The sequence below is a fragment of the Xiphias gladius genome, chromosome 14, assembly GCF_016859285.1.
Source record: "Xiphias gladius isolate SHS-SW01 ecotype Sanya breed wild chromosome 14, ASM1685928v1, whole genome shotgun sequence".
NCBI lineage: Eukaryota > Metazoa > Chordata > Actinopteri > Istiophoriformes > Xiphiidae > Xiphias > Xiphias gladius.
Genome location: NC_053413.1, coordinates 7,542,690 through 7,771,636, shown reverse-complemented (window position 1 = coordinate 7,771,636; position 228,947 = coordinate 7,542,690). Strand labels below are relative to the sequence as shown.

General features: G+C 39.4%; 17 protein-coding genes and 1 pseudogene across 32 annotated transcripts; 7 read left to right on the top strand and 11 right to left on the bottom strand.

The window, feature by feature from the left end:
- Positions 1-3,103: 3,103 nt before the first annotated feature.
- On the bottom strand, positions 3,104-46,596 carry LOC120798554 (sodium channel protein type 4 subunit alpha B-like). The gene is made up of 27 exons (XM_040142909.1): positions 46,096-46,596; positions 38,614-38,920; positions 36,283-36,401; positions 35,056-35,145; positions 33,685-33,813; positions 31,219-31,310; positions 30,853-31,095; positions 30,652-30,715; positions 23,607-23,748; positions 22,452-22,649; positions 22,156-22,341; positions 21,702-22,073; positions 21,482-21,611; positions 20,754-20,992; positions 19,332-19,505; positions 18,524-18,880; positions 14,964-15,374; positions 11,960-12,077; positions 11,640-11,794; positions 10,447-10,620; positions 8,420-8,542; positions 7,495-7,767; positions 7,223-7,276; positions 7,000-7,141; positions 6,659-6,759; positions 6,132-6,402; positions 3,104-5,655 (listed from the first exon to the last, which is right to left on the bottom strand). The coding sequence occupies exons 2-27, from the start codon at positions 38,878-38,880 to the stop codon at positions 4,424-4,426; spliced, it is 5,856 nt and encodes a 1,951-aa protein (XP_039998843.1). The 5' UTR covers positions 38,881-38,920; positions 46,096-46,596; the 3' UTR covers positions 3,104-4,423.
- A 310-nt stretch (positions 46,597-46,906) lies between these two features.
- Positions 46,907-56,418, top strand: LOC120798553 (WD repeat-containing protein 48). Of its 4 annotated transcripts, none has more exons than XM_040142905.1 (19): positions 46,907-47,084; positions 47,672-47,749; positions 48,419-48,559; positions 48,671-48,749; positions 48,863-49,075; positions 49,247-49,335; positions 49,960-50,061; positions 50,156-50,380; positions 50,962-51,036; positions 51,328-51,430; positions 51,584-51,681; positions 51,889-51,996; positions 52,120-52,216; positions 52,323-52,418; positions 52,664-52,769; positions 52,962-53,049; positions 55,551-55,627; positions 55,807-55,999; positions 56,120-56,418. In XM_040142905.1, the coding sequence occupies exons 2-19, from the start codon at positions 47,702-47,704 to the stop codon at positions 56,213-56,215; spliced, it is 2,034 nt and encodes a 677-aa protein (XP_039998839.1). In that variant the 5' UTR covers positions 46,907-47,084; positions 47,672-47,701; the 3' UTR covers positions 56,216-56,418. The 4 variants fall into 4 exon arrangements, with proteins under 4 accessions (XP_039998839.1, XP_039998841.1, XP_039998838.1 ...); XM_040142907.1 differs by lacking the exon at positions 46,907-47,084 and adding an exon at positions 47,216-47,233 and having other exon boundaries at positions 48,674-48,749; XM_040142904.1 differs by lacking the exon at positions 46,907-47,084 and adding an exon at positions 47,216-47,233.
- Positions 56,419-57,726: 1,308 nt separating this feature from the next.
- gorasp1a (golgi reassembly stacking protein 1a) lies at positions 57,727-62,981 on the bottom strand. The gene is made up of 9 exons (XM_040144674.1): positions 62,819-62,981; positions 61,841-61,921; positions 61,456-61,659; positions 61,247-61,333; positions 60,950-61,080; positions 60,399-60,531; positions 59,790-59,898; positions 59,535-59,678; positions 57,727-59,384 (listed from the first exon to the last, which is right to left on the bottom strand). Exons 1-9 carry the CDS (start codon positions 62,879-62,881, stop codon positions 58,891-58,893), a joined length of 1,446 nt encoding a protein of 481 aa, XP_040000608.1. The 5' UTR covers positions 62,882-62,981; the 3' UTR covers positions 57,727-58,890.
- Positions 62,982-64,588: 1,607 nt separating this feature from the next.
- Positions 64,589-72,739, bottom strand: LOC120799412 (cysteine/serine-rich nuclear protein 1-like). 2 transcript variants are annotated; one of them, XM_040144589.1, is made up of 5 exons: positions 72,484-72,739; positions 69,023-69,234; positions 67,610-67,872; positions 67,227-67,529; positions 64,589-66,172 (listed from the first exon to the last, which is right to left on the bottom strand). In XM_040144589.1, the coding sequence occupies exons 2-5, from the start codon at positions 69,231-69,233 to the stop codon at positions 65,180-65,182; spliced, it is 1,770 nt and encodes a 589-aa protein (XP_040000523.1). In that variant the 5' UTR covers position 69,234; positions 72,484-72,739; the 3' UTR covers positions 64,589-65,179. The 2 variants fall into 2 exon arrangements, with proteins under 2 accessions (XP_040000523.1, XP_040000522.1); XM_040144588.1 differs by lacking the exon at positions 72,484-72,739 and adding an exon at positions 71,993-72,461.
- Positions 72,740-81,624: 8,885 nt separating this feature from the next.
- On the top strand, positions 81,625-95,920 carry xirp1 (xin actin binding repeat containing 1). Its single transcript, XM_040144125.1, has 7 exons — positions 81,625-81,764; positions 82,072-82,126; positions 82,231-82,536; positions 83,189-83,261; positions 87,009-87,160; positions 87,348-87,389; positions 88,633-95,920. Exons 1-7 carry the CDS (start codon positions 81,640-81,642, stop codon positions 95,632-95,634), a joined length of 7,755 nt encoding a protein of 2,584 aa, XP_040000059.1. The 5' UTR covers positions 81,625-81,639; the 3' UTR covers positions 95,635-95,920.
- A 1,953-nt stretch (positions 95,921-97,873) lies between these two features.
- On the top strand, positions 97,874-101,592 carry LOC120799159. Its single transcript, XM_040144106.1, has 2 exons — positions 97,874-97,929; positions 98,211-101,592. Exon 2 carries the CDS (start codon positions 98,509-98,511, stop codon positions 101,125-101,127), a length of 2,619 nt encoding a protein of 872 aa, XP_040000040.1. The 5' UTR covers positions 97,874-97,929; positions 98,211-98,508; the 3' UTR covers positions 101,128-101,592.
- A 4,955-nt stretch (positions 101,593-106,547) lies between these two features.
- LOC120798930 lies at positions 106,548-109,380 on the bottom strand (annotated as a pseudogene).
- Positions 109,381-110,650: 1,270 nt separating this feature from the next.
- LOC120799223 (solute carrier family 22 member 13-like) lies at positions 110,651-116,849 on the bottom strand. Its single transcript, XM_040144210.1, has 10 exons — positions 116,464-116,849; positions 116,255-116,358; positions 115,971-116,125; positions 114,223-114,391; positions 113,998-114,118; positions 113,462-113,556; positions 113,153-113,367; positions 112,276-112,384; positions 111,421-111,627; positions 110,651-111,003 (listed from the first exon to the last, which is right to left on the bottom strand). Exons 1-10 carry the CDS (start codon positions 116,836-116,838, stop codon positions 110,934-110,936), a joined length of 1,620 nt encoding a protein of 539 aa, XP_040000144.1. The 5' UTR covers positions 116,839-116,849; the 3' UTR covers positions 110,651-110,933.
- A 2,983-nt stretch (positions 116,850-119,832) lies between these two features.
- On the bottom strand, positions 119,833-125,460 carry LOC120799318 (solute carrier family 22 member 13-like). Its single transcript, XM_040144407.1, has 10 exons — positions 125,086-125,460; positions 124,904-125,007; positions 124,647-124,801; positions 124,360-124,528; positions 123,149-123,269; positions 122,251-122,345; positions 121,962-122,176; positions 121,772-121,880; positions 121,048-121,254; positions 119,833-119,908 (listed from the first exon to the last, which is right to left on the bottom strand). Exons 1-10 carry the CDS (start codon positions 125,458-125,460, stop codon positions 119,833-119,835), a joined length of 1,626 nt encoding a protein of 541 aa, XP_040000341.1.
- Positions 125,461-125,679: 219 nt separating this feature from the next.
- Positions 125,680-141,057, bottom strand: LOC120798648 (serine/threonine-protein kinase OSR1-like). Of its 2 annotated transcripts, XM_040143088.1 has the most exons (18): positions 140,989-141,057; positions 138,386-138,690; positions 137,649-137,761; positions 135,577-135,685; positions 134,102-134,243; positions 133,234-133,289; positions 132,875-132,984; positions 132,646-132,747; positions 132,254-132,387; positions 132,074-132,122; positions 131,906-131,971; positions 131,573-131,695; positions 130,775-130,810; positions 130,455-130,604; positions 130,238-130,343; positions 130,062-130,130; positions 129,514-129,578; positions 125,680-129,373 (listed from the first exon to the last, which is right to left on the bottom strand). In XM_040143088.1, exons 2-18 carry the CDS (start codon positions 138,453-138,455, stop codon positions 129,299-129,301), a joined length of 1,575 nt encoding a protein of 524 aa, XP_039999022.1. In that variant the 5' UTR covers positions 138,456-138,690; positions 140,989-141,057; the 3' UTR covers positions 125,680-129,298. The 2 variants fall into 2 exon arrangements, with proteins under 2 accessions (XP_039999022.1, XP_039999023.1); XM_040143089.1 differs by lacking the exons at positions 138,386-138,690; positions 140,989-141,057 and adding an exon at positions 138,060-138,352.
- A 35-nt stretch (positions 141,058-141,092) lies between these two features.
- LOC120798647 (1-phosphatidylinositol 4,5-bisphosphate phosphodiesterase delta-1-like) lies at positions 141,093-150,733 on the top strand. 5 transcript variants are annotated; one of them, XM_040143084.1, is made up of 15 exons: positions 141,093-141,186; positions 142,828-142,986; positions 143,794-144,022; positions 144,257-144,386; positions 144,871-145,099; positions 146,371-146,572; positions 147,059-147,203; positions 147,311-147,463; positions 147,607-147,759; positions 147,849-148,008; positions 148,367-148,483; positions 148,569-148,747; positions 148,876-149,008; positions 149,667-149,816; positions 150,057-150,733. In XM_040143084.1, exons 1-15 carry the CDS (start codon positions 141,153-141,155, stop codon positions 150,146-150,148), a joined length of 2,265 nt encoding a protein of 754 aa, XP_039999018.1. In that variant the 5' UTR covers positions 141,093-141,152; the 3' UTR covers positions 150,149-150,733. The 5 variants fall into 5 exon arrangements, with proteins under 5 accessions (XP_039999018.1, XP_039999019.1, XP_039999020.1 ...); XM_040143085.1 differs by lacking the exon at positions 141,093-141,186 and adding an exon at positions 141,622-141,648; XM_040143086.1 differs by lacking the exon at positions 141,093-141,186 and adding an exon at positions 141,742-141,764.
- A 2,439-nt stretch (positions 150,734-153,172) lies between these two features.
- Positions 153,173-168,075, bottom strand: LOC120799167 (CTD small phosphatase-like protein). 2 transcript variants are annotated; one of them, XM_040144114.1, is made up of 8 exons: positions 167,264-168,073; positions 159,246-159,403; positions 158,964-158,996; positions 157,775-157,876; positions 156,862-156,918; positions 156,280-156,372; positions 155,490-155,675; positions 153,174-155,110 (listed from the first exon to the last, which is right to left on the bottom strand). In XM_040144114.1, exons 1-8 carry the CDS (start codon positions 167,337-167,339, stop codon positions 154,985-154,987), a joined length of 831 nt encoding a protein of 276 aa, XP_040000048.1. In that variant the 5' UTR covers positions 167,340-168,073; the 3' UTR covers positions 153,174-154,984. The 2 variants fall into 2 exon arrangements, with proteins under 2 accessions (XP_040000049.1, XP_040000048.1); XM_040144115.1 differs by lacking the exon at positions 158,964-158,996 and having other exon boundaries at positions 153,173-155,110; positions 167,264-168,075.
- A 911-nt stretch (positions 168,076-168,986) lies between these two features.
- Positions 168,987-178,540, top strand: hhatla (hedgehog acyltransferase like, a). Of its 3 annotated transcripts, XM_040142671.1 has the most exons (14): positions 168,987-169,177; positions 169,524-169,634; positions 170,301-170,413; positions 171,878-171,945; positions 172,068-172,181; positions 172,718-172,738; positions 172,982-173,176; positions 174,242-174,451; positions 174,965-175,136; positions 175,778-175,922; positions 176,046-176,081; positions 176,185-176,386; positions 176,510-176,651; positions 177,015-178,540. In XM_040142671.1, exons 3-14 carry the CDS (start codon positions 170,308-170,310, stop codon positions 177,155-177,157), a joined length of 1,554 nt encoding a protein of 517 aa, XP_039998605.1. In that variant the 5' UTR covers positions 168,987-169,177; positions 169,524-169,634; positions 170,301-170,307; the 3' UTR covers positions 177,158-178,540. The 3 variants fall into 3 exon arrangements, with proteins under 3 accessions (XP_039998605.1, XP_039998604.1, XP_039998606.1); XM_040142670.1 differs by lacking the exon at positions 169,524-169,634; XM_040142672.1 differs by lacking the exons at positions 169,524-169,634; positions 172,718-172,738.
- A 1,366-nt stretch (positions 178,541-179,906) lies between these two features.
- On the top strand, positions 179,907-184,634 carry LOC120799241 (kelch-like protein 40a). The gene is made up of 6 exons (XM_040144253.1): positions 179,907-181,025; positions 181,195-181,355; positions 181,739-181,846; positions 182,447-182,632; positions 182,855-183,004; positions 184,523-184,634. The coding sequence occupies exons 1-6, from the start codon at positions 179,907-179,909 to the stop codon at positions 184,632-184,634; spliced, it is 1,836 nt and encodes a 611-aa protein (XP_040000187.1).
- A 445-nt stretch (positions 184,635-185,079) lies between these two features.
- LOC120798576 (vasoactive intestinal polypeptide receptor-like) lies at positions 185,080-206,136 on the bottom strand. Of its 3 annotated transcripts, none has more exons than XM_040142952.1 (13): positions 205,920-206,136; positions 204,372-204,465; positions 203,410-203,523; positions 196,849-196,955; positions 196,622-196,719; positions 194,859-194,988; positions 192,342-192,495; positions 191,224-191,284; positions 188,890-188,956; positions 188,706-188,797; positions 188,353-188,482; positions 187,684-187,725; positions 185,080-187,533 (listed from the first exon to the last, which is right to left on the bottom strand). In XM_040142952.1, the coding sequence occupies exons 1-13, from the start codon at positions 205,977-205,979 to the stop codon at positions 187,342-187,344; spliced, it is 1,341 nt and encodes a 446-aa protein (XP_039998886.1). In that variant the 5' UTR covers positions 205,980-206,136; the 3' UTR covers positions 185,080-187,341. The 3 variants fall into 3 exon arrangements, with proteins under 3 accessions (XP_039998886.1, XP_039998888.1, XP_039998887.1); XM_040142954.1 differs by having other exon boundaries at positions 203,468-203,523; XM_040142953.1 differs by lacking the exon at positions 203,410-203,523.
- A 5,495-nt stretch (positions 206,137-211,631) lies between these two features.
- On the top strand, positions 211,632-214,062 carry LOC120798577 (mitochondrial ubiquitin ligase activator of nfkb 1-A). Its single transcript, XM_040142955.1, has 5 exons — positions 211,632-211,769; positions 211,914-212,032; positions 212,137-212,224; positions 212,324-212,444; positions 212,529-214,062. The coding sequence occupies exons 2-5, from the start codon at positions 211,919-211,921 to the stop codon at positions 213,019-213,021; spliced, it is 816 nt and encodes a 271-aa protein (XP_039998889.1). The 5' UTR covers positions 211,632-211,769; positions 211,914-211,918; the 3' UTR covers positions 213,022-214,062.
- A 299-nt stretch (positions 214,063-214,361) lies between these two features.
- Positions 214,362-221,808, bottom strand: eif2b5 (eukaryotic translation initiation factor 2B, subunit 5 epsilon). 2 transcript variants are annotated; one of them, XM_040142951.1, is made up of 17 exons: positions 221,745-221,808; positions 220,931-221,233; positions 220,554-220,678; positions 220,282-220,467; positions 219,993-220,170; positions 219,819-219,899; positions 219,660-219,737; positions 219,256-219,568; positions 219,020-219,165; positions 217,432-217,573; positions 217,246-217,347; positions 217,051-217,152; positions 215,841-215,931; positions 215,630-215,753; positions 215,380-215,505; positions 215,083-215,193; positions 214,362-214,474 (listed from the first exon to the last, which is right to left on the bottom strand). In XM_040142951.1, exons 2-17 carry the CDS (start codon positions 221,087-221,089, stop codon positions 214,412-214,414), a joined length of 2,127 nt encoding a protein of 708 aa, XP_039998885.1. In that variant the 5' UTR covers positions 221,090-221,233; positions 221,745-221,808; the 3' UTR covers positions 214,362-214,411. The 2 variants fall into 2 exon arrangements, with proteins under 2 accessions (XP_039998885.1, XP_039998884.1); XM_040142950.1 differs by lacking the exon at positions 221,745-221,808 and having other exon boundaries at positions 220,931-221,398.
- A 471-nt stretch (positions 221,809-222,279) lies between these two features.
- On the bottom strand, positions 222,280-227,166 carry LOC120799487 (crystallin J1A-like). The gene is made up of 10 exons (XM_040144726.1): positions 226,977-227,166; positions 225,989-226,055; positions 225,604-225,780; positions 224,838-224,936; positions 224,643-224,735; positions 224,389-224,545; positions 223,288-223,403; positions 222,962-223,039; positions 222,665-222,804; positions 222,280-222,583 (listed from the first exon to the last, which is right to left on the bottom strand). The coding sequence occupies exons 2-10, from the start codon at positions 226,053-226,055 to the stop codon at positions 222,485-222,487; spliced, it is 1,026 nt and encodes a 341-aa protein (XP_040000660.1). The 5' UTR covers positions 226,977-227,166; the 3' UTR covers positions 222,280-222,484.
- Between the last annotated feature and the right edge of the window lie 1,781 nt (positions 227,167-228,947).

Below are 228,947 nucleotides of genomic sequence, written 5' to 3'. Positions count from 1 at the left end.
TTTTTATGGCTGGTCACTATTTGTTTCTTGATTTTCCTTGACTGCAGTAGAGGATCACTAGCAACCTCACAGGACATTGTGGAGCATTTGAGCAATAAAGGAGCCAGATAGCGATCTGAGCTGGTAAGAATTGCAATGAGCCAAGAATTGAGTGAATATTGGATCCTTTGTCTGTGGACTGCAGTGATGTTTTAGGCAACTGTCACATACAACAAGCTCTTTGTCTTCAATCCTAAAAGTCATAACAGAATAAAGGTTTGTTGCTGACACAGCTTGTTTCCACTGCCCCCAAATGGCTGGCCAAATCAGCCATTGCATATTTCTGTTTCAAATCAAGGAGATAATAAGTAAAATATTTTTGATTCTACAAAAAAGCTCCAAAATTATAAGGTAGTAAGATTGACAAATTTTTGATTTAGCTTTTTTTAAACTGCTATGGAATCCTCTTTTTCACACATGGTGGTCGTCTATTAAAAGAGAGGTGGTTTCAGACAATTTACCTGTCCAATCAATAGACAGATTTTAAGACAGAGACCATGATGTTGAAAAATAAATTGCATTCTCTTGACCCTCTTCTGACTGATTATGATGAGAGATTTTGTGACTGCCTTCATCTGGTAACTGGGAACAGTTATTTACCACATATGACACAAGAAGCAAAACACAGAATTCATCAACATTCTTCTATTGTTAGAGATGCTTCGTGAGCAAATCACATTGGTATGTAGAGACAATTTGTAATGCAGATGCTGACATTGTTGTTATCATGTACAGTATTCTCGCACTAGACATAGTGCCTTTAATCTTAAAAACGTTTTCTCTCTCTGATGGAATCCTCTAACTCATCACACAGTCCAAACGCTTTCCACAGAAAATCAGATCAATTACTGTCATATCTAGTCGAAACACACATTTTTCTGGCATTTAACGGCACAAAAACACAAATTAAATTCAAAGCAAACATCTGTCTATTAAGAGGAAAAGATGACGTCCAAAGTATAAAAGGTAAGTGTCGATGTGCTGTGTTAATGTATGTCCACACAAGTATTATATGTAGGTAGTTTGTGTGTGTGTGTGTGTGTGTGAGAGAGAGCAGGAGAGAGAGAGAGAGAGAGAGAGAGAGAGAGAGCTCTCTCTGATGATGAACCTCTAATCTCCACCACATGTCCAAACGTTTAAAAAATCAGATCAATTACCAAGTCACATTCAGTCAAGTCACATTTTTCTGGCATTTAACGCACAAACACAAATTAAATTCAAAGTAAGCATCTGTCTATTATGAGGATGGATAACCAAAGTATAGTGCGCGTGGGTGTCGATGTTGTGTTAATGCATGTATGTCCACAAGTATATTATATGTAGGTGTGTTTGTGTGTGTGTGTGTGTGTGAGAGAGAGAGAGAGAGAGAGAGAGAGAGAGAGAGAGAGAGAGTGCGTGCATTTGTGTGTCTGTGAGTGTGTAATTAAAACAAGTGATTTTTTTTTTTACACACAGATTATCCCTCTATCCCAGCTGGTCAGAGTTGGATTTGACCACCCCGACAACCAGAGAGAGGAAATCTCTTTGGGGCTAAATCCAAATTGGCACCCTTGGTAATTTTTTTTCCAAACTGAAAATGTGGGAGTGCTCAACTATAAACTTGAATTCGGCTCTAAAATCTAAACATAAGACATTTGTGAAATGTAACTCACTGATGCCTTGTAGAAGTGAGTCATATTCTAGAGATGGAAAATTCACACAAATGCCAAAAAGCAAAATTTCCAGTCTCTTTGGTTTTATTATATTTTTATGGCTGGTCACTATTTGTTTCTTGATTTTCCTTGACTGCAGTAGAGTTTTTGGTGATTAATCATGCAGCAGCATCACTTTGTGGAGATACCCTGCTCTTCAATGGATACTTCAATGAATAAGTGAAATCATTAATAGCACAGATCATTTAGGCTCCGTTGCTGAAGGGTTTTATGTGATTGTACTACAATTGTGAAGGCATTATAAGCAAATTCAAGCTTTAGAGGGCAACACACTCACAAGGACAGCCAGCCATGGGGTAGCAGAGGTTGTGCACATCTGTCCTGTTTGTTTGTTTGGGTTTTTTTTTTTATATACACATGGACTCGGAGAGAGAGATTTAACAGCGCCCTGCCCTGTAATGAGGTCAAATCAGATAACTGGTTCCTCATGTGAAAATCGAGAGATCCTGCACAGTTTTGAATTTTGCCTTGCTTTGTTTTTTTAAGCCCCATATGGTATATTCAAAATAATATCTATGAATGTAAAACATAAAAATAAATGGATGGCAATGTGTTAAAGATTATAAAGTCTCTTTCTCAGAATAATCCAAACATGATTCTACTATTTCAACTGTACTGAGAGTTGAAAAACCCATAAATATGGAAACAAGTTTTATTATATTTTAATAAAACAGTCCATGAAATGATCAGCCTAAATGCAATACAGACAATCAGGTTCTCAAGGAAAGTCTTTTATATAAAATTGAACACAGTATATTTATATAATTCGATCATATTGCGTTATGGCCATCATGAGAGTCACTGAAATGGTCTTTCAATATAAATACATTACAAAAACAACAGGTAAAAATTAGCTTTACATACATTACACAAGCTTAAAGCTCTGTACACAGTTAATTACAAAATGAGCTTTCAGTGCATTCATGCTTTTCCAATCGACATCCATCAGATCAGATCAAATTAAATGGTCGAAAGAGATTCAGAGAAGTGTGCGGACAGCAATCAAAATCAGGCACATAATTCAGGGATCATTAATACACACAACCCTTCTCTGTAATCAACACGTAAGTTAAACATAAAATTGTACTTTTTCAATGAAGAAACATAGTATACTTCTTCATGTTAAGAGTGGTACATATTGTTTAATAACAAAACAGAAAATGATGCTTTTTGCATGTTTCTGTGTCATGAAATGAATACACTTAATTCTATTTTGACTCAAGACCATGTCTCTATCATCACTTACAGCATATTTCACCTTCATTCAATCAAAGTGCATATAAAAGTGATAATTTCATTTATCATACCAGTCATTAATTTAAAAAAAAGATATTATTGCCAATTCGTAATTTTGTCTTACAATTTATGTTTTAATATGTTATATATGTTTTTCTTTAAATTTAAAAATTTTAATATTTTTACTAGTAGTTTAGTTTTGGTTTAAATCATATTAGTAGCACCTGAATAAGAACTTTATAGCAGCTACAGTCATGAATGCGAATTCATTTCTCATGTCAACATTAGTTGGCAATATAGCCTCCTAGCTACAGTATAGAAGCTTACTGGGAATTATTTGGTAGGAATTGCATATTGCTAAATATTCTCAATCTGCTTTTAGCCTTGACAGTCTGTCAGTTGATGAGCTGCAAGGCTACAGTATGTTAGTGAACCAGACAGTCACACAGCTGTAAATGTTTCAAAACCGCTGAGCCCTTGTAGCGTGGAATCCGCATCATCATCAAAACATCTGGTCATGCATATGGGGAAATTGTATTTGTAATATACATATATATGTATGTGTGTATATATATATATATGTATGTATTTTTTTACGAATTTGTATTTCAGTCACAAAGCTTAGTAATCACAATTGGTTAAATCTGTTCAAAAGCAGTTTTAGAAATGTAGCTAATGTTTAGCTATATTTGCTTTTCTTTAGCTACCGTTTTGTTAGTTACTTTTAAATAATTCTTTTAGGAACTTTTTGAGAAAAATTACTTTGTTTGTCTGATTTATATTTTCTTTCTTTAATTTTCTTTTTTTTTGATTGATTCAAATCACATTTGTCCCTTTAGTGTCTCTCTTGTTCTCAGCCTTGAGGTAAGATATTTTGCTCTAGATAGAAATTCCATTTTTAAACCAGTTGTATAATGTCTGAAAAACATTCCTAACAAATATTGCACTGGAATTTTTACCTAATGAAAATTATATATAAGAATTTAATATTCACAAAGGTTTCCTGTAGTGAAATTGAGGTGTGTTAAAAACTGCAGACCATGTGATGTTATGACTGAATGCAGCTAACACATGTAAGCCCATGTGTTATTCATGTTTTATATCAGTAGACATTAAAAATAGAGTGCATTAATTTCTTTTTTTTTTTCTCGTATCAAATCTTGGCGTTCTTGCTAAATGTTGAAGACGAGTGAGGACAGGTAACCTCAGAGCTCTGCCCCTCTGATGGAGGTTGTGACTGTGTAACAAAACTGATCCCGGGGTTGTTCGGTTTAAACAGAGGCTGTGAGCTACTCAAAAATATTGCATATTTCCTCGGCATCTGCTAATATATAAAAAGAAGTTCATCTCCTTGACCGTGAGTTATTTTGAGCGATATTCTCTGCTGTAAACAAAACAGACAAAATCCACACAATCTCTCTCCACACAATCGAGTCTCAAAGAAAAGTTTCCTCATAGTGTTCACCAGGCTCCCCGAGTTCAGAGTCTCTGGATATTGATCTGACAACCTCAGAGAGGTCACTGGCTGCCCTGGTCACACTGTCATAAGATGGTGGTGAGGACATTAGAGTGTCCTCTGTGGTTTGTACAATCTCTACCTCCACAGGCCCATAGTGCTGTATCATGGAGGCTATCAGCCCCTGTGTTTCTGGAGCATTCTCCACATCCACCACAGTCTCAAAGTTTATTTGTCTGTAGAGGTATGACGCCTGTTTCACTTGCCGGCGCACCAGATGCCTCCTGTAACACCTCTGGATGATGATCGCGGACACCTCCTCCAGTTTGCGGCGCAGTGTGGAGGTGATAGGCTCGTGGGAAACCTTGGAGGGGTTTGTCATCATGAACTTCTCCTCCATTTGCTGCTTGAGGGCGTCCATCTCACCCGACTCTCCTAGGACACGCTTTGTGAAGGCAAACAAGATGTCCAGACAGTGGATCCTATCCCCACTGACCATAGGAAGGTCCATGGAGATCAGCTTGATCATGTTGGGCTTGGCGATGCGAAGCGGCTCTGACAAAGTGTCAGCAAAACTTGACAGCATGGAAAACTCAATGAACTGTGTGGCCTCAGAATCAAACTTCTCCCAAACCTCATAAAACATCTCAAAGTCATCCTCGCTCAGCGGTTCTGTACTTTCCTCTGTGGCAACGCTGAAGTTCTCCAGAATGATAGCTATATACATATTTACCACAATGAGGAAAGAAATGATAATGTAACTGACAAAGAAAGCTATGCCCACTGACGGGCTGCCACAGTTTCCCCGGGTGTTGGTGCCAGTGTTGACAAAGTTAACGTCACACTCATCTGGGGAGCTGGACATTATCGGACTCAGGAGGTTGTCCCAGCCTGCAGAAGTGCTGATCTGAAAAAGGCAGATCATACTATTTCCAAAGGTCTCAAAGTTAAACATATCGTCAATCCCATCTTGTTTTTTCACATAGGCAAAGTTCGCCATTCCGAAGATAGCATAGATGAACATGACGAGGAAAAGCAGGAGGCCAATGTTGAACAGTGCTGGCATGGACATCATTAAGGCAAACAGTAAAGTTCTTATTCCTTTGGCTGCGCGTATAAGTCGAAGTACACGTCCTATCCTTGCCAGTCTGATGACTCGAAACAGGGTCGGAGACACAAAATACTTCTCAATGATGTCTGCAAGGACAATTCCTGAAATGAGAGACAAGAATAGGTTTGTCTCATTTTACAATGATGCATTTAAATATATTTGAAATGAATGTTAATGTGGATTCGTGTCTACTGGATGTGTAAGTAGGCAACTGTTTGCGAACTGTTCACCATAACAATTTTATAAGGTGATAATATGACAATGTTGTGTTTACAGCTTTTCCCACTGCCCCCTGGTGGCAACAAAAAGAAAAAAATCTGTTGATTCAGCTCAAACTTTCATACATATTGTTATTTGTTGAACAGTATCCAGATGTTTATATTTTATGGCACGTGTTATTTGAAAAATACAGAATATTCAGATGTTTTGTGAAAAAAGAAAAAAAAAAAAAAAGAAAGAAAACAAATGTTAAATGATCTTCTGCTCACAAACAACCAATACTACTGAAAAATATAACACCCTTGGCAGAGGTGATAGTTAGTGGGTTATCTCAATTTTGCAGCGTGTATCTACCTACCCACAATAGAGAGAATTATCACCACAAAATCAAAGATGTTCCATGCAACTGTGAAGAAATAACAACGGAGGGCAAAGAGCTTGATCAGACATTCGGTGGTGAAGACCACGATAAAGACCAGGTTGATCTTGTTGAGGACGGACTCCATGCGCTCTGACTGCTCGTCTGTTTCCACCATCATGGTCACCATGTTGACGATGATAAGCATCATGATCATGATGTCAAAGGCTTGCTTGGACACGAGATCGAAGAAGAAGGCTTGGAGAATGTTCTAGGATTAGGAAAACAAATGGTGTTTCAGTCAGTGAGTAGAACATTGTTAGTATGCTATCGACTACGTTAGCAGACACGTCAATATGCAGGATTAGGGGTTATTAATGCAATATGAAATTTGAAAAAACAAATATATATATATGTGTATATAAATAGGTATGTGTATGCATATAAATATATATCAAAATATGTTGTAAAAATGTAAAAAAAAGAGTCAGTGTTTGAAAAATGTGTAACACTTGAGATTATTTTACCGCAGGCCTTGGTATTGGCTTTTGTGGCTTTTTAGATCCCAACTTCTTCATAGCGTTGTAGTACTTCTTCTGTTCTTCAGTCATGAAGATGTCCTGTCCACCTAAGTATAGGCAAAAACAGCTCACATTATTTTAAAAAAAAAAAAAAAGTAAAATAATTTATCTTGTTCAATGTACAACAGGAGGTGGTAAAAACAGGTTGTTCCATACAGATCTGACTCATATTTGGTTTTTTTGCGGTAAGTATTCCCATGACAGTGTCATTATTTGTCGTACAGGTGTTGTCAAGAATTTCATTCAAATACCAAGTGATCCAGGCCTGACATCTGCCTTGTTAATACTCATCTTTCTTTTCTGCTGATTGAAATTGTCAATAATGACACCGATGAAGAGATTGAGGGTGAAGAAGGAGCCGAATATGATGAAGACGACAAAGTATAGGTACATGTAGAGGTTGGTTTCTCTGATGGGCTGTTCCTCCACCTGAAAACAAACCGTTTTGTAAGTCCTTACTGTAATGTTTATGATATACTGTAAGATGTTTAAATGCAAAGACACACTTACTCCTCTTGAATCAACAGCTGCATGCATTATCTCCATCCATCCTTTAAATGTAGCCTATAACACAATACAACATTACACAACATTACTGTTTGGGCATTGCATTGTGCCGTGAGCTATTGACTTTATCTATTGAAAAACAACAATACAAACTCATCTCAACTTGTATTGTGATCATATTAATTCTTCATGACACAAGGAAAACATGGTTCCTAAGATGAAAGTGTGCTGGACAGATTTGACAAACTGGAAACAGGGCAGCAAAGGAAACCCACCACTTGCAGAAGGGAGAGGTACCCGAGTCCCACATTGTCGAAGTTGACCTTCACTTTTGTCCAGTAGAACTGGGTGTCATTCATGGCGAGGCAGTCAGACTTGTTGTTGACTACAGTGACACTGTGGATGAAGCCCGTTCTGTTCACACACTTTCCAAACTTGCCGGCAAACAGGTTGACTCCCATGATGCTGAAGATGAGCCAGAAGATAAGACACACGAGCAGCACATTCATGATGGAGGGGATTGCTCCTATGAGAGCGTTCACGACCACCTGATGAGCAACAAACAAGAAATAGCTCAGTCTCACAGCAACGAGTTACTCTATTAGTGTTGTGACATTGACTAAATCTCTGATTTCTTTATGGCTATTCAGTCAGATTATCAAGCTAGTTTTCTATTTAGTTTATTATCCATTTAACTTAATAATCCAAATCAACTACATTTTAAGGGTTAGTCCAGTCAAGTAGAAACATGCCTGTGCCATGTCCAGTAGTGCTGTATTTTTAAGCTTCTTAATTATGACTAAACAAACCAAGTCAGCCGTGCTAGCAGCTCTCTGAGGCTGTATTTAGGCATATTTGTCTTAACAAAACTTCATGACAATCCATCCAGTTGTTGTTGAGACATTTCACTGAAAAACACAAATGAGATATTTCAGCCTGGACCAAAGTGGTGGACCAACCAGCTGGCCTTGCCACTCCTAAAACCACTCTGGCTAAAAACTATCATCATCACACAGTGGAAATCCCATATCCTCGATCTAACAAATTTAATGGGAATGTTTTCCTAACTAGGAGATTGAAAACACACCCTGTTTGGTGGAGGAAATAATCCTGATATTAATCAGGAAGATAGCAGTCAACAGAAAAGTGTTTCAAGGAGAACATGTAACATCAGAGAAGAACACAAATCATATTTCTCACCCTCATGCCCTCAAATCTGGACAGAGCTCTGAGAGGTCTCAAAGCCCGGAGGGTCCTCAGGGACTTGATGGCAGCAAAGTCGGAATATCCCAGTGAATTTGCCACCAGGCTTATCAGGGACACCTGTATGGAGTACAGAAAGGCATTTGGACAGTCAGAATCACCAAAAGAATTCAAATGTCTATGTTAATCAATGTTCAAGTTTAAACCCTTGGGGGGAAAGTAGCATTATTTTTTATAGTACATAAGGAAGTCCAAAACATTGTGAAAAATGCTGAATAAAGCAATATAACATACATAATTTTTTCAACACATTAGTCAAGGAACTGCATATATTTTCTGAGCATTTACGTAACTTTTAAAGAAACAGCATAATTAGAAATCATAAAAGACTGGTAGAAAACATCTAACGAGCCATATTTTAGTTTTTGTGTATTTTGGGACATTCCACAGTTAGGAACACAGTTATTTGATTTTTGAGGTTTAGATTTGGTTTGGTTGTTGTATCACCTTTTAGCAAATTTAGATTTCCACTCTATTCTACATCCAAAACAGACAAAACAAAATGGTATTCCGCTGTTGAATGACCCTTGGATGACAGCTATGAATGAAAATGGCATGATATAAATGAAAGAAACAAGAAATCCATGTTATGATTGATGATGGCAAAACACAGACAAGTATGCACATATGAACACAGAGTGTCCATGCATGCATACTCAGCTATATATGCATATAAAATATGTATATATATCAAATAGAGTGAGTTTTATAAAGAATTTATATCTGTCTTTGCCAAATTTGTTTCCCAATTTGCATCCAATTGATCCAATAATTTAATTAAAAACAATTTGGGCTAATAAGGTCCCAATGGTCTGTATTTCTTTATAAAAGTCTATTTACAGATGTGTTTATCCAATATATCTAAAGAAGATACTCAAAAATAATTCTCAGGACTAGAGCAGTCTTTGGCTCCACAAGACTACAGACAAAAAATACAAAAACACGATAAAACAAAAGTAAGGTGGTACTTTTTATAGAGAGAACGGAAAGGTACTGTAGGTTGTTGCAATGATCAACAAGATTTGTAATTTCTTTAAAAACAGACATAACAAATAACACTCAGTGCATGAATTAGACACAACAGTTAAGACATGAAAGCAAGTGGTGCATTTCTAAATTGCAAAAAAGATTAATAATGTCTAATGTTTTTAAAGGTTTAGTATGCTGTGTCAACCACAAGATCTTCTGTAGATAAACCTCAGAGTACATGGCACTGCATTTATTTTTGATATAAAAGCCAAGGTCCTGAAGTAACTGATTCAATGAATGACTGTTGAATAAAAATGTATCATGTTTCATAGGAAATGTATTTGTTTGGAAACAAGACAGTGGCTTTTGATATCATAACAGAAAGCACTTACGAGTGAAGAAACACAGAAGCATTTGTGATGCAGATGCAAGGTCCAATCCCATTCCAGCCCATACTTACCTGGGACCTCCTAACTACAACTTACCCTAACAATAGAGCGGTCTGTGGCAATCTGTGTAACAGCAGGTGAAATCAGAGGAAACATCAGGCCTCGGGCTGCACGCCTCGGGCACTTTGGACGGCTACACACTATACAAAGTGTAACGTGACTCTGATCACTGGAGCACTCTTTTAATTTGTCTGGCGTAAAAGCAAATGTAAAATTGTACAATTTAACAACTGTTTTGTGTGTGAATAAGCAATCTGTACGTTTCAGTAGTGTAGAGGCTGTTTCAAATAGGAATGAGAGATGGTGGGTTTAGCACAATATCAATCAAGAAAGTGGCCAGCTATTGTAAAGTATAAATGAACTGTCAAGTGCTTTCCTGTAAGTAATATGACACTTACCAAGCTGTAAATCCCACAAAAATGACAAGCTACATTCAGCTACAATGAGAGGCATAGTTCAACCTGAATTCTCAACATGTGATTTTTAATAGCATCCTTTCATGTTGCACGATAAAAACATATGAGCTACAGAAATATGTTCACTTACATCCACGATAAGAAAGTCGAGCCAGCACCAGTAGTTGGTGAAATATTTCTTGAAGCCATATGCAATCCACTTGAGGAACATCTCAAGCACGAAGATGTAGGAGAAGACTTTGTCGGCATACTCCAACACCACCTTAACGACTTTTCTCTTCTCAATGTAGATGTCCTCAAATGCCTGCAGCGGTGGCGGAACAGCAGTGTGAGAAAACACAACTTCATCAAATCACTGCCACACCACTACTGTTGGTTGAACATAAAAATACACCTGTCTGAAAAAGTTCTATGTTTTGCTTTGAAGGTGTCAGAAGGTGCACTGATAATTCAGAAGCCAGTTATTTTAGATATAAGAACTTTGCATTACAGTTTTTCAGCCACCTCAACGCCTCCAATGAGAAAACAAACTGTTATCACCACTGCAGGAATGTTGTTATTAAACTTCAGCCGTTAAGCACCACAACTATGGGGGTAATATTATCATCGGGGCACTAAACAAAGCTGGCATTAGACGATCAAGTAAAGAAAGCAGAAATTACAATCCAACTTCTAGGAGTTTTCTGATATTAGCCTATTGGTTGCAGAATTTAAAAAAAACAATTTTGAGGCCCACTGTTTTTTCTTATGATGCAAGCTCTTTGTAAGTTTTTCACTTATAAATGGTCTGGGTTTTTGTTCAATAGCCAGTCAAAGTATTTACCTTCAGTAATTATCTAAATATAGTAGTTTTTACTGTTAGTGGCGAGTCCGCCATTCCTGCAAAGGATTCAGACTGCCTACCTATGCACAAGAAATTGGCAGAAAACAAGGTATGTAATCCAGCGTTACTGTTTGTAATTTTATGTCAGGAGTATCAGCCTCCCTGTACTGTATGAAAGTATCTATTAAGTTACTACTGATGCAAACTCAACATTTGCGAATGCTCACAGCATGAGTACTGACTGACTTCTGCAATGTAAACACATACACCAGTTGCTCTTTCTGACAAAGGAGCTGCTCAATGAGGGTTTGCTGCCTACACAGTTGTGAGACCTGTAGTATAGAACCACACTTGCTATTACCACTAGGAACCATGGGTGTTGTCTTATCAACCAGGGCTGAAATCTTGAAGACTGGAAAAACAGTTGCTTTAAATTGATTCAAAAATAAATATATTTTATGATTATTTTATTTTTTTTAAATGGTACCTAGCAGCCTTACCAGGGCCCCGCTGCTGAGCAGGATCATGAAGATGATGAAGGTCTCAAACCAGCTATGTTCCACGATCTGGTAGCAGGTCTTTCTCAGCCTCCACCAGGCCTGGCCCAGGCCACGGCTGGTGTTGATGTCACAGCACTGACAGTGCCTCATGCACACTGAGAGGTAATGTGAAAACAAACCAGCACACATGATGTCACATGAAGGAACAACTTACGACCACTTTCATAAAATAAAAGTGGGCAGTAGCTTAAAACCTATGGTACAGTATGTTAACAGTTGTACAGTTATAATTCTCAGATCTAATGAAAATTTATACTCACGTTCTGGGAAGCATTCCTCCGGCTCCATACTCTCTTCATCCAGCTCTGATAAGTTGTCTATCTCATCTCCAGGCTTCCTCAGGTCCACTGTGCTGCCCTCTGACAGGCTGATCTTCTCCTGAGGAATGAGAAGTTTCACTGTTACCAACCAACTTACAGTATATTAGCTGTTAACTGTAGGTCCATTATCTACTAGGCTGCCAACTGCGCCTTTCTCCTGCACATGGACTGATACTAAGTTGTAATACATGTACACCTGCACAAAGTAACTAAACACCTGCTGTTACATCACTGATTGGGGTGTGGCCAGAAGTCCCATATGCTTATAAATTTCAACCCAAACAGAAAAGTGCGGCAGCATTTTTCTCCTCTGTATTCAGTATGGATTTATCCAATCAAAGCCCACTCACCTAGACACACCGCCTTGCCTTTCAATCTCTTCTGAGCCTTAATACAATTTTGATCAGATTTTCATGTGTTGTAACAGCAACATATTCAACATGATTTATGGGACAGAGGTGCAGTTTCAATCCTATAAAATGGTATGAAGTCTAATCCAGCATTAAAGAGCATCCACAGGACCTGGAGACAAGATTATCCGCGTTACCATCTTAGTGTTTAAAAACAGAGCAGAGAGAATGTGCACTGATGGCATTTTGATGAGTCAAGATTCTATATAATAGCAGGATCAGCGATAATTGCCACATATATTTGACTGCAATACATGTACACAATAGGCTGATTGCTCTTTGTTCTGTAAAGTTAGCGGCAATTTTTTAATTATTACAATCTCAAAAACATTTTTCTTGTGTTTAAAGCTGTCCATGTGTTAAATTTATCCTCTCTTACTGCTGAGCAGCTGCTGATGGCCAGTTAAGCTGATGGAGGGCTGGAGGAGTTTTTTTTTTTCCCCCCCTCCACATTTCCATTCTCCCTCATGCCTAATTCTGGTGTGGTGTGGAGTTGAGCATGGCAGGGAAAGAGGGTGAGAGAGTGCCAGACTGCAGCCCGTTCAGCTCAGCCTGGCCCTGCCTGGCTCTGCTCATATGTGTCAGTTTAATCTGCTCTGCAGGGCCTGGCTCCACATCTGGCCTGCTGCTGTCTGCCTGCCAGAGAGGACAGGGCAACAAACCCCTGACCCCCAAGGCATTCAGTGATGGAGAAATAGAGGAGAAACAGGAAGGGAGAAGGAGAGTAAGGAACAGAGTAAGGTACAAACAGGGAGGTTGATAAAGGTGGACTCAGAGAGAAGTTTACTCAGTCCATACACGTGTTAGAGAGGGATTGTAAAGTGGTTATACAGTCTAATGGGTCAGAGACAACATTAGCACCTGAATAAATAATAATAAATAAATTATACTCCAAGTTATTTGTTCTACCGTTACTGAAATAGTCAACATTCATAACTATTTATTTAAACTTTGCTTGATTGACATCTCCTGTAGAGATGGTATAAGCTACACCTTTAACATACTCAGTAGTGTATGGATTTCAGTATAGCTCTGCTCAGCAAGTAGAAAATGTCCAAACACCTTTGTGGGTGTGCAGGGCCTTTTAATGTTGGTGCAGTCCCTGAGATTATAGGCCTTTTTAATAGCAAACATTTTGACCTGTCACAATGTCACCAGTGACAATGAGCAGCCTTTATAATACCAGGACCCTGAAACTGAAGCAGCTAAATGGAATTTAGCCATTATCACTTTTAATATTTACACCTGTGCTTTGTCTTCTGTGTCAATGGCCTATTGAGAGACCTTTTCAGGTCAAGTGCAAAATTCTGAAAACCTTTAGTCAATGTTTTTTAGACTATCTGATCGAGACTAGGGTTCATGGAAAGGGGCTGACTCAGCTAAGCAGCACCTGATGACATGCAGAAAGGTGGCTAATGACAGCATTTTATCAGCATAATAACATGATAATAATGTCAAAATGGCTGTGGTAGGAGACACTGAAGCCACAACTGGTTGAGGGAATGTTGGATCTCTGTAAATAGAACTATAAAGAGTACAGTCTAGACTTGCTCTATATGAAAAGTGCCCCGAGATGACCCCTGTTATGATTTGGCACTACATAAATAAAACTGAATTGAAATTGAATTGAGTGTAGTTATTCACTGACCGCTAAAGTTTAGGTAACTCCAAATACATAAACTGTCCCTGCATCATCTCTTCCAAGCATTTTCTGTAAACAAAAGTATGCTCTTTATCATTTGGCCATTAAACCTATGTTGTTTATTAGGGCCATCCTTTCTTCGCACAACTCAGCTTTCTGAGAAAACTTTGCCAGATGTTCACTGCCGGATGTCACATTAACTATTAATAACTCAAACCGAAATAAAACATCTGGATTCCCAAGTAACATTTGTCCTGCCAGGGCACTAGTCTCCATCAGAGTTCACCTTGTCTGCTTGACAGATTAACAGCTTATGTATCCGGAAAGCCTCCACATCCGCATCCATTTCACAGCCCAACCCCACCTCTACCACACCCTATGTCCCTCCCCCATCATCTCATAAACCCCTAACCATGTTTAACTTCTGAATGACATGAACAGCAGCAAATCAGAATTGGAGGACTGGAAACTGATTGGATTCTTGGTGGATGTAGCTCACTTAAAACTAAAAGCCAAAACAAACACCGAGCTGAACTGCTGAATCCTTTCAGATACATTTCTAGTACATTTGCTGGCAACATCTTGGGCACAGAGCCAGGAAACAACCTGCCACTAAAATCATGCAAGCCGCCCTCCTAGTCCCAGGATCTCCATTATTTAAACATGCAGAACTACCTATTTTTTTTACACTTGTACTGTAAACAATTTGTCATTGACAACCAAACCACTCACTTCTGGCCACAATCCAGAACTGCAACATGCAGCAAGCAGAGCAGCATGTGATTTAGTGTTGGTAGATAACCTCTAAAGGCCATTAGTGTACAGGACAGTAAACCATGAGGTTAGGTTCCAGGCCTATTAAAACATGTGTTTCTAGATATGACAAACTCACCGGCTTGATGTCTTCATCCTCTGATGACTCTGAAATCTCCTCCTCTTCGAGAAACTCCACATCTGACTCTCCAGGTGCGATTGGAACAATGACAGTCAGGTTTGGGTTGGTCATGTAACTGTCCTCCTCTGGGATGATGTATTTCTCTCCATAGCGTCCAAAAATTCCCCCATTGCTTTCTACGTGATTGCCAACCAGCTTGATGGCCTGACTAGCCTCTTTGGCCTTCTGCTTTCGACGCTTCAAGCTGCGGTTGTAGAGGTCCACGACGCTCGTGACGAGCCAGGAGACACCGGAATGGATACGGGCGATGGCGATCTGGATGTTATTCAAATCACCGTCTTCATCTGGGGCTGAGAGGTTATCAGAGCTGAAGGAGCTGAGCAGCAGGGCCAGAAAGAGATTCAGCACCTGTTCATGGACAGATTTTATGTTACATTACATTTCATTTGGAGAAATTATCAGAACATTGTTATCATTTAAAGCCATTTCACCTGAATGTGGAATAAAATGCTGTATTTACATTGTATTTATGTGAACATTTACCTTTCTTTACAGATCAGAGGATGGTTTGGCCTGTAAACTTAAGGATAATTGCACCTAATGCACAACATGATATCCCATATATTTTGTCAACACTGGCAAATCCTGCATTGTAAATACAAAAAGGATATTCTACCCAGATATGCTGTAACACATTGTATGGCTTTGGGCGCTTTCAGCTACCCTGAACTAAAGTTTTCAAGCATCTACTCCCAAATAATCTGTCTACTTGGTTAGAGAGCTGCAGCATCAAGCACATCTCTGCACTGTATTTGTGTGTGTGTGTGTGTGTGTGTGTGTGTGTGTGTGTGTGTGTGTGTGTGTGTGTGTGTGTGTGTGTGTGTGTGTGTGTGTGTGTGTGTGATGTTTGTGTGTGTGTGTACTGCCTGTGTGCATTTGTGATGAAGTTGGTAAGGATCATCTTTAGCCACTGAGCCAGTAAGAGATGGGGAGCATGAGCAGATGATTAGTGATGAATGCCCTCCGACCTTCTCACCCCTGAGCATCCTGAATAATCCCTTGGATAAACAGCTTTCCCACAATTCATGTGCAAAGGAGGCTTCTGTGCATTAAACTCCATAAGGAGCATTGTTGTGATCTGGTCCTAACAAGGCAATAGTCACTGAAAGTGTCTGTATCCAGCAGGTGTAAAACAGAAGAATCTGCTCGTGTCCTCTTTGGGTTGTTTCATCACTCCTTTCTCATTGCTGTTGAAATGGTAGAGTTAAATCTTTTGAGAGAATAGCCTATTTAAAGCTGTGATGTGTATTTAGAGAGTTAGAAAGTGTAAACTGGCCTGAAACCATCAGGCGATAGATGATACAGTCCTACTGTGGTAGAGTAGACAGGGAATTTTGCAAGTGACCATTCACTAAGCCCCATCCCATTAGTTACTGTTGCTACTCCTCAATCTTTGTGCTCTAGCATGGCACATAATGCAGTTTACAAAAATAACCGTGGCAGATTTAACACTCAAAACTCATGGTAATTTCTGACCCAATGGGTATTCAATTTTATCCAGCAGTAAACGAAAGCTCCTCTCTAGACAGTGAACATGGATATTTTTGGCTGAAAAGATGACTGTCATTTGTAAGCTTCTGCCAATGATAAAACTCTGAGTTGGATGAAAACTTTGTCTCCAGCTGATGTTTTAATGTTTCCTACTGATTTGTTTTAAATCAAAGGCCTGTGAAAGGGTCTTAAATATGGTCATGGCTATTATACTATGCTAAAAGCTTAAAGCTGTATGGCCTTTGCCTTTGGAAATAGGTTACTACTGTAGGCAGTAAGCTAGCCTGGCATGCTAACGTTTGTAGCTTACATTAGAAAATATAAATATACTGTTTAATCCATTCCATACACTTTTGCTATTGTGTTTTGGAAAGCTGATAAAAAAGACAGCACCCTCCCAACTCTTTAGATTTTGACAAATTCTCTGGTTGGGTCGTAAAATGTCTTATAATATTAGGAAATGTTTTTGAATTTTTGTTGCTGTATACTGTATATTGTCAAGAAATACATAACCTATGAGAAACTGCTACTTTGCATCCATAGATATTGTGGTTAACATAGCAGTCCATAGATGTGCATGAAAATCAGTTTCAGTCATCATCTTGGCAAAGACCATGAAAAAATAGCAAGTTAACCAAAAAGGTTTTACAACTTTTCTATCAGACAGATACATTTCAGAGCATAGGATTAAATGCAGAACAAACTAGCATTTAATGGCAGAGGGAACAGAGGGCATAATGGGAACAGGTGTTTGAAAAATATCCAACAGGAACTACACACTCAAAGCCTCGTTGCTCCATTTTTTTTAAAAGCCTGTCAGGGTTTTAAAACGGTTATGCGACAGAACTGAATTGATTGTGGTGCAGATGATGCTCATATTTCAATGTATAATACTACTCTACTATGCTTCTCTTGTTTGGGCTTAGATAAAACATATTTCCCGCTAATTCTTGTTAGAGTCAGGCCAGGAATCTAAATGTAGCCTGAGTAAAAATAGGAAGAAAAGAAATCCTGAAAAAAGATAATAATAATAAAATATAAAAAATGTATTTTGCTCACTAAAGCAGAAATAGTATTAAACAGACTTCAACGCTACAACCTGTGATTTTATACATTTCTAAAATGAGCACTAATATGATACCAAATTCTAAGTAAAACTACGCTGACTATAAATAAATGCCGTAATTGCTGGCCGCTCCTACCGTTGAGTTTGTCTGTTGTGGCTACTGTTTGCATGACAGCATGTGCAGATAATACATATATGACTAAGGAGGGATCACAGATTACAGGTTATGTGTTGCCCAGACTTGATCTGTTTTGAAGTCCGCTAATGCTAATCTGCAAGACAGTTAGCATGGCGCTGTGACATAACCACTTCCTCATTGTTAAGCGCGTGTGCAAGACCGCTGTGGAAAAATGCACAAACCATTGTAGCCACACAGATATCAAGAGTTCGCAAAATTTATCACAACGAGGCACCAATCACTTTTCAAGTAGGTCGCATCCTCATAATAAGGAATCACCAGTCGTCGTTGGTTCAGCGTAATCCCTGATTACTTGTGACATCATCATTTGGATTTGACAGTATTTACAGTTGGTTGCTTTGACGTGCAGTTGAATTTCTCTCTAGGCAGACTTCTTGTTATCATATACTGTTGAAGGACAAGGCTGGTAGCACTCAATAAAATGCAATATTTTTGTAATTGCCAATTAATCCAATGAAAAGACCAACAGGATTAAACTATAGTGCCTGTGTTCATCATAATAAAGGAACATTTCACCCAGTGCAGCACTGCTGCTCATTGATGTGTTTTTATAGCTTTTAGACAACAATGGGGGTTTATGGGACAGTGGAACAAGCTGAGTAATAGTTGTTAGTAGGATCAGCTCATTGTTGCTTTTGGTCTTTCATGGGATTTGTTGACAGCAAGAAATATATATCACGAAACTTATCTTTAAACAAAGTATAGCTTTTAAATCATAAAAATGTCCAATTTAGTACTCACCACCAAGTTCCCTATCACCATGACCAACATGAACACCAGGATGCAGAGGGGCTGCCCTGCCACTTCCATACAATCCCACATGGTCTCGATCCACTCACCACACAGCACCCGGAACACGATTAGGAAAGAGTGGAAGAAGTCTTTCATGTGCCAGCGAGGTAGCTGGCAGTCCATGGAGATCTTACACACACAATCCTGATAGTTCTTGCCAAACAGCTGCATGCCCACCACAGCGAAGATAAATACAATGATAGCCAACACCAGCGTCAGATTTCCCAGAGCTCCCACAGAGTTGCCGATGATCTTGATGAGAGTGTTGAGAGTTGGCCAGGACTTTGCCAATTTGAAGACACGTAACTGTCGAAGAGAAAAAAGTGAAGAAGACAAACAATGTTGAATCTTTACAAGAATCTGAGCCTGATGTTGGATCATAAAATATTTTAGTTTCCTGAATTGAATCCTTTCGCAATATTTGAACCAGTTTTATGTTGTCAGATGAGTGTTATGAATGAGATGAGTGTGATAACTTTCTAATTGTTAGGACTGATTCAATTGTTGACCGAAAATGCAATGCTGCAATTTACACATAATGAAATGTTATTGATACTTTTTCACACAGTATTAATTTTATTTTAATTTCCTATATTAAAATGTGTCATCCAGCATTAGCCTTATACTGTATGTCAATTGCCCTTGATTTGTTGTATTTGTAAAAGAAATGCAAAGACATGCAATGGAAAAACTAAGAGTGATAAAACTTTTTTTTTTTTTTTTTTTGTAAATGCACAAGTGAGAGTGAAAGATTTACCAGTCTGAAAGACCGCAGGACAGACAGTCCCTCTACATTGGAGAGCCCCAACTCCATTAGACTGAGGCAAACGATGACACCGTCAAAGATGTTCCAGCCCTGTTGGAAGTAATAATAAGGGTCCATGGCAATCAGCTTCAGCACCATCTCAGCTGTAAAGATCCCTGTAAACACCTGGAAAAAACAGAGTGACAGTAACAAGTGAGAGGTGGAAAAAGTATCAAAATATCCTATTTACCATAAAGCTTAATTTACTGAATACACAACACACTATGGAAAGCCAAGGAGGCCACAAACACTTGAATCACCATCCTGAGTCATGCATTGTCAGCACTTGGATATATTGACAACATTTTATTAATATGTTGACAATGCGTAGACAGCATGTTGTTAAGTTTTTAAACATATTAACACAATGTCGTTAACTCCTCAAATATTCGTGCAATAACGTGTCAATTTGGGGTTAACATGCACACAACATGTTGACAATGCGTGACTTCAGATGTCAATTTAAATTTTTTTGGTGTCCTTGGCAATTCCTAACAAATGTGTGAATTCATCCATGTATGCAGACACCCAACGTAGCATAACAGAAATGCATGTCCACGTCTGTTTTTGGACTATATTTACACCTTACATCTTTCCTCAAGTTTACATGACTAGGGTAAAGATCAAAGTGCGCTTGATTAAGCAACCGAATGAAAATAATACCAAGAATACACAATATTACAATATTAAGAAAACAAAAAACATAAATAGAACAAAAAAAGGAGGAGCTGGAAAACATTGCTAGAGAGAGGGACATCTGGACTACCCCGGATAACCGGCAGAAAATGGAGAGGTGGATGGAAAACCATTGCCGAGCAATGAAGAGTAATCACTTGTTCAATAACTGACAACTTTCCAACAAATTAATGAAACTCTGATCAAATTTTGGGGAGATCCTGCAGTTAACACACAGAAGAGCAGTAAAAAAAAAAAAAAGAAAAGCTGTATGGGGTAGGTCAGAAATAGAAAAGTATTAATTCCATTTGTCTTCTTTTAAGTATGTTTTCAAACTTGTAGACACTAGCAGGGTCTTTAATTTGCCAGTAGGGGGAGATGGCAAAGTACAAATGAGGGTATCAGCCCCACCTCGCTCTAAAAATACTCCTTCTTACCAAGGATAATCACAAATAGTTTAAAGTAGAACCTCTGACCAAAGCTCATCATTTGACCTCAAGTCCAGTTCAGCATCACTGGCTATAAAAACACAGCTGTCTGATAAAGAAATACATTCTATGAGTGACTGTAATCTGTCAGTAGTAAAGAGGAAACTCTTTGATTTCTTCTCCACTGCTCATCTACCACCTAACAACACTTAAAATAAAGTGTGCTAAATGCTGGATATCTGACCACTCCTATCATTGAAACCCCACTTACCAGATTGCCCACTGAGAGCATGGTGTTGAACTCATCAGTCATGGGGTAGTGCTCCAGGGCCATGAAGAGGGTGTTCAGCACAATGCATACAGTGATACCTAGATCCAGGAATGGATCCATCACCATGAACTTCACCCACTCCTTCATCTTCAGCCACCAGGGGCAGCAGTCCCATATCAGGTACTTCTTGGCAAATGTGTACCAGCAGGGATGGCACTTTTGCCTCGACTCTTCCAGCTCTGCAAAGAGACGCCAAGGTGAACTATTCAACCTCAGACTTTTTTGTTATATTCCCCCTTGAAAAGTACAACTCAGAGTTTTATGGTAGCTTTAAACTGTAATAGGTCTCTAAGTCTAAACATACTGAGAATTACAAGAGCAACCTTTAAATGAATAGTTTGTCATTTCAGAAAATATTAGATAAGAACATCAATACCAATTTCATGTCTGTCGTTTGTACTCTTCATTAAACAAAGGATATTTAAAGTCTTAATTATTAAGCTTTAGAGGTGCTGGTAGGTGGAATTTTTTTACGTTCAGACAGAGCAATTTCCCCCCCTCTCCGGTCTTTGGGCTAAGCTAAGCTGACGGGCTGCTGGTTAGAGCTTCATATTTAATGGACAGATATGAGAATGGTGTCAATCTTCTCATTTAACTTTTAGCAAGAACGCAAATAAGCATATTTCCCCAGTTGTCAAACTATTCCTTTAATAATCAAAAGGACTCACCATCCATGGCATCACTGAGGAAGCTGACAGAGCTTAGTCCTCTTTTCCGGTGCACCGCAGGTGGATCGGTCACTGTCGGGGAAGGCTGGAGGAGAGGTCTGGGGACTAGGTCCTCTGCACTGGTGGGCTTCTGGTAGAGAGAAAACACCGAAAAAATAAATACAAGGCTTTCTTCACTTTTGTAGGATTTTCTAGGTACACTCTGGCTTCTATCACTCACTGTGTCATCTCGGACCCTCTCCATGCTGTAAGCAGGCATGAAGGTGGGAGTGTGCAAGCCCACTGTGGTGACTCCATTCTGGTCCAGGGAAATGTTGAGCCGACCGTTGACGGTGAGGCTGGGGGTGAAGACTTGGGAGCAGTGACTCCTCACGCTGCCCGTCCTTCTCTTCCAGGGTGTTGCTGTTGAACTGGCACGACTCCTGAAGGCGTCCCCATGAACGCTGTACTCATCATCCCCAAAGTCAGCCTCCGAGTTGTTGCGTGCCCGGAAAGAGCTGAAGATGCTGTTCTGGCTTCCTCTCCTGGTGCTGAGAGGGTGAGCTGAGAGTGTGGCCAGCAGAGGGTGGACTGGCAGGGGAGACAGAGGAGGCTAAAGAGACACAGAGGATACATAAGCTCTGATGGCCAAGAACATCAAAGACTATTAAGAGTGCGATTGTTAAGTGATGTACCATTGGCTCGTCCACTGGGTCAAACTTCTCCTCAGCAGCTTCCTCTGCGGTTTCCTCTGACAACGTCCTGTGAGATCTTCTCCTTCTGCTGCTGCTTCGTCGTATACTTCCTGTCTTCAGACAAAATGGAGACAGTTCTGGGGATAACACAGAGTCTGTCTCCTGGGCTTGTCTCTTTGCTGCCAACTACACACAGAAAATAAATGATGTTAAAGGGTATTATCTTTTTTTTGTCCTAAGTTGAAAGCACACATAAACACATGAAAATCCTTGCTGACTGGTTGCGATGCACCTACTCTTTGTTCTCGTCGAAGGTGCTCCATAGCCAGCTGAAACTCTCTCTCTTTCTGCCAGGCTTCAGCGATGGTTGCCTGATTCTGCTCCTCATAGGCCATGGCCACCACAGCCAGGATAAGGTTGACTAGGTAGAAGGAGCCAAGGAAGATCACCAGCACAAAGAAAACCATGTAGGTCTTCCCTGCTGAGCGCAGAGTCTGAAGGAGCAGACATGAAGTCAGCAAAAGCAAATTCACATGTTAAAGTCAAATGCCAGTCTTCTGAAAACCTGTCATGTTTTCATAATTTTGACATAATGTACTGTATGGTTATGATGGAAAACATTTTACTCAGTAATTTTATTGCTGAGGTTTGGGGACTTGGAACAACAGACAGTCTACCAATCAAAGGTAAACAAATCCTACAAGTTTTACTCTATTTATATAAGTTCATTATTCAGTCTAAAAATTAAACCAAAGTACCTGTAATAAACATTATAGGCATTCATTGCATTATAAAATGTAAATAAAAATTTAGAGTTCAGAGAGTTTGGGTAATAACTTTACCAAACGGCCTTTCTTTACAGTGTAGTTTATAGTAAGTGGTATAAATAATATTGAGAGTTGTTTATATTTTCCCTGACTTGTCTTGTTGCTGGCCCTTATGCAAGCATAATGTACATGTACTACATTGTGCAATTATGTCGAGATACTGTCCTCAATTAACCTTATACAGCTGCGTTATTTATTTATTTACTGGACACTTTGGGTCAGCGAAACAAGCTGTCAACTCAACAATTACATATTATCACTGTTTAAAGTTTTTACGGCGAAAATGTTAGCAAACGCTTGTTTATTAACACTTCCAGCAGATAGCATTCATTTAAAATTGTGTTTTTGGCTACTTAGCAAATGTTCAATATTCACTCTCCTTTTACCTCTGTTTTTTGTCCTCTAACTCTAGAGAAAAATACTTGGCTCTTTAGCTGCTAAATGCTCCACTATGTTCACCAGCTAGTCGCTAGTCAAGTTTTTTCACTGACAACAACTTCCTACTGCTGCTGGAGTTTGTGAGGGGGGAAAAATATGGATTATTATTAATCGAGGGGAGTAACAAATCAACACAGATATGTAACTAAAGATATAAATTAAAAAACATATATTCAGAAAACGCACCTGATGGAACAGTTTTTCCCAGTAGTCTTGTGTCATGAGTCGGAAAAGAGCCAGAAAAGCCCAGCCGAAAGTATCAAAACTGGTGTAGCCATAGTTTGGATTTCTTCCTACTTTTAGGCAGTCAAATCCATCTGGACACTTCCTGTAATGCACAAACGGTGTAAAGGCAGAAGACAGATGATTGCAGAACAGGACTGATAAACAAATGCTGTGCACAACTGAATCAAAAGCAGCTGGGACAGATATAGCTGTGTTAGCGTGCAGGCTGCTTTACCAGAGTTAAAAACATCTCCAATACCTACATGTAGCCCTGTGGCCTTTGACTCCACAGGGGAGAGAAGCGGATGAGTCAGTAAGTACATACACTGCTATCATCACCATTATTTCAACTGAAGAGGGCACTTGAAATTCATTCCAGGCAGGAGCACTAAAATGCACTGAAGCAAAAGGGATTACACTGAGCCAGATGGATATCAAATTGCAGTTCAAAAATTTTCGATGCCTCCATCTCTGATCTTCATTGTCAGCATAGTGGCATTACAGCAAATATTTAAGTCCAGCAGCTGAGAACAAGCTGGACTGCCATGTCAATCTGAGTGCTGAATAATTTCATAATGGCTGGGAAACAGCTGGGCGAGAGAGCGCTGCTGCGAGAACAGCTGTAGATCTCACCAACGGGCCAGCCAAGCAGGAATGCTCACTAATATCTAGCAGTGAGGACAGAGGAGGCTGCGTGAGGCCAGCGACATCTTCCTGTCAGGCTGTTCCCTCCCTCTGTTGCACTGCTCAACCAGTCATCAATATGTTCCTCTCTTTCGATCAATACGACAAAACATACAAACACAAAGAACCTGCAGACACTGCAAGTATTGTCCTCAAGGACGGCACGGTTTTGCATATTTTAGCCCATCAACTATATCATGTTGTTTTGTGATTACATTACATTATTGTTAACCATTTCAAACCATTTCAAAGCACACCATATGGTTTATAGATTGATGTCCTACCTTCAAGGAAGCTTTCTTAAAAATATGAATTCCTAAGTTCCAAGTAGGGACATTTGAAAAAAATATTCTTTTTGTTGTATTCAAGGAAACGCTGTCAACCTTTGTAATGTTAGAAAAATGACTAATTTCATGACACAGCATGTGAGTTTGATCCAATTTTTTTCTTTTCCGGATTAGTTCACTGTTCAAGTCTTTGCATGTTTTTGCATTACTGCATTCTAGAGCTGATGACTCCAATTGATCAACAAAATAGTAATCTGCACATATTATCATTTATTGATTCATCTATGAAGTCAATTTATATGCAAAAATACCAAACATTCCTTAGTTCAAGCTCCTCAGTTGTGAGGATTTGCTGTGTTTCTTTTTCTTTTGTTACAGTAAATGGAAAACCTTAAGGTGTAGAACTGACGACACCTTGGGCTTTAGGAATCTGTGATGGGCATTGGTATTTTATAGATACATGTTAAACGATTAATATGCTTAATCAATTGATGATTAATCAATGATTAATCAATAATGAAAAAAAATGTTAGTTGCAACCCTATTTATTTCCATTCTATATAAGTAAAGTTAAAAAAAAAAATTTTAAGTTAAAACATGGGCTAAGCATTCAAAACGTGCTTTAAGTAACTGTAACTTTTTAAACTAAAAAGTAAGCACAGTGACTCCTATTTAAACGTTAAACATTTTACCATTTATTCAGATTGTCATGCTTGAATTAATTTTCTCAGGAATTTCTAATTGTAAGTCACGTTACCCTTGGCTGCCTAACATGCAATGCCCACAATAAAGACTCCTACTACTAATGTTGTGGTTGCTAATCTTATTACCATACTGTTAGCCATTGCTGTCACTTAAACAACTATATGACTGTGAGACTTCTCTTGCAATTAGATGCTGCCGTAAAAAACAAAGCACCTGTTCGGCTAATGCCCCACAGGTTTCTGTAGTAACTGCCCTGGAGACTGCACTTGCATGGGTTTAGCCTGAATTAGCACTCCTCAAGGAGAGCTGCTGTGCCACATGTACTCGCTGTGGGGTCTGATCTGCCTCCACACTGACAACGTCCACAGGCAACGTCAAGCACTGATGGCTGGGTACAAGGAAGACCAGAAAATGTAGTTGTTCTAGTGTTTTCCTTCCAATAGTGTATTACTTTGTACTCATTAGCGAAAAAATAGAGTTGGTAATACAGTGCAGTGTATTACTAAGGATTAATATTCATACTAATACTGGGTAGAACCTCCCTTTGCTGTCAAAACAGCCTCAGTTCTTCATGGGTCCATGGATTCCTGCTGTTGATCTGCATGCCTCAGTAGAAATCCACATTTATCAGACCAGGCTATGTCTCTCCAGTCTTCAACTGTCCAGTTTTGGTGATCCAGTGCCCACTGCAGCCTCAGATTTCTGTTCTTGGCTGACAGGAGTGAAACCCGAGGTGGTCCTCTGCTGTTGTAGCCCATTCATTTCAAGGTTCGACATGCTGTTCATTCTGAGATGCGTTTCTGCTCACCACAGTTGTAAAGAGTGGTTACCTGAGTTACCCTAGCCTTTCTGTCAGCTCCAACCAGTCTGGCCAATCTCCTCTGAGCTCTCTTGTAAACAAGGCCTTTCCATCCACAGAACTGCTGCTCACTGGATGTTTACTATTGTTGCTCGTCTGGCACCAACATTCATGCCATGGTCAAAGTCACTAAGATCACATTTTTTCCTCCATGATCCCCATGATGTTTGATGTGAACATTAACAGAAGCTCCATACCTGTATCTGCATAATTTGATGCATTTTACTGCTGACACATGATTGGCTGATTGGATAATTGCACAAATGTGCAGGTTTACAGGTGTTCTTAATAAAGTGCTTGGTGAGTGTACAAATCACATGTATGTTACATCAAACTAACCCATTCTGTAAAGTTTTTAGATTTTTTGATGTATTTTTCCTGCTTTTACAGCAAAAAATTGTTTTCAATTAATTTCTCTTCAGTATGAATATCGGTTAGAACACTCTTGAAACTTTTTACATCATCATTACATTGGTGTAAGTTGATTTGAAAAGTGTTCAAAGCATTACCTCACAACTATAATCAAACTGACAAAAAATACAGACTAAACAAGTCAAGCAAGTTTCGGGAGTCTGCTAATTGATTTTACACTGTGCACAAATGAATTGAAATCAATGGCTTGGTAGAATGTTGAGAAAAATACAAAAAAACCTTAAACTGATAGCATGCATTTTAGAATGCTCAGCACAAATGTAAAGTAAAAGATTTGTTGTTAAAGATAAAAATGGGCTTATAATATAGTGTGGTCTTTTACACTCTCATAAACATTTACAAGTCATCTTATGTAACCAAAATAACACAGTCTGTGGTGTGCAAGAGCTCTATTAAAGCTCTTTGCTAACATGTTTCCATTTTTTGATAGTGTACCATCCATTGCCTGCAGTTTGTGTAACACAACAGCAGAGGAACATCTGTCAATCTCAACAAAGTGTTTTCCTTCTATCCTGGGCGGGACTGAGGCAGCAGGTTTCCATGCCCACAACAGACTGGTCAAGGGCTGATGCCCTTGAAACTGTCTTTACAATCAGCCATAATCCTTGACGCACAGTGGCTTTAAGATATGAGGGGATAAGCATTTGCCTGAACTCTACAGTGGGCGTGATGAGAAACAGCCAGGACTTTTGAGCAAATCATTTATCACAAACTTGTTAACCATCTAGGCTGAAAATATCATTTGAATATGTGTGTATGCATGTGTGCCCACTTGTGTCTGCGATGTATTTGTGTGCATGTGTGTCATCATAACGTATCCAAAGCTTTAATTTGGAAATCTACTCAGGGATTACTTGTTGGAATACACTCAAAAGATTAAGCATCCTCTATGTTTTACGTCCTCCATCCTGACCTGCTTAATATCTTGCCTGTCTCCACAGCCAGCCTCAGAAAGTTCCATCTGAAACGTCACAGAAGTTAAAAGACTGTCTCATTTTGCCAACAAAAACATAAGCTACCCTATGGTTACTTTGACCTATAACCTGGCAACCATGTCATGAAGCTGTGTCACTCTGTCTTTTATCTGACATCAATCTAACTGCAAAGAAATAAAAATATGCAATACATGCCCTATTCTTGGACACGACAGAACAATGTTAAAATCAAAGGGAAACAAAAGGACTAATCCTTGTTCTTTTGTTATTCAAATAGTATTCTAATAATATCCAAATAGCTATAAACACACAAAAAAATAAAACTAATGTGAATGTCACTCAATGTGGATCACATTGGCTGTTTGAGCTCCACAAATGGCAGAAATACAAACAACAGGCAATAAATCTAAAAAAGTCCAATGCAGTGGCTTGTAGGTAAATTCTGGGATAGCTGGGTAGGTCATATTGTTACTAGTCTGATCTTACTGACCCACTATTTAAGCGAGTTTAATGATGTCATTTCCCCTTGAATGCCCTCAAATGTATCCTCTTTTCGCTCTGACTTGAACACACATTACTGAATCAGATTTTACTTCTTGGGGGATTAAGTTCCTGTGTTTTTGGAGGAGAGGTTACAGAGTGAGATTAAAGACTGAAGGGTTGACTGCACTCTGATGCCAATAAAAATGTGTGACTACCTCTACTGTGTGTACACGCTTTTTGTTTATTCATTAAAATATTCTATTACTACCCCATGCAAAAGAAGAACACTTAAAAAAAACACTTAAAAATTATCTCATGAAAAGATTCAAGAAGGACATCTAGGTTTCTACCATCCAAATTAAAGAAACTTTTGCCATGGCAGAAGAATTTAATATCTAATGTTCAATGACTCACTAGTTAGCTTGTGAAGAGGAGAACTACAGACAGTCTGTGGTAGCTGTTAGCCTAATCTTGGCTAACCCAGGGGGATAGCAGTCTTTTTTTATTCAGTTGTTTTCACTTGCACTTTAACTGTCTCTGTTTCTTTAGTAGTAGCATTTTGACATGAGATACATGTATACGCTAACGTCAGTTATATCAATTAACACAAAATATCCTTGAAAGTTGGCCACTTAGTTAACCTTCTACGTAGCTAACATTAACACTAACGCTAATAATCAAGAGAAAATTTCCAACTTTGGTGGGTCACTAAGCAGCATATGGTAAGTATAGTAATGTAGAAACTGCTCCATGAGTATGCCTTTTCTCAGATTTGATAAAGTATGTTTTCTTGAAATCAGTTTTGCTAATGTTAATGCAACATACATAAGCAAACTAGTAAGCTAGCAACTGGAGGATGCTATGTAGGCTACCTCTCATTTTACTGACATAACATGTTCAACATTACTCACAGTTATTAAATTTGATGGGTCATCAAGCAGTATATGGTAAGTTTAGTAATGTAGAAATAGCTGCACGATTATACCGTCTCTCACATTTTTATAGAAGAGGGTTTTTTTTTTTTTTTTGGTCCTTAGTTTTGCTAATGTGAATGCTAACTAACATTGGCTATACCTGTAAACTAGCAAAAGTGGAGTATGCTATGTAGATTATTATTATTAAATGTAACATTACTCAGTTATTAAAATAAAATGTATCCACCTAAAGCTGCTTAAAAACCTACAAACTAAAAACTTGTGAAATTATAGCCTATAAATGATATGTAAACAAATACTTGAATACATAGCCTGACAAATTGTAACTAACAGTGGATCACCTGGTTTCTGTAACTTTGCATTTGATAAATGTGGCTCAGTTTTAGGCCAGATGTCTTTTCTTTGTATCAGCAAGTTTAATCCGATGTCTATTTGTCTGGATTTAATCAATGAATTAGTATTAACTTCTGTGCGTCATCACTACTCGTCATAGTGATTTTAGAAAAAACTTCCCTGCAAAAGCTTAATATCATCACCGTTTTTTGTTATTTGCTATCAGCCATTATCTTGTATCATTAACAAGAACACCTAATGGAAGCCATTTGTTGAAGCTGCAGGATTTCAGATTCACACAGATGGGTATTTAGTTCACTATAACCCTTGAACTGGGCCTGGCATGGGCAGAGTCATCTGTTGTGCTTGTTTCAAAAGCATTTGGATTTATAGGATTATTCAGTGCGTAGGCTGAGTAGCAATATTTGGATGGTTTTACATTGTGCCTTTGACTGGGAACAAAATCCATCACTTTACAGATGAAATGTCATCAATATACTATATGTCGCCATTTACAGACACCTCATCTGAGAAAGTTAGATATACTGAGACTTTATATTTAACTTTCTTTTCTTAACATTAGATCATGCATCTATCCATTAGCTATACTGCTCATCCTTTGAGGGTTGCATAGGTGGGGGGTAGGGGAGGGGGGCTTGAGACGATCCCAGCTGACACTGGGCAAGAGATGGGGCCAGTCTATCACAGGGACGACATACAGAGACACACAACCAGTCATGCTCACTTTCACACCTATGGGCCACAGTGCTAACCACTTCACCACCGTTCCACCCAAAATTAGATCAATTTTATCATTTAAAAAAAGGTTTTTAAAACAATTAAACCAAGTGTTTCTGGTACATCACAAAGATCAAAACAACTTTAGACTTGAAGACATAAGTACAGTATTTTCTCTCAACAATAACAGAGTATCAATCAGAAGTGATCCGGTCCGCTCTGGTTAACCTAATCATGTCATAGAGCTTTTGAAATGATGAAATCTCCAAAGATCCCCCTCTCTCCAGCTGGCAACTCCATGTTTCTCAGTAAAGGGTTCCAGTGGAGCTGGGGTGATTATCCGCACCACATGTCGTCTTGTGTACAGCCTGTCTCATGCTACACCCCTCCCTCTGATAGGATCATTCCTTTATACATTAAGTCACAGATTGAAAATATGTAGCCGAAAGTACATTATCTATTGATGTATCTGTTTTATCTTGTCCTGTGAAAACTATCTGCAACAAGCCTGGTGCTCAAGCTACTATATCCAATTATATACATTACATGCATGAGATCAACAGCCATTACACACTAAACATTTTGATATTATGTAAAAGCAGGACACTCACTTACCCTGCATCACTTCCATATCCACATATTAAGGCATCCTTTGCTCCTTCAACTTTGTAAAAATTATCTAAGGAAAAAGGAACAGGAAGTTAAACAAACAAAATTTCATTTTATCTTTTAACTTCATTGGATAATACTGGTACTATACAGTAATCAGAGCATTGTACATGTGCGAACAACAAATGTGATTTGTTTTCAGCCGACCTTCACTGCTGAGGAAGTCTGCCCTGGAGCTCCAGGTTCTGTTGTTACAGATGAAGGATGCATTGGGGCTGTAGGAAGAGTTGACGCAGTGTGCAAGGCTGCGGACGCACTTTTGTCGCAGGAGCCCCATGAAAAGCTGCAGGCCAATGAGGGCAAAAACACTGAGACAGAAGACAGTTAGGATCATCACATCTGCCAGCTTCTTCACAGATTGGATCAGGGCACCGACGATGGTCTTCAGACCTTAATGGAGGAGACGACAATATTTTGAACATTTGGTTTTACAGTGATTTTACTGGCATGATTGGAAACCAGAGACAAGACATAGAAAGATGGCCATGAGGTTTGATCTGATAGGCATCTTACCTGGGATAACTGAGATGGTCTTCAGGGCTCGTAGTACTCTGAAGGTTCGTAATGCAGAGACGTTTCCAAGATCTACAAATTCTGTCACATATCTGGAATTTTATATGAAGGTAAGGAGATTAAACGAAGAAGGTCCTCTGTATGGTCACCGGGGTTAACAACATCTCTTTAGTCTACTTAACAGTGTGTGTGTGTGTGTATATATATATATATATATATATATACACACGCACACACACACACACACACACATACATACACATACACACACATATATATATCATGTCTTCATAAATTAATTTCAATAAAATAACATTATGGGTTTCTACTGAAAGTATTTTATTAGTTTAGTTTCTCGGTTTCATTCAATCATCCTTAAAAATCATGCAGACTTACAGTGAACTAATGAATAAACAAAAAATGAATAGTCCTCATAGAATGTGTCAGTGGCTTCACTTAAAGAGGTACTGCACACTTAAACTTGTTTCTTGAGCTGTAAACCAAATGATATGTGTGTACTGTGATGAGACACATTAATGCTAGTGTTGATATTGACATTTCTTTCCAAAGTTATAAAAATCTGCATTTCATCGGTTGAAAATGGCTGAACATGCCTTATACTGTATAAATCATACTCAGCCCTGTAAGGCCAATGCTGACACTGAGTCAACTGTTTGGGACTTAGTTATGTCATGATATTTTATATTAGAAAAAAAAAAAAAGAATGTTAACAGCCTCTAATCAGAGGTGGGCAGTCCACATCCCCCAGCACCCGTCTTTGAGTGGGAGTCTGTGAAACCGCTCTCGTTTTCAAATATATACTTATCGAGACTCATCATTCACAGGAGTTTATGCTATTTTTTGCTAACCCTCTACTTAGTATTTTTCAATTTTCATGCAATGGTTTGGACTTGTGCTTTTGATGGCTGTAGAAGCACCACCGGAATTCTCTGTAGGTTCATTACTACAAGCAACTCTTTACACATAAAAGTAATCATGTGATCCATTGTTACGATAAAAATATTGATTATAGTCACCTTAAGAGTTTAAATTACAGAACAGTGGTGGAAGAAGTATTCAGATCCTCTACTTAAGTAAAAGTACCAATACAACAACGTAAAAATACTCCATTACAAGTAAGTCCTGCAAGAAAATGTCTATTTAGTAAAAGTCATTTAGTATTTAGTATAAGTTTTAGCAGGAAAAGTATGAAAAGTAAAAATACTGGTTTGGTCCCTCTGTCTGATACATATTATCTGACATCATTAGATGATTACTAATGAAGCATCAAGGTATAAGCAGCAGGTTACTTTTGTAGCTGCTGGAGGTGGAGCTGGAGCTACTGTGAACTACTTTCTTTACAATTTTATATATAGGAACACCAAGTTCTGATACACACATCTGTTTTCAGTTTTTGGACTTTTTCTCTAATCGTTGATTACTGGTGAAATATCGGATCGTTTGAAAATGTATTGAAATTCAACCATGTGAAACGTTTAGGGGGAAAATCACTATTTGGTGGAGCTGTTAACAACTCAGACAACTAAAATGTGACCCCAACTACACACTGGTTTTTGTAAGACAACAGAAGCCAAAAAGGTTCCAAACCACAGGTTTCATCTTTAATTTTGTTAATGTGTTGTGTTTTATATTATCCATTGTGTAAAATCTTCATCTTAAAAGTAACAATAAATAAATAATAATAATAAATAAAGCTGTCAAATACATGTGGTGGAGTTGAAAGTCTAATATTTCCATCTGAAATATAGTGGAGTGGAAGTATACAGTAGCACAAAATGGAAATACTCAAGTAACGTACAAGTACCTCAAAATTGTACTTAGAGTACTTGAGTAAATGTACTTAGTTACTTTCCACCACTGCAACGGAACAGCATGCGTTTGGTAACCGTGAGAAGAAATGACAGATGAATTAGCTGACTGACCCATAATTAATCAAAAACAAATTAATCGCTGGAGGTAATGAGAGAGACAGTACACCCGGTACAAGTGATTTTGTCTCGCTGTTTCCAAACAAAGCAAATGTCCTATCAGGATGATTGGTCTCCGACAATGCAGCTGGATTGAGAGGTCACCTGTCTAATCTGCTACCTGCATCATGGGTAGTGAATCATGGCACAGAGATCTCTGACCTCCACAATAGGCTTATCGTTCATGGTGTTTCAAATCGCCACTCAGGATGACTGACTGACTACGGTCACTTTGACATTACTATAAAATACTGAAAGAAGGGATAGGTTTTGGTCCTGCACATTATTACAGTTTTTATTACAGTCTGCACAAAAACTGTCCCACAAGACAGAACCTGAGCACTGAATTTAGGTGGACTTTTTAAATTAAATGTTTCACTGGTAGTTTCTATACACACATTTGCACAATATAGCCACAGCTACTGGAAAATAAATGTCAAGTAAGATTGATAATCTGTCCAATGATATTGTTACTTACGCCATGACAATGACAGTGAAGTCCAGCCAGTTCCATGGGTCTCTCAAGAAGGTAAACGGCAATAGACAGAATCCTCTCGCTAATATCTTTATCGCAGACTCAAAAGTGTAAATGGCAGTGAAAGTATACCTAGAAAAATATTCATTTAGGAGGAAGAACATGCAGTGTCAGCACTGAATACAATTTTGCACAAGAACAGAATTGAGCAGATTTGAAATCAGACCTGACCATGAAAGCCATGAAAAAATGAATAATGTGCAAACACTCTTAGCCCAAAATTCACCAAACGCCACAAATATTTTGCAGTAACATAATATCAATGACTGATTGTGTACAGGTAATGAATGAACACATCTGAACAGTTTAAAAAATAACATAAGTAAACATACGGGTAACAAATACATTCAAGTTTTCACAGAATTAAAAAAAAACTCCAGTGGTTCATTCATTTACCAAAAATAAAGTATTAATTGTTTCGTTTACGGTGTTCCTTTTGGGGTCTGCCAGCGTCCAAATGAAACCCTGAAGCCACCGTCAGTAACCAGTTAGCTTAGCTTACCATAAAGACTGTAAACAACTATCCTGGCTCTGTTTGAACTCCCAAGGTAACAAAATCTGCATACTAACAACTCTGAAGCTCATTAATTAATGTCTTATACCTTGCTTGTTAAATCTGTACAAAAATTGAATCGTAAAAAAGATCATTTCAGGTTTCATGAGGCGCAATGTGCTGGAGAATTTCTTAGCCCAGAGCAGTAACTTCCTGAAGTCTCTGCTGGTTACTTGGCAACCTCACAGTGACAACAAGGATTTGGATTTGGTTACCTTTGGACAGAGCCAGGCTAGCTCTTTCCCTGTTTTCGGTCTTTAAACTAACCTAAGCCATTTGGATACTGGCCATTAGCGTCATATTTAATGTAAATAAATGAGAGTGGTATCTATCTGTATCTATCTCTATAAAGTAAACTGTTTCTCTTTTCACATTTATTATAAGTAAATTTATAAAACTGCATGAAGTACATTAACAAATTAAAAGTCTTTGTTAATGCAGATAGCATGCTACATGCTAAAATACCTCTGACCCAATGATGATAACAACTTAGCCTCTTTCACATCATGCATAGCAAAATATTTCTTAAGACTTAAGTGATGTTCATTCCACACCGCATGCTTCTTGTTTTATTTTAATATGCATATGTGGCGTTCTGAGTACATTAAATATTACATGCATCATATTACTTACATGTGAACTGATTCTGCAGTCATCACTGACAAAGCAACAAACCCCAGCAAAGCTCCACATTAGAACACATGTAGCACAGTTTTTGTCCCAGACACACTATTTAGGATGAGACAACAGCATTTACTTACTCCAGGTACTTGGTCCATGGTGCCGGGTCAGACATGGCCATGAAGAAACAGTTGGTCAGTATAGTGAACATTATGAACAGGCTAAACAATGTGAAGAAGAAGTTAAGGAAAGTGTACCTTGATGTAGTAATGTACAGTCAGTTACAGTTTTTGACACAGACACAATAACACAGTCACAATGTTTCTCATAATCCTATGAAATATATCCATTAGGGTGAACCATCATTCTGTGTGCCAAAGGAGTTACAGTAAATGCAGATTATAGAAAATGTAAGTAAATTCAATTTAACGTTAAATCAGTGATATAATTCTTTCTTATGGATGAATGAAACCATAAAGTCTGTCAACTGCCAACTTTGAAAGATAAAATAATTCTAAACTTTAAAATATTCCTGGATAAAATTATTAGTAAGAATAACTGTCCAAAACTTTCCTTCAACTACCTAAATTACGTAATATAATTTTTACTGAAAAATAAACACATACATTTGGTATTAAGACTCTTTCAGTATATAGTTCAGAGTATATTATTGTCAGTTAAAGTTATTTATGTGATGCTTCAGTTTCAGATAATTAATAACAGTTGACAGATGTATTGAATAGATGTATTGATCAATAGATGCTTTGTAACTTATAACAGAGATCCAGAGGAAAGATTCCCTCCTGCATGTACGAATCAGCTGTCTGAGAACTAATAGGCAACCATCACATGATGTGAAATCTCCTTGCTCTTATTTCATTTCAGAGATTAAAAGAGGGATATGAGGGGATTTGTTTTGCAATGCCAGAGTGGACCATTATAAAGCTGTTTCAAAAATGGGACTATGGAAAAATCCAATAGAAACCTACTGGGGGAAATCGTTAAATATTAGAAATTGGCTAATCTGACAGTATGAGATGCAGGGAACTGTTTCTATACTTTTTACAACATAAAATTTTTATTTCGGTGGAAATATTACACAGGGTTTTGTTCTTAGCAGGCTCCCTGAAAATTACCATTAAATATCCTCATATCAAATCTCGATCTATATTTTAGTCATTTTCCCCAAAGAGCATGTTGACCTACAAGTGCTATACTGTATTCCTACTTTTTCTAATAAATATTTTTTTAAATAACAAACCAACTAAAGTGACAGGTAATGTCATCCACCAAGAAATAACCAACCATGATTATTTGACATGGCTGTGGCAGGAATAGACACAGCATCTGGGCAATCCAAAGGATATGAATGCACTAAAATTTTTAGGGCGATTGATCTGATGAAGTGAAATGGAGTAAAGATGTAAAGTGCAGAAGTGGCACTGAATCTGAAGATGGCCTTCCCTTTATTAAGTACTATAAAAGTCTGCAAAAGAAAGAGAGAAAAAAAACAGATATCATTCATGAGAAAAGTCACATCCTTCAAATATTAGTGTTCAAAATCTGTAAATAAAACAAAATGTAACAAGTCATCAGAATGTAAATACATTTCCAAAACCAGTTTTCCCATCACATACAGGCACATGTTTTTGTTAGGTCTGCAGAGAGACTCAACTTTTCTTTACCCAGCAGGGATGATATTATAGCTACTGTGTTGAGTCTACCACTCTGTCTACCATCTGTGTTAACTTCCAACAGAAGCACTTCTGCCTCTAAGAAAGCAGTGACTGCCCATACACATAGCAAGCAGGGCCAGTTGAGATAATGGAAGCAACTCCAAAGCAGGCTGAACCAACAGATGTGGCATTTATTTAAATATTTTTTCGTCTTTGGATAATCCTCCCATCCAGCAGCCCATCACATGCCAAAACAAAGAGACCCTGAGAATGACTGCCACGTCCTTTTTCATCTCTCCATAAGCGGCCCATTAATGGGTAGCAGCCTGATCTACCGACTCTGCAAATCAAAACTTGCTAATCCTATTTCTGTGCTCACAAGAGATCTAAGGCGAGGCAGTCAATGCTTCACCTCAGCTAGCTGCTCTAAAACATCACTTGGTGAATACAGTGAAAACATCAGCTGATCTGAAGAATTATTACATATCACGTTTACAAGTCGAGATGAGAGTTGTATTAATTTTTGATTATTTCATATGCAGCTGATACTAGTCATATGCCTGCAATTTATCATGAGTTACCAGTTTGCACCACCACTAACTATTTTCTGAGCTGATGTCATTGTCAGTGAATTTACCATCAACTGCTAAATTTTAGTTATCAAGGAATAACAATAATTGAGTGAAATAACTTTTTTTTTTTAATTTGAGGGATTTGTGTGTTAACAGAAACAGTTTTTTTGTAACTGTAGACAAATCCTACAGATATGTGCTGTTTTAAAGTTACCATCAAATATACAGTACTGGACAAATAAGAAACACGCTTTTGAGACATTCCAGTGAAGCCTAAAACATTTATGCCATGAACAATTTAGGTGCAAACTGAGGCCTTACAACTTACACAGCTTAATTTAAATAATATTGCTCAAAAGATCAGTCAGAGTACTTCCCCTCAATACGTTATAGTCGTTATCTGTAATATCTACCAATTAGGTTTCTGAAACAGTAAAGCTACAGCAAAAAATAAAAAAGTCTAAATTGCTTCTACTAACAAGCATTACATGTGTAATGATACATCTTATTCCTATGAGCCAAAAACTATTAAAAACACATCAGTGAGACACATTGCTGTACAGCATGACATTTCTTCATTGCCATGAATATGGGCACTGTAGTTTATTATTTAGTCAATCCCGCATGTCGTGCTGCTGTAAATACTCTGTGGAGCACCAAATGTATATTAATCCCTGACTGAAAATAGTCCTCAGTACAGTGTCCATCTGTTTTAGTAAATTACTGTATAAACTGTATATCTGTGACCTTTGAAAGATTTCGTCTTCAGTATGAACAAATGGGCTTCCTTACCCTGTCTGTGGCAATCAAGGAAGTCAGAAAGTATTGAGAGACAGACTAACACAAACCTTCAGATTAGAATGTCGAATGATTAATTTTATCACCTCTGGAGTCCTTTGAGACTGAACTGACTGAGAACTATATTTTCTCAGTTTGTCCTGCTGTTTCCCTCACTGATTTTGAAATGTCAAACTAAATATATTACACATTAGGATGCGTGGTCTTAAGCTTTTGTTCTAAAAAAGAAATGATATCTCAAACATCAGCTGTTTTGTTTCACTGTACAGCAACTTGTTAAGCCAAAAAATGGTCAGACATGAGTTTAGGGTTTGTCCTAACCTGATTTCATGGTGTAACTTGACATTAAGTTACAATGATACAATATGGAGTTAAATCCATGATATATCATCAGTTACCTGAGGAGCTTATGTTGTTTAGGGATAACTTGGATTGGAATGGAGTCACATGCCTGACCTCTCTTTACGCACGAAAAACTTTCACCCGCGCTAGTACATATGTAAAGACAGTTATATACAAACACATATAGAACATTGCAGTCAGTTATCGTCCAGACATACTGCCATGTATACTGTGTGCACATCCACAGTAACACATTTGTAGCAGCTATTCAACCCCCATCCGCAACACATACAGAGACCGAAGCTCTCACCCTCTGGTTCTTGTAGTAAAACGGATCAATGTCTTCCAGTGGCACCCCGATAAGTTCTGGAGGGATGTCACCGAAGATTCGTGGCAGCTGCTTGCCTGCCTCCAGGTCGGCCCTGGGTTTGGGTGGCTCTGCATTCGTGTAAGCCTCGTGGCAACCCTTGGCGTTCTTGGCCTGCTCATCCGCAATCCGCTGCTCCATGGCAGCCAAGGATTCGCGAGTGAACCGCCGCAAGCCATCAGGACCCGTTGGTAACAGCATGGCTGCCATCTTTTCATCCTGATTCTCCTGTACTAGAATTTACTTACAGCTAGAGGAGCAAAGACATAGGAAAATAAGGGATGGAAGGAGGTAAGAGAAAAAAGTAATCTAATTCAATCATACAGACTTATGGAAGACAACAGGCTGCTTGGATGTCTTTTTGTATCAGGAGTAAGTACAAGGAATTAAGGGTATTCATAAGTTTTCAAATGCTTCAAAGCTGCTTTAATCAATATTTTTTATAATGGATGAAATAACTATATAATGTATGATGTGAAAAAGTCGCTTGTAGCTACAAACCCAAATTATCACCAAACTCTGCATTTCCCTTACCTTTGTGGAGCGTTTTAGTATCTTTCAACTCAATTTCTTGGTTTTGCTTCATTGTTCACAGTTCACTTTGAGTCTCACTGCTTCTGTTAGCGTACTTTCCGGCAGCAGCAGAAACTATGCTAACAAATGTAAGAGCTTTTTTCATTGAAAAAACCCACTGTACAATACCTGCCCAGTACCAAACAGCTAACAGACAAGGTTTGCAGCTAGTGAGTAAACATTACCCACTAGCCGCGCTTAGTTGCTGAAGAGCCAGAGTTTTAGCTCATGACTTGGTGGAGAGCAAAATAGATCTAAATGGAGAGAGAATATTGGATTTACATCAATCATTTTGTCACAAACATAACTCCAAATGAATGCTAGTGGTGCTCCATGGCCCTTTTAATGTGGAAATAACAGCTAATGTTTGCTAACATGTTAGCTATATCAACTCTATAAGGTTAGAATAATTACAATATGTAAGTGTTGTATTTACATTTTGTTGTCCTTCATCAAGTAGGCAATAAATCAATTATTGCAGGTTTAAATCCTCTATATATAGAATTTGAAATTTTGAAAAAATAACAACAACCCAGCGACACTAATGAACGAGCAGGAAGTAAAACATTGAATGCACCAGTTTTTACCAGGCTTGACTCAGTACGTACCATCAGTATGATTAAATTATGATCATAGTAACAAGTGCTTACAATATAAAAGTGATTCTGTATAAACATGTCTGAATGAGTTTTGCAAATTATCTAATCTCTAATCTCTTGCAAGGAAATCCGGATGGTCCCGTAACACGGGTCAAGTCAAAAAATGATTTTCGTAGTGGAAGATGGTACCGAGGGAGGTCCAGAGACAATATATAAATTCTTTACCCTTCCCACCGGCAACTTCTGTTGTCCAGCTGTTTCGGTAAAACTAGGGCAACCATAGTTCTGAGTCAGAGGGATTAAGCCCACAGTCTGTAGCTCTGACCAGGGGTTTTCACCAGTGATGATTTAGCATGGTGATCGCTTTTTGTTTGCCTCTGCTGAACTGAAGGAAACTGGAGGGCCTGGACATCAGCCTGCCAACAAACTTAAAGATGTACTCTGTAATTTTTATGGACACACTCAATAGAAACATCAAATGCCAAAATGTCAGCTCTATAAAAAAAAAAATCACTAAGAAGAAGAATTATAGACACTACAAGATAACTGTCACTGTTACAAAATGTCAACACTATCATTTCACATAGTTACATTAAGTTACATTTGGGGTTTTTTACCACTTGATTCTTGTAATATCCATGAAGAATGTTCTAGTAATATCTTTCAAGGACATTACTGCAGGTGGTGGCTGCAATAACAGCAGCATGCAGATCAAGTTGGGGTTCAACTTAAACTCACATTAGGGTTTTTTTTGGGGGGCTTGGTAATTTGGGATCAGCAGACCAAGCTGTAAACACCACAATCGCCTTATAAAGTTGCGCTCTCCATCCACTCCTGAGAGGAATATTTTGCTCTTTAGTAGCCCAATGTTCCACTGTGTTCACCAGCTAGTCATTAAATTTGTCTGTCTATTGTTTGGTCCTGAGCAGGTAGCGTACATTTGATTGTTTTGAGCTCTTTTAGTGAAAACAGCTACCTGCTGTGAGGTTGAGAGCTGTGAGAGTTGACCAACATTAAAGGTGTGGGCTGTTAAAACCAAAACAACGAGCTGATATATACTTAAAATGCTCCATAGAGCTGAGGGGAACTGCAAAGTCACGTAATACTTCTCTGTGGGATCATTACTACAAGCGACCCCTTTGACACTAAACACAATCATTTCATCCATTGTTCACATAAAAATATTAAGTGCAGCTTTAAATAAAAAGTGAACACTAAAAGTCCTATCCATCTGATTTTATACGATAAAAAACACAAGAGGAAAAAAAACAGAAAACACATAATATGTTGAAAATGCTGGGAATAGCTTCAATTTTTAACTTTTAAAAGTTCGCTGTTGGGAATTATGACATTAAACTCCTAAAGGGCAGCTTTAAAGGTCGTGGAATAGTGAAATATTGATCAGCAGCCTGATGATGAGTTGAGATTCCAGTACAGATTGTGGGATTACGGTAAACATCTGTTGCACAAATATTTTATTGTCACTGCATTTTAAGTAATTCTACTAGATTTTTTTTTTTAACAAGGCATTAGGCAGAAAAACCGAAGTTGTATAATAATTTTTAGTATTCCTCTTGGTTGATTCAGGGAACAACAGGTTATTTGTACCAGAAAAGTTACACCTTGAAACGCTACATGTGAATGTCTAAGATCCGGCTCAAAGGAGCACATTTGCTTTGTTCTTATTGGCAAACTTTGCTTATCTGTACTAAAAAAAAAACAACAACAACAAAAAAAAAAAAAACAGCAACAGTTTGCAGGTAATCTAATCAGAGACCAGTATCTAAATAAAGACAGTACCAAAGGCCTTCCCACTAACAAATATTCACTCCCTCATTTTAGCCAGTGACAGAGACTGACATTTTAATAACTGAAATAGCTTTCCAAAGAGAGGATTACATCTCTATGCCCCCCTTTTGACAGAGAAACACTATTGTATCCTTTTCATATTGACTAAGCTCTGGGAGTTTTCCATCTCCTCCTGTCCTGAAATGCATTGATCCCTTCACACGTCCAGCCAGACGCTAGTTATCTGCTTTCACTTGATCTGCTTATTTGGCCCAGGTTGATCTCAGATCAGCCCGTCTCATATACTGAATCCAGTGCTTTCCCATTTGCTATCATAATAAATAGGTTAAGGTCCATTTGCAACGTCATAAAACAGATAAATAGGTTCAAAGCAATGATATTTATGTCATGATGAGACAGGATGTGACGAATCGTTCATGGGCAGCCACAGTATTTCTTCAATAAAAAGTAACACACACTGTAGCGTACCTATTCAAACTGTATATGCATACTGTTAATCTACAGTGAAATGCAGAATGTCTACCAGGGTACACAGTTTCCATTTGCATGCCTACCTACTTGAGGGAGAAAATGGTGGTAAAGAATTACACAGCAAAGGGGGGAAAAATATTTTAGTTAAATGAAATTTAATTTCCATAACAGCCAGATGTGATATCGTCATCATCACGGCAAATAATTATGATAATTAGATTGAAAGTAGAGCAGCGCCATGGCATGGCAGTTTTGACATGCAGGCACAAACGCACACACACACACATACACACACACACACACAACTTGACATGTGTTCTGCAATACCGTTTTAAATTCTCATAACTGAAAGCTGAAAAATAATTAAAATGACTTTCTGCTAAGAGTTAGGCTCATCAGCTACCACCAATGTGTCCATGAGCAAGGCAATGATCCACCAGCTGCTCTGTGTCCACCATCTTGCTTTGACAGCAGGTGTACAGGACAGCAAATGAAAATGTTAAAATGATTATATAATTTATAAAACATTTATCCTCCAAAAGGCAAAATAAAGCACTTACTGCATGTTTTACCTCCTTGTCATTTAATGGAAGAGGGACAGTAAAGCTGCCTTAGATATTTTTGTGTTAATAGGGATGATTGACAAATTATTTAATGATAATAATACTGATTATGCTATGAGCCAGCAAACAATAATGAAACTAATACAACGATCAGCTATAGATGCAGAGTAGTATTAAAATATACAATATATTTCATCACTTGAAACTACCATATGTATATTTTATATAAAAAGCATGCAACACCTCCCTGGTTTTGTTGCTGAGGTTTGGTCCATGCATACTGTATCTAATTTACTCGTGAAACTCTATAGATGATGAAATACATTAATGAAAGATAACAAGACTTTCAACACTAACTTCTTTCCAATGCCACAGTGGAGTCAGTAGTAGATTCTAACCCTATAGATAGTGAAAACATAAATCAAAGTACTCGGTTGTGATTGTAAGTAAAGAGCACTAATTTCCTTTGAACATATTGAGACGTCTGATATACAGTATAAGGTTAAGCCCTAGTGAGTGGATATAAGTAAATGAAATGAGACAATAAGAGAATTTATAACAAATCTACCTCTGCAACCAAAAGTAACTTTAAAAAAGACTGTAAGTTTTAATAACACCACCAAAACATTTAGGACCATTAAAATCAATCCAGTGTGCTGAAGGAAAAATTCTGATGTTTGGAACTGTATGTTGATTTGATGTTTCTTGTAACCTTCAGGAGTACCACAGTCCTCCTGGGGTAAAAGCTGTACTGAGTCATGAATGGTGTTAATGCAAACGGGAAACTAATGTTATATACTTATGCCTCTCAGGGCCTCAGAAAAAATAGATTTTCTTTAATTTGACAAATCTATCTTTACTTTTATTGTAATTGGCCACAGAAGAAAACCTCCTTTCATTTTTACAAATAGAAGCAGTTTATGTGGTAAAATACAGAGTCCAAAATAATTCCTTCCTTTTCCTCTCTCATTAAAAGAGCAAAAAGCTTGATGCTAGAAGACGCACTGTGTCCGTAAGACACAGTTACGAAAAAAAAAGATTACTCAGTGCATCTCTTAAAACGGAATGAAATTTCTTGTGCTGTTTAGGCTCGTGTAGAACATGATTTGTTATCAAGACTTCATTGACAGTAAAGATGAAATTCATAAATGTAACTAGAATCTTTACATTTTCAGCTTTTCGTGTCACAGTCCCATTACGGGGGAAGTTACTGATTACAACTTAAAAGATGTTCTGAAATGCATGTGAAAATTGTAATTAAGTGCTGTAGCAGTCACTTCAACTCCAAATCATCTTTTTTATTTCACACATTCTTTTTCCCTCGCCAAAACCTAGTGCATACATTACCCACAATTCCACCCATCCACTGACAGCTGGGTCGGATATTTAGGTGTGTTGCTAGTAGCAGAGGCCTGCTATGCTCAACCAGATTGTTGTTATTTTTCTACATCTGTTACACTCACTATTTCTAATAACCGGACTGCTTTGCTGTGTCAACTTATATTCCAAGACGACTTCAGCAGGAACGATTACTGTTACATAGATACTACAGAGGGACAAACTAAAGCTTGTTGTACTTTATACTGATTGTGGACCAGATCACCTGACCCAACCTTGACATATGGTCTGATCCCATCATCATTTTTTGTCCTTCGCCCTTAATGTTGCCATATAAATTAGTTATCGAGGGTAGCTCTTACAAATGTCAATACTGTTTCTCTTACTTTGTCACTTGATTATCATTAAGTTTATCTAGTTACTGAAATTTCTTCTGATGAGCTGTCACAGATTTTTCTTATCTGCGGTTTTTGCCAAATTCTCTTTTCTTAACATTTAAAAAGCCAGAAAAACACATATTTAATCTTTCCTGTGAATATCTTGGATTTAATATTACAGATTGTATCTTTAAAATAGGACAAGTGTGATCACCTCATCGTCATTATGGTCATTATGTAATATGTACTATTTCTAAAATTTTGGCTAAATGTACCGAAGTATATTCAAGCAAACAAACAATTATATAAAGGTTTCTGTAGCAATCTTGAATTTTGTGCTTTTGTGTTACTTAAACATTAGGGTTTTGAGCCTGGATTTATGAGGTTAGATCCTTAAGAGGGTTATTTCAGGATATAGGATAACACAACAAGCATTTCAGGCTTTGTTCACTCAAGGTGATTTATTATATAACCTCAAAATAGTGGTTTAATCTAGGACTACTTTGTTTACATCTTCACATGTTGCTGTTTTCATTTTAAATTTTAAGTTCTGATTACATTTTGTACCTGTTAATACTTTTCCTGTTTCCTTTCTTACATGGATCACGTCTTATCACACTTGCCGTATACAGTATACCGTCTATGGTAACATATCAAGAAGTACATATTGTCCACAAGCAGATTAAACAAGACAGACGTTGGCCATAAGCACAAACATTGAAAGGTTTCGAAACCAACTTCCACCATAGGCTGAAAGTCATAGTGGACGTGTTGTGTGTTCTAACTGGACAATGTTACTGGTCGGTCGCCCCCTCAGAGCTTCATCCTGTGATCCTAGGTACACAGGCTGAACTGATGACCTACTTCTTTTGCAAAAACCTTTCAGTGTAATTGCAGCAGATAGCTTAAATGCGTAGGTTACAGAAGGTATAGAACTACAAAATGAGGATTTTTACGAGTTCTGCTGTTTCAGACTTACAGGTGCTTATGTCCATTTGAACCCCCTCTCTCGAACACAGTGGAACCTTAAAACTACTCATGAAGATGATCACAATTTCAAGTGTCACATTCTGGTTTAAGATGTTATCAAATAAGGGAAACGGTTCTCAAATGTTGAACCCCCATCCTCACATGTCATTATGTAATGTGTCAGCCATTGCATTTCAATGAATTAAGGAAGCTGTGGAACAGTACATTTTTGGACTAGAAATGCATGCCATCTCTGTATGGTATCCGCAACAGATTTTGCCACAGAAAGAGATCATGAAAGGGAGTTACTGAAATAAGTGTAAGCCTTTAATGCTCATCACTAAAAAAAAAAAAAAATACTAAATGGACATTTTGCATTATGCACTTTCTGGTATTTAGTCTTTTTATGATTATACTGCTTTATATAGGCCATGTTAGTATTGTTTTAAATGATATCTTAAGGCTAAAACCAGGACTTTTTGAATTAAAATTTGTTTTAATATGTTTTTATTGTATGGCGAAGTTCTCCAACTCATCATCATCATCATCATCATCATCAGGTTACTCAAGGTAAAAACAAAGAAAAGCAGCAGAACACACAGTTAATATTTAGTGCCAACCATTTAGTCTTTGAGAAGTTGTTTACCTTCCGCTCTGTGTAGCCACATAGTTACTGCATGTTCAATATTAATGCCAAAATCTAAAGATCCTCGCAGGGGTACTTACATATGAAACTCTGAGATTTACAGCATCATTTCCAGAGTTAAGTTCTTCGGGTTTCAGAAGAAGGAACTGCCAAACCCTCCGTGCAAAACCCATGTCTTCTATTCAAGGATCATTCCGCTTCTTCACGGACCAGAACTCCAATCAACAGGGCACAGAAGTGTCACCAGGAAACTCAAAAACGACTTCTAGACAAACACCACAGGTCGGATCACCTGTTGTTTGACATTATGAAACCTGCCACAGGTGCGACGCGCGAGTTGTCCGCTCCCATGCCACTCGAGTGGCTCTTCCGTATTCATCCCACAGGGGAAAGGTGCCGAGCCGCACAAGTGTGGGGCGGATGCGGCGCTGTCTTCAGCAGCTGCGCGGCGGCGGCGGCGGCGGCAGAGGCGCAGCTCGATTTGCCCTTGAGCGAAGAGAGCATGAGGGAGGGAGGATGCTGCGGGACCGCGGAGGATTACCGCGCCTAAAGGCGCGCCATGTCACACTCAGACGTGACACGGGGGTGTAGTGAGAGCTGGCAGAGCTCCCAGAATACCAAGTAGCAAAACATTCAGTAGAAGGGACACAGGGGAGGAGAAGTTGACCTCCTCTGTGCGTAAAGACCTGACCTTGTATATGCTGACATAAAATGGGCCGCTTTCATTTGTCTAATCTTCAAGTGGTTCTTTTGTGATACACATTATAAGTGACCTAAGTTTTTGAGGCTATTGAGGACACGTTGGGGTCTTCCGAGTTTAGAGTGTGTTTTGATGCAAGGATGGGCAATCTAATGCTGCATTTACACCACATCTAACTTGATATTGCAGTTCAGAGACCGGGGACAACCAGGTGCTAAGGCCTTACATCAGTTGATTTCACTGTCGAGCCGAGGGAGGAGTTCATCAAGGAAATCACCTGCTGCGTGAGCTCGAGCTGGAATCAAACCCTGCCGCACTCGAATGAACCTTAAAACGGACGCGGCTTGGCGTCAGCTGCTTTTTCATGTCGTGCGTTTCCACTGGGCTAAGGGGTGGTGGTTTTTGATTAGCCTACTTAGCTGTGCGGCCTTCGCCCACAGTGTCGGCGCCTTATTGCACTCTCTAGTGGCCAATAACAGACTTTCTCTCTATACAGGAGGGCCTGGGTCATTGTGCTTGTGAGTGGGGCTTTTATGACAGAGCTGCAACATACTGAAGCCACCATAAGGGACCTACCGAGCTATCGTTGAGAATATCGAAGTCATGCCCTCACTTTTCTTTCGTAGTTTTGGGGGATTTTACGTTCCACCCCTTGTACCCATGTATTCTTTTTCACCAACATTATATTTCTGGCAGCATAACGAAGGCTTTGAAACAGCACAGGCTTTCAAATGCTTGATTCTGATACATGACCTCAGTATTTCTAAAACTGTGGCTACGTCCTGGTCCTGGGCACAATATGATGCAGTATTTCTGTTTGACAAGATTCTTGTCAAAACAGGCGGGTAAACATTTGTATTGCTCAAGTGTATTTAATTGCCTGAGGTGGAGGACGGTGTCAAACCACATTACCCATAAAGCTCAGGTGCATATGTTTTCTTTTTTTCCGGATGTAGCATCACATGAATTGACTGTCAACATGCAAGATGGCCACGCATCACAGGCAAAATGCTGCTGGGCGGAGAAAAGTACAGGTAATTTATTAAAGTTACATTACTGCTAAGTATTTGGCAACGGCAACATGAGGTTCTCTATCTTAAAAAGGTGCTTCGCGGAGACTTGACGTACGGAAAAAACCACCTGAAAAAGGCGCCGTTGCTGTTACGAGTCATGACTCAAGCCGGCTAACCTAGCTAGCTTAGCTTACATTAGGAGTTAGCGCCTCCTGTTAACGCTGGCATCTAAATGACTGCGTGCTTTTGGAAACATTTCTCATATAAGTACGTGGAAAATACATAATAACATACCTACCAAACTCATCAATTAGCACCAACGATTATTGTGCTGTTTGAGCAGCATTTTTATGCTGTTACTGCGTTAACGATAGCTTAGCTGCACTGTATACGGGCTTGGTCTAATTGCTGGGAATACGTACGTGTCTGGGTGGTTTTGTCGAGCACCCTGCCATTATACATTGTTACCAAATAAAAGCACGTTGTAAGTACTGAGTTTGTCCATTGTTAAAATGACTATACGGGGAATGAATTTCTAACTTATATATTTATATGTCATTTAGCTTGGCTACGTGTTTTCTTAGCTAGCTCTGCATGTCCTTATAATGCAAGTGCATCAAATTTAGCGTGTTAAAGCTTCGAAAATTAGACAAGGAAGCAGGTGCGCTCACTCCCTTATGTATGTTTCAGGTGTCATATGTCATTAGAGATGAGGTGGAGAAATACAATCGAAATGGGGTGAATGCACTCCAGCTAGACCCTGCGCTGAACCGGCTCTTCACTGCTGGGAGGGACTCTATCATCCGGATATGGAGTGTTTACCAGCACAAGGTAAAACTTCTGACTCTCTTAACCTATATTAAAATGAGCTATGTTTTCGCATCATTTTTTTCTTATTGTCACATGTCGACTGGTCTCAGGTTTTCCTCTCTGTCATTGCAGCAGGACCCGTACATTGCCTCTATGGAGCATCACACAGACTGGGTTAATGACATAGTTCTTTGTTGCAATGGAAAAACATGTGAGTTTGAATACTTACAGCTGTTTTAATTCTCATTTAGGCATTATGCAGCGTAGTTTCCAGCACTGCATTTAACATTCTGCTATTCTCACTGACTTTCTTCCATTTTTCAGTGATATCTGCCTCATCAGATACAACAGTCAAAGTATGGAATGCACACAAAGGGTTCTGTATGTCAACGTTACGAACACACAAGGACTATGTGAAGGCTTTGGCCTACGCTAAGGACAAGGAGCTGGTGGCGTCTGCAGGTCTGGACCGGCAGATCTTTCTTTGGGATGTGAACACACTAACAGCACTCACTGCTTCCAACAACACTGTTACCAGTAAGTACTGTTTGTCAATGTGTGTGACAGCTGTGCCCATTTCTTCCCTACATTTTGTAGTTTTGATTATTGTTCATTTGTACATGGACTAGTTTTCTGTAATAGCTTATATTTTTCAACTGAAGAAATTCTATACCTGTTGACTTATTCTGTTTTTGTTTTTTGCAACAGCCTCTTCATTGAGTGGGAACAAGGACTCTATCTACAGTCTGGCTATGAATCAGATGGGCACAGTCATTGTATCTGGATCCACAGAAAAGGTCTGGGCTCTCATCGGTGACACATGCTAATGGTTCCGTTAAACTAGATTATTGCACCATTCTGATTATTTCCCCTGTCATGTTAACATCTTAACCCGAATATTCAATTCAAATTTAGCCCTAGGTTATACTAAGCAAAAACTCAAATCACAGATCTGAAGTAAATTTCTCTTGAATTACTGTTGAATGTTTACATCTTAGTTTGATTTATACTGGTTTCTGGGTCATGTGTGCATCAGAAAGGTTACAGAGTAAACATGGTGCAGGGTTCTATTCCTATATATAATCAGTGCCAAGGGTATTGCTAATGGAGAAAAAATATTGGGTATCAAGGTGCTCTGTGAAATTCATCAGTATGAAAAAATTGAACATATCCAACAAAGTATCTCCATGATGTTCATAAGATGTTTCCTGTTGGCTACCACACATCTGTGAGGACATTAATGATATTAGTTAAGAAATAACAAAAACTGTTGCTACAGGAAAAGTCCAGTTACTGTGAAACATGTAAACACTTTAATTGAAATGTTGTCATATTTTGTGTATTGACTGTGTTCAAGTGCATGTAAATGAATGTCTTCTCTTTGTCTTTCTTCCTATGCGTGCTTTCTTTTTCTTCTTCAGGTTCTAAGAGTATGGGATCCTCGAACATGCGCAAAACTGATGAAGCTAAAAGGTCACACAGACAACGTCAAGTCGTTGCTGTTGAATCGAGATGGCACTCAGGTGACTGAAGATGTTTGATATTAACAGTGGTTGGCAGCTGTTTTAAAAAACTTTCTAAATTTGAATCTGCATCTTTCTGTTTTTTTCCCCACAGTGTCTGTCGGGCAGTTCAGACGGGACTATCCGCCTGTGGTCACTCGGCCAGCAGAGGTGTATCGCCACCTACCGGGTGCACGATGAAGGGGTGTGGGCCCTGCAGGTCAATGAGGCCTTTACACATGTCTATTCTGGAGGCAGGGACAAAAAGATCTACTGCACTGACCTGCGTAACCCAGACATCCGTGTGCTAATCTGTGAGGAAAAGGCCCCGGTGCTCAAAGTGAGACCACAGTACACATTAACCTGGAACAGATTTTCTGTTGTGCAATAATTAACTCTATATAATACAGTATTGAATGGACAAATTTGAAATGAAATAATTTTTCTGTGATTTTTATTGATTTTTCGTTTTAAAATGTTATTAATAAGCAGTACAGGTCCTGTCTGTATGCTGACCCTTGCTTTCAACTGGTGTCTGCGTACAGAGTAGATGTAAATACTGCGTCTGATAGTTTGTGTTTAATCCTTCTTTCTTTTCAACCGGGGTTTTGGGTTTTTGTTGTATGCATAGTACAGTACATGTTCTCTCTGTCATAACCAGAAAAAACCCTAAAGGGCATGTTACTGTACAGACATTAATTTCACATGCATGTATGTTTTGTTTTTGCTTATTCTTCGAGGCTTGTCCTGTGCTTTGGGGGCAATGACAACACTTATTTGAAGGAAAAGCTGTGCTGTATTGCATTTTTCAAAGTTAAAAAATCAGAATAATAACCCCAGTATTCTCCATGGTCATTCTTGGGGTCATAGCTAACCGTTTGGAGTCATTCAACCTTTTTGATGTCTTTCTTTTTTGCTCAGATGGAACTGGACAGATCTGCTGACCCGCCTCCAGCAATCTGGGTCTCAACCACCAAGTCATCCGTTAATAAATGGGTAAGCATGCGTGGCACCTCTGAGATCACTGGGCGACTGTCAACATAATGACTGGAATACAGTGTAGATACAGATTTATGCATATGGCAACGCCTAATGCTCTTCAGCTGTAATCCCCCTGTAATATGTGTAGAAATTTAAACCAGCTTTCTGATGGAGTGGGTGATAAACAAAAGATAATTGCATTACATTAATCACAGCTATTGTTGCAATGAAGAGTGAGGAAGCGATTTATTAAAATCCAGGGCAATCTCTAATGATTAATATGCTCTGTATGTATTTTTGGTGCAGTCTCTAAAGGGAATGCACAACTTCAGATCATCAGGAGAGTATGACAACGACTGCAGTACCCCTCTGACACCACTGTGTACTCAGCCAGAGCAAGTTATCAAAGGTAAACTAGTGTTGTTTGTTTTGTTTTTTTTATTCTGAAACTACAGTATTCTCGAAATCATTCTGTCTGGTGTTTTTCTTGTTTTGTTTTTGTTTTTTGTTTTTTTGTTTGTTTGTTTTTTTTTTAAAAGAAAAAATTCTCTGTTGTTTACAGGAGGTGCCAGTATTATCCAGTGCCACATTCTGAATGACAAGAGACACATACTCACCAAAGATACCAACAACAATGTGGCTTTCTGGGATGTCCTAAAGGTAACTTCATGCTGTAGTTAAGTTATTTAAGTATTTTAGAGTGTGATCACATCTGCCATTCTTTCATCCAATCCACAGGCAATCTTGTGGGTCTTGGAAGAGGACAGCCGTGGTTATTTGGTGCTTACCTGCCCTAATGAGCCTAGTGTAATCACTGCTGGTGATGTCTGTTTTGAATTGATGTTGTGTAATTTTTTTTCCCTTTAGGCTTGCAAGGGTGAAGATTTGGGGAAAGTGGAGTTTGATGAAGAGATTAAAAAGCGTTTCAAGATGGTCTATGTGCCAAATTGGTTCTCTGTTGATCTGAAAACTGGGGTGAGTGGCAAACCTGGTAATAATAAAAAAACTTGTAACTTTTTCTCAGAATCCTCTCTACCCATGGTTTAGTAGTCTTATAGTTGTGTTTTGCGATTCCCCTTTTTTTTTGGTGCTGAATAGATGCTCACTATCACATTGGATGAGAGCGACTGCTTCGCCGCCTGGGTGTCTGCAAAGGACGCAGGGTTTTCAAGCTCTGATGGATCCGATCCAAAGTGTAAAATATCTGACCTAATCGCATTTTATATACAAATACATATTAAATAGTGCAGGGCTGAGGCTGTAACTTAATATTGCGCAACTTTGACCCTTGGTCTTTGCAGTGAACCTGGGTGGACTGCTCCTGCAGGCTCTGCTAGAGTTTTGGCCCAGGACTCGCATTAACCCCATGGATGAGGAAGAGAACGAGGTGAACCATGGTAAGGAAATGGTTGACGGCCCATTCACTAAGATATTATTCTAAAATTCAATAAACCTCTGTAGTAATGATCCGGGAACTTGAGTGAGGTGTGTTTGTTCATTGTTCTACTTGGCCTCAAACTCACGTACACACATGTATGCGTGTGTGGCTGCACACTCATTTCCTACTGTTTTCCGTCAGCGCTCATTGTCCAAGGCATCTTTCAGTTTATCTTACAGCAGGATTGTGTTCTTGTGCCCACAGTGAATGGAGAGCAGGAGAACAGGGTCCAGAAAGGAAATGGATATTTCCAAGTGCCACCACACACACCAGTTATCTTTGGGGAAGCAGGAGGCAGAACTCTATTCAGGTATTTTTTCACTAAGAGACTTTTGTCTGTCAATGCAGGGTAAATGTAAATTTAGAGTGCTGGGCTTTGTAATGTAATCTTGTGTCATCACTCTATATTCGTCACATTGATTTGTCATATGGTATAGAATTGTTAATAGTTGAATCACTGATTGCAGCTTCTAATTTCCTCTGTCTTGTTTATGTGCTCCAGGTTGCTATGTAGAGATTCAGGTGGAGAGACTGAATCCATGCTGCTGAATGAGACAGTCCCACAGTGGGTTATTGACATAACAGTAGATGTGAGTATTATGGCTGTCTTCTTAAAGATATAGATTAGGTAAAGTGTCTTCAGAAAATGTGCGACAGTGAGGGAGCATGTGTTTTTATCTGGTTATCTGCATTGTCTCTATCTCGAAAAACGTTCTTTTCTTCCTTTCCCTCCCTCTAACTTCACCTTCTGTGAAAACCGTTCCCTTGTAACGTCATCCTCCACTGTGTTCCTTCCCTTTCTCTCTCTCCATCTCATCTTCTATCACTTAGGCCTTATCCACACTGCCAGGCCAGATCTGTTTTTTTGACATATCCAGATTGTATCCAGATTTATTCTAGAAAGTCTGGACAGCAAAAAACCAAATGAAAAGAGATTTTTGCAAATTGCATCAAAACCACAATTGAAGATGGTTTGAAATGTGATTCCAGGATTTCTACAGTTGCATCTCAGATCGGACACTGGCCACTCAAATCGGATTTCAAAATGTCTTTTGCATGGCACGACACACTACACGCAGTGAAGCCCATCAAATCCAGAGTGATGGAGTGAGCAGGGTCCATGCTGTTACTAGCAGAGTGCTTTCAGATAGTATAGTTTTTTTTGGTGCTATGAAGGTGTTTGTATTTTGTGTGTATATGTACAGTGCATTCAGAAAGTATTGAGACCCCTTCACTTTTTTCCCATTTTGTTATGTTTCAGCCTTACGCTAAAATCATTTCAATTCATTTTTTCCTCTCATCAACTACACTCAATACCCTATGATGACGAAACAAAAATAGAATTTTAGAAATTTTTGCAAATTTATTGAAATTGAAAAACTTAAATATCACATGGACATAAGTATTCAGACCCCTTGCTATAACACTTGAAATTCAGCTCAGGAGCCTCACATTTCTCTTGATTATCTTTGAGATGTTTCTACACTTTGAATTGAGTCCACCTGTGGTAAATTCCGGTGATTGGACATGATTTGGAAAGGCACACACCTGGCTATATAAGGTCTCATGCATATTAGAGCAAGGACCTTGGTAAGAGAGGTGACCAGGAACCTGATGGTCACTCTGGCTGACCTCCAGAGATCCTGTGTTAAGATGGGAGAAACTTCCAGAGGGACAACCATCACTGCTTCACTCCACCTATCAAGATTCTCTGGTCTGATGAAAGCAAGTCTGAACTGTTTGGCCTCAGTTCTAAGCTTCATGTCTGGAGGAAACCAGGCAGCGCTCATCGCCTGCCCAGTACCATCCCAACAGTGAAGCATGGTGGTGGCAGCATTGTGCTGTGGGTCTGTTTTTCAGCAGCAGGGACAGGGAGACTGGTTAGGGTTGAGGGAAAGCTGAACAGAGCGATATACAGAGAGATCCTAAATGAAAACCTTGTCCAGAGCACTCCGGGCCTCAGACTTGGCCGAACTTTCACCTTCCAACAGGACAATGACCCTAAGCACACAGCCAAGACAACACAGGAGTAGCCTAGGGACAACTCTGTGAATGTCCTAGAGTGGCCCAGCCAGAGCCCGGACTTGAACTCAATCGAACTTCTCTGGAGAGACCTGAAAATGGCTTATAGTCGACGGTCCCCATCTAACCTGACAGAGCTTGAGAGTATCTGCAGAGAAGAATGGCAGAGAGTCTCTGAATCCAGGTGTGCAAAGCTTGTTTTGTCACACCCAAGAAGACTCGAGGCTGTAATTACTGCCAAAGGTGCTTCAACTAAGTACTGAGTAAAGTGTCTTAATACTTATGACAATGTGAGAATTCAATTTTTCCTTTTTTTTTTTTTTAGTAAATTTGCCAACATTTCTAAAATTCTATTTTTGTCATTATGAGTGTAGTTGATGAGTGGGAAAAAATGAAATGATTTTAGCATAAGGCTGCAGTATAACAGAATGTGAAAAAAGTGAAGGGGTCTGAATACTTTCTGAATGCGCACTGTATGTGTGTGTATTGTATGGATGTGTGTGTGTGTGTGTGTGTGTGTGTGTGTGTGTGTGTGTGTGTCTAAAGCCTCTTTCATTCAGAGAAGCCAACACAAATCTAATTTTGTCAGTGGCATTGCCAGTTCCAAACTCAATCACAGTGCTTTTGACAAACCATCAGTTTGGCAGCTTGTACACTTATACAAAAATTCATGACTACTTTTGTTACTAAGCAACACAAAATGCTTCTCTGATTAATAATCATTAAAATAATATTAACTACAGAGGAAATCAGGTGATTTTTAGTTAGTTTTTTTTTTTTTTTTTAGATTTAAATGAGGGACCAAAGTGTATGTGTCTTGAATTCAGTTAATCAATTAAACATTATGTCTTTAGGTAAACACATAATGGTATTGAGTAGTTTCTAAAGTGGTTTACTACTGATTTACAATGCTGGTGAGAGCTGGTGGTTCATTTTGAAGAATTTAAGATTGACAATCTAAAATTTAAATTGAGGGGATGTTTTTTCCCAGGAGGAAGTTCCTACTTTTCTAAGTCCTTCCATGTATTTCCGCATTACATTTACATGTACTGTCCTCTTTCTGTTGCAGAAAAATATGCCCAAATTCAACAAAATCCCATTCTACCTCCAGCCCCATTCTTCTTCTGGTGCAAAAACTCTAAAGAAGTGAGCTTTTTCCTTATTTTATTTTCTCTTGTTGGATTTATGAAAACGTGCATTTCCTTTTAATATGTAAAGCACTGAGCAGAAAGCCAATTCATCCATACAGACACGGATGCTGCAGGGCTACAGTATGATACAGCCTGCCAGCTGAGAGCTGATTTTACCCTCTGTGCGTTCTGCAGGGATCGTCTCTCGGCCAGTGACATGCTCCAGGTGAGGAAGGTGATGGAGCACGTTTACGAGAAAATCATCAACCTGGACAATGAGTCGCAGACCACCAGCTCCACGGCGAACGATAAGCCCGGGGAGCAGGAGAAGGAGGAGGACATGGCCATGCTAGCCGAGGAGAAGATTGAGCTCATGTGTCAAGACCAGGTGGGCACACAGTCTTTGCCTGTACAACTCGACATGAGTACATCCTCTGCATCCTCAATTTATAGTTCATTTATTAACCATTATTTATTATTATTTTATTTTATTTTATCTCTGTACCAGGTTCTGGATCCCAACATGGACCTGCGAACAGTTAAACATTTTATCTGGAAAAGCGGAGGGGACTTGACGCTTCACTATAGGCAGAAGTCCACGTGAAAGTCAGAATTTTTAAAACAAGAACTCTTCATTTGCCAATCACCACCCACCTCTGACATATAGTACCCTAAGCCCCCATTATGTGGTCAACAGTCGCAGTATCAATGAGAATCCAGTAAAATTTGTGAGGACATGGCTCACGGTGTATCATAGGGAACTGACCATAACAGGCCGGAGCAGCCCACAGACACCTGGGAGACAAGTGGTCCATATTGTGTTTTTTTTTTTTTTCCAGTTTGAAGAATGGACTCTAATTATTTCTCAAGTACTCACAATTTTTTTTTTTTTTTTACATCTCTGACTGCTATATTAGTTTCTTTCCTCCTGACTGGCATTTTATTTTGAAGTGACTATGTTTGTGTCTGATTGTGTATATATGCACATGGATGTAGTAGACTGTTCTAGTACATTCCAGGAACTGTCCTTGTTCTACAAACACTCAACAACCGTCTCAGCAGTGTCACCAGTTTAGGAGTACACTTGGTCTCTGGGTAGCATCAAAGTCCCTCAAAGCAATCCTCATCTGCTCTGTTGTGGACGTCGTCCATCTTAACTTGAATTTAACCTTGACATCTAATCCTTGAACCTCACTGACAGGGGCACTTGTCTTTGTCTTTTCTGTTTAGCTGTGCTGTTCTCAATGGACTGAATGTTTTTTTTTTTTTTTTTTTTTGTAAATATGTCTACAACTTTTTTTTTTTTTGGTCTTGAAGCAGTTTTATTTTGTTGTTGTACAGTTTACTTAAAAACCAATTATTTTTCCAAATCCCTAGAGCACATTTGTGATCATGAAGGTAATTTGACTTGGATGTTAAAAATTGCACTTGTATTCAATACAACCCAGAAATTGCAGTTTACTCTTAAGAATGTTAGTAGTCGTCCAAGTGATCTAAGCGATCGGGAAATTATATATAAGGTATATATCTTTAACAATAACTTTGGCTTACTTGCTCTGTACTTGGCTCATGAGCAGTGACTCTGCTGACAGTGAGGGCTGTTCCTAATGTATATTTCGTTTAGATTCAGTAGGAGTGAAACATAAATATAACTTGAAGGGGAATCTCATCCAAGAGAATATATGAACATTCAACCACTGTGGGAAACTCACCAAAGTTAAATAAACGCTAATACCCATTTCTCTCAGTGTGTCACCAAGCAGAACAACAGATCCTTTCATTGTAAATTTTCTTGATTTTTAATTTTGCCATGAGTGTGTGTAACGCTGTAGCAGGGACACATCGAGTGAGCTCTAATTGGCCAAAAACAGGATGGGTACCATAATTAGTCCATAACACTGCAATATCCCAATTGTAATAATTTGTGAAATATGTATATTTTAGGCATTCAGAGAAATAAATTGGAATGCTTTAACAATGACAGATTTATGGGAATTATAAATGGATGTTTCTTGAGTTGTAATGTGGTCAGCTGATGAGTGTGAAATAAGAAAACAAGGGACAATTTTTTTTTAATTTTTTTTTTTTAAGTGATATGATTGTTTAACCATCAAAGATTCACCAATCTCACATTCATCAAAAGACTCTGCACTCATTCCTAATAAAACATACAATTCATTGATAAAATATCTGCAAAAATATTTTTCCTTATTTTACACACTAGCACCTACATTGACAGTGAAAAACACTAAGTACCCCCCCCCCCTAGAAAAACAGAAAACCATTACTCAACAGCACTATTAATATGTTATCAGACTTATTACACATATCAAAAGGCTTATCTATTGGATTTACATTATTAATGCATTGCCTGTAAAGTCAACGGCAGTTCTTGTCTACTGTTGCATAGAATACAAGGTGAAAAGAGTGTAAAATAAAACATGGGGACATAATTCCAGTTTGACAGGTAGTAAAATGGTTCTCAAACTGATCAGACTTCATGGCTGATTGATTGATTAAATTAAAATAAAGACAGCATTTAAAACATACTGGTGTAAAAACATACTGGCTGGTTAAACGGAATACAAGTGGACAAATATTTCCCACATCCCACAAGCAAAAACATTTTACAAACCAAAAAATGTATATGTCCCTTTTATAATTTAGCTATTTTTAAAAGCTCTGTTTGGGGAGGCATTATGTGGATAATGCTTCTTAAAAGCACATCAGCAACAGATGTAACACTGCACCGTGAGACTGTTACAATTTATCTAAACTGCCAACAATCTGCTAGCGTTAAAAACCTTGAAAGTGTTACTGATATTACGGTGCAGCTGTTTACTGTAGTAAATGCATGTCGTGTTTTTTTTTCATATACTAAGTGTTTATCTTTGGAAGTATTCAAGTATTCATCACATCAGTGTACCAGAAGCAAAGCCCCGTCACCCATATAATCTAATTTCAGATCAAACAAGTATAAAGGTTTATAACATTACATCCTTTTTGGCTAACAATTTAGCTGTAACTTTAAATTCTCACATAAAAAACAAATAGGATATTCCTACAGTGTTTCATAGTATTTTTCTACTTACTGTTTATGTTAATGCTGTAGCTGGTTCCTGTAGTGTAACTAACCTGATGATATACGCTGATAAGACTATCAGTATCAAATCAGACAGCTTTCCCTTGGTCTATCCGGTATTTCCTCTATAGTGTCTCTAAAAGTGATTGTCAACTTCGCTTTGCATTTTTGAACTTTGTGTATGGCCTGATGTAAGCTTACTCAAGATGTGGCTCTTCTGGTTCCTCCTCATCGTGGTCATGGCTGCATTGCTGAGCAGGAGTCACGTCTACAGGCTCCGCAGACTCCTCCACTGACCCTGTTGCATCTTCGTCAGCCTGAGCAGGAGAATCGTCTGCCGTCGACTCATCAACAGCTGAGGATTTGAGGAGATCGACAGGAGCTGGGCAGGGGGGGTCTTCGGCAGGGACAGAGACAGAGGGCTCAGCAGGAGGGTCAAGGGAGTCTACAGGGAGAGACAATGCACCCATAGGTGGACTTGGGCTATCACCAGACTCAATGAGAGATCCCTGCAGGTCTGTGGACTCTGTGACCAGGTGTGACGGCTCAGCTGGTGGGATGCCTGAATCAGACAAAATGTCATTGGAAGCGAGATCAGAGGTGAGGTCCATGGCCACCTGGGAGCTCAGCTCTAGTGACTCAGTCTGGTCATCTGCTGCTGATGAGAGCAGTACACTGTCCTTCAGCTCCTCTGTACAACAGGATACCAAACATAGTCGGGATTAAAAGTAAAAGTGGCTGACAACTGCATTAACAGTTCTCTTCCAACTTATTTCCTTTTGACAAATCTATACGAGAAAGCACCTGGATGCTGGAACGAACAGCTGCTGTCTTAACTCACCAACGCCAGAGATTTCATTGTCCTTCTCTTCATGCATAGCCAGTGAAGTGTTTGTCATGTCGATGGACGACATGGACAGATCCAGCCTGTCCACCAAATCAGCAGCGTCAGGGTTCATCACTGCCACTTCAGAGTCTGAGAAACCTTGAAAAACAAACACAAGACACCTGCTGATGAGATTTGCATAAACATACAGGAAACACAGGAGAGATGACAGTGAGTTATCCTCTTTAAACACTGCATATCTGAACTGACCAGGGTCCATGACTCTCTGGATGGGTGGAGGTAGAGGAGCTTCCTGGAGGGTGACCTGCTCCAGGTCTAAGATATCTTCACTTTGGCTTGAAGCTGCCATTAAAGGCGCCTGGAAACAAACAGACGTGATCTTCATCTGCTGCTACGGGTTTTGATCTCATGGAACATTATCAGTAAATTGTGGTTGTTGAGAAAAACGAGAAATACCAACACAGATCATTGACTATAATTGTCTTGTCACTGTATTCAGTGAATCTAAAAATAGCTGTATCAGCAATGAAACAATGAATTCAAATGAATTAAACAATTCGCCAAATAAAAAACAGTTGTTTGACAGAATTAATTGTCAACAATTTTAGTATTCCATTGGTCATTTAAGTCATATGTCAAGCAAAAATGGTTCCCCTTTACTGAGTTCAGTTAATCAAATGTGAGGATTCCCTGCTTTTATTTTACATTGTTATGAAATGAATATCTAGACTGTTGTTTTGTCAAAAGAAGCAATCTTAGAGCTCTGGCAACGTTTTGGACATTTTTTAGACTAAACAATTACTTTATTAAAAAAAAAATAAAGGTAATCATTATTTGCAGCACTAATTTAACATCTACCTCTGTGAATCCATGTGTAGGCTGCGTAGGAGAGGGTTTCTCCTCAGGAACAGGGGTGGGAGGCTTTGCAGTCGATACATCAGGATTTGCAGGGATTCGGTGCAGGTAACCATAACCAATGCCACAACCCAAACTAAGAGGAAACATTTTTATTTTATTTCATATTATGATATCACTTTTAAACAATGTACGCATTTTATAACTTTAAATAATGCTTTATAAATAACTAAACTGACTGAGCGTGAATGAATGGCCAACTGACTTTGTTAACCTTTACAATGACTGAATTATTTAAACAAACTTTATACAATAGGAAGAAAATTCAGTTTAAAACAAGAATGAATCTGGATGGACCCTTGTCTTCACTTAGCATCACAACAATGGCTGTGAGAAAAGCTGTTCTGAAATATTTTGAAATGGAAAAGTAGTGAAAGTTATCTCAATTCGTCAAAACACGCCTAAGGCAAAAAGATGAATTTATTCAAACTGAATTCAGTGGTATTCACCAGGAAGTCACTGTGAAACCCTTATGTATATGTATAGTCACATACCTGCCCTCTCCTCCCCAAGCTCCATTTGGTGTGACCACCACCTCTCTGCAGGCATCGTTTTGTGTGTTGTACACCAGCAGCTTCAGGGGCTTCCCTTCATGGGCCTCGATCAGTGAGAAGAAGTCTTCTGACTGGAAATCGGAGACTCCGAATTAACTGCAACTCATCTTTCAAAGATGACCTTAAACACAACTCGTAAAAGCTTATTTTTTGCATATGGTCAAATTAAAATCTCACAAATTATCTCTGAAAAGATATTAGAACCTATGGCAATGATGCGTTTAATATGAGTCTTACATCCTGCAACACCTGATCTGCTCCAACTATGTAGTCACTGTGTGGCTGAAGCCCAGCCAGTGAAGCAGGTGAACTAGCCTCCACATCCTAGGGGAAAGAAATTTCAGTTATAGCGCAAACAAAATATGAAGCTACTGTATAACAAGTTCCTGAGGCTCAGGTCTGGTTCAGATCAGTGGGTTTTTGTGGTTCTCGATGAAGCAGCTCACCAGGACGTGCCAGACATTCTCACTGGCTCCTTGGTAGCTGCAGAAGCGAACACTAGCACCCAGCAGGCCCTGTCCTCCCCACACGTTACTGGGCACCACCTCCAGCTCACGAACGCTTGTGCTTTTAGTGCTGTACACCTCCATCCTCACTGCCCTCTCCATGTTGGCCTTCAGGAGCTCCTTCAGCAGGTCGTTTTCCTCGTTCTGGTGCACAGTGATGAAAGGGGTCAAAAATCAAACTATTTATAATACCGTAGCTACACGGTAGGAGGTAAGCTTCTGTTTTTAATGTGCCTCTAAGTCTGTGCAACCCTTTATGCATGGCCACCTTCTGCTCAGTGACTGGTGACTTCAGTGCTTATTATCTGATAATCAATAAACTTACAAGTCTTTTATTGTCCAGAGACAGAATGAAGTCAAAGAAAGGCTGCAGTCCGGCCTTTTCTGCAGGGGAATTTGGCTGCACCTGTCAAAACCAACACAAGCATTTGGATAACTTGTACTGCTCCATCTTTACATTCACTCATACTGTTAAAAATCCCACAAATTATCTCTAGAAAAATTTATAACAACCTAACGCAATCATGCATTTAATTTTGTTTTGTTTTTAAAGCTTTAACCTAGTACACCACTACAGTCAAAAGCTACAATTAGGGATTATTTTTATAATGAACTAATGTACATATATATTTTATTGATGATTCAAATGATCATTTAGTTTCCCAAGGCCAAAGATTTCCACATTGCTTGTTTTGACCGACCAACAGTTCAAAGCTCAAAAATGTTCAATTTACAATCACATGGCGCGGATGAAAATCCGCAGACATTCGCATTTGAGAAGCTTGAACCACTAAATGTTTGGCATTTTCGCTGGATCTATCGCGACCAGTTTATCAGTTAGTCGACTAATCATTACAGCACTAGTGTAATATAATGTTAATGTACAATCGTTGTATTTTTTTTCTTCAACAACGTGAAAAGGTTGAATAAGGAGTGCTGTAAAAATTCTCTAATATAATTCACAGGATTAGTCAAAGCATTAGCTACAGACATTCATCTTGTATTTGACGTATTTAAACAGAAAAAAGAGGTAGGCACCGTAATAGCTCAACGGACTCAGGATTGGTGGATGACTTTCTTTGAGGCAAGTTACAGCCGGGATTCAAGCTTATTTTTTTTAAAACATTAAATAAACCAGTAAATGTTTCTGTTGCATAATTGTTTCATAGAGTGCCACCCCGTCCAGTTTTACCGGTGGGTCTTTAGCAGCTAGCTATCTGTTAGCACAGACTAATATTTCAAGATAAGCTGCTGTACACACTGCTCCAAACTCAAAGGAAGCGGGAACATTTTTATGTCTTACGCCGTGCACATGGTATCCATACGTCCCTCCTCCGGATACTTCTGAACTCTGTGATAACCCCATTTCTTATATGTATATGTGATATGAATACTATAAGAAAATAACAAGAGCGTGAGAATTATTACGGCTGACAGTTCGCGGCCATCTTGTCTGCAGTCCAAAACAATCGAACATTACTGCTATCGACCATACGCGCGTGCGCGTATACACAGCGCGCGCAATAATGGCAGACGTAAAATTGTACCAAATGTTCAATTTTTTAAAGGAAAAATTAATGAAACGTTAAACAACATTGTGTACTCGAATGGTACCCAGGACTTCAAAATATAAAATATACTTTAATGTCAGCGGAACAGCTTCCATGAAAAAGTACAGTGAAAAAACGAATTCCTTTTCTACATATATTCCAGCTTGTTTTAGACTCTGTCGTCATCAGTATGTTTTTCAGTTGTATGGGTATTAGGGTTGTGTGAGGGAGCCAGAAGGCATCCCCCTCGATAAGGTGAAAACACACACTCCGCAAGTTGGACAAAACAGACTAACACAGGAAGTTCATTTGTGTAATGCTGCGCCTTTATTTTGGGAACCGCTACTGATTGCGCTCTCTTCGAGTCCGACTTCCGGGGGCGGGTTTCCAAGGAGTGCACACGTGAGAAAGCAGCCACCAGACTCCAGCAGATGTCAATTACCTTGTTAGGCTGAACCAAGTGCTCAAGGAAGAGAGAGGGGAGTGGGTCGAGGGTTTGTTTTGCTAAGTTTGGAGTTTGTTTGGTATTTCGTGAGTTCATTATACATTTCATTTAATCTGTACAAGGATTTGTATTTTGTAAATGGAAATATTGGTAAAGTTAAATTTTAAATGTATTTTCTAAATTTATCGTGAGAGTGTCCATTGTCCCTTCACTGTATAATGGTGCTGGTAGAGACCATAGATGCCAGGTGGGAAAGCAGGTTGGTGCGTCAGAGGGCGGGGGTCAGGTTGGGCATCACCTCTGTTGCCTGAATCTGCTGCACCTGTGAGACTGCTTTTGTTGTCCACCAGCCTGCTACGTGTTTGTGAGAGTTGTGGAACTTTTTGTAACTTGATTAAATCAGAGCAGTGGAAAAAATCCCCGTCTCACTGATGCTGCTCATTTTTCCATCATGCTTTACACTGCAATACTGCTGGCATTCATCCTGTTTGTAAAGGCTCACAATCACCAAAACCATGCAAGTTTTGTTCACCTTCACGTGTACGCAACCTTGCAAGACCTAACCACTATGTGACAGTACCTTAAGGCAGTATTTGAACAAAATTCACAAAACTACTGTTTGGACAAGTTTTGTATAATAAATTATCATTGTTATTGTTAATCCTTGAAGGTGCTTTTAATATTACATATAATAAAAACAAGTTATGGTAATGAGGCCACCGCTATTAGTATAATTTCCATATGGTAACATGTTTTTTGTTTGTTTTGTTTTTTTAAATACGGTGAGAAATAAGATAAGATTTTCTGCACTATAGAGATAGTGGCAGCGCCACAAAATAACCCAGGAGAATAGACCTTTTTTTTTCGCAGCAGATGTTTTGACATGAAAAATGAAATGCACAGGTGAAATTATTGAGCCAGTTCCAGGGTCTTAGTTTTGTGTATGCTAGGTCACAGGAATTCCTTACTGGGACAATTAATGGAGCTGAACCATCATAAATGTGATCTGTGTGTTTGTTCCTAAGAACCCATTATTCATACAAAATTAACACTCAAACAAATTTGAAATCAGTGAATAAATACATAAAAATGTTTTCTTTTATTACTCCAATACAGAGATTATAAACATATTGTGAAGCATATAAGGGAAAATCCACAATGCGCCAGGTAGTTATTAAAACTAATTAACAAAATGCAGGCTGGAACCATGAGTCAAAATGGATTATCCTGCCTACACCACAGCCAGCTACCAGCCAAATATAGTTGTTTTTCTTGATATCTTGAGGAAATATGGCCTTGAAATGGTAGCTCTGCATTGACCCTACCTTTGTTAACTTTGGGTAAAATTACTTTTAAAGATGGTGCATACCCTCCATTCATCAGAATCCAATATTCTCAGCGGCTGTGGTACAAGATGAAATTAAATAACGTGTCATGTCATTATATAGATTAATGAAATTAAAGAGAAAACAGGAAATATATTAGATTACTCAAGTGTGATTCCTCTGAAACAGAACAAGTTATTTTTAGGCAACAGAAAAAATATCCAGCTTGGAAAAAATATTTTATCAATCATTGAAATATTCTTTCAAATATATAAAAGCAGTGCTCTTCACATATAATTCTCTCATTTAGCTTCTTGTTATTTTGCAAGAGTTCCTTGAATTACCTATAAAAAGAGATTGTCTGTGGCTGAATGAACCTGCTCTGGGCTCAGTTCAGTCAGGCCGATCAGAGACTCCAGGAGGTAGGTGCTCGACTCGTACTGTGGCAGGTTAACAGAGCTAAACAGCTGGAGATGGCAAAAGCTGGGTGGATGTCTGTGTCCTTTAAAAGAGCTGTGCAGTGGTCCAGAGGGGTAGTCACTGTCGAAGAACTCCAGGTCGGAGTCAGAGGAAAGACTCAGGTCCATGCACCTGCCTGAGGAATAGTCCACAGTGGGGGAGGGGGTGCTGGGGAAGCCCCCGAGAGAGTCACTGTCAAAGAAGTCTATGGCTTGGTTTGCATTCTCGTCGAGATAATCTGTCAGTGAGGTCCTGCTTATATTGTCTGTGAATGTGTTGGCTGTAAGTGGTCCCATACTGTCAGTAGTTGTGCTGTGTGTGGCAGTGCTGCCGCTGCGCTGTGTCAGTGGTTCTCCTATGTGCCTCAGTTGACTGCACATTGAGTAGTTATTATTTTCAGAGTCACCGATACTAAGGGAATGGGGCAACCCTCCATCAACTACAGGGAGATCCTGACTCTCAGTGAGGCATCCTCCTGCATCCAAGTCAGAGGAGGAGCAGGAGGATTCAGTCATGTCGCTGCTGCAGCTGATCTCCTCCACTACTAACTGCTCTGGGATGAAATGGAAGGAAGGAGAGGCAGGCAGGGTGAGAGACAGACCGTCTTCCTCCATAGTAAATGCAAAGGGGCAGCTGTTGTCCTGTGCATTCTGCACTGCAAGAGCCTGATCCCGGTCCTCATACTCTACAAGGTTCTCTGGAAGCCCTGTCTGTTCCTCTCGGCTCAGTGTTTCATCTTGCAGTCGTCTCTCCAGTTCGAGTCTCATGACAGTGTGGATGTAATGGGTCTGCACACGTCTGGAGTCGAACTCGGTGCGTCCCTGAGTGTTTCCACAGCCGTCCTTGGTGCAGCCGCATGGGAAGTTGAAGCGGTCCACCTGCGTGTGTAAAAGAAGGCGGGAGGAGAAAATGAGTGTTGTGGGTACTCAAATACAATACAGAGTGTTGACATCGGGATCTGAAGTTAATCACTGAAAAGATAAATGCATGTAAAATGTGTTTTTGGTGATCTGCAAGATTACAGTAAAAATTGTTTTCTAAAAAATAGGCTCCAGATTGTCAGATTTTATACAGTTGTCCTAAGAAAAAACAATCACACCCAGTGGGGTTGGTGACATGAGTCAAATCTTCAGTGACAATATATGTAGTATTATACCACAATATTAATAGATATAGAGAAAATCAATTGAGAAATTGTTGTTAAATAACAAAGATAGAAAGTAATGGATAAATGGTTGAGACACTTAGCTACAACTAATGTATAAGTGGTTGAAATAGATTTAAAAAAAAAAAAAAAAAAAAAAGCATGGATAAATGACTGGAATGTCCAGTTTCTGCTACTCCTATTAGACTTGGCCAAGCTGACCTAAACACAGCCAGTTAAACTGTACAAAAAATATTGTGACATAAAATTTTTTACAATCAATAGTGTTAAATAATATCCAGTTTAAAATATCAGTTGAAATGAACACATTTGGAACTTAATGTGTGGTGTCAGTGAAGGGGCTGTCGGGGTTTGTCAGACAGAAAAGGTTTGGGGCCACTGGGCTAACACACCCATATACAATATATTACAGTAAAGGCATAGCTACTACAGTATAAACAGTATGATAAAAATCTATAGTGCTGATAATTGATATTGTTTTGCAGTATATATCATTATATTGCCTTCCGCTAATCACCTTCGCTAAACATGCCTTCAACATGCAACTGATATACTGTACATATGAGATGCTTATCCAGGTCAAACTACAATTTCACATTCAGCTTGGACCAAATTTCAGGTACAGAAAATGAAACATCAAACTCCCTCACTGCCAAGACGTGCCAGAGAGACTTGTCAAGGCCAAATCAAGTTTATAATCAGCTTTCATGTTATGCAATGTGTTCTGGGATGAAGTAAGTATGTGTATGTATGTATAAGTGTCATACCTGGCACTTGATGCCTGCCAGACTGCATGCACAGGTCTCTGGCTCACAGAAGCCTTGGCAGTCACATCCACACGCCTCTCTGGAGAGACGCAGAGCATGAAGCTGCCTCTTCTCCTCCCTGTCGATGCGCTTCACCCCCGCTGCCTGGAGGAGCGCTTGCCGCTGTTTGGAGGAGTACGGCTGAAGGAAGCCTCCTTCCTTCACCTCAGCATCACTGATGTGGATGTCGATGTCTTCATCTGGGATTTGATCCACAGTGAGCCTTTCTGCTTCTCGCTGGTCCATGGTCCCGGCGGTGATCAACTGGAATCAGAACAACAGATAGAGTGAGACTGTTGCTTAAATAAGCAATGCAAACTAATTTAAAATTTAAGTGCACTTACTTTGTGTTTCAGTGCCTTGAACCTCTCTTCTCTCAGTCTTTCACGGAGCCTCTCTCTGCACTTATGCCGTTGCTCCACTGCATGCTCTGCCACCGTGTACCTTTGGAGGGTGCTGTGCCTCTGCACCATGCCCAGGGTGGCACCTCCACGTCTAGGCACACTGGTAAAGCCCTGGCAGCGTGGGAAGCTGAACACCGTCACCTGGTCAAAGCGCACATTGCTCTGGGCACTTCCGAGCTTGGGCCTCTTCAGGATGGACCGAACTGGTTGGGTTTGAAAGACAGACACAAAACATCGGAAAAAGTCAGGTCTAGTTTTAAAGTGATCATCTGGTGCTTTAAAAAGTAAAAAAACAAAAAAAACAATTAAATTATCTGAAAAAAACTAAAAGAGAGTCACAACGATAATTTCTACTTTACAACTCAAGTAGTTTTTGTCCTTGCTGAAAGTCATTGTAGGAAGCCTCATAAACAATTCTCAAATGAGTCCTACTCTGAGGTTCTGTGGGAGTGTTTTCAGTCTTAAGTAAACTTTTAGCACAATTCTTAGAAGTAATTCCTCAATATTTGATAAATAAAGGGCCTGAACTTTGACCCAGGCTTTGGTTTCTGTAGGTTTCTGAATGGCCACTAGGTGACAGACTAGTGACTTTGGTTAATAGTTGAACGTACTGTACATGTGGGAAGGAAATACCAAGAAAGGGGTCTATTAGACAGATCAACAGCAGAGAGAGAAAAGGGGTGAACCAGGGTCTAACTGTTGGTCTTTGGAGGTCTTACCAGAATGGAATTAGACTCTTCCTGCCAGGTTGGTCATTAATATCCATCAGGTTACTGTTTGGTTTAACGGGTTGGCTTCAACAAATTGTCTGACCTTCACACATAACTGAGGCTGATCTCTAGTTGCAAAAGTCAGTAAACAACTGAGTCTTGCTGACTAAGCTTGTCTCGGCTGCTCTGTCTGTCTGAACATCTCCACACTGGGGCACTGTTTGCACAAGTTGTAGGACCTGGTAACTGACTCAAATGAACAAACCTGAAACTGTAATACCTGCAGAATATTTTGTCATTGCAAGCCTTGTCTGCAGCTTTGGGATATCTGGATTATTCCATTGGATATGACTTGTTTAAAGGAACCTTGCTATTCAAATTGATTCCACAACATGCCATTGCTCAGGCAAATGATCTTCTACACAACCGGGCAGACAGTCCAGAGGCGAGTCATTCTCGGTGCATTATCTAGAGTGGCCCCAAGGTTGGCATTTTCATATCAGCAAGTCATAACAGTGCTGTTGCAGGGTGATAAGAAACATAGCTATAAAACACTGACGGGAAAACGGCCAGATAAGGAAGAGGTTTGCATTATTTGAAAGAGGGGAAAAAGAAAACGGTGGTCGTTGGTTTGGAGACTTACTGGGTAAACTGGTGGGTGATGAAGAGCCGTGAGTGGTGAAATCCTGGTTGACAGAGGAGCTGCTCTCCCCATCCGACTCCCACTCTGAGGAGCCAGGGGAGGAGAGGGAGGACGGCGCAGAGGAGGAGGAGTAGCAGGGATTGTCATCTACCTCTGCAAACTTTCTTTTGAGGATGCCTCTCATTGTTTGGCTGTGGTGGTCGAGATACATTCTGCATGACCACAAAGAAAAAACAAAAAAGGCACATTGGTTTTAAAAATGTATCATACTGTGATAATAAAAGCACAGATCAATACTCTAAGAGGCAACAAAAACACATCAGGCACTGTGTGGCTTTATCCAAAGAGCAGCACTCATTTCAGCATTCCTAACACAGGAACATAAAATGAGACATTATATAAACTAATAATGGAATAACAATTGAGTAACACAGCAACAACGTTTCGCTTTTGTTTGACAGACCAAATGTACACAGTCCAATAAAACATCTTTTGAAAGTGACAACTGGAGGAATGAGAGATCTTTCCTGTTGAAAGCTGCAGCTCTGCTGGTCAAGCCGGTTTCACACCAAAAGTTTGTTTAGGCTAATTAAATCCTGATAGTAATTATCCTACAAATTGATGTTTCATAAGTGTGCAAATGTGAACTGCAATCGTAGTTTCGCTTACAACCAGCTGAGCACTTGAGAGACAGTAGAAAAAAAAAAAAAAAATGAACTGCTCTTTTTCTTTTCCCTGCAGAGTGATTAACATTCCAATGATTCTTCAAGTTTTTTTGTGAAGAATACGTGGAAACGGACAGTCCAATGGCTGTATGCTGAGGGCGGGGGGGGTGATGGTTCAAGTGGCTGCTATTTTTGGATGTGAACATGGAAAATAAATCCAAAAATGAGTGATTTCAGGGTTGCAACCCTCAGCAGGGCTGCTGAAAGCGACAGCATAAAAGAAAATCTAAGCAGAGTATGCTGTAAAAGAGAGTGATGTACGAGAAGAAAAGCTGTTATTAGACTAGTCCAACCTGGTCTGTTACATAACTCAAGTTAGCAGTGTGTGTAGAGGCTGTTAATTCATTTTTTGAAACAATAGAGCCTGTGACGTCTTGGATGTAAGGCAAACTGCTATTGTCTGGATTAGGGCTGAGACAAACAATTATTTTTAGAAGTGTTATTCTGCAGAATATTTTCTTGATGAATCAGCTTGTACAATAAAATGTCAGAAGATAGTTACTTTGCACATCACAGGTTCCCTAAAGCTCAAGATGCAATTTTCAAATTCGTTGTTTTGTCTGAGCAACAATCCAAAACACAAAGATATTCCATTATGATCATAGAAGTCTAAGGAAACAAGCAAATATTCACATTTGGGAAGCTGAAATGACAGTCTCTGGCATTTTGTCTTTAAAAAAATTACTTAACAACTGATTATCACAATTGTCTCTGATTAATTTTCTGCCAATCGACTAATAAATTCAGCCGTAGTTAGGTTTATATTTTTCATTGCGAGTAATAATGGCAGAAAACAGTCAAATCTGTCTGGGGTCATTCTTCAAAGTCTGAAAACTGAATAATCACAATCTAACTTGAACTCTTCTTTCCCAACAAACAGGACTATTTGACCTGAGGATATTTATTCTCCATCATGATCCAGTAGACAACAGTAATACAAGCGGCAGAGCAGGATTCAGACTGACCCCCCCTCAAGAAAAAAGCATTATAAACCAATGGCTGCCTTTTGTCCGCACCGACAGGCTGGACTCTGCCACGGTCCTGCACTAATACAGAGTCATCCACAAGACAAGGGGTTTCTGATTGTCTGTAGTAAGCAAACACTCAAAAACCAATGAGGCTGTGTATGTGTGTGTGTGTGTGTGTGTGTGTGTGTGTGCATGCACTCAGAGTGAGCAACTTCCTGGATCCATCGGCAAATAAGAGGTGAAACAAGAGACAGCTTATCGTGCCATTCCACTGTTTACACAGTAGAACCCTCTGTTGCATGGGCAGAAAGGTGTGAATGGATTTATCTGTGCTGAAAACACATGTGCATGACTGCTCAATGTTCCTACAAATAAAGTGACAGTATTTCTAAATACATCTGCATTGCAGTAACTGCCGCTTGCCCCAATTACATCACATGTATTACATTTGATATGTGACAGAGTAGAAAGACTTTACAGCACATGTGGATATCCACTGAGACCACATCAATAATTTAAAGGTTCAAAGCTGCAGCAGCACAACATAGTGCACGTGCGCGTTTACGTGGAGGGGGGGGGGGGTACTGCATTAATGTACTACAGTAGATAAGACTAAGCGCCTCTATAGTGACACTATTGGGGGAAAAAACTACTAAGACTCACAATAAGTTTACAATAATTTCACTCTTGTGTTCAGACAACACACTTTAAATCCCTGCAGGAATGTCACACCGGGGTTTTATTGGAGGAAGGCAGGAGTCGTTTCCTGTTTGGCATAATACCAGTCATTAGGCAGCTGACCTCCTCACCCCGCGCGGAGACACACGGCGATCATGTCAGCTACAGTGACTGCACTGCACTGCCCTGCCCCCCCCCCTCCCAGTCCGCCCGCTTTCTTTACAGCAGAAACGCTGCTGTAAAGAACTGCCTCCTCTAAACCAGGGCAAACTTCCCCTGCCGCTTCAGAGCAGCACAGCACGGGCACAGAGCGGCGTCGGCGTCGGCGTCGCACCGATACCAAGTTCGTCTCAACATTGGTACCAATTTCTGTCCGTCGGAGACTTCGTGGCAGTGTTGAAATTTGAATTTGATAAATCAACAGTCAAACTTATAGTAATGGTCAATAAATTTCACAGTGAGACCGGCTACTTTCTTCTAGATAAACATAGTACGAGGTGATAAACATAAAATACGATAAGGTCACCATATAAACTAACAACTTACTAACACATTATACCCATGGGACTAAAAACGCTGACTTTAGGTTAGTGACTCACCACAAAGTAAAAGGCAGCATAATAGTAAGGAAGCCTGGAATTGACACGAACTTATGGGTCTTGTGTGCGGTCCAGCCAGCGGAGCATTGCGCGTCCCTCTGTGTTTATGTGAAGCTACATAGTAGTACTATTGTGAACATGAGAGAACTGGCTGGGAGCTCCCAAAGACACAAATCGTAGAGGCAAGATAATTCACCCCCTCGGAGCCGCCACCGCCTCGCACATGCGCGCAACTGTCGGCATAGCTCGCTATTCCTTAGGTTGCACAAGTCAGCAATAAGCTATTTGTAGAGCAGGTACACGATAGTCCTTCTCGGGAAACAGCAACAGTGTTTCTGACTGATTCAAACACAACCCAATGCTTTCCATTCAGCCCAGCTACAGACTGATCATTACGTTGTTTGGTCGAATCCACTGAACCTCCTCCGGACCTAAACAACCAAACCTGAGACATCCCAGCTTCACAAATCAAGTCATGTTCAACTGCATACCTCGATTTAAACAGCTGTAGCAAGTATCTGCCAGTGCCAAATCCTCTAGTTGGCAGTCTAATCCCCGCTGCTCTGCCCAACGAACCCGGGAGTACTTGGGGTGGCGGCGCTTCCTCTCGCTTCTTATCCTCTCTGCAGCTCCCCTGTCTGTCTTGACGCAGACGGTGACACACTCAGAGGCCGGAGACGCTCATGACTGACGCCGCTGCCCACAGATTCCTGTCTTTTGTGCTCACACTGCATCGTTACAGACAGGGCCGGTAATAATTATCAGAAGGCAATCAGGCACCTTTATAAACAAAGTAAGGCGCCATGTACTGTCTTGGAGCGTTTAGGTTTACTCCCGAGTAGCATGTAACCTGGGCCGTTTGCTTTTTCATTTTTTTCCCCCCAATCAAACAAAAATAAACTCAATGACATCGAGAGGGTCGACAAAATAATGATAACTCCCTACAGCGAGTTAAATATAATTCAGTGGTATTTAAATTTCAACATAACTATCCAGTAGTGGTTAAATTTCACAATCAATTATTCTGTTGCCTGCAAGTTTCCTATTTTATGGCCTTACTTTGTTTCCATAGACTGTCTGGTCTTTTATGTCTGTGGAAATTGCCTTCAAACCTCTTATGAAAATGGTGAGTAGACCTCTATTAAAGGTAACATGTACTCCTTGGTAGTCATCTTACATTACTGTAAAATGACTCATTGGTGTTCTTCAGTAATAATGATTATGTTCTTGCACTCCTTAACTCCAGGAAACTCCCTGAGGTGCATAAGAGTTGTATACGGACAGAACTATGGATTTTTCAAGGAAAAACCCTCCTCCCTGTCTCAGTGCTTTACTTCTCCATTTCTTATAAACAGATGTCGGCATAAATTGAAGTTTATCCATGCACATATATGCGCACGCTCATTCTGAACTCAAGTTTTTACAGAGAGTACTGAGTGAGAAAAAGTAAAGCAACTGGATTAACATTCCAGTGTCTCTGCTTTTAAAGATAATTATAGGCTACTCTGTGTCCCCGACTGGGAGGAAAATGAAGCTCTGCGCACAGAGAGGCAGACAAACAGAGCATCAGATTAACAGATGGACAGACAGATGAACGGGAAGACAGACAAGTCCAGAATACTCTTGAGTTTGAGCTTTGACCAGTGTGTTGGTACACATCAGTGCACTAGTGAGGATTTAAACACAAACTGTACTAATACCAAAATACCTGTTGGCCCAAATGCCCTGGCCAGAGGAAGGACTGCTCGTCCCGACCGCAGCACTCAGTGGAAGTGTGTTATGAAGAGTGTGACCCACTTTGGCTCGCATCGCTATAGTGCATGTGTGTTTTCTATTCTGATGACCTAAGTGGGTAGCAAACACCAGGGATACTGTAGGCTACAGCAGGAAGGGATTAATACAGTGCACATAAATAACCAAGTATTGTCTTTTATCTGATGCTCAAACTTGGACTCTTTGTGAATAAGTGTAATGACCTTTATTGAATTATTTGATGTAAGGTAGATTTTGCAGCTTGAAGGTACATTCAGTCTGTGTATCCTCTCTGAGATCTCCGAGTAGCTTACTCATAACACACGATCAATGTGCTACGTGAGGCTACAGGGCTATTTATAGCACCATCACACTGCAAGGACAAAAATACATTTGTGCAATATAGTGGAGTTTCCTGTTCCTTTTACAGGCTGATACTACGCACATTGGGACTCTATTGCGTGTAATGTACTTAAATGTGTCCGGGGGTTGGTCCAGACTGTTCCGGTCCACACCAGTGCTGCACTAACACAGGAGGTGAGTCATGGAGGACAGTTTATATTTCACTTGAACAGCACTGCAAGGGTAATTTTTCAATTTGACATGCACAGTAAATATACAGTAATTCTGTCTCAATTTACTGTATTCATTCACTTTATCAAAGTCTGGACTGACCCACTTCCCTAACCCGATTTCTTTACATTTTTTCCAGATCTGATTCCATCACATGTCCTATAAATAATAATGGAGAAGTGACATATTGCGCTTCAGAACAGGTTCATTATTTCAGAGCTGCTTTCCTCAAAATTGTCACTCACTCATATTCTTTGTCTGACAGATGATCCTGTCTCACATCTGCTCGTACTGTCAGAGAACAGTGAGAGTAAACTATTACTTTGCTTTCAGTCCAGAGTCCACGTTACACAAGTTATGGTTAACCTACATTCTGGCTGCCTCTCAGGTTGCTGCCACTGGCTCTTGTGGCCCCGTTTTCTCAGTAAAGCTGTGCCAGCAATGGCCCACATACAGCAATATACTGACAGAGTTTAACAAAGCTTCAGGCATGTGAAACTGTGCCCCAGTTTCTCCTTCCATCCTGTGGATTGTATCTCAGGGATTTACCCCCTTCTAAAGACCTCGCTCAGTTTTCCTGGGCATGACAGGAAGTATCAGGTAGCGTTGGAGTGTATGCTGTTGCTTTCCAGTCAGGTAGTAAAGTAAGGTGCCAACTAGAGCCACGTGCCGCCGGCCTTGCGTTTTCCTGATACATACTTCCTAGACAACAGAAACAAATATGATAGATACATCGATAACGGTGATGGAAGAAGTATTCCGATGAAGTAAAACTAGTAATACCACAGTATAGAAATACTTTTACTCAAAATGTTACTTAAATATAGACAGCTAGACAGATAGCTAGACAGATAGTGACTCAGAGAAATAAGTTCAGCTCAGTGCAGAGGAAAAATAAAAAGAACTGAACATGATTCACTCCCTCATGATATTGAGACATGGAGAATATACTCCTATGTTGTCTCTCCCTCCCTCTCTCTCTCTTTCAGTCATTGATGTCTTACTCCCCAGCCCGTCTTGTGGAAATGTCACACGTACACATGTTTGCTGGCTTTTACATAGCCCCTGATGTCATATTTTGACAGTCGTCACCATGGTCTCAAGGGCAAATACAGCCCAGCTGTTTCTATTTTAGAGGGTGGAAAGGCAGTGAACCATTATGTTTGTCTTCACCATCAGCAGCAGCAGCAGCATGACTGCCATCATCATCAACATCATCTTTGCAGTCATAATTTTTTATGTCAGTGGTGTTGGCTTTCTACATGTCCCTTTTCCTGACTTCAGGTTTACTCATCTCTTTAAATTTTGATATTCATGTCTGAAGCAGTTATGTCAGGGTTCTAGTTTTAAAAATGTTTAAATGCAGGCTTTCAATAAGTATTCAGGGTTTGATATTTAAACCCTTGAAAACTTTGTTTCAAATCTTAAGCAATTCTCTATAACATCAAATATCCATGATCTTTGATGAACAACAAGCAAAATTAAATTTGAGAGAAAAAAAACCTTGTTAGCTATTATATTTTAAGAGTTTAAAACTCAGATCATGTACCTCATTAGAACTTTGTTGGTAGTTTGATCATTTTGATTGACATTGCTGATAACATAAGCACATAACCCCACCATAGGCATGTGTATCCCTCTGTCTTAGAGGATTTGTTGTGTATCTAGATAGACTGTCCAAAATCTGATACAATACAGTACAGATACATCTGTAACTAGAAAATGTGCTCAGTAGAGCATTAATCTATGCCAAGGCAAAAGTAAGAGACCATACACCAGCCACATTTTTTGTAAATAATAGAAGTGTGACTAAAATATATAAATAATTTCCTCATTTTTATTTGAAATACTGGATCGGAAATGCCCCAGAAAATTATGTCTCCAGCCACACACACAAAAAAGAAACATGAGTAATGATACAATGGATAACTTTTTAATTAGTCCCTAAAGCAAAAGACATTTTCGCTCAAATGTTGTTGACTAGCCATTGTTTACCTGTTTATTAGCCATTTTATAGTTCATCCTCATGTAATGGTAAATAAATTAGCACATTACTTCAATAACCATGAAGAGGTGGGGCCAGTTAGAAGTAGCATTAGCTTCTTACGCTAACGTAATGTAGCTTTGACTGTGCCTCTCAGTGACTTCACTGTCAATGCACATGTCGCCTTTTAATATGAGTACCAAGGTCTGTGTTACCACTGGCTTATTTTGTGATACAATTGTGCGTTTAGAAGTTTGCACATGCAGTGTAAGATTTCAGACAGCGTTGTACACAGTAGTCAGACATTTTAGTGTGGGAATGCAGGTATGTGATTGGGGAATGTACCCAACTGGCACCGGACGACAATGTAACATCAGAAAGACGTTGGACTGATGTTAAATTGTAGTTAGAAATTAAAATCGGGTTGATCTCAAAACCCAACGTTGGTAATTCACATTGTGACCATCAGTAGACATTTAGCAGACGTTGGGTTTTGGTCACCATAGCTCTCAACTAAAATTTTAGTATTCTATGTCAAGATGGTGTTGGAATGACGCGTTTGGAAGACGTTGGCTTTTTGTAACGTAACAACACAACTTACAATCATCAAAATCCCAAAGTCACCTGTCATCAGTGTTCTGTCAAATTTACGTTGGCATTAGACGTTGTCCCGATATTGAATTTTGGTCACCCAATGTCACAATCCACATTCAACCAATTACCAGCATCTAACGACGTGGCCAGCTGCGTGCCTACTGGGTAGCAAGCTACCAGGAGACAGGTGGGTCACACATACTAGAGGCACAGAAGTTCAGGTTGGAGATTGGAATACTTGGAAAGATTGGTTTTTAACAAGCATATTGATATTTTTTCCCTTTTCCAAATTTCTTGCAGAATTTGGGTCTGATCAGTAGTTTTGTATCAATGTAGCCAAATCCCTGACTTTAAGTTGTTTTTCCAATATCTAACGGTTAATCTTTACACCCCTACCTGGCAACTATTATCACATTTTGATTTAAATGTTGCTGAACTCCGAGTGGTACATGAAAATATGTGACGTGACCTTTTCTACACTGAGTTCCACCCACAGCGCAGACAGCAATCTCGTGAAATTACCAACACTGCTCCAACATTGGCAAAAAATATTGCGTTCATGTAGAAACCCATTGTTAGTGGTAAAAAGCTCATAAAGAAATTAGATTTCCGGGCGCTTTAAACTCAACTGTGTGCCGAACTTCTATTAAAGACACAGAAATATTACTTTCTCCGCTGTGGAAATGCCATCAGATAAAGACTACAGGTAAAATTTCACAACAGTGACACCTTAAGTGATGTGTCAACTGCCAGCCTTTTGTCTGTGCAGCGATAGCAATTCAGGGGTAAACGTCCCGTGACACCCTAATGGCAGCTGTACAATTGGCCTTGTGCCAATTGTACAGTTGCCTAATCCTGGGGCTGGTCCAGGGGTGATATCGTATCTCTGTAGAAGAGCTTGTGAGGCTAGAAAAACCATGTTGTCCAAGGTGCTGCTCTCTGTGCAACATGTAGGCTGAAAAACTGATATGATAGATCTATGCTATAATGGCAAGTAACCTGCATACACAGTGTATGTACTGAGATAAAATGCAACGCATAATTCAAAAGCCTCCACTTAACAGCCTTGTCATTAGTAGGAACATTAAGACTCAAAGCTGCAACACTCCTGTAATATTATAAGGCAATGTACTGTAGATATGTAATTTTATTAACTAAAATGATTCTATTGATACCCATTGTATCCTTGTAAAACATCCTCCATGTATGACCACTTCTACAGTATTTTTGCAAAAGCAATTCAAGCTGCAGCCCAGAGTGCAAAGTAGGTTACACAACTGCAGTTTTCAACAGAAGTGATCTTATCTGTCTCTGCTTGTGAGCAGTGCAAGCTGTAACAGCAACGCAGCTGTGTGATTGGGTTTGACATTCCCCCTTCAACAATGAGCCTCTTGTCAACATTAGCCACAGAGCTGGGGTGACCTTTCTTACAAACTTACAAACTGGCCTGTGTGATTCAATGTGGTCCCAAAAAACATCCCTGAAGGAACATAGTAAAATCTATCACAGGGCAGAAATCTATGTCTCTTAATGTTTCTGCTTTATTATGTGTTCACAATAAAAATTAACCAAGTTGTGTGAGTGTGCACAACATGTGTGTTCCTGTTCTCACTGTCTGGCTGTCAGCCCTGCAGTGGGAGCTCCTGTGCTCTCTGAGCTCCAGCACAGTGTACTCTGCTGTTGGTGTTGGCTGTCACATGTGGCTCCATGTGAGGCTTTCGGAGGAGCAGGCAGCAGCAGCAGGAGGAAGGAGACCTGCTCTGTTCTCAGCTGTTCAGGCCAGTACTGACTGTTCTGTGGCGCTGTGTGTGTGAGACTGTCTGACTCCCCCGTCCCTCCCCTAAACACTCCATCCCTCACTGATTGCCTCTCTTCCAATGCACCTGGCAAAACACATGCACTGAAGGCTGACAACACAACTGTTAGACATAGGATGGTATTTTCTACTATCACTGATTTCTGAGTCTGAAAGCATTAATGTGTATTGTGAGACTTTAAAGTTATATTAGATGTGTGTGAATGAATGCATCAAACAGTCCTTTAGTATTGCAAATAGCTGCAATGTATACATATGCACTCACCTGGTATGTAAGTATAACAAAAAATGTTCTGTCAACCGGCTAGCAGCTATGATGCCCTTTAACCACTTTTTAGTAGAAGGGAGGAGGCGTGTCTCTCTGGTGCCATCTCCTGGCTCTTAAATGATATTAAGAAGGAAATCAGTGCTGTTTTTTTTTACACGAGGGAATGAATGAATCATTTTCTCCACTGGATGCCGACATGGCAAATGCTCACGAGAAACAATGTGGTCAGATGAAAGAAATATTATAAGTTTTACACATGCTAAATGATGACAAAACCAATTTGGCTAAGAATTTTAAAGGGACTTTAAGAATACAAAATAGCATAAATACATAAATACATAAAATACAGCCTAAATAAACATCTGATAACACCTTCCATGTCTTTAAAACGATGATCTTAAACTTGCAATAACTGATTTTTTTTTGTCCACTTGGTAGCAGTGGAAACAATAAACACAATATTGATTTCTTAACACCGTACAATTGGATATGGCTAATTTGTTAGCAGGCAGTTGCACAACGCTTGTTTACAGTGGGTTTTCAGAGCTATGAGCTGGAAACAGCTGCTTGCTGCTGCTGCTGCTGCTGCTGCTGGAAATAGTGCTGATGAGTGCAGGGAGAGTGAACCTAAACAGTAACGTTTTGGGCCAGAGGAGCAAAACAGTGAGCTGATATATCTAAAAAGCTCTGTAGAGCTGAGGAAAACCCCACACCAGCAGATAATTATCTGTAGGTTTGTTGATGAGTGACACTTTTAACATACATGTAGTCATATGATTTATTGTTAACCAAAAAAACATTGATTATAGCAGCTTTAACATTACAATACATAAACACCAGACTACAAGCAACAAAGCTAGCATGGTAAACTTGCTCAGAGAAGTAACTGCTAGCTACGGAAGTTAGCTTAATTTAGCTACCTAATTTTTTTATGACAAATAAGCAGTTAAACATGAATACATGGTGCAATATATTAAAAGGGAGTTACAGATAACTATAGGGTGGTTGTGTACACTTTACTCACCTGCAAACACAGCAAAGAACAGTCATAGATGAATACAGGCCTCAAAGCTCTTTGCTATTGTGATTTTTGACTAATGCACATTCGGACAGCTGGAACTGTCATTTAATGACAAAAACTGATACCACCCTAGACGCGAGCGCAGGTGAGTTACACAACCTACACAACAGGAATTATAAATGGTACATTAGTATGTTGGGGCAAAAAATCAGGTATCAAACCATTCTTTAATTCTCATTTTATCCTGAATTAAAGTAACTTTAATTGTCAGATTTTAGAGTGTAATATGTGCATTGTAAAATGTTGTACACAAAAACAGTTAATGGTTAGCTCATGTTTCCCGTGTCTGAGAAAAGTAAAATATAAAGTACCCTTAGATTGAATGGTGTATAAATTTCATGTGCCAGCAGTCTGGCAGAATTGTAACTTCACTGTTTGAGCACCAGCAGGCTGTAATCATCAACAGGAATGAGCGCAACATGCAGCATCAGCTTTTCCTGTACTTTGGTCTTTGGAGTCCTGTATCGGCAGAATAGCAGTAGCAGCTTGGCAAATTATCACCGAAGCACATTAATGAAAAATGGCATGTGAGGTGAATTAATGTGACTCCTGCTGCAGTTGTAACGTGACTATGGTAAGCCTGTGAGGTGCAGATAAAATGCTGCTGCTCTGAGTTTTGGCACGAGACACAGTAACAGAGTGGCTATGCCGGGCATTTCAACACTGACATCTGCCTGGACCAGCTTTCATAGTACACACAGGTCCGCTCTCTGGTTTCTCTTTGTTTTTTAATGCCTGTCATCACTGTCATTATTACTTCAATACAGAAAACATCATACTTCATGTATTTACAGAGAGAGAGAAAAACATGTATTTTGTGATCTGCCTTGCATGATAAAAACAATCTTGTGTAGTCTTGTGTTTTTTTCATATATCCGAGAAATTTATCAGGTAATGTCAAGGTGCAAATCCTCATGTCCGGAAGCCTTGAATCACAAGGTGTTAAAGGACTTTGGTCCCTAGAAATTGCTATGTCTTGTGAGAGATGCCCCTAAACCACAAGTCAGCCAGAAAGACAGATATACACAGGTGACTTCTTCTCTTCAGGTATGGGGTTGAATATTATTTTGGTTTTGCAAACAGAACAGCATACGCCTATTTACGCTGATAATATTGTATCTGTGTTATGTTGTAACTTATGGCTTTCTTAACCTGCATGAATTTATAGAATATAAATTAGAATATAATTAATATATATATCCATAATATAATATATATCTGTTCAAGATTTAGATCTTGTAACTTTTTCTTTTTTCGAAGTAGGGCATGTCTTTTAGAATGAATATAATCATATATTTATTGTAAATGTGTTTGCTGTCTGAATGCAGAAGTTCATAAACATTAACAGAGTCACATGACTGTAAGTGTGACAAACTGTTATATAATAACTCAAATGAAGTTAAGTGTTTGCTTGAACTCCAGTAGGAATGATGAATGAATAAAGAAGTTATGGATTTCATCTTCTTTGCTCTAAATTTAACGATATACTGTCGTAAGCTCTATGATCGGGGAACTGAAACACGTTTGCGATCAAGTGCGTTAGCAGTCTCTTATTTTGGCTGCTGTTAGAGGGACTACTATGGAGGCATTTGGCCTGAGGAGGACCCAGTCGCTGAGGAATCTTTCTGGGGTTCAGGAGAGGTCATTTTTCATGTCAGCTCCAACCCTCCGGGACAGAAAGTCTGTGTCTCAGCTGGTACAACAGTAAGTTCTACACAATACATGTATTCACATTCATATACTGCACAGCATTATTTACCTTTAAAAGCAAAGTTGACTGAGTGTGCTTGAGGTCTTCCTGTCTCATCTGGCCTCACGTTTATTCATTTACACACACTGGGAGCTTGCTAGTACAGTCCTCTTCTGGTGGCCAATGTGGAACGAAAGCTGAGCATTGGTGCCTTGCTTAAGGGCACATTCACTTTTACTTCTCACAAATTCCCAGCTGATCCTTAGTTTCAAACTACAAGGATCATTGTTGATAAATTTGCCAATAAATCTGTTCAAACAGCTACCAAAGCTGTGCTGACCTAAGGGGTAATGAAAACGTGGAGCTTAAACACCAGGTAGTGAATCTTTTTCTTTTCTTTTTTTCATCATGAGTAATAAAATGGCAACTATTAAAACGACAACTATGTCCAAAAGCTCATAAAAACCTGCTGCCTTCCAGGTGTCAGAAAGCTGTGTGGAAGGTCGATGGAGGAGGCCAGAGAGCAGGGAGACTGTGGCCCTCTGGGGATCGGGAAGGCGCTCTAATCTGTCCAGGAGTCGCTCCATGGACTTTCTCCCTCAGAGGGAGTCCTCAGGCACCAGAGCTCTGTGTGCCCTATTTGAGTCCAAGGCAAGCCTGCAGCAGAGCTTCTACAGCAGCCCTCGGCTGAACTTGATGTCGACTGCTGGCAGCAACACAAGGAGAGACTGCCCACTGCAGGACTGGAGATGTCATAACACGCCTTTAAAGGACACCACTATTCAGGTGGGAAAGTTACTTACATGAACATTGTTTTATACAAGAGAAAACATGATGTATATCCCATATTTAACAGCACTGATGGTACTCCGTGATCCTTGGTGATTTTCAGCCTAGTGTCACAGCAATCAAGCAACCAGAGAAACAAAAAATTAGTTAAAAATAATGTTAACAACATTACATAATATAACATTACTCAACCATGTGTTTGCAAGAATTTAGTAACTGTTGTTCTGCTGAAGACTCAGGCCTACATTTTGCCAACTGGCAGTAGGGTTGACCTGGTGCTGGTCCTGACACGCAACACCCGACAGCTCGGGTCCCAAACACTTCAGTTAACAGTTCGTGGAAAACAGACAGTAACGAATCACTAATTCCTTCACCAACCGACAAAAACGCACTATTCTAAAATCTGAAGCCAACCACCTGTGTTTTTAAAGGAAGAGTTCAACATTTTGAGGAATTAGATGATTAATACCACTCCCATGTCTACTCTGAGTACCTAGAGGCAGCAGGTAGTTAACTTAGCTTAGCATAAAGACGGGAGGCAAGGGGGGGGGGGCAAGCTAGCCTGGCTATGCCCCCTGGAAACCGTAGAAACACTAACAACATTGTATTATAATGGTCTTCATGACACCAATATGTTGTTGATTCACAGGAAACCTCCAAGGTGGAAGGACGAATGAATGGGCTCCAAGAGTCTTATGACAGAACGTCCAGATACTCACACGGTGAGAAGAAGTGCTGAATTTCATGTTTAGAGTCACTGAGGGATTAGTGCCAGGGTTCTCTCAAAGGCATGAGGTCACTGTTGTATTTTGGTGCCACAGTTCATAATCAGTAATCCTCTCTTTAAAGGACTATTGAAAACTTGTGAAATCAAGCCATTTCAGCCATCAGCGTTCTTAGTCCTGCCAGTTCTTTGCTTCGGATGGACTACTGAGAAGTTATACAGATATTCTTAGACGTGAATGTAGACTTATTCATCAGCATATGTCAAAACTATGCTCAAGCATCCCCACACTACATCTATATTGAGTTCCCACAGAGCAAAAAGTATTTTGAGTGTCACCGTGTAAATCCTTACAAAACTGGGTAAACAGTAACCCCTGTGTTCTTTGGCCCTGGGAGTTGCAAGGAAACAGCTAAATAAAGACAAGGATGTAGCGGTGTAAATACATAACTATGCATTTGGCACACACGCTTAAGATAGGACTGAGGCTGATGGCCCTGAACATGACACAGACCTTGGCCTTCTGAGCCGTGCTGCTCGGTGTCCTGGAACTGATATCGCTCCAGCATATTGATGCTTTGACCCTGTGATGTGTCTGGTATGAGTAAGAAATAGGCAGGAATGTGAATGGACATCTACAGTGTCTCCTGTAGAGTTAGACAAAAATCATGGCATATAGGTGATGATATTTATTTATTTTTTTTCAGCTGCAAATCATATTTCAACCACAAGAAATTGATCTTATTGTCTAGTAGCAGATTATTTGACAATACTAATATGGAATAGTCTCCTTAGCAGAGTTATCAGTGTACCATCTGTCCTGTTTGTGTTTTTTTTTTATTGTGTTGCCTACGGAACACCCACTGACACACATACTGTAGGTCCCACCCAGTGCCCGTTTTAGTGGGTGACAATGTAGGTATGGGAATGGGAGGTGGAGGGGTGCCCCAGTCCCTCAGTGACTAACAGAGGTGATTGACTCAGCCGAGCGGCAGCAACCACCAGCCCACCCTCCCAAAATAGCCAAAGTCTTCCACTGGGACAGCGGGCTCTGATAAAAATCAGCTGTCACTGAGCCCACAGGACTAGAAAGAGTTCACTCACAGAGAACTGAAAGGCAGAGAGGAGACAGGCTGTATCACAGATCACAGAGGCCTTGAGAGTAATTTTTCCAGCACAGCGGAGAAGCACAGGGAAGGCAGTGAGAACGACGCTGGATGATATCTTAGTGAGTATCCTGACTATTAACTTCATTGAAATGAGTAAGGCTACTATACAATATTGTTTTGTATTAAAGTAGTATGTTTTGTCCAATGTAATTGGATTCTTTAAGTTAGCAGAATGAATGTCGAGTGTAGTGTATGCTCTTTACTTTTTTTAAAGTGAAATAAAATTCAATTCCAAAATGAATTACAAGGATTAAAGTTTAAAATAAAGAATCTAGGTCTACAACTAATGATTACTTTAATTATCGATGAATCAGTTGGTCTTTAAAATGTCAAAAAATAGTGCAAAAGTGGCCAAAGTGACTAAGGTGACATCTTCAAATGTCTTGATGATATAGGACAAAGAAAAGCAGCAAATCCTGCCATTTAAGACACTGGAACCAGAGAATATTTGACCTTTTTTCACAGTTTTTGCTTGAAAAATGACTGAAACAGTTAATTGATTATAAAATTAGAAAAAAAAGTAAAGTAGTTGCCAATGATCTTTTTGCTATTTTACGGATCAATTAATCATGTCATTGTTTCACCTGTGAAATTATCTAAAATTAGTGACTTTGACAAAAAAAATGAAACAGATGATCCAGATGTTTTCCATTTTGCCCCCATTTCTTTATGAGGGATAACAGAGCTAACCAAGGTCACAAACGGAAGTGCTGGGACTATATTGCTGGCACCTTCCTTAAGTCTTAAGTGTCTATCAAGCTATCAATTCTCAGCCCCCTATCCATAGAAATGTATGAAATGGGAGGTCAAAGACCAGGATTACTCAGTTATTGACGTTCCTTTTTTCCTATCATCAGAAAAGTGATCGTAAAATACTAAGCAGGAAGCAGCATATAAAAACAAAAAGGAAAAATTAAATATGCCTGTATTGTCTGGTGGTGTGTGGTCTCTTGGGGGCCTGAGGCCCTCTAGTTTGAGCTACCTTTTGGCATGCAAGTTTTCATTACAGTCTGTGAATGTGGCTACAATCGGCAACAGCTGATGGTGGTGAAGGTGGTGGTGGTGAAGAACAAATACCAACTGCACTTCACCATCATTTGTACAGCTGCCAGCGGCCCAAAACACCCTCACATTACTGTACCGCTAATAGCTCCTCTTCATTCCTGGAGAATTAACCCAGATCAAAGAGATGTCAAAAAGTAAATGTCTTTGATTCACTTTTGATTTGATAACAACAGGATTTTACAAACTGCTGTCGGCTATTGATACTTTTGGTTGTGATAAGTGATGAAGGTGACCTCTCATTTTAATGGGTGAGGACTTCAGCAGGGCGTGCACGGCACTCGGTTGCCTCATTCTGTCTGCTCACCCATCTATGCAAAATGCTTTAAGTCCGTACTCGTGAGAGGCGCCAGCCTGCCGCTCCATCCTTTTGTCCTGTGAGGGCTTAGTGTGTGAAAAGGCGAGGTGTGCTCAAATCTGGCCATTAGTTACAGCTGGATGGCCTGTGCAACACACTGGGCTGTTGACCTCTAGCCATATTGTTCACTGTCCTGTTGTTGTTGAAATATTGTCTGAATTTATCATATCTACTGTATTCTTGATTTATATAATTCCACACAGTTTCACTTTTTTTTAGCAGATTTTTTACCAAGGACACATGCTTTAAGAAAAAATCTCTGACTATTATAGTAGCAACATTCAGCTGCAGGTTAAAGCTGAGATCATTTCCATGTTTTTCATGGGGTCAGGCAGTCGCATTCCTTTGGTCAGGGCTTGATGGTTTGATGGCAGAGAGCTCACATAAACAATGTGCAAACAATCTGTGTCACTCCAGCTGAGCTAGCAGTTGCTGTTTTTTTTTTTCTCTCTTCTTGGGCTCCATGGTCAGTCCATGGCATGCAGTTTGGTGCGCGTCCCAGGCAGGAGGCAGGCTGTGTGGGTGTATTTGTCTTGTCAGCTACCGGGATCAAAGCCTTCGTAAACTGAGTTGATTGTTACAATGTCTGCTCTTTAGCACAATAAATCGTATGTCCAGCAAGCTACTCAAAACCACTTTTAGGATGCCACAGTGTAGGCCTTGTGGCATGAAATTGTTTCCACAAGTTAACCGGGAGCTACAGCGGTGATAAGAAAGATTCCAACATCACTATAAATACACACACTATGAACATTACTATAAATACACACACACACACACACACACACACACACACACACACACACACACACACACACACACACACACACACACACACACACACACACACAAACACACACACACACACACACATACACGGTGTTATCATTACACACTATGAACATCACTATAAATACACACAGACACACACAGTGTTATCATTAAACTTGTTGCTGGCACTAGTCACTCTGCTTAACTTATTTTGGGATATAGCAATATCCGAGTCATACTTTTATAAGTGGGTGTCAATGAATCTATGCAAGCAAAAGTGATATAATCAAAAGGTTATTTTAAAAGTAATTGTTGTCTCATTGAGCAAATTATTTGTAATTTGGTTATATATTTTATTGGTTTTACTTTTTCTTTTCTGTTACAGGTGATAAAATTAGTCCATCACTGACTAAAGGTGTCTCCCCAACAAGACTAACAAGAGACAGGATATCTACTTCCTCCTCAGTGAGAGACAGATCAGCTCTCTATCTGTCAAGAGCAGCAGCTATCGACTCCACAGGAGGCTCAACACAGCCAGTGAGTTCCTGAAATGCCTCTCATTCCTCCCAACACACTAAGGTCAAGGGCTTCAGCAGGGAATGACCTCTATCCTCTGTCACAATAGGAGCCACTCAGCATTTTACACTTAATCTATGCATATCTACAGCACATGTGCAGGACAGTGCTAATATATAAATTACGTTATATTTCTGTTGTTCAACAGGAATTCATTGGTACTCCAGCAACGAGGTCTAAAAACAGTAAGGTACTGTATTGTACTGTTTCATTATTTTCCCTTACAAAAGTGTGGTTGCTGTTAAATGTGTGCTGTGGTAGTTCACTATTTCACTTTGCTTGCATGACCAAAGACAGTTGAGCTTTAGCCTAGTAGTCAAGAAGCAACATAGTAGTGACATAAAATGACATTTACATTTAGTTAAAAGAATTTCAGAACAACGTAGCTGCTTCATATACAATATTCTTTTACCATGGCCACAGCTTTAAGATTAACAGTCACTCATAATATACTGTATATAAATCTCACATCAATTACTGCATAAGCACACGAAACTGTTCATTGAAATAGTAAGGTACAGTTGCCATAAACTTGACAGGATTAGTTTTTTTGCCTCAATTACTGTAACGCTATTGGAGAAGATTACAGAAACAAAACAGGTATGGTATTGCTCTTATCAGCATCATTTTCAGCCACAGCAGGCAGCTATTTCCTGAAAAAAACATCTCTAAAAACCCACTGCACTCTACCTGTCCGACACCAAATGGCAAACAGACAAAGACAGCAATTAGCTGGTGAACAAAGTGGAGCATTCCGCAGCTAAAGAGCTCATGTTTCCCTCAGGAGTTGGTGGAGAACAAACCAGAGTAGAGTGAACACTGAACTTAAATTCATCAAGTTGACCAACTCCAAATGACTGCTAATGTTGCTCTGTGTCTGCTGGGTCTGTAAATAAGCTACAGTTTTTTTTAAAAACATTTTCCATATTAAAATTATGGTATTGTGTCAGTGTTCTGTTTGTTTTCCCCAAGTGGCCAAAATGTCAGTTAAAACAGGTTTAAATGAATGACTAAATAAGTCAACACTTCAACCTCAAAACCTTTGTGTCTATTGTCCCAGAGTCCAGAGCCAAAACAAAACATATTGACCCGCCACAGACTTAAAAATTGAACTATATATACTACAAGATTTATATTTCCAGGTGTTTCCTAGGAGAAAAAAGAGGCTGAACCTAAGTCATTGAAGTAACTCTCGGAGTACACTCAGAGTATGGGCAGGGTGTCTGGCTAATGTCTGCGTACTAACAGCTATGAAGTGTTTTATTAACCCTGGTGTGACAGAGGATGGTTTGCAGTGAAAAACATCAAGCGAGCGTAGAGAAAGGTAAAGTATGGCTTTTCTTGCATGCCATTCTATTATTTGCATGTACTTTCACTAATACTGTTGTGATCACTGAATCCTGACAATAACACCATCTTTTTTTCATTTGAAGATGGCTGACACAGTCAGGAAAGTCACAGTTTCACAGTCTTCTCATGATGAAGATGACCTGCCTCTCCCCCCACCTCCTCCCATCCCCCCTAGACCCCTAGACTATGAAGGGCCTCCAGCATTAAGTAGCCTCCCTGTGCCTCCACCTAAAGAAACCTTCTCCACGTTCTACCAGCAACGGCAGAAGAGTGAACTGAAGAGGCTCTTTAAACACATACACCCAGACCTACGGGCAAGTCTCGATGATGCAGTGGACGATGAGATAATGAAGGCAGTGGAATCAGAAAACACTCAGGCATCAGATGCAGCTTATCAGGGTGAGGTGCAGTCCATGAGGTGGATTTTTGAGAACTGGTCTCTGGACAATATTGGGGATGCTCATGCAACTAAGAAGCTGCTGGATGATGAGGAGTTAAAAGGGGGAGACGTCAGAGGCACATCCTCTATGTTTGAGCGCATTGACAGCACCCAACAAATGTCTGCTAAAAGACAGACTTCTGTCAGAGGTGATGTAAGAACATCAACATGGCTGTTTGAGACCCAGCCCTTAGATTCTCTAAATAAATCAAAAAGAGAAGAAGGTGAACTGGTTGAGGCAGTGCTAAAAGAACCCATTCAGCCAGGAGATGTGAGAGGAACTCGGCTGCTTTTTGAGTCTAAGTCACTGAGTGACTTGGGACGATGCAACTCCATAGAAGACCATAGCTTCCTGAAACTGAGATCTGAGCTCCAGGAGCAGAAAGGAAACGTCCAGAAGACTGTGAAACTCTTCCAGGCAGAACCTTGCTGTGCCATCAGAGACAACAGCGGCAATATCCATGAAATTAAATCCATCTGCAGGGAAGAGATCAACAGCAGCAACTTCAGCACTGCCCGCTGGCTTTTTGAAACCCAGCCTTTGGACCTGATTAATAAGGGAACTGATAGAGTGAAAATCATTCGGGGTATATCACTGGAAGAGGGGCAAAGAGGAGGAGTTGACCAAAAGAGGTGGATGTTTGAAACTCAGCCATTTGACACGGTACAAGAGGTCGTTGGAGCAGACAAGTTTGAAGGCACGGTGGCTGAAAGTGGAGGAGAGGCTGATGTCGTCAGCAAAAGGATGTTTTTTGAGATGCAACCCTTGGCAGCAATGAAAGGAGATTCAACAGAAAAGTCCTTGGAAAGGGAAGAAGTAATTGGGGGGGATGTCAAGACTTCTCTGTGGCTGTTTGAGACTCAGCCCATGGAGACTCTTAGTGATACCTATGAAGTTGGGCATCTGAAGAAAATTACCCTTTCAGCTGATGAACAAGGAGAAGTAAAAGACAGAAAACAAATGTTTGAGAGCTGCAGTATTGAACAGAACACCTCATTCAAAGAACAAAAAATTGAAAAGGGCGATGTTAAGCGATTCAAACATCTCTTTGAAACAATTCCTTTGAGCAAAATTGCTCTCTCTGATGAGGAGATAATTGAGAAGGAAAATGCCATTGATGCAGGAAACGTAAAAGGTAACAAAGCAATGTTTGAGACAACTCCTTTATATGCAATAAAGGACAGTTCTGGAAACCTCCATAAGGTCACGTCAGTCAGCCGAGAGGAATTCATCAAAGGGAAGGTCCAAAACTATAAGTGGATGTTCGAGACCAAGCCTTTAGATGAGCTTGCAGAGGGTAAAGGAAATGTTGAGGTAATCAAAGGCATCACCAGACAGGAGGATACAACGGGAGATGTCGAGATGGCAAAATGGCTTTTTGAAACCCAGACAATAGATGGGATTCATTCCAAGTTCAACAAGACAGAGCAAAACTCTTCTGTAGCAGAGGAGCATCGTACAGGTGATGTCAAGACATGTAAATGGTTATTTGAGACACAACCGATGGACATTTTGTATGAAAAATCAGAAAAAGTGAGAGATAAAGAAACCATTGACAATACCAACGTCAAGTCCATTACTTGGCTTTTTGAATCACAGCCTCTAGACAGCATCAAAGATGGTGAGGAGTACAATTTGAAGCTCTGCAGTACCATACAGGATTTTGTCAAATCAGAGGTTGGTGTTCAAACAGTCAAGCATCTTTTTGAAACAGAAACCTTGGATAGAATAAGAAAGGATACGAATTTAGAACAAGACATGAGATGTGTCAGCCAGGTCAACTTTCAGTCAGGAGATGTCTCACGAGTCAAAGAACTTTTTGAATCCCAGTCCCTCGATGAAATAGGATCTGAAATGGTGACAACATCTGATGAACAGAACCAAGGTGAACACGTTGAAAAAGGTTCAGTACATAAATTTACTTGGATGTTTGAGAACTGTCCCATGAACCTGATCAATAAGGACAAAGATGATGCAAACATTCAGAGAGTGAGTGGTGATGAGAGTGGTGATGTCCAGAACAAAAAGTTTATATTTGAAACCTCGTCACTGGACAAAATCCACAACGAACCCCTTGAGCAGAAGTTGGTCTCTGTGGAACAGTCTGTGAGCAATGTAGATGTGGAATCAAGCACCATGATGTTTGAGTCCATGCCACTGTATGCCATCAGAGACAAAGAGGGGCTGTTTCATGAGGTGACCACTGTGAAAAAAGAGGAGGTAATGAGTGGTGATGTAAGAGGAGCAAGGTGGATGTTTGAAACAAAACCACTTGATGCCATCAAGGCAGAGAATGAAGTTTATGTGATCCGAGCTGTCACCCAAGAAGATGTCAAAAAAGGAGACGTCAAATCAGCCAGATGGAAGTTTGAGACGCAACCTCTGGACTCCCTTACAGGCCGAGAGGAGCCCTCTGTCAAGGTCACTGAAGCCTTTGGAAGCAGTAATGTGCAGCTCAGTAAACAGATATTTGAATCTGAGCAGTCATGCAAGAAGTTTGTGCGAATGGTTAGTGTCACTGATGTCCAGCAAGGTGATGTCAGGACCTCCACCTGGCTCTTTGAGAATCAAACAATTGACAGTCTGAAAGGGGAACCTCAGGAGCAAGGTCCAGTAAAAACAGTCCACAGGGAAGACAGCCAGAAAGGAGATGTGAAACGCTGCACCTGGCTGTTTGAATCTCAGCCACTGGACAAGATCAACGAGCCCGAAGATACCTCAAAGCGAGGTGTTGAGGAGGAGATACCAAAAGCTGATGTGAAGTGTACTACCTGGCTCTTTGAGACCACTCCATTGGACAAAATCACTGCCAACAGTGTTGCTGACACCCTGTCATATCTATACGAAATGTCTTTTGTTCACTCAAGTGGAATCATAATAGAAGCAAGTGAGAGTACAAAAGTTAACATGGCTAAATATCTGCTTGAAAGCGATGAAGGTGTGCAAATCCAGAAAGAAGAGGTTGTAGGGGGTAACATCAGGAACATCATGTTACAACTCCTATTTAAACCAACCCTAAAGCCCCAAGTTACTCTTCTTAGAGAGGTGGAGAAGGGCAAAGTGAACACCATAGTAGTAGAACTTCCAGTCTACCAGTCAGCCACAACTATCAACCTTGAGAAGGATCAAAGAATACAAAACATTGTGCAGATGATTGATGAATTGCTTGGTCAAGATAAGGTTTTGAAAACGGGAATCATAATGCAAGAGACTGCAGGGGGGCAAGCAGAGATGTCAGTTTATTCACTCATCTGCAATTATGAAACCAAAACTGAGAGTAATGTAATAGAGAGGGGAGATGTAAAGTCAACGATTGGAAATCTGTTAGCTACTGCTAATAGTCAGAGGACTGCAGCATCGTGTAGAGTGGATGAAAATGAAAAGGGAAACGTGAACTTATACAAAAGTTGCATTGAGAAAGGAGATCTGCACTACCTGAAGAGTCTTCATACTGAGTTGTCAGGAGATGAAGCTGATGACAGCCTTCTTGCTAAAGAACAGACTGAAATAGTTCAGGGGGATGTGAAAGAAGCAAAGAGAAGTCTCTGCCAGCAGAAAGAGCAGGTAGAGCGAACCATTTCCGATGTTTTGCCAGGGGATGTACAGAACACCAAAAAAGTTTTTTCATCAGATTGCTCTTTCAGTGTTGAAAACTGTTTTCCAAAGGAAGAAATAATCCCTGGAGATATCTTATCAGCAAAGCAACAACTTGCAGTAAAGCAACCTGTCATGGTAGAAAAAGAGGAAATTGTGGCTGGGGACATCAGGGCAACAATGCAGTCATTAGAACGAGCAAAGCAACAGAGCATGTGTGTGGAGCGGGAGATCATTAAACCTGGAACTATCTATGACATGGATATGTCAGCCCAAGTTCCTGAAATAGAAGGAAGCGCAGCACAAAAAGAGGTCATTATATCCGGAGATGTGAAAGCAGCTAAAAAATCCCTTGAAATGGCTAAGCAGCAAAGCATGCATGTGGAGCGTGAAGTCATTGTTCCTGGAAAAATATACAACCTTAGTGTCTCAGCACAAGAGGAAAATTCATCAGCAGTGATGCAATCTACGTGTTCGCCTTCCTCCAGATGCCAGCAAATCAGGACTTATCCAAAGGTCAGTGATGCAGTGAAAGATCAGGAAAGCCATGTCTCCTTTGAGGCTTGTCAACAAAGAGCAGTTTTAGTCAGTAATTGTGCACCACAATCACTACCACTATTTGTAAGTTATGAGTGTAATGGCCAGACAACAGGAGATGAGACAGAAGAAGTTTTTAAAGGAGATGTGAAGGCAGCTATTAGGTCTCTGCAGAGTGCAGCGACAGAGCAGAAGCTCCTAGATAAAGAAGATATTGTAAGAGGTAATGTTCAATTGGCTCTGCAATCTCTTGAGAAATCTAGTGTAAATGTATCCAAAGGAGACTATAAAGCTGCAATGATATACAGAAACTCAGGTAGGGCTTGTTCTGGGAGGAGCAAGACTGTTCACAAGCAGTGTTTTGTGGTGTCTGTGCCTCCATCTGACACAAAATTGTCTCCTTCAATTTCAGTAACCTGTGAAGGACAACCATCTATTACAACACAGAATTCAACACCCAACCCTGTAGCAAATGGAAACTCAAAATCATCCAGCTCTGAGAGTGTAACGCCACCTCCACTCCCTCAAAAGACTAGTGAGAAACCACAGGAGCAGAAGCCAGCTTTACCACCAAAGCCACAATGGACAAAATCAGTAGTTGTGGAGGAACCGAATATTCCACTACCTCCTGCTCCCGTAGTTGCTTGCCTCATCAAAGACAATGGAAAAAGCGCTTTGATTCCTAGAAAACAAAACAAACAGTTTCCTTTGCCCTCTACAGATAAGGTACAAGAAAACAAAATCAATAAAGAAACACTACATGAAACGTACCACCAAAGATGTGTTGATGAAACAGTGCAAGATTCAAGTCAAACAAACGAATGTCTACCAATGGACTCAAAGGCTCAGGAAATTAAGAAGAAAAAGAAAACAACACCACTTACAGGGGAAAAATCCGACTGCCAAGTAATGAACAGCACTGCTGAAATCGAGAGAAATGTAATAAAGAAAATTAATGCAGCTGAGGAGATTCAGATGTGTATGAAGAATTATGCAGAGGATGGTAAACATGAAATGAGCATGAGCTTGCAGGCTGCTCTACATAACTTTGAAAGAAAGGAAAGTGAGACTCTGGTCAGAGGATTTCCTTTGTTATCCAATAGGGTAAAAGTGATAAATGATAGTGACAATAAATATACCAACAAAACCACTATGCAACAACATGAATCAAACCCTGAACCTCCCAAAAAGCAACACAGCAAGGCTGAAGTGCCAACATTGGAGACCAACAGTCAGATTGATACATGTCGTTTACAGAAAAATGACCTAAATGAAAAGCACCAAAAGCTTGAGGACAAAGTTATTCTTAGAGAGAAGAAAGTAAAAGAGACAGAGGATGAGCGGCGGCAGAGGCTTTCTGTCCACAAGGAGGAGATAATGCAAGGAAATGTGAAGGCAGCCATGGAAATTTTTGAAAATTTGAGAAAACGAGAGGAACTCAAAGGAATTTTGTCTCAGGTACAAGAGATAGAGGGAGAAACCAGCAGTGTTGATGTTAGTTCTTTGAAGACATTATACGAGAATGTCCCTGCTTGGATGGTTACACCTAGCAGAAATACTAATCAAAGTAAAACACAGGAAAAGAAAGTTGAAGTAGAGACACAGGATGATGATTTAGAAAGCATCTCCTCAGTCGAGACTGCGTTTGAAGATCTTGAAAAGGCAAGTAAAGAAATAATGAATCTGAAGGAAGAGACTTTAGCAAAACTTCTTGACATTGAAGAGGCAATTAAAAGGGCTTTGTACTCCGTCTCCAATCTAAAATCTGAGGCTGATATCGCAGGCTTGTCAGGACTATTTGATGAAACTTTAAAATCTGAGCGAAACCTTCAATCTGCCAACAGCATCAGGAAAATAAGTATCGTGTCAAGCAAGGCCAAATCAGGTCAAACCAAAGAGATGACTGACGTGAATCTGCAAACAGTTTCTGATTCAAGTCCTTCCAAGCAAGAAGTGCCCAGACAAGTGCACAATAAGCCACTCATCAGACAGTCCTCTTCCCAGTCCTCCCCCTCATTCATCTCCATTCACTCAGCTGCCAGAAAACCTGCCGAACAACCAAAATTAGGCATGTCAACATTTAAACCAAAAACAGAGGGTAGTTCTCCAAGTTGCCATGATGCAAATAGTGATCTGGGACAGGAGTCTGGTGCCGAGTCCTCAAAAAATGGCCACAGTCCTGCAAAACGTAAAGTCAGTGTGCTTGAGGTAAAAACTGTTCCAGAGAAACCTGCAGGAATGATTGGTACAAAGACTGTCAGCGAAACATATGAAGAGACTGATGGCTTTGGCAACGTATTTGTTTCCTCCATGACTTCAACATTTGTCACCAAACAATCTGACGCTAAATTATCTGCTATGTTTGAAGTAGTTGGGAGTCCAACCAAATATGAAGTCATGACATCCCCATTAATGAGAAGATCTGGTTGCCCTTTTGAAGATAAAGTGTTGAGCAACGCCAAGGAGGAAGGGACAGTGTTTGTAACATTTAGCCAACCAAAGGAAAAGCACTAAGTAAGCCACTTATCAGACAGTGCATTTCCCAGTCCTTTAATTTTAGGAAAGCAGTTATTCCATTTGTGTATTTATCACATTATGTTATAATGAAAAGCTTTTGTTAGTCATTAAACTGATGATCTAAAATCATAAAAATGTTGACTTTTAATTGAAAATATGTGTCTTATAGATTTTATACTGTAACCACATGATAAAGTGTTAAGTTCTTTTATTAAAGCTTAGCATATAGTTGATATTGTATGTTCTGTTGTGTAAATTGTGAAATAAATGACAGTTTAAAAGATGTGATCTTAAAAAGTGATTTCTATTCTTTATACTGGTGCCTCATTATTATTCCTCAACTTTGAAAATCTAAAGTGAGTTAAATATTGTAAATTATCGTGGAGCAACCATATCAACAATCAATGATGTTAGCAATAAATGTATTTCTGGCTGGTTAGCTCATGGTCACAATTTTCACCTCCTTATATATATTTGTAAGATGATTCTAGCACTAGAAATAAGTAAGTATGTTGAAAGGAATAGTTCAAAATTTTAGGAATTAAACTTGCTCCCTTTCTGGCGGAGAGTTTAGAGAGAACATTGATACCACTGTGTGTCTGCTAAGTATAAGACAGCAGCCAATTAGCTCAGCTTAGTACGAAGACTGGAACCAGGGGGACACAGCTAGCCTGGCTCATTCTGAAGATAATAAAATTTACCTACCAGCACATCTACAGCTCACAAATTAACATGCTCTATCCGATTTGTTTAATCCTTACAAAAACCAAACAGTGTAAAAACTACAATCTGCCCTTATATGTATGTATGTGCCGTTCTACACCTTGACTGGGAGGAGTGGCCAGACAACAAGCGTAAACGTCAGGACGTTATTTCTTTCCAAATTTGTCGAACCACTCCTTTAAGTTATCTAAAGAAATATTCTTAAAAAGTGGACAAAAATATCTTCCGACCAATGATAGTTGTCATTCTGTGTTTGTGTCATGAAAATGTATCATGAATTTGAAGTTTTAAATCTTAACTAACATATCAGTGCCGTCACTGTAAATGTTAACATGGCATGTCCAGTACACTCATAGGACCAGGACATAGTTAGTTCAAACACTGGAACTGACCAACTCCTGTTTGGTCACGAAAAAAAAACCTTCCATCAAATCCACAACTGTCTTATTACCATGTTGTATTGTATAGTGTTAGCTAGCAAGCTAGCCACTAAGCTATCCAAGAGTCACCTGGGTTTTGTTGAGTTACCATCATGTGCAAAGCCAGCAACTTTGGTGGAATCAGGACATGACTTCCGTGCAGCAGCCAATTACTTTGCCAAACCTTTGTTCATCATGAAACTGCTCTCGAAAACCACAATGTCTTGTTTTCTATTTCCACATATTAAATATGCAAGATACATGTAAATAAGGCAACTTTGAAGCTTTTCGAAGACTATGTTGATGGAACTAGGCTACGTTGTGCTAAGCTAGGCTAAACAACTCCTGGACCTGTGTCTGTACTTCATGCACAGAGTTTAAAGTAATATCCATATTCTCATCTAAAACATGGATTCCCCAAACTAGTGGGGTAGTTCTTTACACAATTTCTTGTATGAAGGATTTGTGAATGATGATGTACTGATATGCAAGGGATAATATTCAGCAAGTTGTACATTCCATGATTGTAATGGCTTAACTCTTTCCTGTGACTTCCTCTCATGGTTGTTTTTATTACTTAGAATTTAATACTGGTGCATTTATTTAAAACTGCACACAAGTACCTGCATCATAGGTGTCTGGTTAAACTGTCTGGTCCCTAAAAGTTAAACATCCGCCAGCCGATCAGAATTTTCAGTGGCCGTGGTTCAATAGTAAAAATAGCAGTGAGAATCTAGACACTGTAATTTCTCAAAAGTGCTATTTCAAGCATTTGCAACAATATCGCTAAATATTACATTATATTGCAAAAACATAACTATTTGTATAAGTAGTTCTATTCTTCTGTGCCCCTTAACTTGGAAGACAAAGGAACAAAAGAAAATCATAACAAATTATTCCAATATAGAAAGACAGCTGGAGGAATAAAAGCATGACTGGTCAGGTCTTGTAATGTCAAACTGTTCAACATACAGTAAAATCCCGGTTACCTTAAACTGAATGTGTTTTCATTATCATAGTTCCAGTCACCTGCCAAGGAAATGTGTTCTGCCTGTTTGACACCTGTCTATCCAATGGAAAAAATGGTGGCCAATAATCTTATCCTGCACTACAACTGTTTCTGCTGTAAACACTGTCAGAAGAAGCTCAGGTAAGGTTTTTCTCACAGTATGATAAAAATGACTCGTATCAACGGTTGCGTACTTATCCTATTTAGTACACTAGTTTTTACCATGACAGGAATTTATCCTGTTATATTGGAATTCATGAGTCAAAACATTTTAATAGAGGATTTTAGAAAAACATACACTGAAATCACTCACTGAAGTTGCTCTAGAATGAATAATATCATATGACAAATACAATATCAAATTCAATATAATTTAAAATTTTGTTTAATATCACAAAAGACTTTGTTTTGTTTTATTTCAGCATTCACAACTATTCATCTCTTTATGGAGAGTTCTACTGCAATTCTCACTACCAACAGCTTTTTAAAAGAAAAGGAAATTATGACGAGGGATTTGGGCACAAACAACATAAAGACCGCTGGCTTCAGCAAAATAAAGGAATAGATGAGCCAGATGCTTTGTCCACTCCCAAAAATACAAAACCCAACTTAAACACATCTGATGGGTCCAGAGAGTTCTCTGCTGGTGCCTTTGTTACAAAGTCATTTGTAAGAGATCCGGGATATAACAGTGGTGCTGCTGTTAAGAGCAAACTGAAAATGAGCTGGCCACCAGAGAAGAAGAATACAGGCGTTAATCCATCACAGAGGACATATACACCAGCTCTGAAAAATAAGATACCTGACACTGGCATAGAAGCTACTTATAGTATGAACTTTACAGAGTATCAGAAAAGGGACAGGGACCAATTAAAGATCAACCACAGAGGAGAAATGAAAGATAAGGGAGTCAAGGAACAATCAAAGAAAACAGGATTTAACTCTGCTGACTTGCCTTCAAAGGAACCAAAACCCTGGAGTGATCCAACCAAAGCTGCAAGCGTCCAAGACAGCATCTCTCCCACAGTGCTCAGCTTTTCTTCACCCTCCATGAAAAAGGGTTTTACTGTAACAAACCAAAAAACAGAGCAGACAAATGTGGCACCCATCTCAAAAACAAACTATAATCCAACCCTTAACAGCCTTGATGCTTATCCAAAGAAAGCTAGGAAGTTTGTACGATTTGCTCCCAATGTTGACATGGCTCAGTATCACCAGTCCTCTCAACTGATCTCGGATGCCAAAAAGGAAGAGTTCTCAGATCAGTCTGAACAGAATCAAGTGAATAAACACAAAGATATAAAAGATGAAACAAATGACTTTGATCATTTGAGATCTGAGTTCAGTAAAAAACAGAGCGAGAGTGAGGTGAACCTTGCAATCCCTGAATATAAATGCCACGGAGAAACAACCTATAAGTCGAACCAAGAGTCTGATGCTAAAGTGGAGAGCAGTCAAGAGAGTCCACAAGCTGATCTTACAATTCTGAATGGAGTTGTACAGAAGGTTGAGGAATCACATGATACTCAAAGTCTCAATATAACTTCCATTTCAACTCATGATGTTATGACACATCAAAAGCCATCTGATCAATTTGATGTCATTCCAAGAAGCTCAGTCAATCCATTTGAATCACAAGATCCAGGTAGTCTGCACAGTTCTGCAGGACAAATGACCAAAGAGGAGGCAAGTCACGAAAGCAATAAAAATCAGCTTGAAAAGTCTGACTCAGCCAATGATCAAGAAAATGGTGGTAGTCAGAAGAAGCCTCTTACAAGAACAAATTCTCTGCAGGGTTCTGCTAAACAGGCCGAAAAGACAAAGGTCAAACTGGGCTCCTGGTCCAAAGGAAAGAGTCCTTTGTCAAAGCTCTTCACATCAGGTGGGAATGAAAGAACAAACAAGGCTGAACCGAAAGATGCCAAGAAACCAGACGTCAAACGTAGTGGTGGACTCTTAGGAAGACTGTTGCAGTCATCCACAGAGAAGCCTGAGGATGTCACAAAATTGGCTGCACAGGGTGAAAGACAGGACAAAACACATACTGATGACAAAAACACAGAGGAGGTAAAGGAAGCCATTACAGAAGAAATGCAAAAGAAAGATGTCATGCCTAAAGTCATACCTCTGGAACGAGAGCATATGAAGTCAAATTATGCTGACCCCAGCACATTGGAAAGTAACGAATATGAGGATATAAGCAAATCTACACAGCCATCCAACCTGCACAAAACTGCAGCTAGTGAAATAGGTGATGATCATACAGCTCCAAATCAGACTGATGTTAAAGAATCAGATTTACAGAGCAGTGACACTAAAGATCTGTCTGTCACTGATCCTGGATTGGCTGAGTCTAAAGATCTTCCCGCTGCTGTGCAGTCATTAAAACAATCATCTGAGGAGTCAATCTGTCAGTTAACAACTGAAAAAAGTGCTGATGAAGTTTTGAGTGATCCATTTAATGAAGATATTCTTGGAGACAGTGTCAGTTCTGTCCTTGCTGACCCATTGGCCATTCAGATAAATACTGATGAGTATGTTCAAAAGCCAAATGAACTGTTTGATGCACCAGACGAAGGAAGAAGAAACCTTGTGGTTGGAGGGCTTTTTGATCTTAACCACGAACCTCCTGAAGATTCCTCCAATCTTTTTGGTCTGTCTGAATCACAGGAGATCTTTGGGAACACACCTGGTGATATGTTTTCATTTCCTGTGAGTGACATGCCTTTGTCTGCAAGTGCCTCTTCTGAAAGTTTTAGCCTGCTCGACTGTCAAACAATATCAGCTGAGAATAAAGTGATGCTCAGCAAGACAGATCAGCTGACTGTCCCTGACCCAGCACCTCTAAACCAAGATGAGAGTCAAACCTCAATTCCTTTTGGTACAAACAGACATACGAGTGAGCAGGGCACTAACATTGACATATTCAGCTCAAATGATGTTCTGTTCACTCAGTCTCCTTCTGTTAATGTGTCTGATCAGGGAGGAGCTGATGCTCCCACAACCCAACTATCTAACTTTGCGGATGATATCTTTGGCGTTAGCAACATCTCAAACAGTGCAGATGTGTTTGCAGTGCTGCCAAGCAGTCCAGCCACTTCTAATACACTGAACGATTTACTTGGCTCAGATGCATCTTCTGCTGTTGTTCCTTCAGCTCAGATAGATCTTTCTGCTGACGACATCTTTGCATCAGGGCCAACCTTGCTGCCAGTGTCTGGGGCAAATGATGCAGATTCATTTATGGACAGTCTTTTAGTGTCTGAAGGAAACAATACTAAGCAAGCAGCAGAAAATACTGTCACAAACAGTAGCTGGATGGATGATCTGCTCGGGTGATAGCAGGACTTTGGTTTCATGATATAATACACAAAGTTGGAATGTATTAGAATTTAAGGAATCATACTAACATTGTTAAAAAAACACTTTTTTAAGTGCAAGGATATGAAAAACCACTTAACAGTTAATTAGTTAACAAAAATAGCCAATATTGTTTTCATTCACAATTGCATTTTATTCAGAAATCTGTGTCAAACACAATCTGTAACATTAATTAATTTCAAGCTTATGCATTAAATAAGTAAATAAGTCTTTACATTACAGCTGTAAAATGTATTTTACATGAACATGAAGACAAGCAAAGGAGAAAGTTTTGCTGACTGACTATACATATTGAAGTTATTTTTCATGTATACATAGGCAATAAATGATAAGAGTCAAGAGTAATAACTAGGTGTAATTTGGTTGTGAAATGTCTGTATAAATTCTATAAAATAATACTGTAAATATCATGATATGAAAACTGTTTGCTCTGAATATATTGACTGATTAAATTCCTTAACTGGTAACTGAGTTTTGTTTGAAGACCCCTTGAAGTTTAGGCTTATAAATGATTGTAAATGCCAGATAGCATATCGGTAACATAGTTCACAAACTACTCCTGGGTAACCCTTTATTTTAAGGGGCCTTAAAGCAATATTTTTTGAAATACACTTGTTTGCTTTGTTGCGAAGAGCTAGATGAGAAAATCAATACCACTCTCATGTTTATACAGTAAATAGCTAACTGGTTCCTTATGGTGGCTTCATATTTACTATATGAACATGATAGTGGTATTGATTTTCTAATCTAACTCTTGACAAGAAAGCCAATAAGTATATTTCTCAGTGTGACAAATTGAGTAGGAAGTTGAAGATATATTTAACTTTCTACTCAATTTCCTGGTAATCTTCCAGATAATTTCTGGTATAACTGCCTACTCTGAGGATATTTTCTGGACAAAAGCTATCTCATTTAATGACAAATGGAGCAGCATAAGAAGACAAAAGCAAAAGGTAATAAATCTTTTTGTGTATGCCACTTTATATTGTAGGGTTCTACATCTGTTTAGATGGTGTTAGAGGATGACTTGTGCATTCTGAAGTAAAAGCATTCTGCATTTTGAAGACGTCTACAGCTTGGTTGCATTTAGATTCCGACAACTTGCGTGCGATGTTAGTGGAGTTCAGATGAGAGATATCAGGGAGTAAATGGTGAAATGTAAGAGATATCAACTTGTTCACGACATATATAATGATGGAATATATTTGCCATAGTTACCTGTTATTCTCGACCTCATCAGTTGAATCAGGAAGCTCTTTTCTCCGGGTCTCAGGAAGCAGGAAGCCAAGAGCTCCACTGACCAGTGTTAAGATGCTGAACACTGTGATGGGTATGACCCAGTGGTACATGGCTATGGCATTTAGCGGGGGAGCCAGTAATGCAGCTATTCATCCTGATACGGCTCCTAAAGCTGTGGCTGTTTGACAGTAACATTTCCACAGTTGAGCAAAAGAGCAAATTTATGCAAGGAACATTTGGTTTAAATATACAGTGGTGGAGCTCTATCACCCTTTAACAAAATATATTGAATATAGTTTAAAATGTATTACTAAGCATTTAATACATTCTAAATGGTGTTTCTCTAAGGTCTGGAAAGTTTGCACATAAAGCCTGTGGACACCTACCTAACAGATGTTGGAAACAACTCCTGAACAAAAACATTCTATATAGAAGCAGCCCAAACTAGGAAAAAATGTGCTGTGACAGCTAAGGACGTAACAGCAATGGCATATCCTTAAAAAAAAAAACATACAAAATCAAAACTTGATAACAGGACAAGCAAGGCAAAACATGAAACTGTCAGTTTGCTAAAATGTGCCAATTTTTTTTTTTTTTTACCTTGAGGAACAGCAAGGATAAGTATGCAAGGGAGTCCTCCAGTCAGAAGTGTTGCCACAACTAATATTTTTCTCCCAAAAACCTCCAACAGCCACATGCAAAGTATATGAGCTGGTATTTCAATGGCACCATACAGGAGCTGTCATCAAGATGTTCAAGTCTAAGCTTCCATATTCAAGTACAGGCAGTAGATGGAAAGGTTCACTGAAAATCTTCAAGTTTAAAGACAGGAAGAAAGCTCATCAGTAATGGGGAGGTTGAGACCTTAAACGCCCTACATTATATGGCATTCAAACATATGCGCAACATCTTTTGAACATTTGCATCGTTCTTCTAGTTTTCTCAATGGAGTTAATCCAGATTTTGGTCAATTAATCTACAGCATCAAATTACCTCTCAACTAACCACTTGGCTATTGGAACATTAGCAGAATGTGGTTTAATCCACACATTTTCCATACTGACTGGTTGTTTGTCTTTTCTAATGGCTTATTCAGGATAACAGGGAGGGTTGCAGCTTTTCCCACCAAGCACTGGGGTGACAAAGACCGAAACATTTTGGACAAGCAGCCCATATGTGCCAAAACATACGCAGTAAAACACATTCACAATTACATTAAGTTAATGTGAATGCATGTGTTTGGTCTGTGGGTGGAAACTGAAGCGTGCAGAGGAAACCATGCAAACACGGGATGAACATGCAAGGACATACTGCTGTCATGGCACCGTGTCTTTAAATGGTATGTGGTATATAAAATTCTGTTCTGGAATATTTTTGATGTTAATATAACTCAAATGACCCCTTGTTGGAAAATGTCAAAGGGTTGCTAGTAACTCAACTTTCAAGGGCAACTTTATTTTCAAATCCTTGTTTGATTGAACAAGTGCACTATATTTTATTCATTGACAGTAAATTACATTGTAATCTATTGAAAATGTGCAATAAGAGCAGTTGTGTTCATGAATGTCCCCTCTAGCTGTAATGAAGGTTATGTAGTATAAACTACAGTACTGTCCATCAATGTATGGAAAATACTACCATAGTAAGACTATGGGACTAATTTCAAAATTAATACAGAAAATACAGAGTTTTATTGTTTTATTTATTCAACCACTGCTGCCTTGATTTGTCCTTTTAGGCGAATTGGGGGCAGAGGTCTACAAGTTGAAAATCACACACCTTTCAAAGATTTTGGTCTTATGGGTTGATATGGCTGATGTGTTAACAAATTCTGGTTTACAAATCCTACAGGTAGAAAGCAACATTAGCATTTATTTAGAGTAGTGTTTCTGGCCACCTGGTGGATTTAAGTCCAATATTCACTCTCATTTCAGTTCCGTTTTGGTCTCCACTAATACCTGAGGGAAAAATGTTTGTCTGTGGACCCTTTGGTGCTTGGCAGGTAGTGTGCCTTGGGTTTATTAGAGCTTTTTTTTACCAAAACCAGCTGCCTGCTGCTGGAAACAACGTTGATGGGAGCCGAGTATGTGGGCCAGGAAACCAAAACAATGAGCTAAAGTCCACTATAACGCTAATAATTCTGAGTGGAACTGCAGAGTGAGTAGCTGGTATTTGTCCGCTGGTTCCTCATCACAAGTGAACCCTTGCATGTTACACATACTGTAGTCATTTCATCCATCAAGAATATAAAAGATATTGATTAGTCCAGGTTTAAGAAGTTAAAAATTTTTACTCACGCTTCTGATGTTATAATGAAGATCAACAGATTAACTGAAAATACTTTTTACTCCTCCTTTGTTCCTAACATCTTCCATAGTAATCTGTAACAGAAATATTTTTCAGTTAAACAGTGAAAATTTGTAATTATCTATACACCTTCTGCATACTTTTTATATCAATTCATATTAATAGTTTACTGTGATTGGTAAGAGTATAGTAGTTTTAGAGGATAACAGCATTACATGTTCTGTTCATTAAACTCACACCTGTCCACACCTGTCAGTCAGCTCAACTAGAAGAAAGTTTACCAACTAAACACTCCTTTTAGTACTCTGAAGCCTAAGCTGAGATATCTTTTAAATCATCTGTGAAATGGATGAGTTGTTGTTCTTGCAGTACAGAGATAAAGCTTTCTGCTTCAAACTTCCTCTGCTTCAAACTCTTCAAAATAAAAGCACAAAGACTGTAACTAGCAGGATGACATTACCTGTATTGTAAAGGTAAATTATGTAGTAGAAAATACTTTTATTCAGCATAAGTAGGCCCTATGCACGCAACACTTTAGCATTTGACATCAGGCTGCACCCTGACTTCTGGTCAGTGACACTTCCCATTAAAGAAAACAGTGAGATGGCAGAATCTTTGCGGTTCACCTGTTTACTGAAATTGCTGAAAGTAAAGATCAGTGATGAGAAGAAAATAAGCAGGATGTCCCCTGAACTGACAAAGAGCAAACCTGAAATGTTTGAAAGGTTTCATGTTTTATGTGTCTTCTTATCTCTGCAATTATGAAGTTACGTCACCGATGCTAACCTTAGTTAGTTAGGCTAACGTTAGGATAGTTGTTCCATGAGCTGTCCAAAGCAAACTGCTTGGGGTTTTAAATATCATGAATCATATCAATTTTATATCATCACGTTGATAGGTTAAATAATACGTGTATGTGTCTGTAGTCATGTGTCGGGTGAAAACAGGCCCACAAATGAGATCTCTGCTACAGCTCTATGAAAAAAGCTGAGTAGCCAGACCAGCTGAGGGTAGGTCTAGTAGCAAAAGTTTCCCATTTAAAATTCTGTTAAACTTGTTCCAGGTATTTTACAGTTCATTTGGCCCTTGAGGATCTAGGTGATCTATATCCATAGGGGGATCCCAATTTTGGGTTGTGTTTATATTTGGTTGCTCTTTTCTTGCCCAGATCCTGGGCTTTGTGGCAGGCAGTGTAAGGGTTGGTTCATGGTCTCTCAGAACCAATTTTTAAGACATGCTCTCCAACCATTTCAGAAATGTGTTAATAGTCGTTCCAAACAGCCACACAGAGGGCAGAGTGAAAAGCCGGCTGTCATGGGGGCCGTTTCAAAATGTGGATAATGGCGCATAATTTCAGACTGTCTCACCAGGGTGACATTATTGTGTTGCTCTCTGTTGTACACATGAAAGGTGCCACAAATCGTTGTAAAACAAATGAAGAAGAGAGCTAGAGAGGGAAGCACAATGGCTGGCTCCTCTCACACCTCCGCACAGTTGGCCATTCACGGTGTGAACTGGAGGTGAATATCAGATCGTCAGTTTCGGAAACGTTACAGAAAAATATAGACACCTGCTGTCCAATGTCGGATAGGTGTGAGGGGATGGGATTTTTGATGCTATCTGACCACCTGACATGCATGTCAGAGGGAGTATAAATCCTGCTTAAAGCTGTTCTTAAAAAAAAATACCGAGACAGCCCCATTTTACAGACTGGAGTTGGAGGCTTGATCAGGTCTGTACTCTGAACGTGTCTGTCGGATATTAACTTCTCCCTCTGCAGGCAGTTAGGCCAGCACTTCACGACTCTGCACTCCACCAGTGGAGAACTGTCTTTAGGTGCAGCCACAGAGTTTGTGCACCTTTCTATGTGCCTGTAAACACACAGTCGTACTCATAAGTCCCAAGAGTTTCAGTAATGAGTTAGCCAGTCCAGGTTGATGGCCGTGTCCAGAATGTTGCTGTGTAGTCATGTTTCAGTGAAAACCGGAACAGCAGTTCTACACTTCATGCTGGATAGTCCGTCATACTCACTCTGACAATCTACAGAAGATTTTCCTGTAGCTGAATTTTGCTGTGTAAAAGGTGCCCTTTTTTTTTTTTTAACAGTTGTAGACATGTAAAACGACTAACATGCTTTATTCCGTTTTTTATAGCTACATTATGACTACCCTTACTATACTAGCATAGAGAGGTATACTCAACAGATGTTAGTAGCCTGAGATTTCACCAGAAATATGCAACACTCTGCCATGCACAGAGCCTGTTGCTATCTAATGCTATGGCTAATGGAAAGAAGAAAATATAAAGAGTCAAGACCTTGTTCAGCAGAGGGTCTGAAACAGTGCGTTTGTTGATGGCTGCCACTTTGAAAATCAGCTGTTTAGCTTCCTCTGTCCAACAAATACCTGGCAGACAGTGGAATAAACCCTGATAGGAAAAAGGACTGTAACACTTCAGATGGTCTGTAAATAAAATAATAAAAGGAAATAAACAGAGTAAAATACACACCATATGTAGATAAGAACTACTGTAAGTGGAACTGCTGTGCCAGTCTCCAGTCACTGATGGCGAGAACGCACTGTCCTACTGCACCAAATAGCTGAGTCACACATGCTCGCCATGATCTTCTGGAAACCCCAATCCACTCAGTGGCTGCAATAGGAAAAATATTAAATTTGTTAATTGTAAACTTGCCAGTTTTCATCAGGATTGTTTTTTTTTTTTCCACAAACAAAAACATATGTGATAAGAATAATTGGAAAGACGCTCCAGTATAATCACATAAAAAATTTATAGTAACATTAAAGTACATTAAAACAGCTATAAAAACCAACTGATGGATAACAGTTTTCAGTCCTGATATATTTCACATAAGTTTTACTTCTGTGGATCACATTAAATCACAATGATTTGCAAGAACGTCATAATACAATATCCCTGCTATTAATTTGCTATTACACCAGTGTCTTTATTAAGTTTAACTGCCAATAGTCCCATGTAAGTTCATTTAGATAACCTGAAGTTTCTGATAAAATTCTGTGGCACATGTTAAACAAAATGATACCTGCCTCAAGAATATGTAAATGGAGTTTAAGAATTTAGCATACAGAACATACACAGTCTAAGACCGTTGACTCTATAGGCTCCAGCTCCAAGTCCCACCATGAACTGGGATGCTAAATATAAATTAATACTGGGGCATAACTGAGTTGTTACAATAGATACGAACCTTGTAACTACTGTTATTTGAATTGCTCGTTCACAACCGAACCTGCAACAGACAGAGATGAACAAAATGATACAGCAAAAAGGATAGTTTCTGTTGTGGTCAACACACAAAATGAAAAGATCTTGTGGTGCTAATGAGGAGAAAAACAGAAGTAGCTCCATTTAAATAAAACATCCAACCTCATCTAGGCTACGACAGTAAGTAAGTACATGGTGGGTTCATTTATTGAGCAGTGTTTTCTTTAGTACGGACATAAAGAGAGTATGAAAGCACGCTAGAAATGGGCACTGGCTTTATGTGCACCAAATCGAAACTAACTAATCTCTGTATAACTAGGCCTGTCCACATAGCCACCTTTTGGGGACCCACCTGTCACCAGTCCCCAAAAGGATTAGCAACTATTATAGGGTAATCTTTGGTTTTAGAATTAAGGTTACGGTTATGAATAAACGGAAGCTGGGCCAGGGTTGGGGGTTAGGCATGTAGCAGTTAGGGGTAGGGTAGAGAATTAATTTAAGTTACTTAAATATCCTCCCAAGTATACAAAAATGTGTATAGTTTGTGTTCTTCTCTTGGTTTCACATTAAAAATAGTATATAGTTTATTTATAGTTAACTAACCTGTTGGGAATTTGATGACTTAAAAATATTTAGTTTATATTATGAAGTCGGCTTAGTGTTGATTATAGATTTTTTTTACATTTTCATAAATTACATCTTTGAAAAATATTTATATTTGTAAAATGAGTACTTATTCGTTTAAGCTTCGTATGTGGTTAAATGTTACTTCCCTTTTTTCACAACATCAAGATACAGTTGTTGATTATAAATTTAATAAATGTTAGTCATATATAAATTCTTCTTAACATCATGGACCAGAAAGACAATTTATAACTGCACGCAATTACACTTATGATTTCATCAAAAGGTCTGAATATTAGAGAAGCAATAAGAAAACATCACTAACTAGATCAAACTGTTAAAAGAAAGAAGGAAATGAATAATGAAGATAGGATTTCATGAAGGTAATTTGGGTTCTTGTCCACACTCATCACATTACTTACATCAGTGACTATTGTGTAGTCTTATAGAGTGTTGCAGTACACCCATCCATTCTTGCACCCTGTTGTCTCATTGAGTCCATACTTCCTGATGACACCAATGTCCCAGTCCACAGGGACAAACATCCGACGCCTGCTGAAGGTCCCATCCACCTCCTGGGGCAGAGTCAGGTTCATCTGCTCATCTGTGGTCAGGTTAGGATCAGCTCTGAGTGTCCAGTCCGTGTTACAATGTTGCTCTGGATCTGACTGGACAAAAAGAAAGTGTAAAAATAAAAGACTGAATAAACTTTGGAAAGCAAAGGGCGATCAGAGTGATCTGCTGGAATAATCCTGACTCTCCAATGTTCCTAAGGATCTCTCCAAAATCGGCCATATTGATGTCAGCTGTCCTACTTTGTGTAGGTTTAAAAAGACTGGATCACAGGTTTAAACAATGCCCATTAATTTTTAACTGAACTAAATTATACTTTAGTGAACAGGTGACGGATTTGTTTCATTCAATTTTCACCTGAAGAGCACTAAAACGTTATTATCTTAAGGCTGATGCTTTTTCTATAAGAATAAGTTGCTTATCATGGATGTTTTTATTCTCAGTTAGACTGGAGTCCAGAATTTTATCTTAAAACCTTTGACTCGCCAGCAAATTTATAACATATCCACTTTAGAAGACTATTTATTTGGAGTAAACCATTCTAATCACAAATGGGTATAAATTTTAAAACATGGTCATCCTAGCTATCCAAATTCTAATGGTTATGAATAAAATCTGGCATGTGTTGGCTGTAACATACTGTATAGAGTGAAATAAATACAAGCATTAGCTTGTGATTGTGATTTTTAGTTTGTGATTTAGTTAAGTTTAACCTTTTTTTTCCCACATCCCCTAGATAAAAGTTTGGTTTAACCAGATTGCCATCCCATATGGCTTCACCATCTCAGCTAAAGTCTGTGTTTACTGAACATGTGCAAACCTTAAGATTAAATAGATTGCATTTGAAGAATTATGTTTAATATTGCTCTTGGTCCCATTCAAATTAATAAACTATCAAGCATAAATGAAAAATTTTAAAATCAGCACCTCTGTAGATGCGCTTACCCTAACAGGCAGATCTGGGGTTGCTGAATGCTCTGTAATCTATATTTACTTGTGTAGTTATATCAACAAACCAGTAGGTGGTGCTATGCCAATAGTACTTAGAATATTTCAAGTCGTTTTTGGTCCTTTCAGAGCTTGAAGTAAGCTTTTACTAGTGTTAACACATATTTGGTGATTATCAACTGAGTGATATTTTGTGTTGTCATCTTGGGAGGGAAGTACCACAGTCCTGCATTTCAAATTTCACGTTAATACAGAGGTAGTATATATATATATACATATATATATATACATATTTGCACATTGGACCATGAAATTATCATTGTAACTGTATTCATTGTAAAGAATCGTTGTAGAAAAATGAAAAAACTCCTTACTTCAATCAAAGTAAATAATATTCTTGAGATGGGCAGCCCAATTCACCAGTGTAATGCAGTTGCAAGCAGGGACTGTTTTGCACAACTTGATTGTCATTTAAAAAAAAAAAATCCACAGACACCACTGTGAACACTTTATTGAGAACTTTGGTAACCATATTTTCAGCAGAAAGTAGAGGTCACAAAATATTTAACAATTAATAATTTATTTAACACGCTACTGTATTAGTTCAAGGTAAAATGTAAGCATGAGATAAAACAATTACCTAAAATTTTTAGGGTGAAACAACAAGGAATAGAGTCACCAAAACGTTAGTGTTTTATTATCTGAGGACAGTGAATATCTAGAGCAAATTACATTCAAATGTAGCGGTAGTAGTTGCTTGACTATGGACCAAAGTTGAACAGACAGAGCAACCACGTGTAGGAAAGTAAGTACCAGAAGTATGCAGACTACAGTTTGGTTGATTTGCTTTGTTGAGGTATGCTTGATTCATTTTGGGTCTTCATAGCAGCCTTATTTCTGTGGGAGAAAGGAATACCGACAAGTGTATGTTAGTTCAATCCACTAGTGAAATATTGTGGGCCATTTTTATAATGATACCTTTTCTGCAATGTATTTTTTTTTTTTTTTTAATCTTTTTGTCAAAAAACTAGAGACAACAACGAGTGCTATTTGGAAGTCCTTGATCCCAAGGGGAAGAGGTTATTTGGTTCGTCTTTTCACATATGATGATATGCAGTATTTTGGAATTGATTAATAGTAGCTTATACTGTATGGTCAACATTTCAAAAATAAAAACAGAATGTACAGTACCTACTGTAGAACATTAGCGACAAAAAAGCAAAATTACAAAAATGGGGATGTCAACTGATTCAATTGTCATTTGGAGATACTTATAGAAAACCAACATTTGGCATCGGCATGCATCTAGCTTACCCGTTACCCTCCGCCTCATCGGTTGAATCAGGAAGCTCTTTTCTCCTGGTCTCAGGAAGCAGGACGCTGAGAGCTCCACTGACCAGTGTAAGGCTGCTGAAGACTATGATGGGTATGGACCAATGGTATATTGCCAACATGTTGAGCAACGGAGACAGCAAGCCACCCGCTCTGCTTGCAATGGAGCCCAAACCAGAGGCTGTTTGTCTGAAACAGGGACGTACAGATCTCAGATGTGCACAGCTTGTTATCTTAAAGTATTTCTTGGTGGTCTTAGAAATCATGCAACAACTTGTTGAACTCTGAAAATGCGTCATTCTAATTAATTAAATCTCCTAAAGCAAAAGTTGAAATTGTTTCCTGTTTATATTGGACCAATCTGATTGCAAAAGTCGATTAACACCTAAATGAATGTGTGGGTGAAGACTGGAGCTAGTGTCAGGTACAGTCAGCTCAGAGAAAAGGATTGTTGTGATCATACTGTATGTAGGTCAGTCAGCTGCTCGGCTGACCGGCATACTGTATGATCAAATTTAGTACCTCCCTTGACTAAAATAGGTCAAGACTAGTAATCAAGTCTAATATTTAACCTTGACTAAACATGACTAAACAAATAACAAAGCTACAGCAAACAGATTGGTGCCCAGTAGTGATGTCGCAACCAGTCAGAAACAAGTACTCTATCACTATGTTTTGACTTGCAACAGTAGCATTTGACCTGTAATTGTAACTGATAACACCGCTGAGTGTCAGGCACATACCTAAACTAACATTATTGCTGACGTAAATTGAAAGACTACATTTACTACACTATTCACTACATTCACTACGGTGAGGCGGAGGGACACAGCTTACCGAAAAGATGTTGGAAACAGCTCCTGAACATACACATTGCAAATGGATCCTGCCCAATTTATGAAAAAACGTCCAGAGGTTGCTAAAGTGGTAACAGCAACAGCATTACCTTAAACAGAACAATAGTGTCAGTATGAAGTAAAACCAGACTGTAGAACAAAAGTCTTTGAGCTAAATTCTAACAGCAGCACGCTAACATGCGCACTCTAACATTGCTAACATGGTGATGTTTAGTAGGTATAATGCTTGTCATGTTCATCTTCTTAGTTTAGTGTGTTAGCATGCTAACATTTTGCAACTGAGGCTGATGGGAAAGTTATTTGTTTTGCAGGTTTTTCGTCATGACACTTCGTACCAACTAATTTGTTTCAAGCATAACCTGGCCTCTAAACTTATGTTACTACAGTTCATCCCATGAACATGAATGTCTACACCAAATGTCGTGGCAACCGATACCGAAGTTGCGGAGACATTTCAGGTAGATATTTCTGAATCAGTGTGGAGAGCACTATACAGTAAATGTCAGGGGATGACCAAAGTCAATTGGATACATCGTCTGTGAACCATTAAATTTCTGTACCAGATTTTCTGCCAATCCTATTAGATATTGAGATATTTCAAATAAGTAACTGAGAATTTGATCACCAGGGGATCACCAAAGTTATTAGGATTTATCCTCTCGGGACTTGAATGTCTGTACTAAATTTCATGGCAATCCATCTATTAGTTGCTGAGATATTTCCCTGTGGACCAAAGTGGTGGGCTGACCGAATAACCAACTGAGATTGACATTCCTAGATCCCCATCACCAGTGTGTCTAAAAACAGACAAAAACCATACACACATCATCGGAATGAGTACATGTGAAATGCTTTACTTTGAGGAACAGCCAGGATTAAGATGCACAGGAATCCTCCTATCAGAAGTGTTGACATCAGTGACACTTTTCTCCCCAATGCTTCTAACAGCCAGATGCAAAGTATATGAGCTGGTAGTTCAGTAAGACCAAACATGGCCTGGGTCAGGAAGATGTTCAAGCCAAAGTTTCCCACATTGAATGAAAGGCAATAGTAGGTAACATTCAATGAGAACCTGAGGAAAACAAGGATTAGTCACACAAAGAGAAAGAACTGAATGTTAAATACAAATTGTAGAGTTTTTATTTATTTTGTAAAATGTAACTTACCATGCCAATATAATGGTAAAGAAATACTTCCTAAGCACAGATGATTGGATAAGAATTATTATGCCTCCCTTTTTCTCAGTTTCTTTCATAACAATCTGTAATGCACAGGAGGTGGACACAACATAATGCTAACATTTGTTTATGTTAGCAAATCATGTATTCCAACACCCTTGCAAAAGAAAAACATGTTGTTCACACTGTCAGAGAGGTGATGAACAATGTTATATTGTTATATAACTATGTAAGCAATTCTGCTATTTTATCCTGAATAATTCCCTGCAATCCAGTACAGTCCGATAGATTGTAGTGTTGAAGATGAATCAAGATCTTTACCTACTGTACGGTAGGTAGTAGCATTTCTAGCAGTGATTTTTTACTGGCCTTCATTATGTACTGCTGATGTTCATTATATTTAAATTTTATGTAAAAGTTTTTTCACCATAGATATACATCGTGTGTTTACTACTATCAGGGATATTCCATTCAAGACTTGATATAATGGCAAAAAAAAAAGTTGTCATGTAAAGAGTCAGGACCTTGTTCAGCAGAGGGTCTGGAACAGTGCGTTTGTTGATGGCTGCCACTTTGAAAATCAGCTGTTTAGCCTCTTCTCTCCTTCCTCTGTCTAACAACCACCTGGCTGACTCTGGAATAAACCTGATAGGAACATACAATAAGGACAATAAGGACAGTGACACTTGCAAATAATGTGTAAATTACTATTGAAACACTAGAGGGTAATAAAAAGAGTTAACACACACCATATGTAAATAGCAATGACGCCGAGTGGAGCTGCTGTGATAAGTTGAGCCAGTCTCCAGTCTCTGATAAAGTAGACCATACCAGCTAGGAGGCACTGTCCAACTGCACCAAAAACCTGAGTCATACATGCTCCCCATGATCGTTTGGATACCCCGATCCACTCAGTGGCTAGACACAGGAAATCAATAAGTTAAACTTAAGTTAGTTATCCTACCATTTGGAATATACTCCTGCCAAGAATTATGGAGCCCAAAATTCACAAAATGTTGTAAAAAGTTAAAAACTATAATGACACTTAGTGGAGCACATAACTCCGCCAGGGCGAAAAATGTCCTATCTCGCAATGATAAGGAAAGTCATAAAAAAAAATCCTGGATTCGCCCCTTTAACCGCATCTACACCAAAATGTAATGGATTCTTCCCTGGCCCATGCCCCATCCTTCCAACAAGTTTGGTGCAAATAGGTTCAGTTGTTTTTGCGTAATCCTGCTGACAAATAAACAAATTAACATACAAACAAACCGACAGACAGACACGGGTGAAAACATACCCTCCTTGGCAGAGGTAGTAACTCAATGCATTAATAAATACTGTTGGTTTTTTTTGTTTTATACTTTTCTAATCAGTTAAGAAAAAAATCAAAACCTTTTCTCCTTTACCACCAATCAGTTGATAAAATAGTTGATAAAAAGACTTTAAATTTAGCTTCAACTACGTAGTTAAATGAAAAGGTTGATGCTTAGTGTGTTTAGCTACTACTGTTCTAAGTTAAGATAGCTCCAAACAGTCCTCTGAATAGCTCCAACGATGAAAAAAAAAATCGGAAATACTGCACTGGAAAAACAGGGAATAGATTACCATCAAAAGTAGTGCCCTACACCTGTGTTACACCTAGTGAAGATTCTCAGTCATGCGGGTCATGGTATTTCTAAGTGCTATACAAAAGCAACTGGACTTGCTTGAGGTTCTTGCCTTCATATAGCACTTAGAAATGACTACAACGATAACACTAATACAGTCTAACGCAACAGTCCTACAATAAGTCCTATCATCTTTAAGGTTAAGAGGGGCTGCCGTCTGTCGGGGCTGCAGCTCTAGCTAGTGGTGGATGGCTGCGTAACATCTTAGATGCAACAGTTAACCGCCGTTGTACGTTAATAAAATATTAATAATTAGTTAAACTGACTAGTATTTCTGGTACTAACTAGTGAGGGTAGCAGTGTTAAAACGTTGAGTTCACTAATTGCGCAGCACTGATCCTGCAGCCTCCAAAATGATCTAGTTGGTTTCTTTGTTTGTTGGTTTATTTTTCAGCAGGATTACGCACTCTACTGAGTGCTAGTCTAGTTTATTGATGTATTCAGATATATTTTTGACTTTTCTGATAACTTAACATGGGCGGCACAGTGGTGCAGCGGTTAGCACTGTCGCCTCACAGCAAGATGGTTCTGGGTTAGAACCTCGTGTGGAAGTTTGAACCCTGTGTGGAGTTTGCCCCAGCCCCCCGTCGAACCACCAAGTATAAGCGGTATAGCTAATGGCTGGATGGATGATAACCTAACATTTTGCCTGTGCAAAGTTGAAAGTGTAAAAGTTTGTTATTAAATGATCTACAACTGTGGTTATATTGGGATAAAGACAACGGCTTGAGTTTGCATTATAAATTAAGAATTAAAAACCTGGCTTAACGACAACTGACCAAAAAACCCCTGTTTTTTCAAATGTAAGGTGAAAGAGTATACTGTACCCAATATGACGCCATTAAGTCGAAAACCTCCATAGCCAATTCCCACCATGAACTGGGATGCCAAATATAAGTAAAAGTTGGGGCATAATCCAGTTGTTACTGTAAATATGAACATCACAACGACTGGAATCTGAGCTGCACGTTTACGACCAAACCTAGGAAAGATAAAACAAAATTTGTTAAATAGTTTTCTCTATTTTGTGGTTTTGTGATGGACTTTCACTTAACAAAATGATACAGCGTCAAGATATGCATATTTTTTTTACAATTTAGTGCACACTTACGATTCAGCAAAGGGTCCAAATAAGAGACAACCAACAAGAATGCCAGCCATCAGCACTGCTTGTGCCACTTCCAACAAATTAGCCTGGTCACAAACTAAATCAAACTGTAGAAAAATTAAACCAAATTGTTAGTAAAGCAGAATATTATAAAGACAATTATACAACAATAGTTGTATTTTAAATGACCATGAGACAGACCTGTCACTTACATCAGTGACTATTGTGTGCTCATACAGAGTGTTGTAGTACACCCATCCATTCTGGCACCCTGTTGTCTCATTGAGTCCATACTTCCTGATGACACCAATGTCCCAGTCCACAGGGACAAACATCCGACACCTGCTGAAGGTCCCATCCTCCTCCCGGGGCAGAGTCAGGTTCAGCTGCTCATCTGTGGTCAGGTTAGGATCAGCTCTGAAGATCCAGTCTGTGTTACAGTGTCGCTCTGGATCTGACTGGCTAAAAAATACACTGGCAAAGTGAAAAGGAAGAATAACATTGGGAAAGCAGAGAGCAAAAAGGGTGGTCTTCTGAAATAATCCAAACTCTCCAATATTCCGGAGGATCTCTCCAAAATCAGCCATGTTCAGGGAGCTGACTATAAGTTTAGAGATGCTGCTGTAGGATGACCTTTAAACGATGCCCATTAATGTTTAAACCCTAGACTGAAGGATGAGACAGCATTTAAGTTATTATTTCATTGTGTAGAAAGAGCTAGTCTTATTATTCTTATTATTATTTAAGCATATTACCTTTCTCTGTGTAACATGTTAAATTTACCTCAGCATTCACTGGTCAACAGCTTTCACCCACTTTATTTTTTCCAAATGGTCATATTACAGGCATTTTGACAATCTTGCAAAACACCAAAATTAAATAAAATACTTTTAATAAATACCATTTTTTTTTCTTTTTGGGTGTTTTAACTCAATATAATTTGCTATTTCCAGCACGGTTACTAATTAAACCACTATGACAGTATTCTGTTTTGCTGATTCTTTGCAGACAGTGTAATATAACATGGCTTATCTCTCATAGAAAGAGCTGTTGATCTTTCACTAACTTTTACAATATGCTGACTTAGCAAACCTTTTCTGCCAGTACTCTTACATGAAAAGTAAACCTGTTACATAATATGGAGTCGTAACTGTAGTAACTTTAGTGACGCAGTTAACAGAGTATTACTGTATGCTGTAAAGGATATTAAAATGGTCTTGTCATGCTTAAGTCTGCAGAAGACTTCACAAGATGATTTTAAAGGAAAAATGCTACTTATTTTCTGGCTTGTTTTAGCTTTTTGAGTTCTGTCCATATTGACCTGCCCATAAACGCTGCCTTGTCCCTGACACTGAGTAACCTGTCAGTCTGTTTAGCCTGGATAAAGGCCATAAACTGAATCTTTTGGTTGATCTCATAATAAGGTTGGTCTTTATACTGCATGTGTTGTTGTAGCTTTGACCTCTTCAGTTGTTTTCCCCTTTCCATGCACTTTGGCAGTAGGTAAAGTTATACCAGAAATTCTTGAAAACAAGGGAGCTAAAACCTCAGTTTGTCAAATTAATTAAAAGATTGAACAAACCAATCTGTATTTCTAATTTCCACCATGTATGTTTTATCTTGTGCCATGCCATGCCTTACATTAAACATTAGACATCCCCAAATAATTACCACCATGGGAAATAAGAAAAAAACATATGAATATGGAAAGATATCTGTTGTAAATGTGAAACTCAACAGCATGTTAGCCCATATGTAAATTTGTAACTTACACAGTAAGTGGAAAGTCAAGGCTGAATTGAGTGACAATTAGCCAATCATAAAGCAATAACAGCTCATTTTCAGAGTGATAAGAAGTTGTTAAAGTGTAGCTGGAAGCGGAAAATCATACTTTTAGCAATGATTTTTGTGTGCAAGCTTGTCAAATACAGATGTTTACGGTTGAATTTTGAACAATTTATTTAGTCGACATTTGCTTTTTGTGCCACACTTTTGTTTAAAAAAGTACATAAAAACTGAACTGATGTGATGATGGTGCAACATTCTCTTCTACACTTTCCCCCCGGCTGAAAAGTATTTATCATTTCCAGACTAGTTTGTGCAGCTCAGTGTGTTAAGTGAAAATCACTCAATAAAGCGATCATCTGATTGATCAACTGACAACAAAGTCAAAGTACACCTGCATCTTAGACATTTATATTAGATGTATCACAAGGTAAAATCTTGACATACCTGAATTATCCCATCCACAATGGCAATGTTCTTATCAACTGACAATGTACCGCTGATGCACGAGCGAGACTGGGGTACTCAGCAGGTGGGGAATTGGGCATGTTGAGCTCAAGCTCTTTTTTGTTTTTTAGGGATCTGCATGATTAACATGGAAAATCCGGATTTCTGGATTAATCCAGAAAAATCACATCCCTAAACTTTTCATTTTACAGCCTTGGTGCTTGGGCTAAACGTGTACTTTTTGTGCACTTTGATGCAAATTAGAGCTTGAAGATTAGGCACTGGAGGTTGGTGATTTAGATTTGGAAGTCCCTGGTCATTCCAGTCATTGGAGTCCATTGGGATAAAGAGCAACAACTTTGGCAATTGCCAACATTTTAAAATATCATAGGCTTTTCTAACATAACAAAAGATGGCTGTGGTAATCTCACTGACACAGCAGTGTGGATTACCTTTCGCCAATTGTTCAGAAGGCTGAATGCAAAAGATTAGTATTAATCAGAAGAAGAATAATCTGACAAACAGTCTTGAACTAGCTGATAAAACAAGGTATTTCAGACAGTGTGAAAAGGCAGGAAGATTAACCTTCAAAAAGTCAAATTTATAGAAAGCAGGACAAAAAGGAATTTTAAATTTACGTCAAGTCATTTCTGAGACACAGGCTTAAACATAAAAGTCTTTGTTGTAGCTCCACCTTGAGGCTATTTGCACCAAGGTTTTGTACACTCTTTCTTCATGACATCATAAACCTACGTACTAATTTTCATTCTGCTTGGTAATTCACAGTGGAAAGTACAAGCTTCTGAATTTTGATTGGCTCCTGGCAGCCACATTGATTAAGTTCTTTCTCAAAGCAATATTGTGAGAAAAGTTTAGTGAGAAAATTTACTGAGTCACAGCACCAAATTTGAACTTTTTCTGATAATTTGTCAATGAAAAAAACAAGCAATCTGTAGTTATAGTACCTTCTTGGCGATGGTCTACAGGATGTCGTAAAGACCTAACATCTTAAGCTTCGTGAAAATCAGATAACGCACTGGGCAGATATAAGACATGTACTGTACTTAGGCCATTCTTGAGATTTTAATTCTTGAGATGTGAACCAGAGCACAAACTTGATTACTGCTGCACCACCTATGGGCACAGTACCTCATGTTTTGGGGCCTGAGTAGTGAGGGGAATTTGGGACCATGTCATGAAGTTGTGTGTTTCTAGGTCTTACGGTTTTTGTTGCACAAAGACTATTAATGAAGAAAAATAAGACAAACAATTATAATAATAAGAAAAATCGCAACAAAAACAATAGGATTTTCGCAGCTTCACTGCTTGGACCCCTAAAAGTATGCCAACTAGAGTTTGGTGGATTTTCCGCCATTATCGTCAGCCATGTTGGAGTCACTTTCACTCTTCTTGGTGGTAATAATACTATAATGAAAAGGAACACAACATTTAGATTACATAATTCTGACCTTTACCCTTTAGACTTATTAAAATTTTAACTTTATCTTTCACCTAGTACTATCAGCAAACCAATACTTTGGTTCATGACCAAAGAATGCAAAAATGGGATGATGAATTAAAAATTTAAACCTCAATGGATTTAGAAAATTTTACCTTTATCTTAATTAATGACAGAGTGTTCATTTATGGGTGGTTTCAATAAAACCAAATAAAGTCAAATTTGGGAACAACCCAAAATTACAAGATTTACAAAGAATTATAATACAAAATGCTGATTACTACAAAACCTAAGAACACAATAAGGATATACAATAGTATAGTGGTTGGACTCATGAACACATGGCTACTGTTTGTTTCCAGACAGACCTAGTGGCTAACTTAACTTCTTTACCATTACAAAGGATTCAGTTAATGAATCTAGAATAAACAAAGATAAATGTAAATGTATATTTTTAACAGTGTATTTATTTCCATTTGCACATATGTAGACTGTCTCCAAAAGATTAGTTCACCAAATCGTTCATTGCTTGATTGGAGCTCCGACTGTACAGTCCCACTCACTGAACTCACAGCCATGTATATTCCTCATGATCCCCAGCTTACAAAACCGAAAGTGCTGTCACTTTGACAAAAACGCCAAGCTGTGTTTATAGTTCTCAATAATATAAACGTTTCCTTGCTTAATATCAGAGATGAATGCTGACTTTTATTGACTTTTAAGTCTTTCTAACTGATCAACAGTTCAGCATTACTTTTGAGCTTGCTGGGCCTGATTCCGGCAGTTTGAGCCACTGACTATCACTAAGGGTTCATGTTCACGTTGTAGTGCGTTCAGAATGAATCACTAAACATGGACCGCTCCCTCGCAGTACATTCAGTAAACGAATCACTGCTATTCTTATTGGGTCCTGCCATTCATGTAACTGTTGCCATCTGATCTAACTCTCTGCACTTTACTATCCTATTAAACTCCATTTTATCCATGTTAGTGAGGATGGATTCCCCCAGTTTGCCTTTAACTGACCCCATATAAAAGCATATGTTACCATAATTCTTCGGTACATCATTACAATAATTCGGTCTTCTCCATGCAGCATATTTACCTGTTGCCCTCAGCCTCATCAGTTGAATCAGGAAGTTCTTTTCCGCTGGTCTCAGGAAGGAGAAGAACAAAAGCTCCACTGACCAGTGTAAGGCTGCTGAAGACTATAATGGGTATTGACTGGTGGTATATGGCCAACATGTTGAGCAACGGAGACAGCAATCCTGCTATTCTAAATGCTATGGAGCCCAAGCCAACAGCTGTTTGCCTGAAAGAGTGGAACATGGAGTTCATTTTCAAATATATACAGTGCTTATGTAGAATATCTGTAACTACCAGCCATGACAGTGTGGCTAGTATTGTTTTCACTTTGTGAGTTTGTGCGATTGTGTGCGTGCGTGTGCGTGCGTATGTGTGTGTGTCATCATGGTAAAATGTGGTCCTGGAGACACCTACTGTAGCGGGAACTACCACAGGGGTGGTTTCGAGTAATTTGGCAGGTGTTTATATACAGTATTTGTTTGTCTGAGGACAGATTTTCTCACCATGATATCACAACCATGCAAGATACAGTCACGAAACCTTACAGGTGTGTAGTTGAGATCAAAATGAAGTCCAAGTTCGGAGATGGGTGCTGTCCGACCCATGAGTATGGAGTACTCATGTAAATGTAGTAATGACTAATGAATACTCGTGGGTCTGAACGTCAACATGTTGATGGGCATCATGGTTGGTGTGATCCCATTACAAAATGGATTCTAGTTATATATTTTGAATTTGCATACCTGACAGAAGTGGGAAACAGCTCCTGAATGTAGACCATACATACTGAACCAGCCCAGTTCAAAAAGAACTTTCCTGTGGTCACAAGGGCTGTGACAACAACAGCGCTCCCTGGATAAATTTAAGTACAATATCAGTGACACTCAAATCAATGTATCCTCATGAACTGAATGTGAAGGACAGGAAAATCACCTTGACGGAAAACCAGGGTCAAGAGGCAAACAAAACCTCCTGTCAGGAGGGTTGATATCAGGGATTTTTTTCTCCCCAGAAACTCCAGAACCCAGATACAGAGGAGATGTGCTGGAATCTCAGAGATCCCAAATAGGAACTGAACCAGGAAGATGTTCAGACCAAACTTACCCACATTCAGAATGAGGCAAAAGTAGCCTAGATTTAATGAAAACCTTAACACCACAAAACACAACAAAAATTAGTAAATCAAATTAAAAAAACACATTCCAAAATGTGCCTAACTTACCAGGCAAATGATATAATGAAGAGATATTTCATCAGGACTGTTGAAGTAAATATTGTTTTGATGCCTCCACTCTGAATTTCTTGTTCCCCAGTTACCTGAAGGGCAAATGTATTATTATTAAACAGAGGACAACACTTAAAAAAATATAGCTGCTAGCAACTGTCTTCCTGGTCCCCAGAGGATGAATCCTATTAACTTTGGTGATCCCCTGACTTTCCTCTAGCACCACCATGAGTTTGACATTCATGTTTTTATTGAAATATCTTGACAACTATTGGATGGATTTCTGTGACTTTGATATAGACATTCCTGATCCCCACAGGATTAATTGGAATAATTTGAATCCAATGACTTTTCACCTAGTACTATTAGCAAACCAATACTTTGGTTCATGACCAAAGAACTCAAAGATGGGATGATGAATTAAAAATTTAAACCTCAATGGATTTAGAAAATTAGAAATGTGGGAAAATACACTTTAGGCCAAAAATGTGACTTTTTACGACAGTGTCGTTAATGGCCACTGGGACAAATTAGAAGGAAGGCTGAGTGGTGGCACCGTACCCAGCTCTCTTAGTACATCCATGTTTAATACCTGTAAAGCTATTTACAGTCCCGTCAGCCTCAGCTGTACTTTGTGTTTAGTGCTAATTACCAAAAATAAGAATGCTAAACTAAGATGATGAACATTTTAAATATTGTACCTAGTAAAAATCAGTGTACCAGCATGTCATTGTGAGCATGTTTGCATGGTGATGTTGGCATTTAGCTCAAAGCACCGCAGTTTCTAAGTGCAGCCTCACAATCACTAGGATGGCTGTAGACTGTCAAGTAATGTTTTGAGAGGGATCCTTAAGTCTCATTTGATCAAATGTAATTGAAATTGAGTCTGACTTACCTTGTCGAACAGATTCTCTGGGATTTTCTTTTTATTGATTGCTGCAACTCTACAAATCAACTTATTAGCTTCTTCAGTTCTTCCTTGTCCCAGCAACCATCTTGCAGATTCAGGCATCCACCTTAAAAGATTAGAATTTAAATGTCAAACTAACAAACTGTTTTTTTTCAGTCTAAATCAGAAACTGAGCTACCAACAAGATGACTTACGCAGCGAGTTTCCTGAACACACTGTAAGGATACTGATTTTGCATGATCTCATTATGTGATGAAACACAAGAGCACTGAACAGTTGCGCAGCAACTCCATGGTCGCATTTTTTACACCAAAGAACAGCTAATTGCGCTGAAGCCTGCAGGCATGGCGACCAGAACAATGGACATCCCCCCGTAGAAATCAGGAGGAGGACACACAGTGGATGCAGAGGAGGAATGAAGCGACGAGAAAGACCGCTGGGTCCAGACCATAGAGACTGATGGAGAAGAGGAGATATAAGCTGTAGCTCCCTTCTATCATCATGGGTAATGTGAGATCACTGGACAATAGATGGACGAGCTAGTGGCCCTAGTTAGGAATCGGAGGGACTCTCCGATTCCTGTAGTGTTATGTGTTTCACAGAGCCTTGGCTACAGGAAGATACTCCGGATCCATCCCTACCATCGTAGGTCTGTCTCTCCCGGCCAGGTTCTGAATGACGTTTCTTGGTTCTGCATGGGTCCGTGTCCCTGCTTTCAAGTAATAGACAGGTCTGGTTCTGTTGCTGGTCTGGCGTTTGTGAGTCTTTTTGGGTTTGGGCATGAATTTTTGGACCCATGAAAACCTCTACACCCCAGTGTTTTCTTTATGATCTCTGGGGACTTCAACCGGACAAGACTCTGCCCACTTTCACTCAGTTTGTGGACTGCAGAGGAGACGGGACCCTGGACCAGCTGTATGCTAATGTAATGTTTCTATTCACTTACTGTGTACTTATTACTATTACTATTTTATAGTAGTTTTTACTTTATTACTTATTTCCTTCCTCTTTTCTAACTGTGTGTTTTGCAATTGCAACGAATCCCTACGGGGATCAATAAAGTTATTCTGATTCTGAAGCCAGATACATGTCAGTAATTGGTCATACCTACAGGTAGGTATGACCAGGGAGTGTGTTAATGTCTGAACACAGCACTGTACAAAGAATAAAAAAAAAAAAGTATATACAACACATACCATATATACAAGGACACAAAAGCCAGTGCTCCTGCGATAAAATACTGTGCTATTCTCCAGTCACGAATAGCATAGACCAGACAAGCCATGGCACACTGTCCAAGACCTCCAAACATTTGGCTCATACAGGAGGCAAAGGACCTTTTGGTGACCCCAATCCACTCGGTAGCTACAGACAGAATTTAAACACCAAAATCACTGCAGAGCTAGTACAAGTTTTTAAAGAATAGGGCAATTCTATGCTTGTAATAGAAATCTAAGAATAAAATATTACTAAGAAGTCATACCTAATACAATGCTGTTAATTCTGAATCCTGCAAGTGCAGCTCCAACTACAAACTGTGACACGATATAGACATAGAAATTTGGAGACACACCAACCATTAAGACAAATATTAGCTGGAGGACAACTGGTAGCTGGGTGGTTCTCCTCCGACCGTACCTAAAGTTTAGAGAGTGAATGACCATAAAAAGATGGCGTTGAAGGTTTACTGTTTGTTTCCCAACATTTTGTAAACAACAATATTGCTTTTAAGTCACTTACGATTCAGCTGTCGGTCCAAAGATGAATGAACCAATAAGTAAACCAGTCATGAAGACTGTCTGCGCAACTTCAGCCATGTTAGACTTGTCACAGACAAGGTCAAACTGAAAAAAACCCAACAACATCAGTAGGGATACAGTGATACCAAAGAAATCACAAATCATACATAATATTTAACTTACATCAGTGACTATTGTGTGCTCATAAAGAGTGTTGTAGTACACCCATCCATTCTTGCACCCTGTTGTCTCATTGAGTCCATACTTCCTGATGACACCAATGTCCCAGTCCACAGGGACAAACATCCGACACCTGCTGAAGGTCCCATCCTCCTCCCGGGGCAGAGTCAGGTTCAGCTGCTCATCTGTGGTCAGGTTAGGATCAGCTCTGAAGATCCAGTCCGTGTTACAATGTCGCTCTGGATCTGACTCGACGAAAAGAAGACTACAAAAGAAAACTGGTAGTAAGAAATGTGGGAAGGATAACCCAAGAATGACAACCTTCTGGAAGAGACCAAAGTCTCCGACGGTCCTCAGAATCTCTCCAAAATCCACCATTTTCACACAGAGGATGTTGTGTCAAGCAAACACTGGTAGACTGTCTTATTACGGCCTGGGGCATTCAAAGTAAATGTTTAACTACCTGAAAGCAGTCAGTTAATACATGTGTGAAAACACATCTCAAGTCCAAACGTAAACTTATTTTTGCTAATGGTTGACCGGGTAAAGCAATTCACATTTCAAACAAATATTGTCTTCCCTCATTGAATTCCATCAAGTGACTTTATTCAGCTAAAAATCATTTTGCACGTGTGGACATTTTCCAACAATGTATATAATTTTTCAAGGAATCTCTTTTGTATGTTATCACAAATATTCCACTTCAAATTATGCATTTGTGGATGTACACCTTTTATGATTAAGCATATTTAAAAATATATGTAATGATCTGTAAAAAAAAACAAAAAACAAAAAGGTTAAAAAAAGAAAAATGTACTTGCCAATCATCTGATTAAATTAACACTAATCATTCATTGCTACCATGAAGAGGCAGAATGATGGTTTTCTGATGAGTAAACGATTGAAGGGAAAGAAATTTAGAAAATCTAAGTGACTTCCAGCTCAATGCTTTTGATGATCTATCATTTTATCACCAAAATAACACACATACACACACCGGGAGAGAGAAAGGTGTAACCTATGCCATCTGTCTTGATAAAATAACATTTTATCCATCAGCCTTGGGCAGGTCTCACGGAGAAAAACTGCCCATCATGACATCAAAGCACAGAGCCCCATGTAATTCCAAAAAATATGCATGTCAACATATCATTAAGGTGCCACTTGAACAAATAATTTGTGCATGATTAGTGATGCTCTTACAAATGCCAACATTGGAAAACACTACAAAACAAATTAAACTCTATGTACTGAACATGAGTCTCAGTCTGTTTGCCTTAATCAATATTTACAAGTAAAATGTTCCTTTTATCTGACATGTACATTTAAACAGTCAATGCATCTACATCATTACATACAAACTTGTTGGTGTGACAGTGCATGGAGTTGCCATCATACGTACATTTACAACGTCTTTACATACACCATTTACATCAGTACCTGAACTAGGAGCTATATCACAGCCCTTTTTAGGTGGTACAAAACAACCATACAGCTACGCCTGGAGTGACGATGGTGATTTGTTGGTGAGTGTTTATAAAGCAAAGAGACTACAGTACTGTGAAAAGAACTTGCCTACTGACAAAAAGCTAAAGTAATAACTGGCTTCCGCAGAAGTTTAAAGGGTTACTTCACCCAAAATATGAAGTTACCTGTAGTGGTATCCAGCCATGCAGTCAGTTTTTAATTTTATTTGCTGTGATTCCTGCTGCCCCCCACTACAATGGAGATGAAGGGAATTTTGTTTCTGACGTTTACGGCACAGAAAACTTAAATTTGAATAAGACAAAGCCTCTACAGCCATGCTAGCTGTTCTTAAACGGCTGTAACTAAACGCCAATGTCAGCATGCTGAGTTGCTCAAAGTGGCAATGCTAATATGCTTATTTTTAGTACGTGTAAAAACGTTCACCATCTTAATTCAATCTTTTAGCACGCTTACAATTGGTCATTAGCACTAAACACAAAGTTCCCCTAAGGCTTAGTTTTGCAAGTATTCATGGATTCATCCTGATGAATCCATGAATATCTATAGCAAATTTCATGAAATATGAAATATTTCACAAAAAACTGAAATGTCAAACTCATGGAGGCACTAGAGGTAAAGTCAGGGGATCACCATCCATAGTCATGCTGCTAGCGTTGCTAAAAATTCAGCGGTAACATTCCTATCCAAACAGTGCCTACTCAACAGAACACACTATCATTATTTATTTTTTTATTTTTTTAGAAACTACTTCTTCAGTGCCTCCAGTGAAAACTGTTCACAGTGGGTTCCATGACTTATCTGTGGAAGTAAATGTTGTTTCTGACTTTTCCCAAATATAATTTTCAGTGATGAGAGCACCAACAACACAGAGTCAACAGCCATGCTAGTTGGCCATGCTTTAGCACAGCAGTGCTTTTTTTTATTTTTATTTTTCTTTTAGTGTTTTAGCATTTGCTAATCAGAAATAAACACAAAGTACAGCTCAGGCTGATGGGAATGTCATTAGTTTTGCAGGCATTTGGTCATAAACACAAGTATTGAACAAACTGAAATTTTGATGTGATGGTAGAGCTAGATTTCAGAATCACCAAAGTCAGGAGGATTCATCCTTTAAGGACAATTAATTTATGTAGCAAATTTCATTACAATACATCCAATAGTTCTGGGGTTATTTCCGTGTGGACCACAATGGTGGACAGACCCATTGACACTAGCTAAAGCTAAAAATTTAATTTCTATGAATTTCTCTATTTTATTGGGGTGGAGGCAGAAATCTCAGACACAAGTATCTCAAAACCTTGACAATTAAGACCAAACCAACTGCATGGCTAAATGCCACTTATGCCAGTGAAACCATCTATTTTTGCAATTTTGGTGAACTGGCCCTTTTAGCTTTATTTCTCGTTGGTAGAACATTTTCAGTTTTTGAGCATGCACACCTCCACAGAAGTTCATTAGCAGTCAGCCTGTAACACAAGCTGCCTCGGACTCAACACTCATCGCCAACATTCAGGATTCTTCCCAGCTGTAATATCAATAATTGTAAGCCGAGTAAATTAGATTTTACAGGGGACATAGAAAAAAAGCAATTACCCGTGTCTGTCTGTTGGTGTGTTAACTTTTCACTTTATCAATATGTTTGTGAAAATGAAAATAAATCCTCACCGCAGGTTCTTAAAGCTGCCTGTTTTGTTGGTTGACTCTTTATGAACTCCTTTTCAGGTACAAGCACAAAAATTGGTTTTATTCAACCCAAGGATAATATTATTTACAACTATTGGTCACATACGGTGAAAAGAAAATAACTATTGCATAGTATAAGAATATTAGGAAGGTCTCAATCTGTGGAAATAAGACTTCCCTCAATACCTCAGGAGAACGCCATCTAACAAAGTATTGTAACTACTGTTATGAGACAGAGCAGTTACAGCTTTATGTGTATATCTGAGTGACTTCACGGTGCAGTCTTTGGTTATGTTTTAACAAAACCACCACACACTCTTACTGTGGAGTAGAGAATTCATTGCACTGCCTTATACAGTAATCTGGTAATTTTTTAAGTAAAAATCCATCTGAATTTACAGAATGAACTAAACTAAAACTATGCTGCAGTGTGTTTATAATGTATTTGTATCATTAAAAGTGATTTTTTTTAAAGATTTACTAGATAGGCGTACGTAGGATACACCAAATAATCAAACATAAACATAATTTTTCACCAATCACTCCAGTTAAATTTATAGTTGGATGAACTAAGGCTGAATTTACACTTTTCAATTTCAGTGTAGCATAAAGTGCCATTTAAAGGTGGCACGACACTCTTGTGAGTTTTGTGGCACAGTTAATCAAAAGGAAGAGAAAGAAAAAGGCAATCACTTCCAGTACTGGCAGGAGATGGTTTGGATTGTGCTTATTTATGAAGAGGAAGAAAACAAAAGAAAAAGAAATTAGGAGTTCATATAGTTGATTGCATCTGTTTCTCCCATTTACTGTATAAGCGCACTGTAAACGTTTCAAGTGTGATTCCTGTGATGAACTGAGCCTCTTCCCAATGTGGTCATCATGCATCCTGCAGTAGTGTAAAACTCCTGCCAGCTTCATGTCTCACCATCATCATCATCATCATCTTCCTCCTCCTCTCTTTGGCAGTAGTGGTTTATTGGAATTGACTACAATGCAGCTGTGCAATACCATTAGTTTCTGTCCTTTGTTGCTGGCTCTGCTTGACTTAACTGATGCTGAGCTGAGCAAATCCAATCAGCTTAACATCATCAGGAATTTCAGACTCCTCCACACCAGATGCCTGGAAGACAGGGAGCCACATAAGAAAAAAATTAATTGATGATCAAGAAAATGACCATAATAAAACCTTCAAAATATATTTTACACATCAGTGGACAGAATCCATTGTATTTCCATAAATAGTTATGTCTGTGTACTCACCAGCTTAAAAGTCAAATTTTTGTTACTATGAGGATCATCAACAATCTTTTGCAAATTGGCAGCAACTAGACAGAAGATAAAAGGAAGTGAGAGGACTAGATCAGATGACCAGCTAATATGAGAAGAGATTACAAGACTTTTCCCTCATGATCAGGAAATAACTGGTCCTGGAACCATGTGCACACAATGCAATCATTAACTGGATGTATTTAGATCATACACAACAATTGTTTTGCAACAATTGTTGTCACATTTACAACAAATCACATATACTTAACACCTTTTTTCCAAAGCATTTATATTTTTTAGGTTTACTTGCAGTGACCTGAAATTTGCTTGAGATAAATAATCTAACACATCTAACATCGTGAACTTTCCGTTCAGATGCTCTGATATCGGAAACCCAGCAAACAACACTGAGTAAATCTCTGCAAAGTTTTTATACTATAGAGAAATACATGTAAACCAAGGCAGCAGCAACTGACTTCATTAGAGACTTCTATGCAACTGTAAATATCTCACCCTACAGTGCTATTTCTCCAACTTACCAATGACTAAGTCCCTCCCATCCACCAGCCCTGCTGAAACCAACTCCTGAGAAACTCCATCAGCAGAGTCTGAGGGGAGGCAAGGATAAGACAGACAGACATGAGAAAAAAGACAGACATGAGACTGGAGTGTAATAGCACGTGAAAAAAGAAAAAAATTAGGTTATCATTCCTACCTCTGCCAGGCATGAACTCAAATCGGATGTCGTTGAGTTCCTTCTTGGGATTCCTCAGTCTCAGGACGAGGCTGATGGGAATACTGGCATCGGCTGCAGCTGGATACTGCAAGAACAACAGTAATAGGAATTACATTGCAGCAATTCTGGTTGTCAGGAACACATTTGCACTTGCCTGAACTAACTAAGCACTCTCCATATTTTTTTTTTTTTTCACCTGAGCAGTGGGTGCATGTGAAGGGCTCGCTGTCTGAGCTGAAGCCTGTGGTCGAGCCTCCTCTCCTGTCTGGCCCAAATTCGCAGGGCTCTCATGTGCTGCAGCGGGTGGCTGCAGATGTGCTGTGGAGCCATCTGCTGGTGGGAAAAGCTGAGAGATACGAATTTGCAATTAAATCAGCGGGTCTTTTCAGTTTTACAGGTATGAAAAAAAAATAAAAAAATAAAGAGGACACACATAAGACAGTCATGCAGATTGCTGTGTCAAGGCATTACGATAAATCAGGATTTTCAGGTCATGTCCACTACAAATAGACTCACCTCCAGATTCTGGGACCCGTCCTTCACTCTGGGTGACTGCAGAATGGACATGACAGATTGTCAGGATTAAAAACATGCAATTTCCCTTTTACCCCCCGAATGTGTGGACTGATGGAGTATTGTCGGATTGAAGGAATTTGACACAAGGCAGGTGACGCTAAACACAAGGCTTAACTGAAATCACAGTTAAGATAACAGACAGTAAAATCCCACTCCCAGACATGAATTGAGTGTGAACACACATAGGAAAGTTATTTGAAAACGTAACCTGAGCAAATCGTTTAGGCCAATTGACAGCTTTTTTCCCCTCGGGATTGAGTTCTGACGCTTAAGTTTGAATGCAATAACACCTAATTCATCCTGGTATGTGTAACACTCACATTTGCTCCATTTTTGTTTAAATATTGCAGCATTTGTTTTTAACTATTTAAAAAAAAAAAAAAAAAAAACTTTTACTTTGTCTACATTGACTTGAGCCCAACAGCATATGAGAATTGTTAAAATTCTTTAATCCCTGATTGCAACATGCAACATGGAAAACAAAAAAGGCTTTTTCAAGGTCAGATCAAGTTTGAGAATTACATGTTTCTTAGTTGATTTACCTGAATGACCTAAACTTGAGCTACACTGACAATGAGACAGGTGGCCTTGACAAAAACAAAGTCAAACTTGGCTGGAAACCAGTAATCCAACAGCATCATCTGCTGGTCAAAAGGAAACCATGTGTACTGAGATTAAACAGTATTATAAAGTAAACTGGATTGACCCATCAGACAATGTAGGCACGCAGAGGCTCACCCGCAGAGCTGCCACAGCAGCTTTGCCCTCCTCACTCTCCTCGTCCAGCTCATCATCGCTCCACTCCCAACCACCGTCCTCTGTCTTGTGGAGACGGCCACTCGACCCGGGCACACGACGCACCTACACAATGCATTTTAAAAGAAAAATAAAACAAAACTAACTGAAAGACATGTGACAATTAATAATTACTCTACATTATGTCTTCCTTGTTAATCTTTTTCAGAGTTGCAAAGGCATATCCTAGCATGGATTAGGCAGAAACTGGGACACACAGTGGACAAGAAAACACACCAGTGTACAGTAACACAAAGATGTATAGTATTGGTCAACCTTTTTTGATCGTTCTGTTATAGTTGGACCTTTCTGTAGAAGCCTCTCCTGCAAGTACTCGTTGTTCTGTGACAGAAAGACAAACATTTATTACAAGATCTATAATAGTTCTCTTTCAAACATGCAGGAGTATTTTCAGCGTGTTTTTCTAATAGTCACAGGACACACCTTAGCTTTTGTGAAGAATTTGTGCTTCAGCAATTCAGCAGCAGTTGGCCTAAATAGGACAGAAACACAAGGTTCCTCATTATATTAATTACACAACTGGGGAATCAAAAGCAACATGCACAACTTTAATCTGGCATTAGGCCAAAAAAAAAAAAAAAAATGGTTTAGGGACTAATTAACCTTTTTTCAGGATCTTTCTGTAAACACAGGGAGATCATCTTCCTGAGGGACTTGCCGTACTTCTTCACCATTTCTTTATCTGTGATGCCCGTCTCCAGACAGGGAGGGTCATTCTGCAAGGTCAACATCAGCACCTACAGACATGCAAAAGTTAGCTTTAGTCAGTAAACAGATATAAAATAAACTCTTAAATACAAACAGGGCATCTTTATTAAAGCCACTCTGAGAAGACTGAATTAAGGATATCAGCATTTCTATAATTTGCTCCATTATCAGCAATAATCTACATAACTCCAATTTGCCTCATATTGTTTTGTTTGAGCTATTTAAGGTGTTTTTTTTTTCTCTAGTGAAATAAAGAAAATAGATACAGTAACTGCACAGACAGTTACCTTCATTGGTGGGTACTTGTGATATGGTGCCGCCCCCGTGGCAAGTTCAATGGCTGTTATCCCAAAACTCCAGATGTCGGCTTTGAAATCATAGCCGCGGACCTGTGGATTAAAAACAGAACCAAGTGAACAAAACACTTGAATCTTCCTTTTATATCCCAGTTACGAGGCACTACAGAGAGGAAACAGAGGCAGAGAAGGAAAGTCATTTACAAAACAAGCCTCCTACCTGCTCCATGACCTCTGGGGCCATCCAGCACGGCGTCCCCACAAATGTCTTCCGAACCTTGTTCCTAGTCATGTCTCCTCCTGCTGCTAGAAAGGCACTCACACCAAAGTCTAGGGTGTGTGTGTGTGTGTGTGTGTGTGTGTGTAATTGTGAGTGTATGAAACAAAAAAAAATTTGAGCAAAGCGGATTAAATCAGTTTTAAAAGATTCAGACAAACTATTTTTTGTAGTGCAATGTGGGCCTCCTTTGTTCCTTTAAATATGTATCAGAATTTCAAATAAATCTGCACAGAAACAGACTACAGAGATATATCATTTCAAGTTGTACAAACACAATAGATGTAGAAAAATCAGTGTACCAGCAATTTGCACTGAGCCATCTTCCCCGAGAAGAATATTTCCAGCCTTTAGATCCCTGTGCATGAAGAGGAGGATTAAATCATCATGTAAAGTTAAGATATTACAAGTCAGTGACTGCATCAACAGAGGAGTGGTTAGGCTGTGCATACTGACTCTCCGAATGAACAAATACTCTTCACTATTGCACACAAACAAGTTAAAGCTGCACCTTTGATCTGCTTCGTCTTACTCCACCTGATTTCTGTTTGCATACATTGAGTTAAAACTATGCACACAGACCCGGAATGGATTAGCCAGGTTCCAAGCCTCCCTCCTCCTCCCTTTCCTGATTAGGCATAAGTGAGTTAGCCACAGCATCTGAGCTCAATCAGCAACTGCTCTCTCTGAATACTGAAATACTGTCCAAAAACTGTAACACCAGATAGGTGTAATTTTCTCTTAAAATCTAATAATTCGCCTTTCAAAATAACTGTTTTTTTTTTTTTTTAAGTCACAATAATGAGACTAAAGAAACCCATTCAAGAGTTATGAGCATTAATGGACAGTCTGTTCATTTGAAAGACACAGAGGATACAGAGAGGCCTTTCTTCCCAGCGGTGGGTCACAGTGTTCCTGGCAGGAACTTTCTTGTAAAACAAACCTCCTCAATTATGCATTTTTAGTGTATTAAATATTGAAGGAGCGAGGTCTAGTTCAAACTGCACACTCATATGCACAGGCGAAAGGCCCAGCGTCTGAGTGAGCTGAGACTGAGTGAGAGTGTATGGTGTGACATAGTGGCTACCAGGATTCAAAGTGCAATTAGGACAGTGTACAGTGATAACAAGGCATTGCCCTGCAGCTTGGTGATACATCATTGTAACTCACCGATGAATCTGCCCATTTTTGTGTAGGTACTCAAGCCCCTCCAAGACCTCTTTCAGGATGGAGGCGATACTGGCCTCATCCAACACTCCAGTCCTGTGCTCGCCACGAGAGATGATATGTTTAATGATGTCCAAGACAGAGCCTGAGAGAGAGGCAGAGACTTGTCACAAGACATGCTTACAGTACATGGAAGGAATCTCAAGTTTGGTAAGTAGCTGAAGGAACACTGAGTGACATTTAGCTGGTATTGGTTTGTACTGTAAACAAAACCAGCACAGTCGTGTCTTGCTTTGTAAAACACCACAAAACACAGCCTGCCATATATATGCAGAGTGCACCAACAGCAGTGCCTGACCTCCTTAGCTTCTTGAAGAAAGCGTGTGAACTTACAAATAACCTGCTAGTGACATTAAAGTATTGCTTTTATGTTGTTGTCTGTCGTTTCCAGGAATTGATAAGTTCAGTGTTAGTGAACTGTCAAAGTGAAAAGCTGCTACTTTAAAGGATCCTGCCTTCACAAATTGCAAAAAAAGTGTCAAAAAACGATGCTTAGAAATTTCTCAAACATTCAGAAGTAATACTAAAAAATATTAATTGTAAGAAATACACTTCTGAAGTGGAAGAATCTAGTATTATAAATTCTAACAATATCGTCAAATACCATGTTACCGACTTCTAGATGGCTTCTCATAGGCTACACTGACAAATAGGTGTTATACAGAGAAGGCAAAAGTTACAAGGTGTAATGTGTTAATTAGTGAGCTTTAGGTGCAAGATAGCATATTGTGTTACCTTCAGACAGAGCCAGGCTAGCTGTTGCCACTCTTTATGCTAAGCTAAGATAGCCAGCTTCTGGTTTTAGCCTCATACTAAGCGTACAGGTATGAGAGTGGTATTAATCTTCTTATCTAACGTGCAGCAAGAGAGCAAATAAGCTTATTTCCCAAAATGTCAAACTATTCCAAACTATTCTGGATAATGTTTATCCAGAAACACACGTCACACAAAAAATACCAGCCACATTTAATGGCTTATTAAGCACTGTCTAATAATTACAACAGACTTTCGATTGGGTCTAATACTGTAGTTCAGCAGTTTTTTTAAAGATGATATTGTAACATCTCACCCTCCATTTAAACCTCCCTTCCACTTCGAACTAATAATGTAGCATGTAGAGCCTTACTGCGGTCTTCAGAATTAAACAGGTACAATGTGATCAAAAATATACAAAACATAAACTCCTGACCCAGAACTGCAAGGCAACAAAAACAACACAACCTACTACTTGGCCAGAATATCCCAAATGGCTCCCTGGTTAATCCAAACATTAAGTTCATGTTTAAACCTGAGCCCATTTGAGATAAAACAAGGAAGGTATGGCAAAGACAGTCAATTCAAAGTCAAGGTGAAGATAAGAGTTTGCCAAGAGCAAGTCAAGTAAGAGGAAAAATTTCTTTCAGCATTACAGGACTTACCACCACTGAGCAGCTTCATCACCAGCCACAATTCATCCTTCACCACAAAGGAGGTATAGTAGGACACAATGTTCGGATGGTGGCACTGGCTCATTGCCTGGATCTCTTTCTGCACAGAAAAGAAAAGATAAATGTGGTATAAAAGGTCATACAAGGATTCGATCTTTTAAAATTCACTTCCATTTAATAAAAATCTTACTCCAAGTGTGGCTTCAATGAAACAACCCAGTCCCTGCTATTACTCATTCCTCAAAGTCAAAACCTCCATGTTAAAAACCCAAAACCTAAATCAGGAGTACACAGTGCCTCTGACTCAAGACAGTGGAGTAACCTCGGTTACATCACCACTGGGTCACCAAGCCAAGACATTTTTAACGTAGGTAAAAGACATAGGTGAATTCAGGACCTTCATATATTATATAAGCACTGAGTAGGTGAAAGTCAATGTAGGACAATGTAATGCAATACTCACATCAAATAGCATAAATTTCAATGTCAATATATGACAGTCATTGAAAATCAATAATTGGCCAAAGAGAAGGAGGAAATGACTGATGCAGAGGCAAGTTATCTCTCAGACGTTCTGTGTTAACGTGACAATTATTATCTCTTCTAAACAGGGAAAAAAATAAAATAAAATAAATTTACACAAAAACTACATAAACGAGTCCATTTGTAAGGTATGGTATTGGAGGAGATATGACAACCAGTAGACATACTGCTATACTGACTGTACAAAGTAGCCATATCTTTATCTTCCATGTAGGAAACAATAGGCAGGACTGCTTTATGGCAATATTAGATTTTTGCATCTACGTGATTGAGAACCTTGACTTGTCAAGTATTTAATTTACTGCATTAAAGTGTAACTTCAGTGCCAGCTCTGAGCCTTACTCCACTCACTCTATAATTTTGAAAAATGCCAAAGATTAGGCGAGGAGCTGAGAGGGGAGGCGGGGGGCGTCAATGTGTGAGGTACCAGTTGCTCAGTAAAATCCAGGCCAAAGAAAAATGGAGAGCAACAAACAATCGCAAGGCACCTATGCTGAAGGGATGTTTTCAGAAAAATGCCGATTGCAAATGTTCATAGCCGTGTGTTGCTATCGAGGGATCTGCTGCCATCTGCAACCAATGCCGAGCCATATGACGGTCTGAAGGGAAAGAATGCAGTCCGGTGGTGCTTCTGCAGCCGTCAGGAGCATAGGTCAGAACCAGTACAGCAAAATTGAAAAATACTAAGTAGTGGGTTAGATAAAAATAGCATAAATTCCTTTGAATGATGAGTCTCGATCAGTATTTATTTAATCTGAAGAAAATGTACAGTGTTGGCAAAATTTGATTTTTCAACTCATAGCGGGGGAGTATCACATATTTCCATTACATAAATCACTACTCAACTGCTTTTTAACACGGTTCAATGAGTTATTCAAGTACAAAATGGTAAAATCCTGCATGTCCACTGTATGCAGATGCTATGCAAAACTTTTCCTCCACTTTCCACTGCACTTGTACATCAAAGTCAGAGGCTTTCTAAAACCTAAAGACCTTTAAAATAATAGTTTTTTAAATATTTAATATCAATATTTTAATCATTTATCCACATTATTTTTATCATTTATCCACTGTTTAGTGTAGAACCCACCAGTTACTGTTCTTGCGACAGAAAACTGGCAGATTCCAGCTCACCTTGATTGTAATGAGCTAGGTAACAGAGAGATGAAGTGTGTAGGAAACTGATTTTACTTTCATCTCATCTGAGTGTTTGTAGCTGTCCCATTTAAATATCAACATTCAAAAGTAAAATAATGTGAACAAAACAATAATATTTCTGTGCACATTATAAAAAACATTGTTGCACAGGAACATGCTATTATTTATTCCTATTTAATCTGTCATTATTATTGTCTCATTAATTTTACCTGGCTCTCGTACTTAGTAGTGGTTGTGGTATTAAGCTTTTGATCACTGACTGATCGGACCCCACAAATCCACAGCATTCCTAGCAAACAGACACATGCATAAAGAGCATCTGGATTGCAGATGCAGAGCCACATTTTGCTATGGTTTCTTACCAGGAGCTCATCCATGCTAGTCTGACATTTTTCCAGGTTGATGCGTTTGATGGCCACCTTCTCCTTCCTGGGCTTGCAGTACGCTGCCTGGACAACTGCAGTGGCTCCGCTCCCTGAGGAGAACAGCATTAAGAGTGAAACCATCACACTGTAGGAGAAGTAAAGCCTTTGACTTTTGTGACAGCTTCAGCTTCTCTAAATCTTGTTTGTACAAGGTGAAAAGTTGCTACATTTTAGTCGGAACTAGTTTAAGACCGAGGGAGTAAGGTCAATTTCACTATTACACGGTACTGTAATATGCAGTATCAATCCACATTTAACTGAGTAATAGAAAACTGCAGTTAGATACCACATCAAACCCACTCTCCTGTTCAAAGTCATTGACTTGTTCACTATAAGCCGTTGTCATACCTTCAGCAAAATACCGCCTCCCACCCCAACTGACGAATCTTCACGGACTGAAGGCTAACTTGCATTAGCTAGCCTTTTAATCTTCGCGCGGAATTACTAAGAAGGTATCTCACTTTAGCTTGCCAACTAGCAGAAGCAGTTAATTAATTTGGCTTTGCCTGTGGCAAACTGCTGAGCTGTTAACCTGCCTGCAATGTATCAGCGGGTTGTAACTGGCCTTCGGTTAGCTACAGACATGGAAATGCTAGTTGGCTAGTGGCAGTTGGTAGCCGACACTGCTGTAAAGACAGGCTAGGGTGCTAACATTTGCAAGCTAAGCTACTCACCTATCACCTCATTGAGTTCGTAGTCATCCTTATCGATTGACCAGGATTGAGAGGACTGGTCGTCTGCCATGGCGTCGCTGTCGGAACGGTGGAAACAATGCTTCTAAATAAGACGCTGTCTAGGATATTATCCTTGTGATTACTCCATTCGGCTCCGATGGTGCTTGCTGCCGCTGTTCCGCTGGCAACTCCTACAGTTCATGTCAACACAACTTTACGCGCGACTGACGCATCGATTTACGTACGAACCAAGGAGGAAGAACGAAGTTACCGCCATCTTGGTTGTGGCACTGTCTGCTGAATATCTGTAAAATTCGGAAACAGACAACATACTTTTACAAGTAATAGTTCATGGACAATGGCATTCCGGTTACCTGAAATATTTTAGTCTTAACAAAAGAGATAGGAATTCTTTTATTCTTATATCCCGCACCTGTAAAATTGTTTTTCAGTACACCCGGTAGAGGGAGCTAATGCCTCTAGTAAGAGGGTCTCTTGAATTTTTTTCTTGCACAATTTTTTCCTCAGTGAAATTTGAGAAGGCTATCAAGCAAGTACCACGAACAGTAGTATTCAGACCATTTAGTCAAGTAAAAGTAGCAATACTGCACAATGAAACTGCTCCATTAAAGGTAAAAAAAAAAAATCTGTATTCAAAATTGTACCTAAACAAAAACTGTAAAAGTATTCATTATGCAGAATGGCCGCTCAGTTGTATACTAGTTTTCTGGATTATTATTATCAATGCATTAACATGTAAGGAGTACTTAAATGTTGTAGTTGGTTGAGGTTGCACCAGTTTTAACTGATTTATATAATGTTAGGTAATTTAATCTATAACAATATATTATTTTATAACCTCATCTTTTGTATGTAAAATCTTGAAAAGTTACTATTAACTATAGCTATTTAATAAATGTAGTGGAGTAAAAAAAAAAAAAAAAAAAAATGCTCTAAAATGTAGTGGAATAGAAATAAAATTATAGTGCTTTAAAATTGTACCTATGTACAGTACTGACCAGTACAGTAAATGTTTAGCATTTATTTGTACCCTACTTTGTGATCTCTGGTCAGGTTATATCCATATCGTAATGTTTTATGTTAACACCAGTCCATTCTTGGCGAGAAGTTCTATGAAAAACAGATGAACACTGTGCTGTGCTAAAATTCAACACAATGTAGTATACATAACTAAATGTAATTTAAAAATATATAATCATTTGTATTTATTGTGCTTCATCTAAATTCCTCTTTGGGACATGTCCTTTGGTAAGATCAGGAATTTGCATAATTTATGACATGGAAATAGTGCCCTGAGACATGAGGATGTTTTGGCGAAAACCTTAAAAACTATGGCTGGCATCATTGGTATGTGAGGAAACAGCGGGGCCTGTTCTTGCTTGTTCTACGGGCACAGACACAGAGCAAAGACTCAGACTTCATCAACAAGAGAAGTCACTCACAATTTCTATTTACAGTGTTTTGAAAGTAAGAGAAGTCACTCTTAATTGGTCGGTTCCATGGTTCCTTAATGAGACCTTGCTCTTTATACCTTTGTAACGCATAAATCTTTTCTGGACAAACTGATTTATACTTATGTTTCTTCCTCTTGAAAGGTGTTCAAGTATATGAAATGTGAAGCTGAGATATCATATTTTCTTGTCTCCGGGAATAGTTAAAGTTAATGAAATACATATCTGCAGCGACTGTTTCTTCTGCATTTAAGAACACAACCAACGCCTTGTGTTCTCAAACATGCATCATGGCACTGATGCAAATCTAAAGACCATGCTGCACTCTGTTTTCCTGCCTGTTTCCCTGAACCTCATGGATTCTGGACGTGGTCGACCCTTGCCTGGAAGCTCTGCCCCTGGTGCTGCATTAAAGCTCACTCATCCTCTTGCTGACTGTGCGCTGAGGGTAAGCCAGGCCTGAAAGGGAAGTGCTGAGAGCCACAGGAGGCCCAAAAAACCAGTGATTGCAGTGCTATTATCCTACCAAGGCTAAGCTGCGCATGAAAAGGAAAGCAAAACACTTCATCTTTGCCATTGAATGTAAGCAATATGCTAAAACTCTCTGTCTGGCAATGAGCCAACTCTGCCATTCATCTTGATGTTTACCTTCTGTTCAGATGGGGAACAGGTGTCGACATGAAAAACAAAATGCCAGTTGACTAGCAGAAGTTGACTACAACCATGAGGTGAAATTTCGACAATATCACTTATAAAACCCGATTACAGAATCTTGGGATTTATGGGTGCTTCTCAGGTGATCGTCCCCTCCTGGTTTTTTCACATCTAGAGTTTCCTCTAGAGTCCTGCGTACAGACAACAGGATTATAAAAGACGTGGATTAAAAAAGCATTTTTCACTTTGGCTGCAGGTGCATAGGTGAGCAGCTAACAATGTGGCATGCTTTAAAATGCAGGACATAAAGTCTAACAGTATGTTAACTAGGCCCATGCCTGATGCCAAAAGCTGGTATTAAGGTGTAACCTGCCCTGTCGTGACATCAGCAGTGCAGCTTGCATGGCAGGCTCGTCAAACCGGTGCTGGAGCCTGCAGGAGTGCTGACACCATTCACACCTCCAGGAGAAAACCCACCTGCGTCGTCCTCGTACTCGATCCAACAATCCCAAAACCAGGTTTTCTCGTCTACTCACTGCGCTCATGGAAAGAAGGAGCAGCTTCAGGTGAAACGAGGAAAAAGCCAAACCTGACTATTTAAAAAAAAAAAAAGAGAGAGAGAGAGAGCCAATTCAGAAAGGATGGGAACGAATGGAGTCGAAAAGAAAAAAAACGGTAGGACAGTTTGGATTTCTGTTTTAATTGTGCAAAATTAAAATGCTCATTGCATTTGTTTGGGGTGATTTTTATTTTTTGAATAATTCAGTGAATAATTCTTAGGCCAAAATGAAATAGGAGTGTCTTTGATATATTTATCTTACATGTAAATTGTCGCCGACAACCTTTTTCCTTCACTAACGGTGGACATTTACTATATCGAGGGAAATGTGTTCGAATAAGAGCACCTGTAGAATTTCGTTTGTTTAGAGTCTGCCGAAAGGTGTGGCGCCCGTCAACCAGTCTAGTTTCACATTGCTGCAAGCAGAAACTGTTGCCAAACCAAAGCAGCGCACAGCCTCTAATTAACCAGCGAAGAAAAACAAAGTGATACTGCCAGCAACGTTACCGAGGGGCGTTTAATAAGAACTTTTTTCTGTTGTCCTGTCGGCCAGCACCTCTACGTTTTTTTAAGAATGTGTAAGCGCGTTTGGCTTCATTTAAATCACAGCACACACACACACACACACACAAAGCAGTATCGCGACATCACCACTAGATGGAGCCCGGAAGGCAACAATTTCAGGACACTAAACGTAGGCTATAACGTTATATCTGTAATTTAAACGTACGGTTAAACGTAGTTTAATGTAGTTACGTCGTTTTTCACGTTATATTAATCCAATAGATTCACTTGCCCACATTTTAAGCGTTTAATATAGTTTCTTCTGACTTTAAACCAACTTTAATGTTTGTAAACTGTAATTTCCGTAACACAGGCCAATATTTATGATTATTAGCTAGCTAGCAGCTAAAGTAAGATAAAATCAATTTATTAGCTTTACGGTATGGTTTATTTAAAGGTAACTACGGGGTATTTGGTTGTCTTAAAAAAATGGTGTTTCTGTCTTCCAAATTGGTCAACTCTTTTCCCAGAAATATCCTATGAAATTACTTTCTGATACCAACATTTATCGTAAGAGGGACGGAAGTTTTGAGCCATCTCCTGTTGCGCAGTATGCACACATTACTAATCGCAGCAGTTACAGTACGTGCCAGGCTGTCAGCGGACAGCCTAGACGGAGTCCTGACAGAAATGAAAAGTGAACTTAGTGCGCCTGGTACTCGCCCTTTCACACACTGGTCGGTCCAAGCGCCTTGTAAACAGTCTGGTAGCGTCTCGGCTCCATCATGGAGTGCGTTCAAAGACAACCGAAATTTAGCAGATCTGAGGAATTACTACGATATGACAGAAGCCAGAAGGTGATACAAATGAACGTGGGGCTCCTCGGTAGGTTGCACGGCATTTATTTGAACGATACCTTACAGCAGATGGGACCAAAGGGTTATCCAGGGTGCGACCACAGTACATGCTTTGTTGTCACAGTGTAGCTCTCCACTTGTCTTTAAAGTGTAAAGCTGTAAATCTGTGCATGGTTATGGGCTCTGAATCATCCTGCCCCTGGTTACCCCGTTGGCTTGTGGTTTTGGAAGTTTGCTCTTTGAGATGAATACCAGTTAGAAGGAGACAGGAGAGCTGAGTGGAAGATTTGAGTGAATTGACATATGGATTGTGTAAAATGGGCTTCAGATCAGTAGGTGTGCCGAAATTCAATGTTTTATCTGCTGAATGTTACTCTCTGCCCCCTGGTTTCTCAGGTATGGAGGGCGATTTGGACCTCCAGTTCCTCCTGCAGGGGGGAGATCTTCTCAAGGTCCGTTCCCCGTCCTGGAAGAAGACCCGCTACTTCAAACTCCAGGAGGACTGCAGGACCATGTGGCACGAATCCAAGAAAACCTTCAAGACAAACCAGACCTGTGAGTTCTTTCCCAGCATCCCACCTATATGTATGTGACACCCATCAGCAAAACTCTTGCACACATCTGTCTGTTGTTGTGGTGAACATGTCTCACACTTGTTCTTTACTTTTTACTTATAACTGTTATCTAATAACATCCAATACATATATGTTTTCATTGCTGATAAAACTAAAACCATCTATGATCAATTTTCTCAGGTCAGATGAATTTTTCGATTATAAAAGTGGAGGACTGCTCATACAGCTATAAATTATTTCGTCTAAAAGACCTTTTTATTACATACACAAGTGGGTTGCTTGTGATAGCAGTGATATGTTTTGTGGGTGTGTTTGTAGAGATAGTGATTTTTTTTATAGTGTGTGGAGGAGTGGTTTAAATGGCTGGTTATATTTTCCGCTTGGATTACATCCATTAATTGTTCTCATGTCATCACAGTCTGATAACTGTGATATAGTGATGTCTTTTTTGCTATCGCTGTGTGTGATGATATGCAAACGTTAAAGCTGCATCAAAGAGCTCCGCACATTAGGGACTTCAAACAGCAATAAAAGGCAGCTGTTTGAAAACGGTTCAAGTTCAATTCTTAGAAACTTGTAATATGACGTCAGTGAATAAAACTGCAAACAGGGGGCTTATGTTTACCAAGCAGGCTGGTCTGTGATACCTGAAAATACCTAAAGTACAAAAGAGCATCTTTTTTAGCAGAAGTAGACTAACTTTATCCATCCTATGGCAGGGAATTCTTTTATTAAATACAATGCTGTAAGTATAATATAACATATGCAGCTTTTCTCCTGTCTTCAGTCTCAGTTGATGATATCGCAGCGGTGAGAATGGGCCGCCAGTCAGAAGGTTTGAGGAAGTACACAGAGGAGCAGGTGGAGGGCCGCTGCTTTTCCATCATGTTCAAGGGCCGCCGCAAGAACCTGGACCTCATCGCCAGCTCAGAGGAGGAGGCCAAGCAGTGGGTCGACAGCCTGGAGAAAATTATCTTCAAAATAAACAACCTTAATTCCCAGCAGAAGACAGAGCAGTATCCTTGTCATGACAGTATAAGTTTTACTGTGAACATTACTGCTGACTAGAGGTTTTGCTGCTCCCACCTACATTATTCTTGGTTAAAAACTTGTCATAACAGTATCTGTGGTTTAGGAACCCCTGGCACACCTGCTGCACACCTTGATGTACTTGATATCATTCCATATATCCAGCCGATAGTCTATTTGAAAATGCATATATCCACTTCCTTACATTAAAAACCTTTTAGTTGGATCTTCAGCTGCCTGAGGAAAGCAGACAAGAACAAAGATGGTAAGATGAACCAGTCAGATGTCAAGAACTTCCTCTCTCTGATCAACATTGAAGTGGACGACGACTACGCTGAAATGCTCTTCAAGGTGATGCCCTCAAAGCTTTTTAATGCTTCCTAATGATGAAAATCACTTGTAGATGTCATTAGAAGCTCTAAAAACACTGCTGCAGGTTAAGGCTTCTCACCTAAACTGAAGGAACCTATTTAAGGTGGGCAGATGGAGTTCTCATTATAAGAAAACAATAAGAGGAAAACAGTGTTAACTGGATATATTAGGCCAAATGTGGTGTTGATTAACTTTACTTCTCTTCCGCAATGATTTGATTGAAATTTTAATTTAAAGGAGACTGTAAAGTCCAGTGAACTAAGTTTTAGTCTGATTTTTGCCTCTAGGAAAGTATGGTTAAATAAAGCCCCTAGGCAGACTGTATTTAATGTTTTGTTCTTAAGTAAACAGCTGTTTACAGAAAATTAGAAAAAATACATTTAAGGTAAAGTACCACGTTCACAGTACAGCTGGTTGAATGTAAAATGTGGACTAACCTTCATGTTACATTTCCATCATATAGAAATGTGACAAATCAAAATCTGGATACCTGGCTGGAGAGGAGATTCAACATTTCTACGACCTGTTGACCCAACGGGAGGAAATGAATGTTATCTATGAAGAGTACGCTAAAACCACGGGCTTCATAAGCCCTGAAAACCTACTGGGCTTCCTGATGAAAGAACAGAGAGAGAAAGCTACACTGGCCGACGCACACAAGATTATTGAGAAGTATGAGCCCGATGAAAATGGTCAGTACCTTATCTGAAATCACATGTTTTTGTTTCAGGTTTTTAGTCCATGGTGTGGTGGAGCAGTGGTTCTCAACCCTAGTCTTTCAACATCACAGCTCTGCTGGTTTTCCTTAATCAGGGACTGATACGCTGCTGGGGTGTCCAAGTGAATGCTCCAAAGTAGCGGGTAGCACTGGAAACCAGCAGGGCTGTATAACTCTGAATACTAAAGTTATAGTAGTTTAGATATTTGTTGTATTTTGCATTTGTATTAGAATTTTTGTTATTATTTATCACTTTTAGGGATTAATGTAGTAGTGATGATATGTTTCTTCCATCTTCTAACATTTTTGATATTTTTGATTTTTGGTCTTTAAGAATGACCCTTAAGAATCAATTTCTGATCTTATTTTAATAGTCACTCACTACTAGGATTTATGGTTGCTCAATGCCTCACTAAAATTAAGTGAGACCACAAATTTGTCTCCCCATATGCATTCATGACATGGGCTTTGCAGCATCAGTCTGGTGTCCAAAACTCAAAAAGTAGCAGGAATCCTGTGTCATCTGAGAGGAGCTCATGCTACTGCTCTGTGGGTCGGGCCTGGATTAATGCCAGTGCACCGCACTGGTGAGTAATTGTAGATTAAACGGACATGACTTTTCAAAGCGCAGACGTGTGTAACTGTGTGTAGCTTTCAGTATGCTGATGCCACTGTGCTACCACAAAGGAGAAATTGGCTTTAAGGAATAACTCCTAATAACAGATCTACAACATTAGCGATGTTCCAAGTCAAATACCATGCTGGGTGGCCAGCTAACCACTGAGACAGGCCTTTCAGGCAGTGACTAGAGCCTATTAATATTAACCTACAAGATAAACTTAAAGTACATGTAGTTTGCAATGATAACCATTTATTCCGTGAGGTTTGTGCCCATAAAGATTATGATGTGTTGTGACTGTTTTGCATAGATGTACCTCAACTGTACCACAACCAAGGACATGTTAATTCAGAGTTTGCCAAGCCTGTTGGGCTCTTTCACTCCTATCTAAGTGAAAGAGAGCAGGAAATAACTCTGATTCAACTTATTCACCTGTAGTCTTTTCAATAAGGATCTTTTATCTTGGACTTCAGTTTGAGATAAGAACGGAAACCTGATCCTCTTAAGGGAGTCAGCATAATATGACATTCACACACTTTTTCCATGGATAAATGACTGATCCTCAGGTTATTGTTGCTCTGATGCGCCACTGTCACATCAGCTGCCTTGCCCTTGTGTTATTTCAGTCAAGGAGAAGAAGCTGCTGTCCAAAGATGGCTTCCTCATGTACATGCATCATCCAGACGCCCTGATCCTAAATTCAGATCACAAGGTAGTGTACCAGGACATGAGCCAGCCCCTCAATCACTACTTCATCTCCTCCTCACACAACACCTACCTCATGGAGGATCAGCTCAAAGGGCCCAGCAGCACAGATGCTTATGTCAGGTACTAGCTTTCATCCAACCTCTAAGAATCTGTCCTTGAGGTCTCTAATCATTTCGGCTGTTATAGCTGTAATATACGGATAAAGTCACTGTAGTCTGCAGATATTTCTCCAACCAGAATCAGTAGAAACCAAAAATTACAGAAACTCTCAGTTTGGAAAATGTGGCATGTGAGAACAGTTTATTTTCACACTGCTCCAGGCTCTACACTATAGTAGCACTTTCACTCTATTTTCATTAGATTTTATAGGATTTTCATATTTCTTGGCTGATATATGTTGGATGGAAAACTGGGAATTGTCTGTGGTACTGTATATGTCTATCTAACGTCCTCTCCTGTGAATTGCTGCACTGACACAAATTCATTTATCTTAACCATCTGTCACCAGGGTTTCACTGACAGTGACCTCAGGTCCTTCTGGCTGCTATACAGAGCTACTTGTTAGTGCAGATATTCCGTCACTAATACTGGCTGTGTCTCTCCCAGGGCTCTGCTGAAGGGCTGCCGCTGCGTAGAGCTGGACTGCTGGGATGGATCAGATAATGAGCCAGTGGTTTACCACGGCTACACACTCACCTCTAAGATCCTCTTCAAAGACGTGATCAAAGCCATCAACGAGTATGCTTTTAAGGTGTGTGTAGTAGTAGTATAGTATCCAGTAGAATCAAGTATATTATTGTATAGTTTCTAATAAAACTCCTTCCTTCTATCGTGTGTCTTCTGTCTGGTCTTCCTCAGACATCGGATTACCCTGTGATCCTCTCCTTGGAGAACCACTGCAGTGTGGAGCAGCAGGTAGTCATGGCCCGCCACATGAGCTCCATCCTGGGCAGCGCACTTGTTACCGAGCCCCTGGGGGACAGCATGCCCACAAAATTCCCATCTCCTGAGGTTGGTGTTCACTCTTACCTATAGGTAGATTTTCTTTTTTTTCCCTTTTTTTTGTCCTTTGATGAAAGCTCGCTGTAATGTTACCAGTCCCTTACACTGTTTTATGTGCTTGTGTGTGTTTGTGTGTGTGCACGGACCTCTAGGAATTAAAGGGGAAGTTCCTCATCAAAGGGAAAAGGTTAAACAAACTGGAGGCCAGCTTTGTTTATGAGGAGACAGCGTCTGATGATATCGACGTGACGGAGGAGGATGACTCCAAAGATGAGGAGGAACAGAAGGAGGGAGAAAAAAGCAAGGTGGGAGTTACGTCAAGGGAGAGTAAATAAATGAATGAAATAGCAGATATATAATTTTTACTTACCCTTGATTTCTGTTAAATATGTAGAAGAAGAAGAAGCTGAAACTAACAAAAGAGCTGTCAGACATGGTTATCTACTGTAAGAGCGTCCACTTCCACGGCTTTGAGGACGCCAGAAAAAACCAGAGCTTCTACGAGATGTCTTCTTTCAAGGAGGGAGAGGCAATGAGGCTGGCAGAGGAGTCGGGTGAGGAAGACCTCAGGTTGAATTCACTCGTGTTTTAGTGTCAAGATTTGTTATTTATTAAGTAAACATTTCTTGTCTCATTTTATTTCTTAAGAAGACTTGGTAAAATCAGGTCTCATATTTGTATGTGTCTCTCTCCTATCAGTTTTCCACATAACTTCATGTCCTGATATCTCTAAATATACTTGAGAAAGGGAACTGATAAACAGTTGTTCAATTTATGATGCCACCGCTGTCAGAATCAAGTGCACATAATACGTACTGTATCTTGTGGTACCTGTGTGATGACAGAAAACTAGAAACTTAATTTCAGCTCAGTTGATAACTCTGTTCTTTGGTCTTGATGTGCTCTCTACAGCGAACGCCTACATCCATCATAATGTGGACAAGCTGAGCCGCATCTATCCAGCAGGTTCCAGGACCGATTCATCCAACTACAACCCAGTGCCCTTGTGGAACGCCGGCTGCCAAATCGGTAAGATCACAAAGTTGAACTAATGAGAAACGGTTGCTTAGTTTATAGATCACTGCCGTCAGTCATCTTAATAATTCCTTTTCAGTGGCCCTGAACTTCCAGACGACCTGCACAGACATGGATTTGAACCAGGGCCGATTCCTGGTTAACGGGAAGAGCGGCTACATCCTGAAACCAGCCTACATGAGGGACATAGCCACAGAGTTTGAACCCATCACTCTGACCCGAGGAGACTGGCTGAAGCACAAGACTCTCCATGTCATGGTGAGGATTGTGAACAAACACACTGCAATTATTCAAAAGCATTCGCTGTTCAAAGTCCTTAAAGAGTTCATATCGGGAAGGATCTTTTTTGATTCTGACATGATGTATGTATCTCCACCTGTCAACAGATTATATCAGCCCAGCAGCTCCCAAAAGTGAACAAGAAGAAATCCTCCATAGTGGACCCGCTGGTCAAAGTGGAGGTGTACGGAGTGCCGGCTGATGTTGCTGAGAAAGAAACCAGTCCTATTGGAAACAATGGTGCTGTTCCTTACAACACTATATACGTGTTTTATTCAGTACTTATATGTCTCTGTACAGTTTAGAGAAGGTAGATATTGGTCATATATATATATATATATATATAGCTTTTTTGTAGTGTTACATTTATTTTGTAATTTTGGAGCTTTATAATTTCTTAATTCTAGCGGATTATGATGAACACAGCCAATGCAAAATTTATATTTTTATCACATTGACATTGTGTTTGACATTTTATAATTTCCTAAAACATCAGTATTTGGGGTGACTTCAGGATTATCTATCGGTATGGTAGAAACTGTCAGTACCAGTAGAAGCCTCAGTCGACCAGAATGCATTGCAATCACAACACAGGTAGCATTCATAGCCAGTTGTAAAACTGCTGCTTCATGTTGGCTAGGAAAAAACTCCTGCTCTGCTTACATTGTTTATTTGTCTATCAGCAAGTAAAACCACTGCTGCATGTAACTAATGTCACACCCTCTGGGGGTTGTCAAAATGCATTCTGGGAAATGTGGGAAGCCTTTGAAGTAGACGAAACAGGTTAAAAGATTAGAAAATAACTCTTGGACTGCACCAAACATCAGAAATGAATGATGCAGAACAACCATGAAACATCGTATAACTGAGGGTATTTTTTCTCCATGTTTTCTTGTAGGGTTTAACCCTGCGTGGAATGAAAACTTCCAGTTTGATGTGTATGTGCCAGATCTGGCACTAGTGCGCTTTGTTGTGGAAGACCACGACTCAGTGTCTGATAATGAGTTTGTTGGACAGTACACACTTCCATTCAACAGCTTAAAAATGGGTGAGTTCAGCAACTGGCTGGTGATATTTGATATATTTATCAGGTCCTTTTTTCCTCATGTAACCCAATGATTTAAGAACACTGATAGTTGGTTGTTTTCACACTTCATAAATGAGGAGAGACAGGAACTCTCCCGTTGCTGGTTGAGCATAGAGAGCTCAATTCACATGCTGCACAAAGAGCTCTTCATATTCTCCTTTTTCTCATCACTGACTGCAACCACTTTGTGCTCCCACACAGGATACAGACACGTGCCTCTACTCAGTAAGAACGGAGACCTTCTCCCCTCAGCTAGACTCTTTGTACACATCATGGTCCTTGATGCTGAGTGAGACGTCACCGACTGGCATGTTCCTCTGCAGGACACTATGCTCTCCATTACACTGCCATGTCTTGGCTGTTTTTAATTAGATTTTATATTCTCTTTTATTTTATTTTTTGCTCTGTAGTTTTAGGCCAAGATAAACTTATTGGTTTCATTCCAGAAGCTTGAACAGATACTATAAAAGTTAGATAAAGACTACATTCTTCTCGAGGGACAAGAGTGACTTTTAAATCTAAAGATCTCCATCTGCAACTGGAAATGAGTTGCTTTGGGAGGTGGGTATATGCTTTCTAATACTGTACCTACACTTATAGGTTTGCTAAACTTTATAATACTACAGGTGAATGACATTATACAAATGGTTTAAATTGGTTTGTATGAGTGGCTCTAGTGTAATAACATGTTCAGACTTCTTGTGTCCCTCATTTTTGGTCAGTTAATGTAGTGTGTATTTAAATCTTTATATTCAAATGACCATTTTATGAATTCTGGAGAAACATAAGCCACTGTAAAAACTCTGTGCTGTCTTCATCAGTCATTTTAGTCAAGTATGATTATTTTTCATGTAACAACATCATCATGACTACTTAATCTTTTTATAAATCAAGATGAAGATAAAACATTTTCAAAACTAACACCTGTCTCAATCTTCTTTTTCAGCACTTTGAACAAAACAGTGTTTCCGCACAGATAAACTTTGCACCTGTAGTCATGTTGGACTGTTAAGACAAACCTTGTTAATAACCTTTGGGCTTCTTGCCCAGTGCCATGTTGTTGAATAATACAGCTGTATAGTACTTAATAACCCATCTGTTCACTAATTATGAGATTCACAAAGCTTACGGCTCAATAGTAGCATGCAGTGCATACAATAGTAAAAGCCAAGTTCTTTTTTGAACCACTTTATTTTATGCAAACACCAAAAGGAGGAAACCTGTTTGAGGCTTAACTACTTGAGTCCTTCCACAGAAGAAAATAATTACCTAGTGGACTTTGAATGGACACACCCTTGTGTACCAAGGGTACACAGAGTTAAGAGGTTATGGAGATGATACACATAAATGTAGAGCTCATGGGTCACCCTACTGCTGAATGACATGAAGCCTTTGACTAATGTAAGGTCATTTCATGTCTTAAGAACCCACAGCGGCTGTAAGAAATATCTTATATAAGCAATGGATCACATGACTACTTGTGTGTCAAAGGGGTTGTCCTTACAATCCCACAGATAATCAGTACCTACCGTATTCTAGGGAGCTTTTTACTTTCGTTTCTTTTGATCCAGGATCTGGAGGCCAGAAAACAACTTCAAAAGGATACTAGCGTTTCCCCATATTTGCTGAACGTGTAAATAGGCAACTGTTTGCTAAGAAGTTTGCAAACTTATAAGCTTGTTCCAACAGCACATGAGCGGCCAAAAAAAAATTGTTATAGATGTAATGTTGTCGTACTAACTGCCACTTTGTAAGAGACCCAATAAGCTTGTTCTAGTGAAAAAAGGCAGATTAAAAACTGAAGTGTGCTTGTCATTAGTCTGCTGACAAAAGACAAGCAACGTTTCACCATAAAAATGTGCTTTATTGTGACATATTTGTAAGGAAATTAATGGCAAAATAAATAAGTTGATTGTAAAATATAGCAACAGAACAGAGTAAAATTCTCTCTCATGACTTTGAGTTTCATACCATATCAGCTACAGAGAAACAGTGGAAACCTAAATCACACAGGTGTAAAGTGATGGTCTTTGGCCTTAATTCATGTACAGTATCAGACATTTGGAAAAAAAAAATAGACATGACAAAATTGTTTCAATGAAGCCTTTTATTATGGAAAGAAAGAAAAAAAAAAACAAACTGATGCTCAGGATGACAACACGCTGCCAACACTCAAAGTAAGCCAACAAGAACAAAAAGTGAAGAACCTGATCAAAAAGGAAAAAAAACAAAAAACAAAAACAGTGACTTGAACTCAAGTGTTGTAGAACTTTGGTGTTAAATCAATACAAAATGATGAACGTGTGATTATGAGTGGGGTGATAACACAAAGAAAAACTGTAAGGACGTGTGCACACACACGCACACACGCACACGCACACACACACACACACCCGTCCTGATAGAAAAGACAAGACCTGACTGAGAACTCTTGCCAAAGGCAAGAGAGAGGGACATTACAAGATCTGAAAGCAAGAGGAACAAAAAGCTGGATACAATGGGTAATATGCAACTTTTCAAACGAAATACTGACAATAGGTAGGTAGAAAAATATCACAATGATACAAACAACATTTTCACAGAAAGGTAATCATTGAGAGATTGGACCAAACGCTTCCTAGAAAAGGACATTGCACTGAAACCATCATCATGAGCAGAGCACTCATCACCAACACAAACGTGTGCGCAAAAGAAAGAAAATGTTTTAATATGCCTGAAGGATTCTTTCAACTGGAAAAAAAATGGTGGGAATTATGAAGTAGTATAGGTTTCCCCTATAACATCATGATCCATAAACCAAGCAATAAAGCAAATGAGGTTTGTTGGGGTGTACAATCCCTAGATGGCACTACAGAGCTTTTTCATGCTTCATTGCTTCATTTTATTGTTTCACAATGTTAATGCCCCTGACCATGTATGGTCCACATATATGGCCAAGCTGTTTTCACACTCCATAAGAAAATACTAATGAGATGATGCTAAATTGTGTGGATGGAATTAATGAAGAAAAATTGCTTTGTGCCTCCACAGGCAAGTAAGGCATCAATGCCATGATGAGGTTCTTCATAGTCCTTTTGCAGTGGCCCAGTAGCTTCATTTCGAGCTCCGTAACGTGGAGGGCTCTCTGGGCCAGGACTGAGCACCCATCTGTAGGTTTGGAAGGCGTCCTTTTTTACTTTCTTCCACAACAAAAGCTGATAACTCTGGCAATGTAGTTAATTATACAAGGTCGTTTGGCTGCTGTTGCTGAAATAGACCAAGCAACATTCAAGTTGTTTCAGTACTTGAATTCTTGAAAAGGAAAAAAAAAAAAAAAAAAAAAAAAAAAAATTCATTTTGACATTCTGATAATTTTACTTTTATTTTAAAATGGATAAAAGGACTAAATTATGTGTATTTCCAGTTTTTGGATCAAATAATGTGCAAAATGAATGTCTGATGGTTCATTCATGAACACAGAGTCATTGTGATGACTGTTAACAAACCTATCCTGTCTAGCCCTGTCAAGTGCTCTAGACACCCAAACCAAACACTTGGGATGGAAACTCCCCCCAAAAAAGGTTTATTGCCATGGTAGCTAATGTTGCAGCATTCGGTTTGCGCGGCTCCTCTCAAAGGTAGGCACTGAGGTGAAGAGCAGTTAAAAAGAGTCCGGGAAGGTAAACACACATCGTCTCCACTGGTTTTACACCAGGGCTGGGCAGGGCCAGGCCTTTCCCGTGTGGAAATCAGGAGAGAATGATGTGATTTCAACACTGTCCAGACTCAATCTGACACTGTCCTATTTTCCCTAACAACACTAACCTCATGAAAAAATAAAAACATGGCACTCGACCCATTCACTGTGAGATCCCAGACCATCTGAAACAACAAAAGGGATAACCTTTGCAACTGTGTAAGATTCTGGAGAAAGACAATCCCCTAAGGGTGGAGCTGCACCACTTAAAAGTGTGCCCAAAAAATAAAAAATAAAAAAATAAACACAAGGAGGGAGCTAAAAGCTAGGCATGTGATAAGCATGACATGACAAACATGGACCTCATAACATTAAAAATATAAAAATGAATTTGACATCTATCTGTCAAAAGAAGAAAACCTATAATGCTATACTTAGTACTAATCGTTTAACATTACAGTTGAACTCCTGTTAAAAGATATGAAGCCTGTTAAAAAATAATTTCCTTATTTGGCAAATAATAAAATGAGATAATGGGGAATAATGCGGGAGACAGAAAAAAACAAATGGCACAAAAGCTTTCAGATCAAAACTATCAAACGCAAATTGCAAACGTACTCCGTTGCCTAAAACAAATGAACTATTTCTACGTATAATGAAAGCAGAAAGAAACAGTCACATCTATATAATGGCACAAGCATACTGGGAAATAAGAAAAAAAAAAAAAAGAAAAAAAAAGAATATGGAGACATTTACCCAGCGTCTGATAATCAAAAAAAATGTAAGTAAAACTTTTGTATAAAGATACTTCTGTGTCCACTTTAAAGCATACTGTGTGTGAAAAGACTGAAGTACTCTGGAAATATGCCATGTACAAAATATCTCCACATAAAAACAACATTCACACAAGGCACTTCATTCAGTAAGAAAAGAGAATCACAGTCCTTTCTACTACCAGAAACTGCCTGCATAGCAACAATACGAGGACAAAATCTTTTCAGACTTTTGTGTGGAGCCACAAAAGAAGGTTCAGACAAAAAGGTGTTTTTTTTTTTTTTTTGGTTTTAAAATAAGCACTTCACCGAATAGTAAAACTTATTTGTTTTGAAAATAAAGACCAGAGTTCATTCCTCTTAGCATTTTGTCCCCCATATTACCAACTTAGGATGCTCTGTATACTTTCTGCTGTGGTTTTTGTGAGACACAGTGCTCCTGGGATATTAAGTGTTCGTTTTTTTCTGATGGCACACAGAAGAAAGCCAGTCACCAGGAGATGAGAGCAGAGACAGGATTAAGGTTTCCACAGTGAGACTCCAAGGCGTCCCCTTGGGGCAGAGACAAGAGGGGCGCGTGTGGGAGGATCTGCCTGAGTCTGATAGATGTGGTTGTAGAAAGGGGCAGAGATCGACAGAGAGGAGGATGGAGAGCACAAGTGGCGCTGCGGTGTGTCCTGCTACCTGCTTCTCAGATTCTGCAAGACTCCGTAAACCTCTTCTTCTTTGCTGAGTCCCTCAAAGAAAGGCAGCAGGTCCAGGAGCTCTGTGTCATTCATGTCATCAAACCATGACTGGACTGGGACCTGGAGAGATGGGGAAACCCCCCTCCAGTTAGCTTTTGTTAATATCACCTTAGACTTTGACGCCAAAATTACCGCCGTACTCAAACGTGGGAACAGAACCCAAAATAAAATTATTTTCAAGAAAGCAACCAGAAGTGACTTGATATACCTAAGTATTAAACGTTGATGCCAGCATCATGTTTTTCTTATTGTCAGAACTATTTTCAATGCACTGTTGTGTAGAATTATGGAATAATGTTAGGAAAAGTACAGTATTATTGAAGATTAAGGACTACATTCAGGTAGCAAACAATGGGAGCCTAGGACTCCCTGGTGACAAGGCAAATTCACATTATAACAAAAATAGCTTGTAGCTATGTTTTGTTAGCAGGTAACTCACAGCATTTTCAGGGTGGAAAATGTAAGAGGCAGGCGAATTGTCAACAATGATGACATTGCTGAGCTCTCGTCCCAGCCGGCTGAGGTCCTTGACATAGTTTCCTCTGTGAAAAACACAGGATTCTCTAAAGAGTCGAGCTCGGAACACGCCCCACTGGTCCAGCAAGTCTGCCACAGGGTCTGCATACTGCCCAAATCAAACAAACACAAAAAAATCTTTCACTACTATGAAAACAAATATAAGACCGATCCTGAATTTTACTGCCATTTGCAACAATGCATATAATAAAGCAAACTGATTGTTGGCCGTTGCAAAGACATATTGTGAAGCATATCTTTGTTGTCAAATGCCTCAACTGGAACACTAAGAGAACAACTGTCAAAAACTAAATGCTGCACTATTATTTCAAAAGGAAACAGAGCAGGTTATCCTTCACAGCTGTGTTTACCTGACAGGGAAGATGCCTCAGGAAACACTACTCTATGACACAACAAGCACCACTGACACCTAGCTCAGCTGCTGAACTCATGAGGAATGTTTAATACTACAGAAAAATCAACCCTTAACATGGTTATTGCTTTCATTAAACTTACCCATGCTGTACTGGCTAAGAGGCAAAAGACGCAGATGGACAGCAAATTAGAAGGAGTGCGAAAATTCATACAGCAAGAGCAAATGAAAAGGACAGAGCAAAACAAGGAAACAGACGATGTTCATAGTCCTACAGATGTCATTGGCTTGTTACTAAAACATGTGTCAAAACAGAAAGCGTGTGCATGCCTAAACACACCTTGGCAAGACTGGCTGTGAACAGCACACATTCAAATAGCTCTCCCATCTTTTGAAGAAACTCATCCACGTGGGGTCGTTTCAGCACATACACCTGCAAGACAGACGGTAGATTTTAGATTAGATTAGAGAAAAACAATATACATGGTGCAGGAGGAGGAGGAGAGAAACACTGGAAGTACAAACTTTGTGAAGAGCACAATTTACTATAATTTTCACAATGTAAATTATGAAGCAGTATTAAGACTTTGTGATGTTACCTACAGCAACGGCTTTTGAGGACAGCTAGAGAAAAACTCCTGCTTCCCACGCATACACATTATAAACACCACCTTTAAAAGACATCATTCTCACTCACAGTTTATATGTCATCCACTCTTGTCATCTCACCAGACCAGCAGCTGCCACCCAGTGCAAGTAATCATGAATAGGCCAAACAGGATACACACAGCCTATCCTGGATTACTTGAACTGGATCACAGCCATTCTTTTCAGGATCTTCACATAGGAACAAAATGACACTCTTGTCCCTAATAAAAAAGTAGCCTTGAATAAAACTGTGTTTCTGTTGCATGAACAGTACCTGATGAACGGTACCATCGATCTCCACTGGAACAATAAAGTCAGCATTGCTGATGGGCTGTGAGAAGAAACATAACATGATTGCATATTATTACTATTGTTGTTATTCAAAATGTTGGTGTAGTACCACAACTGACCAGCAGAGGTCCTGCCTGTAACAGTAAAAATCAATTCAAAGATTTTAAGGAAGAAGATAATGGGCCCCTTTTTTTGCCAAAAGAAATCCCTCCTGGTTGTTCTCCTTCCCACTGCAACCTCTCGTGGTCTGTTGTGTTACAACAGACCACGAGGTGGTCATCCTCAGTCAGGAACCAGACAGAGAAGGGGTGGGGGGGGGTACACAGGAAGAGGAGCAGAATGAGGTCTACACACAACATACTTTGGAGTGTATCAGTCACCCTAGGTAACAATGGCTGTACTTCAACGCTTGTTAAAGCTAAAGACGACTTTATATTAACTGTACCTGGTTGCCAACATTAGTTGGCTTTCGGTCTTTGCTATCATCATCCTGCTTGTCTTCTAAAGGCACAATCAGGCCTGAAATATTGCCCTTGTTCTTACTAAAGCACATGCTCTGGCACCTGCTTCTCTCCTGGCTTTGTGTACATAGTGACATAATGGATTTAACACCACTTTAACTTCCTACATGTCATTGGCTGTAGCTCTGACAGAGATAATGTCAACAATAAATGCTCAAGTAAAATGCACTTGTTTTTCAGGACAGTGAAAGTTGTGATTTTCTTTTTCTATTTACAAATTGCATTTTTAAGTAAAAATTTAGATGGTCAAGCCAACTGGAGATTGTATCTTTCTAACATAGGCGGCGGCTCACACTCACACATTGACAGGTGACAATACACAACTGGGCAGAACATCTACAGTAAACTTCAGTTTGAGATTTAGCCTCTTCTTACCTTGAATGAGCTATGGACAAGTGTTTCATCCAAGTCAATCACCACACACTTTTTGCCATAGTCTGATATTTTCATCTCTGGTAGGAGGTATTTGGCTGGTGGCTGTGGGGAGGACAAGGCAGATAATCAGATATATGGACAGAGAGTGATTATGTTAGCGAGAGAAAGAGAGACTGAGAAAAAGAGCTTGACATATACTTTGCATAATTTAATGTGTAAGGCTGAGCAGAAAAGCCAACACCAAATTAGGAGGAGCATCTCCTTGGGTAATAATGCAGCTGAGATAAAGCCATGTCTGGAATTATACGTTTAATTGACCCATAGCTCCAAAATGACATCCTTTTGGACTCTTCATCACTAGACATTCTCCTGCTACAGCCACAGCCACAAAGTAACGTGGTCTTAAATCCCCTTAGATTTTTGTCAAATCTCTGGGGATCAAATAAAATTTAACACATTCTCACAGAAAAAAAAAGCCATGACAAGGTTAGCCGCTGATGCAGTTTAGCAGTCTTAGTTTCATTGATTTAACTTAAACTTAAACTTGAAAATGCAAATAAACTTCACATTCAAGTGTGGACATGATAGGATGAAGTCATGTGGGAACTATGCCTCAATGCAGGAACAGTGCTGTATTAAAATCCATTCACATTTGATGGATCTGAGGACTTGAGCTTCATATGGTCAATGATGGATTATTTGATTGGTATGTTGGGCGGACCACATGTAATTTCTTCCTTGAGTGACAGGATCAATTAGTTTTACCCCTTACCTGAGGGTGAAAACCTAAGGCCTAGGAGCTACTCTGGAGCTTAACTCTCCCAAACATTATTCAATTGCATGGATAAGTAGCACATAAAATGGATTTACTTCTTGTGTGGAAGCTCCTGAGGTGATAAATAGAAACAATTTTACGCTGAACTTGTTAGACGATTAGTGTCACAGTATTTCTGAAAGCATACAAACCACCAAGTGTCACTCATGCAGGTCAGGCACTGAGGCACCATTTAAACCCATAGGTGCATATACACCTTCCACACAGCCACTGCTACGACGGGCTGAAAATGAACTGCAGTACGGTAGCAGAGCTAAAGCCCTCTGTGGAGCACTGGAGCCCACATAGACAGGATGTGCCAGCACCAGCCCACTCACCCTGCATGCAAAGGAAGAGAAAAAAGGCGATACATACACTAGGGACAGGGATGACCTCGACCTGGTCACACTACAACAAGAGAGATAGAAACGCACATACAAAACAGGGTGAGGTGTAGGAAGAAGAACAAAAAGAGACAAAAAATAAAGGGTCCACGGATGTAAAGAAAAAAGAAAAAAACCGAGAAAACACTATTCACTAAAATAAACAATTTACAACAGATAAAAACAATTAAAAACATATCCGGACAAGAATATTCCTGTTACAGTTTTCAAGTCCAAGATAGGATGTGTAGCATGTAGTGCTGCAGCAGCTCACTTTAGGAGGCGATCCGTTCTCCTCAACAGTTGGAGGCAGGGAGCTGGTGTTGGTATTGGTGGCTGGTGGCTCCACATTGTAGTTGCGGAAGCAGCAGAAGAATGTGCTGAAGATGCTCCGGCTCCTCTGCTTCTTTAGGCTGCTATTCGACTGGGATGCTGTCACAACAACAGGAGGGGGTGGGAGAGCAAAGGGTGAACAAGTGGATATGCAAATCAGTGTTCTGTTGTAAAAATGGAGCAGGCTGAAGTTGGGAGGCATTTACGTTTGGTTAGTTTCATGCTGAGCTGTGGATGCTGCTCGAATAAGTGGGAACAAACTGTTATGTGTTCATTTTAATTCTCCTAGTGACCACAGTGGTGTGAGCTACACTGAATCACAACAAAAGGTGAGACCTTGACAGTGTGATTAAATGGCATTAGTGTTGGTTTTGTTGACCAGGCCTGGCAGAAGCACTGATCAGAAAATAACTTAGCTGGCTGGATGACTTCATCAGTCACACATAGCGACAGTTCAGCGCGTGCTCTGCTCTGATTGCAAATCGCCTCTCATTCCAGGACTACGGAGCAGGGCCTATATCAGACCTTGACTTTTTATTAATAGTGACAAGTTGGAAGCTGCATGCTCCTCCCTCCTCCTTTTTGCGCTGCCATGGCTCTTGTCATCTGATTGGCTTAGAAGTCTCCATTCTGAATGCTTGCTTACGTTTCCCTCCCATGTTTCAGCTGGCAGGTGAGTGACTGAAGCAGCCTGGACATGCACAAGAGACGAGGGGAGGGAGGAGGTGGGTGGCCCTTAGACCCTGCAGAGCCTATACAAGGCTGCATTCCTCTCCATCCATTAGTCATCCACTGCTCACACAACCAGAATGCTTTTGCAACTTAAGACCAGTGAAGAGCAAATAGCATTATGTCATGTCTTGTGGCATCTTGATGTTGTGCCACTTTGTTCTCCTGGCCTTAAACAAATACCCACCAAACATTTGTCACAGGAAAGCGAGCCTGAAGAAAATGCATCAAATAACTTGTCTCAAAAAAAGCTAGTTCCCCGTATCACTTAGAACAAACTTTAGACATCCCTTAAAAATACCAGAATTATTTTTAAATCACTCCAGCATTGTCAAGTGTTTTTCAAACAAAACATTCCTACGTATCATAGTATCTTGAATCCATAAAAACAGCAGGAGCCTCATATCATGTCATGCAAGGGCATAATGTAGAGTTACCACACTATTTGGTTTAAGATTACTCCAATTTTACATTCTAAAGCTATAAATACTCCTAAGTGTAGTCAGAGGTATCTGACACTGACAGAGTCGAGGCTACATAAAACACTTCTGCACTCCATGATCGCTGTGTCATTTCCCTCTATCACTGGCATTAATTACTGCCTTTCGAGCGAGGGCATGCTGTGCTGGGTATTTAGACTACATCTTATCAGTGACACGAGCTCCTTCAACCCAAGACAAGTTAAGTACAATATGCATCCATCAACAAGGATATAACATCAAAACATTCAGCGACTATTTTAAGTAACTTAAAACCTTTACACATGGAATTGCTCAGTCAGTGATAGCTAGTAATGCGACTGAAACTGCACTTGGCTATTACTAACGTTATTTTTATTTTTTTTATTTTTTTTTACACAGTTTATTTTATTCCAAAATTTAACAAAAATATCTTTCAGTGGTTGTGTGTTTAGAAAAAGTTTTTTAAAAATTTAAGAAATAGGAAAAAAAAAAAAAAAAAAAGAAGCTCTTTGGCCTATCGCTTTTGTAGATGCACACAAGACACTGCTCTTCATTTCACTTTGTAAGTAACCAAAATGATATCCCTCAAGAAAATCCTATCCCATCTTATTCATGTCCAAAACAAAAAGGGGCATTCAGCAGGTGCTAACAGGGAAGAGACTTTTTTCCCCCAGGGAAAACGTTATTAAAATTGATCATATAATTTGTTTTCTGTAATAAAAGGGATATGAGGCAACATTTACCAGCAAAATTATTTAATTTATTTGAATACAAAAAGAACACTAGGTTTTTCATTGTTTCTTTTTCAAACTATTTAATAATTACATAATTATTTATACTTTAAACTGCTTTAAAGTTTATATCCAGTATAAACGGTATGAATAGTACGAACCCCTCTACAATAAAGTACTTCATCTTAGTTCTAAACACCAAAAATTCTGCTCAGTCCGTTAGGACAGGAAAAGTGCTATATAAAAAAAAAGGACCTTTTGCGCAGACTAGTGGATCATGTGATTATTTCCAAACCCACAACGTTGGTTCAGCACAGTGACTGCGTCATTGTCATTGTTGTGTTAGCAACCTTTTTGTTGAAAGAAAAAATAAATAAATAAATAAAAACAGAGGCTGCTTGGGCTGAATTTTGTAATACTTTTTATTTGCACATGTGCTCTAAAGTACATTTTATATCATCTATTTTTAGTCACAGATGCAAGTGAAACACTCACACTGTTGAACCCTGGAATGAAACAGGATGCATAAAAAAAATTCCTGCTACTGCCTAGTTTTTCCAGTGTATAAAAGGCTACCATCTGACCCAAATACCAAACTTTTACACAACACTGCAACAACCACCAAATACCAAAGTAATAAACTTGATTTAGAGATCTGTTTAGAGATATCACCAGAGCATGAAATTATAGAACACTTTCTTTCAGGAATTCTGAAATAACCCCGAAGGAAAATTAACCAAATTGTTCTCTGTGATCCTCTAGCTAGACAACTCAATGTCAAAACGATGGAGTTAAGCCTCCCACCGATGTTAAAAAAGCATAGTGTATCTGCATACTAAAAAAAGATGTATGAAGAAATGGAGACAATGCCACATGACCAAATATTTGAGAAATTGCTCTAAGACAATGCTCGTTACTAACTTGGCTTTTTCCCTCTCCCGTAGTTTCGTGCTTTCTCGGCTCTTTCCTCTCGCCTCCTGTCGCTATCTGCAGGTATTTCTGCCTCCGGAGCTGCAGAGTCTGGATCTGTGACTGCAAACCACCTACTGCCCCCATGATCCTGCTCAACACGCACTGCTTCAATTACTCTGAGCATCATTATTATTATTATTATTATATTTATTCTTCTTCTTCTTAATAATAATAATAATAATAATAATAATAATAATAATAATAATATTATTATTATTATTATCATCAATAATAATAATAATAATAATAATAATAATAATAATAATAGCCCCCAACACACACACACACACGTCTCTCTCTCTCTCTACCCGGCCGGTCGAGGCAGACGGCCACCCACCATGAACCACGTTCTGTTCAAGGCTTCTACCTGCTAAAGGGGAGTTTTTCTATGCCACTGTCACCAAGTTCTTGCTCATGGGTGAATGTTGGGTCTCTAAATAATATTACAAAGAGTGCGGTCTAGACCTGCTCTACATGAAAAGTTTCTCGAGATAACCTCTGTTATGATTTGGCAATTTATAAATAAAACTGAATTTAATTTAATTAAGACAAGAAGTTAAGAAATAAGAAGTTTTATCAATAGTTTAGAAAAAGGTTGGCATTAAAAGAGTCACATCAAGCATAATAGAATAATCTACAGACTTTGTAGGAAAACATTTCGCAGCAAAACAAGCAACTGTTTTTAATCAGCTGAAAACACAACATGTTCACAATTTTCAGGAATGTGTGGGAATGCACTACGGTTACAGTTAGAGCCTGACTGATACTGGATTTTGTTGGGTTCATGCCGATATCAATTTTAGGGAGTAAAAAATTCTGATCATGTACATTACATGTAAAAAAAAAAAGAAAAAAAGGGTGTTGTTGTTTATGAACTTCCCAGCAATATATTTCACGAACTAGTTAGCAACTTACCATGAAGCCACCGCTTACAGATATATTGGTCTGGCTCTAGCTACAACACAAGCATTTATCAGAGCAGGCCTTATTTCTGTAGTGTAATAAACTCTTAACTTCCACCAAGAATGGATCACTGCCTCCACAACCAATGTAAAATTATATTAACTTAAAAAGGCGCAATATATACAGTGTAATACAAATGTAAACAAAAGGCCCGTCCCACCACCCAAAACCAGAACAAAAGATTTGAACCTGCTACTGTTCCAAATTGATTGACGGGTCTTTTGATTAAATTACTAACCATAGACAACTAAAAGTTGCAACAGCCCCATTAATAAAGGTTGTTGGTTCCAAATTGGGAGTTTAATTGAAAAAAATATGTAATTAGTAGGCTATAGACTTAAAGTAACTGAGCTATACTTCCATTCATTCATTTTCTATACTTGCTTATCCTGCGTAGATGCCCAAGAAATTATCCCAGCACACACTGTGCAAGAGGTACGGTATACTGTTGACATGTTGTCTGTCCTATGCAGGTCTGACCTAGATAGACAACCATCTACACTCATGTTGATATGGGCGCTTAAAAGTAACCAAATTTACTTAACCTGAATATATCGCAAGGTAAAAGATGCAAACTCCACATAGAAAGGCCCCACCTGGCCTGTGGATTCAGCTAACCACTGAACTGATGTGCCACCCTGTCTGTCACAATCAAAAGCGCAACAAGCCTTTTATTAATAAAACATTTAATGTATATTTGTTCCAGCGATATTTTTTATCCAATTTCTTTGGTAATTAGTGAAACAGTAGGCTGCAATGACAAATCAGAAGTTTAAAAAAAAATCTGTGTATAGCTATAGTAAAATAATAATAAGAATAATAATAATTTAAAAAAAAAACTGACAAAACTAGCTGAAATTACTGTGACCATCATTGAACAACTGCAGTGCTCAATGCATACCACCACACGTAAATCAATCCTCAGAAACATCTTGGATTCCATGACTGTAGAAGAGTATTTATCAAAAGGGTAAATGGATCATGTAAGAGGCACCCATTCATCTCACATATGCATTAAGGTCCTAGTGCAACAGTCTCAGTGGAGTGGTGACTTTAAATAGTTGAAACCCCCCTTCATCAACACTGTCCAAAATCCCAACTGGAAAACAGATCCACTAAGCCCACTGCCCCCACAATCTCATTTTTCTTATTTTGAACATTTTTTTACCCCCCGCCAAAAAACAAAAACAAACAAAAAACAAAAACAAAACTACGGTCTAGTATGACTGTGAGAATGAAGAAAATTATCATTGTCATCTTTGCAAGTAGTTATACTTGGCCTCGAGGTCGGTGGTGCCCTGGCCAACAGGGCAGCAACTCTATATTTAGGCTGCTGCTTGGCAGCCAAACCAGTGTGAAAGGCAGGCACATGTCGTAAGACAGCCAGTAAAGGCACACTGGGAGCAAAGGTGGTCAATTTTTGTCCAGACAGTTTGGAGCCTGTTCAAGCAATGGAAGACTACCTGTTAAATTCCTCTAGGACAGCTTCTGGAACGGGCTACATGCAATGCGAATTGCAATAGATAAGGGACAAATCATTAGTGGACTGTGTATTAAATTTGGGGAATCAAGCTAAGAATCCGATTGTATACTCTGATTGGGACGGAGTGGATTGAAATCTTATACCAGTTAAACTTTTAAATACAAAATAAATCTTGGATCTTTGCAAAATTCCTAGTCATAATCACAGCCCATGACTATGCCCACTACACTCAAACCTTGCTGTCTTTAAAATGTTATCAACAAATGAAAGAAGGACATGACAATACATTTCCTATAATGATGGTAATCGTTGTCTTAGCCCCAAGGAATTGATTCTTTATGACTCATTCTTAAGAGAAAAATGAAAAGGCAGGAAACAAACAGCAACATCCCTGCTCCACTTTGTTCTCTTACTCAAACATGTTCTGCATAACACACCACTCTTACTCTGGCAAACATGAGGTGTGATTTTCATGCAGCAGCCACTGTGTGACCGTGTGTGGTGCCATTGAAACTCTTCTGTTGGTAAACCATTTGACATCATTCTAAATAATATCTGAGTGAAATTGACACCAAGTACTCCATTAACATGATTTCACAAGTAGGCCTATAGTCTCTGACTGACACGTGCTAAATTGTTATTATTGAAAAAAGCAATTTTAGAATCTTTTACCGATACATGGCCAAATTAAATTTGCTAATTAAAGGGATAAGACCACACGTGTCCTTAAATAGCACTACACAACAAAATCTGAGCTCAAGAACACAATATAAATATTGCACTACACACTCACTTGCTTGCTAAATAAAACTATCACTTAAATTGTCGACCTTTCCTTTAACCATTAAGTCTATAAACACATAGTCTATATACACATCACAAGCCCAACATGTCGGTTCACATTTACTGATTTTCTCTGACCAACAACCAAAAGAAAGAATTCGATTTACAAAGAAACAAAGGACAGCAAAAACAATTCTGCTTTTATGAAGCCATAGCCCGCACTGTCTGGCATTTCTACTGGAAAAGTTACTTAAACCATTAGCAGATGAATTTTCCTATGAACTTACCACTTAATTGACTAGTCATTTCAAAACTACTCATACCAAGTGACCCCAAATGACTTCATCACTTTTTCTCAGCACAGCAACACAAACTTCAAGCATCAAATAATGATTTATAAAATGCAAACAAGCCCTTGAAAAACACGTTGTGAGACCTTTCAGGCAAAATAACTATCTTGATAACATTTTTACTGAAACATAATAAAGATGTTTATAAAGTGTATATGTCTGCAGTGGAATGCGCATATTTTTATCGTCATACATTGCAATGATATTCTCCTTGAACTCCCACATACCTGCAATGATAATCTCCCATGACGCCCACATATTTTCAAGTTACATAGAATCCATAGTACTTGATGAGGGATACTTTTGTACCCTCAGAGGAGAATACATTGTTATGCTTGAAAGACTTAAGTTCTCAAATTACTAATGGACTGACAAGTGAAGTTTGAGATGCGATACTGATACATCCCATGGGCCTGGGTGACCCGGAAAGTGTCAGAGCAGCCCATGGTATGGGAATGAATGAACATTAACTGCTATGGTCTTGAAGGAGAGATTTGATCTCCACTGCAGATCATGCTGAAGTGTTAGTGGAGAAATAAATAGAGAGCAATGACAGATGGAGTGTTAGTGAAAATGAAGGGACGCACTACCAATTTGACCCTGAGATTCCCATGTACGTTGATGATTACGAAGTGAAATTCAGAATAATGCCTGTACCAGAGATAGGAATCAATTTTTACTGGAGATAGACATAACAATACACCACCTTAACTGGCAGTGAATTTTACTGAATAATACACTAGACAGATAATCATCAAAGAGTCTTCATCTAATATCTATGTAAATCTAATAGCAATGTAAGTAAGTGCATCCTACCAGATGATCAAAGTCAAGTCGTGATGGCTCAGAGTTTCACGTCTGAAGGAAAATGCTGTGTTGATTCACTTGACTTTTTATATCCATCATTACTGAAAGCAGATAGTTCTCTGTCCACATACTTGCTTTGTCCCAAAAGAACACTTCGCTATCCCTCAGACCAAACCATGGTCAACCTTTTAGCTTCTTGTGGTCATGATTCATAAAATGAATCATCTGTCGAATCATTTAGTCCAGTTATGGAGCCAGACCACAAAAAGAAAACTGTTCAATACAAATGTTTAGAAGCGAAGACTTGGAATTAAGGGGCCTATTGCGGACAACTACTGTCTGACAACAAATGTGTTAATGGTAATTCAGCCAACAATAACGGGATAAAACCACACGTCTTGACACTAGAGCGCTCTTCTGACTGAAGGCAAAGCAAATAAATGTTAAGCTAGTTCGATCACTTATGTTGGCGTGTTTCTTACTATAAGTTTGTTCTTACTAAATGTTTGTTAAATAACGCTAGTTAAGTTTCCATGTTTTTAATACGACAATTACAACAGGCAACCGGTGTCTTAAACTACTAGAGCAGCTAGCAAGCGCGAGCTAAACGCTAACGTCAGTCGAGAAAAGTAGTTAGCCAGCTAGCATTAGTTATCTACCGTTAACTGACTTCTCCTTACCTTTTTCCTGGTTAAAAGATATTATTTCCTCCTCCTTCGGGTTGGAAACTTGGGTTATTATGGACATGTGGTCCATTTAGACGGGTGGTTATTCCTGTTTTGTTTCCCACAATGTTATTCGTTCTAGCGCGCTTGCTTCGTTTGCTAGCTACTGTTAGCTAGCTGTTTAAGATGAGGAGGACCACCTAGCCCACAAAGCCAGGCAACCGTCCGTGGCGAAGTGTTGGGGCAGCCAGCCAGCTAGCACGGTGGTGAATGGAAGCCAGTGAATGGCTGTCATTTATGGCTCTCCGCAAAATATCATCGCTGCAAACAACTATTTTGTGGGCAACAATGACAGCATGAGTGGCTAAAAAAAACAAAACAAAAAACAACCGACGTTGAATTGCTAACTAGCTGAAGTAAGCAAGTAGCTTGGGTTAGCGAATTAGCTGTGAAGCTCCGATCATCCAAAATGTGAGGCCGTGTCTGGAACAACGTTGAAAAACCTAGGAAGCCCACAGAGAATTGTTCTTGCCCCCAAAAAACATGTGGCAAACGCAAAGTTGTTCGACGTTGAAGTTAGCTGACACTTCTAGGCAAACGGTTCATATCTGCTGGCCCTCCATTCCCTGTGCAACATGGAGGCTTTATGTATTTTCAGTTGCATCTGAAGCGGGGGCACTCGGAGTGGGAGGGGGCGGTTTGTTTCTGTGTGTGATTCTCTCGGCAGGCAGCGCAAAGTCGCCGCACTACATTGCTCAACCCATGCAGCTGGCTGGACGCGGCTTTTTTTTAAGCCTCTTTTTGCTCTGTAATTACTGTTGGTCGCACACAACAAATTATAGCTCCGTGCTATAAGCATAAAAAATACATTAAAACATAATACACTTTATGTAACTGTATATGGCGGAACCTAGCTATAACTTTTACATGCTCCCAGGCACACGGAAGGTCGTTTAACAAAATCCAAGCAAATACTTTATTTTAATCCATAACCCTAGGTTCCTGTTCTTTCGCCGTTAGTTGGTGGAGAATATTTTAAAAAGCCGAGAGCGCCACCTAGTGTCTAAATTAGGAAAATACTTCAAGGATACTGTGCATTCGTAATGATAAAATAAAGTAGACCGACAGCATCTGTATCCAGTCACATTATTCATCTGGTCTCTGGCCAGATGACTTGGTTTATTGTGTGTGTGTGTGTGTGTGTGTGTGTGTGTGTGTGTGTGTGTGTGTGTGTGTGTGTGTGTGTTTGAAGATAGAAAGTGAGAGCACTTGGTGTCTGAATGTTTCCCATAATTAAGGCAAACATCATTGTCTGAAAACTATGTAAAATCACCAAATTCCTTAGATAATAGTTTATATTACCATTTCATATATTAGATTATAAAACGGTATCTTATTCTGTTACCACAGAGGATGAAAGAGGATATTCTATAAAATAAAGGCTTAGAAGTACTTGCAGGAGCATTTGTTATTGTAAACTTGAAGTCACAGGCTACATTTTGTAATATTTGCATGCCTAACCCATTTTATCTTCAAATCTGATCCATTATAGTTTTGATAGGAGAATCCTTCGATCATCCAGTTCACCATTGTCCCAGAGTGTTTTTGCAGGTCTGTAAGGTCTGATGGGCTCGGTGTGGACCACCCCTCACCGTGGTGCGGTAGTGGAGGATAAATATATCCCCCCTCCTCCTCCTCCTCCTCCTCCTCCTCCTTTCGTTGAGTCCGCAACATCCTGAGTGGCCGAGGCTGGCGATCGCAGGCAGCGGCGGCAGCGGCAAGCCCCCACCGGACGGATGAATTAGAAAACCTGCTGTAAACCACCACCACCACCACCACCAGCCCCTTTTCTTTAATTCATTGTCTGTATTGAAGAGTCGGGCTGTAAACACTGCTGCCCTCCTCTTGACACTGTGAGGCGGATACAAGGTTAGTAAAAACAAATCTCTTTTATTTGGGGTTAAATATGAGAGTAACCATAAAAAAATCAACGAAAAGGGCCTTTGTGTTTTCGGCGCTATGTGCATGGAGCAGTGAAACAGTGGACCTGGATTTGTATGCAGGACACTTTGCTGAGGTCCTTCTTAGCCATGGTTACATTTTGGCATGGAGAGGACTTGTTAGTCCAGGTCCTTTAACTTCAACTCACAGTGCGCAACATGAGCCCGAGGCACCCACACATACGCAGACAACCACGTGCAGGTGGTTATTCTCCACTGGAAAGTAACTGTCTTTTTGTTTTCTTACTCCGATGCACCATTCTTGGCCATTCCAGTCAGTGCTAATTATTCTGTGAAGCGAGTCCCCAGCGCATCTCAGATAACACAGCACTGCGGCTGCCCTGCTGCACGGCGGACCAACTGCAAGAGCTATAATAGGAAGGAAGGTAGGGTTGCGCAGCTGACGATGCTGATTCCGAGGAGCCAGAGCTCTGCGGTGCTATTTAAGTCACAGGCCTGTCGATCTAAGGGGCTCATTTGTAAAATGTCACCTCGTCAAAACACCTTGGTCTGTCTGTGACATGAGGAACCTGTGTTGATATGTGTTCGAACATATGTTGGTCACCATAGTGATTAAAAAAATAAAAATAAAAGCCTTAGGCTGTTTTTCCGCTGGGCGTGAATGTAAATAGTGTATCGTTATCATGGGAATCTATGTGAATGGTGCTGATGACAAAACTAAACAATCTACAGTAATATAATAGTGTATATATAGGCTCCAAAACATTCAGTGTTCTGTCTTCTTATTAGGCACATTTTTAAATTGTTAGGCCCACACGGTATTTCTAAGACAAGGCTGCTCAAACACATGCTTTCACATACTGATCCCCCGGGCCTAACTAAAATTGAACAATTTCCCTCCCAATAATCAATGACATCTGGAAAACACTGGGCCAGTAAACCTTGGTAAACTCCTTGCTCACAATTTTAAAATGTTCTGTCACAAGCTTTTAATCTGTCTATTTTTATTCCTACTTATACAGTTTGTCATCAGTCAGGTCTACTATTGTGTGGCTGACTGCTTTTCAACCCGTTGGGCTCCCTGTGTACAGATTCACCATGGGGATCAAGGCTGCCCTCCCCAGATATGAGCTGTATCTCTACACAGCTGTACTCGCTTTGGCCTTGATATGGGCAGGCAGTTGGATTTTTGAAGCTTCAAGTGGTGAGTGCATGGCATGTCAAGAGATGTCCAAAGCACATACACACTGTCGATGTCACTCTAAAAATCAATAACACAATGCAAGAGGTTTACTGAAGTTCAAGGAAATCCAGTTATATTCATTGAAGCTAGAGTGAATGTGCACTTTCCGAGCAGCTGCTCCACGGCTTTACTGACTTTACGAGTAAAAAAAAAAAACACACTCCAGTCAACACTTTCAATTCAAATAAATCTCCCTTACATGTAAAAATGTGAGTTATTGGCAAAATCTGCATCAAAAAATAAGATCCCTACGTAAAACACTGCTCTAGTTCACCTAAAGCTGTGTAGAACAAAGTTCATTTAGCAGATTAAAAGGGACCCCTCTCCCCTAAGGAATTCCTGCATGTTCCTATTAATATGAAGACAATTTAGAGATGGTCCAATTACTTTCTAATTATTTTCCTGATGGAGATATTTAAGTTTTAGAATCAGTTACACTGAGAAAACTAAGCCCCAAACCTTTTATCCTGCAATAATGCCAAATGTTTGCATTATCCAGACTCTAAAATGCTAAAACTAGCCTCTTCACTGTGGCAGACAGTGCCAGTCTGGTGAATGGTACTGTCTGCCACAGTCTGTGCTGCCAGACTGGCCAGGGCAGAGGCGTGTCAGTCATCATTTTGTCCTGATTCCTTTTCTTTAGTTTTTAGTTTCTGTGTCTGGAAATGTTCATTTATGGCTCCCCTATCTGTGGGCATTCGTACCACTCAGGTCTGCACGCTACAGTAGCACTGTACACTGTTAATAGAAGTCTGGCTGTGTTCCCAGAAGTGAGAGGCTTTCCCTGACTGACCATCACATTTTGATATCCTTTTTCATGGCCATTAGTATAATCAGGCAAAGCTGGGGGAGCTGTGGTGGGGCTGTGTGCCAATCTCATCTGTTGCTGTGTACTGAATGTCTCAACAGCATTGCCTCGATTGTGGTTATTATCATGCTTATTTTTTCCCTCCTATTGTGATTTTCATCATCTCTGTGTTAGAGTTTTGCTCAGGTTATGCAGTGAACTAATCTCCTTCAACCAGATTATGACCATATGACTGAAGATGTCAGTTTCAAAAATAGAAAGCTTCGCAATGAGTACATTATATAATATTTGATATTACCAAATGGACTGAATGAGCTCTCACACCTTAAATTCACCTTGAATAGTCAAACAAATACACCAAAGCTGTTCAAATTTGGAATCCTACAGGACCTTTTTCTGAGGATTTTTCAAAAAATGGTCAGTGTTCACATAGAACCCAAACATAAAGCTGCCCAAAGTCTGGATTTTGCACTCCTCAACCTGGAAGCTTTACCATATACTACCAAGAGTTCAAATCTTCTAAATCTGAAATGCTTTATCGGTTAAACACTATATCCAATGCACAATTTACTTAAATATTGTTTGCTGATTATCCTGCATTTTTCCTCTTTATTCAGACAATGTAAATAGAAAGGCCTTCAAAGAAAGTGTGAAACCAGGATGGCATTACTTTGGCAGGAAAATGGTAAGTTTCCTGTATATAATCATTTAATGTATCACATTGTGTTCTGTCATCGGATTTACTGATGCAAAATGTCAAAAGAGAGCGCTTGTCTTGTGTTAGTAATGCATCTCTCTTTTACACAGGATGTTGCAGACTTTGAATGGATGATGTGGTTCTCTACATTCCGCAATCATATCCTTTTTGCTCTCACCGGTCATGTGATCTTTGCCAAGATATTCACCCTGATAGCTCCAAAGGTGCGTGCATGCGTGTGTTGTAAGTGTGAATGGCCACGAGATAGCACTGTACTCTGACTCCATGCAGGTATAATTGCACGTCTCTTTTGTATATGTATGTACGAATTGTATATATATATATATATATATATATATATATATACACACACGTGTGTGTGTTTGTATGTATGTGCTTGCACACTGAATGAACCCAAGCTTTGCTCCAGTCAAGGCTATACACCAGATTTCATTTGATATATGCTATATACACATTAAATGCAAAACTACCTTATGCTGATGTGAACAGCATATCTTGGGCTGTACAGGTAAGTACATTCAGTTCAATTCAATGCAGTTCTATTCTATTGTATTCTACTAAACAAAAATATTTTTGCAGTATTTATACCTCAAATCTATCAAATTATTGACTTGATGCATGAGCATGAGTTACATTCTGTTAGACTGTGATGGTCTCTTTTGAGTCTATTTTAACATATTTAAAACAGTTCATTATGTTTTAAACATGTTTTCTGTCTTGTTTTATGCTTACGATGAAGATTGGTGTAGATGGATGTAAGGTAACATTAATAAACTTGTGAATTTTATAACGTTTGTCATGTGTTTAATCTTTAAACCATTGATATCGTGACAGTGTATTTGTTTTTCCCCAGAAAAATTTAATCCTTCCATCCTAAAGTACATCTATTGTACTTAAAACAGTGTTATTGTACTAACACCGCTCTTCATGTGTGTTGCATTGAATTATGAATAGTACAACAGTCATTGCGTCACACTGATACTGGCCCCTCTTTTCCCCACAGCACAGATCCTTGATCTTTGGTGTGTACGGTGGTTTGGCAGTCCTGGTCACAATGGGCTGGACCTTCATGGCTCTGGTTCTGTCTCACTGCATCATACTCTACAGTGTTGCTCTGGCCAAGAGGAAATGGATGTGCTTTGCCGCTGGCCTGACCACACTGGCCTCCATCAAGCTGGAACCCTATAACTCCTGGCAGGTGAGTGGGTGGTTGCAGGTGCACACTTTGAATCAGCAGTCAGGCTGTTCCGTGCTTGAGGCACAAAAACATTGAATGCTCAATTGCTTGATTTAGAGCGAGTGTTGGAAATCTTAAAGTCTGTAATGAAAAGGTGACCAGTGGAGATGTCTGAGAACTGAACTGATATTCTATGAACAGAAGGCGTTGCATGGCTTCTACAGGATGAGCAGTGAAAACGACAATGCAGTATGGTGGAAAGGGTTGTGCAGAGTTGCTGTCAGTTCAAATCAAAATTTTAGAAAAATTATAAAGAGATCCTTAAGCTACGATTAAATCTTGGTAAACAAATGCATCAAAGAAATTGAAGGTGATAGAGGGAAAAATCAAGTTACAGCAACACAAGAAATAGGCTAAGAGGTAAGAGAACAGACAAAGACTAATTTGAATGAAATACACAAAAATAAAATACCAAATTAATGAAAACAGAGAGATGACTTTAAAAGCTAGATACATAACAATACCTTAGACTATATAAATAAATTAGCAAATATTTGTGCTTAAGACAAAATATTCCAGTAGTGCAACTCCAGCAGCCTCGATGTGGGTTCTGTACACAATATAAATATGGATATTTATGTGTCAGTTTGAATATTAATACAATATACATGAAAATATTTCAAAGTATATGGTGTTTTATATAATGTGTCCAGTATATGTAATATACACACTATGTAAAATAATAATGCAATATTCTGAAATATATTTAAGAGAAATATAAAATAATACCACGATATAGTAAATAATGTAAAACTACAATATAATAATACTATAAGTAGAAATATAATATTATCATATAGTGATATAAGTAATATAATTCAATATAATGTTATGTTGAATATGTTCCTACTACTTCTGCTACCCTTATTATAATAGTAATAGTAATATGTAATTGAGAACAAAGTGCAGGTGTATTGCTGTAAAATTCTTGTTTCAATCAAGCCAAATACTGGGTAATCTAGAGGTACTGTCCATATGCAAAAAGGGGATGTTTGAGGTTCAGAATAAGTCCGACTCCTCCTTTAGGAAGCCTTGGTGACTGGCTCCTTCGACCTGCAAGACATCCTGTTCTATGGAGGCTGTGGCTTCAGCATCATGCGCTGCATGAGCTTTGCTTTAGAGAACTGTGAAAAGAAGGACGGCAACCACACATTCACTGACCTGCTGAAATACAACTTCTACCTCCCCTTCTTCTTCTTTGGACCTATCATGACGTTCGACAGGTATCATGCCCAGGTGAGGATTTTATGGTGAAACGAAACGTGGCAACTGACTGCGGGACAAATTAGTAACAGTGAGAAGTGAGCAGCCCTCTAAGATTTGACAGTAGTTATGAAGCCATCACTCATGACTGAACATTGTGTGAGAAAGCTCCTGAAGGCTCATGTAACACCCACATGGAGTGTCATTTTAGGACATCTGATGCAAATATGTAAGATGCTAATGTGTTTATATAACTCAGTTTGAAAGCCATCAACAGAGACAAAGCTCTTAAGCGCTATCAATTAAACTAGAGTAGATTCACTTTTATATCAAAAAAATTTAAAGCATGTAAAGATTTTCTGGGCCTAACCTGGTTAAAAAAACCAAGTATTACTACTACTGTCACTGCTGCTGTTAATACCTTTGCATATGTCAATTACTAGAGAATATCATTTCAACTATAATGTATAATTAGCTGGGATGGTCCTATAATTTTACAAAACAAAGTAGGCTTGTTCACAAAACTAAATGTTTTTCATCCCGCAGGCGAACAACACCCAACTGACCCGCAAAGACAGGGAGATGTGGAACATCACCACCAAGGCTTTGTTGCACCTGGGAGTTATTCTGGTGGTGGACGTGTTCTTCCACTATCTTTACATCTTGACAATCCCCAGTGACATGAAGCTGGTCACCAAGCTGTCTGACTGGTGTCTGGGTGAGTTGGACAGATGTAATAATAATGGGTCTGGAACAGCAGATACTGATGTTTGTATTTTTTCTTTTTTAAATGCTGATAGTTGACATTCCTGTCCTTATTTAGTGTCTTTTAGTGTCGACTGTTCAATTTTTATGCAGAAATATAAATGAACACTGTAAACCCTTGAACTGAATTCTTTGGAAATGACTGGTACAAAGCAGTGAGACCGTGACAGACACAAACTCTTTACTGAACCCCAGACAAAAAAATCCCTCAGGGTTAGCTTCTCTTTAAGGCACCTGGTTAATGGTGGAGGAATCTTCATAGTGGTTTACAACTGACATTTAAACAGATAAATAAAGATGCAAAGAGAATACAATTTTATTACAGGCTTTCCACACTGTCTATAAGTAGCCGTGGTGAGTATTGGTTATTATTACTGGTTGACATCCAATATTTACTAAAAGGCTAATATCTAATATTCATTCCGTGCATCACTTTTACTCTATTTTCTATGGAATCTCACAGTCTAAGCATTATGCACTCTAAAAAACATGACAATCTACTATTAGTAGAAGTTGATATACTGATGCTCTGCAACATCTACCCTTAATGAACCTTTAGGTAAACGTGCCTTGTTTATTTATGTGCTTCTGCAGCTGGCCTGGCTTATTCCAACCTGGTGTATGACTGGGTGAAAGCAGCTGTGATGTTTGGTTTCATCAACACAGTGGCGACACTGGACCACCTGGACCCTCCTCAGCCCCCCAAGTGTATCACCATGCTCTATGTCTTCGCTGAGACGTATGTGTGACCTGCAACAGTTGTGTGCAATCTTAAGAAATCATCGTGTGGTTTCCTTGTTGGCCATGCCAAACCTTGAAACTGCGTAAAAAGATTTACATGGACAATGTCTCTCTTTTTTAGGCACTTTGACAGAGGCATCAATGACTGGCTGTGCAAGTAAGTGATTGACTTTAAATGTATGGGTTTAAATGACAGAAGCCGTTATATAAAAGATGATTTTGATTCTTCACTGCATTAAATGTGAGTTGTAATATTGCAGGTATGTTTATGACTATATTGGTGGGGATCATGATAAAATCTTCAAAGAGTTCTTAGCAACCATCTGCACCTTCACTATCACCACCTTGTGGCTGGGCCCATGTGAACTGGTTTACGTCTGGTCCTTTTTCAACTGCTTTGGGCTCAACTTTGAGCTGTGGGTGGCCAAGTTCTTCTCCCTTCCACCATTTTCCACCATTGAGGTGAGGAAAATGATTATACTGAATGATTTTTAACTGGATAATCAAAGTAGGAAATAAGTATATATATGATATCATAATTTTATACCAGATTTCTGAATGTATTCCTGTGTCTTCTGTTTCTAGGGTGCTATGGGTGAAGCTATGTCACGCAGGATCCGTGGTGTTTTCAATGCCGCCAACTTCTGGGCCATCATCCTCTACAACGTTCTCTCCCTCAACAGTTTGGAGTTTGCCAAAATGGTTGGCAGGAGACTGATTTTCAAAGGTATGCAACAACAATGAAATATTATATTTAAAAAAACTAAGGCTTTCCTCTCAGTTCCAGTCAAAGCGAGAACAACACAGACGAGACATCAAAAGCAACAGAATCTCAAGGGGGCGCCGTCATCCATCACAACGACTTTAGCGTCCTCTTTGTTGCTTTCTTTCTTGTTGCTCTAGAGCAAAAGAAGCTTCACAACCGAGAGCTGGGAAATGGCGAAGGTTGTTCACAGGATTATCTGCAGTTGATCACGACACAGCACAAAGACAGCTGCATTCCTTTAAAGTTATACCTTTCAGTTCTCATTTCTTCCCATTTCCCCCCTCCACTTCCTCTTTCTTTCCCTCTTTCTCTTTTATCTTCCAGGTTTTCCTCTGTCCACCCTCTCAGTGTTACTTGTGACCTACTGTGGCGTGCAGCTGGTGAAGGAAAGGGAGCGGCAACAAGCCCTGCTGGATGATCTGGTGCCGGTAAAGCCGGTCGATGGCGGCAAAGAAAAAAAAGAATAAACAGACAGAAAAACACAGAGTTTCACAGACTTCATGGTCAACAGCCCTCTCACATTGTTCCATCCTTGGCCTTGCGAACTGTAACTGAAACAGACTGTAACAGCGAGTCAGCACCTACATTGTTCAGAAGCCTGTGTTTTTTGCTTTTGTTTGTCAGAAGCGAGCCAATGTTTTGAACTGTGAAATATCCACAAGTGCACTTGCTGTAGATAATCGCCACGTCCTCTGGCACAAACCCACCGATGGTGCATTTTTTATTTTTATTTTATCCAAACAAAAGATTGTTTAGCAAGTTATAGGCCTGCGAAATATTTTATGAAGCAAAATGTAATATACAAGGACATACAGTATTGTAAAGGAACAACTACTGTGTTCTGTGGGGTTGTTTCCTGTGTTCATTTTTGCTTTTCCTCAAATTTGGACATTCTTCCTTTTTTTTTTTAAATTATCGTCAACATGATTATTTTTAGTCAGATGGTGTTTCAATTTTGCTTTGGATGCCTTAGATCCTAATCATCATAATATTTAATCATTCTGAAAGGGTTAAAAACTTGAAAAAACTTGAAATCAGGGTGCCACGAATGGAGTGCAATGAAGACAATAAACAAAGGTTGCTGTGGAAGATCCTCCACGCCGCTTGCAGTTGATTCTAAAGTACCTTTGCTCTACTGTCACTAAGCAAAAATACAAGTCACAATGTATAAGATAATCTATTCTGACGTTGATTGAGAATCTATTCAGTCTCTCAAAATGGTGAAAAATTGAATGTAGTTCAACAGTCCAGAGAACAACAGCTTCCTCCCCTACCATACCATCTACAGGAGCTTACTGTAGTTGTGCCATTTCAGGATATCTTTCTCCTCCCTCTTACCAGGTGATCCAGGTCCTCAGTTCACTATGAAAGGCAACAGGCCCAGCGGGGAATATGGGTCAGTCTTATCCTGCCTGTCACCAAAAGCTGCTGTGTGTCTTCAGTGCAGCGCGTAGTGGGAAATAAAATCTTGCAGACTGTAACTCCTTTTCTCATTATAGGGTATTTATTCAAAAGTGTTTCATTCAAAAATTTGACTTGAAATAAAGTTTTGTCGAGGAAATTAAAATGCTTGTATTGCTACTTGCTTGGATGTCTGAGCATGGTCTACATTAAAACCTTTAACAATTTCATTTTGTTTAAATAGATAGAGATGGAGGTTATCATGACTGTGTTGATATGTTTTATAGTGAGACATTGTCATCTATCATCACAAGATGGCCTAGTTTGACCAAAGCTGATCAGTCACGGCTGTCAATACCCACGTGATTACATTATGATGATATAAAAAAAAGCATTAAAGGCCCAATGACCTATGGTCCACCTAAACAGGTGTTTTCATTCTCCAAATACTTCAATTATTAAAGATCGCATAAAGCATGGGCATGGCACTAAAAAGTATTGTTTGATCAGAGAATAATTGACAATTTGACATGTCTTAACTTAACTGGACTCATCATGTCGTTCAAATAAACCAAAGAGCAGGGACACTTGATTAAATTACATGCTCAAGAATTAGAATTAACAAAACCTTTTAATTTACAATATTCCCTGTATATGTGTGGATGAAAGTAGCAGATTTTATCTTCCACAAATTCTTTTCCTTCACTCCTTCATGTCAGCTGCTCAGTTTGGCTTTCATTTAATTTCAGCTGAGTGATGAAATTTGAACCAAGATCCTCTTTCACCCTGCCTTTCTCCTTTTATAATACATCTATGGTTTATCCCTTAACACACTCAGTGACATCTTTCACTTTAAGCCAGTAGGTGCCAGTGTTTGTTTATCTCTCAGTGTGTATCTCTGGGTCTAAAAGATATGTAAGTGACTGTTTTATACCATGCTGTTAGTGTTTTAGTCATATTTTAAATATTTATATAATGATACAATGTATGAGTCACGTCATATTGAATTTTTTACTTAAAATAAAATTGTTCAAATTTTGTTGTAATTGTTATTTTTAAAATTCTTTTATTGTTTTTATTTTGTTTTTTGGCCATTTTGAAAGTGTTTGATTCATACTATCACATCCCATTCTGACTGATTTTTGAAATTGATTTCTGCTTTTTTAAAGTTAAGGGGACCACTGCGGTGACCTGATTTGTAAGGAACAATCACTGTAGAATGTGTCGTGTGTGTGTGTACATATATATATATATATTCATGTTTTTTCTAAAACATGAGACTTTCTGGTGTCAGGAGAGGTTTATTATGTAACCTGCAAGTATTTCTAGAACCACTGTTGCCTTTACAGAGTGCAGTATACATTGTACCTCTACTGATGTCCATGCACCAGTTGAGGTACTAGTCATGCCAGTATTAGATTACATATTAAAAAACATCATGGTAAAAGTTTGTCAAAATATCAAAGTGATCCAATCCAGGCCCCTGGGTGAGTTGTTCTACTGGATTTAAAATGCCATCACCCCAGTGTTTAGTCATTCAGCTGTTTCTGGGGGTCTGACTGGTGCAGGAGTGGATAGGTCCTGTTTCCTGTCCACCAAAATGGATTCCTCAGCTTTGTGAGGATCCTGTCTATAAATACCCATGACTTACAGAGTGACTGACAGCCACAGACGGCTGCAGCCACCAGCCAACCAACCCGTGGAGGCTATCCACAGCAATCTGAGCAGCCCTGTGAGAGGTTGACAGTCCTGCTCTGTTGTGGGGAGTAAGTAGGGTGCCCACCAAAGCCAACCAGGACCAGGAAACAGAACAAAATGGCTGCCCTGACTATAGACCCAGTGGAGCAGCCTCGGATGTACCAACAGACCCTCCTTCAGGATGGACTGTGCGACCTGTTGGAGAATGACAAGTTTGTGGATTGTGTCCTCAAAATCCAGGACAAGGAGTTCCCCTGCCACCGCTTGGTTTTGGCAGCCAGCAGCCCCTTCTTTAAGGCTATGTTCCTGTCTGACCTGGAAGAGAGCAAGAAGCGTGAGATTGTCCTCAAAGATGTGGAGCCAGGTGTTATGGGGATGATCCTACGCTACTTATACACCTCTGAAATTATTCTGACAGAACAGAATGTCCAGGATATCTTCATGGTTGCCAACATGTACCAGATCCCCTCCATATTCTCTGTGTGTGTGTCCTACCTCCAAGAGAAGCTGATGCTGGGAAACTGCTTAGCTATCTTCAGACTGGGGCTGCTGCTGGATTGTCCCAGGCTCACCCTGAGTGCTAGAGAGTTCATCTGTGACCGATACCAGGTTGTTGTCAGGGACCAGGACTTCCTGCAGCTGGGCCCAAGTGAGCTGGCCATTATCATCACCTCAGATGCCCTGAATGTTGAGCGGGAGGAGCTGGTGTTTGAATCCCTGATGAACTGGGTCAGACATGATGAGACAAACCGGATTAAGGACCTGCCAGAGCTGTTGCACTGCATCCGTTTTAGGCTCATACCTTTGGATTACTTCAAAGAAAAAGTGGAGCGCCACCAGTACATCCGTTTCAGCCAGGAGATCAAGAAGGAGCTGGATCTCGTCAAAGATGCTCACAGAGGGCGTCTCCCAAAGCCCAGGAAGCCCAGCCATGACGGGGCAAAGGGGGGAGAAGGAAGTGAAGACGAGGAGGATGATGATGGGTACCTGCCAGGTATACTCAACAACAACCCGCGCTTTGGGATGTTTGAGATGGACCTGATAGTTATGTTCAATGACACAGGGACTGTGGCCTACGACCCAGCCGGAAATGAATGCTTTGTGGTGTCAGAATCCACAGAAATTCCCAAAAACCACTGCAGCCTGGTCACCAACCAGAACCAGGTATTTGTTGTCGGAGGACTTATCTACAACGAGGAGGATAAAGACGAACCGTTCAGTTCTTACTTCCTACAGGTAGTGTATCAATCATGAAGACCACCATTAGCTCTTTCTACTCTGAAAACAAATTGCTTTTCTTAAAATTACTTCTTAAAAACCCTGTAAAACTCACTTTAACATGCATTTACAAAATGCAGATTCCTTGTGTATTTCACTACTCACATATCATTCTCTTTGTCCCCAGTTTGATCCAGTGAGTTCAGAATGGTTAGGGATGCCCTCACAACCCAACCCTCGCTGTCTGTTTGGGCTGACAGAAGCCGAGAACGCCATCTTTGTTGTGGGAGGAAAGGAACTGAAGGACGGCGAGCACGCCCTGAATTCAGTCATGATCTATGACAGACAGTAAGTACAGGCGCTAAGTTTAATATGGAACTTTAATACTGATAGTCCACTGTTCAAAGCATAAAAGTATAAAACCATCCCTTTTATGGTCAGATTAAGGGCATTACATACTGTAACAACATTTTTCTATAGATGGCAGCAATTATGTTTGATCCATTGGATTTTTGAATGGTTTATTTTGCTGGGTGGTTTATCTGAAAATTCACCATTTGGAGATAAATGTTTTTCTTTGGACACCAACGGGGCTTCTCAGATTCCTGTACATTTCCGTCAATCTTATTAGAATTATTGTGTGAGTCTGTTACATCCCCTTAACCATCTATAGAGCCACTGCTCATAATGTTATACCTATGCATTTACTGTATACATGTTTTTGTACACAGGTCGTTCAAATGGGGGGAGTCAGACCCCCTGCCTTATGAAGTATATGGCCATGGAGCTGTGTCACACAAAGGTCTTGTCTACGTTATTGGAGGAAAGTCTGAGAGCAAGTACGTGGCACTCCACATAAACTATAACATGAACTATAACCTGTTATTTTACAGTTTTATTACACATCAGGACTTTATTTTTACACTGTGGGTCCATTTGGTAAAAAGAACATTGTTTGAAGTTCCCCATTCAATACCTATACATGTAAAATACGCAGTTAATGACAGTGACATTATATTGCGAAATAAAACCTAAAGGTACCATAGTTTGTTCTAATCTTGTTCTATTATTCATTTTGTAACAGCAAGTATCACTTTGGATATTTTGAAACTAAACCAATTGTCATTGAACTTCCATTAATCTGGTGGATTCACAAGAGACGGATATTTATTTATTTTTTTAAAAGAGGATGGTCAAAATCAAAGCAGCCAAGGTCCAGATATCCCGAGTTTTATTCCCTAGTATGGGTGAAGCTCCAAAAACACAACACATCATCAAATTACATCATCATTTAAAAAAAAAAGGGGGAAAAAAACTTCCATATGAAGCAAGACACAACTGACAAGCTGAGTGTACTCATAGTGACAAGTAAACTGCACTTCATATATAAAATCAGCGGAGTGCCCCTTTAACACACTGTTTTACATGTTTTTATGCAGGAAATGCATGAGAAGAGTCTGCGTCTACAATCCTACTAAGTTTGAGTGGAAGGACCTGGCTCCTCTGAAGACAGCCCGCTCCCTGTTTGGTATAACCATCCACAAAGACCAGATTTTCGTGGTGACGGGGGTCACAGACGCAGGCCTCACAAGCTCTGCGGAGGTCTATGACATTGCCACCAACAAGTGAGACAACTGTTTTTTTTATATGGCCCATTTTATCTCATCGTTATGAGGGGAAGCATCTGTCCACATTAGTGAAATGACTCACTAGGCGTGAAAAGAAGATCATTAGGTCATAAAATAGCACTCATTGCACTGCTGTGGGTATCATACAGTAATATAGCAGCTTATTTAACACCATCATCCCTTCCCTGTATGTGTGGTTATTGGCCTGTTGTGCTCCAGGTGGTCTGAGTTCACAGAGTTCCCTCAAGAGCGCAGCTCCCTTAGTCTAATCTCTTTGGGAGGCTTCCTGTACGCGGTGGGGGGCTTCGCCATGATGCCCAGTGAAACCAGTGAAGAGCCCGTCCCAACAGAGATGACTGACATCTGGAGGTAACAGTCCACTAATTTACATTGAGTAAATTCATGGAGTAATTTAAGTCCCCCTTTTTTTTAACATTTATGAACGGTATACAAACATTTAATATGTAACACATTATATTGTAGTCGTAAGCAGATATAAGACATTTTAAGTGTGTATGAACAATTATAATTTCTCAGAGGACACATTTTATAGTATAACAACTGTGTTTTACTTCATTCTCATTCATTATCTGTTAATAAACCAGCTTCAGGATACCCATAGGAGGAGTTATAGGTGTTGACAAATACATTACAGTGTGATATAAATTATGTATTACATGTTTAAATGTGGCTTATAAATGCTTAATAGGCGGCTTTGAAGTAAAGTGTAACCAGCAGCTCAATATGTCATCTCACAGGTTCATTTAAAAATGAAGCAACTATTTTTTAAACATTTCTTAGATTTCTTTTTGACACGATATTGTTTATTATAGGCAGGATGTGGTGAACTCTTTGAGTTCTACTGAGAGAAATTTGGCCTGTTAGAATTTTTGAAACAAGCAAGTTTGAAAGCTTTAAACAACATATCTGAGAAAATCAGATGCCACACTCAGGTTAAGATGAAACAGTCTTCTACATTTTTCCAATCATCAACAAATCCCATGAAAAGACTATTACTAACTATTACCAACTATAAACCTACGCTATCAACAGTTAATCTCATAAACAGGTTTTGTCTGCGTTGTCAAAGCTTGATAAATCTCAGTCCTTTGTGCCATAGAGCTCAACGACCTTTAATACTCACTTATGTACCAAATGTATATTAATCTGCATCTGAAAATAGTCCACCAAAAGTACATTGTTATTTTCTGCTTAAGTAATGTAAAAACCACAGTGACCCTCTGTTTTAGGAAAAAATTAAGTTTTCTTTTTTGTAGAAAATACAACAAAATTATTGTGACCTGTTTTTAAAGATTTACATCTTTAGTGGAGACATCTACAAGGTAATGTTTTGGGAGACAGACTAATCCATGGTTGGTTTTGGTCTTTTAACAGGAATTGCTGACAATGATGAAAGTATAGAATAAAACCAGACTTATAACACATTACAATAATGGTTGCATGTCAGTTAGGTGTTCCAGTTCCAGGGCCCTGGTATTGTGCTTGGTATGGTATTGGTATGTTGTCACAGAGTCATATAATACTGGCATACCTAAATGGAATTGACACATTGTTATTAATGTGCCTTTCCTTTGACAAATCCAAATTACTGCCATGAAAAAGGTCTACATCTATATATAAACGTATGCACAAAAAATAATATGCGTCTAAAATGGAGAGAAAAATAATCCCTGACTCCAAAAATTCAGTTTCCAATACTTTCCATTCTTTCTTTATACTATTAATGCTAGGGCAATGACAAAAAGTTCTTTTCATGTCAAATCATTCCCTGTAGATGAAAGGCATTAAGATTACATTTATTACTACTGCATGCTATATTATGATGCTGTAGGGCACCAAACACTAACATATTTATTTTTCCCACAGATATGATGAGGCAGAGAAGTGCTGGAATGGGATCTTGCGAGAGATTAGCTATGCAGAGGGAGCCACTATTCTCCCAGTGCGTCTCAACACTCTGCGTCTCACCAAGTTATAGCTGAGTTGAATTGTTGGTGCAATGTGGTTAACGATGTAAAATTAGCATTAAAGTAAATGAGTGTGGTCACTGTGGACATTGGCCCAAAATTAGCTTAGGGTACAGAAGGTTTCAGGCCAGTGAGTGAATTTGGTATCTGAAGATGAGAAAGTGTTATGAAATCAGCATCAAAGTGTTATCTCATTTTTTACAGCAGGGGGAGACAGATACAAGTCTAAGTAGGGCCGGAGGAAAAGGACATCTTAGTATATCACACCAAATTTCTTTTATAAAAAAGCTAAATTGTTGATTTTTACCCCTGTTTTTGTTATATTGTTTCATAAATTTTCTTTACTACCAGTGTGCTTCATTTAAACAGAAATAAAGATAAAGGTTGATTCTGTTGCTTTCAGTGACGACTCTCACTTCCATCTGCAAGGACACAAAAGGCCAGTTCACAGTGCAAAAGGTTTTATTCATTTTCATCTGACAATTTGTTCAATAACATGTTTACAGCTTATTCCACAGACTGTACAGTACACAATGTTTACACAAAATTTACACGGCAACAAATAAGAGATACTTCATCAACATTACTGACATTATGCAAATAGCATGAGGGTGAAACATGCATTTTTAAATGTAAACATCAATTTCCAGTTGACACCTGAGCACTATAAGTCATCACCATAAAAGACGTCATGAATCAATTCATTAGCCTTATTTACAGTTTTCACATTATATACAATAGCTGTGTGTGACATTCAGTCTGAGGTACTTTCTGTTAGTTTCAGTTTATTTTCAGTTTTACATACACAAGAAGAACAAAAGGGGGAATTAAAGTAAACATCGAACTTCTACATGACTCCCACATGAAATGTGACACTGTCACTGCTTGAACATTGGAAAATGTCTTTTCTTCAAATAAATTTTTGGCTAGCAGTTCTGTGAGGCTGTGCCTTGAGTTTAATGCTAAAGTCAGCATGCTAGGATACTCACAAAGACAATGGCAACAGTCTCATCTTTACCAGATATGATGTAATATATGTATAATGTGGTATTTTTGCCCTGTTCACCATCTTAGGTTGGTGTGTTAGCTTGCTAGCATTTTCTAATTAGGACTAAACATATAGTACAGCTCAGGCTGATGGGAATGTCAATAGTTTTGAAGGTGTTTTGTCAAAAAGTATTGAGCAAAATGAAACTTTTACTTGATGATGGCACTAAATGAAAGGTTAAGGCTTTACCCTAGTTATTACAGTTCTTCCAGGTTTGGGACATGAATATCACATGACAGCCTGATCTAAATTTCACGGCAATCCATCCAATAGATGTTTGAGACATTTCACTCAAAACCCCAAATGTGAACTTCATCGAGCGCTAGAAGAAAAGCCAGGGGATCACCAAAGCCAATAGGATTCGTCTACTATGAATCATAAATTTCTATACAAAATTTCATGGCAATCTATACAACAGTTGTTAAGATATTTAAGTCTGGTACAAATACTTGCACCAACCAACTGACGGTCCCATCCATAAAGTAACACCTCTGGCATGGCTAAAAACAATACAACATATATATTTAACCTGTAGGTATAAAACATAATAGAATAGAATAGAGTAAAATAGAATACTAACAATCACTCCAATGAAATGAATTGTCCATGCAGTCCACCTAATGGGAGTTAAACATTATTGCAACATATTAATTGACAATGTTGTGTATGGTGTACTAATAATGGAATACATCTGGTCCATTAGTTTCTGAAACAGTAAAAATGACCATCTGTTGAGTGACTGTGCACTCAGACGAAACTAAAAGCTTTTATAATCTGAGATAAATTTCACAAGCAGCAGCTTCAGTCTCTCCTCTGCAATGCTATTTGGCAGTAATTCAGGAGAGTGTATGCTCCGTATAAAAATGTTATACACAGGATAGGTACATCCAGTACGTTGGATATGTTATAGATTCCTACTCTGTGACTACTGTTCATGACAGCCTGACACTGTCATTAATGTTACCACTAGTCCCTTTAGCAACATGGCCATTAGGTTAAGTGCTTGCAGTCCTCTTGCATAACACCCCTCTTTCATAAAGATCGTTTCTTATAGGGCACAGCTCGCCTCTGGCTCTATCCATCTATTGCTTAACATCAGAAGGAAAATGTTGGCCAAGTTTCCCATTTCCTCTCAACTGCTGTGATCATGAAGATCTTTTCCCCTGCTGCATTCAGAGACTTAGTTAATGTTGGTCTGACAACTCATTTTCAACAACTTGTCAGTAGTCAATATAGGCTGACTCATCATGTGACCTCACCGAAGCATTACATTCTAGTACCTGCCAGGAAGTCGGTCAACAAGTACAATGGAAGTACCTCCATGATCAAAGCTACCTAAACTCGAAAGTGTCTGTGAATATGACAGTGTTCCTTTTTTTGTGCTTTTTGGCTATAAATCCTTCATACGAAGATCATTTTTTAAACCATTCATTGAATAAGCGGAGTGTTTCCATAGTGGTTTTACATGCCTTTCCACCCTAGCCAGAAAAACACTGAGTCCTTGTCAATTTTGACAGGCAATGGATAAGATTACTAAGAACAAATAAGCTTCAGTACTAAAAATGTCATATTGACCTTCAGTAACCAATATCAACTGCATTGCAACAGTGTATGTGAGCCACACGTTCAGTGCGTAGTGATAAAAACAGAGACTGGAGTTAACTGGGGTTTCAGATGGCAGAGAGGTGCTCCTTACACCCAGATGCCCGGCGGGGAGTAGGGCTGCATTTGGTCAACATGGTGATCTGGGTGCTGAAGTTGTTGCCGTTGCTGCCTGTGGAGGGCTGCTGGTACTTAGTGTCAGCACCCAGGAACCTCTGCAGCATCCATCTGCGCCACTTACGCTTAATCTCTGTCTGTACCTGCATGAGAGACAAGGAGGTAGACAAACAGAGTGAAGAGGGGGAGTTAAGAGGGTATGACACTCCAGAGGGGGAGGTAAAATGAGATTAAGTGACATAAAAGGATAGTAAACATCTTCAAGAACAAGTTTTTTGTGTGAATTTACTTACTTCTCCGTTCAGAAAGCAGTACAAAACTGCAACGACAAAACCCTGTTGAAGATAGAAGCAGATAAAACACATCGTCCGATAAGAGCTGTTGCTGAAAAGAAATACCAGTGTGATAGCACAGCTGGGGAAACACTCAACATGTTTGTGTATGAATAATGACGGTAAGATTATGACCAACTTCAGGCTCAGACAGGAGGTTCATCATTTAAATCTCTGGGAAATTTTCCCAGGAGACATCATTCTGAGCTAGAACGGTTATAAATTAAGAATTCTTTCCATTGCTAGGTTTCCATAGTTCACTTGGCTCTCAGTGTTTACATATAATTAAAAATAATTTTTAAAATTCAGTAAATCAGCAACCTCATTATTCGACCATGCAAAAATTAAACATGTCACCTACACAAACCATTCATTTGCTTAATCAGACAACTTCATGTCATCCTACCAAGCTGTGTGACTTTACTGAATTAAAGGGCTTTCACTTCTCCTTTCTATCTGGTACCATAGTTTTGCATGAGACATACAATGGCAACCTTGTTAAAGTCAAAAGAAGGATTAGGTTAATCATATCCCAATACCAATTCATCAGTAAGCAGTACTGCTTCTGTCTGACATTTGGAAGGTGTTCACAGGCTGCCTAACACCTTGTATGCTGTTATGCAACGTTACCTGAAATGACCCCAGAATAAGATCGAACACCATCCTGACTTTTGGGTGGATGTGGTCAGGAATGAAGGCAAAAATTATATAGTTGATACCAAAGAGAGGTATCAACAAGAGTGTGGATTTAGCCAGTCTCCTAAAAAAGTAGAAAAATGAGTAAGTCAAAAGAAAGCTTGTATTCTGCCTTCTTAAAACCCTCCCAATCTAGAGGCAGGGCTATACTTGTTACTATGCAACAGCTATTATTGCCCACCAACATGAACATAATGGTAGAAATATAATTTATTACTTCACCTGATAAGAAATGACTGTAACCCATGCTATGATAGAGATGTTAACATTTTGCAGGGTAAACCTACGAGTACTGATTGGATTCTTTTCTTCCAATGTCGGGGCAATTCATCTTCTGTCGCAAAATCCGGATTATACAAATGAAAAGGAAAAAGTTCACCTGCCGAGAGAGTAACAGGCTGGTTAATGTGATTGCATTACACAGAGCGGCACTATATAAAATGTTACTCCCAAAGAGGCGCTGTGACTCACAAGTATGGTGACTAAAATAGGTGTTTTGATGATCCACCATGGGTTGTCATCGATTGTCTCCCAGCATCTGTCAGGAAAGATGACAAAAGTCTGAATAAACAAATTCTCATAAATTAAAACATTTTGAGGCCATTTAGCCACACTGTTTAACAGATAAGTTTTAATACCACAATTTCATTAAGGTGACCAGATTTCTGAAATGAAGTCGGCGATCAATGTATCATTAAAATATCTTCTTTTTTTTTTTTTAATCTATGAAATAAAAAAGGGGGACAACTCCAGTTTCATGTATTTTTAAACATGGTAACTGTTTACTGTAATAAAACTAAAAAAAACTTGTGAAGGCCGACTGATAAAATTGGGTACCAACTAAGTACCTTTGTAAACCGTGTCAGAAAATCAACCCCCGAGTTACAAAGGTTGCAGTGAAGCATTGGATCGTCTTGACCTGGGTGTATAAGTGGAAATTCTATCCACATGTTGTCATTAAAATGGCATTTCCATTTCTTGGAAAGACCCATTGTAGCCACCTCCTCTGTCTGCTCTTCTCCACTCTCCTTGTGTCACTACTAATACTCTTACAGTTAAAGATTGACTTAACTAAAACTTTTTCTTCTCCTCCAGTCTCTCTCTTCTTTTCTTCACTTGTCTTTCCTCTCTTTCCTCCCCACCTTCTCTTTACCTTTCCACTTAATTCTTCACTCTCCACGGTTCACTCTTTACTGCCTTAATTTTTCCTTCTCACTCTCTTCTCCTTCTTGTCCAGTCTTTAATAATAAATAGTACAGAGATAAAATACTTTAGTTAACAGATTCCCATTGCTTGACTCTTTTTTGTATTTTTTTGTTAAGAATAAATTGGCAGGCTCTGTAATCATTTCTTTACCTTTCCTCCTCTATCTCCATCACTTCTCTTCCTATCCAGTCTTTCTCGTCTCCTTCCTATCCACTCTCCCTACAGGGATTAAAAGCAAAAAAATCCTTCTGTCTCAGTTTTTTTTTCAGGCCAAGTCACATAGGGGGTCCACATCACCCCTTGACGCCTGCTAAACAAATAGCATGTTAAGTATGTTTAATTAAAAATCATGCACTATATTTGTAGATCACACATTAGCCAACATCCAAGTAGATTGTGTGCCGACAAGTCAGCCACCTTTCACCTGGTAGAACAATTCCTAAATCCCACAACCCCACCCCTGATTCTAACCCTGGGTTACTTTCTGGCTTGAAAAGACATTTTTGGTGAAGTTGTGGATTCACTTGACACTTGCTAGTGTCTCTGTTGCCCGGTCTTTCTTCCCAGTCTGTTTTTAATTCACCGTTAAGAAACGGGGACATTTCCGGGGACAGCTCCAGCAGGGGACAGGCCACCAAAAATGGGGACTGTCCCCCGAAAACAGGGACGTCTGGTCACCTGAAATTTTATGCCTTAAAAAACATGAATCCTTACAGAGCTTTCTTAAGAGAAAAAGAAAAAAATATACTGCACTCTACCTTTGGGCAATCCAAAAAATTTATGGTAAACAGCATCTACAGACAAAATTGTTCTTTCAACTCTCTTTACCATAGTATAATAAATGAATTTATAATTTTATACATTTAAATATCTGATTGTAAAGTAGCTTGACCGCATTAAATCATGAATTCCACGTGAGTCAGAGGCTAAACTAACATTAGCCTAGTTACCTTTTAGCAGGTCTAGTTTCACTGGTCTTTTTCTTTACTCCATGATGGGCTTTAGCTGCTGCTTGATTTATGTGGGATACCATACTGAATTACTTTCCAATCACAGAAAAAGAAGGTAGGCAAAATAGGTAAATTTCGCTAAGCCTAGCTTTGGCTATCTCACTAGCTAACTAAAAATTAACATCGTGTTAGCTCTCTTGATGAGCCGTCTGGAAGGTTCTAGAGCCCAGAGACTATCAAGCCAGTGTGTGTGTGTGTTTTCTTTTTTTTTAAAGGAAATTACACATTACTAACACATACTGTAATAATTTCTATATGGTAAAACACATTATAAAAAGCCTGTCCTTGACTAATTTTTAACAAATATGGAGTTACTGCATTATGGCTTTGTAGGGTACTATAGCCATGAAACACTCAGCTTTTGTTTGAGGTCTTTTCTTTCCATGTTGCTGATTAATAGTTCAGCAGGGACCTCCACTGAGACCAGCTATTAATCATCACACTAACATAGATGTTATTTCTTTGAGTAAACTTGCATTCACATTCATTCGTCTTCCTGCCAAGGGAATGCCCTGAAATTAACTGCTGGTAAGGGTGGTATCTTCCCTTTAATCAACCAGATTAAATCAAAGACAAATGATTAACTCACCCAGGATCGTTTAAATAAGCCTTTGTAATCACCCATGCTGAGATGAAGATGGTTGGAGCCCCTACAAAAAAGACACAACAGAATTTGTAAGTTAATTCAACATTAAAATAATCTCTATTTCACAGAGAGAAACTATCAATCATGTCCACTGTGTTCAAAAAAACATGACCAAATACGACAGTGAGTGTTACTGACACTTTTAATCTTTTCGATGATTTTATAGCTAAAGTAATATTGCATTTTGGCTATGCTTATCATTTTTAACAGGACTCACTGACGTATTTGCTCTGTGCCAATATTGGCTCATCCATGGTATCTGCAGGAAAGTCACACACTTGTTTCCATTTTCCCACTGGCAGACACACATTTCAGGCCTATTTATAGAGTTACTTTATAGGTGTGATGGAAAAAAGAACATTAGAAATTTGGGAAAAGGTTGGAGAATGTACATTTCAAATGCGAGTAGCATTGGAATTTTTGGACTAAGAGGCCAAAAGAGGTATTTTAAATATGAAAGTGTTGGGCCAAAATAATGTTAAGATGAATGCACTAAAGGGCTAAGCCAATTTGAGCAGCATCAGTCCAAGAGCAGTGAAAGCTCAAACGAGCATCCTTGCTGCCAAATGGAAAGCATCTTTCCACTAGAAAAATATCAAAAGTTCAAGTCTTCATTGTCTGATCTCTTAGTTTGGGAAGGAATTCATTTTAGTCACGTATTATGTCTGCCATAAATGCAGGAATTTGTTAAATGATCTTTTTTTTCCTATCAAAAGCACCAAAAAGCTGTTAGGCCTCTTAGATGGAATTATAACAACAAGAGCAGAGTGGCAGCTGCCTGCTGCTGCTGATCTAAAACTGGCAGCAAGACTCATTCATATGCAGATGGAAAGGCGCAGCATTTTCCTGTATCTACTGCACGTACAAAACCTCACTTTTGAATTCATTTACATATGTTCATGTATGTTGTAAGACAAAACAGATATTCAGGTTGCCCAATGGCTGCATTTGATGATTTCTGGCCGACACTTCAGACAAATAGACGGATCAAATGTCCTTGAAAATGCGCTTGTGTGAGCTATCTGTATTCATCAGCATATGGCATAGTAGCGAGCACGTACCCCAACCAATGAGGATGTACCCCCAGAAGTACTTCCTCTCAGAGAAGAAGGACACGGCTAACAGAGCGTGGAGATAGAGGCCCTCCACCAGCAGCCAGAAGTAACTCGCCATGATCCCATACTGGAAGAAGATCACCACTGCCTTGCAGCCCATCTACAAAACAACCAGCATGTTAGTGGCTTATTGCATTGCCAGTGAATGTAGATACTGTAAATGCAATTCTATTACAAGGCAAATGATGAGGACAAATTTTGTTGCCAGTGGACGAGGCTACACGGAGAACGTTTTTAGTAAATAACTTTGAAATTAGTATTTATGGCTGACTTATAAGAAAATGATTCTGTTTGACTCGGCAAGTCACTAATCAAAACCTGCAGTGATGAGAGAGTCATCATCACAATTAGTATGAGCAAAATATAACTGGAGAAAGTTCTACTTGAGTTACTATTGTGCTGATTATACTATAGACTCCTAGACTAATTTAATCTGCAATCAGAGTCTATTTGAGATTCATATTAACAGTTACATCTCAAGCTCCTCACAGTACTATGGGAAGGTGTCGTTGTTGGTTGCTTAGTAGATAGATGGTGAGTGGCAACCTGATCCAACACAATGCCTGCGCTGCAAATGTTACTGAACAAATTTATACTGTTTGACACTATTTAACGTTCGCTGAACAACGGCCACGGCAAACGCTGTAGAGGTAAAACCTCTGAGTGTAGTGAACTCAGCAAGGATGTTTTTTTCTTGCTGCTTATGAATTTTACTTTTAATTTGTAAGAAGAAAATTGTTATTTCGTCTTTCAAAGTTAGACAGTCTCGCTTCAGAGGGGAACTCCATAAATACGGGACTCGCAAAAGACAGGTTGTAATAGAAAGGTTATCATTGAAACAGCAGGCTGAGATATTCTGACTTTTAGTTCCTAATAAGTTCTGAAAATACTGGGTTATTCACTTCCCCTAATGCAGCTCAAGAGTTCTTTAAACCCTGGATATTATACGACATTGTGGGAAATATACTTATTTGCTTTCTTGCAGCAAGTAATCGTAGGCTAAGCTAACCGTGTCCTGGCTATAGCTTTGTTTTTAACAGACAGATATGAAAGTGTCTATCTTCTATCTGACTGGGGGTTTCATTTGTTTTTCTTCCTGAAAAGAGTTAAACGCCTTCTTCTGGTTTACGCTTCATCATCCAAGATAGAGAAGTATTTTCTAGAGCATTTGGTATAAGAAGCTGAAACCTTTGTGATCTTAACATAGCTAACAATTGCTGGTATAATGAAAAATACAGTTCCCATGGAAAAAATATATCAGCACGGAAGCACACATTACTTGCATCGGTGTAACTTGATTTCTCCCATATGCATATCAACCAACACTGTCCTCTCATGTAAATTTTCCAACTTTTTAGTTGTAATCTTTGCAATCTAAAAATGTCCACATTGTTTTGTTCTCTCCCTGTTAAGCTGAAGACGTTCCCGAGATGGTGTAGGGCTTATGGGAAATGGTGTTCAATGAAGGCTGATAAAAAACTATAAACTAAAAACAAAACACAATATTCCATCCAGGTCTGAACAAAATGAATGGACTACACAGCATAAGTTTTTGTTCATGGAATTCACATTCTTACGAATGCGATTTTGAATGAGGTTTTTCCAGTTTCACTTCAGCTCTCTATAAAACTGTTTTCCTGTAATATGTTGCTTTTTACAAGAGTTTCTTTTTTTCCTCTAGACTGAGTTTAGAAACAGTGGTGAGTTAGCAGCTGTGTTTGGACCAGCGAACCCTGAAGAGGAAACATCTAAATTAAGCCATCCACGAACAGCACTTAGAGATAGTAGAGAAGGTGATTTACAGTCTGCTGATCTAATCCTCGCTGGTAATAAAGCAGTGGATTCAGATGGAGCAAGATCTGAAAAAAACGCCACTGATGCTGGTGACTTGATCAATCAAATAAAAATAGGAGAGCCTCACCAAATCAAACTGTTTATTTAACTCTTTATCTTACATTAGCACTTACGATATTGTCACTATGGTCATGTTGTTGAGAGAAAGTGATTAAAACTAGATATCAAAACTCTGAATGTGATTTATTGACAAAGCTGTCTGTAGTTCAGTTTTATGTTCGGCAAACAGGAACTCTCACAACATCCTGCTGGGCAGATGAATAGGGAAATGTCGTCCTAGGAGTGGAAGGGACTTGGCAAACACTGTTACACCCAGAAGCACTTGAGCGCTTGCACGTTAAGTAAACTCTTAACACAAAGCTTTATAGTCTGTAAAGTCTGCATGAGTAATTAAAGAGGTGTAGTTTGCTTCAGCAAAGGACAGAAACTTATAGCCAACTGCTGCTTGTACATCAGATGGACAAATTCACAATCTACAATGCAGGACTTTTGATTATGCAGGGAAGCAAACCAATAAACTGTACCACTTTGCTAAGAAAATGGACATGTTGCAGAGTGAGACGGGAGCATTCAGCAGCACAGAGAAAGGAGAGTGAGCAGCGCACTCACAGATGACTGGCAATTTTCTGTCTCCCCAACATCATACAGAACAACGTCCTTGATGAAAACAGTCACGGCTTTCAGTATGAAAGACACAAAGAGATGCATGTGGATGTAGTTCCTCGTGCAATGCAGCTTCCTGTAAAAACAGACAAATCAACTGTTAGATGATTTAAATCATGGAAGAAAAGCAACACGCATAACTCTCTTAATGAATTCCTTCTGATTAAAGACCCTGATTGAGCTGTTTACATGACCTATCCTGAAAATCTTCTGATAAAGTGTGTGTTTATGGCATCATAGCATGCAATCGGAATAAATAAAGAAAATATTCACCACAAAGTTCACTGACTTAAATTATGGGAGCAACATTCACAGAAAGAATGTGTGTTTTAGCTGAAGAGAGTAGTCATCATAAGCACTTACTGTACATGACTCTTGCCTTGTAATGTGCTCCTAGAGTACTGTACTATGCTGTTATCAAAATGTCAAGCTATCTGTCATACTCTATATGGATGTAATTTTTCAGTGAAACGTATTTATCAGGCAGAAACAAATGTGAAAAAAAATTGACTAGACATTCAGCGCAGACGTAAACAAGAACAAATCAGAGGTTTTCGCAGTGATAATGTCCCTAATTGTCACAGCTGATGGAAGCAGCACAGCCAGGGTGGACTCAAACGCAGACACACCAGCACGATGATGCAGTGAAGTAGTTTTTAATAAGTGAAAAAAGGCTTGCAGGAACAGACAACGTGATGCAACACGTATGAAACCTGTACACTAGGAAACACTAAGAACATAAACTGGTACCAAACACACTGAAACAGAAACAGGAACTAAAGCAGCACATGAAGAACTCATGGGATAACAGACAGACAAACTGACAAAGAGTGAAGGTAACATAGAGACTTAAATACAGGGGAGGCAGTGGTAATTGGGAACAGGTGAAACACATCGGGGCAGGGCAGACAATCCCAGAAGCGGGAAAAAACAACTAACCAACACACAAGGGAGTAGTTTCAAAGTAAACGGGAAATAAAGAGAGTAAGAAGAGTCACGAAGAGGGCAGATTGTGGCGCTAATGTAAATTTTCTCCTCTGGGTGTTGTCAAACAAATGCCTTCCTGGTGAGCTCATGTTTGGGGGTGAATTGTGTAAACCCAACAGGTGTGTCATCTACCAGCTGCCTGAACACCTTGTCTGCAGCTGAACATAAACAGCAAACACTGTTCACATCACAGTCTCTGCTCCAGAGTCCAAACCATCGGCATTTCATAAGCCCATGAAGTAAACACATCCCTTACTGTTTATCCCGTAACACATAAACAGTCTCAATGCAAACACACCCAACTGAACAGAGCGGGTTGTTTATTAGAAGCCACACACACCAGCCACATAAGCTTACACTAATGACCAGAGGTGTGTTATGCCAAAATGCACACCCACATACTTTCTCTCTGCAACCCCAGGACTGAAGTTCAAAAGGGAACATGCTGTGAACAACAGTAGCCCGCCTAAGTGGTTTGACTTTATGGCTCCTTGCAGTTGACCGCTTTGTTTGAGAAATGTTACAGTAGTTGATAATGTCAAATTTGGACGTCTTGTCCCACAAAATCTGGCAGAGTCACATTACTGTATGAAAAACACTATAAAACCTCTATAAAATGCAGGAAGTGTGGTGGTAGGGTTTTATCATTCTTAATGATGGAAAAAAGTGTTTGACTGTCTCTACGCAGGGACATTACGTTGTATTTTGATGGATCTCCTTACCGAAAGAGACATAGTATGATGATGGCGATCGTCAGAGAAATAAGCGACACGCTGTGACCAATGGTGTAACCCACTTTGATAGCATTGTAGAATTCTCCCTGCAAAAAAACATTCAGCTCCACTAAGTGAAAACAGTTCATCTGGACTGAGTTTGACATTTAACACGAAGCCCCCTTAGCAGCAACGGCATAGGGCTGAAGGGGTTTCAAACTGGTTGCCATACCGACCGTGTTATCATCCATGGTGTTGTTGGGATTGTATCCACAGTCCATTATGTAGGAGTCCATGCTGATCGCGGTCCAGCCATCCTCAGTGCAGGTCTTTGACAGGTTACCTAAGGAGCAGAGGGACAGGGGGAATAGTCAACCTTACTCTTCAAGAATACAATTCATTGCTGTGGAAGCTTCAATGTGTTTGATTTTTTTATTTAGATTTTTTTTTATTACAATATTGTGTGTGTGTTGGGAGGGAAGTTGTAGGAGCTGCAAGGCAAAACTTCGCTTTCATGTACTTGCACATAATTATGTGAGATGGATGTGTCTCACTGGAATACTCTCAAATAAGGAAGTGGAAGGGATGACTGAAGGGGATCAATCGTCCCACCGGCTCAGAGATGCCGGGACAGTTCCCATGTGTATTTGCCTCCATCTGTATCCTAATTACTGTCAGGCTGCACACACAGACCAGGAGGCCAGGAGTTGAGCAGAGAGATATTTTTACTCTGGCCTGCCCATGGGGGCAGAAGTGAAAGGGCCAAGTGCATTAGACTGACCATCTGAGAGGAGACTAGAGGAGCAGAGTAGAGCTCTGTATAGTAAAGTACAGCAGACGAGAGCTCTCGAGGGTACAGTACAGTACAGTACAGTACAGTACAGTACAGTACTGTAGAACTGATATCAGTAGTAAAGAGTAGAGATCAGTTGAGCTTCTTACATTACAGTTGACCAGAGCTCAGTAAAGTATAGCTCTGTAAAGTACAGTAGAGTTTAGTATAGTACACTAGAGCTCAGAAGATTAGACCTGAGGTGAGCTCTGTAGGGTACAGTACAGCAGGGTAGAGCCCAGTAGAGTAGAGCAGAATAGAGCTTAGTAGAGTTCTGTAGAGTAGAGTAGACCAGAGCACAGTAGAATAGAGTAGAAGAGAAGTTTCTTCAGCAGTCTAGAGCACTGAAGAGTAGAGTAAACTAGACCAGAGATCTCAGGCTTCAGCTCAGTATAGTAGAGCTCTGTACAGCAAAGTTCAATAGGCTAGAGCTCAGTAGAATAGTGCTTAGTGGAAGAGAAGAGAGGAGAAGTCTGAGGCTAGAGTTCTGTAGGGTACAGTACACTTGGGCTCACTAGAGTAGAGTAGAGAAGGACAAATAACACAGATTAAATGAATAAATTAAGAAACAAAGTGGATGAATTTGTATCTTTATGTCTAGTCTTACTGCCTTCCTTGAATTTTATTATATACAGCTACATCTCAGTAAATGACAGCTGCACAATAAGCACATTTTACAAAAAAGGAAAATGATTATGTTGGGATTATTTAATATTTGTGGCATTTAAGAACATCGAAATCAGATTATTGATATTTTTGTACTCGCCCATGCTTTTTAAGAAATTGGCCAGAGTAAATGGCACTGTGGCTTAAGAGCTATTTCAGGAAATGTATATCACTTGAACAACTGAAATATATTGGGACTTCCTGTTGGCTTAGTAAGTAAGCTGTATATCATTAAACAGAAATGCCCCTCGTTTGAGTCGTTCATAAGACTTGTTGAATTTCATATCCCTCGCTCTGCCCATGTGTGTAATATCTGTCAATAAGTGCAAAATGTCAAAAAACAGAATGGTGGATTCAGGCAGGAAATTGACTTGAGTGCACACAAGTACTTAAATCAAGGCCTTTGAAAACACATTTAGTTTTTAGGTCATATTTACTTCAGAAGTGTTGCATACGCAGATGTATTGGGCGAAATTTAGCGTTACAGAAAAGGAGTTTTCAGACTTTCATACTAAGGTAGAATTTTTCCTAAATAAGTAAACGCATCACTATTCAGAGGAAGCTATAATCATTCATTAGACTGAAAACCTTCTACAACGTTCATGAAGCATATCTTATCCTGGAACCAGCAGTAGAAGCACAGATAGATATTTCTGTCATTTTGTTCAGTCTCTTATTGTGTAATATTTATTTATAGCATTTACTCATGTCCTTTTCTGTAAATATAAGAAAGGAAGCTGTGTGTGTTGGCGACAAATTAATCCGTGTGCTGAATGCTGCTGTAGAAATCTTAATGTAGGACATTCTTCACATTTCCCAATCATATCGCTCCACAGCCACTATCAAATCAAGACTATGTTGAGAAATGACCAACAATCCAAAGTCTTAGAATGTATTTGGCATTACAATATGGTCAGCTCACAAATACCTGAGTGGCGTATTGCAGAGAAGACGGAGGCTTAGCCTCCTCAAACAACATGACAAGACACAAAGGCGGTGATAAGCCCCTGCTGTTTCAGCCCATGCCACCACTGGATTTGGCTTGTTTGAGGGATTGCCAGAAGAATGCTTTCATCATCCCCCAAAACATGACTGCAAGGATTTTCAGTGTCATGCACGACAACGAGGAGAACTCAAACGAGTTGATCGCCCCCTCATCGTTTTGATTTTCAGGCTTTTTTTATCTTGGTTTTTCTGTCAGTGTTGTACAGTCAAATGCTTCATCCTTCCTACTTATATCTCGGAGGAAGATTCGTATTAGCATGAAATGAATAGCTTTAGCTCAACTGAATATTATTGCATGTAGGTGAAACCAATGACAGACAGGCACACTATCACTCTGAGCCCGCAGAGAGGGCAAGTTGCCCGTGTTATTAAAAGAGATGAATGACTTTGTGCTTGTGTTAGACCTACTAGGTAAAGAGTTCATGAGAATGGCAAACTCTATCTCAACTACATTTATGACGTGGCCCCTGAATCTCTGTGGCGCCATGTTTCGTAATACTTGTTTTTTTTGTGTGTGAGGCTTATAAAATGAATGGCTCAAGATGTGTCAATAACTTGAGTCTTTCACAACTGTGGATACATTTGAAAAGAAGCTTAATTGACTTTCTGAGACCAAAATACTTTCACAGAAGGGCAACTTCTTGAAAAGTATGCATCATGTTTCTCTAACCCTCTCAAAGTTCTGAAACCTAAATAAAATTATTAAACTGGAAAGAGCACAGAGGTCAAGCTAGTACACAAACAGGGCTGTTTTTCTCAATTCCTATAATGCTCACATTTGGAGATATAAGGTTCTTACCTGTCTATAACAGTAAATTACAACGTAATGAATCCCAGACCGTTTATCATCTCTTAATTAAGTCCTCCTTCCATTACCTGAAAACAGAGCAGGTATAATCAGCAGAGACCTGCATCGATTTCCTCATTTACTGCATAATTTATATCATGCACATCAGAGCAGCACAGGTGACTTATAATCCCCCCTCTTTCTTTTAAGGCCTCTTCATTTCATCCTGGTCCCTGAACAGGGTGGGCCTGCTGATCCTGTGAACCTTTGACATGTCAATGAAATATACCTCTTTTGCCTTTGACCCCAAAAATCTGGTGATTCTTCATCTGTCCCACTCTTTTCCCAGGAGAGCTCTCTCTCTCAGGTCACACTATCTCCCATCTGGGTCACATCACAGCTTCCCAGAAAACCCTTTTTCTCCAAGGCGAGCCTTCACATGCTGAGGATAAATCTTTCGTTTGAGTTCCACTCATGTCCTGAATATGATGCGGAAAATACTAGCTAGATTACAGGGGCATGGCTCCACCAAGTCTGCAGAGGCACGCAGGTTGAATGTAAAAGCACTGCAATCAATCACATCTAAAATCTGTAACTTTACACTAGTTCAAAGTACAGCAAAGGTGGTGGGAAATCTACGGGTCCAGCTTGGGAAACGGTTGTAATGGAATGAAAATATTTACGCATCAAGCTAACATGATGAAACATTAACATTCATTTGGAGTCATCTTTCTTGCATCCTGATGAATATTCTAATATTAGATATTGCTTTGCTTGAATAGTCAGATATTCACTCTTTTTACTTATTTTTTCGTCTCCAACAACCACTCACAAAAAATATCTGTCTCTTTAGCCGCTAAATGCTACATTGTGCAAAATCCTACAGTATTACAGTAGCTAGTCACTAACCTTGTCTGTCTGCCACTTGGTGCTGGGTAGGTAGCATACACTTGGTCTATCAGAGTTGGGGGGGTTTTTTTGCAAAAAAAGCTGCCAGCTGCATCCTGAAAGAGGTTCATAAGAGCGATGGGAGTCTGTGGGCTGTAAGATCAAACCAATGCTAAAAAACTAAAAGGCTCCGTAGAGCTGATGGGAAATTTCATGTTGGTATAATTTTCTGTAGGTGTGCCACTATGACTGGCACATAGATTCATTGTTAATATAGTCTACTGTATCTGCAAATCTGATTTTTTTGCAACTGGGACAAGTTGCACCAGAATCAAGGTGTGAACACAACAATGACACACTATTACATTTTAAGTCGATATGGCAAACTTGTTAGAGAAAGTTTGCCTATTTACACATCCAGCAGATACAAAGCAACATTAGCATTAATTTGGAGCCGTTGTTTCTGTCCACCGGACAAATATAAGTCCAATATTTCTTCTTTTAGATTTGTTTTGGTCTCCACAAACTCCTGAGGGAGGTATCTGGCTCTTAGCTGATAAATGCTGCAGTATTTTCACTAGCTAGTCATTTTGTCTTATGCCATTTGGGGCTGGCCATGTAGCGTACAGTGACTTTATCAGAGCAAAAATAATGCTATGAGATCAGTGAAAGTGACCAAAACAGTAAAGTTGCGGGCTAGAAAACCAAAACAATGAGCTGAAAGATGCTAAAATGCCCAGGGGAAATGTAAAGTCGCTATAACTCTCTGTGGATTCATCACTATGACCAACACTGTGCATATACAGTAGTTATTTGATCCATTGTAATTATAAAAAAATGATTTGTGTTGCTTTTAAGAACCATACCAGTGGTTTTACAAGCTAATTTCCATCTGCTTCAACTCCTGTAAAAGAACATTTCTCAAGGCTCCAAGTTGATATTGAGGCCTCTCTGCCAACTGAATACAAATAAACAACTCCATCAACTTTTACATTATAATTACACTGGGGAGGCTCAGTGTAGTAATTAATGACAAACGGAGATATACAGAAAAATCAGAGGGGAATAATCTCAGGAACTACTGTACAAACAGTACAGCAGCAATTAAGCCATTAAATTCTCCAGAGAGTGGTTTTACCTCATACATAATTAGTTGTACTTCCCTGTGAGGCTTCTCATAGATTAAAGGAGAACCAATAAACACAAGGATGCTCACTGTGCTTCATAATTCCTGTTTTTGGTCTCAAATATGGAGTTTGATGATAGCAGCATAGATTCAACAGAAGGTAACACCACAACAAAGGAGAGTTTAAGAAGGATCACGATGAGAAGCATCTCTGTCATTCTTTTAAATATCCTATACTCAACTCTTACCTCCATAAAAAGGCATCCTCAATTGATTTCAAGTTAATCATAGACTCAAGGATATGGGTCTACAGGATTGGCATGTTGAGATTTGTAGTAATCCTTAGTTTAATTTTTGAGACTGATATGTCACAATTAAGGTTAGGTAGTTCCAATTTGCCAATTTCAAAGAAGATATATTTAGACAATTATGTTTCAAGTCCACGTACTTTGTTTGAAAGTTGAGTAGATGAATGCAATTATATATTGGTTTGGCCTAGTTTCACTTAAGACAGAAACAGAAAAAAAACTGACCAATATTTAAAAATCTCATACATTAAACATGTATTAATTGATTTTTTTTGCCACTTGGTGACACTGTAACAACATTGACATATTATCACCATATAAAGTGCATATATAGCTGTTGCTTATTTACACATCTAACTGACTTTACATAATTCATTTACAGTCATGTTTCAGGCCACCTGGTGAATGTAGGACCAGTATTTACCCTCCTTTTAACTCTGTTTTGGTCTCTGCCAACTCTTGAGGGAAATATCTGTCTCTTTAGCAGCTAAACGCTCCGCTATGTTCACTAGCTAGTCACTGACGTTGTCTACGCACCGTTTAGTGCTGGGGAGGTAGCACACAGTAGATTTTTATAACTTTTTCACAGAAAACAGCTACCAGCTGTGTCTGGAAACATTACTGATGTGATCGATGAGAGTGAACAAAAAAAGTAAAGCTGCGGGTCATAAAACCAAAACAATGAAATAAAGATGCTAAAAAACTGTAAAACTGGGGTAGCTGCAGTTACATGACAATTCTTTGTGGGTTTGTCACTACAAGTGACACCTTACAACAGTATATGACACACAGTCATTTGATCCATGTTAATATAAACACATGAATTAGAGCAGCTTCAACCAATCTTGCTAAGTCATGTGTTTTCAATATTTATGACTAAATCTCAGCAGTTATTAAGCATTTGCCAGAGTTTGCACGTTGGTTTACTTACTTATTTTGTTTCTTGCATAGGTGACTATTTCAGTATACCTCAATAAGGGGTTAATGTGGTGGAGATTCAAGTCTCAATGCCAGAGACCCCTGACTTGACTGCAACATCTACCTTACCTTTCCTGCCAAAAGGCCCCACAAACTTATGAGAGTGATGACACCATCTCACAAACGAAAACAGTCGTCACTTGCTCGCCTTCTCTTTCTTTCACGTATACACTCCTACACAAACTATTTTGTATAATTGATTCTTACGTCTAGAGACATCCCTGGAGAAGTAGAGGAGATATATGGGGCAAGGAATGGTAACCACCTCTCCAATGTTGGCACTGGGCCAGCAGGCGATCTTGTCCCATGTCCCATTGCAACCTGACGGACAGAAAATGAGCCAGAGAGAGAGGTGACCAAAAAAAGGCTTGTTTCTGATGGTCAAACATGGAAATACCATAAGATCATAGAGAACAAGCATGAAACACAAAATTTGAACAGAGAGTGTTTCAAACTGTTGTAACATTAATCAATTCCAGTGACAAACCAAAACTTGATTGAGGTGAAGGTGGAGCGCTGACGTTCCCATGGCAACCAAAACGTGTAAGCTCAGGTCAGCTGTCGCTACAGCCCTGGGTTCATAACAGCAGATGACCTGAGTTAACACGCTGCCATCATGACTAATAAAACAGCTCCCTGTCCTTTGTTACACGCTGTTATTTGAATTCAACAGATCACTGTGACCTTTGACAGCGTGTTTGGTCTCAGGTCACAGAATCAGGTCACAGCATTTTTAAATTGGCACCTGCTCACCATTTCACCACACTGAAAAATCCGTTTGCCAAGTGATATTTGCAACATTTGACTGAGGATTTAGAAGCATTTACATTTGGTGGAATCTGTGCAAGCAAGTGCTGTCTAAGTTAAAAAGATAATGAGTGTTTAAGGACTTTTAAAATGTGCGAAAGTAAACACTCTCCTGCAGTTCTCCTGATACCTGCAGTTAGGATCAACACATTTTCAGTTACACACACAGGTAGTGGAGGCTAAATGAAGCACAATTCTTTCTCTGTAGAATATAATTAGAGGTGCATGGTGTGACTACGCAACACCCCACTTAGCAACATGTAATTTAAGCCTGTTCAACAATAAATTAAAACAAATCAGCTGAGTTTTATTGATGAGACAGAGCGTGCAGCCAAGACAATAAACAAAAAAAAACTACATACCTGTTGTTCTGTTGTAGATCTGAGCCTCGCATGTGTCTCTCTCCCTGTCTATTTCCTTCATTATGTCACACATCTGATTCTGCACTGAAAACACCTGTGAAGAGAACATTTTACACATGTTTTCTCGTAGGTCACAGGGACATTTTAAACAGTGTCAGTCACAGATCATTTGTCTATTTGTCAAAAGTACAGGTTATGCTGCCTGTGCACGTTCAGCTGTGTCTGCGTCTCCACTGGGGTGTTCCTGAGAAGAGTTGACCTGGGCTACCATTAATCTCTCCAACCGGCACACATGGCAGATGCAAACTCAATCTTTTGCCAGTGATTCAACTGTCATATTGCTTAGATTTGCATGTTTTGAAACTGGAGGGAATCTTCAGGCATAGATTGGTTCCACATGAAGCTGAATACATGAGGGTTTACCACCAGAGAATATACAGATCCTGGAAGATTTATGGCTCTTACTTAGGTGGATGAGTCTCCTCTCTGTTTGCATTAATCAGAGTGGTAGTATGTGGCTATTGTTAGCCACAAAATGAGCCCATATGACTCCAGCCTCTTTCCCCCAAACAAGCTGACTCCCCCATCTAGGTTGTGATTTATCTCACTCCTTGGGCTAAGCAGCACGTCCTGTGTTATTTCTCCCATGGTGCAATGTCACCCCCTTCACCAGTGCAAGTTGGAGTATCAGGAGAAAACTTCCTGTGTTCCATCATCATGATCATCATCATCATCACCATCCCTTTTACCTTCCCCACCAGCACAACACACTGCAGATGTAAAAGCCAGTGTGTTATTCTAAGGGATCTGACCTCCAACTGAATTTAAGCATGAATCATACAAGCCTCTCCATAGAGACAGTTGTGGATAGGGACACTGGAGACCAGAGAGCAAAGAGACAGGCAAAGAAGGCCATTGCCATGGTGTCCTGTTGGGAGACCAATGAACACCTCGTGGCTTCTGCCGGTTATTCACCTTAACCTCAGTCACAAAGAGAGATCAGCAAGGACATAAAACACATGAATGTCACTGAAGAACAATCACAGTCTGGCCCCACCGTTATGTTCGGTGCCAAATGTCATTTAAAAGCTGCTACTTTTGCCTGTGGCGCCAGAGGAACTGAGGAGATTGAGACACAAGGCAGAGGCTGAACCTGGGGAGAAGAGACTCCAAATGTGAGGAAAAATGTCGTGATGATGAAGGAATAATAAGCTCAGGTTTTTTCTAAGATTTCTTCAAAAACAAAACAACAACACAGTGATGAAAACCTTACTAAACTAAAGCCAAATATTTCCTTGGTGCACGACACACTGTTACTGATGAAATCCTTCTCTCCACAGTGACTAAGCTCCACCCTGGGCCACATTGGTGCGCCCTGCATCCACAACTGGTTTTGGGCAGCACCAGCGTGCGCATCAACTCATATTTGTGGACAGCTCACTACTAGAATGATCTACTTGATCAGCCTTACAGGGCCAACTTAGGCAAGCTTGAAAAGGAGCCCAAGTTGAAGTCATGAGAAAAGTCAAAGTGTTTAAATATACTCACGGGTTGCAACAACATGCAGGAGAGAAGGAGGAAAATCCCCTTTGAAACTTCTACCAACATATCCGGAAAAGTAGTTGATTCGTTTAAAAAAAAGGGTAATAGATAACAGATACAACACTATTATGTAAAAGTGGTGAAAATCTAATGATAATCCGCAGCGGGTTTCTACAGGTCTCTTTACTGACACCGTGCGTTCTTGCGCTCTGAGTAAAGTGAATTGCTCCGCTCCTGAAATCCTCCTTCTCCTCCTCCTTCCCCTCCTCCTCCTCCGCCTCCCACTCGGGCTTTACCTTGAACAACGAGCAAGTAACCAATGAAACATCCTCTCTGGACGTCAGTAGACGAGGGCGTACACACGTAGCAGCAGAGAAAGAAGGAAACTGCCAAAGCCGTGGCTGGCCCTTGCCCGGTACCAATCATAAGTGATTTTTTTTGTGTTCTCTAGACATGACACAAAAGTCTAGAGCTGCTTCATTGGTTAAGAATTTTCTAAAAAAAAAATTTGATAAGCACATTAAATGCAATGCGTAGTTAAAGATTAAACCAGCGGTTACCAGCCTTTGTGGGTTGTTACAAAAAGCAGAGTCTATTTAAGGCTGTAGTTCAGTGACCAAACAGGTGAAGTATTTTTTCATAAAATTCAAAGATTAAAGTCCAGAAATGAACAGAAGTTTGTGTATCAGAACTTTTTTTTCTACCTAATTAATGGGGTCAGGATCCCTCAGATGTCTCTTGTGACTGTTTGCAGGGAGCCTGGCCCCCAGGTTAGGAGCCACTGAACTAAACTACCAAACTGTGTCTAAAGTAGTCAAAACTACTTTGCCCCGACCAGCTGCAAAATTAAAATACAGCTGACACACTCCTGCATTGATGCATTTCACTCGTAATTAGATACGTTTACATTTTTGTATTGGTACTTTTTTTTTTACCCCTTCCACCACTGCTATATTACTGAGTACCATAGCAATATGAACCCTTTGAGGAGTGTCACTGAGAAATGTGAGAAATGAACCTGAACAAATGTGTGGAAGGACATAAGGAAAGCAGATGCTTCCACTCAGAATATGAGGGTTCACTGAATGGTTTGATGAAATTGATGCGAATCAACACCAACCTAAGACACTTTATTTTGGTTTTTCCCTTTAGTTTGTCACCCGTCTGTGTAGTACATATGGTAGTAAAACAGGCCAAATGGAGAAATAAAAGGTACATCTTAAACTAAAATACAATCCAATAAAACATTACAACAAACCAAATCCAGTAATACTACAATTAATTTGAGTTCGCATCTCTCTAACGCTTCTCAAGAAAAAATACTGTAGCTATTGATAATGTCATCAGCTTTACTTCACAGTGACTTAAAATCCACAGTCCATCAAAGAACGCACTAGGACCCTTAAGACATTTTTTAATTTATGGGTTCAGACCATATAGAAGGCCATATAGACATTTGAACGAACTGTCAAGTTACATGCCATAAAAATCTGGCTCTCAGTTTGGTTCCCAGATGTGGAGCCGGTCATAGCTGATACACTGCAGATAAGATAATGCCACTGTGTAAACTCATAGATTGATACATAGTGAACATGTGTATGCGAAGTGGTTGGAGCAAGCTATAGATAATAGACTGATAATTGATCAAAATCAGTGTGGAAACCTGAAACATTTTTCTGCTCTCTCTCCAATTTCTGAAAATAGACAATGCAGCTGGAAAACATGCAGCGTGTGTCTGTTTGTCTCTGGTCAGGTGGTGGCTCGGGCATCATGCGTCAATGTGCAGACCGTGAAGAGATGGGGATTATGTCATTTACTTCTAACTTGTTAACAATACACAGAATCTGCCTTTGTTTTCCATGCATTGCCTCCGCCGGTGGCACCATGTGCTCTTACCATATGTTTTCCCCCTCTGGTTGTGCTATCAGTGGGTGACTCAGAGGCTTATGAAAGCTTTATTGGATGTCAGAATAACCTTCCTCTGGGATGAAAGTAAAATGTTTGGACTTTGAGTTCTGCTGAATAAATCTCATGGAATTTCAGGAGCGACGGAAAGCTTTTTTCTATTTTGAGTTTCTTGAGCTAATGCATTGACACATTTACAGCTTTCTGAGGCCCTTTTATGACAATTTCTTTTTTTTTTAGTTTAGTTTTCTGATCTTTATGCAGGTGTTCTTACTTGTTAAGCTAATAAAAAGCTTTTTTTCAACATAGTCTTTGATAGTGTGCAATCACATGAAATTGTGTGAACAGTGAAATTATCCTCCCAGCAGGGAACCCAAAAGCAATGTAGATCAGTTTTGTGTGTGCACAGTGTCTGTGTATGTTCGTGCTTTAATACCCTGATGAGCTGTCCATAAACACTGATTAAATAAAGAGACGAGGAATGCTATTTAATTTTGTCATCCTTGAAATCTGAAAAATTCATCTTTTCAAGAACTAAGAAAAACAGCTCCGTTTTTGCTTGTTAAAAATGCCTTTCCGGTATTTTGTCTTGTGGGAGCTGAAGGTGTCCTATAAACCATTTGTCTATAGGATTGACTCATCCATGTCACTTGTCATTTGAAATGGAAACATGAAAGCTAAAAAGACTGCAGGTAGGCAGGTTACACCCAACAGTGAGGATATGTTTTAGCAGTAGTTCCCTACATGGACGCATAAACTGGATTTACCACCTGCACGAAGAGTGATTTTGTCTTGAGGATCATTTTTAGACAAGCAGTACGGCTAAATCTGTTTGCCGGCCGGTTGCTCCACCTCTTTGGTCCAGACTGAAATATCTCAACAACTATTGGAAGAAATTTTGTACAGACATTCATGTTCCTCTTAGGATGAATTGTAATAACTTTGGTGATCCCTCAAATTTTCCCCCCAGCGCCTGGTTTTATAGTGTCATCGCACAGTATTTTAATCTTCACAGGATCAACTCTGTAATCATACAACTGTCTTGATGACAATTGTTTTCCCATCTTTATCATCCATCCCATATAACATGAACCTCGTATAAATACCTGCAAAACTAATGACATTCCCATCAGCCTCAGCTTTATTTTTTTTAGTGCTAATTAGCAAACGTTAGCACGCTAACACAACAAACTAAAGATGGTTAACATGGTAAACATTTTACCTGCTAAACATCAGCATGTTTATATTGCCATTGTGAGCATGTTAGCATGCTGACGTTAGCATTTTTTAGCATGGCATTCCGTTCCTTACATCTGTTCAAGTGCAATTATGTAACATTTTAAGGAGAAATAGCACAATTTTCCTCTTACAAATAAAGGTGATGTTACTGAGATCACATGTAAAGATCTCCTCTGGTGATACAAGAAATGGATCGTTGTGTCTGAAATGCCAGACCTCACATTTTCAAGGCCACAAAGTCTCTTAACGTCAGGGACTTGTACTGACACACAAAACATAAATGGAGGCATTTGTATTAAGCATCTATTATTACTGGATAACTACGCCTACAGCACCCCTGCCAGCCACAGTCCGCTGTCTTATACAGTAGGAAAACAGTACAGGGAAATAGTTTGGCATGGACAACTTGGCTTGCTGCTCTAACATCAGCAAGGGGAGGGGCCAAAAACAAATATGAGAGAAGTTAGAACCATGAAAGATAGAAAGGAGGATTCTGGGACATTTTTTGCCGCTGAGATAAGAAAAACAACTATTCATTTGCCAAAGGGTAGATTAAGGCAGACTTTTCATTTTGTCCTAATTCTGTTTTGCATCAGTCCTCTTGTAAAGCCACTGCATTCCCACACAGATAAAGCAGTTTTGGTTCACAGCTGCTTTGCTGCCAGGTAAGTTGGTCGGTTAACTGTTTCCTTGCTGCCCTACAGACATAAGAGACCGTCAGTGCTGTCAGTGGCATCAGAGGGGTTTGTAGCACACAGGAAATGCTGCACTAAGGTTGTGTACATTGAAGTGTAAGGAGTTCAATAAGAGAACTGATGTCATTATTTTGAACCGAGCTGAAAAATGCAATTTTTGCTTTCAGTGAGCAGTCAAGGACAGATGGATTGAAGAGGAATGAAGCAGCACCTGCATTAGGACGAGCATAAAAAGTTTATTAAAGGGACAGAAGCTCTAAGGCTTTCTTTAGTGGTATTTCAGCTCTTCTCTTCTCTTCCCTGCTATCTGTGAAACTAAATGGACCGACAGAGAAATGCCTCACATTAATCTGTGTTTCCCGTAGCGTAGATACATTTTCAGTTTCAACAACCCTATTCACGACCTGAAGAAAATAAGGTCTGGAAACAGATGACGGCAGCCCCCAAATGACGGGGTTATATATAACCCCAGATTTAAAACATGTGTGTATTCACAGTCAAACACTGTTGGCCAGAATATAGTATGCTATTCATCACACATAGACAGAGAGGCAGAGAAACAGGAAGCCGGTACAGTGTGTGATGCTTGATGGGTGTATTATGTTGGTCAATACCGATCCGAGCAACTTTTAGGTTAAAACATAATCAGGATTAGCTGCCACAGAGGTTAGTGTACTTAGGTGATCTGGATCTCTCCAGGGGGTCACAAGATAAACCAAAGAGGTCATGAGAAGAATCATGAATACATGATTCTGCTATATACACACAATTTATATGTTTTTTTGACTATTCTCCTATCTTGTCAAGTACTGCATAGATTGACCTTTTCAAACAATCATAGACGGCTTCGAGGGAAAAAATCGTCTTAGGTGGAATTGCTCGCACCTCAGAGACACATGCAACCTGCAAGGAGAAGGGGTCGCACAGTCTCCATAAACGTAGCAGGAGTCAGCCTGCAATTCACCGCTGTCATGACTACATCCTTTTGATTGGCAATGTTAATCAGTATCACACCATGACAACAAGCAGTAAACCGCTGTGACATGTAGAAGACATTAAACAGGGAAGACACTGAAGTAACAGTTGTCACACCATAAATTAGTGCTTTTAATTGCAATTAATACAAACCAATACATACATCAAATGTATGGTTGTGAGATGTGAGATGTGAATCATTCAATTAAAGATTGATTTCCCCCTCTCAAGTTATTTGATTTTGATCAGCTTTAGAGGCCTGAAGAGGTAAAACTTGACATTATTCCACTAAAAACAAATTTAAGACGATTGGAGGATGGAGTTATTTCTTATTTCCTACCCCAGTGATTACCTTTTGACCTCTTGTGGGAGTCCTTGTCAAACTTCCATACATGTTTTGGGGCTGTAAAGAATATTGAGACATTGTATGTACAGTAACATTGATTAATGTATATATATTACACTGTATATTAGATATTTTTGTTTTAGTGCTGAGCGCCATCATGTAGTCCACAGTGATCCGTTTGTTGTTTTTAAGATGAAACTCAAGATAACTGGATGTAAACATTACCAGTCATGTATTAGGCAGTAGTGGGAAGTAACCATGTACATTTTCTCAGGTACTACTCAAATGCAATTTTGAGGTATTTTTATTCTTTACTTATTTTTTGCAAAATTATAGTTCTTCTTCACTACACTTAAGAGGGAAATATTTTACATTTTACACCACTGTATTTGTTTAACAGCTATAGCAACTACTTACTTACTCTTACAAACATACAAACATTTGGTGCACATCACAGCTGTGCTGCTTTGTTACAGGTTAAATTACCCAAATGAGCTCCAACTCGACCACCGAACACTGCTGCCGCCTAGTGGTTAAAGGGCTCAACAGAAAACGCTGCATATTTCCTATTGGCTGATGAAACATGACGCCGAGTGGGCAAACAAGGAAATGAAAACGACGCATTTACAGGTTTTGTTTTCGATTTACTGGACCGAAGTGCAGACCTGTTACAGTTTTACCCATTAGTTTTAACAGGTAAGTTTTCTTCCACTGCTCCACGTGTCCTTAATCGAGTTACTCTTCAAAACATGGGACGTACTTCTCCACTGATATTTCGTCTGCGCGGTGGTTTAGTTTGACTTGTGCTGGCCATACAGTACTAATGCTGCCTCTTCACAGACACAATGGGTGACCTTCCTGTAAACCTGGTTTTGATTGGTGTCGGGTCCAGCTTTGCCTTCTCTGGCCTGTTTTATCATTTATACCAAGAAAAGAAAAAAGAGTTGAAAAAGCTGAAGGCAAGTACATCATTGCTTAAGTCCCTTTAACTTATAGTACAGCTCTAGTTTTATATGGATGTAAATCATTTTTCTCTTTCTTTTTTTTTTTTTTTTTTTTTAAGGAAATACCCATTTTCAAACCAGACCAACATCTGGTCCGAGTACTGAGAGCATCTCCCCACAAGCGACTTCAGTATGTCGCGATAGAAGGTACAAACCTATCTAGAAAATTAACATTTCAGTTCATGCAGTTTGAGAGGGGTTCAGTCCTGGAGCTAATTTTTAAGTTGCCTTCATGTCTGTTTGAAGGTTTGGTCCAGGCAGACGGGGAGCCTCTGGCCAGCCGGTTTGTCCCACGATGCTTTGGTGTGATTCAGAAGCTAGCTGTGGAGGAACACTGGAAATACTGGAACACTCTGACCAGGACATGGTACATAAGAGTTTGAGAACACACCAAAAACTGTCTCTTTATCAGTCTACTAGCATATTAATAACAGTTTGGTTCATTTTCCAGGAATTCTCGGACAATGAATAGGAAGGAGACCAGCAACTCGGTGCCCTTCAGCCTGGTCAGCCCTGGAGCCTACATCACTGACTTATATGTGAAGGTGCAGAACCCTTTGGAGGCCTCTGGGTGCTACCTGGAGAGGGTTTACTACAAATTAAAACGTGCTGAGGAGGGCTTGGTGAACATGGCGTTGCAGGGCCTCAGTGGGGAGAAACCTGTGGCAATGGAGGAGAGCGAGGAGCTACTGCGGGTGGGGAGCCTCGTGACAGGGTTCGGGGAGGTGGTGCTGGAGGGAAGCCAGGTGATGAGGCTGCAGGCACCACAGGACGGCCGCAAGTACATCCTGGTGCCCACTGACTACAGGAGCTTTATGGACAGACATGAGAGTTCAGCCAGCATGTGGAAGACGCTGACTGCCGTCACTGGCCTCACAGGGGCTTCTCTTCTAGCCGGGGTTATTTACAACTTAGTCGGAAAAAAGGATGACAGATCGAAGTAGGCTTGAAGAGGAGGATCCTGCAGGTTCGACGACTGCAAAAGCCGTGTCGCAGGTTTTTGGGCGTCTCAAAACTGCTTCAGGTGTTTTGTCAACTCAGCTTTACAGATTCCATAGCACGGTCACTGCTGCGACGTATTTTCTTGTCATGTTGTAACTATGGTGGACGTGAGGGGCAAAACACAACAACATTGGCCTATACACTGTTATATAATAGAGAACTTAACATTTTAAAAAACATATTAACAAAACAGAAAAAGGTAGAAAAAATATTTCCTGTTTGTGATGACACAGAACCCAAGTCAATAATGTGTTTTCTGTAACATTGTCTTGTTCAGTGTTGTAATTTATCTAAATTTCTTAATGCGTTTTGTCAAGGGTTGTTGTATTTTGCCCCTTGGGACCACCATACCAAACGGTCCACTTCAGAGAATTGTTACAACTTCTCAAACCTTTGAATGTTTTTGAAAGTCTCTGTCATACCCAAACCCTACACCTGATGATGCGAGCACAGACCGGCTATTTCACTAGGCCATAAAGGTTAGTGATGGAACAACTCAGAGCAGCGTGCAATCAATGCAGAGTATGATTTATTAACTTTAGAAGTTAAAAAAAAAAAAAAAAAAATCAATGCTACTTTATCAAGGGAATATTTTATTTTTGTAATGACTGTCTTTTTTTTAAATATAATTTTACATAAGGGCTTTTAATTTAAGGAGTTGTCAAAAATCTAATCAAGCTTTTATTTTGATGATCTCTTTGCTATTACTTTTCCATACAAGGCTTTTACTGTAAATCTGTTCAGAGAAATAATCCTCAATCCGAGATTCCAGTCCAGACAGGATGGTGTGAAATCCAAATTTACTTTGATTAAGACCATATCAATTTAGTTACTAATCTTCTACCTCTCAAATCATTGTTTTTACTCTTTTGTTTTATAAGCTGCACTCATTCTTCAGTTTGTAGAAAAACGGGCACCAAACAGTTGTAAACAATTTTTTTTTTTAAAGATGGTGGTTTTAGTTGCATGTGTAATAATAATAATAAAACCTCTTTTCAAACCTTGTATCAGCAGTTTTATCTTGAATGAGACTTGAATTATCTTGAGTTGTTGACAAAACAGTGTGACAAATGATACTTCAACATATTTCCAAGCAGTCCGAGTCTCCTTTTATTCGGAAAGTGAAATTTGTAGCACACAACCCTTATATGATGTGGCACTTTGAATTACAAATGTATTGTAGGTCAGTTTCAACTGTACAGAGCAGATCCTGCTGGTTACCAGTGGCAGAAAGCTGCTGTAGAGGGAAAACTAACTGCCCATATCACTTTATTCACACAACAGTTCTCAAGTTTTACAGAATCCTCTTTGTCCTTTTTCAAGCGCTGCTCATTATTCGCCTTCCTCCTCTGAGGACTCCTCAGCCTCCTCAAGCCACTGGATGAACTTCTGAAGCTGTTGGTGAAAAACCGACACATAAACAGAGCTGTTGGAAATTCTGCATTAATGCAACACTCTGAGGATTTTTGAAAGAGAGAGGAGGAGGGAGCTACACACAAGTCTGAGTGAACAACTGCCGTTAGAGTGAATTAAAAGGAAAGTTTACAAATGCTTAAGGCTCGGATATGGAGGACTAAACAGCACTTTCTCAAATGCATGAATGAATTAATGGATGAATTTTGAAAATACACAAATACCAATACGCAATTTATGGATTTTCTCAAACATACAGTTAAACACAATGCTACCTACAGGGTCAGGTAAGTTAGCCTGTTCATCCTTTCTAAACGAGGATACAGTTCATATAAATCACTGTCTCACTACAGTGGTGTAACAATGTCTATTTATCTGTTTATTTTTTTCTCAGTAGGTCAGGTTTGGTTACATACGCTCAGACAGATTAAATCAAAATCCATCACTGTCATTATTTAAATGCTATTTTAATGCATTGTATTCTCTATGTAAAGCATTTTGAATTACCGCTTTGTTTGAAAGGTGCAATAACCTCGTCTTGCCATAAGGAAAGCAAAGCTGCACCCCTGCACCTGCCCCCCCGCACCTACCCCCTGGTTCTTGCGGAGCTGTCTGCTCTTGTCGGTGGTGGCTCCCTGGGAGAACCAACGTAGTATCATCTCCTCCTCCAGGATCTCCAGCTGGTACATGTTCATCAGGATCTGGATGGAAAAAAACAAACAAAACCACAGCATCTTCAGCACCAGGCTTGATGGATGCAAAGTAAACTGCAGAATTACATGGTTGGTTATGTTTGATAACCAACTTCTTTTCTTGTAACCTGAGTTTGATCTTTATAAGAGTCAGCAGATTACTGACTGTACATGCTAGTGATGACTGACCCTTACCTTGACCATGGCAGCCCAGTGGCTCTCCTGCTCCAGGAAGTGCTCTTCGAAGGCAGACAGACAGTCCAGATGGTCCTGTGCTCTCTTCACATAGTTCTTAAACACTGGTGCCCATTTCTTCAATAACTGAGAGGGGGACAAAGAAAAACGACGAAACTTAATTCAAGATATTTATTTCTATCATGTCTACAGTTACATAAATGTGCTGTATAAAAATATATATATATAAAAAATCTGGTAGCTTACTCACTGGAAGGAGCACGGCAACATATTGTGATGTGGTGAGCTGAGGCCCCTGCTGCTGAAAAGGGTACTCCAGAACCACTCTGGTTAAAATCTGCATCACCTCCTTCAGACTGATATTGTAGGCGTACCTGGAGAGAAACGGTGTCCCAACCTGAATGTGCCATAGCTCTGAAAGACAGCAATAGAATTGCAAGCAATTGCAAGTTCCTCCTTACTTGAGAGAGTTGATTTCGAGTACAAGATTATCACAGCCGATGTTTTCCTCCAAGCCTCTCTGCAGAGTCCCCAGCACCTCCATCTGGAAGACTAAACATGATCAGACCAGAGAAGAAGAGTCAGACGGCAGGAAGTCTCCACCCAAGACACAAAAGGATGGCAAATGTAATTGTTCACTTATTTAAAAGAAAAACCCAGATGGCTATTTACTCATCTTCTTGTAAGGAGCTGATTATAAAGAGCACACACTCTGTTGACTCTAATATAGAGACCAACTGTAACGCTTATAACCCTGTTTCATATTTTTATATAACTATGTAATTTGGTAATTTTGGTAGTTGTCTTGAGTTTAAAAGCAACAGTTGATTTCCAAAGGAAAGACCTATTTAAACCTCAGCAAATATTCAGTCAATATTCATTTACAACAGGAAACTTTATTTTTATGTTGTTATGTTGAATGATGCCTGTAGAAAATGTCTCTTTTTCACACAGCCAATCTCCTGTGCACTGACTGAAAGACTCCGTGTTCACTAGCCTGTGATTCCCTATAATTAGTACCATATTACATTGTTCATTGTCCTAGGACATTATTAAGGAATTTCTAGACACATAAAATATGATGTAACCAGACCAACTTAAAAGAAACTGTGATAAAGTTATATTCCAAAATTACCGTAACTATTGTTAACAAAAATGACAAATACAAATGTAACAGCCTTGTAACAGTGTAATGTGACGATGTAACAGTAACAACTGAATGATCATTTTAGGAAAACGTCCCCGGAAAAGATATTAAATTGCACCATTTAAAACAGTGACATTTGACGGTGCAATAAGTCAATCAACTGCTAAAACAACAAGTCAGAAGAGTAATCTGATACTTTTCTCTGTTTTACATTATTGTAACATGAATATCAATGGGTGTAGGACTGTTGGTCAGACAAAACAACGAATGTGAAGACATCGCCTTGGGGAATTTTCACTATGATCTGACATTATAAAGACAAAAATAATGAAAATTATGATCATTTGCAGCCCCAAAGTGATCGCACCGGAAACATTAGCAAATTCACGTGAAATAAAGCAGGAACCGAGGCAGAGAATAGCTATCATCACTGGTCCTGTTGTTGGTGTTTTGTCTCTTTGGATAGTAGAGGGCAGCCATGTGGTTCCACACGCAGATAAGTTAAACGCCTTGACCCATCTCACCTTTAACATCGTCCATCTCAGGGGAGGGGATCACTGGATCGTCAGGACCATCGGGCTCGCTGTCCTCACTTTCACTCTCAGGGTCAGGGTTCAACACCAAACCTGGTGAACAAGTAACAAATAAAAGGCTTCTTGGACTTGGACTACAGCATCATGGGAAAAGCCATGCTTACAGACTCAAGGAGGCTGTCCTACCCCAGAGACACTGCGACAGCTCCTCATCCTCTGTATCATCCAGGCTGCTGGCCTTCCAGATGTAGCCTTGTCCCTCTGCTCCAACCTCTGCTGGGTTGAAAACTGGAGAACAGAAGAAAATACAGTATGAGCCACTGCTAGAAACATTGAAGCAGTTTGAGAACTTATGACTTTGTCAATACACACCTTTCTGTTTCGTTTTGTCTTTACTTTGACCAGCCTCAGCATCATCACTGAGGAATTCATCGTCATCCTCTTCCTCCTCCTCCGGATGGTGCATGGACACCACAGTGCCCTCTGGTAGAGAGATATCTGGTCCAATCACCACCTGGAAAACAGTTCAAGGGCAAATCCAAATCTGGAGATCCTACAAATTTTACCTTGTATCTGGTTGTTCAAGATTGGGTGGTGGGAAATCATCTTGGAACACAGAAACTGATGGATGGAAATTTAGAAAGAGAAATACAAGGGCCATATATGCAAGGTATCTTATCTTACCACCACGGGTCCTCCTAAATGGCACTTAAAATTGCTAAGCAAATGCTTCCAGTTCAGCAATGGCCATAAAATATTCATTTACTTTTTTTATTTACTATACTCATTTATTCATTATAGCTGGCTATTATCTAATGGAATCTGTTCAACAACAGATCTGATAAACACATTTATGGTTTGATGGAAAATTCTGCTGAAAAACATGAGATATTCCAAATTAATCAGTGCTATGTAATTGCATTTTTCTATTGACCAAAAATCAGAGAGGTGCAAACCTTCATTGCCAGAGTTACTGTTTCAATTTGTTGCTGAAGTAACTGAATCCCTCCGCAGCTCTACCACCGTCAAAATACCCTCGCAATTTAGCCGCCCCTTTTCTATAAGCTCATCATAGTTGTGTTTTTCTAAAATATTGACACAATTTAGGTGCAAACTAACAGCAGTCAACTGATTGTGAGTAGGTCTTTATAAGGAGTCCTCTGGGATGCCCCTAGCCTCTCACATACTTAGGAACCAGATCTATTGCTAAAATACTTTGCGACATATTTGTAGACCCAAAAACATAGGAGTGGAAGAAATGCGCTTATTCACTTTCTTGTTTAGAGTTCGATGAGGAGATCGATACCACTCTCATTAGCTCTTGCTTAGCTTAGGTCAAAGAATGGAAGCGGCGGGGGGGGGGGGTCAGATAGCCTGACTCTGTCCAACCTTAACAAAATCCACCTACCGGCATCTCTACAGCTCACTAATTAACACCTTATATCTCCTGTGTGTAAAGCCGTTGTGTAAAAGCGACAAGTTACGGTAACACTGGGAGTTATGCGCCCCAAATATTTTTGGCCAGGAAAGTCTCCGCTGGTTGCCAAGCAACCTCAAGGTGATGACGAGAGTGCAGGAAGTTACTACTGGCTGTAGCTTCATTTTTAACGGACAGACATGAGAGTGATATCAATCTTCTCCTCTCACTCTATCCATGAAAGCAAATATAGATGTCTAACTATTCTCAACGTATGTTTTGTCCACACGGTGGCAGATCTTTTTCTTAGGAACAATCTAGCAAACATATAAAAAGCAGGAAACCTACTAAAGAGTTATACCATGTACACTCCTGAAATGTTGTTGAATTAGCTACGCATGGAGATTTGGAGATGCCAACGTGCAAAGTTGCCTGATGCAGCTTTAACATGTAACGCAGTTCTGCAACCTCACTCGCACGATAAAACTTAACATTTTTTAACATAGTCATGCACATTCAGGACTAAGTGATGACAATACTTACATTGTATGCCAGGACACACTGTTTATTAAGCGTCACACCTTCTTTGACCTCAGCCTTGTCACAGACCACAGACTGGCTGATCACCACACTACTGGCAATGTGAACATTATTACAGATGTAGGCATGGTTCAGGATTACATTGTCACCTGTTGCAATAAAATAAGAGGAATGTTAAATCACACTTACTTTCAAACACACATTTTTCACTTTTCAATAGGGCTGGCCAGCGAGCTCACCTATAGTGCAATTGTTACCGATGACACTGTTAGAGATGTGACAGTTAGCACCGATGCTGGTGTCACAGCCAATGAGAACGTTCTCCTCCATCTGGCTGCCATGGCCCAGGCTGACTCCAGACCCTCGGTAGACATTGTGGCGTGAGTGCGTGCAGCTCCGTCCCTCCTGGTCCGTGAAGTTAGCCTCGGGGGTGAGAGGGTAGACCCATCGCCGCACAAGGTCCGATGACACCGAATCATACATGAGCAAGTTGGACACTCTGACACCGTAACCATCCTTGGTCACGTGCATGTGTATCTGGTTTCCCAGGATCTAAAGAAAGAAAATAGTTATTGCCTGAGTTTTGTAAAATAGCAGCTCAGAGTCCGAAATTTAAAACAGGATCAATATAGCTGCGTAATACCTCTTCATTGACCAAGATCCCTCTGACAAAGTCATTCCTAGTTTGGTAGTCAAAATTGTCAGTGAAGAGCTCAGCAACCTGAAAAATGAGGAAAACACCAACGTTACCGCAAACAACAAAAATGAATTTAACAGTTCCTCTGTCTGTTTTGAAACTCACCTGTGGGGAGCAGATACTGATGTGGCAGTCAAGGAGGTCATGCCTGATTTCAAACTCATCACTTCCACTGTGGAAAATGTTCTGCAAAACACAAACGGGGGCAACTGCCATTCATCAATCCAAGGCCGAATTCTGTTGAAGATGTGATATGCTACCACTGAAACTGTCTGTTACCATGGGGAACTGTAGCTTCTTCAGCCCCTGTGTCTTCTGGTAGTGTAAAATCCGCTGGCTCTTGCTGTCCATAGCAACGACGACGTCATCTTCCTCACAGCGAGACCTGTGACCAGGTGATGATTCCTTAAAGATCATCGTCATCACTGAGATGTTCTTGTCTATCTTTCGACGCTGCCTGTGTACAAGAAAAATGACACAGAACAAATATTTGGGATTAGTGCAAAGCAGTCCTGGGGATGGCTATCGTTGTCATTTCTCTTGACTATATAAAAAGAATATCTCTTACCTGTGCTCTTGCAGTGCCTGGCTGACATCAATATTTGACACCACATCTCCATAAACCAACACAAAGTCTGAGCGCACAAGGTTCTTTGCATCGACATCCCTGAGCACATCCCCCAGGGAGCGGTACAGGTCTGAGGTGATGATGTGGACTGTGTTCGGAGAGGTGGGCCGACACCACTTTGACTTTCTGTCAGGCACAGTGTCAGGTCAAAATCTTTCATTCACACCAATATCCACAGAAGACGCTCCTCACAAAGCATTAGAGAAACTTACAGTAAGTGATCCTTGATTTTACTGGCCATCCAGCAGCAGAAGACAAATGTCTCCTGCACCCCAGTGGATGTGAGGAACTCCAGGGTGTAGTCGATCATGGCAACATTACCCAGCGACAGCAAAGCCTTCATCAGTGAAAATGTGACAGGGGACGTTAGCGGTCTGAGTAAAGTAACTGTACATGATGGAAACTGAAAATAACTGCCCAGGACAATTAAACAAAACCAACACAACAGCTAAATCAAGGGCTTTAATTTTTGCATGCTCCGCTATATGAAAGTGGTTTCGTCAGTGTCAGTGCAGCTCTGTCAATGTTTACTGCACGGACAGAAGTTAGCTACCACTAGCATCCTGTTTAGCTTAGCTCGCTTGCCTACCCGCGGCTGGTCTTTGGTCACTGGGAAAAACCTCCGGTTGAAGCTGTCAGCGACTAAAACGGCCTGCAGCGGCTGCTCCTCTTCCTCCTGGTCACCTGCGCCTTTTCTACCTGAAAGAGCAGGACCCGAGCGACTCTGTTTTCCTCCTTTACCGGCCATGTTTCTGCGGGACTCCCAGGTGCTACCCAACTCTGTCGTCAGACACAACTATGGTGGCCGTGGTGGACAATCTTCATCTCGTGGCCGTAGTGTAGCTAGTGTTCGCACGTGGGATGCGGGTTTACGGGAAATTATCAAATAAATCTACAAACAAAGGGTCAATTCATTAACATACAAAAACGCGTAGAAAATAAGAAAATGGAAGACAACATAATTGTTAACAATTTACATTGCCAAGGGCCTTACACCACAGTCTTATAGGGACAGCCCTGTAGTTAACTGAACTCCATCTATCCGTGACGTTAACATAGGAGTTAGTACAGCTGTGGCAGCAGATGACTGTCAAACAGTACATCACTCACCAGTCATACTAGCTATGAATACGGTCGATGTACTGCCCCTGGGGCTCCAGGTTCACTGTGTGGCAGTTTGTTGTAATTTGACGGACTGCAAATATTGGAATATGCATCACTAAGGCATAAATGATAAGGGCATTAGGGCCGGTCCTTGAGGATCTACATCAAAATTACAATTTAGTAGCTATTAAGATGATATGGTGCATATTCCTAAATAAATTAATACTTAATAAAATCATCACAAATTAACTGACAAAGCAGACATGGAACAGGAATTAATTAATATTAGATGTCCAAACCTCAACTTTGCTGTGGGCCCAGGGCCTCCCAGCAATATAATCCAGCCCCTTATCATAAGAGAGGATACAAAACTACAATGTCCTGATGTAGATATACTTTCACTTGGATACTGATTAATAATTAAATGCACTCGTGCACATTTCTACTTTATTAAAGAAAAAAAAGTCCATTTAAAATGCACCTGAAATTTCCTCAGATGTATTTAAGTTATTTTTTGGAATTGAGGAAACTGTTGGATATGATTTTCCCCATTTGATTGTAAAAGGATGATAAATTACCCAAAAATGTTTTAATTACTATGTGCACGTGATAAAATAAAGCAAGATAACGCTTGTTTTCTGGCTGACCCTTTAATGGCTTTTGTCTGCGTACGGACAACAGTTTTTACTCTCTGATGGATGTGATGTCAAATATAGCATTATATGCTTTTTCAGCAAAAACATAAAGGAAAAATCTCTCTTTACCATCACAGGTTGACATAATTTGCATATAGTTCAGTCCCGCTGAATACTGGGAAAAATGCTCTCCATAATGTAGTTTGAGAATTACTTTATTGCAGATAAACGCACTTAAGTACATCTGAACCAACATGTTTAACTTAAACAGAGACAAAAACATCTGGCTCTTGTCATCCGAGAGTTTAGACAAGAACCTTCATTCACTGTTCTGTGAAAGCGCAACAGTTTTTCATGATGCCCTTAGCCACCTCAGGGAGTAGAACAAATTCACTGCCAGGAAACTATTGGTAGTGTTTGGTTATCTTCTTGGCATGAGCCAACACTGACTCGTATCGCAGGGTTTTGGACGTCCAGGAAGATGGAATTCCATCAAGTCCAATCTAGGAGAATTAAAACATCCCATTTTATAAACCATCATACATAAAATACTGGCATACTATTGAATCTAACAAATGTCCTACCTGAGCCCCAAGACATGCCCCAATGAAGGATCCTCGACTGCAGGTGCATCCCCCACAGCACATGGTATCTCTGATAGCCTGCTCATACTGCTTGGCTGTCAGGACTCCGTGCAGCGCTGCTTGGAACGCACCTGGCAAACCTGACAGAAAATCAGAAGGCATTTCAACCAGTTGTCTCAATATTTGTATTGCAAAAGACAGTTACCTGACTCACAGTCAGTACTTGATTACTCATCTTTGCTTATTAAGAGTAGGACCTAATAATGAAAGAAGTTAAAACAAGCTTTGTGAGGATACCTCAGGTGTTTGGAAACACAGTGGGGATTAGCTCTTGAGGAGTCCTGGATAAATTCTCCTTCACCTGATGAATGTGGCCTGAAATCAGGCAGAGAAGAAAAAAAATTGTGAACCCATATTTAACATACATCCTTGCATGTTCCTTTGACTTCAGACTGAGGAATTTAGAAACACGGCCATGTTAGAGTATGCTTAAATCATTACACACATTGTAACCATTTAATATTTTGAACGAGAAATGAGGGAGAAACAAAATGGAGAGGCTTAAATCCTTTAATCCCATGACTGTAATTTATTGAAGCAGCAATGCTTCAGCCCTCACATACCAATGACTGCTTTGTCCAGATCCTGGGGCTGCTTTCTGTTCTTGTCACTGAGCTGATCGAGCACTGTGTCCAAGGCTTTTGGATCGGGACCGTTCAGGATGAAATGCTCCAGGAACCTGGGAAATAAATCAATTTGCAATCCATAATATCATTTAATTCTAGTGTGGCCCCCATCTGGATTTAATACTAATACTTAAAATGATTTCTGCTGGGTTCTATTCCAACTTGGAGGTTTACTGTTGCACCTTTTTACTGGGTATTTTAAAATTACAGCCTCCAGGTTGCACTAACCAATGAACAAACAGACACCTACCAGATTTAATTTGCCAAATGTGAAATACTGTACCCCTTGAAGCAGCTAAAATTATCTCAATCATATGCAGCAATATTTCTTGGCACAGAACATTACAGATTGTGCATGTAGCTTTAAATTCCAAACATTATGTTAACCATTTTATGTTTAATGTGCACTGCAGTAAATTACTAAGCAAGCAATAACTACATTGAAAGAGTTTATTTTGAGGATTAAAACCATGTTAAAAGTAATGCTGTGTAGCATTTACAAGATTACTGATGAGATGTCAGAAAACTGCAACAATTTCCTAAATTAAATGCTCTAGTTGGAATTCCCAACTTTATAACATATCTGGAATTTAACTTTGTCTACCACAAGATACAGTAGATGAGTAGGTATAATTAGTAAGATGATATTAAGCTTAGTCATGATAACCACATTCTATTACAATGTATAGGCTTCTTCAAGAATGTTTTCATTCATTACACAGTCCTAGTTCTGGTCTTGTAGTGTATTTGCATCTGGACTGATGTCATAAAGTACATTAAGTCTGCACTACATTTGTTTACCTTTTAGATGTTCTATTGGTGTGTCAATGCTGTATTGAGAAGCGTACTGAATACACGATAAAGTGTTCTACCTTCCTGATTTGACTTGCAAGTAAAGGAGTTGTTTTTTTTTGCCATTTCTTAGTTACGATTCAAATCCCTGATTTGTAAATTAACTGTACCTATAATCACCAGTGGATCAGTAAAGTGAAAACATTAAAGTTAGAGTGAATCAGTGTATTAGAAAAACACACTGACCTTGCTGCTGCCAGAGTCTCTGCCACACATCCATCATTGTTCTGCGTGACACGGGTGGCCTGCTCGACCTTTTCCAGCATGTCAGGCTTTCCTGCATAAAAAGCCACCACAGGAGCCAGTTTGGCTATTCCGTCAATCTGACAGTCATTCTCACATCCTGTGGCAAATACAACACATTGGTTAGAAATGTCTCTCTTCGTAATGCCTCAGTTATAAAGCATTATTGTAACAGTGAATCAATACCAGGGCTTTACCTGTCTCCTCTTTGCCCAAATCCACATTTTTCAGGAAGGTCTTTAAACTTGCATGTCTCCATGGTCCCTCGATAGGCAGCTGTGGTCTTGGCCCTGTTATATACAGATGTACAACACCCACCAGCATTCCCACCTTAGTACGTGAAAAGTCAATGAATTCTTCATCAAAAATAATATACTGGATAGCTTTCTTACCTCCTCTCTCTCTGTAAGGGTCATTGATGGGCGAGTCATACTCTGATCCAGGGCCAAAGAATTTCAGCGTGCGCTGCTTCAGATCGTCAACATTTAGACCTGGTCAGGCAGACGAGACAGCTTAGACATGGGCAAGCGTACAACTCAAACTGTGAAGATATATGATCACAACAACTTGTTGGAACCTACAGAGAGATTTAGAGCTTGAAGAGTGTAGACAGATATACAGTTGGCTATGTTGGTGTCCCACCAGAGACAACCAGAGCCAGCCTGCACCTGACATGATACCGTGGTTGAACACTACAATAACATACTTTTTTGTAGAATTTATTTGTTAGTTCAATTTTTTTTCTTTATTGAAAGCAATAAATTGTCCTGTCTTTCATTCCCATTCGTTTATGTGGGTTTTAGAGCAACATAGTAGTCTCGGTGCTGTCTGAAAGGCTTTTCACAAGTAGAAAGAATGTAAGAACACAGCAAACATTTTAATTTTATACATGAGTATGTTCAAATTCAAAGATACTTCAAATCAGCACAACATAACAGCTACTGGGGGCCTCTTCAGTCTATAGGAATTAACTAGAGCTTCGAAAAATCTCATAGGCATTAAAAGATGAACTACGATGGGGAGTGCACACCTGATCGCACAATTTTCTTTCCACAAACATGTTTATGTCAAATAGAAACTAAGTTTAACTCGCATTAAAATGGTCATCAAATGTAAAGGTCTGAAGGGACCCTGAGGAAGAAGGAGAAGCAAGCCTACCTCCACATTCAGACAGGGACTCCAGCAGGACAAACGCCTGGTCTCCATAGCAGCTCTGCTGGCCCGTCTGCCTCCTGTAGAACGGGTTGGCGGACTCAGAGCGGAATTCAGGGTTTGGATCCTGAGCCAGAATCGCCTGCAGCTTCTGGAGGTCATATACCCAGTGGAGGGGCTGCGCTGTAGGTACAAGCCATAAAGTCAATTAAATTCCGAACAATACCAGAGGTTACTCGAAATTAAATGGCTAGCTGTGATGAAAAGTGTATATGATTCGTAGTAGAGGTGTTACAAGATGCCAAAACACTGGCATTGTTTTTAGGGCACTCTACTGGCAACATAAGATATGATGTAAGACTACAGCATGACAGACTTTTATTATTATTACCTGCTGCATCTGCAACGGCTGATCCGACAATGGCTCCTATCGCTCTGTTAGCCAGAGCTGAGGCCATCTATGACAACACGTAGAGTATTATTGCAATTTAGAAGAATGGTTTCATTTTCAACTTAAAAAAATGAATGGTTAATTGAATTATAGCAGAAAGGAATCGACAAATAACCAACTTTCTGAAAATGCATTCAAAACAACTTGATAACTGATTCTTTGCATAAGTCAGTTACTTGTTGTGTATCTCCATTTTATATCACTGTAAAGTAAATATCTTGGGGTTTTTGGACTGAACAAAACATTGACATTTTTGACAATTCTATGACATTTTAGAGACTAAACGATTAATTTATTAATCATTACAATAAACAACAGATTAATCAATAATAAAATATATATATACTATATTTCAAGCCCCTTTTGCAGTGTCTGCAGGATACTTTCTAATATTTTTTTCAACTATTACGACACAAGTGTTACATAAAGTGTACATAACGTACCTCATTAGATTTTTAACTAACTGGCAGAGGGCAGTCTGATCTTATCTCCACTCTACTACCTTTCCTCCTTCAGTTCACAGGCTGCGATATTTGTTTTCCCATCCGAGGTGAGCGAAGACCCGCCCCCACCCTGCCTCTGATTGGCTCTGACCCTGGTATTTTGGTCTAACCTTAACCATCTCACCACTCCTCATGCCGAAAACCTAACCAGCCAAGCCAATCAGAAGTACAGTAGGGCGGGTCTTCTTCCACCTCAGGTGGGGAAAAAATATCGCTGACAGGCTCAATACAACTTAAAAGCGACTACCATTAGTACCTTATGACGTGAATGCACCATTGGTTATCTCTTTTCAAGTTGTAGCTACAACAATGACCTGGGCTAAGTAGCAGTTACAGAGTCAGCGGTACTTTTTAAACAATGTAGACTGCTAGCTAATGTAAGCTAGTTTTTGTCATAAATATTGGCGAACATTGAGAAGTCTTACCTTAGACTCCGTTTAATGTATATGTACGAACTAACTAACCGAGGTCGTACTACAGCTTGTTTCGACTCCCAACACCTCCTGTTGGCGAACTATGTCGATTTTACGCAACCATATATTAAATACAGTCTGCGTGTTGTTCCAACGACATGTTATGGAATGGCTATGTCTTTAGCACCGCCCACAGGGAAGCAACAAGATAACCCCGCCCCCCTCAGGAGTCTATGGTTTTGTAAGAAAGATATGCTGACCAACTGAACAGACTGAAAGAAATATGTCTTTTCGGTATAATATTTTAGCATGTATGTGTTACATGTAGGTTTTAATGAGACAAAGCTATATATGATATTATATGATATTATATTATATGATATTATATGATATGATATTATATTATATTATATTATATTATATATTTTGAATTTCATATATATATATATATATATCCAAAACACTAACAAATGGACAATGAAAAAAAAAAACGGGGCTCAAAGAGTCAGAGCTCAGTTAGGCTTTTGGACGTAGTTTAGATTTAAGTAGAGAGCGCCCTCTACTGAGAAGGAGAGGTAAGTGCTGCAGATATAGGTGAAAGGAACTGAATTAGTTCCCTCTCCTGGACAAATCCATTATATAGAGGAAGTCCACCTATATTAGGAACCAGTATCAGATCAGATGACAAACAGTTGACCTCTCACAGTCAAGGAGCCTGTCAGTTTTTGAAGAAAACAAAAATGTATTACAGTATATTGAAATAACCACGGTAAGGTGACTTACGCAGTGGAAGTGGGTTAATTAAAAGGATTTTATTTAAGTATTAAAAGCATTTTTTTTTAAATGTTCTTATGAGTTACCCACAAAAGTCAAACTGTATATGATTTATTGTTTGGTAAGTCATATCACTTAGTCATTCTTGGTCTACGAGACTATGTTTGCTTTTATTTTTCATTAAATCATTTATACAGCAGGTTATATGGATGTTAATGTTTGTTGAACTGAGAAGACATGAAGGAGAGTAGACCCATATGTCCCAGATGGGTGTAATGGGAATCATGAGCTATCAAGAATACAACAGTCAGCATGTAAGTGTCTGGTTTGTAAAACCTGCAGAAACTGAACAATCGTTTGGATATAATACAGCCTCAGTGTTTTTGTATGTCAAATAGTAAATTTATGTCAAATAGTAAAGGCAGTAAAGGCAGAAAACTGTGGGTTTGCACTTCAGGCACTTCAGAGTTTAAGCTCCTGCTGTGACATCGTTGATTGGGATGTTGCCAAAAGTGTGACACGCTTGAAAGTTTCAGCTCATAGAGAACAGCTGAGTAGATTAAAAACAATGCAATTCAAAACTTAGAGATAGCTATATAAAAAATATATATAAAAAGCATATATTACATGCTGCTAGTGGTTTGAGTACATTCAAAAACATCCAATAATGAACTTGGGTGTGTGGATACAACACATTTAATTGCTCTTAGCATTTATGCCACACATGCATAAACTGACTTCTCAAATCTTTTTTAATTCAGATATAGGAACTGAAAATTGTTGTGGAAGCTGTCACGGAGGACCTAACATCACTCCACGAGGTGTAAATGAAACTCCATTGAAACACTCCCCCGTCATTTTGAGCCTCTATCTCATATCGTTTTTACGAGATGCTTCCAGTAACACAGAAGGCCACAGTTCAGCTTGACTTCTCGCAGTCACTGACACATTCGCCACCACGCACACAAGCAGTCAGTGCATCTTTAACTCTTCCTTTCAAGCAAAATCTTTCCACCTTAGTACTGTAGGCTTGCATGTCTTGCCACAGAAAAGTGGGGTGAGACGCCTACGTGTGCCATGAAGCCTGTATTTATTTATGGATATTTATTTATAGCTTACCTCTTCCCTTTCAATTTGTAAAGTAATATCACACACGATCATCTCAAGCACACATGCACAGGACACACTGTATGTATCAGGCTCAGACTC

Coding starts and splice junctions, on each gene's coding strand:
- LOC120798554 (XM_040142909.1), bottom strand. CDS start 38,880: ATGGCAGCCATGCTGTTACCAACGGGTCCTGATGGCTTGCGGCGGTTC. Junction 22,074..22,155: donor ACCCAGTGGACGAGCCAATG/GTACATCACTTA, acceptor GTGTCTCTTTAG/CCTCCTCTGTCTCCCCTGCC. Junction 6,403..6,658: donor AGCCAATACCAAGGCCTGCG/GTAAAATAATCT, acceptor TCCTAATCCTAG/AACATTCTCCAAGCCTTCTT.
- LOC120798553 (XM_040142905.1), top strand. CDS start 47,702: ATGGCCACGCATCACAGGCAAAATGCTGCTGGGCGGAGAAAAGTACAG. Junction 49,336..49,959: donor TATCTGGATCCACAGAAAAG/GTCTGGGCTCTC, acceptor TTTCTTCTTCAG/GTTCTAAGAGTATGGGATCC. Junction 51,037..51,327: donor AGTCATCCGTTAATAAATGG/GTAAGCATGCGT, acceptor TTTTTGGTGCAG/TCTCTAAAGGGAATGCACAA.
- gorasp1a (XM_040144674.1), bottom strand. CDS start 62,881: ATGGGGTTATCACAGAGTTCAGAAGTATCCGGAGGAGGGACGTATGGA. Junction 61,660..61,840: donor CTCTGGACAATAAAAGACTT/GTAAGTTTATTG, acceptor ACTGTGCACCAG/AACGAGGAAAACGACCTGCT. Junction 59,679..59,789: donor CCAGAGAGTCATGGACCCTG/GTCAGTTCAGAT, acceptor TTGTTTTTCAAG/GTTTCTCAGACTCTGAAGTG.
- LOC120799412 (XM_040144589.1), bottom strand. CDS start 69,233: ATGTATCTCGACCACCACAGCCAAACAATGAGAGGCATCCTCAAAAGA. Junction 67,530..67,609: donor TCAAGGCACTGAAACACAAA/GTAAGTGCACTT, acceptor TTCTGATTCCAG/TTGATCACCGCCGGGACCAT. Junction 66,173..67,226: donor TGGCAGGCATCAAGTGCCAG/GTATGACACTTA, acceptor TTACACACGCAG/GTGGACCGCTTCAACTTCCC.
- xirp1 (XM_040144125.1), top strand. CDS start 81,640: ATGGAGGCATTTGGCCTGAGGAGGACCCAGTCGCTGAGGAATCTTTCT. Junction 81,765..82,071: donor GTGTCTCAGCTGGTACAACA/GTAAGTTCTACA, acceptor CTGTTCAAACAG/CTACCAAAGCTGTGCTGACC. Junction 87,161..87,347: donor CAGGAGGCTCAACACAGCCA/GTGAGTTCCTGA, acceptor GTTGTTCAACAG/GAATTCATTGGTACTCCAGC.
- LOC120799159 (XM_040144106.1), top strand. CDS start 98,509: ATGAGCTGGCCACCAGAGAAGAAGAATACAGGCGTTAATCCATCACAG.
- LOC120799223 (XM_040144210.1), bottom strand. CDS start 116,838: ATGGCTGATTTTGGAGAGATCCTCCGGAATATTGGAGAGTTTGGATTA. Junction 116,359..116,463: donor AGCACACAATAGTCACTGAT/GTAAGTGACAGG, acceptor ATTTTTCTACAG/TTTGATTTAGTTTGTGACCA. Junction 114,119..114,222: donor GTCATTGCTATTTACATATG/GTGTGTGTTAAC, acceptor TGTTCCTATCAG/GTTTATTCCAGAGTCAGCCA.
- LOC120799318 (XM_040144407.1), bottom strand. CDS start 125,460: ATGGTGGATTTTGGAGAGATTCTGAGGACCGTCGGAGACTTTGGTCTC. Junction 122,177..122,250: donor TTCATTATATCATTTGCCTG/GTAAGTTAGGCA, acceptor TGTGGTGTTAAG/GTTTTCATTAAATCTAGGCT. Junction 121,255..121,771: donor CTGTTTCCCACTTCTGTCAG/GTATGCAAATTC, acceptor CCACTCTTTCAG/GCAAACAGCTGTTGGCTTGG.
- LOC120798648 (XM_040143088.1), bottom strand. CDS start 138,455: ATGGCAGACGACCAGTCCTCTCAATCCTGGTCAATCGATAAGGATGAC. Junction 135,686..137,648: donor CTAGCATGGATGAGCTCCTG/GTAAGAAACCAT, acceptor TTTTCTGTGCAG/AAAGAGATCCAGGCAATGAG. Junction 132,123..132,253: donor CAGAAAGATCCTGAAAAAAG/GTTAATTAGTCC, acceptor TGTCCTATTTAG/GCCAACTGCTGCTGAATTGC.
- LOC120798647 (XM_040143083.1), top strand. CDS start 142,360: ATGGAGTGCGTTCAAAGACAACCGAAATTTAGCAGATCTGAGGAATTA. Junction 147,204..147,310: donor TCAACGAGTATGCTTTTAAG/GTGTGTGTAGTA, acceptor GGTCTTCCTCAG/ACATCGGATTACCCTGTGAT. Junction 148,009..148,366: donor GAGGCTGGCAGAGGAGTCGG/GTGAGGAAGACC, acceptor TGCTCTCTACAG/CGAACGCCTACATCCATCAT.
- LOC120799167 (XM_040144114.1), bottom strand. CDS start 167,339: ATGGACCACATGTCCATAATAACCCAAGTTTCCAACCCGAAGGAGGAG. Junction 159,404..167,263: donor ATCTTTTAACCAGGAAAAAG/GTAAGGAGAAGT, acceptor TTGTTGTGACAG/CATCCCAGTCGAATAGCAGC. Junction 156,919..157,774: donor TTGTCCATAGCTCATTCAAG/GTAAGAAGAGGC, acceptor TTCTTCTCACAG/CCCATCAGCAATGCTGACTT.
- hhatla (XM_040142670.1), top strand. CDS start 170,308: ATGGGGATCAAGGCTGCCCTCCCCAGATATGAGCTGTATCTCTACACA. Junction 173,177..174,241: donor AACCCTATAACTCCTGGCAG/GTGAGTGGGTGG, acceptor CTCCTCCTTTAG/GAAGCCTTGGTGACTGGCTC. Junction 176,082..176,184: donor ATCAATGACTGGCTGTGCAA/GTAAGTGATTGA, acceptor GTAATATTGCAG/GTATGTTTATGACTATATTG.
- LOC120799241 (XM_040144253.1), top strand. CDS start 179,907: ATGGCTGCCCTGACTATAGACCCAGTGGAGCAGCCTCGGATGTACCAA. Junction 181,847..182,446: donor GGAGGAAAGTCTGAGAGCAA/GTACGTGGCACT, acceptor GTTTTTATGCAG/GAAATGCATGAGAAGAGTCT. Junction 183,005..184,522: donor GAGATGACTGACATCTGGAG/GTAACAGTCCAC, acceptor TTTTTCCCACAG/ATATGATGAGGCAGAGAAGT.
- LOC120798576 (XM_040142952.1), bottom strand. CDS start 205,979: ATGTTGGTAGAAGTTTCAAAGGGGATTTTCCTCCTTCTCTCCTGCATG. Junction 204,466..205,919: donor CCTGCATGTTGTTGCAACCC/GTGAGTATATTT, acceptor TTCTCTTCACAG/GTGTTTTCAGTGCAGAATCA. Junction 203,524..204,371: donor GATCTACAACAGAACAACAG/GTATGTAGTTTT, acceptor TCTGTCCGTCAG/GTTGCAATGGGACATGGGAC.
- LOC120798577 (XM_040142955.1), top strand. CDS start 211,919: ATGGGTGACCTTCCTGTAAACCTGGTTTTGATTGGTGTCGGGTCCAGC. Junction 212,033..212,136: donor AAGAGTTGAAAAAGCTGAAG/GCAAGTACATCA, acceptor TTTTTTTTTAAG/GAAATACCCATTTTCAAACC. Junction 212,225..212,323: donor TCAGTATGTCGCGATAGAAG/GTACAAACCTAT, acceptor GTCTGTTTGAAG/GTTTGGTCCAGGCAGACGGG.
- eif2b5 (XM_040142951.1), bottom strand. CDS start 221,089: ATGGCCGGTAAAGGAGGAAAACAGAGTCGCTCGGGTCCTGCTCTTTCA. Junction 217,574..219,019: donor AGTGTGTCCTGGCATACAAT/GTAAGTATTGTC, acceptor ACTGTTTTCCAG/GTGGTGATTGGACCAGATAT. Junction 215,194..215,379: donor ACTGGGCTGCCATGGTCAAG/GTAAGGGTCAGT, acceptor TTTTCCATCCAG/ATCCTGATGAACATGTACCA.